The following is a 216,141-nucleotide window of genomic DNA, read 5'->3' as shown; positions in this document are numbered from 1 at the left end:
AATAATATTTTTAAAACATTTTGTAATTCCACAATATTGTTTACAACTCATTATCCTAAAGCGCCTTCGATGTTTTAGGAAGCAATTTACTGACATTACATCATTGATATTGCATTATATAAAACTGCAGGCTCTTGGCTGTTGGATACATTACTAGTTGTTTTTTTACAACCAAACAACATTTATTTATTTTTTGTTTAATTAATTTAGAATAATTCTTGTAGTTTATTCCCAAAATTTATTCATCTTAGCATATTTTATAAAAGGAACTTGTAATAGATACTTGATAAAGGTTGATCAAGTATCTATCAAGTATCTATCTATCAAGTATCTAGCTTTTTAATCAAAATATTTTCAAACAGAAATGAAACTATTTTATTTGATTGTTTATATAAGTGACTAGAATTTAATTTTTAGGTATTCTAAATAGTATTTACATGCATATTATGAAAAATCGTATTTTGTTTCTATTATAGTTAATAACAGATGAGTATTTATAATATGAAAAATATTTCAGATGTTGAATGCTTTATTGGAACACTGAAAATAAAATCTTATTTAATTTTACTATACACTTTTTCCATCCTGACATCCAATATTATAAAGTACGCAACCCAATTTATTCACGAGCCATAATCATAATTTTGTAGAAATTCAGAAATAAATCTTAAAATTTTGATTCTTTTTAATTTTGATTCTTATATTTGTGAAAATAAGTTCTAACTAAAACTACGCTAGTTTAGAATTAGGTTAAGTATGATATAAATCCGTCTGTTGATGACGACAAAAGGTAGTTATTTATTGAAAATATAGACTATAAAAATAAGAACTAGTAATGAATAAAAGTAGAGCCTACAGTTTTTAATGATACAGTTTTGTATATGAAGTGTAAGAAAATTGCTTTTTAAAACATTGAAGGTGCTTTCGGACAATACAGTTCTATAACATTTTGTGGAAATACAAAATACCCTTAACATATTGAACAAGTTTGATAATAAACTTATATCTTACATTAACTTTTTGGAAATGAATGAGATAATTTGTGTTGCTTATATTGTATTTTAAAACCAATAACATGTTAGTGCATACAAATTATGACAATCGTTAAAAAATTTCTAAGACAATTTAGCATTTTAATACTATCCTTTTGAGTTTGTAAGTCATTTAGTTCATCTAGCTTACACAATCAGATAAATAATTCTTCATTTACAGACGCAAAGGAGGTAGCTGGTACGGACATCTCTTACGCTTACTTCTTATGTAAGTTATGAATTTTCAATTATATTTTACTAATAAAAGATCTAAACAAAACAAACGTATTACTAACAGATAAAATAGCTGAACCTAAAGAATCATTCTTTTCCATTTACCCGTGAAACGATCATCAATAACCAAGATGGGGTTGGGAGGAAATTCTATTATGGGAAGGCTGAAACACTAAATTATGGTTTGTATATGGACGAAGTGCAGTAGTATGAACCAGGAACAGTAGGCTATTCAGTTTTAGTCTGTCTCGCGTATTCCTCATTACAGGATTTGAGAGTCTATCGTTTTAGTTTTCTGAACCCCCCAATTCAAAAAGGACAATGTCGTTCTCGGGATTCTTCTAATCTTTTAGTATATAAATTATCCAAGATCAGACTTACAGAGTTCTATGTATACGTTCGAAACAGAAATTAAATAAATAAATTCATTATTATTATGACTTGTATAGCCATTTGACTTTCTTCTGGCTCGTATTAATTTTTGTTATATTTCAAATATTGGCTTTATTATTAATTCTGATGCTAAACACATTTTGGATCGCTATGTGCCTTTCATTTTCAAGTAAAAGTTGTTTTTCTTCTTATACAATTTGTAATGATTGTGTATGTAATGTGTTTTAACAGACAAATCACACAGATGTGTTACTATTGTCACCAAGCGTCCTAAACGTGGCACGAAACTGATCGTGTAACACGTTAAAATCGAGTGACGATTTAACTTCCGCATTTCGATCCGAATCCTGTAAATATTGATGTGCAATGGTCCCGTACTAGAGACGTAGTCGGCGGTCTAAAAATAGCGTCACTGGTCGAACAGAGGCGTTAAACGATGGTTAACTAGTGGCAGTGTGTGGTACCATGCAACCCGGGTACGTTCGTGGTCTGGCCTCTGCGGTACCGTCCAGACCCGTGTCTCTGGTGTCTTGTGGTCTGGCACCTAGACCCGTGTCCATGGTCTCGTACTCCAGTCTTCCCGCCTACCCGGCCAGGCGCTGCAGGAGCTCGTCCCTGGAGTCCTACTGTAGCTTGGGAACACAGCGAGTGTCCAGACCATGGAGCCAGCACCCTGGAGCCTCCAGCCAGATCGCACCCAGGGCCAAGATCCGGAAACCTCTGCCCAGAGACCCCAATTCACGCGTTCCTCTGGCCATCCGTACGGGGTTTATGGATCAGGACACGTTCTTCCAGTTTTACGGTTGTAAGTGATCGATGTTGTGGCCAATGTTTGTGTACTTGAACAATGACTTTACAGTACTGAGGCGTACGATTGATTTTATGAAACATTATAACAAACTCCAGTCAAAAACTAAGGAACTCTGGAACACTAATAAATTATTTACTACTCATCTAGTTGTGGCGACGAATCACATGCAGTCTCTGAGAGAGTACAAATGGACCTGTACGATTAGGTAAAGCCAAAGCAGTGACCTCATTGTATTTGAACAAGGTCAATACCTCATGGTTTATCAAGAAGAAGTTGAAGTTGGATTAAAATAAGTTGAAGATTCTCTAAGAACAAATTTTTCAGCTTCAGTTCAGTGTTGTTTTTATGGAGAGGTTTGGTCCGGATGTTAATTTTTGGATGCAATAATAATGTATGTTTTTGTGAAAGTCACAAACTGAAGTCACCTGGTGAGCGAAGCAAGCTAAGGTTAACTGTTTATTTGCAGTTTTCAATAGATAACAAGCCAAACATCTTATTCTCTTGGAGTCCGAAATAGGCAGCAAGAGGTATGTTGAAAAATCCAGTTTACAGCACTCTCTAGGATGGAAATTATTATTTATTCCATATATAAAAAAATCACATCCAAAACATATACAGACTCGGAATGCACACTGCCACATTTATCAGTAATGTAGAAGTGAAACTAAAAAAATAAAATGTTATAATAAGAAAAGAAAAAAAAGTCCCGTCCTAACTCAGTATAAGTGTTAATAATTAACACTAATAATATAGGTATAATAGAGACAGAGGGATGATAAAATAGAAAGCGTACAAAAAATATTTTTATTAAATTAGTGTATCGTTAAAAATTCGATGTCCTCAATAGGAAATTACCAATTTTTGAGAAAATAAGTAAATTTATTTTTTAGATATACATAACTTTACCTGTATCGACAATTTATTAAAATACAAATTAAAATTGGGATCAAGATAGTAAAAGATTTAGATGTCTAAAGGAAAATGTATTAACTTTGGAAATTCTAAAAGTGTTTTGAAAATATATATATTATACTAAATTCAAATTTTGTGTCACCACTTTTGTTATAAAATAACCCGGAAACTTCAAAGACAAAAAGTTGTTACACAGGGAGAATTTTCAATTTACACAAATGGGAAAACGAAACATTTACTGTGTTTACCGAAGGTATATACGTTAAAAGATTCACGGGGTAACGTCCATTTCCACAATACTCAGGGGAAATGTTTAAAATATACTTAATAATCCTCAATATCCTCCATCCAAATAATAATTTAAACTCAAAATCAAAGTAGATGTTCCTTGGATTTAAATAATAATTCCAATCAAATATTTTGAAAAGTTTTATAAGAAAAAAATTAGATAGATCTTTACCCATACACGCTATGTCATTCCAATCATCCTTGTATTTTCCTAAGAGTCAAACGTAGAGTTGCCGGCAATGGAATTGGTTTGTGTGACAATTTTATGATACCACTAGATTTATTTATGTCAAAAGTTCACAATGTATCAGATATTAATTTTAACAAATAAAACTATCTATTAGAGATAACTTTATTTATTCTCTGTCTCCATTTATATCATTTACTTACTTTGAATAACAGAGCGCCAATAGTTTCAATGTATTATGAAACGTTTCAACTTTCATCGTAACATTTAACGCTGTTAATCGTACAGTTCTAACAATTGTTAAGAGTAAAAATTGTTCAATAAAATCATTAAGCTAAGCATAGGATTAACAACAAAGCTCAATAAGTAACAGAAAGTCTGTGTGTTTTATAATCAACCCGACTAATGCAAACAGAGTTGAGAGCAAACATTTATCATAAATACTATGTTATCTCTTAGAAATATTCACACTACTTTAACCCTTTGAGAACCAAAGCTAATGGAGGTAGAGGTTCAACCCAAACTATATAGGGTCAGTCCAGGGCACTGTAAGGGTTAATATCGTTGTCGCGAAGAAAGAAAATAAGAAAAAAACAGTAGCAGTCGTGGGACTGCCGATAGAAGTGAAAACGGAACTATTAAGTTGAGAGTAATTAACAATACGTTATAGTAGCAGTCATCTGTAATTGTAAATGTGACGCGTTTTTAATTTTCCAATTTTAAAATCCACGAAAAAATATTATCAAATAACTAGAAATCTATTTTACCACGCTAGTCAGATAAATCTTATACCGTAATAATACTCATTTCATGATGAAGAGGTTAAATATTAAAAACATAATTAAAATGAATAATGCTAAATTTTAAATACAAATATTCGTACAAATATTAAAAATGTTTAAAAATATATTCGTTGTTTTCATTATTCATTTATAAGTGAGTAAACACCGAGTGAACAACAGTGAGTTGAACACCGTTGTAAATAATACAGTTATTGCTACAGATAAAGTATATAATTGCAATAACAATTAAACCCACAATATTTTTAAAACTAATAAATTAGTTAAATTAACTTGGTTCTTTCGTAAAGGTATTTTTATTGCACAATAAACTAATTTATTGAGTTAATACGGTATCAGTGAGCCAATGCGCCAACTACAGTTCCGGCAGAAACGTTCACTCATCACTTCATACGCTACTACAGGCTAAACTAAACTTCCAATAAAAAAATGATAAATTACAAAAAAAAATATATTCATCTATTTTCACACAACTTTCTCGCTGACAAATTTTGTCTAACCAAAAAATAAAAAAAATCCTCGCTTACTACTTTTTTCTTGTCATTGTAAACGCTATGTAAAATGTAAACAATAATCAAAATTATTTCGAAATTTTTTTAATATTTAAAAATGTAACCAATAGATTGCCAATATTAAGAGCTTTAATTTGACGCATCTTACAGAATTGTACGACATTGGCTTCACTTTTAAATCGCGAGAGGAAGCCGTAAAGGTCACTGATTTTCGCAGTCTGTTTTCATACTCCGCCGGGACAGTTTTAACACAGCGAGACTGACTTTTTCATGCAGGTTAGTATCATTAGCATGTCGGTGACGCGAACCGAGGATTTTACCCTCTACCAAAACGCTCAACGCGCCTAAAGAAGTTTTCACTTCAAAAGATATGAACCGCTAATTATAACAAATAGAAGAAAAACTACTTGTTTTGTACTTGTATTTATGCTATACTGTATATGAACATTCAGTGAGAGCTACAGCTCAGAGTCTACGACTCGGAGTCGGGTCGTGTGGGCTGTAATGCCTTGTCACGACTATAGAACAGCTTGTCACCACACTTAATGACGTCATAACACTACACAAGTCAAGTCCGTAACACTGGTGACCGTGACATTCGTCTAGCGTTATACCTTTGTCAGGGACGTGGTGGAAGTGTGGTGAGCAGAGGAAAGTGTGCTGAACACCTCATATTGAGAAGGGTAGTGAGGGATTAAGCGGGGAGTAAATATCAAAGGAAGGAAAAATGAGAAATGTGGAACGCCAAAGATTATTACTAATGTTGATAAACAACGTAATAAAAATTCAATTAGATTCCAGACTTTGCACCTTGTCCATGGATGTGGAATTGTGATTATTATCATCAGAAATTAAACTTCTCAATAAAAATAAACGACAGAATATACTTGATGATAGAAGTACAATTATAGTCGTTAGCGTTGTACACCAGAAAAGGTGCATTATATACAAATTAAGTGGTGTCCGGTTTGTGGATCATAATTATAAGTATAGGTTAATGTTTTTTTTTTCCTTTTTAGACAGGTACATAATGAACTCAAGTAATTAAAAATCTAGATAATACTTGCCCAACTTGATATCAACGAGTAACCGCTTTTGTGAAATGGAGGGAAGAAATTCTCCCATAGGTTATCTATCAGGAGCCAAACCCACATGTTGAAACCATTTAAGCAGTCACTTGTGAGAAATATCTCACAAATTTCCCTCATATTCATCGCTATTTTCAAAGTTTAGAAATATTAGTTACTTTTTGCTGTTTATTGTCTAAATAAAAATTTCTATTACTAATAAGTTGAAATCATATGCTAAGTTAAATAAATTTTAATATCGAACTATTCCTTCGGATGAAAAACAATCGAACCATTCGATAATAGCAATCGAATAACGAGTGTAGGCTGCTTATTAAAATCTACCGTATAATTCCTGAATGTGAAATAATCGTTTACGTTTTCAACTTATCAAACAACATTAGTATATAACCATGCATCATTTAACTATATTTCTTTTTTTCAAATAACTGATGTGTGAAGAAGATCTCACTAGTTCAGGCTTCAAGATTTAAGTCCATCCATCGTTCGATCGACGTAATCAGCTTTCGACTTTAATATAGGTCTTGGAGAGCTGTTTCAATACTTCATCGGTTTCAGTGTTCTTCTTATCTGAGTTTATATTATGTGCAAAAATGTTTATTTATTATTTCAACCAGGTGATTCAAAGGAAGGTTAATAGTACACTTTACAATGTAAAGATCTGGCTGTACAGGGTTTATGGCCGTATATGTAAACGTTTGACAATCATTGAAAGTCGTCTTACTGATGATTCAGTTATGGCGTGGTTTAAAATCAATGAAAGAGTGTTTATTGATGTATGACAGTATACACTCGTAATTTGTTTCACGTAGCACGTTTCCAACCAAACTGATGTTGTTTTCCAGTATTGTTTTCCGAACACAATTAAAAGTTACTAGCTGTTACTGGCGGCTTCGCACGCAATTTGCTGCTAAATAACATGGACGTCATAGGCACATCTTTTCTATACGATATAGTACTAGTAAGATAAGCGGCCATTAGAATATATTCTCATTCGAATGTCCGTGCAACATTCCATGATTCGTTATTGAATAGCATAAGATATTTTAGTAGAATTTTAATTACCTTAGGTCAGGAGGAGGAATCGTTAAGTAGGAGCCTATTACCTTTCTTACTGCAAACACCCAGGATGTAATATGAAAGAGTCCTATGATGATTTTGAAACGAAATCAAGCATATTTTAGAAACATATTTTATCGTTTATGTGAATTTTCAACACAATTTTACGTGGTAGTCTTTGCGTGACATGATCACAAAGATCAAAACAATCACGTATATGATATTTGCTAGTTACATCTCTAAAAAAAATTACCCTGTCTGTTTTGCGGTCCAAATGGCTCGTTGCTGTCCAAGTTTGTAAACTTGATTTTCATTCTTAGCTGTAAACCTAACACAGTAAGCAAGTTCTTGGTCTCTGATCTCTGTTCGCTATATTATCCTATATCCCAGATTCAGTTTAGGCATAATAATACTAAAATCCCTAATCAGTATCATATCCCGTATCACTGCCAAACAGACTTACAGATCCCTCGTTGCTTTATAAATATATAAAACAGTTTCAGTTTTTGTCAGACGCATTGCTTTGTGATTCCATTTGTGACTGCGAGAGTTTCGCTTGTTTTCTCAAATTAGATCACAGAGGGAATTGCTCATTGAGTTATATTATTTCCCCTCTTGTTTTTTCTTTCAGCTTCTGAGAATAATCCGTGCCACAATCTCAAAGAAACTCAATATCGGGTACTTTCTAATTTTTTTTCAACTTTTATGACTTTTTTCCTTTTTTGAAAACTTAATTTGGATTACTACAAACATTCTGAACCGGGTCCAGCCCGCCTCTGGTGATGTACTTACCAACGGACGGTACTTAATATTTATTTATGATAGATGCAAGAATATAAATAAAATGCCATCTTTTTTAAACACATTTAGTAATTTTTTGTGCTTATTCATTATTTTGAAATAAATTATTTTTAAAGCATTAGTATCTGAAGAGAGTTAAAAGAGCCGCGGTATCCAGAGTAGCCGATACCTCAACTCTGCATCGTGTTACATCAAACAGCTATCTGACATCATCTTCTATTAATACATGTGTTTGCAGCATGCATTTCTTTGGAAAATTTTGCAACTGTACAGAGTAAGGTGTCGGAAAGAAAAATCCTTCCTTATGGCACAAAACAAACCAATGTACTAAATTTAATCTCTCCGTCTTTCATGGTTTTTTTTCTAGGCGTTGGTAAATGATTGAGCCAGGGCAACATCTATATTATATAGACTTTTAATAATACATTAAGCATTTTGATATGACTGACAGCTTACAGCTCTTATCACAAAATAGATATAAATAAGTAATATTACCGATTAAGACGCTGTGGAAAAACGAATCTTCTCGTAAATTTCAACATTTTATTAATTACCATTCAGTTTCGAAGTGTTACTTTCGCACCAAACATTATCCATCCTTAGAAGTTCCAGTCACTAAAATTGATTAGTCTTCTTTTAGATCTTCTCATAGTCTGCTAAACCACAGGTCGGCAAAAAAATCTTTTTCGAGTAACATGTTCTTAGGCTATTTTTTTATGTCTTCTTGGCTATACAGTTAAAAATTTCCATTGAAAATAAGAAGACCGTAGGACGTATAGGTTTTTTTGTTAAAGAAGAATTTATGTTTGGAGTATGAGTAAATTTTTTATTTTTTCAATTATTTATTTCGGATAAAACACACTTATTGATGAATAAATTAGTTAGGATATGACATTTGTTTATGAATTTCAGTAATATAAAAAACACAGAATCAGATTAAAACTAGATTTTGTCCCATTCAACATTTATTTTTTTCTTTTTGTGTGGCCTTAAATCTTCATTTTCCATAAGATATCTTGGTGAAAGAGTTTTCCCTGCTCATCACTTACTGTACCAAGATTTGCGGGAAAAAATCAAAATGGGAGTGTATAAAATGTACTTTTAGTGACACCTCATTACTTCATATGTTTTAAAATTATTTTTAACATGATGTTTTGCATTTGAATCTATTTTACTGGCCAGAAAATATTAAACCACTTTGACAAACGCTTTCCAGCTGAAAGTTTCTTTTTGTTAAGTTTTCTCTCAAATTAAGAATCTCGAATTACTTTTCTAATGTCCGGTCCAGTAAAAATGCCCTCCTTTAGTTTTGCTTCACTTAACTTAGTGAGAAGGTAAACCAAATGCTTGACGCCTGCTCCATCTTTATATGGCCTTTACAAAATATTTCATCAACCCAAGCTTGATATGAAGTGGGGGAAGTAGTACTTGCTTAGGGTTAACTAGAGGGGTATAAGAAACATTTCATTCGCCTGATGAATAACAAGTTCTTTCTGGCCATTTTCCTTCACAAAATGCTGACCAGTAGCTTTACTATCCATAAGGATAGGAAACAAGAGTATTTTGTGAAGCCACTCTGTAGGCCCATGATGATAGCTATAACTTTTAAGTCACCACTAATGTATCATTTAGACTGCTCATATTTTATTAGTTTAAAAATGGCTTCCATATTATCATAAGTTTCTTTCTTTAAGACTGAATAGGTCACTGGAATGGATGGTTTTTCATTTCCATTGTGAGGAAACACTTCTTTCCGACAGAATTTAGAACAGTAAATTTGCCATTCTTTCGGATGATGATTTATTTTAAGCTCTTTCATCACACCCTCAATATCAAAACATCCACACAAACTGCATTTCAACTTATAAAACTCTGAAAATGCAACAGTTCTTTTTCTAAAGGGAGTTATGCTTCTGCTCTCTTCTAAAAGATTCCATTCTTGTAACCTGGAACCTAAAAGTTCAGCTTGTTGTTTAGATAGGCCTAAATCACGAACCAAGACACTTAGTTCAACCGGATAATATGAGGTTCTTTGCTGCATGTCCTCGGTTCGTAGTTAGGATCAACAGCATCACACCAGATCTTTAGTTTTATAAGTCTCAATAACCTCAAAGCTCTAAGATCTGGGTCTTCAATATCACTCCATTCCAATGGAGGTGTAGGTCCATTTTACCCTTACAGCGCCGAAGTCAAACTCCTTATTGGGCGATCTCCAAGTCAAATGGCAAAAACTCGGTAAGATTATAAAGTGCTTGTGACGCTAAAAAGCGTTTCAAACGAGTTTTCAGCACCTTGAGTATTGCAGCATGTTTTAAACCCATTAGGCAGATGTTCATAAACCACCGTTCTGTGTCTACCAGTTAGGTAGTTTCCTCTGCCTCTGGAAGTCTTGGCCAGTTTTCATGGCACATTTAGACATACAGATCAGAGTTGTTTCGAAAATGTAGAGACTTGGTAAAGTCAACAGCTGCATTATTTTGAAGAAAATTCTATAAGACTTTGAAATTCAAATGGATATTATTTGGATCGTAATTTCTCGTTAACAAGTTGTTTGCACAATACCATTCCGTAGGTAAGGGGGGGGGGGAGGGTAGTACGCCGTCATCAGAACCTGAGTCGGGCAATACTTATATAAAGACCTCAAAACATAAATGCCTGAGGATAATTCGACACAAGCATGGTCAATGTGGTCATTCCATGTCAACCCTCGATCTAGGTGTACTCCAAGGAATTGAATCTGCTAACATGATGGCTGGGGCGGGGCAAATTCTGAGTCTACAGGCCGTAGAGCAAAGTTTATGACATTGGATTTTGACGTGTTTGTTTTGAGATTGAGACTGTTGAAATGTTGAACACAAATTGTTAATTTTAACAACAAAATTCTGTTCTTCCTAGAGAGATTTTGAATTTAAAATTCAACAGACTCGTATCAATAGCATACTGCGCGACTTTTCCATGCAGTAATGATTACCCAATGACGTATATGAAAAATAGAATTGGACTGAGAATTAATCCCTGCGGGACCCCGTAGCTCAACTGAATTTGATTTTAAGTTGATTTGAGATTTCCAGTTAAACTTAACAAAAAAATTAAACACGAGGATTTTCAGACTGTAAACAGTATTTTCAGTTATTAAAGGCAGTAATGATACTTGGTATATATAATTTTAAATATCATTTTAAATCAAGGTACAGTTAAGAATTCCCCACATTGTAACGTTCCTTAACTGTAACACGTGGTCAATTCTGGTTTTGTGACAATTATCTTGATGGTAGTGCGGTAAATGTTTCTTTATAACTCAACATTTAATTTGGTCTAATTTAGACTTATAAGAAAATTGTAATTTTCTCTTGGTCTCCAATTGTATTTGGTTTACAATTTATACCAACTTTAATACATGTAAATAATTAGGTACACTCATGCATGTTTTGTTATCACTGTCTTTACGTCACTACTGATTTACAGAATACATTGTTTTCAGCTAGTGGGCCCTGGACATGAGGTAATCACTCCATAAACAGGTGGACAAGACGAGATAACAGTCAGTGATATGTGGGCTAGTTGCTCAACAGACGTACGCTCAGCATCGACAATGCGAGTTGGGTAATCTGTCCATCTACGGCACGGCCGTGCTTTTTGTACGCGGCAGCGCCTTGTGTCAACAAACCGTTGTGAAACTGTCGACGGCGAGAAACTCAAAGTCAATGTACTACGGCAAGACCCTTGCTTTTTGTAGACGGCGAGCTACTCAAAGGTATTGTACCACGGCACGAGCCTTGCTTTTGTCGACGGCGAGCAACTCAAAGTCAGTGTAACACGGCACGAGCCTTGCTTTTTGTCGACGGCGAGCAACTCAAAGTCAGTGTACCACGGCACGAGCCTTGCTTTATGTCGACGGCGAGCAACTCAAAGTCAGTGTACTACGGCACGAGCCTTGCTTTTGTCGACGGCGAGCAACTCAAAGTCAGTGTACCACGGCACGAACCTTGCTTTTTGTCGACGGCGAGCAACTCAAAGTCAGTGTACTACGGCACGAGCCTTTCTTTTTGTCGACGGCGAGCAACTCAAAGTCAATGTACTACGGCAAGACCCTTGCTTTTTGTAGACGGCGAGCTACTCAAAGGTATTGTACCACGGCACGAGCCTTGCTTTTGTCGACGGCGAGCAACTCAAAGTCAGTGTAACACGGCACGAGCCTTGCTTTTTGTCGACGGCGAGCAACTCAAAGTCAGTGTACCACGGCACGAGCCTTGCTTTATGTCGACGGCGAGCAACTCAAAGTCAGTGTACTACGGCACGAGCCTTGCTTTTGTCGACGGCGAGCAACTCAAAGTCAGTGTACCACGGCACGAGCCTTGCTTTTTGTCGACGGCGAGCAACTCAAAGTCAGTGTACCACGGCACGAGCCTTTCTTTTTGTCGACGGCGAGCAACTCAAAGTCAGTGTACAACGGCACGAGCCTTGCTTTTTGTCGACGACGAGCAACTCAAAGTTAATGTACTATGTAACATGCGACAAGTAATGTCACCGAATTCGTTGCTGGCCTACACATTTTTTCAGTTTCAAATATTATGTGGTGCAAAATGTTGTCAAATTGATGTGAATGTTGTGTTTTAACTCCTGAAATCTGGATTTATGTTCGTCTGAACAGGTAAAAAACGCCGGCTAATTAGCTCAAAATGAAATCTTTGCATCGTTTCGACATCAGAGATACCTAGACTACACAATCAAATGTTTGTCAATTAAAGAGGTGTTCTCATTGTCTCATCAGTTGCACAATTGAGTGCATTACAATGTTTTAGACATGAACTCTAACACTGTGGAGTTTTCTGCACAAAACGTATTCTTCACAATGAATCAACCCTTCCCGCCATAGCTGCGTTATGTGAGTCTTATCAGTTATCACTTTGATTTCGATAAGTCCCGTCCTTTTGTAAGTGGGCCAAGACGGCTCTTTATTGTGTGATCTAGAAGATAATAGTCGGCGATGAGGTAATGCTCTACACCAATAATATCAATCTTATCAATCAGAGGCCTCGTGTCTGGCTTAACGAACTAAATAACTACCCAAATCAAGATCGGTGCCACATTAAATTCAACTAATAATCCATCTGTATTTTTTCACTTTTGTTAAATGGGTCTTATAAGTAAATGATTGAGAGATAATGTCTCATAATTTCGCCAAAAGAGGATCCAGTTCTAATTTAATGTTTTTCGCCAAAACGTCTTCGGTGTCATGCCTAATTCTGACATGTATTTTTTTTATAGTTTTATAAATCAGTACTCTATGTTTATTTGCTTTGTAATCTCTATGTTGAATTGTGTACTCGCAATTGATGTGTGACAACACATCACCAACACCAGTTACCGATTAAGAAGTTCCTTGGTCTGTAACCAGGGGTGGTGGTAGGGACTCGGGGAACAGTCTGCATACAGTACTTTCCAGATTCTAGAAGTCCAAAACAAAACAGAAAGCTATGAAAAAGCCTCGTCGAAATCTAAAAACAATAGGAATTTGCATTTCTTTGGCTTAATTTATGGTCGATTTATATCAACAGTACAATGTGGAGTTCCTCATTTGACCTGGTAAAACATAAGAATGACAGTAAGGAGTAAAGTTTGGGTAAGTTTATAAAATGATCATAACAACCGAAAGAAAATTATGTCACAAATGTATTTGCCAATAGTTGTCAGCTTCATCTCGAGCCTGCAAGTGGGCCAGAAGTGGAAGAACGGTACATAGGCTAGAGTGTACCTGGCCAGGCCTAGTGGAATTGTAGCTCTCGCCTCTGCGCATTGTTTCCGAAGTGCTTTGGTTGAAATTGGCGTACACCTACCTCCTGTCACTCACGCCTTCTGGTTGACAGCCGTTGGCGCCTTAACTTGTCATCACATCTGGCTCAGGCGGGAATTCCTAGGGAATTAGGACTACAGTGGGAACCGCCACGCCCTGAGTGCCACAGTTTTTGGAGAAACCTCATACATTAAATTAGCCTTTATAATAGCCAAGGCACAATTTTTGGACATCTATTGAACATATCAAATTTTAGAAAAAAGATTATCTAAGTTATTGGATATGGTATATCAAAAGAAAAAACGTGTTTCAGAGTTCTCAGTTCATTTGCACAATGTTTCTTCTTGCATGTTTTTGATATCTCATTAGGTTACAAGATAGCACCCCTACAACATTTTAAATAGTAAATAATAATAGCATTGCACAAAACATTATCTAGCGTGAAAAAATAAAATCTTATAGATGGTGGCCATTCTCTTTAATGGAAACATGTTTTTAAATGACTTTTTAACATAAACAAAAAATGACAACTTTTATTGTAACTAATGTTTCTTTACTCATAAGGTTTGAAAGTGGCGGTTGTTGAAAGGGTGCAAAAGGGATAGATATAACTAAGTTATTATGCTTTGTAGAGAAGAATGAAACATTGTATTATCCTCAGGTTATTCACAACATTGTTTGTATTTGCATAGTTTTTTATATAAAGTAGGACCCCGAGAAAGTACAATTAACAATTTTTCATTATATACTTTAATTATGAAAATTTTCAGCTGAATGCTCAAAGTCGTTAATCCATAGTTTTAAGAATCTTACAGTGCCATCGAAACCATTACCAGTTATATGTTTAAAAAGACGTTTTCTAAATAATTGCAGCGATGAAAGTGCTACGATTGAAATAGTATAAGAACCTTTACAGTTGTGTTATGAGTGCAGTATAAATTAACCTTCTAAACTAGCAATGCATCTTCAGCTAGATATTTCGAAATGAACCAACTTGTGAAATCTTCCTTACTTCCGACAAGCCGGAAGGAATAATTTATGACATATGTTGGATTGGACTTACTCTATATCATATTAATGTTCGATCAAATCTGATGAACATATAATATGAAACATTCCTTCAGGAGCAGTGAAATATTTTTATGTTGAGGTATTTGGTACATAAATCTACAAGGTTTGAGACATCATCTTGAGAGTAGGAAATTTGAAAGTATATCTGGGTGGAACATTTTATATTGAGATGACGATAAGTTAATTGTCAGTAATTCCTTTAATGTTTTAACATTCTCTATTAAATATCAAACAAACTTTATCAATTAAATGGTCTTTCCGACTCAGTCGGAAGTTAGGTTCATTTTGTATACTAATAATTTATTTCCCTTGAGATTTACATGTACTCAATATCTCAAAACCATTTTAGATACAAACATTCTGTTTAAAACAATAAGTCTAGGAATTTTTGTATGAATTCCAAAATTCCTTTTTTAATTTTGCTTAGATTTATAAAGAATGGTGTTGGGAATTTGTTAACAATTTGCAAGTCCACAATATTTGAACGAAATGGTGAACTAAACTATCCAATGTTCTTAGCAAAGATGGGAGTGCCAATCGCCGAGCGGTCTTAATTAAATACGAGTATAGCGCAGGTTCAAATCCTCCTCCGGCATATAGCAGTGGGCTACAAGGACGGGCAGGAAAAGGATTTTTTTAAATCGGCCTTTCCTAAAAAAAAAAAGATATTTGATATGCTCAGTTTTTGAACCAAGTTGTTTCAGCATCTTTTCCCCAGTTCTTCGTAATATCGAACACTTTTTATAATATTCACACGTAATCGATACATCGAAAATAGATCGAGATAAGAAGTGTATTTATAAAGGGTTCAGGAAATGTTACAAAAATCCCAGAAGACTTTATAATTTTCCTATAGATCCATAAATAATAGAAATGTAAATTTGTTTAAAGTGTAAATGGCGTACCAACAAATGTAAGATATGTTATAAGATCATTTTTATACCAGTGTCGACTTGTTTACGTCAATATCTACTTTAATATCTAGTATAATTAATTATGTATAATAGCTAGTGATTTTGGCCAAAGTAATTAATCATTGTTTAGTATTTTTTTATTGTAATTATACTTATAATTTTTATACTATTATAATTATTTTAATTGTTTTATTATTTATCCAACCATTATTCATTCTAATGAAAATATCAGTAAACCTAAACCAAAAACTTACCTGACCTAATCTAAACTAATATAACCTAACCTAACCTAACCAAACATTACCTTACCTCGGCTAACCTAGCCTAACCGAGTAAACTAACCTAGCTTTTTAACTAAGACTGTTATTACTTTAGCTAAATCATGTTGGCTATTATGTACAATGATTGGTTATAGTTGTTATAGTAATTAACTTATCACTAGTGAATTTGGCCATTGTGCATAATAACCAGTCATTATACAATTGCTGACTAATCACAATGGTTGTGACATATATACTTTTGAATGGGGCGTGGTTTTGAAATTTGAGAGTCATTTCGGTGAAGTTATGCAGAAATGTTTGGTAAGTGCTACCATGAAAATAATAAATTATAATAGGATGGTTTTGTTTACGAAATCTACATAAAACGCGTTGGCCACTTGGGTTTACCGTTTAAAATGGCAATCTGTAATATTGGTATTCTGAAATCACTGCGGTGGTTTTTGCTGGTGCCCATGAAGCACTGTACGAGTTTACACGAGTACGAGTGTAACATTTTATACACTTTTACCAATATTATTTGCAGAAATAGCTCGTTGTCTCACAATAGCCGAATGCGCCGCCAAATCTCAGAAATCACCAACACTTTGGTAGTTCACTTAGCACTCTTGTACGGCCATTAGCATTACCGGGCTAACTCGGGCATGAAACAGTGCGATACGTTCTCCCAGTGTGCACTTGCGCGCGCTCCATTAATTATACATTCCGCTCCATCCTCTGTGGGAGGGAAACCCACGGATACACGACCTGCCTCAATCTCCGCGAGTGTCCACGGATAGCGTGAGCGTGCACGTTTATAAAAACATTAAATCATTTCCCTACCGGTGCAATTAGTCCCGATTACACTGTCGGCAACTTGCGCGTCTACTTCTTGAGTGATGGACTTGTAAATTAAACAGCCCCAGTGTCTTAGCTGTTAACGCAAGTTGTTAGTGTGCTTTGGAGATTATTTATGCTTGGAGAAAGTTAAGGCCAGCCACACACCGAGATTGTAAATTTCTTCTCGTCCACACAGTAAAACTGACACTCGTCGTGTGGCAACTAACTTATTGTGCAACAGAACTCATTATAGGTATTAGGGGCAAATATAATTATTTCTGTATCGATGTAATATATTCTTGATACTGGTTCATACAGCATAGGCACGTACTCGTATATGCTCATAATTACTGTAATGTTTCTAAAGGGTTAATATTAATGGTTGACCATTTAGTTCGTACAGTACTAAAAGTCTTTTTTATGTGCGTATTTACTAGTTGTTTGGATTCGAACGCCATTTTGAGAATTGAAGTTCTCATACTTCTTTAGTAAAATCACTTATGGTGTTTTTAGTGGTGATAGAGTCCTATACAATTTAATGTAAGTTGTGATACGTAAGGTACGTATTACTTCAGATTTCACGGTAAAGAGTGGGCAATTAAATTAAACGAAAGATGTCTTTATTGAACACAAAGAAAAACATATTCAATTGGCGAGGTTAGGACTATTAAGTCCTCTCTTACACCTAACCATAAATTAAAAGCGATACTATTAGTGTAAAACAGAGCCATCGTATTGTCTACATTACTGTGTTACATCCAAAAATTGTAATCTAAAATGTATTTAATTGATATAAAATTAAAAGAAGGTTCTTAGTACAAAAGACGTTTTTTATTCTTCCACAATTTTAGTTTATTTTAAAGCGCTTTCGCCGGTTAGGGCATCATCAGTTATTGTTTACAGAAAAACATACAGAAGGTTCTTCATGAAATTATGAATAAATAAATAAAATAAAAACTGACCCCATCTCGAGTACTGCAGCGTCGTTTGGTCACCGCAACAGCACTACCTTGTGGATGATATTGAGAAGATACAGAGACGTTTCTTGCGACTTGTTGGGGTTCGTCTTGATTATAGACACACAGAGGTCCCCATACAAGATATTGCTACTTTTCCTGAACATACCATCACTCAGTTCTAGACGCTGTATTCAGGATGTGATGTTTCTCTACCGTTTGATCAACGCTGAGTTGGACTGCCCTGACCTTCTAGAAAAAATCAACTTCAAGGCATCGTTTGGAACCAGAGCCATGAATTCTTTCACCAAGGTCGCAGCTTCCTCCTCTTATGCAGCAAATGGCTCAATGCTGAGGATTCAGCGGCTAGGGAACAACATTCCATCCACCCTCGACATCTTTAACGCATCCAAATCTGCAATAAAAAGCCGGCTTGCATCACTGCAGCTGTTATTATTATTATTGGCTCGTCTCTACACCTACCGTGCCTGTGTTGTGTCTCAGTCTTTTATTTTATTATTGTTTTTCAAAACTGTTACCTACATAATAGTTCATTTCTTATTTTGCAACGTTCTTGTTAAGCATCTTTCTTTGTTATTGTTATAATATTTATCTATTTATTGTTACACATTACTTGTTATCTATTTATACTTTCTTGTTATGCATCTTACAATTTATTCATATCTATTTGTTTCATCATGTATTCTATTGTTTTGAAACTTACTTGTTAAAATGGTTATGCCGTTGAAATAATAAAAAAATAAAAAATAAAATTAAAAAAAATACTGGAAGGTAATAACCAGACATTCATACTGATCACCATTCATACAAAACCATCGTCCCACGCTCTCTGCCACAAAATCGTCAACCCGAAGAGGCCCGAAACAGATGGTCCTTAAGCACCCCCTGAAACCATTACCGACTATGAATACCTCTGATATGATCCGGGAGATCATTCCACAGTCGAAAAGCAGAGACTGTGAATAATTTACTGTAAACAGAAGAGAGTATCAGAGTTTAACTCGGTTAAATCATTTGTTACCTGCATTAAATTACTCATTACTCTGCATTAAATTAAGTACACTTAATTTTTTTATAGAATTTAAATAAATGTCAACAGATGTTTTAACTAATTTGTTGAACTTCAGCTGAAAGTTTCAACCGCTGTTTAGTGTAATTTTAAATTTGAATTATATAACACAAATACTACCATTTTCCCGAACTTTTCTAATCTTGCTTCCATCATACAAACCTTCCTCGGATTTAAACGAATATTTTACAAACAGAATTTGCCAAACTAGTCCGACTGTTATCAAAATTAGCGCTTAGGAACACATTTTGCAATTTACCAGAATTGCCACATTTGGCTAAAATTGCCAAATTTAAATGCCTGTAATTTCAAAAGAAGTAATCAAAATTGATTTTCTACTTTTTATTTTATTCAGGGAAGTTATCTTAAAGAGCTATGAATGTAACATAAAAAATATTTTCCAAATCCAAAATCTATTGCAACACTTTAATTGGATTCACATACTGGATATTGAGGTGAAATTCAGCGAGTGGTCGTGACTACTGTAGATTCCGGCTGTATCTACTCTTTTCTGGGCCAACCTGGACGGGTGTTTTGGCTCACGATGAGTTTTTAAAAATTACAAAAGGTCGTTAATGGCCCCGTTTTATTTAAAAAGTAGAGAGCTGTCAAGGGCAACTCAATAAATAGGTACAAAGATATCGATCCAGATGAGGGATATTCTTAAAATTAGCGGGAGTGCTCTTCAGCGAATTTTCCTTCTAAGTTTAAGAAACACAGTTACAGATTAAAAACCCTATATATGAGGAGTAGTATGTTTTAAAGATGCGTCTGGATGGTTTAGATTAATTCGAAAACCTACCAGAGAATTGTAATCCGAGCATTCAGTTGTGGATATTTAAGATATTTGGAAGAGAGCAGAATCTACTAGAATTATATTGTTAAGTTAATAACGCGGCTATGTTTGCTTTGTCTTTTGATGTGCATTAGAAGTTTAAATTAACATGATGTTTCAATTAACGATAGAAATAAAATATCAATTTCATAGCTGATAGGAGGACTTAAAGATGGAGAAGGCTGAATCGGAGCCTATTGCGTTCAATATGTTGAATTATTTTTTACATATTAAAGTCATAAAAGGATTCATGTTTACGGGGTCAAAAGGTTACGACGTGAGTACTTTATAATTGTTAACATCTGGTTTTAAATGAGCCTAGATGTAAAGTCGATCGAAATCATGGACATCGAGTTTAACTCAGCAGTGGGAGGAATTTTGATAATGTGTAGGTATAAAAGCGTGTATACCCTTCAGGGGTTTGGAGGCTTGGTGTTGAAGAGCATTACGAGAACAGAGATGGAGATAAAAAGGTTTCCATTATGTAATTAGAGATTACTGAGGCGTGGGCAGTCTTGCTTAAGCTCTTAAGCTAAAACCCACTCTAACGTTAATGATGGAGGAGGTGTTCTTGTTGGCTACAGAATGTAAGGAGTGGGATGGGAAGAATTTTCTTTTTTGAAAGTAAGCCGTTGATTATAATAAAGTGTCGATGGTCGAATATGGGAGAACACTCACAGAGTAGATATCTGAATAGATTCAGCATTGGTTGATACTTTTGTGGGTTGTGGAATTGCTGTAGAGTTTGTCTCTTCACATAGTTTGACGTAGATATTGGGGATGGTCAGGGCCAATGTTACCACCGAAGAGAGTTGTGACTTTTCCTGAATAAAAGTATATTTTGGAAAATATATTGCTAAAATGGAAGAAAATTTGGTATTTTGTCAGAATGATAGTTCTTGTGTTGAAGCTACTTGTGCCTCAGAGAGTAAATAAAAATTATCTACCTGGATGATTACGGTCGTTCCTTCCACAGTCCCTAGAAATTTTTGGATATGCTTACACTGTACGTATAATTAGGAGTTATGTATAAATAAGTATCTTCATTCTCCCATCACGATATTTAACTACTGAGATAAATCCGTTATTCGATCCTTCTTTTATTGTGATATGGAAATGTTTGAATAAACTTGTTAAGCTCATTTCATTACCCCCAACTGATCTCGCAATTTTAAACTATTGATGTTCCACTTATTTTACACATCGCACTTGTTATCTAGAAAAGGAGGTAGTATCTGACCCACCTTGATTAGGAGAACGTACCAGTGTGGAAAGTGTTTGTACGTACGTACTTGTATTGTAACAAAATCTGTATCGGTGATTTATAGAAGCTTTTTGTCAACTGGACTTTACCAACTATACAGTATGTTATAGATAGTCGGGATTTTAAAGAAATCCGGGAGAAATATTATATAGCATTCCGACTATCTAAAATCCCGTTTTAAACCGTTAAATTCTTTAAATATTCTGGTCTTACTTTGCGAACCATTTCCAGTCATCAGACATTAAATTAAAACTACCTTTAATATTTGCAACCATTCCATAGGCCTATAATTACTCAGAGGTAATAAGAGTACCCTTAGAATAATAAAAAAACTATAACTTTAACAAATAAAAGTCTCAGATTATTAAAAAGCTTGCAGCTTGTGTTAAAAAACCATATCCATTACTGTTTGCAGCAATTAATTGGTTACGTTTCTGCCAATAGGAATAGAACACAGCTCTCAACTGTATAAGAGGATGTTTATTACTTGACATTCCAGGTCAACAATCATTTGACTGTAGATGCTTCCACATCGCAGCCGAAATGTTTTAAAATTAAATTGTGAAAGCAATTTTTCACGTTGTTTAAACCGGAAACGTAGATCGTCGTTATCGTAAAGCATAATTAAAAAAAAGTAAAGTAAAGAATGTCTTATATTACCAGGCGAAGTTAGGGCTAAGAAGCCCTCTCTAACACTTAACCTGGGGACCAACGGCTTAAAGGTGACTTTCGAACCACCACCAATGGCCGGGCAGGCGGGCTGCTTGCAAGGACAGGATCGCTCAGCGTTCACCCATCCAAGCAGCAGCCACGCTCGACGTTGCTTGATCTGGTTATTTTGCGATAACCGACCGCCGTACCTGCTACACTACGCCATTGGCGTAATAATAATTTAATATAGAAAGACTAAATAAAAAATTTAAAAATTAACTAATTTTAAGTTTTAGTGCTCATAATAATCGATCTTTCTAATAAAATTTCTAGGTTATAAACTATTATTAATTTCTTCATTTATTTCTTACTAAAATGTCTATTCTTCATATGTGTTTTGCTCTTTAATAAAATGCTAAAGGTTTGAGAACCAATGAGCAACGATAATTTAACTTAGACATTGGGACTATTAGGGGTTCCCAAATAGAAAGAGCTAGACCCAACTTCAGACGACAATAAAAGAAAAGGTAGTACACAGCCGAATATATGCGTTGTGATGTGTTTGCATGTGTTGTGTCAGTTAATGACAGCACGCCCAAGTCGGGATGTGTTGCTTTTTTGTGTACGCTCCCCTCGGTGCCTCCCATTAACAAAAACACAATCTCCTCTTCTGACTCACGAAGCTGGCAGGTCGTGGCGCCATCCGGTAATCTCGCAGCTTCCACAACAAAAACACATTCGGCCCGTGATTCCCGAGAGAAACCGGCCATTTGGATGATGTGGACGCAATTGAGTAAAGCACCATTCCGAGCGAGACATCACGAGAGCAATTTAAGTACGACAATTCGAGACAGAAATAGTTTGTTTGCTTGTAGTGAATGGAACTTAAATTATTCATCTTGAGCGAAAGTAAAATTGGGTTTCCATGGATAAGTAATTTGGCTTATAACACTCCGACTGCCACAATAATTCACATAATATTCTTGGATAAGAACATGTTTTGTTCTTTAACCTTGTGCACGGAATTCCCACGAACGATCACTAATGCAATCGTTATTTTGAACACTACAGCCAAAAATATGTACGAAATTGATGATGATCTCTACAAACTACATAATCTCCATTCGGTATTTCAATAGTTCTGGTAAGACACCCACTACTTTACAGATAATCCAATTCTGCAGACTGCCTTTACTGCAAGCAAGTTTACTGCAGCGTATTTTACATGAAACCTGCAGTCCAATTACGTTTTGCCACTTGTTGAATAATTATTTCGTCAAAAAGAAATCAGAAAGAGTGTAATTCAGAATTAATCTATAGGGCGAACTGAATTGGTTCTTAGAATATCCTCAACGGTTCTTCTTACTGTTATAATCGCAAGCCCTTAACCAGACTTCAATGAGAAGATTTCAAATTAGAAATTCAACTTCTGTTTATACCTTTAATGTTGAAATCTGATATGCGTAATAGCTTCAAAATATATTCACCCCACGTATGGCATCGTTGATTAAGCTGATACTTTCTGATTTCACAGCTTCTTCAAACTGTCGACAGTTTCGAGAACCATTAAGTCAGAATAATTCCTTCTTGTCGTAAAGTTTTGTGTTAAAAACTGAAGGTACTTAGAATTACTCAAAACCAACTGTCCCTTGCGTAGGGCAACGCTACACAAGACCCACACACAGACCAACAGTAACGGATTCTCCCACACACGCACCGCATGGCCACACGTTTGATTATAAGTCACGCGGAGTTAACTGTGATGGTTCCCGCCTCCAACTCTCGCTGGTCGGTTATCTCAGGAGATTACAATAATCTCCGGGTTCCGGCCTGTAGTCCGCGATGTCCTGCCGAGTCCCGAGGCCTGCAGGACGCCCCGGGCCGCCGGACCCGCGTGGGAGGCGAGGGCGCGGGCCAGTTGTCAAGGAGAACCGCTGCTAGCCGCGGCGGCGACTCGGCGGTTGTTGCAGTTTTGTTGGCTCCTCATTACCGGTACAATCCTCAGGTCGGCAGATTAGGCCGCCCGCGTCGAAGGCTTTGCTCGCCTCTTTGTAAAAACATCACATCCTCTGGCCCTGATACTCGTGATTGACTGTGAGAAAGAATGAAACGAAATATTGTACCGAATGACGGTAACACATGGGGGTGGTGACTTCTGGTCGTAGTAATAAATACTCGAATTGCAAAGTTTACTTACAAGTTCAATTTAATCAGCGAAACTTACAAGCACCACTTTTAGTTGGTAAATTAAATGTACACCTTGCCACGTTGCTGCCAATTAGAGTACAAGAACTAAAAATTTATATCTGATAGGTTTGCCTAAAATATCCAATGTTCTATGGAATTATGCCTACGATATTTTACTTTATAAAACTTTAAGATTTTACTTCCCTTCGTAATATGTAGACTAACCCTTTAGACGCAATATGTAGACCCGGGCGTCGGCGTCTTGGCACGAGACATTGAAGCTGTAGTCCTAAGAAGGGTTATTTCTAGTCGGTAATTATAGAAGAGGAGTAGAAGTTATGAAAGTGGTAGCCATCTACTCAAATAATACGTGAGCTCGCCTAAAACAAATTCGCGACGGTATTAGCCCTTTAATGAGACAAAAACTTATGACGACCATGTGCTCGTCAGAAGGACGACGCCACAACTTGTGGAAACCTGAAACAGTAACAATTAGAAATCTCTTATCTTTGGGTCGCAGTTAGGACTTTCCTATTAGCCAGTCTATTCATAGTAGGCTATTCTAGTTTTCTTGTTTTAGTAGTGCTGTCCATCCATTTTATCAGTGCGCTTTAGTACAAAAGAGTTTGTCGTATTGCTTGTAGTTCGCCTAACTACACTATGTCGCTTGACGAACGTGAACGTATAACACTTCTTATTTAAATAACAGACGATCACACGAAAGCATGCCATTTATTTAATGACTACTTTCACGAGAGGCAGCCAATTTCTAGAACAACTGTAGGGAGAACTGTTCAACACTTTATGAAAACAGGAAGTGTTTCCGATCGTCATAGTTCGCTGAGATTTCTAATTGTTACTGTTATCAGGTTTTCCCCGTTATCAATATATTAGGACCAAATTTGTAACCCTTGAGGATAACTAATGTCATAATTCACTTCTGTACAACTGACAAGCATAATGTAGTAGTTAGCTGCAGTATTCGTTTGGTTGCAGTTTTGCTTTACTGGGGTTATGGCTACTAATAAAATGTAACCAAGTAAAATCTTTGAACAGCCGCCATTTTGTAGGATCAAATCTTTTTGAGTGCGGTTTGCGGCATTAAACTCTGCTAGATAAGCCCTTTAAAATATGTCCATATTGACCTATGCTCCTATTTAAGATTTCCTTCTGACTCCTTGCGGGACGTCCCCATGATATTACAGAAAACTGATAGTTCCTTCAAAAAGTAGATTTTTAGGTGTAGTATTGATACCAAATCTTGTTTCTTTATCTGTTATCGTTCAGAAAATATTATACCCGTGCAGGACTTTATGTTACATTATATAAAATCTAACTAACTAACGGTACAATGTATGAGTGTGAGTATGTATGTGTGAGTATCCACGAGCTGAGAACTGCTCGATGGTTGTTGCAGTTTTGTTGGCTCCTCATTGGCGGTATAATGCCCAGGAGCGCCGATGGTCTAAGTCATTGGACTTTGGGTCTGAGTTAGAGATAGCGCAGGTTCAGATCCTGTCTGTGACAGTTGCACTTGTTATCAGTACCATCAACCTCATACTGTATCGACTCCCCCCTCATTCAGTTTGATAAGATCCTCGCACAGGCCAGTGGCCCATGAGGACGGACAGAAAAATGCTTAAAAAGGGATAAGCCTTTCCTTTTTTGTAAAAACAATCCTCAGATGCCAAATTAGGCCACCGGTGTCGAAGCTTTTGCTCGCCTCATTGTCTTCTCGAAGCTCAGAACCGCTGTGAATTGATCATCGATTAGCAACTTTTAAATTGAGAGGTTTACTTGCGAACACTTTTTCAGTTCATTTTTTTAGATTGATAATGCTCAAAAACTCAATAACATGGACATCTGTTGCATTGAATTGCAGATGTCTTGTGTTTTCCTACTGGAGATAATGATGATGGAATTATCAAACCAGCGGAAACAATAAGCTGACCAGTACTTCACAATGTACGCTTAACAAAAGATTTGAAAACGTAACATTTTAAATACAAAACCATTATCCGAAGGTGTCATAGTGCCACAGTTTTCAAGTTGCTCATAGTGGAGTTTGTTTTAGTCAGGAATTGGTGGCTTTAAGGCACAAAAGCTGATCACTGTAAAACTCTTAAAATGGTGTTATTAATTAAGATCCTTACATTAATTACTTAAACCTAAATTACCTTGATGATACCTAAGGCTACATGGTACATACGTCGTTTATGGATTCTGTCCTGTATGGTGCTTGACGGTTTTGAGACAACTCAAGTACATATTAGAAGATTTCACATCTGGTCTCTTAAGCATTTTCATTTGTGAACATAACACTGACACAAATTCAATTCATTTTTCGTTCATTTCTTCCTGAATTCCAATGTCAATAGAAACATTTTCAATCAGTTTCACAGATGTGCTATTCCTAATTAGTACTTTTTTTGTTTGACGTTTGTTTTTGACGATGGGGACTGTGAAGGAAAGAGGCTTTGTCCGGACATTTGCCATCGTTCAGTGATACAAAAAAATCAGTAACATTTATCTAATCAGTATTACTGATTTTTTGTATCACTGAACAATGGCAAATGATCGGAAAATCCTGTTTCCTTCCTAATTGATACTTTCGATTAGCTCCACTTTTGGTCTTGTCTGCATGTTAAAAATCTCCAGTGAACTCTAGCAGTGCACCCGCCGGTTGTCTGGCACGTAGATTATTTTGGGCAGTATTTACCAAACTATTCCGGTGGGCCACACCTGGTGTTTGGGGCTATCGTGGGAAACAGCTGTTCTATGAAAGGCCGAGACGGCGGCGCCTGATGCCCATGTCTGGAGCTTTATCGATGAGAAATCACACATAGTACACCCGACCGTCGTTAGGCAGCAATTACTATAATACTACCTCGTTTGGGTACAGCAAGTTCCATTAATAAAGTAAAACATGTGTTTAAGTTTAGCATTACTTTTTTATTTATCAAAGTACTCTCAACATCTACTCAACAAGGGTCGCCTGACAGACTTCGCTGAAGTTGCATTCAAAATTTCAAGTCTAGAGCTCATTTCATTCTGAGATGCCTTGTGGATAGACAGTCAGACAAACAATCATACAAACAGTAAAAGTTGATATCTTCCTGCAGACGAAAGAGAAATGCTCAGCTAAATCACATGGATGGACATGCACCATAATAGAACTCATCATTGTCTGCGTAGAAAAGTTTCATACATAATGTATAGTAGAAATCTTGCTCGAGGTACCGTGTAGTTAGTTATTAGCCGGGCTACATTTCTATAATATGTTACATGCTCAATTGCCATGTGATTGTACTCAGTTTGTTTATTTATCCTGCTACTTTCTCGTGGTCATCTTGGTTGCCCATGAGACCAATGTATAAAAGTTCTTTAACACAAAATAAAAAATCCCTCGGAGTGACACACACCACAATCGAAGTATTACTTCGATAGTAGGAGCACAGGTAGCTCAGTTTAGTTTGTGACAATAAAATCAATAGAGCGATTGTTTTTGGGCCAAAAGAAACCTATACAGCCAGTTTCAAATCTCTAGGATACTTCTATCAAGATTTGTTGTTGCTCAGGTGGATGGACGACACGAAATCAAGAAGAGTCCTTAATAACTAAAACATGATTTCTCTTTAAAAAAAATCATTTCCTGGTACTCCTGAGTGAGCCTGAACTCGACACCTGTTCCTAAGTACATCGGGTCTCTATGTGTATGAACAATGTTTTTTTTTTTTTTTTTTTTTTAGTTTGTTTTCGACGATGGAAGGATTGTAAAGGAAACATAACCTTTTCCGAACACTTTTCATCGTTCATTGATAGTTACTATTATAATCCAACGTTTCGAGATCTGCAATCTGGCCTTTTCCTCAGCTAAAAATCTGTAACCTCAACCACTGAACCACTGAACCTTAGTAAAATAATATCTGGAAAAATCGTGTTTTCTTAACAATGGTTTGTATCATAGAACTCAACTTTTTTAAACTATGCGTTAACCGTTGTGCCGTCTGATTCAAACTAAACAAAATATGGCGTCCATAATTCCAGACAAACAAAGTATTGTTTTATGGACATATACACTAGAAATTAATTGGTCACCATTAAGACTTATTATATAAAATCGTACTTTTTGGACACAAAATGTAAGCAAATATTTTCTTAGCTAAGTATGTTTGAAAACCAACTTCGACAAATGTTTTTTACGTGCTACACACAAGTTATTGTCAGTAAAGCTCTAAACACACTGAAACAATAATACTGGCACTGCGTGGTTTTCTGCTTCAGTCGTTTTGTATTTACATTGAGAAAGCACTGTGCTAAAGAGCTGTAAACACACCCGACACCCATAAAACGTGCTAATTGAGTTAGTCATTGCCTGAATCATAAGTGCGCAGTTCCACCGCAGAAGGCGCGTACTGCGCTATTACAGCGCAGCCAGTTAGCGTTGATGGCGGCAACATTTGAATACGCATGACGTCTCGTCTTGGCTGACTGGTTCCTTCCGAGAAGACGTTTTAATCATCAACAACATTCAAAAGCTCCTTACTTTACGTACCATAACACCACAAACTCACTACGTATAAAAAACAAAACATTTTTTACTTATCTAAAAATACCTTACACCATGGAATTACACCATGAAGCCAATTTTTAGTTAATAAAACTTTTGCACTGATTTCATCTGCGATTACCTTCTATCACTATTCCTCGATTAGTCTATATGTTTCTTTTGAAGGTTGTCAGATATCGACTTATTTCCTTATATAATGTTGCGTCAAAACTGGATAATTTTTGTATATTAGAGATTTAGCCTCGAAAAGTGTTTGATAAATATATATATATATATATATATATATACAATAATAAACCTTTTTAACACTCTTTGATCTTTATTTACTTTCGTACAATTTACATTTCAAATTCTAGGAATTCATCTTCAGGTACTGATGAATTCCTAGAATTTTAAATGTACATTGTACGAAAATAAAAGAGATAAAAAAGTGCTAAAAAGGTGTATTATTGTAGTATATAACTTTTTTAGTTTTTCTGAGGTATCGTCATCCAGTATTTTCCTAATTTGTTGGAAACATGAGTTCCTTGCATACTCAAATTGTGGGCATTTCGTTAGTAGATGATCCGCAGTCTCCTTCACTCATGCGCTGAAATTTAAGCACAGAGGAGTGAAATAAAGTTTCATTAGATGAAGAGTCTTGTTCACTGTGACATGTCCTATTCTTAGTCTGATTGTATTTACTTTTTCCCTTCTGCTCTCATATCTTGGTACCATGGCAGTAAAGGACTGATAGATTGTATCATCACTTGATATTTCGTCACTTTTCAACAACTGTTTCAAAAACATTATATCGTATATTTAAAAATATAAGTAGCGTATGAGGATAAGTAGGTTGTAAAACATTAAAAGTGCTCGTAATAAATAATATACTAGGTGTGTAATGAAAACTGGTCTGTTGGACAAGCATGGACATTTTAATGTCAAATTGTTAAACATTCAAAAATTAAAATTATACATTTTTATGGAAATATATTTTGAAACAGTGATAAGGTTCTTGTAGAATAAGGATGATTAATTGAGCATGCATATTATATTAATAATATAATACTATTGGAGTAAATAATTTGTAAGGCTGGGAAGTAAATTAAATAAATCGAATTAAATTTATAGTACAGTTGGGGATAATAATTACTATAATAAATTAGGATAAGTAATAAATGAGACGTGTTCGAGAACGTAACATAATTTTTGTTATTTCGTTCAGAAACTTTTTCCAATAACATTTTAAAGATAACCTCTGATTATTTGACCGTGTTTCTTATAATTTTGGAGGTCATTTTCATCCGTGCATGTACTTTTGGTTTTTAGAGCAAAACCTTTCGGAATATATTTTTAATGTGGTAGTATCACTTATATTGATAATAATTTTCAGTATGAAATTTAGTGTTTAGTAGAAATCTTCTTCTAGAAGAAGAATTGAAGTCTCTAGAAGTCTTGAATAAAAATTTATGTCAACTAATGTCACTGGAATTTGTGATATCTTCCAAGTAATTTAAGTACATACAAAATATTTCTTTATTAAAAAATCATTTTTAGGCTTTCCATTCCATTGTGTGAAGCAGACATATTTCATCGATATAACGAAACCAAAGCAAGGGTTGAAAGGTTTATGAAAGATAAAAACCAAGATAAAAATTACAAGAACAGAATAGCAATTAAAATTGTCTCCATTTCGGAAACTTTTATTTAAAGAATATTTTTTCTAGAAACTTCAACGGCAAACGCCAATTTTATACAGAAATCACAAAAAATAAATATGGACAAGATGTACTAAAGTTCTTTTAGGAGCTAACAGTGCAGAGAGTAAATAGTAATATACAACAAGGAGGCATGACTAGTAAACAACATAGGCAACTACTGTAACGGGACTGGAAAGTGTAAAGGCTAGTAAACAATTCATAGCGATAGAACATAGAGCCAGAGGAGAGTTATTAACATAAGAAATAATAACAATTAATAAAAATACTATGAAGGAATAACAGTAAATAAACTATATAAAAACTACATGTTGTTAAACTTATGACGATTCATAGTGAAAATCATAGTAATTATACAAGTGATAAAATTTGAAGTATGTAAATAATGAAATTGCTCGTATACCGATCTACTGTATCCCAGAATACGTCAAGCAAACGAGGCAGTTTGATTCATCAATCCAGCAGTTATTGTACATAAATATTGGGAGAGAACAAATAACACTTTCTCTCCACAAATTGTTTACACCATCATGGTGGAGATAAACAACTATTCGCCGCCGTTACGTCAACATCACGCTCACGAGAGTTTGTTGGTGTAGGCCACACAGTCCACACTTTCGGCGGACAATTTACCGATAAATTTGGTAATGCTACTTTTAGTAGCACTAAACATTTGCAAGTGTTCGACAAAACCTGTTCCTTCGCAATCCTTCCATCGTCAAAAACAAACTTTAAACAACGAATTGATTTCTCGCTAATTAATTAGACCTCACTCAATTAGTAAGTATTTTCCGGTTTAGTCAACGTATTCAAAATAAAAATTAATTTTCAAAGGTATTGCTAAAAAAGTGGTCCACCAATATTTTTACTGGTATATGCGCCAATATACCATGTGTACTTAAAATAATGCTATATCTTTCTCTGACAGAACCCACCGTTCTTAAAATATAAAAAAGCAACACCTTATTTGATTTAAAATCTATTCTTTGTTTAAGGTTTGTTTATGACGATGGAATGATTGTGAAGGAAATATAATCTTTTCCGGACATTTCCCATTGTTTTGTGATACAAAAAGTTAGTAACACTACGTTTCGAGATCTGCAATCTGATCTCTTCCTCAGGTGATTAACTAACCTAAAAAAAACTACAGTATATGTTAAAATATTAAAAAAAAATAATACCCGAGCGTGTTTCACTTAATAAAAACAAACCACAACACTAAAAACTGAATTACATAATACAGGTCACAATAGGTCTGCATTAGCCGACCAACCACCTAGAACTGACCAGAGGCCAATAGTAAATGGCAATCTTCACGACAGAAACAAAAAAGGAGGGAACGGGAGTGAGCCTTTTTATTATTGGTTCATTCTAGATTAACTTCATGAAACCATACTGTGACTCCGCTTTGGTTTATTACAAATCCGTTTGATACTTTAGGTTTCCTTTTTAGCTCATTTTTCAGAATTACCGCCAAAACGGCCTAATTTCTAGTGATGGTTGACTGATTGATTGGTCTGCCAATTTGGTGTATGAAGCCACGACTAAATTCCATAACTTCGAATTAGATTGCAGATCTTGATGTTTATGTTTTGAAAGTGGTACAACTTCGGTGGGGTTTAAAACATTTAAAATCCTATTACCATTAGTTTCAGAGTAAATGCCGTCAACCCCCTCTCTGTATGAACAGCACACAACGTTCTTATTAAATCCCAGTGAGTGAAGACATTAAAGACACAGGCGATCAGCGTGGTAATGAACAGGATAATGATGAGGCCTTGGCGCCTTACCTGATACTTTACTACGGTTAAATGGCTGACAATAGTTACTCAATGAACCATTGTTGTTGTATCCCCCCCGCTCCCCGCCAATACACACCCACCGTGACAGCAGTACGTCACTGGTGCCACACCGCACGGTAGAAAGTCACAGCTGAGCTGCTCAGTCCGCCAGTGTGAGCCGGCGAGTGCGTAGTGTGATCGTGCGTGCGTGCGTGACATGTGACAGTGAGTGACTCGTGACTAACAAGATGAAGATGGAATCTGCCCACGAGCGCCCCGCCAGTCTCTACGACAACCTCAGACCTGGGGGGAGGTAGGGGTTACTTTTGTGAAGCAATTAATTAATGAAATTGTCAACAAATCATAAAACCCGTAATTTGGGGAAACTTTACAAACATAACATAATTAGAGTAATTATTATGTAGTTAGAAACTTAAAATTTTACAGATACAACATATATAAAAATATGAAAGATTTGTATTAAGTCTAATTCTTTGTTTAGAACCTCAAATATGAAAATTGCTACAGCCTAGTTCCATAATTATATTTATTTCAATTAATTAGAAACGTACTAGTATTTTAAACATTAACACTTTAGGAACAATATTTTATTTTTCACTAAGTACTTTTATGTTTTATTTTATTGAAGCATAAGTAACGTTTTTCTAATGTTATTACGTCTATTAAATAAATGTTTCACAAGATTGAGTTGAACAAAATCTGTATTTTTCTGGCTGAAATTTCGTTATTTTGTAAATTTAAATATATTTTATTCCGTTAATAAATTGCATTTTTTCTGGTGGAAATATGTTATTTGTTTTTGTAATTATACAAAGAACAGAGTTATGTAGCTTAACAAAATCTTCATTTTAAAACATTTGAATTCTTCATTGAAATTAAGGTATTTTCATTTAACATTTCCGTACAACAGAACTTATACAATACTTAGAACATAGAGGTTATTTATTTATTTATATTTTTAACTCTCAGACCGAAGCAAGTTAAAACCTTCCTCGATATGTTGGGTCCTAATTATTGTAATTTCATACGTGAAGGAGGTTCGTTCGAATTAGTCAAATTCAAGTTTTAAAAATGATTTTCAGTGGTGCACCTTTAGTGCTCATCCACAACTTATGAATCTATCTCTGGTCACAAAAGCAACCCCTAACCCTGTGTTGACAGTCTCCACAGCAGCGGCGCCTTGTCTGTGGGCAACCTGACGACGGTGGGCACCAACAACTCGCCCTACCACCCCTCCGTGCCCATGGACCGGCTGAAGAGTCCCTCCCAGGCCAACTGTCTCAGCACCACGGTCCCGCAGAACATCGCCGCCCCCGCCATCTCCGGCAGACACACTCCCACCCGCAACTCGCTCCGGCACAGTCGCATGATCGTGCTCTCCAGGAACGGCACAGGTGAGGCTCTCGAGAGCTCGTTATCGTAATTGGCTGAGTCTTAGCGAAGCCTACACACGAGGGACTGGGAAATATCCATTGGCTGTCTGATAGCACGATACGAAACGTTTTAATGTTCGAAATTTTACATGAAGCTTCATTTCTGTATAGCCATCACCGAGCTCGATGATGGTGCATGTCACTCCATGGGATTTGACTGGACGTTAACGAACATTTTTATATTGGTCTCAGATAACAATGAGAAAATTAAAGAGTATTTTTTTTTATCTCTTTAAAGCCTCAGCTCTCGGCTATGTCAGCCTGTTTAATACACTGTGGCTGCTATTTCTGCATGATAGGACCTCTCCGGGATTTGAACCCGTGATTTCTCAGTTAGAGAGCCGTGACTATATCCACTAGTCTACGGAGGAGGACAATATTAGAGAGTGAACAAATATGATATTTTAACTTGTGGTATATTAACAGGTATACCCTAACTATCCCAACACAAACAACATAATCTTTTGGTGTGTAGGATACAGTAAAAAGAATACTGTTGTCTTTTATTATTTAAGCACTGCTATGAAACCCAATATAATGATAAAAGTGTGAATGTATTCTGGAGCAAGGTATCCCAAGAAAGATTTCATATGTAAACGATAAACTTGTACGAAACTCCATTTCTACATAGACGATAGTGAGTTCTATGATAGTGCATGTCCAACCTTGGAATTTGGCTTAGCGTCTTTGAACCATATCACTAACTCTATTTCTACATAGACGATAGTGAGTTCTATGATAGTGCATGTCCATTGGAATTTGGCTTAGCGTCTTTGAACCATATCACTAACTCTATTTCTACATAGACGATAGTGAGTTCTATGATAGTGCATGTCCAACCTTGGAATTTGGTTAGCGTCTTTGAACCATATCACTAACTCTATTTCTACATAGACGATAGTGAGTTCTATGATAGTGCATGTCCAACCTTGGAATTTGGTTAGCGTCTTTGAACCATATCACTAACTCTATTTCTACATAGACGATAGTGAGTTCTATGATAGTGCATGTCCAACCTTGGAATTTGGTTAGCGTCTTTGAACCATATCACTAACTCTATTTCTACATAGACGATAGTGAGTTCTATGATAGTTCATGTCCAACCTTGGAATTTGGCTTAGCGTCTTTGAACCATATCACTAACTCTATTTCTACATAGACGATAGTGAGTTCTATGATAGTGCATGTCCAACCTTGGAATTTGGCTTAGCGTCTTTGAACCATATCACTAACTCTATTTCTACATAGACGATAGTGAGTTCTATGATAGTGCATGTCCAACCTTGGAATTTGGCTTAGCGTCTTTGAACCATATCAACCAAGAGGCTGACACAATTTCCTTTTGTAGCCTATACCCTATAATTTTTTTCTTAATGGTTGTCTGTCTGTCTATCTACTCCGCAGAACTTGTTAACAAAGAAATGTTGCATATACAACCTTGTATACGAAATTTTTCGAATGTATACGAATTTTCACTTGTCACCTGTTTTGTGACACGTGATGTGGCGTATTCCTGCCTTGAAATAGTAATTATCAACTAATGACAATCAAGTGTTTAGTCCTCATAACGGTCTTCTAAGCTCGAGGGGTGGGTATCATTATCGACTGGCGAAAATCTTCTGGGATAGGGATTTATGTTCAAGCGGTTCGATTACGTTATATTCCTTCTCTGTTATAGTTATGCGTTATTACTAGTAATGTTAACGAGATTATTTTAGAGTAATTTGGTAAACTTTCAGATCCAGCTATGTAAACAGAAGGCGTCTTTAGGGCCAAATCTTTAAAGCCTGTTGTGCGGTAGCATCTTCTACTACCATTTTTACTAAACACTGGACTTTTTTGAATGACCCTACGTTTACTAATATAGGCTAACTGCTGAATGTTTTAATATTAATTTCAACTTATAGTCTAGAAACCGATGGCCACCCTCTATAATTTTTGTGTAGGCCAAAATTGGAAAGTTTGAAATGGTTTAAAGTACCAAACAGTAAATATATTTCAGATCATATTTTTAGCTCGACACACTTAACACCAACCACTTGACGCGTAAATAACAGTTAAACTACCGTCACCTACACGAGATCTAGAGAGTGAAACTCGCAATTTTCAGCCAAATAGTCAGTCTTCATAATTTGGTTGGCTGACAGTCGTTTGCGTTTGTTTCATTTATGTGTCTGGCGGGTAGTTTAAAGTTTGCCGGGTTAAAAATTACGATCTTAGAAAACAATTATCCTGATATTTCTAACCCTTTCGGTGCCCACCTATTTCGACCCGCCAAAACTAGAGCGGCTGACGATCGGTTTCTTTCTGAGAGAAATTCCGGTTTCAAGAAACAGGTTGTGTGAAGAAACATTGGCTCTCAGCACATGGACTGTTACAGTTCATCAGGTTAGAAGTTGTCCATAATTTCGGGATGTTTGTTTACTTGAAGCATCAACAATGAAGCGAGTCGTTTCAATTCTATTAACAACAATGGGCAAATATTCGGAAAGCAATTCGTAGTAAACAAACAAGGTGTTTATAGTATAACATGAACTATAGTATAACAAATAGTTAATGTACTTATCACAGTACACGTTTGTAATAACAATACATTTATTTATCTTTGTTGAATGTAGCCTAAATAAACAATACGATTTTGTTAATAACATGAAGAAAAGTCAAAAGCTGTGCAATAATGTTTTTTTTTATTTGATTAGAGTACTATAAATAAATAATAAATATTCGTATCTTATTATGTTAGACTACATACAATAGCTGATAATGAAAGTTTTATCTAATCTGTTGTACAAGATAACACAGGCATTAAAAGTCAAAATACGGACACAGCTACAAAAAAATAGAAATTTCAACGCGGAAAACACTAGCTCTGTTTATTACTTCCCTAAATTGTTCATTTTTGGTCGGAAAAATAAGTTTTATTTTAGATTTATAGCTAGCTTTAAGGCAGAAACATTAGAAATAGGTTTTTGATTACTCCATGAGGACTTATTGACATTTAAAGTTGAAAACTTTGTAATCGAATCCGATTAAACAATGGGCGAATATTAAAATTTACAATTTGTGCAGCATATAAATGATTTATAGTTTCAGGAAGTGCCAAGTTTTTTGTTCGTTTGTCACTACCTTTAGTGACAAACGAACAAAAAACTTTTAAAAACGAAATTAAATGTTTTTTAATAAATACGAGTATAATTTATTAAAAATTCCATGTTTTAGTAAAGTTTTTCTTAAGGAAATCAAATTTTTATAAATTAAAAACCTGGCACTTCTCGCAGTCACCTCTCAAGTACATACTGTAATACTTTTATACTCGTATCTTCAACAGTTTTTTGACTTATTTATACATGATCCTAAATATTTTCCAGGTTTTATAATTGGTAGGCCTATATTATGTTCTTTTATTTTATTGAACATTAAGAAAGCTTTATTCCATCCAAAAACCGATTGCATGCATTTAAAATTAATCAATTTCAAATAATCTTTAACGGCATCTTTGGTTAGTTCCCTACGGATGGAAGACTTGGACTCTTGTCAGAAAGGTGTTTTTTTTTTACTGAACCACTTCTCGACGTCTTGCCAAACACGTGTGTCGGCACGCCACTCACTGTAATTTGCACGTCATTGTTAGGTTTCGAATTTGTCCTCTTTAGTGACGCAGTTCAAGATATTGTTCTTTTTAATTTTTCTGAAAAGCATACCACTGTAGACGGTGAAGGATTAGGATTATATTATTCCTTAACATTAAATGCTAGTAACGCCATTCCGCGTCATGTTAGCTCCAAACCATGTGCTGCAGACGCCTGTTGGCGTCGAAAACAGTGCCTGATAAACTATGCCAAACACGTGTGTCGGCATGCCACTCTGTAATTTGCACATCATTGTTAAGTTTCGAGTCTTTCCTCTTTAGTGATTCAGTTCAAAATATTGTTCTTTTCTAATTTGTTTAATAACATACGACTGTTAACTGCCAAGAGTTCTAATATGAGTGCTTCACATTCAATGCTGCAGACCCATAAGTCGAAAGCAGTGTCTGATGTGCTATAATTTCCCGCCACTTTTCGATTTTAAATATTATCCCCTTGGCGCCGTTTTGTTTTGCTATTGTTTGGAAATCAAACTATTGCTATAATTGTAGAAACAGCTAATACCCCTAAGGTAACATTGGTAGTGTATCTATATTACTATGTGGTAGTTATCTTTGTAAATGTATAACGTTGTAAATACGATATTTACGTGTAAATACGAGTCTCACTTACAAGTAAATGCATTTCTTAGACTTATTGAAATAATAATCAATCATGTTAGTAATGCATGTTTATTCTATATCTAATCAAAATGACGGAATGTGCTAAAGACACTACAGCGTCTTTATTTTTTTAATCGATTTTCAGCTAAATATAGACAAAAAGTCATGAACGTGCCAATAAAAAGCTACATAATGTAGGAGTAGAGAATATGCTCTGTATAAGGAAAGAAACTAGTGTTCTTGAAGTTGATAGAGTAATATTTACTAGAAATTAATCTCAGCTGCGCTAGTTTTGGTGAATTGTCGAAGTCGAATTGGAAGAGTACCAAAAGGTTAAAAATTGTAAACAATGATTTTTTTCTTAAATTATATTTTTCTAGTGTGGTACACCTAAAACCGACCACCAGACACATAAAAAATAGCCACCGTCAGACAACTAGAAAAAGAGATTAAAAGTGACACCAAATTGACATTTATTTACGATGGTCAAGATAAAATATAATATCTGATAAAAATATTATGATTTCATATTTTAACTCTTTCGATACCCTCCCATTTCGACCTCAGCCAAAACTAGCGCGGCTGAGGATCAAATTCTTTTCTAGGGGAAATTTCATTATCGGTTAAAAAACCCCAGGTTGTGTGCTCGGACAAAGCAAACTACTCTCGGCTCCTGGACAGTTAGGGTTAAAGCAGTGTTTCAGACAACAACTCACTTATCAAAAGAGAAAATAAAAATAACGCCAAGGCCTCGTGGAATTGAATTCGAGTTAAAAATATGTCGGAGTCAGCAAATGGTTGTATTGCCTAACGATGAATCAGATCTGCGGAGCGGCACAGCGACCGCCGAGCGCTCTTCCCAAGGTCGACCAGGTACTAACTAATCTGCTTTGTCGGCGAGGATGCCAGATTACAGGCTTATATCTGGGATATATAAGGGACTAAACAATATAGATAAAATGTTTGCTTTTATAATCAGATTCTGATTGAAAACATGATTAGTGATGACTGAATCTGTAAATTACATGTTATACCCCGTCTTCTGTAAGTCTAGCTCTCTGTTAGATTCTTAGTCCAGTATGTATAAGCACACAATCTGAGGTTTCTTGAAATCAATAAAGGAATTTTGCTAGTCACGCTAGTTTTGGTGTTCTAAATGGAAGTGTATCAGAAGGGTTCAAATATGGAATGATACTTGCCATCGTTCATTGATACAAAAAATCAGTAACACTACTCTTCAAGATCTGAAATCTGATCTCTTCTTCAGGTAAATAACCTAACACATAATTTACCTGAAGAAGAAATCAGATCGCAGATCTCGAAACGTAGTGTTCCCGATTTGTTGTATCACTGAATGATGGCAAATACCCGGAAAAATCATGTTTCCTTCACTATCCTTTCATCGTCAAACTTCAAACAAAAATATGAAATGATAGTTTTTCTAAGTTTTTTTTAGTCTGATACCGTACTCTTAAAACAGACCACTAGAAACACAAATAATATTCATTACCGTTAGGAAACTAGATAAATAGATTAATATTCGATTTTTTAAGAGTCTATATATGGTTAGCTGACGTGGATTTAACATTTATTTACGTGACTGATGGTTGGTTCTAAGTGTGAAGCTAAATAAATATGACTAAGAAAAAAAATCATTTCATATTTTTAACCCTTTCCATACCTACTTCGATAACCGCCAAATCTGGTGCGGCTGGCGATCGATTGAAGAAAACCAGCTAATGTGCATACTCTAGGCTCCTGAACTAAATGTAATAATCGTGGTTTTCTGTACTTAAAACAGTATTAAACAAGACTTTACTTTGCGCATGCGCAGATAAAATACGCCTAAATAGTACATGTTATCAAGAACTGTTTAACTCAAATTACTTTACTTCTCATGTTATTCCTTTTAAACCATCCGTAATTGGTTTTACCATTTATCAATTTCAAAACATTACTGCAATTACATTTTGGCACCACAATATCAGTACTTTTAAAAGGTAACGATAAACCAATTTAGTAAATTAAAGGAAATGGAGAAGGGGCATAAATCAATTTAAAACTAGGGGTTGTATTGGACGTAATTGGGAAGTGTTCTATTAAAGAAACAGTTGTCTTAGTTTCTATTGGGGCGTCGGAATTACAGGAGGAGGAAATAAAAGTTACATTTAAAAGTTTTTTTGACGTGACAACGTCTTAAATTAGGTTGCGGCTCGGAGTCACTCATGAAAAAGTGTAACGCCCGGTAACGTTACGATGCCCGTCCAGTGGGTCCGCCGCACGGGATCCGCACGGGATAAAGCAGATAACTGTGGGTCCGCCGCACGGGATAAAGCAGATAACTATGTTTATTCGTGAAAATGTGGAGTGCTTAGATTCGTCATTTACAACAACTACAACAATAAAGGTAAATAATTGTACACTGATATTTCATTATCGTAAACTATGATTGATTGATTAATTGTTAGATTGACACAAAAGTTGAGAAAATGAGTTTATAGGTTATGTCATACTATTGACAAATGTTGATAGTGTTAAGTAAATTATTAGTTTAAATCATTCTGCAATAAATCGTAATTCAGTCGATTGAGAAGAAACAGCGCGTATTGCTAGTCAAACATTTAAAATAACAAATTATAACCTCTAACCTGTCATAACAGTGCGACCAAACAAACGAACTAAACCGACCAATCACCACGCGCGGAGTTAGAATTTAACTGTGTTAACAAGAATTTCAAATTCCAATTTTAGTAAATGTTTTATTCAACTTTACCATTTACAATAACAAATTTTAATTAATTTCAAATTATGTACAATGTTTTAGTAAACAAAATATATTTCTATAGTTAAAATTTGTGCAATTCTTATTTTCATTCAATTCCTTGTTCCTATTGTGCAATTTAATAATATTCATATCAATAAATATTCTACCGAGAAAAAGACGTTGTCACGTAAAATCTTCGCCCGTAAAACCGACTTTACAGGCAACCATAATTTTTATTTTGGCTTTGTTATCCGAAAGTGGACAATGAGATTTTGTTCACTTTCACATTTTGATGTTACAATTTTTCATAATTTCTTCGCTTGACCTTTTTATCTTCCCTGAACAGATATGTAATGTAAAGAGGATGACTCATGTCAGTATACTCGCTTGTGCCATGCAGAAGCTGCTTCAATGCGGTGGAATGTTGGCAAACAGGGAGACTTTCAAACTATGTCAAGTGCTCCGTATATAACCCCCGTGCGACGAATTCGGTTGGCAGCACTGTCAGTATAAACAGGTGTGCAAGTATTGAACAGCTGGTTATAGTTGATAGACCTCTCTGGAAATAAGACCCGACTGTAACGAATTATAGGAAACACTTTTGCGATTAGTATTCTACCTAAATGTTGCCACGTGTTCTATAACCAAGCTTCGAAATATTGATCTTGAAACTTATTCGTAGATTGAATCGTTTATTCTTGCATGAAATACATAGTACCTACCAATTCCTAAACTGAGTTTCTATAAATAGAATTGTTCTTACCATGAACTTTGTTTTCCTTTTGATGGGGACCATTTTAATAGCTTAATGTTAGAAAGGTGAGGAGATAAAACAGGTAGACCAAAAATTCAAATGGTAGCATAGGATTTATATACGTTCTGTGAATTACATAACAGGCTGTATGTAAAACAAAACTTAACACCATTGATCAAATACCTGGAAAAACGCTACATATCGCTTGTGCGAAACCAATATGTTTTTGGTATGATTTTTATTTAACATACCTACGTTTTCCACTTGGTATTCTCGCCTTTGGACTCAAACGCATCGTTATCAACCCTGGGATGGAAGGGGTGACCAACTTGGTCATATATTGTCTTTGCCCAGTTTGGACAATGCTGGTCTAAAAATAAGAGGCCTAGATTAGGAGCGTGATTCATTGTTTATATTTTAGGGCTTCGCCCCTTCTACTCGAATTAGTTTCAAATCATGCGCTTCCATTGGAATCGACCCAAGAATTCAGGATATCGTCCACAACGTCGCCTCGATTCCACTGGAATGGAATGAATAATGAAATAAATTTTTATATTTACCAAGAGAAGGTTTTTTGCTAAGTTCAGCGAAAATAGGCAGAAAATACTGTCTCTGTAAGCCAAGCGTCAAACTTTATTACTGTATGTCGATTATTGGACTTCGCATTGTACAGTCTGTTCAAAGCTGATAAAATTGACCGAATTTGGAAATTATTTCGAACCCAAACGCACGTTCGATGAAACGGGTTTATGAATTTTTTAATAAGATCATTTCATAATAAATACTGAATAATCAGACGTCATTTACGAATATATTCAGTACTAATCGGATGTTGTATCTGTTTCAATGCCGTTTTCACCTTTTTTATTAATTACACAACATATTCTTGTAACCACATACCTAACAATTTAAAATTGTATTTAAATTATTGTATGGGTCATTGATTACGTATCATGACTATTGCATTACTAAATTTGACAAAAGCTGGTTTACAGTTATAAATTACAAAACATTTTCACTGCAGTGATCCATTACATTTTGTAGAGAATTAAAAATAACCTTGATTCACTGTGTTCATATTGCTACTATACCAAATCTTTTGCCCAGAATTTTAATCAATTCTAATCCTATAGGTAATTACCTTACTTTTATGCATTAAATTTAAAATTTGTGTATGTTTTTATTATTGTCAGAGTTTGCTAAATGTAACATCTAATTAACAGCGTTCTTTAATATATTTATAATAGCTGTTTACTTCGTCCGCCGCTAGACAGCGCACAACCCCATTGTTCCAAGTGGCATTGGATTGTATTCATATTTCAATAGGGCACACGAAAGTAGTTATACAAATACACCTTTTCCTAAAAAATCAAACAAGAATAAGACGCCGTTGTTTAAACAAATCATAACGTATAACAAAAATGAGGCAATTTAAAACTATACGAAGTGGACTAGTTTATTTTTAGACAATAAACTGCTGATATTTTCTATATCTGGGTATTTGTTCTAATTATTTTATTTTCTACTGACAGTTTCACGTTCTGATAGTTCTTACTGTTAAAAGCTGTCGATATAATAAAATTTTGAACTCACACATTTTTATTTAATTTGGTTTGAAAATATAAATGATTATGTCACGTTGATTATTTAAAATAATAAATTCTAATATATAGTTTTGTGAAGTTTATGAACACCTTTCCCGTTTTCTCTATTCTGAACAAGTTGCATGCAACAAACTTGGCTTGAAAAACAGTGACAAATTTAACCTTGCTTACAATCTCTTTTGTTTTAACAGTCCAAAAATGTGCCTTACTCCACTCCACCGTAATGTACATTGCGTGCCTTAATTATCTCGACGTTCTCGCTATTTTGATAACAGTTTTGCAAACATGGTGAATTTGTGTTATCTTTGTTGTTTACGCGCCTATCTAATATTTGTTGGCTAGGACCGAAACAGCTCAAAGCTCGCTGCAGACCACAGCTGACATTTCACTTCATCAGATGACTCAGAGGAGATTGTGCGGTTTTGTCCAGCTGATTCACTGATAAATCCGCAGTCGGTCAGCTGACGAGATTACCGTCTCCCTCTGACCAATTCTGAGGAAGTTCCAATCATTTCGAAACTCAATTCGATTTCCTAAACAACTGAAACTTTATTGTTGAATATTTTATACCTCACATAATCGTAGTGTGAATACCAGATTAGTTTGGATGTATATATCGTACTCTGTATTGTGTTATTTTAGCATTTCCTAATAAAGTTATGGGGAAATATATGAAGAATAATATTATTAATAATTTGTTTGTTGTTATTTTGTCGATATCGTGTGGTAGTATTATTGCATGTATAATTGAAGCTATTAGCTAAACATTTATGATTATCAATAATGTATTTTGCTTTGTTTTGTTGGTTGCACGCTAGCCAAAACTATTATTTCAGCTTCTACGATATCCTGGATAAATGTTTGGAGGTGTAAGTTCAAAATTCTCTACAACATGAATACTTCTAGTGATACAATAATCTCTTACCTCAAGAGGCATGCTTTTAGTTCTAATATTCACTTAAAGTTTTATGCCGTTGTATGTTAAAAACTTTATAAAATACAATTTAATTATCACTAACAACGCAACCACTTTCCCATATTTAAAGGTAGAAGATTCTCAGGAAAATCTTCAAGGACAAGTGCACGTTAATAAATGAACGGTAGGCGATCCTAACAAAATGTTAGCTTTTTTTAAATTTATAATTATTGTTATGTCTTAAAGTACTCGTATTTGAATAAAATTTCGCATTTGATGTTATGTTTCTGATGATATACTCAAAATGATCCAAGAAAAATAGTATTGGATTACTGTGATAACCTGTTTAGATATTTATAACCGCAACTATCTATATTATTTGAACTTGAAGCGAGGACTCATCCTTATACGGGAATAATGAGCAAAATCCTAGGCACAACACTACGATGAGAGTCAAAAGAGTCATGTGACTACCCCTCTCCCCATTGCATCTCAAGTAATTACATAGGTTCAATCCTAGAATGCCGGTTTGAATTTATCAAAAGAAAATAAGCAGTACTCGTAAAACTTGATTTACTGCATTTATTGACCTTTACTGTAGCGTAGTGGTAGGCCGGAACTTTCTATCCGAAAGGTCTCGGGCGTGTTTGTATTTAATTTAAAAACGTTTAATACGATAAATTAAAATGTTATTTGCTTTAAAAAGCACAATAAATGGTTTAGTCCACGGGATAGAACCTTTGATTCGATGTAATAGCCTACAAGATTAAACATTCCTTCACAATTATCGGCAAATTTTATGTTATAATTGACTGTTTTAGGCAATCATGTTATTGATCAATTAGCCACTTGGAAGAAACAATCACAATTTTATACTGGCTGTTAAAAACGTTCTAAGAATAATTAGTGACGAACTTTGAAACCAGCATATAAACAAACATACAAGATTATATCAACATGAATTGCTCTAGCTCTGGCATTGTATTAGGATATGAATAAGAAAACCACTTCTAGTTCTGCGCAACGTTTCAAAATCACATATGTGTACATATATTCGTTTCAATTAACACTTTCTCGTCACACTGAGGATCATATTTGTGATTATCCTTGAAGTCAGGTAAGAGTTCCTGTGGACTCAGACCCTAGGGCACTCACCTCCATGCCCCAGAGCGTGTCTGGCTATGGAAGCGATACACCGTACACGCGATATCTGTGAGAGAACTGTTGGTCCAGCTCCAGATAAGTGGTGGTGCCAGGTGTGCCAGTACCAGTGCCAGGTATGCGGGCCAAGGCTACGTAGAAGTACGTGAGGTAGCCACGTGATGTAAGAGAGGTGAAGCGGCGTCAAGGTCAATTATGAGTACATTAATTATGAGGCTGCGTGTACGGAACATCTGCCAGACCTACATTACCATCCCAGTCAGAAGTACTGGTACTGTTGTTGTTTAGTAGTATTAATTAATACCTGATTTGTTTTGGAATTCGCCAAGTACGAGACTAAATGATTTGCATACTCTCCAAAAATGATGTAAACCCATTGAAATCACATACGGTGTCAAAATGTTGATGAAAAAGGAAAAAAATCATGTTTGTTCTTACAAATCATGTAAGAAACATCAGCCTTTTACAAAATTGTTCTAATTGAAGCTCTGAAAACTTCCATCAAACATGATCCCCAGAGCCATAAATCACCACTCGTTCTAAAGTTTATATAATTCACAACTCCGTTATTTATGAACCTTTAGAAAAATATAGTTCTCTGGAGTGCTTATAGCATTTTACTAAAAATGTTGTAGCGAGTTTCGAGATTCTGATTACACGTAAATACAATAAGAATGTTTCTATCACCAAAAACTGGCGATAGGAATACTGAAAACAGTCCAAACTTGGTACAAACAATGGATATCGTATAAATATCAAGGCTAAGATCTATTGTAAGCTTATACCATTCCCCTTCAAAATAGCAAACTTTCAAATTTTTAAAACATTCACAATTCCGTCTTTCTTTATGAACTTTTCTTATGAAGAAAAAGTGTTCTGGAATGATTATAATATTTTCTAAACTTTTTGTAATAACCAAATTGTTTGTATTTTCGTGATATTGGCACATGTCAATCCCATGAGAACAAATTAATAACATTTTAGGTCTCACAAAATCTTTCTACTTCTTCCGTCTGAACCGGAAGGCCTATTTTTATACATGCTTGATCAATATCGTGATAGATAATATGCGATTTAGCTTATGTATAGCTGTTGTTAACTCATAAATTACAGAAAATAATCACACTCTTTTACTGGTGTTCAAATACAGTTGACGAATGATTCGTTACAACATGACCAGCTTTCTTGTTCGATCTTCGCCACACTGCGACAAACCTATTCTGTAACAAGTCAACACGCAATGTCTTCACCGTTACAGTTAGTGCTATCAATGATGTAATATGAATATCAAACTCATCTGATAGCTAGTTCCATACGTTTGGCCGAACCTTTCTAGGCCTCTCGCTTGAACGACCAAGTCTACTCGTCTTCTCGTATGCTTCTAGAACACTGAATTCCCACACGAACGTGTATGCGTCACGTTTTTTAAGTTTCAAGGTCACCGAAGACACGAAACTCTTTAACGACTCAGTTAAACTGTCAAGACTTGGCATTGTTTCTGTTTGCGTGCTTCCCGCGACAGTTATTTTCTTTCAATAGCACTTCGGACATGTGACATTTCAAAAACAATTTCACACATTTTTTGGGGACCTATACCTGGATCTGGCATAGAATAGCTTAGCAGACAGTCTCTGTTGAAAATGCACGTGCTCTTCAGTAGACTTTTCTTGTTTATCTATCTGACACGTTTCTGATGCCAGAAAATGTATTGAATTGGATCCTACAAATTTTATTTAATACTTTGAAGATTCAACCACAAGAGGTTGTACCCTGAATTCTACCATAAATAACGCAATGGAAGTAAAAGATGATGAGAATAATCTAGGCATTTCAACAAACATGTACAATATCCAAATTTGCGATGACTTCCTGAAATTGGAGAATTGTGTATAAAATACTGATAATTTAAAAATTTTCCTTAGCGACGTATGAAAAGTGAAACATTTTCACTCTAAATTACGGACAGAAATACTGTTGTTACTGTATCTGAGTACATTGAAAATTGTAAAAAGGTGTACTAACACAGATAAATCAAATTATTTATAAATTCAATAACGAACAATTAAATATAGGCTATCTAAACTTTGCGAAAGTTAAGATAAATAATTACTCAACGGTTACAAAGTTATAACTAACAAGTGAATTAATAACACGCTCAATAATCTGAACTTCACCTTACAGAAGAAATCACCATTGGAAAAGTCAAGAGGGCTGTTCGGGCTGAGATGACCGCAAATCTTTTGTGCTATGATTTTTCAAAGCGGACATTTTGTTAAGACTAATTATTATACGTTATTTGAAACATATTTTTATTTAACGGTGTATGATTATGGCGATAGTATACTTTTCTGTTTTACGTAAAGAATTGAAGTGGAGTTCCTGCATTTTTTATTTTGACTTCAAGAATCATTCTTGGTTGACTTGGATCCATGATTGCCAGTAATGGTCATTGTCAGAGATTTCAGGCTCCGCATTCCATTCCACCCGATTTCTAGAGAGTTCTAGAACAATCAGTTCCATAAGAATTGTTATTGTGAATTCTAATTTGGACGACGAAGATGTCATTACACATTCCTGTGGTCAGTTATGGAGATGGACAATATCGGCATTCCTTCAGCCCATACCGTACTTATACACCAGGTCAAGAAGTTCGCGAATGGATAGATTCACTTTCATTCTAAACTATTGAAATATTTCGACCTCGCCATTGAGTCATATTTAGTAAAAACATATTAAAAGTTTTTATTGTTTTAACCATGTGTCAACGCAGTGTGAACTGGAAAACTTAAATGACAGAATGTATGTCTGTACTAAAACAGTTACTCCTAGACCTATTCTGAATGTATCGATCATACGCTGTTTTAAATAGCACAAACTCCTTATTTAACCCAAACCTTTTTTTAATTAGGAAATATTAAGTAATAACAGCTATTTTACCTACTGTTGGAACTGAAGGAAATATCACCTTTAAATTATTGCGTGAAGAACATTACTGTATGGATTTGACAAAAGGACTGATGATTTTCTCAATCCCATATGACGTGTAAAGGAAACAGGATTTTCCGGACGTTTGCCGTCGTTCAGTTATTAAAAAAAATCAGTAACACTACGTTTCGAGATCTGTAATCTGATCTCTTCCTAACATATTCACCAGAAGAAAATATCAGATTGCAGATCTCGAAAGGTAGTGTTACTGATTCTTGTATCCCTAAACGATGGAAAATTTCCGGAAGATCCTGTTTCTTTCACAATCCGAAACTGTTTTTCTATCGTCAAAAACAAACTTCAAACAAACAAATCGATGTGACAGTTTGGTTTTGAAACCATCGACATTTACAGTAATGTCTTGGACTTGAAGGTTAAAAGCACTAGAAGTAACCATGAGTGTGGTGTATCTGCTGCTACTGGGTCTGGTTTCTTATCTTGACTTTTACCAGCTGAGGCACTTAACATTTATGTTCAGCTGTTAACAACCGATGACTACGTATTAGTAATTTAACGCGTCATTACAAAACAATCCATCCTACCATTCGTGTTGTAGTTGTTCAAACCGTCTACAAACAACTCCAAACCTTGAATTCTTCAGTGTCGAGAACAAACACACGCTGAAATGCTGCTTGGTTTGACGCTATGTTGAGAATCGTACTACTGACACTTTTTAGAACAATCCCACGTTTGTTTTTTTAATACGTTTAATGCTTCAAGTCTACTGTAGATATCTCTAGACATTTGCGAAATTTCCTATGTTACGTAACACAAGTTGACATAATGTTTCGTACAAAAGTACTAATTGAAACCTTTTGGCCTTTTATTTACTTACAAAACTCCATAATTACACAATGCAAGGTAAAAAATAATGTTAGTCAGTCTTAACTGCAAACATCTCATTATCTTTATTTGGAATCATACTTCATCAGGATTGTTACGAGTAAAATTGCTATTGTTGTGGTAACAATTTTCCCTTTCGACTGTCTGTTTCCTTGACCCTAAGCGTCTTCAATATCAATCTCAAGTTATGAAGTAACCCATCAAATATCCATTTGGATAGGATCCGTCAAAAATAAGACTCTCAAAGAGCTCAATTTATCGCTTCCATCATAATTTCCAATTCCAATTGGCCATATCTGACTTAAATCGGATCTTAACATCCCAAATCAGTATGTATGATCCCAATAAACCTATAAACTCATGATCCAAACATGTTCAGTATGAATCCTTGAATAATACATTAGCCATAGAATAACCATTCCAAGTTTGGATAAGATCCATCTAAGAAGCTTAGACCAGTCACTTAATACACACTGTTTCCTTTAAATACTGTGTACAGATATTGTTAATTAAGTACGGATATCCATAGTTCGCCCTTAATAATGAACCAGTAGCTGTATTAAATGATTAATTATTTTTATATAATTGAGTCTACGAAACTGATTGACAGACTATAAGAAACAGATTAATTACGTGTTCTGCCAAAGCAGTTGATATTTAAAAGTGAACTGTTACCACAGTTTGACGTCATTGACAAATTCTAAAAACGTAACACGTCCCTTCTTGAAAATTTGTCTTTGGCTATGACGTTGGAACTGTGAAAACACTTCGCCTTTAACTAGTAACTATTTTGATGGAATATTAGTACTTGTCTATTTTAGTAAATTATTTCTTTATTAGATAACAAGCCTGCAGTTTATAAATATTTTAAAGCGCTTTCCTGACATTGGTACATTATCAGTCCCGCTTTTAAAAATCGGACCTATACAGGTATTTAAGGTCAATATGACGCCAGTACCCGAACTCGACGTGAACTGGCCTGATGTCGAGGTGACATGGTGACGTCAGTGACGTACCAGGCCCGTACATTCACCCAGGACGTGCCGGATACGTCGCTACGAGACTTACATAGACTGGGCGCTCCTATACCGCCCGTGGGCTCGCAAAGAAATCTATTGGGTTTCCATTGACAAAAACAAGAGTAACAGATGTACGTTTCAATGTTCTAGATGTCGAATAACAACTGAAACACACAATTGAAAGCTGAAGTGACCTATATAACCACAGCTTTGGCCCGCCTTGCAAAACAAACAAGAGAGCAGATGAGATCTTGGCTCCTCAACTTCATGGCCCCCTCTCGATCCTCCCCCCCCCCCGCCAGCAGCACACAAAGCGGGTTCTATTTACAGAGCTGCCGACTTATACGCGAGATCACTGCCAATTATTCGTGATCGAATCCAGCGCAATCCGAGAAAACCCACGCTGTCTGCAATCTATCAGACTATGAGATGAGAGGATCTTTTCGTGTTTGGATCCATTGGTTCATATCATGTTTTAGCATTATCAAAACAGTGTAGAAACTGAACTTTAAAATATTTGGCTGGTAAAAGAATTTTGTGACGGAGGCCCACATAAAACTGTTGAAGATAAGGATTGGAAGTTTTTCACTGTGGGTATGTAAAAAATTATCACAACTCAAGGAACGACTGCATGTCATATCGCTTACAGTCTGCAAAAAGTTAGGAAAAGTATACAAATGTTGAATTCATCTCTTTGGTCCTACTGAGTTGCACTGAAAACCAAAGTGACAATCTAAAAGGCAATTTTTGAGCTTATCCTTACACAAGGAGCAGAATGTTGGTGAATAACAAAAAATGGAAAGAATAAAGCTGAAACTGTTTACATGGACTACCTGAGAAGAACCTGTCGCATACCAAGATCAGAACATAGGCCAAACGCAGAAATTATACGAAGGACAGACGGAACACTTAAAAAACATCAGGAATAATATAAATTAGACGATTAATATGGTATGGATACGAGCAACATATTTAACAGAATGTGAGGGGAAAGACCAATACTCTTGGATATGCGGTGTCCGGGAAACAGTAAAAGACCAAATAAAAAAACGTGTAATCTTTCAATTGCTTCGTTAAAAATGTCATTCAATCGAGGACATGTGAACGCTCCTATTTTCAAACCCACCTCGTCCACTACAGGCCGAGAGGGTTCTAATCTCCATGAGAATAGGGAATAGAGCATTCATCTATTGGACGAAGGAACCATCTGGACCTCTTTCCCCTATCCGTGGGTGGGACAAAAAATAATTCCCTATCCTCTCTACTAGTAAAGGGTGGCGTTGTGTCTAAAAGATTTATCGTGAGCTGTGGTAAAATGTTATTTTGAAGTTAGGACGAATCATAAAAATGGTTATCATCAGAATTGAATAAAGAACAAGATTAAGGCCATTATGATTTATAATTTTGAATAGGTTGAGTTGGAAAAGTTTTATGATTTTGAAAATATAGAGTAGCATTTGCATTAATATGGCGATACTTAACGGCCCAATCAATCATTGTAGGTGTCTCCAACTTTATTGTTAAAAAGCCAAATTTAAAGATTTTAGGATTCACGCGCATTTATTGGAAGACAACATGGTTAGACACGTACACTGAATACCAATAATTGTAAGTTCTACAGAGACTGAGCCAATGCAGCAGGTTTAACTATCAAACTTTTTCATTCAAAATACATTGATTTATTTACTAAAATAGTCTTTGAAGTTGTTGACTTGTTGATTCAGTGTCTTTCTTTTGTCTGTGGGAAATTTGTGCAATCGCTTTTGACTAACAGTGTCAGCCCATCTTGGCTCGAATTATGACATTCTTTTCACCAAAATAGATTAGAAGTTGGTTCACATATATACGACACAAAAGCTGAAAACATTCAACTTCTAAAGTGTTCTGTCCTCTTGAAGTCAAAACTCAAAACTGGCAATAATATAAGTAAAAACAATACCGTAATTTGCTAATTGATTATTAATAAATGATCAGACATCGCAATTAAATAATAATGAACCTATACTACGAAATACATTTCAAACCATACCTGGCATTTCTTTAAATATACTCTTTAAATTCTCATTGGCGGCATGTTCAATCATGTTAGGTTCTGGAGGTCCATTTTCAATTGCAACTTTTAAGATGACTTTTAGGATTTGAAACAAAATTACCTTTTCAGCAAAGTGAGTTGAAAATTCCTCATTTAGCTTCAGGAGCTTCATTAGTTGTATGAGTGTAACTATATCATATATAAAATGTCATATGATTTACTCGACTGGTTTTCAAATTAATTTGTTCAGCATTTTCTTGTTGTGTCATAGTTTCTCACTAGGCAAAATTAAAAGTCTTTGGAAATACTCAGGCAAATCCCATAAAGTGATTTGTACCATTATCGAAAACGAAAGTCTATAATAAATCTCAGCCCTGTAGGTAAGTTCGTCCTAGAGATTCACTGTAGTTGACTGCAGAGGAGAGACATAGAAGTTAAATATTTCCAACCCCTCGCGTGATATGCTTCACTGACGGTCAGCCAATTATCTTTGTTAAATATACACATTTTTCACTGTTAGAAAATGCTTAGCTATGTTGACTGGAAACACGGTGTCGAATCTAGCAAAATATAATCATATAATACTTGGGGTATACTTTTAAAGTCAGGGTGCCAAAAATTGGCCACACCTAATAAATCATCATTGGAGGTTCCCTCTATGTTTTTTACTAATCGTGCTTTCGATGTATTTTTTAGTTACTTTTTTATGAGATTAAGTATTGACTCTAAAACTAAATAATATTTTAAACACAATAAAAACTTACTGAGAACCCCTTTGACAATGTACGATCGAACCAATTGAGACCTCTATATTATTGGCAGAGAGTTAACTCGAGAGGCTAGAAATACTTCATATTTTGTATGTCTATCTCTTTGTCCAATCAAACTAATCAATAGACTTAAAATTGGGATGAAGCTACATTTCTGTATATTACTCTGGTATATTAACAAAAATTAGATTTTGCATGAAACTTAATTTCTACATAGACAAAAATGAGTTATATGATGGTGCATGTCCAACCATGTAATTTGGCTGAGGTTTATATAAGCTTATTACTCAGTACGCTAACACAATTTCTCCTTTGTTTACCGTAGAGATATAAAATGTATTTTCTGTATGAAATGTGCCCGTTTGTCTGCTTGTGCACAGAAATACATGAAATTAAGGGAATGGTTCTATTTTTTTTTTTTTTTTTTTTTTTTTTTTCCTTTGGGATATTGGGGTGGATTCCTAGATCCTCACACGTCAACCTGAGCTTATTGTGTGCCCCTTTGATGTTAGAGGGGTAAGCCTATCTTCGTGCCCTTAATTAGGCTAAGAAGCTTTTCCCCGATACTAGCATCTGGTTCGTCGCCTGGTTGTTTATCACCGAAAAAGAGCCCTTCTCCTTGCTCCCAGTCTCTCACAGTCCAGTATTATGTGTTTTGCAGTCTCTTCAGACTTATTGCAGAGTCTACACTCCGAGTCCTCATTTCGTAAACCTAGAGTGTTTAGGTGTTTCCTGAAGTGGCCGTGTCCAGTGATCAAGGCAATCACTTGCTTAACCCGATCCCTCCCCAGCCCCATCAGCCATCTGGTGAATCCGGAGCTAGAATCGGCAAGCAGTCTTTTGCCGAGTGCTTGTCCTTGGTGACTCTGCCACCGCAAGCGGTGTGTCTTCCTGGACCATTTGTTTATACTTTGATAAGCGGCTGACTTGCTTATACCACAACTCGGTTCTGGACCGGTGTATGGCATGCTTGCTCCGCTTTTGGCAAGCCTGTCGGCGCATTCGTTGCCACCTATGCCTGTGTGGCCCGGTACCCAACCAAGACGCACACAGTTGCGTGATCCAAGCTTGCAGAGAGTGTTAAAGCACTCCCACACAAGCTTGGATGAAATGCTGTTGGAGTCAAGAGCTTTAAGAGCTGCCTGACTGTCTGACATTATACAGATGTTCATTTCCTGGTACCTTCTGGTGAGGCCTAGGTTGGCACAGGCTAGGATGGTTCTATTACTCCACTGATCGTTGGCCCAACGAACCTCGATGAAGAAATGTAATTTGTACAAAGGGTCGTTGGCCTATCGAACATAGGTGTAATCGAACAATTTTACTTGTTACTGTAACGTAGTCATTGGGCCAACTTACCATATAAGCTATTCGTATTTGTAAGTAAATTTTTTAAAAATCCCTCTTATTTAAAACTAAATTAATGTTTCGGTCGTTGGGCTAACGATCAGTGGATTAATAGAACCAGACCCAAAATTAACTACATACTCTGACATTGTGTATGTAGTCTCAGCGAGACTGTTATGCGAGACGTGGCGTAACTAAACTCTGTAAAATTACGTATTTTTTAGTCTTATGGATATTTAATCTTCCTTGTTTAGAGAATAGCGAAGATGAGAGAGAAGTATGGACCGCTGAAGACGTTGGAGACTTGTAGGGCTTCGCCGAGCTAGTTCGCCCACGCACTATCTCTGGTCTTGTCATCTGTGTTGGCGGGACATACTGTTTTGTCGACTGTTTTATTTGTTTGTGGAATTCGTATTTTTGTGCAGTCGTTGCAAATATAAAGCGAGTCTCCTCCCACTCAACCTTACTGGTCAATAACCTGTACAATTCCTAAAGGTTGAAGCGATAAAGTGTTTATTTTATAATTGAAAAACTGTAGCCACAGTTCTATAAGATTTCTGAAGGCAAGAAGAAAAGAAAACTGTTTTGGTTATTTCACAAGGAAATGTACTCGTATTCAGATTTTACTTCATTACGTGTAAAGTGCAACAGAAAAAATAATTTAAGTAAGGTTAATTTTATTTTGTGTGGTTAAAATACGATTTTAATTATTATTTAAATAGAGACCTTTTTTAATTTCGGAGGATCATAACCCCCATGGCCTCTCCACTTGGTCCAGTATTGTGTTCAGATATATTCATAACCTCAGGTTGGCTGAAGCTTTACGCAACTGATCATTAACATTTTGGTACTCTCCAAATTTGATCACAGCTGGTACTGAAGGAAAGTCTTCCCCAAATGTATTGCCAAATGAGCAGAAGGTATAAGTTGGTTTGTTTGGACTTCACCTTCGACATGACTCGTTCAAATAATTTTAGTCCATAATTGCATTTTTGTAATGATCCACAATTCCAGGGCCCTTTAGATTTTCACAAGCAAATCCTTTTAAGCATAATGATAAATTCTACACTTTTATGCGAGAGAAGCACATTTTGGCCCAGTTCTAAAATTAAAGTTGGCCATATAAATCAAAATGATTTTTGGGTGGAAAATTTTAAATTCGAAGCTAAGCAGATTTTAAGAGAAGGATAGTTTATCTGTACTGAACCGGTCCAGTTATAAATGAGATGAAGGATATTCTAATCTCTATGGAGCTGTGAAAACTCGATTAGTCCACGAATCTAAAAGAAACATCCTGTCCCTGGAGTATCTACTACTAGGGGGAAAGAGGTTTTTCACATACTTTTCACCACTTACGCGTGAATCTTGGACCAGATATTTCAAAGGAAAACTTTCAGATCAGATCTTCTAATAGAAAATACATATTTGGTGACTGCGAGAAAGGTACCGACCTCATAGTACAGTTAGTATTAGTATTCTCTGTCATATATATATATATATAATATATATATATATTATATATATATATATATATAATATGAAATTATCTGCAATAGAGAAGACTGCTACACGGCCAAGACATGAATGTTCTGGACATAATGACAATGCTGGAACTAGGGCCGGCCAAGGCTGGAAATAACCCATTTGTTTTGGTCCGTAGACCAGAGACATTCTTTGCAGATTAGTAATTCCATCATTGTTTCATCTCGCTAGTAACCTCTTTGCAATGGAAGCCAAGATGTACAACAATATACATTTAAGATTTTGTACTTCAAGTACATTTTGGTTCAACATCCATAAAAGACTTATGGTGTTTATGTGATAAACGGGACTGGTATGAAAAGATCATTGCTATCAATTTATAGACCAGAAAAAATATTTTATTTATGTACCGATAGTTAAATAAAAAAAACTTTGTTGATGTTTTATTAATCTTCAAGATTAATAAAAAACAAAAGTCAATTTAAAACCGTAATTATGACTAAAAAACTAAATAAAAGTTTTATTTTTCGCTTTCTTTGAGCGTTAAAAATATCAATGCTACTATTAAAATATATTTGTGAATTTCAGAGCTCACATCCCTACAGTATTCTTGGTGTTTTAAAATGTAAAATAAAAAATGGTATTGAAATAAAAGTAGTTTGAAAATTTAGGGCTTAACATTAACGCTGTGGTTGTTCTCCATCTTGTGTTAGTCGATATAATCAGTTCTCATATGTTTACTTATCCTTAGAAATCAGGTATACAGCCATAAAAACGCACATGTACTAAACATATTTTAATAAAGCAGTTTCTCAAATTTATGATTAATTGGCAGTCTCATTTTCTGTCTCTGATGAAAATTTGACTATTCGAAGTTACAATAACATAATTTGTTCTGCGCTTTAAAACCTTGTATGTATCCACTAACTATACCGCATTGACATGATTCAATGTACAACTCAATATTTTTGGAATGTGTGTGAGTATACATGCAAATTGGGAATATTGCATTTTATATATGTATTTTAGCTGAGCGTTAGAGTAGCTTATCACTCGACGAGCTGAAAATTTTAATTTCGGTCTGTCTCTGTTTGGGTAACTACAATGGGAATAAGAAGACCTCAGAATAAATAAATTTGTAAACAAACTGATTACAATAATTCTTCGTTTTTAGCATCTGAAATAGTGACACATGCAACCTGATGAAATGAACTGATTGCTTCAAATTTTGCATGCAACTTCGGCGCAATCTGTTACGTGACACATGGTGTACTGTATGCCTACCTTGTTGTAAAATAATACTTTAGTTTTAACATTTTTGTTCCCAACCGGAACAGTGTCTAGTTCCCTGACAGTCTTACAGTAAGAGTGAAAGTCTGTTACAGTGCTCTGAGATAGAACGTGTCATTGGATATTGGTAGGATATGGGCTATTTGGATAGGGTTGTCGGTGAAGAGGTTCTCTCAATCCCACGTTGAGGGCGTTGAGATAGGGTTTGTGGCGAAGCTGGTGTATACCACTGATAATATGAAATAGCAAAGCTGATGTTTTCCTCATCCAGCCTTGAGACTAATGATACAGAGTTATCGACTGACGCAGCAGCGAAGCTGTATGTCCCAATTTCACATCCAGCTCAACGAGGTACGGTTTGTGGCGAAGCCGGTGTATTTCCATTGATGATATGAAATAGCAAAGCTGATGTTTTCCTCATCCAGCCTTGAGACTGATGATACAGAGTTATCGATTGACGCAACAGCGAAGCTGTATGTCCCCATTTCACATCCAGCTCAACGAGGTAGGGTTTGTGGCGAAGCCGGTGTATTTCCATTGATGATATGAAATAGCAAAGCCGATGTTTTCCTCATCTAGGCTTGAGACTGATGATACAGAGTTATCGACTGACGCAGCAGCGAAGCTGTATGTCCCGATCATGCTTCTGGGCCAACGAGGTAGGGTTCCCTGAGAATAAAGTGCGTGATCCCGATACATCCTGCCGTTTAAAGATTGTTTTTCAAAATTGAAGAATTGTGAAAGAAACAGGACTTTCTGGACTGAGTTATGTTACTGATTAATAATTGTACCACTAAACGATGGAAAATGTCCGGAAAATCCTGTTTCCTTCAAATCTTGAGGTTGATCAGATAGAGTTGCCGGTGAAGCGATAAATCCAATCTTCTAATTTCGACGAGGCTAGCGAGATTATGTTCTAGAAAATCAAGCATACCTCAATATCACCATAAACCGATTTAAAAGTGAAGCCATTATATTCTTAATGCCACCTCAGTTCAAACAAAATATGTTTTTAAAGTTTGCGTGTGTGCAATGCCCCATTAGGTCTCGTGAGACAGGTTGTCTGCAAACCATGCGTTTTCCAATGACAGTGAGACCACTGAGAAGTACAGTATCCCATCAAGTATTCAAGATCCAAAATAAGTAAGCGACGAAGGCTTTCAAAACAAACTCTTTGCATCGTTTCGACATCAAAGACATGTAAGCTGCAAAAGATATCTCTCTGTTTAACCTATAACCATTTTGTGTAAGCTTGATGAAAATGCGTCCTCATTATCTCACTCAAGGCGGAACTACCCCAAATTTAACCTCAATGAGGATGGAAAGAGTGAGCTTCTGAAAAGGCTTAAGCAGTTTATTTTTTATAATTCTCTTAACTTGAAAAGACAGAAATAGTTTTAGGAAGTACCAGATTTAGTTGATTGTAGTAGAAATAGTGAACAGATTGATATGGATGTTTTTGCATGGCAATAGATACTAAACAAGAAAGTGTTTGCCATACATTTGATACCATTGACTGTGTAGGTTTTGTTATCACGAGAATGAACTTGTCATTAAAATAAAGTTTCTTAATTTTATTATATATAAAATGTGACAAAGGTTGTTAGTCTATGTTTTTATTCAAATAGTCCAGGTTTGTAGGTAATCTATTGTCAACATTCAAAATATAGTACATTATTTAAATTAAATTTCAAACTTACACGAGCCATCTGGATTTTAAACACAAGTTAATGAGTGGAGAGGAGGTGTAGCATCATTGCCGTTGTTGTAGCAAAGAGCGGATGCGGAAACCATTAACACCAAGCCAACAATAGTCCCGCACTCATTGTTGGATTTATCTGTATCATTGATCTCAATGCATCCTGTTTTAGATATTAAACGTTATCTGTGCTGTAAAAGCCTCCAACTGATTTTAGTTTGCTGTGACTATTTTGTATAATATATACATTATATACTTTACGACTACATGTTTATAATATAGAGTTAGACAGATCTTTTCAATTTTCAATGACGTGGCTTGGCGTGCATCATAGTTTTATATTAAAACTAAAAACAAAGATTTCTTGATTTCATTTTGTTTTTTGAGGTTGAGTGACAGAGAGGGCTTTACAACCCTAACTCCGCCTCATTAATAAAGGCATTTTTCATTTAATTTAATACATAGAAATACACACGTCTAACAGAAACAAAGATTTATTGATCAGACTAACGAGTTCCAGCGTACAAACAAAATGACATAAACACTTAAGACTAACATTTTAAAATGTCAACATATCGTACAATTACGATATAATATATATATATATATATATATATATATATATATATATATATATTTATATATATATATATATATATATATTTTATATATATATATATTTATTTATTTATTGACTAGCAGTTACCCGCGGCTTCGCACGCAATTTCGTATGTTTTGCTCCTGCTTGAGCACTTCTGGTTCTAATTAATTATATTTCCGACGCCAGTGTTTAATTTTACGTCTTCCATCGATCAAGAAATATGTTAAACAGTATATATTTATAGTCATTTTAATTTACTCCGGTCTTAGTATTTTTTGTTCCAAAGCTGATTTTGCCTCTCTCTCGATCAAGAAAATATAAATCTCTGAGAAGCCTACTTTTGTAAATAGACAACTTGATAGGTTTCATAACAGTCTTTAAATTTATAGTAAAAGTCTTTTATTACATTTAATTTACTGCTACATGGTCTCTTGTATTTGCACTGCTACCAGTTATCCGCTGCTTTGCACGCAATTTAGTGCAAATTTATGACCACTACTGGTTCGAGTGAATTTTATTTCCGACGCCAATGTTGACTTTGCTTTGTTGCTACGATCAGTTGGTTTTGTTTTGTTTCCCGATCAAGAAAATGTATACGGTCTTAAAATTTATAGTAATATTTATTTTTATTTTGGGAAATTTAGAGCTGGAATTGTTATATTAGTTTAAAGAAAAAGTACAGCGAAATTTCCTATAGAAAGAATAGTTCTTGTCGACTGCTTCAAAGGGGATCTTGGAGTCAAATTCTGACCTTATGTTTTAGGAAATTTTATAAGGTAAATTAATTAGTACTTACCTAATCGCTGTAATCTAAAATTGACAAACTGTGGGTTTTATTTAGATATTTTACTCACTGTAAATGTAACCTGACACACCCCAGGGCATTGCTGGACGACCTCCCTTCCCTAGACGCTTCACTCATCTACACTTGCCGTCCATCCCCAAAGTCCGCAGACCACGTACATCTCCTTTATTGTTCATCTAATTGTTATCGACTTCATTAACTACACTTTAGTAAATGTACCTTTCTTCCCCAGCACTAAAATATTTGCTTAAATACAATGATGATTCTCCTCTCCAGTAGTCATTGGAACATTTGATTCAGCAGCTGCTCTCAGGGGAATCAGTCTACCAACAGTCCCTTTACAGACATGACAGTGCCCAGAAAGTACCTACCAATGATTCTGTACCACCACAATTTTACTAAAGGGCTTGTAGGGCTCCAGACTTTGGTAGGAGCTACCGTAACTACTGTCTGCTGCTGAGTATTTATATTCATATGTACTGTTGACAGTGCCCAGGAAGTACCTACCACCGATCCTGTACCACCACAAGCTAGCTAAGGGGCTGGCAGGGCTCCAGACTTTGGTAGGAGCTGCCGTAGTCACTGTCTCCAGCTGGATATACATATATTCTCCAAGCCTCAGCTTCCGGGACATACCATTCTGGAGTGGACTTCCGGTAAGTACCTTACACGCACAGCCAACTCCCGATTGTGAAGATTCCTGAAGTTATATTTATTGTAGTTGCCTGTAAAAACTACTTCGTGCACAATTCGTTTCCTAAAAGTGAAAATCATTAATGCCAGTATAATCTGTTGATACTGCTTACAATTGTACTGTACAAATGAACTACTTTAGAAATGTTCTATTAGAGTATTTAAAAACCATTGATTTGCCAAATTTTTAGAATCTATTAAAGTTTAATGATGGTGACTGTTCAAACTTTCGAAAACGCTTTTCAGGTATTAAACATTGTAGAGTAAAGCTGAAAATAGATTTGGAATGGGTAATAGAATTTCAGATATTTGATTGAAATCCACCTTCTTCTACACATGTAAAAAACTTAATACATAAATCTACTACAATGTATGGCGACAGACTGTTACTAAAATGTTATCTGACAACACCTTGCAATCCAGACAGGAGAAAATGAAGCCCAGTCGTTGTCACTGAACAAAAACAAGAGCACAAACAACACATCACACCGACACAAGCTAAAGTGGAACACTAACTAGTCTTATCTCTCGCGCAGTTGGAGGGTTAAATACCGATAAATGCTCATAAAAACTTGTTCAGTAAGTATATTCATTCTCAATATAATTTATATTACTTAACTTTACTCTGGACAACAAAAACTAAGTTTTTGTGGTAAAACTTGACGTGTCATGTTTTGAAGCTAACCTTCCGTTTCGGGAACGGCGGTTGCCCAGAGAACTGTTGCAGACTTATGGCCATAGAGTAATATATTGTACAGTGGTCGTATTGTACACTATATAATATGCCACTCTATGCTTATGACTGTGCGCAGGTTCTGCATGAATCTAATTCAGAGAAGTCCACGGGATGTGTTACTTCCTCGTTAAATTTAGTGTATTTCTGATTGTTGTACAAGCGTTCTTGGTATATTCTCACAACAATTGGGCATGCTCTAGTCGTTTTCAACTTTTATAAGTATAAAGTCTGAATTAGCGACTAAATATAAATTCCCAAAGAACTTTAAATGTATTGGCCTCTTTAACTTATTGGTAAAAAGACAAACCACCCCATATCAAATCTCTTATCATTAGACTAGTATTACCTTTTGATGTATTGTTTACTCAGGAGGTTAATCATTCATACGGACGAGGTGTGCTGAGGTCCGAGAGGTTATTGAGTAAGTTTTGAGGTCTGACACTAGAGCTGCGCCGTATAACTTTGATTATTGCCGTTTCTTGTAGATTTAAACTTTCGTGGTTTAAAGTTGTCATCAATTATACTTGTACTGAAATTATTAAAGTAATAACACCGATATATGATCATGTCGTTTTAATTTAATTTAAAACTAAAATTTAGCATCAATTTTCTTTACCTATGACTATATTAGTTACAGTCTTCTATGGATAGAGCGATTTGTACCATATTTTATTGGTGTCAAATAATACTAATAGTTTACTCTGTCTTCCTTTCATATTGCCTTAAAAATAGGTTATGTCCATAGTTAATTTTTAAATAAAGTAGACATTAGGAATTGAACTTGTACATCATTCCAAGAATTGAATTGTAATATTTTAACATTGCGTCGATTTTTTATTGAAGAGCGTATTGCGAAAAATATTAAAGGAATTAATTAATTTTTGTGTGTTTCAGCTTCTTCTGTCCGGACTATTAGGACTACTTCTGCTCTGCTGCTGTCGAAAAGATTATCCTGGTTACCCACTGTCATGTTGTGTGTTTAGTTTTAAGGTAAATACATTTTCAGTTTATGCTGTTCATTATTGTATTAATGTTTGCTGTGGGATGTAATAAATTAAAGGGTAACATTATGCGATTCGTTCTTTCTGAATAAGAGAATGCGGGGATAGCTGATTAAGATAATGCAATAGGATTTAGGTTGGATTAAATCTGTAATAAAAAAAAACAGTCCCATCTCGACCCTTTTATAAAAACTTAATAATTAAAAAGAACTGTTGATTACTCTATGACACCAAAAAGTATTAAATTATGGTGTAAGGGGTATCTTAGGGGTAGGTATAGGAGTTTCCAGGTTCCGTTTAGCTTCCTAGAACTAAATAAAAATTAAAAAAAAAAGATTTTTATCACTCCACTCGGGATTACAGTGTTATTTTTGTGCGATATTTTGCAACGCAAAAACTAATGAAAAGAAGGATGCGAAATTTTACAGTACGGTATGTATATAAAAGATTACTTAAAGAAAGAAACGACAGGTTTTTGTAAAAATCCTTAATTAGTATTATTCCAATGAAAAGAATATTACGTTCTTAAACCATAATTAATATAATATATGATGTTTCCTCAAGTGCATATTGCGAAAGGTTCCATATTTACATTTCAGTTGTTCTTTGTACTCACAGCTGGTTACAAAATCACTACTACAAATTCTCATAATCCCAAGAGGAGTGATTAAAATTATTTTTATATTTTTGTGGATTCTAGAACTTCACACGCAACCCATCTTAAAATTTAAAACATTTCTAAAATTAGAATTGATTGCAAATCCTTAACAGCTGAAGAAAAAGAACGGAGGAGATGATTGTAAAATTAAATTAAATTCGAAAATTGGATTTACTTCATATTTTAAGTATTATGTTATTGTGTATGTGCAATTACATTTCTTGAGCTGCGATATAATATAAGACTAACAAAATACATGTTGGCGCAGGTGACAAGTCTCACAGTATCTGTGATCGCCGGCGTGGGATGTTTCTGTGCAGTGATGTTCGCTGTGATACATCTGCTCTCCCTGCAGAAGATGGTGTGTGAGGCAGAGCTTGACGTCTGCATATGCCGCACCAACAACACAAGCTACCTGGAGGAGCGGCCTTACCCCGACCTCAGCTGTCCTGAGGTAGAGAATATGCTGACACTCCTCCTCGTCACCTCGGCCTCGGTCAACTGCCTAGGCGGCATCCTAGTCGCATGGTACCTCTACCTGCACTGGAGCAGCAGATACTCTTACGTCTACTCCCAAGTGCGAACGAACGAGATAAACAGGCCTATGGTCATCACCAACAAACTTTGACCTTTCAAGACTGAATGCTGTAAATAATGTGTACTTAAATAAATGTAATTAATTGTGTTTTATACTACCTTGGAGTATCATTGGCTGAGAAATTATCACCGCTATCTTTCATTTAAGGCATCACAAGGACATTTTGAGCAGTTGTCGTGGTAGAATTTGTCTTCAAAACGTGTAGAACTCTAAATGACGATATTGGCAAATATATCAGAGAGTAAAACTGGATGTATTAGGAGCAACTCATGTGTTCATGTAAAATAGTCACAAAGTCTTTTCCATCTTAAAGAATACAGAGATGTAACATTTATCCAAACAATTCTTTGGATTCCCACAAATATGAAGAATAATTAATAACGCAGGTATGTGACACCTGGATTGGTGATTTGTGACACGTGAAAGTTATATGTTTGAAATGATTTAAATGCTCACCCAACTGTTAATTTAACGTTCACTGACGCATCCATGAATTTGCTAGGGATGGGTACTCCTGCACCCAAAGAACTCTTATGGATACGCCATTGTACATTTGTAGTTAAGAACTATTTTAATTTTACCGTGTATTCGAAATTTACTTATATCTTTACATCTGTTGTTTGGGTAGAACTCTAACTCCCTGGTTCACAGCCCATAACTGTGCCTCACATACAATGATAACTCCATCATTCCTCGTCTTAAAAGTTACAAAATTGGTTATTTATTAATAGAACACAGTATACGTTACAGCCAACCTCATAGGATACATATAATATTGTTATCTCGTCCAACAATATCGCTTATGACTTATAGGCTGGTATTGGCAGTAGTTGCGGGTTAACACTGAGGTTAATTCTAAATTAAGTAAGTTTTCAACGTAGAGCCCAAGTGTTGTAAGAAGTGTATCTAGCAAAACACTGCAGCATCATATAATTGCCTTATATAAAATATATTTTTGCTAACAAGCTAAGTGGCAATGTGAATTAAAGGAATTAATTGGTTAATGCAATAAAACTTACCTTAATCCTTCTTCCACTCCTTTCATAACTTATCTCAATCACTTGACTTTCTTTAATAAAGATGAAAAGCCTATTGTAAAACGAATCAGCTACAACACATACTTTTACATCACAGACACTCAAATTTCTTAATTTCTGAATCAAACACGTTCATTTAGTAGGTAATTTGTACGGCACTTATGGTAAGACTTCTGTAATGGTTGGCATGTCAATATAAGTGAATTACTTTAAAATATCTATAAACTCCACCATCTTGAAACCTAACAATAAGAAATCGTTATAAGCATTATACATTTGTTCCTATAAACGTGGACTTAATATGTTGCAATCAGTGTAATTGTAAGTTTCCAAAACTGTGCTGTCGTTACCCATGACCTTACGAGATATCAAAAAAGCATATAAAAACCAACATTGCTCTAAAGCCATTCTAAAATTAATATTCGTTTTGCTCTATGAAATTTTCAAGTTTTTCAGAAATGTGAACTGTCACCATGGTGGTTGAGACTAATTTAGAACTCATCCATTGTATGTGCAAATAACGGAAGTCTGATTTTTTTCAATTTGGTAGTTATTGATACAAGCTCTCATCATACTTCATATAACCGCCCATGCATACATACATATACACATTTTCCCAGATTATGATGGGTTTCTCCCAAAAACGTTTCCCCACGTTTCTGGGAAACGCGATTGGAAGGAATACAACATTCTTACAGGAAATCCGTCATTAATGTGGTTACAAAAGTTAAATACAAATAAAGTCTAACGAAAAGGACATTCATAGTTACAGAATTAAGAATTTATAGCGCCAGGGTTGAACCCATACGACATAAATTGTGAGAATTCCCTGACAAAACATTAACCGTTGTAATACCTAATTTTACAAAATTCTATTCCTGTGAATATGTGTTTGTCTTACTTATTTTAGCTTTTGACAAATTTTTAGTTATTGCATAGGAGTTGTACTTTTGAACCTTTACTAATAGTGTTCGACCTAATTTAGATTTCCATTAATAATATATTTATTAGTCCTTTCAGACGGGGCTTAAGTAAAATTAAGAACTACTTTAAATCCAAAAGCAAATTCCTCTCAGACACTGTTAAATAGGCACGAATTTGAATATGGAAGGCCCATGTACTGTTTTCAGCATCACAAATCATGTAGTATAAATGTAGTGTTTTATTAAAGAAGAGGACATAAAACACACTAAACCCTTGTATACTACGACAGTAATACAAACGTGTTAATAATTAATGTGTAATAGGAATTTTATAGGTGTTTGGACTAGCGCGCTCATATAATGACACATTTCAAAATAACGGTTTTATTGATTTAAAACGTCAGTCGTCAAAAGATATTTAAAAATTCTTTAAGATGTGAAGAATCCGACTGTAAAACACATTAGTCATAAATGTTTGGTTTACGATCTTATATGCACCCATGTAATCTATATATATAAATGCGAATGTTTGTTTGTATGTTCCGTTATAACTCTGGAACCAATGCACGAAACATCGTGAAATTTTGTACAGTGATTCTACACGTTCCTGGAAGTAATATAGGCATACTTTTAGAGAGTGTTTAAAAGTTAGATTACTGTTTAAATAGTTTATTTAATTATTTTTTTAATTATAAATCGTTGTTGATGTTAGAGTGTTTTATATTGGATCCAACAGACTGCGCTACGACACATAATACAAAGCGAACTGATACTTAACAGCTGTTAATACTTTCAGCTGAAGTTCATCAAAGAGGCAGAAAGATTTGTTTACATTTAAAATTTAGAAAATTGTTATTGTGAAGTGTTTGATCAGTAGTGTAATGCAGGTTGCATAGAAGACGTCATTGCCTAATTTTAAATTCAGATTGTACCAATGATCAATAAACTATATAATGGAATGAAAATACTATTAAACGCTATTATGAAAACAACCTCATTGTAAAAATCCGTGAATGTTTGCACATAAGGTAATCGAATTTGGTTACATGGAAGGTAAATGAAAAGAGCCGAAAGAAGACTCTTTATGATCGAAATTGGGTTTCTTTGATACATTTTCTTGAAGGCACACTCCTAAATAATACTGGAAATATCTTAGACAGAAAATTAATTTTAACAGACCGAATTTGATTTTTTATAAACTAATTAGTTTACCGAGATTCATCCGTATACAGTAACTGTTCTGAATAACTTATCAACACCTAGCAAAAACCACGAAAGATAGAGGCAGGAATATGATACATACCTTCATAATGCGCCCAAGAGGCTCACGAAGGAACGACTATCAATTATCTCAGCAATGTTTAGAATGTGATAGAAAAAGAATAAGTGAATATAGTGTACTGTTTTCAAGGGAAATTGCGTGCGAAGCCGCAGGAAACAGTTAGTGATTTGAATATATTTTCATTTTATAAAGTGCAAGTGACAATAAATATCAACATTTAGGACATTTAAAAACTTATGTATGCTTACACTGATAATCTCAGCAGGAAATATCACTCACGGGGTTCATTCCTGAGCCCACTACTGGGGTTTCCAGTGTATAGACTAAATACAATTCTAGCAAATTCAAATTATGTCCCTGTGACAATTGCAACAGCAGTGAGAATGTTGACTCTAATTCTATCGACCAGTAAGTCAGTCTCTTACCATACTTATTCACGTCCAAAAATCCTACGCGTGGTACTAGCTTTAAAAGGGTTGTTTGAGTGTACTAGTTTGTTTCTTGTCTGCTCTTGTTCAACTTCTTCTTAGCTCTATAAAGTAATCGTACATTCTAAAATTCAATAATCTCACACACACACGAATCATCAGAGGTACAAATTAGTGTAAATTATATGAAACAATCATTAATTTGAAGGAAATAATACGTCACAACACGTGTCGCATAACTGATTTCGTTGAGGTTGCACGTAAAATGTCAAGTCTATATAGGTATTTTAATTTGTAGAATAGAGATGGTTGGACACAGAAGACATAACATACAGAAAAGAAATATTTTCAAACCCTCCAGCAGACAAAAGAGAAATTAATTTAGGTAGCCTACTGAGTTATATACTTAAATTGCAATCAGCCAAATCCCATGGCTAGGCAGACTTGCAGCTTCATGGAACCTATTCTAATGTATAAATAAAGTTAAAAAAAAATTAACCTACAAATGAGCTCTCTATCCCTCTCTTCTTCCCTCTCCCTCCTTATCCCCCTCTCTCACTCCCTTTCACCCTCTCGCGACCTCCCTCCCTCTCAATGTCACTCTTTCTCTCTCGAATTTTAGCAAGAGAGCCTGGATGTCTTTTTCTTTGCGTCTCGATCATAACATCAGGTCCATCCTTCTTACTGTGAAGAATTATAATCGTTTCACAAAAATAATCATTTCTATCAGCTGCTAACAGGTAGGCCTATATTCTAAGTGAATTTCTAAAAGAACAATTTTGGATAGTAAGGCTACGTATTACTATGTCACATGTTAAAACACCATATGATTAAAAAATAATGTTAGCTTCAGCTCCATACGGTTGTAATTAGTTTTTTTACAAATTTGTTTATTCTGAGATTTTCTCGTTGCCTTCATTGTTACTCATAAGACCAATATAAAAATGTACACTAACGCTCAGTTAAATACCACCGAGTTACATAAGCCATCAAACTCGATGATGCCAATATAGAAATGAGGGTCATCCCAAATTTAAAGTATCGAAGTAGGAGTTCCCTGACACCGACTACACTCTCGGTGAGGGGTCCAACGACCGCCGACCGAAACGTGTCCCCCGTAATAGCTATTCGTCAGTTCGTTATCGAGATGTCGTTGGACAGATAGACAAACAGAAATGCATTTTTCCAGCCTGTTGATCGACAGGGTTCGCTAACGCTAATTGGCTGTGCGCTTAACCAGCTGGTTAATATTAAAAACCAATATTAATGCATTTTATGAAATATAAAAATATGAATAGCCTATATAATTTATGTCGGAAAAATATTTTACTTATAAAAAAACGTAATCTTTTAATGGCCTTATATTCGCTCGCCCCCTTTGGAAATATGTTTTGCTCAGAAAAACATATTGTTGTAATAATATTAGTTATTTCGTTTAGAATAATTGTTTTATAGTAAAAATGTAAACTAACAAATTATAATTAAAACTATCATCTTGATGGGGAAAACGCTTATGCATCATTATCGTTTACCGTAAAGCTGATGAATGGGATTATCATTCATTAAAAAATTCACATATTCAAAGCATAACTCCATTTCCAGACCACTTCTCTTATTACATCGAGTTGTAATTTTTAAAGTACTCTATTCTAAAGATGGCATATGCAATTTGTTTGATCAGACTATGCCAAACCGACTACGAGCTACTTTATTTTTGCATTCGTGGCTTTCAGCATCCATTTTAAATACTCGTATACAGAAACACTGATCCAAGCCCACTGATCTCAGTCCATTTCCAGATATTAGAATCTGGCGATAGTTATACGGCACATCCCACCTACCAGCTATTCTACTTGTGTTGCCTTCTCTCACACTTAAACATAAGCTTTGTTACCTTTTATCTAGTCTTTTTCAATCAGCTTGGAGATGATCAAATTCAAAACGCTTAGAGGCGTTCTAAAGAACCTAATTGTTTTGCTTTCTGTAAGATGTTCGACAGCGAGATTTTGTGCCCGCCAATAAAATTGGTTTACAGAGACTTTCGGTAGTCTCATGCAATTTATTCAGATCTCTGATGATGGTGGTCTTCCTCTATTCGATAGCAGTTTGTGACTTGTACTGCAATTTGCTACAACTCATCATTCCGTTTCAAGGCCTAACTTAAGAGTTTACAACCTTTAGCCTCATTGCCGAAGTAAACGAGAACACGCGATTCTTTCCGATTTACCGGATCTCTCAGAACTACGTGCTCGTATGTTCTGGTTTCAATTTCATCTGGATCTATTTAGTCATTGGCAGGTTTGATATGGATTCTCTCGCATGAACCTGAGTTCTTCTAAGCTGTGGGGAATACGACACTCATATTAGTATTTTCTTTCGTTTGGTGGTTCCTTTTACTTGCTGATAATTATACTTTATATCTTAACTAGCGGGCCCGGCGCGCTTTGCTGCGCATTTCAATAATTTTTTGCAAAAGTTGCCCGCGGCTTCGCACGCAATTTCCCGTTGAAAACAGTACACTATATTCACTTATTCTTTTTCTATCACATTCTAAACATTGCTGAGATAATTGATAGTCGTTCCATCGTGAGCCTCTTGGGCGTATTATGAAGGTATGTACCATATTCCTGCCTCTATCTAGCTGTTACCCACGGCTTCGCACGCAAATCTTAAGAACCGAAGTCCTTATTACTTAGTAAATTTTTTTTTTTACTATAATAAATTTTAGATTAAATTAGTTATATCTCCGATGCCACGATTGAGCTTGCTTTGTTGTCTCGATCGAGAGAATATGTACACACGGAGTTTTGAGAACCATACTTCTGTCAAAAAAAACAACTAAGGTTGATTTTATAACATTCTTTATATTTGTAGCCAACGTAAGATAGTAATTATGATATCTGCATTACTCTTCTGATCAAGCATGAGCATGGTTTATATTAAATAAATATTGCAGTTAAAGGTGAATTTTTATGTCAAATTTGAATTGTATTATCTGGATAGTAAAGTCTATGTTTAACAGTGATTGCAAAAACAGTTTAAACAAAATTTGTCGTTTCTCTTAAGCTTACTCTATGCTTTAAAACTATAAGTGTAATATATGTTTACAAAGAACAGCTGATTAAAAATTTGAAAAGACGTTAACATATGTTTGCTGCAATGCATTTCTTATGGGTATTTCTGTAACCAGTGGGGCGGAATCCTGAATCGGGAAAGGGATGGGCATAGCTTATAAACCTTCTCCGTGGAAAAATACATATACGTACAAATTTTCATCATGATCGGTCCAATAGTTCACGATTCCATAAAGGACAAACATACAAACATTCATTTTTATATATATAGATAAGTTACAGATTGTTTCGAGAATCCGAGACCTTTCTTCCTCTTCCGGTGACCCTCAACTTATAGGCGCATTAGGAAGTAACACGTCATGGTTCCTTCCCTGCTATGCTGTATATAGTCCGATTACTTGAACGCTTGGATCAAACTAATCTATTCACCAATATGGTCCATACCAAGGCATTGGCACTCAGTAGTATGCTGTATGCTTGTATCATTATCTTCATATCTTTACGTTGCAGTTTAGCTTATAATGTGTCTATTCTCGTTATTGTCACTCTTACTTCAAAGACCCAATTACACAATGAAAGATTTAATCTATTATATTAGAGGAGAAGAATTGTATTGTGAAGCAAAAAGAAGACATTCGTCATTTATTGCAATACAAGTGGCAAGACGCCCGCGCTGGAGATGTTATCTAAAAACAAGTTAGAATAGTTAGTGAAAAAAAGAGGAAGTATCTGGAGAAGCTGGTATCTTTCCTCTTTAGTATAATTATTCCAGTCCACTCAATATTACAAGTGTACCAGTGCAAACCACAAGAACATATCAAGTTGTCCACGAAATGCTTGCCTTTTTACTTTCACACCTACTTCATTATGATGATTTTTCACTGTATTTTAAAGTATTGTTGTAAATATGATCAATATTAGAATTTTACTGGGTATAACGTTGAATTAAGTTTGGTAGTATAATTATAATTTGCTACATACGGTGCTCAATCTGATTTTTCTTACCTCAGATTATTCGATTGCAACGTTATAGTAAATTATCCTAGGTTTGGATTAATTTTTGTATTGTTTTATATTTTATATGAAACGATAGCATCTGTTTATAGGTTTTAAATATTACAAAAATATGTTTTTAATGAATATGACCCACTGGATTGCTGAAACGTGTAATGGCATCAGAGATGCCATCCACAATAGTTTCAAAATACTTTCCATCCATACAGATTTGTAAAGTTCGACCACTAAATAGGATTATTCACATAAAGCTCTAGTGAAAAACTCGTATTTGCTGCTCATAATATTTGACAAACATACAATTTTACTTACCCTTCAACAAAGAAGAATAAGTTCATCAAAATCTTTGGGTCTATTTTTTCCATCCGTTCCGTATTTCTTTTTTTTTTTTCTAAGTTATAATCTATAACAATGACAATGGGCTGCTCTTGTTCTTTAGGTTCAAACCCCGCTCAGTTGAAGGCGTGTGTGAATAGTAAGTATGGCGAATTATTTCTTAGGTTAGGTTTGTGTAATGGTGGACTCTTTGTAGTGGTGGTGACTTGTCAAGTATTTCAAACTTATATTTTATTATCAAACTTTCAGAAATCTCTGATATCGTAAGTTATACGCCCAGTGTTATTTTAATTTTGTTGGAATTGGGCAGACATACAAAAGTAGAGCATAAAATCAATTTTGGTCCTTTCCAACCAACTAAATTGGACCACATGCTTTATAGTGCTATACTGCAGAACACCATTAAGTCCTGCGTTTTACTATTAAAAAGTGTTCTGCTTTAAAAAAATGTATTCTAGCTGGTTATTTGAAAGCATGATAGCCTACTATATTGTGTTTGTTAGTCCTAGGACTATGTTGATAGGCTAGTATAGTGCTAAGGTATCAGTTAGGTTATAGTAGCTAATCAAAATTTCAACATTATTAATGTATTATGTACGTTCTGAACAAACATATGTATTGTTTAAGAGGTTGCACATCACAAATAACTTATAAATAATAGAAATGTAAATATCAATTTGTGTACTTTTTCATATCTATGATTTTCAACATTAGGCTATCTGCTCCCTTTACCTTATTTGAGTGTTCTGTGGTCAGAACAGTAGTACAGCACCAACAACCATCCCTTGCAGTAGCCTTTATTGTCTTATTGATAACGATGGCGGCAGTTAACTCTAATACAGTCAATTTGTTATTATAGTTATTTTGGAATGTGTGTTTAATTGTAGATTACATGAGCAATTAAACTATTAGGAAATTAATTTATTCCATTTTAACCCTTTGAGCCCAGCCACTCAGATGCCGAGGCCAACTGAGAAGCACCAAGGTGAAATTACCCGGTTTTGCAAACTTATAAACTTATAATTAGAAATTCATCCTATATTTGTTTATTGAGATAAATTCATCGATTTTTTTTAGTAAATTATCTAAATGGATATTTAACTCTTTGGAGACCAACTTCCAATATATCGGAAGTCGGTAATAGCAAATACGGCAAACTTCCTATATATTAGAAGTTGCATAGTAAGTTTGGGAGTGCCGATGGCCGAGTGGTGTAAGACATTGGACTTTGAGTCTGAGTTAGATGTTTACATTTATTCAATAGCCTAATATATTTTGATTGAATTTTCACGAAAAAAGTCTAAATACATAATCAAAGTAACTAAATATATTGGTTTTGTAGGCTGCAGTATAATAAGTGGCCACCGCCACAATTGAATTATGGGTACTTTGGGATTATACCGACCACACCAGTATGAAGAACACAAAAATATAAATTTATAGAAATAAACATGATAGAACGAAAAAACAACTCTTTACTTACAAGCATTTCCAGGTATTGTGATCGGTATTGTTGTCGCTGTTATCTTATCTTTCTCGAGAATCCCGATTACGGCAGGCCGCGCGGCATCACATGATTTGCACTGTTCATAATTGCCTTTCCATTACAATTCAATTTATATTTCTGATCAGCCCCTCTAGAATTTGATATTTTACTGATAAGTACTATCTCGAGGGATGTTTTTCTTTTGTCGACATCAGCGCGGGGCAGCACCGAAGGTGCTGTCGAAGCCAGCGCTGATGGCCGGAGGCACTCGCATTTTGGGTGATCAAGAATAAAAAGAAGTTTTGAGTGTTTTTTCAATAAAGAGTTTAGTTTTAGTTTGGTAATGTTTGTTGTTGTTGAATTTTTGTGTTTGGAGAAATGTAGAGGTAAAACACGGAAGTACAACAAAGCGACGCACCAGCTGAACGGGCGGCAAGACTGCAATCACGTTATCTACTAGACCGCTCGACTTTGACCTGTCTGAGGATGGGGAGGGGTTTGCGATAAGACAATTCCTGTTTTATATTGACGAAATATTGTTCTACGCTAATATAGTAATCAGTAAAAGCAAAATGTCGAATAACGATTCATGTCTGGGTGTGGTCGGTATAATCCCAAAGTACCAAATTATGTTTATCAGTACTATTGAATACAACATTAACCTATAGATATTCATAATTAATCATTGCCAGCTGTTGTTATTTTGTTTATGGGTAAATATTAAGATCAGCGACTACCGCTCCAATCGCCGTAATTTTTTGCATACTAACACATGTTAACGTTATTTCACCGAAAAAAATAGTCCCCATTATCGCTAACATATAAAAACCAGTTTTTCGGCAGTACAATGTTGGCAATACAAAACATATAAATAACAAGATTTTCGACTATCAAACTAAAAACAATGGCCGATCATGGTCGTTTTGATGAGTTGACAGTAGTCACGTGACAAACAGGAAAGTTTCCGATTGGCCGGGCGGATCACGTGACCTATAGGACGGCTCCGATAGGCCGCCAGACGTAAACAAACAAATCCACGTGGAGAAGGAATAATTAGTGAAGTTATTGACATGGCGTGCAATGGTTCTTGTCACACGCTAAAAATACCCTAGCTTGCCTATTCAAAACTCAGATCATGCTTGCCCGCTGCACAGCGCTTTGCGCTGCTTGCTCTTTTAATAAAAAAATTAACTCAAGCTTGCAAAGTATAAGCCCAGATCACGCCATGACTGCTTACACACACAAAACTCAGACAGAACTAACGCAGGTTTCATTACAGGCAAAAGATAAGCGGCGCGCGTTTATCACTGATAAGATAAGACGAGTTTATACTAGAAGTAGTACCTGGACTACTGCCCTACGAACTAATAACACCAAAAAAAGAATAAATGCACTGTCAGTCAGGGTTTTTTAAAAAAAATTTTTGGGGGGGAGTAAACGGCTACGGCGATAATCAGGACTATTTTTTTGGTGAAATTACGTTAACCTGTGTTAGTATGCAAAAAATTACGGCAATCGGAGCGGTAGTCGCTGATCTTAAGATTTACCTGTTTATGTAGTGAGTAGGTTAGTGACAACGAGAAGAACAATGGCAATGAATATGCAGATGTTGAACAAATTGCATTTTTAAACATTGAGCAATGTTTTACAGCAATGATGGAGAAGTAACTACATAGCTGATCGTCTTGCAGAATATGGGTCATTATCAACTTACAGGCACATTTTCACCAATAGATTTTAAATCTAACTTTAAGCAAAAAAATTTGAAATATTTACTTTGTACTTTCTGGCTATAGATATATAACTCTAAAATAATTGCAGAGATCATAGATCACGGATAACTAGTAGAAAAAGTCTTGAAAATTTGTTGCGTCCACGGAGGTGATGTGTCCATGGAGGTGACAAAAATGGTTTTTACATCTTTTAACTAATCCAAGTAACTGAATTCTTTATGTTTTGAAAAATCTATCTAGGCAAATAGAACATGATATGATTTTGGTATATTAAATCACACACAATAGGACGACCAGTACATACCAATTAAATTGTTTTTACCTTTTACAAAGGCTGTGCAAGTGATATGAAGTTCATTTTTTACACAAAAACACTAAGGAAGATGCATTATTTAAATCAAAATTTATGTTTCAATAGCCATAATAGCTATAATATATAGCTTAAAAATATAAAATGCAATGTATTAGGCAAAGGGATAATAAAAATAGCCTTTAGTGAATATTATATTTATTTATAATAACAACTTCATTTATATTTTGCTCACTTACATTACTATTGAAATAGAATAAAAAGGTCCTACAATATTTGTTTATTACATTAGTATTATATTTTTTAGTTTTTCAAAAAAGATGAAATCATACATTTATTTCTCATGTAAAAGTAGGCCTATAGCTTCACTATGATACTACTTTGAAAACTTAATTCAGTTTGACACTATCGCTCAAAATTAATTAAAAGTAAAATCGTGTTTGGAAATAAATTCAAAATGCAAATCAGTTTCTTGTTATTGAATAATGGCAGCAAGAATAGTGATGTAAGTCTCTTCATTGTTACACAAGTAGTAACGTTTATCCTTGAAAATATATAAGGTTAGTACATGTTATTGTGTTGTAATTATATTAATGATGTATTATATTTTAATTTGTAAATTATATTAATATTTATACAGTAAAGAAGTATAATTAAATTTTTATTACTTTTTACATTTCAAAAACTGTTATTGATTTAGAAATTTGTTTGGTAATTGTTAAGTTAACGACCAGAGCTGTCGGAACTACTTTTCATGATCAGAGCAATATTTTTTTGTTCGTTGACGTGGGGCGTCACGTGATCTTTTGTGATTGTGATTTAACCTCGTAATGATGTCATCCGATATGTCCAGATGTGGTGGAAGTAAACTTGGCAGCAAAAAGAATATCAGTCCACCACTGAATGTGCTGATACTCTGAACTCCAACGAATTGTCGCAGTTGCTTTAAATGTAATAAAGTGGCCACCAAACCAAAATAAGTCTCGATGTCCAGGTGCGTCCATTTAAAACATGATCTTACATGGGCAAATGTTTTAAGATTGTAACATTTAAAACTTTCTACTGCTTTTTTGAAACGTCCTATCACAATGGAACATCAAAGTCTCCCAGCTTAAAAACAACACACACCCGCACAATGAACAAACACATTTAAAAAAAATACCATGTTCAATTAAAAGTCCAATTATTTCATTTCGGGTAGAACGCTGACTTCACACGTGCTGATTGAACACTCACACAAACATAACTCACTCAGATTAAAATTGCTAGAACTAGTTGATGATTGATACATTATTAATAAACCACTCGAACTTGTTCTGAACTGCAGTACATGATAAGTACTGAAGCACTGGACCACAGCTCGGAGCGCTCAGATAAAGTATACCGCTATCTGTTATGGCTGCACATAACATTGAAGTATACAGATATTGAGACACAGAACAAAAAACTTTAAACTTGATTATTTACGAATATACCCCCTAAAACCATGTTACTGGTCATTTCCACCTCCTAAAACCATGTATATTTTTATTCAGGGAATAAGCAGAATATGTAAAATTTTGAACTGTTTTGGCCATTAACCTCACTGATACCATTTGTTTTGAAATTCTGAGTTTACTGTAAAATTAGGTAAAATAAAAAAGAATTATACATAGACACATTTTTATTGAGATCCACAGTTAATTATAAGACTAAATACAGAACTTGATAAATTTTAATTAAAAACTTAGTGTTTTAAAAATATTGTCAAAAAGTGCTATTTTAGTCTTTGGTTACATAGACTATTTACTTATTTTCTCAAAAAAAGTTCTGTAAGTTTACCCAGTGGCGATTGCTATTATTTTGTTTATAAACTTACAAAACTAAAAAACTTAAATTAAGAATGACATCAAATAACTGGACAAATTCATGTGGCTGCAGTATAAAAGACCACCATCACAATAGAATCATAGTATATCCTTAAATACAGTAAAAAGTAACTAAATGTTAAATTGTTTTGTTTGTTACATTTTACATGGAATTTTACATTTATTGTGGTGGTGGCCTCTTATTATACTGAAGACATTTTATTCTTACTATCATGTGTGCTTGGGCAAAGGATTTACATCTTTTTGGCACATTTTACAAACAAACAACATTTTTACGCTTTCCACCTTAACTTGTATTTTTTGCAGCCAATTCCTCTTATGGAGATAGTGAAATCAATCCTTGCCAGGGCTTTATCATTGTTTATTTTATATAACATTTATAAGTTTATAATCCTCCTTTATATCAATTTTTATAAATAGACATAGTAAAATTATGTAATATGTGTAATACAGTAATTTATATTAACATACTATGTTAATATAAATTTTGTAATATTTAAAATACACTCTTAAAAACAATTAAACAAGACCTGCAAATAGGGAGTTAAATTACTGCCACAAGGAGGGTTAATGTTCTAATGACTATTAAAGGTTATAATAAACAATGTGTACCAACAATAACGAAAAACCAAAATAAGACAGTTGAACAGTGGGGTAAGAAATAGCAGATTCAAAATTCTAATTGTCTTGCACCATTGCTTCAGATGTTATTTTTAAGTTAATATTTAATAATTCGCAATGTTTCAGGTAAGTGACCACAATGGGTGCTTACAAATACGTGCAGGAGTTGTATCGAAAGAAACAGAGTGATGTTTTGAGGTTCTTACTGCGTATCCGGGTGTGGCAGTACCGCCAGATGACCAAACTGCACCGAGCTCCTCGCTCCACTCGTCCAGATAAGGCTAGGCGTCTTGGGTATAGGAACAAGGAAGGTATGTGCTACTAGAATTTACAGCAGTCTGAAGTAGAATTTTTTCTTCCTTTCTTTTTGTTTTGTAATAATTTTTAAGTAAAAACTGGATTATACGCTCTCCTACACCAGCTAACTTAATAAAAAGAAAGAAAAAGCATATTAACTCCTAAGCTGCTTTGCAGCGAATATTTGTTTCTAAAGGCCCGTCTGAATTATCAAAGACAGATATTCATTTCCAAAGCAAACATGTTTTGAAAGCAAACAAATGGTTCATTTTCAAGTATTGATCTTTTTATACATGACTTTTAAAGAATATATTACGGTGCTCAACATACAAATTATTACCTCTTTTATTTTGAATTATTACAATTATTATCTCTTTGTGAACTTCATAACAGAATATATCTTTGTATTTATAGATTTGTTTGAATTTTTAAAACCTTATATTTTGTTGTGATTCACATTCTTATGTTATGTATTTTTTCACATGTCAAATAATAGATAGTAAAATATTTATTGTATTCTCTGCTTCTTAACAAGATAGTGCAAGTAAAACCTAAAAAACTCAGTATATACTTTTGATTTTGTAGTAGACGCATCTAGGGTTAAAAGTCAGTAATTTTGTTTTTCTGTTTAGTTCAAACAATTTCTTTAATTCATAGTTACAATACTTTTAATAAATATTATGTTGACAGCTATTGAATTTCGTTTACATGTTAATATATATATCAGCCTCTTCTTATATCATACAAATATCACTAATATTTTTATTCGAGCCTAAAATTACTGGATAGATGTATCATTTAGTGTAATGGTACATTTTTGTTCTATTCTTAATTGAAAAGAAAATCCAAGGTGACTTGAAGAAAATGTATTCTCTTTAAAGAATCTGAATAATAAAGCTAGCTTCCTTCAATTTCTTTGAAAATGTCCTTTTTAGGTATAAGACTAGCTTAAAGTGAAGTTCTACTGTGTTGCAGGTTTCAGTATCTTCCGTATTCGTGTGCGCCGTGGCGGTCGCAAGCGTCCAGTGCCCAAGGGAGCCACCTATGGAAAGCCCAAGAGCCACGGAGTCAACCAGCTAAAGCCTGTGAGGAACTTGCAGTCGGTGGCCGAGGAACGTGTGGGGCGTCGCTGTGGAGGTCTCAGAGTCCTCAACTCCTATTGGGTGGCCCAGGATTCTACCTACAAGTACTTCGAGGTCATCTGCGTGGATCCATCTCACAAGGCCATCAGGCGAGACCCAAAAGTCAACTGGCTCGTAAATGCCGTTCACAAGCATAGAGAGCTGAGAGGCAAAACTTCAGCAGGAAGGAAGTCTCGAGGTCTGGGCAAGGGCCATCGGTTCTCGCAGACCAAGGGAGGCTCCAGACGAGCTGCCTGGAAGAGAAGGAACACTCTCCAACTTCACAGAAAACGTTAACATATTGTTATGTTAAAATTGTGAATAAAATGTATTCAAATTAATTATTGTTCTTGAAAATGTACAACACCTTTTTTACTCCTATAATGAGAAGTTATAAATAAGGTATATTTTATTTTTTCTCTTTTTTATTTGGTAAAAAGTAATATTCTAATGTTATTCTAAAAGACTGTAGTAAGAAGAAAGTAAGTAATTGATTGCTTTTTAAAAAATCTTTTCAGTCTATTGTAATTTTCTGAATATAACAAACAATTGAATATAATAAATAAATATGAATATAATGAATGAATGAATATAATGAATAATATGACAAATGAATATAACAAACAAGTTCACTCTAAAATTAAGGTTTCCTGAACGAAATATATAAATTTGAAACAATTATTAACAAAACTAAAGTAATTTTAATTTTTACACTTATGCAGGGATTGTAATGACTGTCCCAAGTGTTGGAAGTAATATATCATATCAGTATCATCGGTCGGGAAATCTCTCATGTCTTTTAAATTATATATATTACCATGTCATTGTGTGATATGAAACCTGAACATCTTAGGTTCAGTTGTAGGTTGCATAGTGTATGATTTACATTTTGATTTTAAAATATGTGATCTAACAAAAACAAAGTTGCAGAAATTTCAATAAATTTACTGACTCATCTGGACCAACTGAGATGTCTCAAAGAGACTCAAACTATTTGTTTGTATAATAGATCTCTAGTCATAACAAATTTAGATTTAAATTTTCCTTTACAAAAATATTAAAATCAGCAAAGGACAAACCAGATCATAGATAACAATGAAGGTTGATTCCAGACAATGTAATAAAAATCCTTTGATTGAGATGATGCAAGTACAGTAGGATTCAAATTTTCATTTTAATGTCTTACAAACAAGTGTACTCTGGGAATTGACTATAATAATTCTCAATGTAAAATTTAAGCAGTTATGTTATGAATAGAACCACTGCCTCTGGAGACAACTACATCCCCTTTCTCACCGCACTTAAGCTCTTCATCAACATTACTTCATAAGATTTATTTTTATTACTTTCAACAATGCCCTATGTCTCAATCCTGTCCAAGTTTAAATCTTCTATAACAGTCTGTATCTCTTAAACCAATAGAAAGAGAATCCATATTAAAGTGTACTAATTTGATCACAACAGTACCAAGTCTCAGGTCTCCATGTGCATCTGGTTGGTGCAGTGACTAGGTTTGTAATACTTAACTACACTGGCTGAACCCTCAGGAGAAGTTTTTGAGTTACATACTGTTCTGTTGCCAATTTCATCACTATACATTGATTAGTTGTTAGGTGTGTGTCATACCTTATAGTTAAGAATGTTTTATACCTAAAGAAGAGGATAGATTTCAATCCGGTGTGTTCTATTTCTATAACAAAACCTAACAAATGTCTGAAACCTACTATCCTTTAAAATTATTCATTATCCGTTACAAACTTTAAACTAAGCAGTTTAAAACCATATGATTTTATTTGGATCAAACTCGAGGTAACTTCGAGATAATGTGCTATCTTGGTCAGGTTGATGGTGCTGATGAAAACAGCTCCATATGAACCTACGGCGCGGAGGTCTGTTAGAGGGTCATGAGGCTCTTTCAGATAGTGAAGCTGGAAGCTGTTCAGAGGGGACGTGCTGCCACAAGGTGTTTTGAACCTACAGGAAACCAAATAATATATTCTGTGAGTTTTACTTAGCACTCGAGTAGTAAATACCGTTACAGTTACAAAGCAGCTCACCGTTGATACAAGTGGGTAAACTACATCATACTTTACTATCAACTCAGCAAACTGTGAGAATGTCACGGAGTGTAACTGAATCATGCTATTAACTCGATTCCAGTCCTCCTCCAGTAGACTAGTGGATACAGTCGCGGCTCTCTAACTGAGAGATCACGGGTTCAAATCCCGGGGAGCTCCAATCATGATAGGAATAACAGCCACAGTGACCAAAAACAAGCCAGCATAGCCAAGAACTGAGGCTTAAAAGAGAATTAAAAAAACTCGATTCCAAATAATATTCAAACCTGGATTTTTGCTTGATCAAGGAATGAGAAATCTTCAGTTGCTCATTTAAAAATACGGGCGAAGGAAATAAATTCAACATGTTTGTTTAATACTCTGGAACTGATTCTAACCATTAACTGTGATACACATTGATTTATAGTTCGCTTGTTGTTTTAGGATCAATTGCTGTCAAAAAAACGTGCTGCAAAATATAGAATAGTGGACATCTTGAAACACGCCGGTCCTGATGCCTGTATCCCTGCTTAAGCATTGTAGATACATTATATGTAACCTCACGCTTGGCTTCGTCTTTCGTTTCTCTGGGGGGGGGGGGGCTGCATGTTGACTCTCTAGTAACATTGTATAAGACACTAGTGCGTCCGCTCCTGGAGTACAACTCTTCTGTGTGGGCTCCGTATCAATCTACTCTCATATCGGATATTGAGAGAGTCCAGGTCCGATTCATCAGAGTTGTTGGCTGCCGAATGGGATACAACTACCTTGAAGTCCCTGTACCACTACTGAAGTCTCACTTCCGTCTTCATGACTTAGACATTCGCAGAAGGATTCAAGACTCAGTTCTCCTCATGAAGTTGATCAATGGTGTTGTGGGCTGCCCTGAGCTGTTACAGGAGCTTCCTTTTCACATTCCTGGTCGTACAAGATCCCAGGATTTGTTTGAGAGGCTTCAGTACTCTACGTTATACCAGCAACGCAGTACGCTCCCACGCCTTTTACAACTCGGCAATGAGTTATGTGGATCTGTGGACTTTTTCTCTCCTGGTGTGACTCGATTTCGTAGCCAAGCCGTGCGCCTTCTTACTGCAAATGATGGAGTTAGTGATGAGTGATTGGTGACGCTAAAATTAATCCCTGAGAATTAAATATGCAAACCACTTAAGCAGTTTAGATAATATCCATACACCCGATGTGATTAAGATGTATAACGATTGCTAAATTGCTTGCAGTAGGATACATTTATTACTAGTCATACTGCCAACATATACAATTTGCTCATATGTATATGTATTTCTTAGTGGTATAGTAAGTAACTCTATAATTTATACGGTACTTTAATTAAGTTTTTTTACGGATCCACCTGCATGTTGCACTTGCTTATAAACTATATTGCTGTTGTAATTTTTCTTTTTATTCACGATGTTGATGTTATTTGGCACTTGTTTTGTTTGTTTTTGCTTTTGTTTGCTTTAGCATGTATGCATATAAACTATTTATGTAAGTTGTTTTTATCAAGTCTCTTGTATTTTCATAATACCTATATCAATGTAAAATGGTGTATACCGTATGTAAATAAATAAATAAATAAACAGCTTCTCAATAAGTCTATAACAGAGATCATTTTTTCCTACATTCTTAAGACTGTATGTCATACTTATTTTAGAAGTGAAGACCCTATAAACTTGAAAAACTAAGGACAGTATTATCCTGTTAATTTTAGGGAAGCCTTTTGTCCGACTATCTAAAGTCGTATTAGAGCACTACTGTCAGTCTGTTTCAGCATGGATTCATGCCAGGGAAATCCACAGTGGCTAATGTGCTTTTTTCCAGGAATTTGCCTTGAGAGCCTTTGGAAGGAGGATACAGGTTAATTCAATGTGTAGGGCCTGTGGCAAAGTTGCGTAGATACTGAGTGATAAACGCATTGCTTTCTTGATTGGGAGGTTATCTTTTTGTAAGGTAATATATGTGGTATAATAACCACAAGTAGTGTCATTATAATCCAGCCAAACATATGGTTTATTCCAAGGCCCTATCTTGGATCTACCAATCTTTAACATATTCATAAACGACATGGTGGCTAACCTGAAATTATGTTCTACGCTGACAACGCAAAACGTATACCAAGGTCTCGTATACTGACGGCTGTGCAAGACTACAATCTGATCAAAAAGTTATTCAGGATAGGCGTCACCGTAAGGGTATGCTATTCAAGGTAGAAAAGTGCTCCGTAGTCCTTGAATAAGCAAGTATAGTTTGGTCATGCCTATATTATCAGCTACAATAGAAGACTGGAAGCAATTCAGACTAGATTTTTAAGTTGATCTAGATACGTATATGATATCAATACGTTTCTGTATAGCTGCTTCAAAGTGCTATGGAACTCTAGCTTACGGGCAGACGCTATAAATCTGATGTATTGTTTCTAAAGACGGTGCTCAACTCTGCCTGGAACTGCTGACAGCGGAGAACTCTGTCTGAAACTATACTTTGAGAACTTTTCTGCAGGCACCAATACATTAGACTGTGTGAGTACTAAGGGCCACTTACAAAGATACCGCGCTTGTCTAGTGAACTGCCCTATAGTGAATTTCTTTCACAATATTCTGCAGGTTGTCAAAAATTGTGCCAGGAATCTTTTTGAGTCCTACTGAAAATCTAAACATTCTTGTGATTGTGTTGTATTTTAGTTGTTTTGAATACTCCGTTTTAGTCAAATTCATTATAGTACTCGTTTACTGTGTTATTTGCATGACATTTTTGCATGAAACTTAACTGCATATAACATAATTATTGAGTTTGTTCTACGTATTACTTGATGTATGACCCACGTTTTTTGTTATGTGTTATAGGTATAAAGGATTGTCGTTAACATGTATAAATAAAGTATATGTATAAATAAATACATAAGTGTGTTCAGCAAAATTAGAAAGTCTTCACTTAGATATATTAATAAGAAACTTATTTTTCATTGAAACGAAAGACAGTAAACAGAATGCTTATTTTGATTTTGAAGAAATGTATCAGTTAATTATTAACAAAAACGCATAAATATACCGTGTCCAGATCATACAACTTAATAAAGTACTTAATGCCATTGTATGTTTTAACAGCCAGCATTCAAAGAGAGCAGATTCTTAGTTATCTTTTTAACTATTGCGTATTTCAAGTTATACATACAGATAAGTCCTTTCGTAATTCGTATTAGTAATAAACTAGTGGTGAATCGATTAAGTAATAACAATTAACTCTAACGAGACTTAATTAAGCATAACGCGCTTTGATTCGAAGCATAACTGTAGTTGATTGTCTGGGCGGTGCTATACCTGAAATTAAAATTTGCTAATCAGATTTCAAAAATATCTGTTTTTAGTAGTGGATTTTGTATACAATTTTAATAAACGCGTTTTTGTTTACGGTTGGAGTATTAATTTTTAATGTTATTTTTGTCGTGTAAAATAGGAAGACTGATGTCAATCATTCTATAAAAATCACATTTGTATTCACTTGTAGTGTGATCATTATGTCCATGCATTAATTACGCTATTAATTGCGTAATCAATTTTATGATAACCAACGATATTATTGCGTACGGCTACTCTAATTACATATACTAATACCATATCAGTCCTTGTTCGAGGGTATTATTCTTTAGAAGGCTGAGTAATCGCACCGTGTAGCGGTAATTGTAAAATTGTAAAAACAGCTGATTCAAGTTCATATGGAAATCTTGATAAATGTACATTGAACATTGAATCATAATCGTAAATAAGTAAACAAAGCAAAGGTTTCCTCTACAGAGCTGCACCATCTGCATTCTCTTCATATAGGGTGTTTTGTTAAGTATGTATTGATTGGCAACAATAATGGTTTTATGTTATATAGATAATGATTCTAGAATACAATGTAGAATAACATGATACTGTATACTGATATGTATAACATTTCCATAACCTTAAACTTTATGTTGCCATGGTAGACAAACTGAAAAAGGAATTCTGTAGCATAAAATGTAAATCAAACTTAATATTTATAGCCATTGAAGTTACTAGAAGTCAGAAGTTAATTACAAAACTGCTCAATAGCCTCTTTAAAATCTCAAAGGGGTAGGGTACAATAAGCGGACCAGGTTTTTTATATCAGATTGGCAAACGATATTACTTAATCATAACCATCGATACTGATTAATTATTTGGAACAATTAACTTAAATAATCTATATCAACAGCTGTAAACACTACAGTATCAAATGATACATGTAAGGTAATATTTCAATTTTACATAAGTAATATTTAGCAGTGTGAAAACTGGCCATAGATTCCATCCATAAAAAGAACTAATCCGCTGACTTGAATCCTAACCTGGTTTCATGAACTACTCCTGACCTAGTTCCTGAACTACAACTAACCTAGTTCCTGAACCAGTTCAATCACTTCAGGATTAAATTTATATTATTAAAAATTAAATTTTATAATTTAAAAAAGAAACAAATACAAAAATATCTATAGATTATACTTAATACATTACTTTGAATACATGGTCTACTGTATTATATTACTACCCTCATTTTTAGACCTCTTCTATTTTTGGACAAATACCAATCTATGGACGGCCATATCTCAAAAACGTACGAGCCAATTTTGATAAAACTTTCTGTACACATTCACTACATGGTCTAGTATACTAAAATATAAGCCTCATTCTTAGGCCACGCCTATTTCCGGAGCCACAATAACTTTATAGGCCAAGTGCTGACAAAAACCAATCTATGGACGGCCATATCTCAAAAATGTACGAGCCAATTTTTGATAAAACTTTCTGTACACATTCACTACATGGTCTAGTATACTAAAATACAAGCCTCAATTCTTAGGCCACGCCTATTTCCGGAGCCACATCGATTTTACAGGCCAAGTGCTGACAAAAACCAATCTATGGACAGCCATATCTCAAAAACGTACGAGCCAATTTTGATAAAACTTTCTGTACACATTCACTACATGGTCTAGTATACTAAAATACAAGCCTCATTCTTAGGCCACGCCTATTTCCGGAGCCACAATAACTTTATAGGCCAAGTGCTGACAAAAACCAATCTATGGACGGCCATATCTCAAAAACGTACGAGCCAATTTTGATAAAACTGTCTGTACACATTCACTACATGGTCTAGTATACTAAAATATAAGCCTCATTTCTTAGGCCACGCCTATTTCCGGAGCCACATCGATTTTACAGGCCAAGTGCTGACAAAAACCAATCTATGGACGGCCATATCTCAAAAATGTACGAGCCAATTTTGATAAAACTTTCTGTACACATTCACTACATGGTCTAGTATACTAAAATATAAGCCTCATTCTTAGGCCACGCCTATTTCCGGAGCTACATCGATTTTACAGGCAAAGTGCTGACAAAAAACCAATCTATGGACAGCCATATCTCAAAAACGTACGAGCCAATTTTGATAAAAAAACTTTCTGTACACATTCACTACATGGTCTAGTATACTAAAATACAAGCCTCATTCTTAAGCCACGCCTATTTCCGGAGCCACAATAACTTTTATAGGCCAAGTGCTGACAAAAACCAATCTATGGACAGCCATATCTCAAAAATGTACGAGCCAATTTTGATAAACTTTCTGTACACATTCACTACATGGTCTAGTATACTAAAATACAAGCCTCATTCTTAGGCCACGCCTATTTCCGGAGCTACATCGATTTTACGGGCCAAGTGCTGACAAAAAACCAATCTATGGACGGCCATATCTCAAAAACGTACGAGCCAATTTTGATAAGCTTTCTGTACACATTCACTACATGGTCTAGTATACTAAAATACAAGTTCTCATTCTTAGGCCACGCCTATTTCCGGAGCCACAATAACTTTATAGGCCAAGTGCTGACAAAAACCAATCTATGGACAGCCATATCTCAAAATGTACGAGCCAATTTTGATAAAACTTTCTGTACACATTCACTACATGGTCTAGTATACTAAAATATAAGCCTCATTCTTTAGGCCACGCCTATTTCCGGAGCCACATCGATTTTACAGGCCAAGTGCTGACAAAAACCAATCTATGGACGGCCATATCTCAAAAATGTACGAGCCAATTTTGATAAAACTTTCAGTAACACATTCACTACATGGTCTAGTATACTAAAATACAAGCCTCATTCTTAGGCCACGCCTATTTCCGGAGCTACATCGATTTTACGGGCCAAGTGCTGACAAAAACCAATCTATGGACGGCCATATCTCAAAAACGTACGAGCCAATTTTGATAAAGCTTTCTGTACACATTCACTACATGGTCTAGTATACTAAAATATAAGCCTCATTCTTAGGCCACGCCTATTTCCGGAGCCACATCGATTTTACAGGCCAAGTGCTGACAAAAACCAATCTATGGACGGCCATATCTCAAAAATGTACGAGCCAATTTTGATAAAATTCTCTGTACACATTCACTACATGGAAGTTTTATCAAAATTGGCTCGTACATTTTTGAGATATGGCCGTCCATAGATTGGTTTTTGTCAGCACTTGGCCTATAAAGTTATTGAGGCTCCGGAAATAGGCGTGGCCTAAGAATGAGGCTTGTATTTTAGTATACTAGACCATGTAGTGAATGTGTACTGAAAGTTTTATCAAAATTGGCTCGTACATTTTTGAGATATGGCCGTCCATAGATTGGTTTTTGTCAGCACTTGGCCTGTAAAATCGATGTAGCTCCGGAAATAGGCGTGGCCTAAGAATGAGGCTTATATTTTAGTATACTAGACCATGTAGTGAATGTGTACAGAAAGTTTTATCAAAATTGGCTCGTACATTTTTGAGATATGGCCGTCCATAGATTGGATTTTGTCAGCACTTGGCCTGTAAAATCGATGTAGCTCCGGAAATAGGCGTGGCCTAAGAGTGAGGCTTATATTTTAGTATACTAGACCATGTAGTGAATGTGTACAGAAAGTTTTATCAAAATTGGCTCGTACATTTTTTGAGATATGGCCCGTCCATAGATTGGTTTTTGTCAGCACTTGGCCTATAAAGTTATTGAGGCTCCGGAAATAGGCGTGGCCTAAGAATGAGGCTTGTATTTTAGTATACTAGACCATGTAGTGAATGTGTACTGAAAGTTTTATCAAAATTGGCTCGTACATTTTTGAGATATGGCCGTCCATAGATTGGTTTTTGTCAGCACTTGGCCTGTAAAATCGATGTTGTAGCTCCAGAAATAGGCGTGGCCTAAGAATGAGGCTTATATTTTAGTATACTAGACCAAGTAGTGAATGTGTACAGAAAGTTTTATCAAAATTGGTCTCGTACATTTTTTAGATATGGCCGTCCATAGATTGGTTTTTGTCAGCACTTGGCCTATAAAGTTATTGAGGCTCCGGAAATAGGCGTGGCCTAAGAATGAGGCTTGTATTTTAGTATACTAGACCATGTAGTGAATGTGTACTGAAAGTTTTATCAAAATTGGCTCGTACATTTTTGAGATATGGCCGTCCATAGATTGGTTTTTGTCAGCACTTGGCCTGTAAAATCGATGTAGCTCCAGAAATAGCGTGGCCTAAGAATGAGGCTTATATTTTAGTATACTAGACCAAGTAGTGAATGTGTACAGAAAGTTTTATCAAAATTGGCTCGTACATTTTTGAGATATGGCCGTCCATAGATTGGTTTTTGTCTGCACTTGGCCTATAAAGTTATTGAGGCTCCGGAAAATAGGCGTGGCCTAAGAATGAGGCTTGTATTTTAGTATACTAGAGACCATGTAGTGAATGTGTACAGAAAGTTTTATCAAAATTGGCTCGTACGTTTTTGAGATATGGCCGTCCATAGATTGGTTTTTGTCAGCACCTTGGCCTGTAAAATCGATGTGGCTCCGGAAATAGGCGGTGGCCTAAGAATGAGGCTTATATTTTAGTATACTAGACCATGTAGTGAATGTGTACAGAAAGTTTTATCAAAAAATTGGCTCGTACATTTTTGAGATATGGCCGTCCATAGATTGGTTTTTGTCAGCACTTGGCCTGGTAAAATCGATGTAGCTCCGGAAATAGGCGTGGCCTAAGAATGAGGCTTATATTTTAGTATACTAGACCATGTAGTGAATGTGTACAGAAATTTTTATCAAAATTGGCTCGTACATTTTTGAGATATGGCCGTCCATAGATTGGTTTTTGTCAGCACTTGGCCTGTAAAATTGATGTAGCTCCGGAAATAGGCGTGGCCTAAGAATGAGGCTTGTTTTTTTAGTATAGTAGACCATGTAGTGAGTGTGTGTAGAACGTTTTATCAAAATTGGTTCGTACGTTTTTAAGGTATGGGCCCTTTTATAGGGTTTCTCAAAACTTGCCTTTTAATTGAGTATAGTCTTGAAAATTGCGGCTATAAAAGGGGATTATTATCATAAAAGTACTGTTTGTTCATTTAAAATCTTTATTTGTAGTACTTATCATCACGTTATTAATTAAATATATATTTTGTATCGTTTGAGTTGATGAACTAGGTTAGGATTCATTTAGGAACTAGTTCCCGGTACTCGTTCTTTTTATGGATGGAATCTATGGCCAGTTTCACGTCGGTTAATATTTGATTATTAAAAAATGGCAGTCAATTTTAGAAAAACTACACTATATTGCTTTGAAAGATGATAAGACATGTTTTTTGTGGCTTCAAAATGTTGAACTCGTACCAAAAAACCCATTATGTGAAATTTGTGGGGAAAGAAACAACTGTAACTGTGAGAGTAGCAAATATGGTCATCTTCATTTTCCTAATTTTGGTAGTAATAATTTGTTTAAATATTAAATACTAATTAAATATTAATTTCATATTTTAATATAAAACATATGATTGTTATTGATGGCTATATAGATACTTTTATATCGATTGATAGTCTAGAATTTGAGATGCGAATATTAGGTATCGATGGTTACATTTTTCAATATAAAAAACCAGGTCCATTACCCTACCCATATCAAAGTATACTAATGTGAACAATCAAACTATACATGACATGCAATAAACATTTATTTAAATAAATAGGATAGGTCTATTTACTTTATCCATGTTACCTAAAAGATATGAAACCACTTTTAACAATTCCTTAAATTAGTAGAGGGTATTATATTGTGTATACTGTATTATATTGTGCCTTATTATACTTGGCTACAGTATAATAAGTGGCCACCAACACAATGGGATTATGATTATGGATTGTAAATATTGATACTATCGAATACAACATTTGAATATAGATATTCATAATTAATCATTGCAAGCTTTATATAGACTAGTGACGTCATTACCAGCTGTTGTTATTCGTTTAAGGGGAGCACTTCGCCCTATCTTCGCGTAATGTTAACATAGGTACACTTATCTCAAGAACTACTTGAGGTATCTTCATAATTCTTTTTTCTTTCATTTAAAGAGGGCTTCTAGGGGAACACGTGGAACCAAAAAAAAAATTTTTTTTGGCATATACCCTAAAAGTTATATATTTTTGTTTTAACGCTTGTCAAAAACCTATATAAATATGTGTATATGTTGTATGTATATAAATATTGAACTCAGTGAAATGTGATGTTTTTAGTGGTTCCACATATGTAAAACAGTGCTACAAACATACAAAAAAAATTTCATATTCCTACCATTTGTAGTTTTTGAGAAAAATGTACTTTTGTATTGAAAACCGCAACTTTCGGAAAAACACAAAAAACGGAAAAAAAATACTGCTTTATTACCTTTTTCAGTACATTCCAGGTGCATAGGCTGGTCTGATCTCCTTCCTGCTCCTCATATTCATCCTCCAGACTTCTTTTTAGTAAGTTTTTTCTTCTGTCTAATTTTTTTCTCTATATCTTCTTGAGCTTTCTCTGCCTTCCAAATTCCGCCGCCGGTCAAGCTTTTTCATTGCTGTAATAAAATGCTGCCCTGGTGACACTCCTATTTCTTGAAATACTTTGCATTTGCCAATGTAGCCCATCATTAAAAGCTGTAACAGCTTCATATATGCCAAATTTCAAAGTTTTAATCTCACAAATGTTCTTTTAGGTATGTAGGTCCAAATGACATTGTTGAGGGACTCATTGGGATTTTGAGTTTTTCCCTTAGTACATTTGCCCCAGTAGAGTTGGATTGGCTAGATCTTGAAAAAATAGGTTTAATAAATGTCATTAGGTTTCAGGCAAGTGAAAATGGCTGCCATGATCATAGTTTTCATTGGATTTTACGGCTTTGCGGTAACTTACACCAGGTTTCTTCATCATCTGGACATAGTCCATGTTGAGCCTTTCATTAGAAGACATCACATGGAAAAACTCTGCCCCAAATGGCTTTTTCATGTCTTCAACAGAGTTTGTGTTGCGTCTAATTGCCAATCCGTAGTATTTTTGGAGCTGAATAATGGCAGAATCTGTTAGCTTGTTCTTGCCGCCAAGTCGTGAGCCGTCAGGGAGTGTTTTAGTCTTAGCTTTTAGATTTTTTTAATCTCGATCCCATCCGTTTCTGGACATGGCCTATGCATTCTATCTTTGTTATGGCAGTATCACCATAGGGCTTGGCTTCGCATACACTGGAGTACGCCTTGCTGTCTCCATCACCAAGGTATTCAAGGTAACGAGCCTCATACAATGCCTGCGAGCGCTGAAAAAATTGCGACTGCTCCAGCAACTTCCATGGCTCCACTAGAACCTTCAAAGTTTGCGATACAGCCATCACCATGCGTGTTGTTTAGTCTATTAGTGCATCTGCAATATTTAGATAAAATCTCGATGTCTCTAGGACCTTACCGGTTGATAAAGATGTCACTGATACCACTCCATTTAGTGAAAGGTGACCCCGCTTCTGCCATGAGCCATCAGCAGCTATAGCGAGGGTCTCTGCAACCATCATTATCCGATACAGCTTCTTGCACAGCACTTTGCATTGACTTCTTACACACTAACTCAGCAATTGAACCCAAGTAATGCTCATGTTCATGATATCTCAAAGGCGGAGGTGTAAGATTCATAAAAGCGCAAATTTTTCTCCGCAGCCACTCTACCTTTGCCTATGTTACGCATAGCATAAACCAAACGAAGATTTAGGTCATAAAATGTGTTAGGCCTATCAGACTTTGCTTCATTCTGATTAGTGTTAGGCCTGACTAATTCAGAGTTTGTCACAGTAATAGTGTTTTCACAATCAGAAACAGCTGACTATAATTTTTGATGCTAGGCCTACAATGTGTTTTACTTTGTAAACAAGTTGGCCATGGCAATTTTTACACACTGAAAACGTTACTAAGAGCCTCATTCAACAATCCTATATTAACTATACAGTTTTCAGACTCATCATTTTCATTCAATTGGTACTGTTTCAAAAAGGACTGACCTTCTTAGAAGATGCACTTTGAGGTCTTGGCCTATCCACATTTGGAGTATTGGTACCTCGATTGTTACTTGATCCTGAGAAACTAGGCCTAGGACTAGTTGGAGGGTTATGTTGATTTCCTTTGAAAACGCGTTTCTTGAAAGCAGGCTTTGAACGTGGCATTATAAAATTCACTACACTTATAACAAAAAATACTCAGAACTCTCCACTAAACTCACAAAAAACCATAATCATTTTACGTAATTTTCACTCTCTAAAACAGAAAAATGTCAGTAACCAAAACATGTATGCTACCTAGGTTATAAGCAATGGTTATAAAACAGATGTTTTGTTGGTTAGTGTAAGTTGTTGACATAACAAACTGTCACTGCCAACCAAATCATGAACATGACTGCAACGAAGTAGTACTATAACAGCACCATTCAAAGTGTGACTGCTACAGGCCCGAAACTGCCTGCAGGCCTATTTAAAAAAAAATATTTCGGACACTTCTAGTCATCATAAAAAAAATTTAATACCACCATTGTTATCGGGAAATTCCAAACTTTAATAAAAAAAAAAAAAAAAATTTGTAATTTTTTGAGATTTTTTACGAAGTGCTCCCCCTTAACACTTTCACTGCCGCCTCCTAATTTTGACAACTTTCTTACACTGCCGCCCATTTTTAACGATTTTTAAATATATATAATTTTTTAACTAATTATAAGAAAAACCATAGGACTTACATTTTTTTAAGCTAAGTTCTTCCTCTTTCTACACAGATGCTCATGCATAAATATTTTCAAACAGAAAGTCTTGGTTGAAAACTTAAAAACATAACGTTTTTTGTAAAAAATAAAAAGTTGACCAAAAAAACATCACCATGTACTAGTCTGTAGCATAATATATTTTTTTATTTATTTTTTTCTGTATTTAGAATTGTCATTACTAACACTATAGCTACACATGTTTACAATTAAAATTTTACTTATGCTGAAATATTTTTTTTAGTGTGGAAAGTCTTGAATAATAAAAAATAAAAAATAAAAAATAAATAAAATAAAATAAACAATAAACTGTAAAATTCTGTAATAAAACCAATTATTTACAAAACACAAGAATAAATGTTTTTATTACTAATTTGCTTATATTTGTTATTTGAGTAAAAATACAATGTCAACAAACTTACTTGCATCTCCAAGAAGTCCATCAGTAGTAAAATCGGGATCATTATCTGTGTCATCTTGGAATAAATCATCACTTTCACTGTCACTTGAACATCTGAGTAACTCTTCTAGAACTTGATTGTCTTCAATACTGTTACGATTCATTGTATTTACTCACAAAACAATCATAAACAAACGTAATAGCAAGCAAAACAATAACGACGCAGACGACGAACTACGGTAGCAGCAGAACGACAACAAATAGCCGACGCCCGACGCGAAGCGTAAACAAACCACTTTTTTTCCGATGTTACAGATGACTGCCAACAACATTTCATAGATTATAATACATAGAGTAAGAAACAAAAACATCGAATTAGCGAATGACTATCAATGCCGAATTTCATAGTCGTTTTAAATGAGTTTTTATTACTGTAAAAGTCGGCGCCGTCAAATGACGTTGTCGGCAGTCTATAGAACTCCTTGCGCGACGTCAAATTACGTTGTCGGCAGTGAAAGTGTTAAGTAGGCCTAGAGAAGGTTAATGACAAAGACAAGAACAGTGGCAATGAATATGCAAATATTGGCTCAAAATGTTTTACATAAACAAAGGGGTAGGGTCCAATAAGCGGACCCGGTTTTTTATATCGAAATTGGCAAACGATATTACTTAATCATAACCATCGATATAATCAATCGATACTGATTAATTATTTTTAACAATTAACTTAAATAATCTATATGAACAGCTGTAAACACTTTCAAATAATACAATTAAGGTAATATTTTAAATTTCACATAAGTAACATTGTGTATTAAAAATGGCTGTCAATCTTAGGAAGTTTCACGAAATCGCTTTAAAAGACGACAAAACATGTTTTTTATGGCTTCAGAATGTTGGGTTAGTACCTAAGAATCAATCTATTATGTGATATTTGTGGAAAGGTAACAAATGTAACTGTCAGAGGAGCTAACATGGTCGTCTTCAGATGCAAGAAAGAAGGTAATGGTGGACACAACTTTAGTAAAAAACGCACTGAAGAATACTTTTTTTGAAGGGTCAAAGTTCGGACTGCTGCGCAATATTGTGACTTTAATGTACTTATTTTCCAGAAATCAGACAAATTACGATTTTTTAATTCTTGAGTGTAGTTCTGATTTACACACTCCATCTAGAAGTACGATATCTGACTGGCTGTCGTTTTGCAGGGAAGTGTGTTTTGTTTGGATAGATGATAAGTTTAATAGGGAAGAAAATCTTGGAGGTCCTGGAGTGGTGGTGAAAATTGACGAATGTAAAATTGGTAAACGTAAAAATAACAAATGGAGGTTGGTAGAAGGAACCTGGATTCTAGGTTTAATAGAAACTATACCGGAAGGACAAAAACGTGGGGGTAGATATAGGATAGAGATTTGTCCTGAAAACAAACGAGATGCAAAAACTCTCATTCCTCTCGTACTAAAACACGTGCAGCCTGGAACAACCATAGTTACAGATATGTGGAAAGCATATTTTGGACTAAGTGATTGTGGTTTTGTCCATTTTACTGTGAACCATAGTGAAAACTTTTTAAACCCAGCAACTGGTGCCAACACTCAGACAATTGAAAGTTCATGGAGAGCCGTTAAAACGTAGTTTAAGAAGTGGTATAGCAGCCGACCTTCTTGCAGATCACCTCTGTGAATATTTATATAGAAGAGAGGTACGGTTTTCTGAAGAGGACTCATTCAACCATTTCTTAAAAGCTGTAAAAAATTGCTACCCAGGCAAAGACATGTAGATAGTTCGACAAATTTCAGTTTCCTATTCTAATTATTTTTTTTGTTCTAATTTATTTTCTATTCCCAATGTTTGTTATCATTTCTTAATTATTTATGGTTTTGTTGTTTGATTGTTCTCGTTCTGTTTCATTTAGTTAAAGTTATGAGTTTCCCTGATTTTGATGTTCATTTATTATTTGTTACATAATTAAATTCACATTTTAATTTAAAACATATGATTGTTACTACTTTTATATCGATTGATAGTCTATGATTCGATATGCGAATATTAGGTATCGATGATTATATTCTTCGATATAAAAAACCGGGTCCGCTTATTGGACCGTACCCTAAACAAAGAAATCTTTAAAAGTGGGCTTAGGAGTGCATTGCCAACCAGTTTGCAGTATATGATTATTTGTGGTGATCCATTAGAGCATTTTTTAAATGCTATCAAACATGTCTACCCTGTGAAGTAATAGTACTATGCGGCTCAAGAGTACTTTAAGTACAATTTAGTTATTTTAATACAATTTAAAAAACAAATTTATTTCTTTTACATATAAAAATATAGCTGCTCTATATTATCATTTGTAAAGCTTAAAACTTAATTCAATTGGACATCATTGTTTTAAACAAAAATTGAACGTATAGACCCTAATGTTATATATTTTTCCTCAATAAACTAATGTCAACAATAGATCGTCAAACTTTTATGCAACGATACTGAAAACAATAAAACAAACAAAAGCTGTATAAATATTCAAATATCAATAATGTACAATGTTTTATAATTTGTTTGTACATCAAAACACAATTACAGTACAAGGTAAACAGTGCAGCCAAACATGTAATTCGTAATTGGTGAATTCATCAGCTGACAGACCATAACAACATCATAGTTTATTATTCCAAAAACCTATGGGGAAGAAAACAAAATAACGGACATTAATTGATATCTCAAAACATTATGAATGCAGCTATATGGTTACTCGGATATTTAAACTGTGTACTATATTAAATATCGTCTAAATACTAATCATTGAGTCAAATAATGCCGGGAATTTACTTAAGGTTTTTACTGCATCCGATATGCCGTTGCCACAGCACTTAAAGGGTTAATTCTTTGTGTTCTAAGCTAAGTGTGGGAGTTATTGTCTTCTTGCTATATATGATTAGATGAGGTAGTAATAATTGTAGCTCTCTCAAGCATTTGTGATCAGCTTTGTAATTTTTATATTTTACTGATCGGTAGGCTACTATCTCTAGGAATGTTACAAATGCAGTTTTGTTTTTTTAGCACCAACACACGCTACTTGCTTGGAGACACATAAGCTTTTTAGTTTATTTTGTACAATAAAAAAGGTGTTTGAATCTAAAACAGTAACCTTTAAATTGGTGCAGACTAAAAAAAATACTTTTGTGTGTAATAAATTATTATCCTGTAATATTAAACATAAGTCTATTTCACCAAAAATTAGAAAGAAGAGAGCAGAAGCTTGAAAATCAGAAAATGCATTTAGTAACACATAGAAGTACGTCTCACAGACGCCCAGATATCAAAAACTTCAAAATATGAAATTGAGATTAAAAAAGAAAGGTGATATTCCAGCCCAGTATCATTAAATCAGCTGCCAGCAGTTTTCACAGTTAATGGACTGCCAATCTGCATGGCCTTTAAAGACTAAAGGGTGTGCAATGTAAATGTCATGAATGACATTTGATAACATGATGTAATCTACAATATAAAGTATGTTTGGTAATTTTATGTTGAAAGATTTCAGTAATAATGCAGTAGTAATCTCAAACTGAAGGGGCAGGTCAAGATCAAGCTTTGAAAATAAACACTTCAGCTTTGTGTAATGTTGTGAAAAATTATCAGCAGAATTGTTTTAAAGTTTGACCTTGACTTACCAGTTCTATTTGAATTTACTGTAGTATATTGCGTAATAGAAGTGTAGAGTATATATAGGTAAAAGATGGCAGGGGAGACAATGAAGAATATGTAATGCCGAAATTCAAAAACCCAAGGAACCTATAAACCTAGGGCAACATCATTGGATTGTTAGAAAAAGGTGGCATAAAGAAAGCAAGAAACGGCTGGGGCTGTAAAAATTGCATATAATGAGATTTTCTGCCACAACCAAATCTAAGTCCTCTAGTGGAAATCTTTCCAAGTAATAAATTGTTTGGTCTTTCTGTTTTAAAAGGCTTGCAGATAACACTAATTTATTTACAATGTGATGATTTAACTGTGTATCTAACCGCTTCATAATCTTAGCACTGATTTCCTGCCTGTCCACATTTCAGTATGCAGTAAATGAATTAATCGAGACTCGTCAATAAGTGTTGACACTTTTACTGTGACTATTGAATACTCTGATCAGTGTTCCCACTTCAAGGAGGCATATATTACAATAAACGCGTTAATTAGCAAAGATTCTTTTTCAGAATACTCGTTCTTGAGATTTTTCTTTATTTTCGCTATTAAAATTTCAGTTTTTAATAACCTTATTTTATTTATTTTCACATAAGTAAATATAACCCTTTTTTAAATTATAAAACTATTGCAATACTATATATACATAAAATATTTTTAAAATGATCATACATTCTATTGATTAAAACAAATTCAATATTTAGATCATTGAATAGATTCCCAACTGCTCATCCTGTGTAACCGAGCCTTTTGTTACATATTTTCAAAGCTGAATACTTTGAGGAACAAGCGAGAAACTGAAGCAAGCGATCGTCATGTTTCTTCTGTACACCCACTAAGATAACACTAACTTTCTATTTATTTCAGGAAAGAAGATGGCGAAACAAACAGACAAACGTCAGGTACCTGTGGCCTTACAGAAAATCCTCAAAGCCGATGTGTATATTACAAATACCCTTTGCAACATGATGGAGAAATGTTTGCCTTTCCGATCACTCAAAGTGCACTACAAACTTTTAGAGGTAAGATTAATAGTATTACATTTTTGGCTTGAAATATTCTACATTCTAAATGATAATAACACTGACAGAGACAGCTTCAAGGATTTTTTATAAGAATTAATAACTGTCATGTAAACATGGCTTTTACACACATTTCTAATAATAAGAGATAATTATAAACCCAATTTTTGTGTGTAAAGAACAAAAAACTGTACCCGTAATTAACCAAATCATACTAACATACATATATTATGTCAAATTATGAGTTGTAAAATGAGCCATGTTTTCAAGAATATTATTGCATGAACTATGTTTTGAATCAGAAACAAAATATCTAGAGAAAAATGTACTTGTAAACTAAGTTTTAGTTCACTTCTTTGTGCTCAGGAGCAGAAGCAGTGGCATTCCTTCCGTAGCTATCCGAATGTTAATGTTTGTTTAAGAATACCAAACCTACTACTTGTTGTATCTACTACCTTCCTTTGTACTAGATCCACTTGGATTAGTTTTCTTTGTTCAGAAAGTGAATGTGATTGTGTATTCGTTTTTAAAACTAATTTGACGGTTTACAGGTGTCGTGTGCAGGATATATTTGGTTACCAGGATGGTTAATACTGATTTGGCTGATCTGGAAAAAAGAATTAATGGAAATGCAAGTCAACTTTTATATTGGTGAGAATTTTTGTTTCTATATTGGTTATAGTAGAAATATATATTGCTCAACTCTCACAATAAAATTATTTGTAATTTAGTATATCTATCATGGGCATCTCAAATTAATTCTGATTATTGGATTCCTCAACGTAAAGTTCACAAAATAAATCTGTTGAGTTACCTATGTTGATGTTAATTAATGCCTATCATACAACACCTTCTAAATATTTATTTAACTCCTTAACCTAAAAATGTATTTTTTACTGTATTTTGTAGAATTTTACATTCATGTAAAATTTAACACTTTTTCATACCTCTGTATTATTTACACACACTCATTTATGATTACCGGTTTTAGTAATTTTTTGTATGCAAAACCTTAACCTTTTTAGTGCCAAGAATATTGGACAGGTCATGCCACATATCGCCACAGTTACTGGTGCGGGATGTTCAGTCGGGGGCCTCGGCCTGGCCACTGGGTACGTCGCAGGAGCAATTTTACAAGTTATGACACACGTATATCAATCGTTCTAATTTCTCTAACTTTTATGATAAAAAAATGATTTTGGTCTCATGTTTTTTTCTCGTTAATAGATGAACAATTACATGTAATGGAATTTATGAAATGTTGATCTTAAAAAATTGTATACCGTTCAAGGAAGATATTTTTTATTTTGTAAATCTAGAGCTCCATAAATACCTGAACAAAATATTCGCTCGACAAACCTCTGTATCACATTTTAATATATTTAATTGAGAAAGACCTGCGTAAAATTGGTAAAACAATACTAACAATTTACAGATTTATTATTTATTAGTTAACAAAGTACAAAACTAACTTTTATCATGAACATTTAAATGTTGTTCGTTAAAACATTTTAGTATATATTATTATTTTGTTTGAATATAATATGAACACCAAATCAATGTTGCTATAATACATTTCATACAAAATCAGAAAATACTAATGACTAAAAAAACAACTTTTTTCATTGAGATCGAAATAAAATCAAATTTTTGCATCATAAATGTTCAATTTAGGTAGGAAAAAACAACATCTAAATATTTTCTCTTAAATAAGAGAAAGTCTACAGTAAATGGTATACTTTTTAGAAGCTTTAAAGGCATAAGTAAGTGAAATAATAAAGGGTGAGGCAGAAAGGATGGATGTTTTTAGAACAGATAGTATTCTGATCTGGGTAGTGGGAGTGGGGCGACTGAAGTGGCCATGTGTTCGGTAGAACATACCATTTTGTCTAGTCATTGTTTAGTCGTCATCATAGAGTCGTGGAGTGTGCAACACCGTGTGTTTACTTACGACAGTTTTCTTCGTAATAAGAGAGTATTGTTGCAGTTCAGCGCGAGTTTCGTCGTCATTTCAATCTTGTGAGAAATAACAGTGTACCCACTCGTAACATCATTTTACGTTGGGTTAAATCATTTCGTTTAGTAGGAACAGTGATGAATAAACGACCGCCAGGGGCTCATCGCACTGTACTCACTCCAGAAAATGTGGAAAGAGTTCGGCAAGCGATACTCCGTAGTCCTGGTTGATCTGCTAGGAGACATTCTTCTGAACTGAACATCAGTAATCGGTCAGTAAGGCGTATTTTACATAACGATCTAGGGTTTCATCCCTACAAAATTGCCATGGTTCAACAATTTAATCCTGGCGATTATGTAAAGCGGCTAAATTTTGCTCGAGAAATGAAGGCCATACTTTACCAAAATGGAAACATCATTTTGTTTATGACAGATGAAGCACATTTTCATTTGAATGGTACCGTTAATCAGCAGGACTGTCGTTATTGGTCAGATGAAAATCCAAAATTAATGCATGAGAGACCATTACACAGTCCCAAGGTGACAGTTTGGTGTGTTGTGAGCAGTACAGTTGTCATTGGTTCATACTTTTTTGAAGACGACAACGGGACCACTGTAACTGTAACCTCGGAACGTTATAGACAGATGTTCACTGAATTCTTCCTACTTGAACTAAGAAGAAAACGTATTCCTATCTGGCAAGTATGGTTTCAGCAGGACGGGGCGACAGCTCACACAGCAAGAAATGCAATGGAAGCAATTCGGGCTGTTTTTCGTGGTCGCATCATTTCTCGGTTTGGTGACATTGATTGGCCTCCTCGTTCCCCAGACCTGTCCATGTGCGACTACTTCTTGTGGGGTTTCCTCAAGTCAGGTGTTTACCAGCAAAAACCACGTACACTTCAAGAATTAAAGGAAGCCATTCGTGTGGAAGTCGAATAAATTGGCAGGGCAATGTTAGAAAGAGTAGAAGCCAACTTCCGAGAGCGGCTTGTAAAGTGCATCGCTGAAAACGGCCGTCACCTGTCAGATTGTTTGTTTAATTAATTAATTTTCTAAAATGGTAAGATCGTGTGAATATTATTCTGTAAATAAATATTTTTTTATGCACAGGTAACGACATATTGCTTTTTTGAAAACCGTTCATCATCCTTTCTGCCTCACCCTTTATAAGATATAATAGAGAAATAATATAGGTTTCACCACCAACCTAGTTTGAGCCTATATATAGACTCTTGGCCTTAAAAGGGTTAAAGAAGATGTGCAAAAACAGTGTTTAATTTCCATAACATAAACAAATATTTTAAATGCATTCTCTGTATGTGATTTAGGAGGATTGCATTTAGTTCTTTGTTATAAACATTCTTCTGTTACGTGTTCAGGACACATAGCTCACCTTGTATATAGGGTGTAAGTAAAATCATCTCTTTAACGCTTTGATAGCAGCGTATTGCTGCCTATTGCTATTTGCAAGTCCAGACAGTTCTATTTAATGTGCATATCCTTTCAACTTTTCATTAAAATAAAAACTAGGCTGAATTAGAATAAACGTATTGAGGGAAAGAGACGTTACAACTTTTTCTTTATCCCTATTGAAATTTAAAACTTGGAAACTAAGTAGAAATTATAAAAAATGTTTTTTGCTGCTAAATAAGCTGAGATAAACTATCTATGAGATTTCTAACTAAACATAACAATGTATTTTCAAATGCAGTTTAATGTATTAAAACAATGTAAAAACCTATAAATGTGCATATCAATGTAATCATCATTTATACTGTCTAGATTATTAAATGTGCTAAATATAAAAACATCAATATTTGTAAATATTTTGCAAGAAATATAATCATAGCAGTAGCCATAGTTACGTACTGCCGAAGCAATATTAACACTACACTGAAACTTTTATATTGATTTTCTCAATATTTTCTTCAAGTGTTGTAAATTTTTGAATGATGAAAAACAAAAAACCAAATTGATATCATTGAATCTTTTAAATTTAATATTAGTAATAAATTTACTAAATAAAAGTTTAAAAAATGTAAAGTTTGAAAACTCGTTTTACTCTTGTTTTGTGTATTTATTTTGTTATTGATCAGTTGTTAACAATTTATTAATGTGCATCCAAAAAACTCTTAAAAATGTTAATGCATTTTTCCTTATTTTATAAAATATTTTTATATCTAAATAATTTTTTTTATTTGTAGATTTTATTTTCAAAAATAAATATGTTGTATTTTCTTATTCGCACTCAACTTTTAAAATCCAACGTACACTACCTTTTTTATTAGAAAAATATAGTTTTTTATAAAAAAGTAAGATTTTTATTACTATAATTATGTTTATATTTCTTTTTTTTTATATTAAAAATAACGACATCTGTAATTAATAAAATTGAAACTTGACCTTTTATTTAAATATACATATGACTATTTTTAACTGACAGTTTTCTTTATGAATGAAAAAATAATTCAATTGTAATTAGATCTTGACAAAAAAGGAGAGCTGATTTTTTACAAAATTGAAATGTGAAAATTACAGTTCAAAACTGAAAAATTAAGATATAATTGTAAACAAATTTTTCTTATTAGGTTCCATGCAAGACACTCAAGATCTCTGATATTTTCAGGTTTGATCACAGACATTATTGCAGTGGCTGTTTTGAAGGCAATCTTCAGAAGACGTCGCCCTGCTGGTAACAAGCCAGACACGGTTATGCAAATCGGTCCTGATGTCTATTCCTTCCCGTCGGGTCATGTATCCAGATCATGTTACATAGCCTACTTCTTTTTGGTGCTCTACCCTGTCCACTTCCTGTTCCGCATGCCACTGCTGGCATGGTTCGTGTCTGTGAGTGTCAGCAGGGTGCTGCTTCGGAGACACCACCTGCTGGATGTCCTAGCGGGGTTGCTATTAGGTTTCATCAACAGTTTGCTCATAGCATTCCTCTGGCTCAGCGAGGACACAGCGGTCTACTTGGTCTCCTTCGTTTCAGATGAACGGATAGAAGGGGCTGACTACCATGTCTAGAGCTGCCTTGACAAGACTGCCATTATTGCTTTGTCACTGAGTTTCAAAATGAGCCAATATTATTACGTTTCAGTTGGTTGGTATAAATGAAGTACCTAACAATTTCTGATTTTCAAAGCTTTATATTTTTGTATCTTATCTTATGTTTGTCTTATGTAAATAATCTTGTGTTTCCAGTTTTCAGCTAAGACAATAATTAGTGTCAAATGATAAATAAGAACAACTTTTAATCATGGAAGTTTGCCATTTTATTCCTTAAAAAACTTGCTCACTAAACATTTAAGTGCACTCACTGTTCCTGCATTGCATTCAATTCATGTTACAGTATATCATACCATTAATTATTAAAATATAATTTTAGTTTATTTGTAAAAGTGTTACTAGGATTCAACTGAACTGATAAGATGAAGCAATAAAATGCTACAAAACCATTTCTTTTTGTTCCAATATTTTGGTCACACAGATTTGCTCCCAAGTATGTGCTCCACAGACATGAAATATACGAAAGATAGTGGCTGACAAAAGAACAATGTTTGCTCACAGATACTGGCATAGCAGCCAATATGTCCACTTGGAACAGTAATAAAAACCTGTGCAAAGATGTTTAATTCATATTTTCTAAGATAGCCTATATTTTCCAACAGGTGCAGATTTAGATTTTTATACTGTTATTTGTAAATCTCTTTATGTGTGTGCATAATTATGTAAATTAGCTTGTATGTATTGTTTGTTCTTTGTAACTAAATCGTTTTATAATAAAGAATACTACATTACTATAAAGGCTGCTTGGAAAATTAAAATAAAGTTTATGTGATTTTATTCGCACAGTTCATTATATGGTGTCATATGGCAACAAAACAAATCAGACCATTTCAGCAAATAATTTGATGGTATGAAAATTAGTCGTGGTCTCAATTAAGTTGCACAAGTTATCATAGGGTAAAATAGTAAATTATAAAACATTGTTTAGTGATTAAAGCATGTTTATTATTTTTAAATTTAAACTATTGTGCTAAAAACTGTTAACATGCTCATTGACAGATAGCAATGAGTTTATTATAAGGTAAAATATTAATTTATAAAACCTAGTTTAGTGATTTAAGCATGTTTATTATTTTTAAATTTAAATTATTGTGCTAAAAACTGTAAAAATGGTCATTGCCAGATAGCAATGAAAATGTAAATTGATTTTACTTTGGCAAATATAAACTTTACTTCATTGAACATCGATGTTTCAACAAATGATCTTCTTTTTCTGAGACAGAGCCATCACTCCCTTTGGTCCTTGTACTTTCTGATATAACCCCAAGCTACTCTTCAACAGTTCTCATTTTGTTTCTGATTGGCTTACTTTTATTCTAATAATAGCATGATATCTGTATACAATTAGTCGCATTACTTACTGATATGGTAGTATCAGTGCTAGAACTAATCAGTAAAACACAATTTTGTTAAGTTCAGAGATATCGCAAAGTTTCTACAATCAGTGAAGAAAAACCATTACAGTTTTCAAATAACAGTTTGTGTATTATTGTTTATCTTAACCTATGGTATGATGACAGAGTGATAAAACATATGAACACAATGATCAGCACACCAAACATAATGTTAATGCAGATTGTAAACTGCACTAGTAATGGGAAATGAGTTATTGCATTTCTCCAAAGGCTTTAATATTTCCAAAGGGTAAAGTTTTGATTTAGATGTTATACCTCAGAAGCTTCAAGTTGTATCTAAAGCTATTAAGCAAGTATTTTAGTGTGTGTGATGCAATTAGTGTTCTGTCCCATGTCACTGAGTTTAAAATTCATCTTGGCAGACTGTACTTATAAAAAATATGACGAATGGAACCGTTCTTAATTCATGTGAAACCGCAATACATTCTTCTAAAATGATCTGTATTTTTAAGTGAGTTTAATTCTTTGTATCTTTCATTGACATGCCAACATTTTTTTTTTTACAAAATCATTAATGTTTCTTAGTGAACATTTTTTACTTGTATAAGCTACACATTTCTTTCTTGAAAAAAGAGACATCACTAGTGTTAAAAGTTTATTAGAATGTTAAACTATAGTTTCGAAATAAAGAAAATATTTTACAATGTATTTTTATAAATAATTACTGTTATTGTACGAAATTATGTAAGTAGTGTTTAGAATCTGCCACCATGTAAACTACAATTCAATGAGATTTGGAGTATTAAAACATAATAATCTAGTCAATTCCAAAAATGTAATAAAATCAATAGCAATTGTAAATAATAATTTACAGTACATTCTGTTAAAGCTAAAACTTTAAAAGAATAACAAATAGTAATGTTTACATATATTCCTTTTGTGTGCATTTAATACCAAATAAAGACGTTTTAAAAAAGTAAGTATGTTAATCATTTTATTCCCTTCCCTTGTTCTCCTTACAATATTTTTGTTATAATTAAGTATTAGTTAATGTAACCCTAATTGTAGTTTTGTATCTTTTATACACATGTAAGACGGAAATGTGACACAATAATGAAATTTGAAAAGATTTTCACTTGATTTCACCAAATGTGTCACAGGTGAAGTTGCAAAGTTAATGCAGTGGAACTTGATATCCCAGTAGTATAAATTTAATTTTTTAACTCCCATTAATTTCTATGTCAAAGTAAAGGGTATTTAAGTAATATGAAAAGTAAGTAAGAGTATTGGATGTATATAATACAACATATTATAGTTTAAAAAGTAATTGAACATCCAATACCTCTGTCTGTATGCTGAATTTCTCAGGAGAAACAATAAATCTTATAAAACAGAAATTTCTTGATGCAGAATTTTTACAATATGAATATCACCCTTACAAAGTGAATTTCATATAGTAGGAACTTCAGTACACCCTTAAAATTGAAACAATATCAAGAGGTTAAGATTTTAATAGTTCGCACTTCCACCTTGACATTGCCTGCACCTATTTCAAATAACCTTGCTAAAAACAGCTGTCTAAAATTATTTGTAATATATTTTGATGCTCTCCTAGATTTTTCTTTAGTATGCTTTTAATTATATTTCTAGAATGTTCTTTTTAATGTTTATGTGAAGAGTAACATAACAATAAAAATATGCCACCTTATACTAATGATTTGTTTGTTTTAATACATAAAATGTATTATATATAATTATATAGGTTAATTTTTGTTTGCTGATGTTAAATTATTCTCTCCTGGATTTGAGAGGTTGTAGCATCATCCTACAAATTGTAGTCCATATAAAACATCTTATGATGAAACTGGACCCTGGAAAATACAAAGCCGGTTTAATAAAAATTTAAATTATACTCCTTGATAATAATTTGCTTCTTAACCCATTAACCACATTTCACGGTACCGTTTCGTGATGGTTGGCCCGATTCCAAAACAACCATCACGAGACAGTATCATGATGATGACACACGTTATTAAATATATTTTTAAACATTATTATGGGCTCAAATAATAAAGTTTATGTATTAAAATGAAACAAAAGAAACATGTACTATACATATAAATATGTATTGACCCCAGGAAAAACAATGTGAATCAAGGTATAATACATTCCTGGACTTTGTCTAACCAGTTATGTAATTGAATTGTTCGTAATGTTATATTTCGGTAAATCGATCGATTGGCGTCATATTTTGTATTTTAATATCTTTGTACTTTATTTTTAGATTTCTCTGACACATTCTTCCTGCAGTATAATTTATGGCTTGAGTAAAAAAACACGTCTGTTGACGTTCTTTTTGTTTTGTTGTTATTACTGTGGTGTAGTTTGAATTTTGCGAACATGGCAGACTCCTCTTATGAGTTTGTTTGAGATTTCTCAAAAATGAGATTATATTTTAGCCTGTTTCATATTAGCTAAAACATAGTAGCTCAGTCAATCAAATCGCAATACAATTGAATTTTTTTTTAGTTTTACCAATCCCATGCGCTTTCTGTGTGTTTGCTTGGATTTGTGTAAGAACACAAATGTCACGATTTACGTACTTAAAATTGAAAAAATAAAGATAAATGAGTAAAATAAAATTTTCCACATAAAGGATTAAATTTTCTATAAAACTACACCAAATATAATAGATTATATAAAACTATGCTTTGTACTAAAAAAGGTCTTGCTTTCAAAGTTTACAAAAAAATTCAAATTAAAAAAATTATTCTGAAAATGAAATAAATTTTATATACTTTAAGTGCTTATAAAGTACATTATTTCATAGCCTGTTTAATTAGGTAAAAACAATAGCTCAGTCAAATGGAAAAAATTGAATTTTTTGTGTGTTTTGCTAAACCCTTGCCTTTTTTGAATAGTTAATTGTACAAGAAGGTTAGATGCAGGAATATTGAGTGGTTAATGGGTTAACCCTAGATGTGATATTTTTCTAGCTTTCATTTTGTCTTTACAGCCAAACAGCAAATTCCCAAGATTTCTATTGCATATTTCTACACCAGAGCACAATATAACTGGTTAACAACAAAATTATTGTTTAGTAAAAGCCCAAATTAGTTGTTTTTTTATATTGGTAACTCAAATAAAAAATATATATCTGGCTACTTCAAGTACACTTGTAGTATAACAGATAAAGGGTATTAGGAACTTGGTAATCCTTCCGTTGTGCATGCCACACTAACTTTCTAATAAACTCACTTAAACAGGATGTACATTGTACAAAATAATAGGGATAGCATTTTATATCTTGAAACATTACAAACTCAGTAAAACTGTACATACTGATACTAAACTGTAATGTCCACTTGTTGAAGCAAATATCCAGTTTCTAATCATATTAGGAGACAGTAAAAAATCTAATTGATCGAGTAGTACATAAAGTTCAATTAAAGTATTAGTAAAACAAAATGCCATCAATCCAACATTAAACAATTTACAATACTTTCCAAAATGGAAGCGGTTTAAACACGTTCACAACAACGGCTAATTTTCAGACTTTTTATATACCGTAACATTTTTTTAACAATAATGGCAAACAAATATGCAATCTTTTTTGTGTTAAACGTCTAGGTTTGTACAAATAAAAATATTTTTTCAATGTTTCACCATGTATCCCAAGAGGTACCTAAAAATTAACCAATAGTTTGCCCAAAGGGTCATTTTTAAGAAAAAAAATACCTTTTAGTCTGAAATATTTCTATAGGCACGAGCTCATATTTCACAAACCACCAATGCAGGTTAACGATAAAACACTCATAAGGAAATTCTTGACCACGTGCACCATTGGTGCACGACGTGCTTTATGGAAAGCCTAGTGTATACACAATAGCAATTATGAAAAATCGTGTGTACCCGATGGGCTACAAGTCGTCATGAACGCGTAAGAACTTGAGCTTAAGTCTCATTCTTTTTATTAGTTAAAATAGTAACACCTCTGAAATCCACACTAGATATAAGGAATAATTTTCCAGAAAGAGAATTACTTTTTACCACAATTGGGAACAATATAGGAGGAAGTTGAACATTTTTAATGTAGGTCTAAACCAAAAAAACACAAAATTAAAGTGCTATTTGAGTAAAACATTTTACCATAAAACACATAAAAAGTGAGAGACGTGGCCAGAAATTACGTCCATTATAAATTTATAAATTGAAACTCAATAGTTCTAGACACGGTTATCATTACAGATTACCTTTTTGATGTCAAATTGTTATCCTTGTGCAGTTTGACAATAAGGTAGGTGGTTGTAGTAACCATCCATCATGCTGTAGCATCTCAGCAGACTTTTCTGCTATTTCTTGTGTATTTGGTTAAAAATTACATCATTCTACCGCATAATGAGGTGGTTCTTCATTGTGGTGGAAACAAACAGAATACAAATGTAATCCTTCTAAATGCATGATGGTTGGAATAATTCTATTAACCAATTTGTCATGATAAACTATTCTATTAAAAAAAAAATCCTTTTTCATCAATATTTTGTTTCACATTGCTTGCCCACACATTCATCTTTTGGGGAAACTGGATGTGGACTTCTTTCATCCAATGAGGAATTGTATCTGTCCAGTACCTACTGTTAAATTGATTTACATTTCCATTTAACAAAATAGTTGCTTCATCAATAAAAACAATGTTGTTCACAAAATGTGGGTCTGCACCCAGCTTTTGTATCATTGTATTACGCTATTCAATATGTCTATCACCCTCAGATATAGATCATTGTATCTCCTCATGACCAGCACACTTAATCTTTACTATTATTTATTTGTATTATCCATAATATTATTCCAATGTTCTTGGAAATAAATTCTTGGCAGGTTCTAATAACCTAGTTGGTACACATAATTATCTTTTCTCTATTGAAGTTTGAAGTCAACAACCTACCTGTATGCCTTGTCCACGAGTTCTAGATTCTTCTCACTTCAACTTTGATTCTTTCAGGACACAAACTGTTGAGATCTGATGTCTCAAATCAATGTCGATGCGAGTCCACCAACTTTGTAGTTGTCAGTCAACGTCTTCATTTAAGGAAATCAATTCTAGTGTTTTGTTAATGACTAAATTTTAGTCCATTGGAACCACTAGGGCCAAGCCAGAGACATAACATTTCAGTTAATTCTTATTCTATTTTGGCAGCAAGGTGGCAGTTATAATTTTGTATAATACCTAGAAGTGGTGTGTGTAAGTTTTCTTGCCATAATTAAACTTGCAATTAGAGTATTTATTACTACGACCTCTGACATTCCCCCCCTTGTGTTTCGTTCTTCTGTACAATTCTAATAATCTCAGTTAATTCCATTTTCGTTTCGCTTATTTCACTGTTTACCAGAAATTAAACAATGTTTAAGTAGAATTACTGCTGCACACGCAACACACTGAAAGAACTGATAACTAGAAATAAAAGAAGTGTGATACCCAAACAAGAGTTATTAATGTGTTGATAGACTATTGCTGGCTACAATCCCAATTGAAGAGGAGGGTATATCCAGGTTCTGTCTGAAATGCTTCATAAGGAAATGTGACAATTGCAATAGCCATGTCCATATTATTTATTTTTAAATCTATCCAAACATGTATAGGATTCTATTAACTGTGTATAGGATGAGGTAGGATTACCAGCATTGTGTTCTCCTAATATAACCTAAGGCGTAATTTAAGATTGTCTTCGGACTCCTTTTGGCTCATCCCTTAATATGAAAAATAGATATTTGCTTCAGAAAATAGATATTAAGGAATAGTATCAATGTAAAGTTTTACTGGTTTATCTGCAATGTTTAAAATCATAACACTAACTTTTGTACACTATATATTTTTGTAAATTATATGTGATATAAAAAACTTGGAACAAAACATTACAGTGTGTAGCTAAACAAATCTTGTTCTTTTAATTTTTTTTTCAACCTAAAAAAATAAATAAAACCCTTCGTCAAAGAGCAATATTTTTGTCATATGTGTATATCTGGTAGCTAAAATAAATTTAATTGGATTTTATTTTTAGGCATAAATACTCTTCACTATCAGACCTTTCAAGAAGTCGATCATATTGAAAACACAGTGGTATCAGAATCGATTGTTTAATGACCAGAAAATTATTTACTGCAACTGCAGGTTATGCAAAATAATGTACTTGGCTTAAGACTACTCTCATCCTAATAATCCAGGAGCCAAGAGCCAATTTGCATTGTATAAGTACACAACATAGTTCTGCTTGAAATCTATAGCGGAATTTCCCTTAAGAGAGAAAAGAATCATCATTTCATTAGTTTTGGTAAAGGTTGAATGGAAGGGTGTCAAAAAGGCTAAAAAATAAATGAAATGAACATTTTTTCTCAGAATATGTTTTTTTAGCTTGACACACTTAAAACTAACCATCAGATACATAAATAAATGTTTAACGAGAAACAGCCGTTCATATACAAACCCTTAAAAGTCATAACTTTTAGTCTCATTATCTATTTGTTTAACAGCAATAAACTATTGGTTTTGAGTGTATGAAGCTAAAATATATGATCTGAGAAAAATTATCATTTCATATTTTTTAAACTTTTTGATACCCTCCCATTTCGACCTCTACAATAACTAGCTGATAATTGGTTTCTTTCTTAAGGAAAATTTCGCTATCGATTTCAAGAAATCAGGTTGTGCTTATACAATGCAATTGGCTCTTGGCTCCTGAAGTATATGACACGCAGTTGTGCAACAGCACAGCTTCATTTATTACTCTATAGTTTATACAAAATCCTACAAGACTTTAGTGAAAATGTTATGCATGATTCTCTACGATTCACTCCTTCATGCCGGCAGGACTCTTGTGCTACGATGTTTGCTTCATCTACTGGCAATAATTACCTACATTAATTGTGCGGTGTTAGGAAGCAAGGGTGTCACAAAGTGAACTACTACTTTAGCTGTAAAAATACAATTTATTGTAACTGAAAAAAAGTAACATAGTTGGTGACTAAAGAAATCACAGTCAAGTATAAATAAATGTTAATAATACTGTCCATTCTACCTAAGTATTTACACATACAGACAATCAATCTGACAATATTTGAGTTAGTCATTTTACTACAAATTAATTTAGGCTGGGCAGGCACCATATTTTTGGGTCTGGGTCCGATAGAGTTATTAAGTTAGAATTTCACAGCAAGTGAGTACACAAAAAATGAACTAAGGTGCTTGAGAAATATATTGGATAGGACCCAAAATTAGATTATTAAGTATCTAATACAAGATATATTGTATAGCTTTAGGTATAGGGACGGATTAATGAAACCATGAACCAACCATTGTGCATTTTAGTGGCCAAATTTTGTCCTCATTGATATTCTTGTTTTTATTCTAACAAAAGATATTTTCTATCGTGTGGAAATTTTACAACTGATGTCCCTCTCGTAGGGAGTCACTTTCAGTATATTTTATCATCCACAAAAAAGGTGAATATCAGCCTATAGTTAGTATTGTGATCGGGTGTTAGAAATACATGAAACTTAGTCACAACAGAGCCTCATAACAGTACATAACGCTGAAATTTATTTCCCAGGGATTAGGGAATTTCCCTGACATTAAGATCATTATAATCGCATTACTTCCACTCGATCATTTTAATAAACTTAGCGTATTGTGGACATTTTAGGGTATACAGTATTTGATTTAGGATGGCTAGAAAATTCTAAAATTGGTTACATGGAATCAGTTTGGACATCCATATTAATTTAAGATGCCTCATCTTAAAAAACATTACGGATTTTCTGGGCCTAATCTAAATTTTTTTTAATCATATATTAACAATCGCAAGCAACTGGTCTTTAATAATGGTAAGTGGTCTAAAGAAGCCCTCGTGGAGTGGGGAGTTCCACAGGGCTCCGTCCTAGGTCCCCCACTCTTTTTAATCTATATAAATGATTTACCATTATCTCTTAACTCGAAAACCATATTATATGCAGATGATACTACACTTTTTAATGTCAGTCAAAGTGTACATGATCTGGAGCTGTTGGCAAATGATACATTAAAAAATGCATCAAACTGGTTTCATGCTAATGGGTTTTTGCTAAACAAAGACAAAACAACAAAAATGTTGTTTACTCTTAGGCATATTGCTGGGTCATTGGACGAAAGCTATTCAGACTCAGTTAAATTCTTGGGTATCAACCTTGATAGAAATTTGACATGGGCAACACATATTGATTATCTAAATAAAAGACTCTCACGAGTCATTTATCTTCTGAGTAGACTGAATGATATTGTACCACTAAATTCTATAAGAGCCGCATACTTTGCCTTTTTCCAATCTGTTTTTAGATATGGATTAGTCCTATATGGTAATTGCACCAGAATTTCCGAAATACTAGTATTACAAAAAAAGGCAATTAGGGCTCTAAAAAAGTGTGATACCAGAGAGCATTGCAAACCCCATTTCATAAATTTTCGTTTTCAGACGGTTCTAAATTTGTATATATATGACTCGGTGGTTTACATCCATAAAAATCCAAATTTGTTAAATTTTAAACATAAAATTCATGACCACAACACGCGTAATCGAAACAATGCTGAAATTGGACATTTTCGATTAAGCAAAACCCTCACCAGTCATGTTGTAGTATCTTTGAAAATTTATAACTTTCTGGAGAAAAAATATTGCTCATATCCCTTTGATATCTTTAAGAATAAGTTATATTCCTGGTTGTTGGAGAATCCGTTTTACAGTCTAGATGAATTCTTCAACACCAAAAGTATTGATTTTTAATGTGTTTGTTACTGTTACTGACAATTTGTACTGTCATTTTTGTGATTTTTTATTTATTTTATTTAATTTACTTGTAAGACTTTATTGACTATTGTATTGACTTGGTTAACAATAAGCAATATACTATGACTTTGTCAATGATGTAATACATTTTCATGACAAATAAAATTATTATTATTATTATTATCTGCTTTGGTGGTCTTGTACTTTTAGATCTTCATAATGAAGAATCCTGGCCCAGTCCTTAACGTTAGTGTACATGTACCAGGGTAAATATCTTTATTAAATGAGTGGTTAGTTCACTACCAATAACTACCATAACATAATTTTACCAATTAAATAACACTATATGGTGTAATTATTGGCCTAATGTTTTACTAGATCATATGAGCATAGCAATGGAGTTTTATTTTCTTACAACAATTCTTAAAAGTATGCCCAATAGTCTAAGTGGTTATAAAACAGCAGGTATCTCATTGAGTAGAAAGAAAGTTTCAGTTTGTAAGATATACAGGGATAAATATAATACATTTTTGCATGTGTGAAGAATCCAGCTGAAAATTAATAGTGGTTTATGATACAGGATAGTTGCAATGTCAGGTAATGTGAAAATATATTTAAATGAGTCTAAAGAAATTAATTTTGTAAATAATTACATGGATATGGTTCTTTTATTTCTGATTAAGAAGAGAAATACATTTTGTTTCAGTAACTTTGCATTTTCCCTCTTTGAGTTGGCTAGAAAAACATACTGAAACTAAAATTGTTTTCTTCTTAATTAGAAATAAAAGGAACTACCTCATGTAAGTTACTTCATGGTCCCGTCTCCACTGGCTTGCGTGGTCTCCCGATCTTACATCACAGAACTTTTTCGTTGCAGCTTCCTAAAAGACCTAGTACACGAGACACCTGTAAATAGTGTCTAAACCCCACTGCACGTGTTGGAGCTGCATCAGCATAAGTGGGGGAAAATCTCGACTCTTTCAAAATGTGTGACAGTCCACGTTACGTAGAGCTCAGCTTTGCATCAACACCAACATGAGAAATTTTGAAAATTTGCTGTAATAATAATTTTTTTACTATGTGTTGTTACGAAGGAAATAAAGTTATGTGTCACCAGCTTTACGGGTTTTTTTTTTGACGAATATCAAAGTGTTGCCTACAAGGAGGCGTTTTCAAAAAATTTTATTTTTATTTGATCTTTTTACTTTTTCTGTATGCATCGAGCTGTGGTAGCGGGTGGTCTGTATCTCTCCAACTTTTCTCACTGTGACTAAGACTGTTGGTGTGAAAGAGATAGACAAGCCTGATGACGGGTTGAGGTATGACTCACATTTTCATTGTGACTGAAAATCAAGTTGGATAAAATACCTAGTAAAATAATTTGCTGATAAAATCTTTATTCTTCAATTAATTATAACTAAGATAAATTTTAGATACTTTTTTAAGGGTCAATGGGATTTAAATATTAGTAAGAAAGAAATACAATATAAAACTTCTAAGACATCTAAACAGCAATATAATTTTTAAAAGCAGTAAGATACAATATTAAATAGTAAAATGTTTGACATATACAAATTAATGTCAAATTTGTGTCGTGTATTACGCATAATGCTAACAAGGTATCACCGGGCTTGACCTGTTATTAAACAAGAAATTAGAAATATTTTACTTTTGAAAATTACAAACAATTGACGTAATTCCAAAATTAAAAATAAAATAATTATGTGATTTTTACATTATTAACGATAAGTTTTATTTTTAATATTGTAAAGTTACTTTGAATGAAAATTTAAATTTGTGATGTAATTAAATAGTAATAATATGGTACAAGATATCAAAATAATTTAAATAAATCTTTGAACTGTTTGAAATATTTTGGTCATAACTTCAATAATAAAGAGATTCAAATTTCAAAGTGAATTAAGTTACGCACAAGTTATGTTTCAACAAATAGCATACTACAAATATAGCAAATTAATATAAAGACACATGTAACATTGGAATAGTTAATATCATTCTGTAAAAATATTAATGTAACAACTAACAAAGCATTTCTCAACTGACAACCTAACTGGTTTTGTTATAGCACAACAAAACATAGAGTTAACAAATTCAACAATTAAAAATCAGTTAATTTAAATATTAAGTTTAAATCAACAAGTCAGTGACATCAACATTTACAAAATTAACAGATATTTGAATCAACAGAGCATCAACAACTATTCAGAAACTGACAGTAACACTAGAATCTTTAAAGATAAACAACGCAGGAATATAAGTGTAAGTAATTTGGGTGCAAGAGGCAGTACTAATCTTCTCAACAACATATAAAACTCACATTGCCATAACTAAGCTAAAACTATTAGTATAGAAGAACCATATTTAAAATTAATAGATTAGTCTTAAGTAGAATTAGTCTACAATCTATAGTGGATATTATAGTAAATATCAGTTATCGATCTATTAACTACAACGAACGACTAAGATGGTTAAATATTGCAAACAAATACATACTTGTAATCATATCCTTTCCTTGGAAGGAACTTATCACAGAGAAAATCAAGATTATTTTTAAGGTAAATAATAAAGTACGGTTCTACATAAAGAGTTTTACTTTGATAATAATATACCCAACAACAAAATTAAATAGACCAACCAACAAAAGATACACTTATAGAGTGGAAGTTGGATCATTCAAATTTCAAAAGAGCACTAATAGATAAAATTACACAATATGAATATATTATGTATGCATATACCATTCATGAATATACTTTCTGGATAGCCCTCCTAGCAACAACAGGCAAAAATTTAACATTTTATCCATGGAAATTTGACCCCACAGGAAAAGTCAAACAATGAAATTGAGAATTTTACAGTGAGTTGGTAGAGGTTGTCTTCTTCATGAAGTAATCTTCAAAGATTAAGTTTATGATGGGACATTATGGGTAGGTTCCATAAACTTATTTCAAGTCCAAATAGTTTTAATGATATCACCACAGGTCTTTTAGATGTATAAATTATAAAAATTGATACCATGTATTTTAAAGTCTGTCATCAAAATTGATTTTTAACACAAACTCGCATTATGGTTTTTTGGACTGACAAAGTATTTTTTAAATTATAAGAGGTAAGTTCTTCATGGATACAATATCTTATGTTTGTGTGAATTCTATTTAATCACATAAAAATTTAAATACTTTGTGTGTTTTTTAATAGCAAATAACAACAATACACGATTGACTACGATCCAATCTGGTAACAATAGATGTAATAAAATCTTAAAATCTGTGCAGTTAACATTTTTTAAAGTATTAAGCCCTACACACACTTTTTTTAACTTTTGTTGGGATATGTTATTAATTATTGAAATAAAAAATGTCTTATAAAAGTGCAAACCATTTAATGGCTAATAAAATAAAATCAAACCATACAAAAAATTCAGTAGGAAAACAATATAAAAATAACAGTTGTATAACACACTGTGAACATAATTTGTAAAAACCTATCTCCAGTAGAACTTATAATAAAATGAAATACATGATAACATAATTAATTTGTCGTATACCAGTATTCTATCTATTCTAGGAATAGATTAAATAAAAAATTAAAACTTCATAAAATCAATATTCTTGTACATTTTTGAAAAAAATTTAATCCATCTAAAAACTTAACAATAATACTGTTAAACAAATAACACTGTCAAGTTTAGTTCGGCTTTTAGTTGACCATAACTCCACAACTTTTCTATCAATTATTAAACATTGGCTGAACCGAAATGATTAGTAATGCCCACAATACAAGGTATATAAGGTACTCCATTACTTATTTAGTTTGTTAATAAATATATTTTTAATACATAGAAATTGAAAAATGAATTCTTACTTAGTTTGTTAAATTGAGAAACCTAAACAGTGGTAGAGCGTTCACATGATCTAAGTCCGAGTCAAGTTATTGAAAATATCATACACAACAATAGTATTAAACACCTTAAAACATATATCAAACTCCATTTTATATTGTGCTAATACTTATATAATGCACTTTGTGACTTACAGAGTACCAAAACCTCCTGTTCATAGTGATATCATTAGATAAAAATTGTGACATACCCCTAGACACCCTACAAAACAGCCCCAGTTCAGTGAACAAGACCATTACAAACGCTATTATTTACACACTATTAACACAATCGGTAAAATAAATAAAGCAGGACAGAATAAATCCGTTAGTCTACCAGAGAGCAGTGTGACTCGACATCGACACGTGGAACTGCCGACCGAGCTGGACCGGGGAGAGCCAACCTAGAATCTGGACAGACAAACAGGAATATTGAAACTTTACTGATAGGAACCATGGACCAGGGACTGACCTTAGTAGATTAGGAATTGTGGACAGTTTATTAAAGTAAGTTACTATATATTACAAACAAAAAGTATTCATTTTAAGTCTGATACGTGAATATAGCAAAATGTGACACGATCATGTTTTCCCAATAAATCTGATGTGTCTGGAGTTTATTGCTCAAAACTGCTGTCATGTCAATCATAGAATTGAAGTAGTTAACCCAAGAACTGGGAAAGCATGCAATTTTTTATAAATATCTTTAAAGTATAAAATTATTTTAGTTTGTTTATAATTATTTGTTATATTTCTCAATAGGCCTCCTGTAAGACCATGCCTACAGAATTGCTAAATAACACAAATTCCAAAGCATCCAAAGTTGGATTAAAGTTCTTTAATCTAGTTTAGGAAAATTTATAGTTTGAAGGACTTATTTTATTAACTTTTATTTTTATAGTGATCAAACTTGGAATAATTATATTTGTTTTCATGCTTTAAATTGTAGTACTTTACATGAAAAAAAAAAAAATAACATCTACTTGAACAATAAGAGAAATTAAAATTGTGTTTCAATCAAAATCCACTGTTTATTGATGTTCCAATATCTCATGTGTCAAATTCAAATACATTCCTTAAGTTACAAGCCATATTCAAATTTTTGAATTGAAAAAAAATCTAATTTCCACTTCACTAAATAACTGGAGATAGTGTGATATACTCCCAACCAGAATGATAGCAAACAAACAACCGGACGGAAACAAAACAACAAAACAATGACAAGACAATGGTGGTACATAATTTGTTTCTCTCTTCAACTTGCGTCGTATATTCTCGACGTATAACATATTTAAATTGATACTAATCGATAAATGGTTTCATCAACAATCAATGAAATCATTACATTCATTGAAAAACTTTATTGTTAAGATACAAATTTCACTGCGGTTTGATCATTGCAAATACATTGGTCACTGTTGTTATACACTGACTAAACTTCGACAGTCACCAGTTCTTGGGTTAAACTAAGAAACTAGTGTTTTCACCATATCTGATATGAAACTGACTTTTTTCTTCAATGAGAGTATTACAACAAAGACTTTTGCAATAACTTTGTCTGCTCATCATAAAGAATATAATAGTCCTAAACTACAAACACTGCTATGGCAAGGTATCTGTACTCTGTGCACTGCTATGTTCTGTACATTGTTAATATCAGCTATGTTCAAGTCTACAGTGGGGTTTTCTGCCCATTTTGCTACTAATTTAATGACGATCTGACTGATTCATCGGTGGTTACACTCAATTCACTTGCTTTACATTGAGCACAGATTTTAAAGTCATCATGAGTGACATCTAGTTAATGTCAGTACAATAGGAGAGAGTAAGAGAGTTCAACGATGAGGGCTCTGAAAAAATTAGGCAACAGTAAAGCAAGTGTCTTGATATAGATATGATAATGTGGATTATAATTTATACCTAAACTAAAATTGAGAGAGTAGCATTATATTGTATACAAATAGAACACCACTAGATGCATTTGTATTTTTATAACAAAACAAAAGATTAATTTTTAATCAATCCTTGAGTAATTTAATAAAATATATTTTTACATTATTATTATAGAGTTAATAATTCATATAAAAAGTGCAAAGCATTTTACACACTGTCAAATTTATCTTGTAGTATTCAACTGAACCTTTACATGTAAGATTTTTGAAGTAATTATTATTGTAACATCTTACGCTTTCACAGTTTTTATGTGATTGGAAATTTATTCAATTTTAAAGAGTAATTGTTTTTTTATAAATACTTGACATACACTTTCAAAATATCATTTCTATTTTTGGTTATGACTACAATAATGAATCTTACACTAGTCATATTTAGCTACAGCTGCCACATGAAACTATTTTGAATGTTTGGATATATTTACAAGTATTAGCTCTCTAAAGAAGCGCAGAAGGCAGCGGGTGTATTTAACAACAAACAACAAGCAGTTGATATTCATGTTGTTGATTTTTTCACTGCTAAAGTCATGAGTGTAATGAAAATTACTACAATAAATCATTAACTTATTAGCCAAATAGTTTGTACAGCCTCTTAACTAGACAGCAAATTCAATTAACAGCTCAAATGGAAACTTATGCTTGGAATTCTATTAGGTTGTTGTTTTTTGAAATTATATTGTAACTTAATTTTTTTGCAAAATATTATTTTATTTCTTATTTAATCACTTTAAAATTTTTTAATCATGTTTCATATTTTAGAAAATATATTATTAGTGTTAATTCATATGATAATTTCTCAATAAAATTATCTTTTTTGCAGAAAAATCTTTATTTTTCACAATTATTGTTACCATACAATCTCAAAGTAATGTTTAAAACATCATCAGCTCAAAATATAGAATTAACACAATATATATTAAAAAAAACTCCTTTTTATATACTCAGTGTTTGACTGTTAATGAGCTGATCAGCTGTTTATTTTCCCTTCCCCACCTGCAGTAAAATATTATTCCATTCCCATTATTTCATAGAAAACAAAGTTAAGAAGATGGAATAGAGCTGATATCTTTTGGAAAAAAATGGTGTACTGATTAATGGTGAGATAGTTCTGTCAAAGTATTTTGTGCTACATACACTAGCAGCAAAATGGGTTTGTCAAAGTAGACCAATGGGTTAATGCCTATATAATATTTTGGATGACAATAACTACAAAAACTTTTCCAAACGTAACTTCCGATCGGTTATAAAATATGACACAATAAATTAACTTTACACTATAATTACAAACATTATTTACTTTCCACGCAATTTGTACTAACTCAGCACTTATTAATTGTATCTTAACAGCAAGGTGGTATTGAATTTATCCTGATATCTTGTTTTCAAGATTATCAGTAAGACATATAAGGTGTGGCTATTAAATAATGAGACTGACGCTACTGCGAATCAGGGAGGCATGTGTCAACCGCCATTAATCAACAGCTGTTTAATGTGAACCTTTCTCTTTCTTTAATATGCAGCTAGTCTCACTTCTGTAAACAACACACTTAGTCAAACCCTATGTTTGTGTTTTTGTTTTGCCAGACAAAATGGTTAGTGTAATTAGTAGAGCAACAAATTATTGTGAAATTTCAGTTTAAACTTGGAAAAATTGCTACTGAAACTTATAATTTACTGAAAGAAGTGTATGGCAGTGAATCTTTATCGCGGGCACGAGTTTTTGAAAGGCTTAAGTGTTTTAAAGATGGCAGAGAAGATGGTCAAGATAATTCTAGGCCAGGTCACCCTTCAACATAAAAAAGGGTCAAAAGGTGTTGAATAAGACCTGTCGATTCGGTCTAATGATCAATTAAGTAATTGCGCAATTGGTGAAACAGTAGGTATTGATAAAGAATGTGACTAAAAATTTTACAAGATAATTTTAACATGCGAAAAGTGTGTGCTAAAAGCTCAAAAAAAGGTTTGTACTGACACTTTGTACGCGATTGAAAATTACCCAACTTGTTCGGCAGCAATAATAAAATGTCATGAAACTTAGTTTTTACTTATGATCTCAAAACGAAGCACCAATCCATGCACTGGAAGAGCCCAACTTCACAGAGAGCCAAAAATCTCCAATGAGCAAGTTAAGATTTAAAGCAATAATGATTTGTTGTTTTTTATATCCATGGGATTGTGTACCTTCGCTGGGTTCCTGAAGGCTAAACAATTAATCATTATTACTACCTTGAGGTACTTTCTAAACTACGTCAAGAATAAGGAAATAAACACCCCGAAATTAGGAAAGATATATAATGAGTTCTCCACCAAGACAATGCACCAGCTCATTCTGTGTAATTTGTCAGAACCAGAGAACTTAATTTGGCAGCATGATAGTGCGCTATCTCACCGTCATAACAAATTACACTATTGATTAAACAGCATTGTATACAATGGATCGACTACAGTGGCAGGATCATATTGCTTGATTCACATGGGCTCCACATTCACGCAAGGGTTAATTTCTATCTTCATAAAGGATTGTGTGGGCATGTTCCTCCGCTACCAGTTGATCTACCCAACTTAATTAAGACACACTGATCAAACATAAGAACTTGCCTACTGATTGGATGTGTGCCATGTAACAAATGGTACCAATATTGAACAATTTTATAAAAAAAAACAAACAAACAAAACTGAGATGTAGTATTCGTATAAGTCAAATAGGATAAATACTATAAAGTCTTACAACATTGAATTTCATTTTGTGATTACTAGTAAAATGTATACAGCTCTAAAATACTATGCTTCCCTGTAATATAATTACAGGAAAATTGTTACTGCACCCAGAGTTTGTTCATCCAGACAGAAATCCAGGGTGTAAAAAAAATCAACACCACAATTTCAGAAATGGATTCCTCATAGATAAGGAAAACATATTATGGGTCTGAAAATGCAGATTTACAGAGTTAGTGAACTCAACTCTATTAAAATTTTAATTGTATTACAATGTTTACTGCACATCTATTACAGCTATTATAACACTCATTTAAACCCTCAGAAGAAATGTTCAAATTACCAACCCCTGTCTTGATAAAAGCTCCTGATTTGTTGAGAGCCGATTCTTCAGAATTCAAATAGAAGTATTTAGATCAATATCAAATTGATTTACAACATGATTACTTGTGTAACAATGAATTGTAACTAGTTTCATATTGTTGCAGCAAACAGGGCATGTGACTGTATGCTTCGTAAATACATATTCGGTAACTCTGTACATATGCATTTCCGAATACATGTATGTTATCTACGTCTTTTTTCTTCAATAGGAGGAATCCATTACTGAATTTTGCACAAGTTTTGAAACACTATATATTCACACTACCATAACCCTTAGAAAAATTCCCTCATCCTTTGAATTTTCCTCAAGTAACGATGTGTATCTTATAGTTGTTGACTTTTCACTGAGATTGGTCATTTAAAAAGCGCCTCTTATGAACAAAGTGGCCCGATAACCTTTTGGAATACACTATAAGTTGATTAAACCCATAAAATACTATTTTCCCATTTGAAACATTTGACAAAAACTACGGTTACTACACAGCTCTTTACTAGGGATATATCATTAGCATCATATAGTTTGCCACAACAACACCAATGATTAAATAAAATTCCCAAATACTTGGATAACAAATTTTGTCCTTCCTTTATTAAAATCTGTTATCAAAAACATATCTCCAATCACTAGAATTCATTAAATATTGTTTAGATACAATTCTAATCATAATGTTTTAATTGGGTAGAATTTACACCATTCTAATGCTGTTGGCTGTTGGCACTCTACAATCCGTATTGCCTAACTGACGTTTTTTTCTCACATGGCAGAAACTTTACCTTCAGCTGTTGGCAAAATTCGATTGCAGCAGGGTTTTGGGATTTCTTCGCAGCTTTTAGATTATTCATGTCTGTGGAAAGTTTTCTTGTCCTCTTAGAAGAGAACAAGACCTTAGGAATTTTTATAACACATACTATTCTTGAAAAAAAAAAAAAAAGAAACTGGATCAGTCAAAATTCACTTGTTGCAGGCTCTACATGTTAGACTTGTAATACTATAACACGTTGACTGTGGCAGACATCCTAATGTGTTTGCTGCCTTATTAAAATACTTATCATCACTTAAGATACCAATATGTATCACACAAACTACACTTGCTGTAAAAGTGTTAATTTCTAAACAAAATCAGCTGTTATAGACATTTTATTAGATTTCGAACAGTATTTCCATTTGAAAGTGAACCAAATTCAATACTAGTATGTGTTTAGGAATCACTCCAATCATGTTAACATTTCCCAACTTCAGAACACATAGTTTTATTAACACACATTTTAAACTGTTAACCTTCCATCAAAAAGTCATCAGTATCTATCAGTACTTTGTTTGTTACTTTTCATCTTTGTGTTTGAAAAGTATTATTAAATATTCACATTCACCAACTTTATAAATTAAGCATAATACAATTTGTATTTGACTGTCATTTCAATAATTACTCATGCTAGGTACATGATTGAAAGCATGCATATAATTATCCATAAACAGTGTACATTGCCATTCACCACTAACTAACAAATTACCAACAACTTGCTAAATAAAACCAATATTCACAAAGATTTAATTACAAGAAACTCTTTGGATCAATTTTTACAATTAATAACTCCTTATTCCATATTTTAAAGAAAGGAGAGGATTTTTTCTTTTTGGCTTTATTTTGCCTGTCTTTATGGACAAAATGGCTATGCGAATACCTTATCACACAAATAAGTGGGGACCCAGTACTGTAGAAACGAGTCAGAACTGATAAGATGCCTTAGTGTTGTTGAAGTGTTTAAATATTTGCCGGAAAAATTAACATTTTATGTACTTAACAAGTTAACCGTAACATAACTCGTATTTCAATAATCATGAAACCCTGAATAAAAAGTTTATAAGTCAGAAAACGAATATTACTTTTTCCACCAACACTCAAACTGTACAAAGGTGTATCTTTTATAAATTCGAAAGCTGAACCCCTTCAGACAAAAATACCTATTACCGTATATCATTACCTATAACAAAAATAATAAGCGAACAGAACTCCACATTTAAAGCCCATCTATTGATAAAATTCTAAAATAACACCACTGACGTCCGCTGCCGACAAAACAGAAGCAAACTACTCACTATGACTGTATGTACAACATGCTAGGTGCGTGTGCTGCTAGGTGTAAAAGACAATGCCTATCATGCCATTATCAAAAATACCAACCCACTCCTTGTCGGCGATTGGGTCGTACTAGGCAGTCCTTGCCCAATTATCTGTAATCAAATATGGTCAAGAACTCTAGTTATTCACTCAATAAATCAATTATAATGACATCTATACTTCAGGCCAAGTATACTGTACATTCTTCTGTTAAAAATTAATTAACATCCCTAATTTTTTATTTGAAGTTTGTTTTTGACGATGGAAGGATTGTGAAGGAAAGAGGATTTTTGTGGACATATGCCATTGTTCAGTGATATAAAAAATCAACAACGAGATCTGCAATCTGATCTCTTCTTCAGGTAAATAACTAACCTAAGACATAATTATTATTATATCATTATAACATTATTATTATTAAGTGCATATTTTTTAGAGTTAGCGAAGTTGACACATAACATGATGGTTGTGATTCCTGACTTACGCGTGTCACAACACTCTGGTATGATTTGTTTATTCTAACCTAGTTTGTGATTATGTCTTACTTTAGTTATTTACATGAAGAAGAGATCAGATTGCAGATCTTGAAACGTAGTGTTACTAATTTTTTGTATCATTGAACAATGGCAAATGTCCGGAAAAATGCTCTTTCCTCCACAATCCCTGATTCATCACCTACTTAGGAATTTACACACCTAGCAAAGAACTGGAAACAGCTTACAAATTATACGAAAGATCCTTGCCTATGTTTCAAAGAAACATTTACTTCCTCAATACTACAGGTACGGTTTTAAATATAAAAAACTACCATAAAATGATTTGAAAGAAAGCACCTAAAACACCAAGCAGAAATTGATGTGTAATTAAATCTTGAGTCACTTTTAGAATACAGCCTCGTCTCAGATATCCTGAAGCTGAAGCGCCTCTGAAGTAAACCAGCAATCTTTTGGCTGTTCCTACTGACAACAGTCTAAACAAATGGGACTGACTGGGACTTGAACCAAATCTAAGATACAACTGCACAGCGATGGTATCAACAGGAGTTAAATGTCTACTGGATGAATATTAGATAAAAACACACAAACTCGTGATTCAATTTCTTAAAAACTCACTGCATCAATATCCCTCCAAGTGTCGTGGCCATTTCCTAAAGTCATATGCATAAATTAAAGACCATAGTCTATTTTGTAAATATTTTTGGAAAACTATTAAACACAGCAACTATCCAACAAATCATCATAGTTTTTTAAGCAACAAAATTCAGAATGTTTATAAATATTACATTATTGTTTTAACATTCAAACAAAATAAAAACAGTACAACATATATTTATGTGAAAAAGTCTTTAAACAGCTTAAGTTTAATCCAATTTTTTTATTTAGAATATTTTAAAGATTTTTTCAGTAATATCATATGAAATGCCATAAAAAGTAATTAAATCTCATATATCCAAAATTTCTAGATTGAAATAACATGTTATATAGTAATATGATCGAAAGTAAACTCTTACTTCAAAGTGCAAGGGTTTGGAGAAAAGGTAATAGTACAATAACTATTCAATTAGTTTACACATTTTTCTCGTTATTTTATGGAGTATAGTTTTTAGAATAGAAAAGGTTTTAAGATTGTACATTTCAAAATGATAGTCATATACGAAATCTTAATAATGTGTACATGAAATAGATGTAATTTTTTAGTTTGTAATGATTACTTTGTATAGTTTACAATAGTAGGTAACTTAACGACGATTAGTATCACGTGTATAATGTGATATTCCAAATAAACGTTTTAACAATATAACTAATACACAGGAATGTAATGGCTGACTAGATCAAATTTTCAACGTACAATTTACTTATAAATGATAAATATGTTTGATTTATATCCAATGTCATTTTATTTCTTCTCAAGTATATCCTTTTTTCTTTTAGTTGTGATTTTGACTTATCTAATGATCTTTCTGCCTAAACTCACTCAATGGTCTATAGTAGTGTTTATTTGAACTACTAAAAATCCAAGGTAGTGTTGTTTAATTGCTACTGCTATCTGATGGTAAACTAAGGAATTATCACGAAAGCACATAGTGAAGTTTTATCCGGGCGCTAGAAATAAAATGTTGTTTTCTAGTTTTTTCAATTGTGTTTTTGAAGTTGCTACTCTAAGTTGATTTTATTTTCTATTTGATTGTAGTTTAGTCGGTATGGCAAGAATTACTTGTAATAATAATAAAAATGTTTTATTGATTTTAGGTTTGTCCGGATGCGTTGTTAAAGATTAGGTATTCAACAGTGTGTAACCTTACTGAGAATAATGGTGATCGGGATGAGGACTTAATTTACCAACCACAATCTGACGGGGTGAATCAGGAGATTCTGATGGCAGTTTCGTAAATGAAGATATCACTAAGTTGATCATATTTGGGGGGAAACACGCTACATTTGCGCTGATTTAGGATCACCTCTGACCCAAAAAAATATTGGTAGTAGCCAATACCAATATCGTTGAAAACTGAGAACTTAAAGGGTTAAGATATATGATAATGAATGAAATCGGTTTTGTAATTTCATTCAGATATACACTTCCATATTTACATGACAATGTTAAAACTGCTGTGACAAAATTTGTCTAATTTTAAAATGTAATGTCTCTAATGTAATATTCAGGCTCAGTCATGGGGAGAAGGGAGACTTGCTCAAGTTACCAAAGAGGGTTCTCTGAATCAGTTTCTTTGATTATATCACGAATATTTTGTTTAAAAAAAGTTCTTTAACTTATGCATGTTTAAGCTTGGTTATATACTTAAGCAAGACTATCATCAATAAGGATACTATCATAATTGACAGTTCAATACTATCGCCATATAGTCACAGTTTAAAGACATGGCTGCATTTAAATTAGATTTGAAATTTAATATTCAGCATTCAGAGCTAAACCTTTTATTATATTTGAACAACTTGACTTATACTATTATGTTTTTATGATCTTCACGATTAGGAAAATATTGTGATGATGAATACTCCTTAGTTCAGGGTTGCTACAGGAGTCCAATAATGAAATTCCCTGACTTTTCCCTGATTTCCAGACCAAATTTTTCATTTTTCCCTGACTTTTTTCGACGCAATCCCCAGGGTTTTTGGAATTAATGGGTGGAAAAAAGCGGTGTTGAGGCTAACAGGGTGGCAAATATAAAAAAGCAAAAAATAAAGTGAACACAGTTTAATACGTACAAAAAGATTGACTTAAATGATCTTTTACAACACAGAAGTAAAATACTTTTGAACACTGCACCATAAGTAATTAGTGGGCGCGGCGGCAGTAAGTTTATTTGTGTAAAGGGATTTTATATTTTTCCCTGACCAACGTCGAAATTCCCTGACTTATCCCTGACTTGAGACCGGATTCCCTGACTTTTCCTTGATTTCCAGTCCTGTTTTTTTTTCCTGACTTTTCCCTGACTTCCCTGACCTGTAGCATCCCTGTCGTTGATCCACAGCCAATGCCTTGGGCCACATTTGGATACCTGCCCTGATCCTACATACTTCCCAATCATTCATAATCAATTACAATTGAAAGATATCAATCACTACTACATCAACAAACTCTAAGAGAACATTCCTAGAACAGAGTGTACTACAAGGGGTTCATGTTACCATCCAACTAAATCTGAAACTCTTAGGAATAAAAATTACTGATGATATGAATGGTAAATGATACAATACAACTTTGCTAATATAAAAAACCAAGCATGCCAAAACTTTTACAAGACTATATGATAAAAAAGCATGAAATATTTTCACTTTATAAATAAAATTAAATAAATGGGATAGAAAAATTAAGAATACTTAATTAAGTCACAAATTTAGTTAACATTAAACTATGAATACATGAGAGCTTCTACATTACACAATACATCATACCTTGCCCATGGTATCATTGGGCTTCACAGCGTTGTGTCTGCCATATGAATTTGGACTGTATGTTGTACTGAAAAAAAACATTATTTATTAAAATAAATCAAATTTAAAGAATAATTCTAATATCAATAAGGTTATAAAGCTAACATTTAGTTAATAAAGTTAATTACTAAACTCTTTTACATGATTCAAGTGTAATAGAATGTATATTGAATTTGACGTCCTTATTGATATTACTTATGTCAATGTAGATATACTGTACTATATACTGACAAAATATAAATATAGAATTAAATATTTTCATCTATGTGTCTTGTAGTAGTAGGCAAAAAGAAAAATAGTCTAGTATTTTAGTTCATATTATAAAATTAAAAATATTACAAACTTGATAGCCTACTGAATCACCACATGATCTTTAATACGAGAAAGCTATTCCAAAAATTGTATTAAAAATTCTTAAAATTGGATTTACCTTGTTACAGAAGAGTTGTCAAAGCAGTCATGACCATTCTTTTCATTGTGACTTGGAGTATTCTGGCTACTGTATGACTTCTTGGACACAGTTGAAGCTAAGGAACAAAAAATGAATAAATTTTATATGAAATAAAAACACTTTTATACACAATTTTGTTGGATTGTACAGTATTTACATAACCTAACATTTAAATACATTAACCAATTGACACATGTTTTGTATGCAATGAATTAAGTCGGTCACTTAAGTCTTACCACATGTGCGACACAAATTGTCAAATACTGAGTTTTTTAAAACTGATGCCATGAAATATTAACAGCTGATGGCTTCTACTAAGTCATTGTATTATTTCAAACCAAAAATTACTTTTATTTGAATGATGATTACCATGCTTTTATCAGAAGAGAAGGAGGGGAACTAGAAATTTGTGAATAAGTCCGATGTCATCTTCAAGGACAATAAGACTCAGCTAATGCATTTATAACAGCTGCAGTATAATAAGAGGCCACCACCACAATAGAACCATATTTATGATTATCTAAACTATATAAACAAAAATGTTGACACGAATCACATTATATAAAAACTATCTGTTATATGTGCCTATAAAATTTAATAAATAAAACAGTTTAAAATTTAGTTACTGTTTACTGTTTTTAAGGATATACTATGATTCTATTGTGGTGGTGGCCTATTATTATACTGCAGCCTTTATAACTTCAAGAAAATTACATTTTTTTATTGAATAAAAGACGTGTTTGTAAATAATTTTGTATTAATGAAATAAAAAAACACGTCACTCTGATACCATGACTCATATAAACGCCGTACAAAATTTACATTTTTATCTTCATCCGTTTTTATTTGGGCCTGATTAAAAAATGCCTGTATTTCCTACTTTAAACTCTTGTAAACTCACATAGAATGTAAAAAATGTTGATACTTTATTTGTATTCATGTGAGTTTTCTTAGTTATGAATTTAAAATAAAACACATTTTAGACATCCAAAATCAATTGCACAATCCTATTCACTTACTCAATGTAAACTATGTAACATCCCACTTCATCATACCATGAGTGTATATTTACTTATATTTTTATTTGGAGGCTCACATATATTTACATCACAGCTGTTCTTTATGAGCTTATTTTTTTTTTTGGAAATTGAGCTAATAACTAATGTTAATTTTAACCCTCCAGCTGGTATGAAACGAATTTTCGTCGCCAAAGTAGATATGTACAGTTATTGAAATTTTAGGCAATTAAGGTCATATAAATGATTTTTATTTTATATATATTCTGAAAGAGCATTAACTTTGGTACCGATTTACTGTTCTTACTTCGATTATTGTCTTCTTTGTTTACCATAAAACATCGTTCTCTATGGACAGCTGACGTGAACGTAGTACGGGTCAACCCAGTTGTTGTGAAACTGTAAACAAGTGCCGGGTTTTGTGTTTGAGGTTACGAATCCAATAGTATTTGTGGAAATTGTATTTTATAGTGTTTTAGTGTTGTTATTATTGTTGTTTAGCTTTCTTATGTTATAGTTTTAGTTTCAGTTGAGATTATGTAAACCCACGAACAATAATAATTATTTAGAAATCTAAGCATTTTTGAAGATAAGTAATTACACAAGCTTTTTCATACACAGCCCTGTAACACATACGTTTTGAGTTTAAAGTTACAATAATTATATATTTTTGGAATCAGGACAAAATTTTGAATAGGTTTTACATTTACAGTTTTGATGTAAAGCTTATTGCTAAGCAGTTAAACAACGGAATATTTACAAAAATCATTTCCAAAATCATTTTTCTTACATTTTGTAATAAAAACAAAAATTTGTTTACATGGAAACAATAAGTTATTGTTATTTACCATATAGTTGTAAATACATTGATATATAATAGTTTATATTTGGACCAACAGTTATGAAATAGATACATTATAAAAAAACATCTGCGAGGCTGTTAAAATAGAGCCGCCAGTACAGTGACACCATTGCCAGTTCTAGGGTTAAACTTAACAAATGCCTCTCTCCCCACCCCAACCTATTCTTAGAATACTTAACTATTGTTTAATTACCTGTATTGTTACCGAAAAAACCTTCAAACAACACAAAATTGTTGGTCTGAGGATAAATTTTTGCTAGCCCATAGTGTTTGTAGAGGAAGGACAGGAAATTTTCTGAAGGTCTGTCAATTGCCAACTTGCATGGGCTAATATCTTTATCCTGAAATAAGAAAGAACACAAGGGAATTATTTCTACCAGGTACAACCAGTAGTCAAAATAGTGATTAAGCAAACCATTTTGAATTCTGTTTATCTATCAAGTACTTAAATAAAAATACCACAATTTTGTTTATTGTTAGTGGCCTTGGTGAATGTATAGGCTTAGACAGTCCTATTGTTATGTTGTATTGATTTGTTATGAGATTTCATCTGAGATTGCACACCCAGTTAAGACAATTACGTATATGTATAAGAAACTGTAAAAGGTTTAGGCCTAAGCTCCAACACTACTGAATCAGTTATTAGTTAACTGAAGAGGACCAGAGCCTTGAGGTTGAAAGTCGTTACTGAAGTAGAAATATCAAATGATTCTATGCATTCCAATATTATACAACATTCATGAGTTCGTGAAGTTTGTGCAAGATGAGTTATCGAAGGAATAGAGAAAGATGAGATTATGGGACGTACAGGGGTAATGATAACAGACCACAGAGCGGTATAGTACTGTTGCATAAATTAAAGAAAAAATATAATAAATTGAGGTTTCTCAAACTTTAGTGCAAATTATATCACTGTCATTGTTAATACTGATTAGGATGAATAAAAATCACACAAATTAAAAGGATCAAAAACCTTTACGCAAGGTTGGAAATTAGTGACTAGTAAAGTCATAAATTTCTGACCTTAAAGTAACATCACCTTAATTGTAAATGCAATTTGATGTACTGTATAGAATACTACAAATATGCACATCAATAATCATCTAAACATCAAGTTTTATACTGTGTACAGTTTTAAATTATCCTACATGTCAGTTGATATTCAATATTTATTCATATTTTAGCTGTAACATGGAAGCAACTTCACTTTAACCTTTTTAATGTGGTTCACATTATTTTCTTTAAACTTTACAACAAAAATCAAATTCATATGGCTAAACTCACAAAATTTATACAATTGTCCATTTAGGGGTGATCACTAAATCACTTTATGACTTCTATCTTCTATCAGACCCTACAATTGAATCAACCAATCTTGATACAGCTTGTTGCAAGGAGCCCACTATTTAACTTTACTAGTAGCTAGATCCTAGTTCTTATTACAGAAAAAAACTTTTTCAATATGGAGGAATCTATAACAAGAACTCTTCAGTTGTTAGAAAATTGGTTTAATTCTACTGGACTTCTGTTAAATCAAACTAAAACCAATATAATAAATTTCAGACCTAGTAACAATGGTAATAGCTTCTTAGAAAATTCTGGATTAAATCTAGTGGACTCTCACAAATTTTTAGGTATCAAAATTGACAAAAACTTAAATTGGAAATGCCATGTAAACCACCTTGTAAACAAATTGAGTTCGTTCCGATTTGCAATGAAGATTTTAGTAGAATCCGTATCTATAAACACATGTAAAATTGTATACTTTGCATATATTCAGTCAATTCTTAAGTATGGTATAGTAATATGGGGATCATCTCCTGATTTTAAAAAAGTTTTCATGGCACAAAAAGCAGTGGTAAGAGCAATGATGGGAGCAAACTTCAGAGAAAGATGCCGTCCTATATTTAAAAAAGCAAAAATACTTACACTGCCATGTTTATACATATTGGACATTTTAAATCTGGTCCACAAACATCCAAATATTTATAGTTCATACACAAACCAGCATACCTATAACACCAGACATAAGGATCTTTTGTTGTTTCCAATTCATAAAACTACCTTATTAGAGAAAAGTCCTTTATATATGGGTATTCGTGTGTACAATAGTTTGCCAACACCATTAAAACATCTTGAAGAAGCTCAATTTCATAAATGTATTAAAAAAATATTATTGAAAAAAGCCTATTATAGTACAGATGAGATATTAAATGACAAGACAATTATATTTTAAATAAATAAATTTATTTAAACATCCCAGCACATGCACAAGCATAATAAGTGTGTATGTTGAATACTTCTGTCTTACTTTTAGGAAATTCCACTGTTTTACTTTTAAATTTAACATTGTTTATTAAATTATGACAATGCACCTGTTTGTATTACAAATTGTAATAATGTTCAAATGTAATGTGCAATAAAGACTTTGACTTTGATCCAAAATACTGTTTATGGGATAATAAAAGTCAAACTTTTTGCAGAGTCCAACTCTAAAGGCTAACAAAAGCCAAAGCTCAATTCCATGAATGGAAGAGGAAGTTCTGATTATTCCAACAATAGCTAGCATAAGTGGCCACTGATCTAAATGGTCAGCTAATATACAAATAAAATAAGACAATATAATTTTGAAATTTGTATGTTTTATATTAACCCTTTTACTGCCAGACAATTTTGTTACTACATGCGCCCAACCTGCCAGGCTGTTCATCATGGGCATGTACCCAAACTGCCAGGCCAATTTTGGACATTTTGCAATGTTTCACATAAAAATTCATAGCTTTGCTATTTATAGTCATTGAAAGCTAAATAATGCTTTGTTTTTTTCCTCAAGAAATGTAGTATTTAATACAATAGCTAAATGTGCAATTCAGGAACTTATAATATTTTTGAAACAAAATATGTACTTACCTTTTATATAAAATTTTTTTTTTTTAGTTTGACTTGAGATTATATTTTGTAAACTTCATTCAATATAAATTAAAGTGTTTTATTTTGAAGCTCAATACTATTTTAAGCAAATTAAAAAAGAAACTATGTAAATATCTTTAAAATTATAGTTTTTATGAGTGTTTTTATGACCTATTACAAACTCACAAAATTTAAAGGCAATCTGAAAAACCACACTGTAACAACTGCTTCACCAAGTTATTGTCTTATTCAACTATTCTAAACTGTTTTATTATTCTTTTCAACTTAAAAATAGTTCTTAGAATATTTTCTTAGGCTATTTACAATCATTCTTGTCATATTATAGTATAAAAAATGTAAAAATACAGGTACGTAACATTTTTACTAACGTTTTTTTGCGTGTTGTAACTGCATGATGTAGGACGGATCAAATGTTTTACACAATAAAAAAATGTTGTAATAAAACTGTCACTTCAAGAAACAACTAATCTAATATTTACACTGTATTGAGACTGTCTTTTGTCGTAGTAGTGGATTTTAGTGTGATAGCCCGCTTGTCACTGTCAACATTAGTATCCGCGTAATTATGAAAACGTGGACAAATACGCGTGATAGAACCGTCTCCATCCTCAATAACACTATCGACATCAATTTTATCACTTCCAATTTCTAATAATAGTCTATCTCATTCAGGTGATCGTAAATTGTCACCCATTTCATTTACGTACACGCACACGAGGCAAAGGAAAATCGAACGCCACGACTGTACGCCTCAGACAAATTATTTGTCGCAAATAATAACGTTATTGCCGATAACGAGGGAAGTATTTGTGGACGAGTACCAGGAAAACAGACTATAAATATCTCCGAGGCTTATAACACCGATAAGCGTTCAAAACAAATGAGTCATCCGTACCACGTCATCCGCGTGAGGGTCACGTCATTGTGCTTTTGGTCCACGCCTCGCTCCGCGTCACCCTCACGTCGTTGATCCGCAATGAGTTAATAGAATATTACTTTACAACATGTGTTACGTATTCTGTGCTTCATTCTGAACACAGTAAACACAAATAAAAGACAATTATGTGAACTTCTATATTATTAATTAATTATTTTACGAACGTCCGGAAAAAAGGACGCTGGCAGTTTAGGCGTAGATTACCGACGTCCGGTTTTAAGGTCGTTGGCAGTTTAGGTATAGTTTTACAACGTCCTTAAAACAGGACGTTGGCAGTGAAAGGGTTAATCCTTTGAGTGCCAAGAGTCGATGTGATTGGTCTGCAGGGGTTTTCCGAAAAGTGCAGAGGGCTGGCTAGATCGTCTTTTCAAATATGTTGAGATATGGCATTGTACTTGGTCTCTTTTTATATATAATAAGTCAAATAAACATAGTTTAACCCTCTAGATTTAATTTTTTACAACTGGTAAAAGCATTGCCAAATATGAGAGACAACTTTTATGTGAGCGTGAGTGTAGATTTTTAATATTTTGTACTAATATGTAAGAAAAGTTATAGTATTATAGACACTTAATTTTTTGAAACTTTGTAAAAAAAAATTACAAAGTTTCTTACAAAGTTCCTACTTGTTCTTACTTACATAGGCAACAATGAAAAAGTTGCATACAAAATGTATTAAGATAAAAAATTACAATTCTTCTTCATCAACGAGTAATAAAATTAAATGTTTGTTGTATAACGTTTAAAGTTTTTAACTTAATTTATCATCCAAATAAATATTATGTCATATTCTACTTTTTCCCCAACGCAATAAAACAAAAATCATAACATTTATTTTTGAAAAAGTTGTAATTATGCTGTGGAACACTACACAAATACCAAACTTAAAAACATAAAAACCAAGTTATACAAAAAAAATCATAATTCAGCTATACATATACTTGTTGAAATTTGGAATGTTTGTTCCTATATAAATAAGGAACAATAAGATACATACGAATAATTTAAGATCATAAAATTACAATTTTTCTTCCAAAGTTTAAAAACATTTATTCATCTCATCATGTTTTGTACATTATGATTAATATTTTTAAGTTATGAATTATTTGGCTGAAGACTACACAAACATGAAAAGAGTGCTTGGCACTGAGAGAGGTGACCTGTCATAAATGCTTGGCAATGACAGCACCACCCCGTCAAAAATGCTTCGCACTAAAAAGGTTAATAGCAGTACTAACTTGCATAGTTTTTAAAAACCTGTCATAAACCATGTAAACAAAACTAACCGTATTATTAGATTTTTTAATTCGAATATATCATTAAATTAAGAAAAAACAGACTGATAGAACAATTAACTGAATATTAAAGAGAAACAATAATGATTAAAAGGTTATAAGATGACAAAAATTCTGTATGTAAAACCTAAAAAACATAAAATGTTTGGGCCTGACTATATGGTGGGGAGACCATATTTACATTCTTTAATCATTCAAACGTTTTAGTACAATAAACAATTCAACTTACATGCAGCATATAATCGTAGAGCTTCTTTCCATACCCACTTCTTTGCTTTGATTCATGGACATAAAAATCAAGGATGCATAGACTTTTCATCTCATGTACCATTCCAGTTTCATCAAACAGAAATAAATTCTTTACGCCAATCTTCAATAGTCCAACAACACTCCCTTTACCACTAGAATAAAATTCATTATAAGCAAAATTAAATTAATATAGTAATAATTCTTTTTCAATAACATACAAATTTTATAAAGTATGAATGCAATAATTAAATTACATTTTATTAAACAAAGTAGTATTACACATCTTATAGTGACGAAAGATTTCTAGGTAGTAAGTTTAACTTTTACGTATAAGTTAGAAACAAATCCAGAACTTAACATAAAAATGATGAAACAGATGCTTGACTTTGTGGTATGTTTATCACCATTATTTATTGATGTTCTTGCTTGAACTTACAGAATGTGTGAGGTTTTAACAGCTGAAGAAGAGAACATGTATCAGTCCTTGTAACGTGAAATTAATTTTATTATAACATATGATATAGTAAAAATAGGAAATATTGGGGTTTAGAACATTTTCCATCATTATATGTTACAAATTGTATAAAACTAACATAATATAAATATGGCAAATGTCCAAAACTCCATTATTCTTTCAAACCTTCCATCGTCGTTAGCAAATTTTAAACAAAAGATAGCAAATATACGAAATCATGTTATACTTACAAATCATTGTTTGCCAATCATCCAACGCTTTAAATAAAGATCAGTTCTATTATATTATAATTTCTGTTTTTATAACAGATATCAATTAATTAATAGTACTCCAATTGGCTAAATACACACAAAGTGTATTGGTATTGTGTAAAAGATTCATTCTTTTATATAATTGCTATTTCTAATTCTTTTACAAATGTTACTATTATTAAAAATTATAAAAACAAATCAATGTTTATATAGCTATACTGTGTTTGTTATATGTACAGTTTCACAGAAATAGGTCTATTTTTTTGGATCAAGACTATTTGTTAGCTAGCCGTTTTGGATTAAACAAGAGTATGATTATTACTCTCCACTCTGAAATAAGATCCTAAAAGTTAGTGCAAAATCAAAATTCAATGACATTTTACATTAATATTTATAATATAAATTTGTAACTCAATAGGAAAAATGTATTTATGTTGTATAAAATTGTTATATAGCGGAATCATTTAATCCGTTATACGAAGAATTTTCAAAAAGGAATAGACCATTTGAACTGTCACGACAGTTCACAGCTCTACAGTCATTTTGGTGTTAAGATAAACCTAAACTCAGTACGCAATCAGTCACTTTCTTATTATTTTGAATGAACTTACTCATTATCCCCAGGCTCGATCATGAGATACACGGTGTGATCGATGTTTCTCAGCTTGTCCGCACTTGTGATCGGGTGTTGTAGGTCCTGAGCTTTAGCTGAAGCATAGCCCATGGCATCTATGATGTCAGCAACGAGGGCTGCACTGTGCCTGTGGGTAGAGTTTAATTGGTGAAAAACATATTTAAGGGTAGAGTTTAATTGGTGAAAAACATATCTAAGGGTAGAGTTTAATTGGTGAAAAACATATTTAAGGGTAGAGTTTAATTGGTGAAAAACATATTTAAGGGTAGAGTTTAATTGGTGACAAACATATCTAAGGGTAGAGTTTAATTGGTGAAAAACATATTTAAGGGTAGAGTTTAATTGGTGAAAAACATATTTAACAGTAACCACCACCGAAAATAGACAAATAGAGGTTTATTTAGAGAAAATATTCTTAAAATATTTTAATACAGCCTGAACAGTAAACGTAACAAATAAATTGTATGCTTGATACATGTGACAAATTGCAAATTTAAGTTGAATGTAAATACAGTCAAAGGCAGGTCTAGTCCTAATTTCGGAAGGTGTCACCCGAGTTTTAGTTTACCAATGTTAAAAGAAGGAAATGTTGCATTTCCATACAATAAAAATAACATTTTTGGACTCTTTACTCTTAATTAAAATTCATTTATTTCTTAAAGTTAAATTAATTTTATTGTTTATGGTTACAATACGAGAATGATTACGTTTTCCCCACAAAAACACAAAATCTCAGAGGGTGACATGGCCCCCATGCCCCCTCCCTGGATCTGTCACTGAATACAGAATATACAATACCAGTAACTTACTAACATAGGTCTTCTATTTAAATACTTATTTAAAAATAATTTTAATAACGGCTGGTTATAATCTAATGATGTGATATTATAACGCAACAACAGAAACATATTCAAGTAATTAACCACATGGTTACACTTATACTTTCAACAATTGATGACACAAATGTGTTTAAGTCCAGAGTTTAAAGTATAGTAATAAACCCCATGATTACTACTTATACTTTCTTACAGTCCATGACAAGAGTTATGTTAAGTGCAGAGTTTAAAATATAACAATTAACCCCATGATTTCTACTTATACTTTCTTACAGTCCATGACAAGAGTTATGTTAAGTGCAGAGTTTAAAATATAACAATAAACCCCATGGTTACTACTAATACTTTCTTACAATCGATGACATAGTTGTGTTTAAGTTGAGTTTAAAATATAACAATAAACCCCATAGTTACTGCTAATACTTTCTTACAAACGATGATAAGAGTTGTGTTTAAGTTGAGTTTAAAATGTAAGTGTGCTATAGCTTTATAATGATAATTCATTTAAAAATAAAAATGTAAATATTAGTATTTAACTTGGACATAAGATACGGTGTGTAATTCTGTTTGAATCGTGAAGCAGTTGAATCCAGTTATTGATCAAACAAGACAAGCTATTCTGCTAAATACTGTCAAGAGCCTTAGATTCTATCTACTATAACAGTTCAAACATATTGCAAAATACTACTATAATCTATGTATTAAAAAAATAAGTAGCACAATACAGTACCTTTTCACCATTTTTATTTATAACATGTGTGCCATGGTCAAGGTAACACAAAATCAAAATAAACTATTAACAAATTAAATAATACCACGTGTGGGTAATAAATGTAATAAGCTATAAATCTTTGTATGTAAAGTTTACTTCCAGGATTACTTTGTTAATTTTGATATTTGTTCAAATATTGGAATTTTTATTGACGTGCATTGTATTTAACATATTACTAGAATTTTTTATAATATAAATAACAGTGTGACTCTTTTTTACAATATAATTTTCTCCATTTTTGGAAACTCAATAATTTTTATGTTTTCTTCCATACTTGAATAGTTGTGACCTGTTTGTAAAAGATTTTCTGTAAAATTAGATTTCATACAGGTTGCACTATTTGACATTAATGCTTGTGTATATTAATAAAGCAACACAAAAGCATTTATAAAATATACATGTAACATAAGTCATATAATAAGAAATAACGGTTTGAATAGTGTTAATAAAAAGCTAAACAAACTACAAAACAACATGATTATAACAAAAATTCTGGAGTATATCAAATTAGCTGCAGTAACTCTCAAAATAAATTACATTTTTCAGATAAGTCCAAATTTCAGGATCAGAACATGTGTCAGCAATAAAAATTAAAAAAGGTTACTTTGTTGCTAATTTTAAAAGTGCTATTGTGGGCCATATCATTTTAAATTCACAAAAAATTTGTCTTTATCTTTTATAGTTTCGATTTTTGTTGTATTTAAGTGAATTTAGTAAATTGCTATGCTGTGCTAAATTTGAGAAAGAAAAGACATTTTTTCGGCTACAGTATAATAAGCGGCCACCACAACAATTGAAACCTAAATGTCCAACCAAATTACATTACAGGTATTTCGAATTACATTACAGTGTGGCTGTTTTTATATCTTAAAAAGTAATAATTTAATAATGAATAAAAGCTATCTAGACAATGAACCGTTATAAAGTGTACCAAACGTTTTACTACTTACGTGTCCGACACTTGTCAATACACATAACACACAACACATCGCCATTTTACTTGCAGCCAATACTCAAATACCATTCACATTATTTTACTTTGTTTCAATTAATTTGGAACAATAATGACAAACTGAATTACGTTATAGGTTTTTACTATATTGATATTGTTGTTGTTAATATCAGTATTTTTCTTAAATTTGTTACACTCTGTAAAGTGGTTTTGCTTTTGAAAATAAATTAAATTATTGTTAATATATTCATCAAACTAAATCTATAGTGAAAAAGTCTTCTAAAGTGGGTTTTTTCTAACGTGTTTCTTTTGACTTTGTTCTTGCAATAAAACACTATTGGATATACCTTTAATTCTAGTTTAAATTATAAGATTAAAGGCCGACTTGGCAAATCACGAATTTCACATTATCGTGTTCTGTTCATCCTCCTGAACAAAAAATATATATGGTTTTACGGGGTGCAAATGACAAATAATATGATTTTAGAGGGTATACACATAAATAGTTAAGTTCTTAATGTTTTAATGTTCTGTTTGTGTGCTGTGTCTGGATAACTGTAAATATTATCTGTTTTTTTACACAGTACATAATTGGGTACTTTGGGATTATACCGACCACACCAGTATGAGGAACACAAAAATATAAATTTATAGAAACAAACATTATAGAATGAAAAAACTACTCTTTAATCACAAAATTAGAAACTTACAATGATTATCAATTGGTAATGGGTTTTCTGTAATGCCCAGAATGCATTACAACACGACACATGACAACACAGACAAACGATTCATGTCTGGGTGTGGTCGGTATAATCCCAAAGTACCCATAATTGCCCTTGCATTACAATTCAATTTATATTTCTGATCAGCCCCTCTAGAATTTGATATTTGACTGATAGGTACTATCTCGAGGGATGTTTTTCTTTCGTTGACATCAGCGCGGGCCCGCACCGGAGGCGCCGAAGCCCGCGCAGAAGGCCAGAGGCACTCGTCTCAACTCGATAACAACTAATTAATTGGTGGCTCGAAATTAAGAAAAACATTGTTCATTTGGATCACGTTTGCAAAGATGGCGCCGCATCCGATGACGTCATCACGAGGTTGAATCATGGTCACAAAAGGTCACGTGACGCCCGACGAGGATGTACAACCTGGAATTATTACTCCACGTGTGAACAGTTGTTCCATTTCTATGTTCTAGAACTTCGTTATTTCTCATTTCCACCCTGTTAAACCTTTGTTTTGTAGGACGATTCCAATAAGTTAATAACGCGAAACTCGTATTTTGCTGTTAATGTGACAATTACCCTAGTTTACATCTCCTGACTACAAACCGGACACTTTGGATTTATAGGAGCAAGATCATTGCGAACACCATTGTTCTTGCCGTTGTCTTTACTCAAGACGCAAATCATTTTACTCTGTTTGAATTAACTTTTAAGCAAATTAGTTATTCTGTAAAAAAATGTGGCAATTATTAATTATGAATTTCAATAGGACAAATGTTCAATAGATTATATTGAATAGTTTAGACATTTCAGCTGAGTTCAGACATCAATAGCTGATTCAATTGTTGTACTGGGCGCTTATTATAGGCCTACTGCAGCTATTTTTTCTTCTCTAAACACCAGTTTACAACTTTTCAACATGCAATGGAAAGAAATTATAATTTTATTATTCTGTAGATTTTGCTGGAAAAAGTTACATAACATGTTGAAGTTACACTTCGTTGATTTAAAAATCATACTCTACAATAATTACCTTTTATTTTAGTGAGTCCTTTTGCTTTCAATGAAAGCATAATCAGACCCACATAACTGCAGAATTAAATCCAATAAGCAAGGAGCATATACAATGTATACTGACGATTACACATTGTTAATTTTTATATACTGATAACTTATGTTTAACATATGCTAGCAAAATTGTCAAAAAAAGTGTAACACTACAGGTGAATATAGTGGTGTGCCTGAATTAGCGCCCCCTTGCTACTGACGTTACAAAAGGGGGAAAGGGGGTGCTAAATCAGCGCAGTGGCTGTGTCCATGCCCTGAATAAGTATCCCTTTTCAGAACACAAAATTTTAACTGTTTACAGTCTATACATATATGAGACAGTGATATATATAAAACAAAATGAGAGAAATGCAAAACCTACAAAAATTTTACATCATTATAATACTAGATTTAAAAGAAATGTCCCTCAGCACAAACTAGAATTTTTCAAAAAAAGAACTGATTTTATGGGCCTTAAATTTTTAACAAAACTACCAACAAAAATAATAAATGAACAAAATTTTATTAAAATGAAAAAAGAGTTAAAAATATATTTGATAAATCTGGCTCTGTACTCCCTTGATGAGTTTTGGGAGGGAAGGTAGATTGGGAATGCCTGGTATGTAATTTTAGTATTTCATGTATATAAGCTTCTGGATTGTTTATTTCTTATTACATTGTATAATTTTAATTTTAAATGACATATAGATTAATTAGTATATTGTAAAAAACTTATTGACACTATTCATGTACACGCTGTACTATGTACGAATAAAGAATTTTTGAATCTTGAATCTTGAATCTTGAATCCCCTTCAAGGGGGTCCTAATTAACCGCCTTGACCATGACCATGTGCTGATTTAGCACCCCCTTGAATCAGCGAGCGCCAATTTCTTGTTGATGTGAAGAATAAGCATCCCCTACTGAATAAAACAATAAAACTCTAACCATATTGCAATTTGTTAATTGCTATGATTTGACTTTAATATTTAAAAAAACAAATAATTAATTACTGGTACCTATTGTGAAAAATACTATGCATCCGATATGCTTACATTAAAAAAATTAGGATATCTAGACATTCAAATACAACTTTATTTTATAGTAAATTCAATTTGAAACCATGGTACAACCCACGCTTGATATTGCTTAAATCCGATATGTATAGTAAATATACATGGTCAAACATTCTATCAACCTCTTAACCACTTTAAAAACAATTATCTATTTGTTTAAAATTTTGTGAAGACCAATCAAACTCAGGAAAACTTAATACTGTAAGAGTGAAATTGTCTAAAGGCTAAGGATCAATGATTTTAGGGACAGGCCAATTTAAATAGTATGGTTCAAACACACACTGGACAAAAAATTAAAATATTTTGTAATGTTTACAAAAATCAATATCTGCTATCTCCATTGTGTTTTTAGTTTGTAGAGGAGTTTGTGCAAGGCGATAATGTTCGCGAAGTTGATTGGATTCAGTTATATCCATATCAGTTAGTTAAAATATAATCAACAAAATATATAAACGTTGAAACAAACCATGTTAAAACACGTAGCAATACATATATTACCATATTTTTAAAAGTATTATTGCTTAAGTGAAGACAGACATTATTGATATATGCATTAATATAGATCTCCATTGCCGAGTTACTTCTCTGCCGGTGTGTATGTGTTTTTTGATTTCGATTAAAAAGTTAATAACTTATAACCTAATAAATTTAATCCTGCCAAGTCTTGGTTAAATATTTATGGTGGAAATATGGTGGTTTATCCATAGGAAGGCCTAAAAGATAAATTACAATTGTTTTGCATCTAAAGGCAGATGTACTGAAAGAAATATTTATGTTACAATACATATTTAATGTTACAGTACTCAATTTATTATGTTTCAATACATATTTAATGTTACTCTAACAATGAACTCTATCTAAAATACGAGCCTGAATTGTTTGTCGGAAAACAGCGGGAAGTAAAAAAAAATAATATTAGTTTTTTAACTATAAATAATTTAACTTAGAAAAAACACTAGATTTTCGCTGAGCTATTAATTTAAATATGTAATTTAATTATGGCTTCATATAATAGCGTTGTTTTAATTATATTGAGAAAGATGATCCATTGAGTTTTCTCAATTGCATTAAACTTGCACTGATAATGCTCAGTAAATACACTTAACTAGACTATCAGTAGATTTTCTATTTAAGTGAGGACATCCAATAAGCAATTATTCCTGTACAATAAAACTGACACAGCCTATATACTTGACTAACTGTGTATTAAAGACCATAATAACATTTTACCTTCTGCACTACTCCAAAAAATGTATTTAGTCCAACTAAAATAACCAAATAAACCAATGTCAAATCAAATCAAAAACAGCTTTTATTTTCACAACAACCTATAACTGTACGTACAGAAGTAAATATCATATATTGAAGAGGAAAAATAACAAACTATGGTATATTATATGATACAAATTTTTATAGTAGTCATATAGTTGACATAAAAGAACTAATACACAATAATAAAAAATCTGGTACTTTGGGATTATACCGACCACACTAGTATGAAGAACACAAAAATAGAAATTTATAGAAACAAACATGATAGAACGAAAAAAAAACAACTCTTCAATTACAAAATTACAAACTTACAAGCATTTCCAGGTATTGTGATCGTTATTGTTGTCGCTGTTATCTTATCTTTCTCGAGAATCCTGATTACGGCAGACCGCGCGGCATCACGTGATTTGCACGGTACATAATTGCCTTTCCATTACAATTCAATTTATATTTCTGATTAGCCCCTCTAGAATTTGATATTTTTACTGATAGGTACTATCTCGAGGGATGTTTTTCTTTCGTCGACATCAGCGCGGGGCAGCACCGAAGGTGCTGCCAAAGCCCGCGCTGATGGCCGGAGGCACTCGCATTTTGGGTGGCGGAATGTGATCAAGAATAAAAACAAGTTTTTAGTGTTTTTTTAATAAAGAGTTTAGTTTGGTAAATGTTTGTTTTTGTTGAATTTTTGTGTTTGGAGAAATGTAGAGGTAAAACACGGAAGTACAACAAAGCGATGCACCAGCTGAACGGGCGGCGAGACTCTGCAATCACGTTATCTACTAGACGCTCGACTTTGACCTCTGTCTGAGGATGGGGAGAGGTTTGCGATAAGACAATTCCTGTTTTATATTGACGAAATATTGTTCTACGCTAATCTAGTAATCAGTAGAAACGAAATGTGAAATAACGATTCATGTCTGGGTGTGGTCGGTATAATCCCAAAGTACCAAAAATCTTATATCTCAAAAGGATGAACCACACATTGAAATTAAGAAAGCCAATTAAAATTAAAAACAACTAAAAACAGCATTTTATCATTATTTTTACTTTGCTGTCTAATTACTGTTTATTAAGAAACTTAAAGGGAAAGAGCCTACATGGGTTTTAATGAACTGTGCATAGACTCAAATTTTAAAATTGTAAGTTTATGTTCTTATTATCTTAATCAGTGTGTTGATAAATTTTATAAAAATATTAATTGAAAGAATTAACTGAAGAAGATTAAATTATAGATATGATTTTAATTAATTCTGTTAATTAAGTTAGCGATATTTAGAAAAAAATTCAGAAAGTAAAGTCATGAGTGAAAACCTTTTACAAAAATAGGACAATGAGTGCGAGAGGGAGGAATCATAAGGTCTATTTGCTTTGTTAGTCAGAGCATTATTATGTAATATTAAGTCGTATGGCAATTTTGAAGAGAAAGTAGATATATTTGAGAAACATATTATTTCATCTTTTATCCAAAGTTTCAACACAATCGTAGATAGCAGCTTATAACCTAGAGCATCACAAAAATGGAGATAAAAACTATTATATTTACTATTAAATTAAATCAGCTGTAAAAGACAAATAAGAATATACAATAATAAAACACCTTTTATATATTTTATTGTACAATGTACATTTCAAATTCATCATTAGGTACTTGTAGGTTCATTGAATTTCGAGGCTACAGTTGTAATATAGATAAATCTGCTTGTGTTGCTAGTTGAATGCTAGGGGGTGCTAATTCAGTGACTGGGCCGTGTCCATGCGCTGAATAAGCACCCCCTTGGAACAGGGGGGTGTTAATTCGGGGCCTCGACCATGACCATGCGCTGAATTAGCACCGCCCTGCTGTGACGTCAAAGGCCGAGAGGGGCTTATTCCAGGGGGTGCTAAAGCAGCATCCCCAAGTCAGCACTTGAAGGTTGTTATTAAAAAATAACTAATACTAATTATTTGAATAAAATAGGTATGAGCCGTTTTCATTAAAATTCTTTATTACAGTTAATAGGCTGCATTCATAATTTAGGTTTGATATTATATTTTGGATATATGATAGGGAACTGTATTCTATATGTAGGCTAATTATCCTATGCAGTTTATTATAAAGCCAATAAATTATGAGCAATATAAATTCAATAATTGCTTGAACTGACATGTAGAAGGCTGTTACATGAATTAAGTGAGCCCACATAAGTCTTTGAATTATTCTGGTTTTTGTTAATTTTCTGTATGACTTAGTACTAAAGTTTAATCATTTGCTATGATGTCTAAAGCAATTGATGTTTGACTTCTCAATTAATTAAAATGTTACTCCCTGTATTGATTATTGGTTAGTGATAAAGATAAATTGACAACTATCAAACAACTACATAATATTAGTAACTTACGAGGCATTCCTCCTGTCTCCTGAAAAATCTGAAGGCAATAGCGCATGATTGATTTTAGAAATGGTACTTTTAAAAATGTCATTCACGTTAAATCTAAACTCCATTGCTTTCAAAGCACTTTCTCAAACAGTAATCAATAAATTTGTATTAACTTGGATCAAACTTTTGAAAATGGTAGGAGTAAATGTCAAGAACTACAATTAATCTAAAAATAGTTTTACTACTCTTCCATAATCAGTAATCATTCCCATTCCAACCCAACAAACATGAACGTCAGACTTTTTTAGGGAGTACAGACCAGTGATGCCAAAAGTCATGGCTAAAATTAATCTACATTTTAAGTATGATGCCTCTCAAAAAACATGTAGACACTGTAAGAACTAACGTTAAATTCAGAAAGGAATATACAAGACTAAACAATACAAACAAACAAGACTAATAAATAAAAGTAATACATTTTATTGTCAATTACACTATCGTTACACAATATTTGCATTGAATATAAAATTAAAATGTGGGTCAAAAAATAGAAGACGTTTGCAATCATAATATTTACATCATAATAACTTGTGCCACAAAAATTATTGTAAACTGTTTGTGAAAACCTATAGATTAAACACAATGATTCAATAAGGTTAGTGTTTTAATAATAGTTACTTTAATTCAGTGCTTAAGGTCGTAATAAAGTAAGTCCAGTGATCTACATATATTTCCATGGTGCGGGGTGTGTGTGTAATCTTAAAGATATTTCATATTCAATGACAAGGGGAGTCAGGGTTCCTACTCCAGAATATTTTTGAAAATTGCCATCATAGTTCACAGGCTTGCCATTTGGTACTCTGAAAAATATATTGACGCTTTTGCTTAATGGCACTGGATCAGCGCGAAGATTTGCCAGATTATTTCTGTCCCATGAAATCCAAAATGGCCAGACATGTTAGAAACATTACGGTACGTAATGAATTTTGGAGGAAAAATAGTAAAATCTACAAATTGTTTTCCATAAATCGTACGGTATCACGTGTTTTAAGCTAAATTAAAAAAGTCTCAACGAAGAAACATTCCAGAATAACATATTTTAAATATCAGAAACTAATAGATACGCCGTTGATTTCCAGAATAAGAGGCTGTCATACCCTCATATTTTATTGACGATGCTCTGTGAAGATTAGCCGCTAACAACTGAACTACTAACAGGTATTCCTAAAGAAAGAGCTAAAGAATATCGTCTTTTAAATTCAAGCTACTTGGCCATTTACATTCAGATTCTTCATGCACGCCTACTAAAGTAAACAGGGATATACAAGATTCAGACTTTGGTTATATATCGGACTATGAGAAGGTTTTGCGCCTAATGCCGAAATCTGTTTTACTTAAAACGTTGTGGTTTTGCGCTAACTAGCGGCAAACGAAGGAAACAGAGATTATAAATTTATTACATTAACCATTAAGCACATATTATAATGAGTAAATTCTTTCAGTTATAATAATACCCAATATTTTAAAAGTCATTCACAAACATTAGGTTATTAATTAGGATAAAAATTCAGATTAAAGTTGACTAACACATTCAGTATGTATGCTTTAACGAACATAGATAACTTTACCAAACAAAATTTATGTCACGCAATTCTTATATGAGTGTAAGGACTATTCTCTGGAACGCCAAAGATTCGGATTAAAAAAAACTAGGTTGTATGAGACCAAATGGTACAATATCGCAGAAGCTATCTGAGAAATTGCGATTTAATGGACAAAGACAAATTTAATCACAAACAAGCCGTTTGTGAACAGATATTAGACAATATATAATCGTTGCTTCTTACAACTACTACATGTTTAAAATACAGTTCCGTATCTATGTTGGAACAATTAAATCTGTAATATACCGTTACAATTACATTTACAAAAGAGCTGATATCAAACTAATCAGCGATGAATATAAATTTCTCTAATTTCCAGACGTTAAAGTACTTGTTAAGTTTGTTTTTGATTGATATTTGTCACAGTTTAATATTTGTTTTTAATTTCTTGGTTAATAATCAAGGTGAACAATCAAATATCTGATACCTTTACAATATATAATCTGAGATTATTGGATAACTCAATTTTCTGATTTTTGATTATACATTTGTTACTCAATAATTACATTTAAATTACAGTTCAAGTATAATACCGTTGTTATAGAAGAATAACGCGTGAAAAATATAACAAGTAATATAATAACAAATGATACGGCACAGGCATAGGATACATATGGCCCAGAACGAAAGTAGTTTTGTCAATCATTTGTTATTTTTTGCAATTGTAGCCAATTTTGTATAATGGAAATTTGTTTAGGACGGTTGACAGTTTCCTGATGGATAGCATAATGAAAATTTCGCACTGCAATGCCCATCATTACTATTGTATTTTAAATTATTAGTCGCGTTTGTGTGTGTATTTTGTTAAAATTTGTGTACAAATGGCGTATAGGTTATGGAAAAGAGGGGATGTAAATTTTATGTACTGTAATATACATATTATGTAGGTATATTCAGACAAAAATATTAAGCATGTTTTCATAAAATAATGTTGTTTTAACTAATATTATAACAAAAATAAATTTATGGGGTGGATCAATTTATAAAAGTTCCCATGGTGTTTGGTGTGGATCTTATTTGTGTTGCTATTATGTTTAATAATAATAATTGCATACAATATATTGCTAAGGCCTTTTTATATTCTTATGGCTGTTGAATTGTTTTACTATTGTATAGGCATATGATATTGATATTAGTTTGACCACTATTCATACTTGATGTTCTTGGATACCCACATTAAATTGGAATATAGCAAAAATAGCAGTTCTTTGATTTGTAGCATTTATAATAATTATTTCCAGTAAATCTTATAGAATAGGATGCAAGTAGACAATATGTAGCAAATAAGATTTCTCAAAATATACCAAAATTTAACTTAGTAGTCTAGACCAGTGGTTCTCAACCTTTCAGGCTTTGTGCCTCCCTTAGTGCCCTGAGATTTGGTCATGCCTATCCCCTTACCAACATCATCTTATGTGATCAACCAACACAAGTAGTAAAATTTATATTTGTGGATTAGCGTCGACTTCAGATTTACACTATTTAATATTAGGCCTACATAGAAAAAGTTTCATATTACCTCAAATGGGTAGAGTACGATAAGCAGACCCGGTTTTTTATATTAAATTATCAAACAATATATAAGTTTTATACCCAATCGATATAATCAACCAACAGTAATTTTGAACAATATTGGTAAATCAATATTGGTAGTCAATTTTGATCAGCGACTACCGCTCCGATCGCCGTAATTTTTTGCATACTAACACAGGTTAACGTAATTTCACCGAAAAAAATAGTCCCGATTGTCGCCGTAGCCGTTTTTTTCCCCCTTGGGGCGGCCTACTGCCATGCACTTAAGCCTCAAGGGCTTTTTACTCCCCCCCCAAAAAAATTTGAAAAAAATAAAATTAAAAAGAACCTGACAGACAGTGCATTTATTAGTTTTTTTGGTGTTATTAGTTCATAGGGCAGTAGTCCAGGTACTACTACTATTCTAGTATAAACTCGTCTTATCTTATCAGTGATAAACGCACGTTGCTTATCTTTTGCCTGTAATGAAACCAGCGTTAGTTCTGTCTGAGTTTTGTGTGTACAGTATAAGCAGTTTTGGCGTGATCTGGGCTTGGACTTTGCAAGCTCGAGTTAATTTTTTTTCTAAAAGAGCAAGCAGCGCAAAGCGCTGCGCAGCGGGCAAACATCCTGTGATCTGAGTTATGAGTAGGCAAGCTATAGGGTCTATTTAGCGTGTGACAAGAACCATCGCACGCCATGTCAATAACTTCACTAATTATTCCTTGTCCATGTGGGTTTGTTTGTTTACGTCTGGCGGTCAATCAAAGCCGTCCTATAGGTCACGTGATCCGCCCGGCCAATCGGAAACTTTCCTGTTTGTCACGTGACTACTGTCAACTCATCAAAACAACCATGGTCGGCCAATGTTTTTAGTTTGATAGTCAAAAATCTTGTTATTTATGTGTTTTGTATTGCCAACATTGTACTGCCGAAAAACTGGTTTTTATATGTTAGCGATAATGGGGACTATTTTTTTTCGGTGAAATTACAGTAACCTGTGTTAGTATGCAAAAATTACGGCGATTATTGGAGCGGTAGTCGCTGATCTTAATATTTACCCAATAATTAAATTTATCTTCACATTCTAAACACAATTTGTTCTATATGTAACTTCTTTTAAATAAATAAAGGAAGTTAACTTAATAACACTAAACAAAATACACTAAAAATTATTTAACATGAATTTCTTGGTTTCAAGATTGTAGTTTTATTGTTAGGTTTTCTTTATTATTTTAATGATATTTTTCCTGTCACCTGTCAATTTCTCGTTGGGTATGGTTCCTTTATTATTTATGACAACGTAATTTTTGAAACTAGTTTTATAAATTTGTACCATGTGACTTTAATTTGTTATTTTAGATCTGTTACTCAATATATAAACTATCGATTGATGATTGTAATAAGCGATAAAAAACCGGGTCCGCTTATCATACTCTGCTCCCTCAAATACCTTTTTGAACATACAGTAATTGCTTACACTTACTGCTTCTAGCTAGATTTTTAATAACTCAATGACACAAAGACCTATTAATTATTTTTTTATAATTTACAAAAGGTATGTCTTATATCAGTCACTCTTCAACTTAGCAAGAATGTTGGCGCTGTTTCTCTTTTACAGTTTTTTAAATATCCGGTTGTAGCAGCAACAAAGCACATCACAGGTCACTTTTGACAACCAGTCTTGATTGATATTTTGACTAGAGAAGCCAATGTTGCAAATCCAGACTCACAGAGGTATATGGATAAAAATACAACTTAACAACTTACTGCCACTTGATTAAAGCTTAACCCTAGAAGCATCGACCGACCTGTTTGGTGTCATTCACGTAACTTCCAAAGTGTGATCGATCCCTAAACGGTCGATTTGTATTTTACCGCTAAAGGCATTAGTGTTAAAGACCTTTAAATTATATGTTAATTGAAAGCCTATGAATTTATTTTAATGTTTAGAGGTCTTTAATTTTATTTGATCTTGTTTCTAGTTTAAAATCTATGTGTTTTTTTTCAGATGTGATTTCGTTGTTAACCTCTGTGCAGCAAAAATTGTTGTTTATAAATGAATCATTTTGTTCATTCTTCACAAGTTTTTTTTTAATTTGATTTGTGTGTATAGTTTTATCATACAATGTTGATATAATACTTCAGAATAGGCTATCCTTGTATATTGAGTGATATTCATGACATTAAATTGGAATCTGACATGACTGACTGATAAGTCAAATAGAAGTATTGTATCTTGTTTTCTTTTTTTTAATAAAACATTTATTATACTCTGTTATACATCAACTAACATCATAAAAAGGTAGAAAAAAACACATTAATTTGCCCAACAGTCAATTTATTCTCGTTATTTCATTGTGCTGCTTAGCAACTGAAAATGGGTAAAAATTTGCCACTACTCTTTTCTCTATAAACGTAAAAATTATTTCCATTTTTATTTTTGAATCCCGTAGCCCTATATATTTTTGTTTTCACAACTAAATGTCCTATAATTTGGCATTTGCAAACTGTTGAAAATCTTATATTTTATTATAATGCAAATAAATTAATTTAATATTTTTTCACATGTCAAATACCAAATATAATATATGCTTTAGAAATAAATATATTTTTATTTTTACTTCAAAACTATGTAGCTTTATTCTTTGATTCTTAATAAGAAAAATTATAAATAACACTTTATTCATATACTACATATAGGATTTTATACGAAGTTTACAAAGAGACCCTGTAAAAAGTACAAAAAAAGCACACTTTAGAATTTCTGATAGATGCTTCCAGGGTTAATTGTTGGTTAACAATTTTGCAGCTACAGGCAATGTAGTTTTGTACAACAATTAAGATTATACAACAGAGTAGCCTATTGAAGGACCCGGCAAAGAGTTATCACAGAGACAGACAAGCAAACGGAATTAATAAAGAAAAACAGCAAAATAATTATGTAAAAGAGATAGAGTGTTGTGTCCTTCTGCTACGTAAATATACACTTATCAGAAGACAGACAGTCGGATGTAATGCCACTTGACCTTTTGATCCCAAAATCGATACCAATTCTTCCATGGACCAAAAGAAATCTACTTTCCAAGTTTCAAGTCTGTAGGACCTTTCTGTCAAGATTTGTTGTGCAGATCCTTTGACCTCGACCCCAAAATCAATAGGATCCTTCCTTGGACCAAGAGGTACCTATGTACCAAGTTTAAAGTCTCCTGGTCTTTTTTTAAGAGTTATAACACAGAAGGGCGGACAAAGACATGCTTTTAAGAAGGCCTTCTATGTCACAATAGTAGCCTGTTCAATCATTGTTTGTAGATTAATTATTATTTTTCACCTATTCAGAGTTTACAAAAATATTCTTTCTTTGCAGTGTAAGGTTTGATCATTATCAATATACAAAATATATCATATTAGAGATGTAGCCTCGTAAATTGTTTGATATACATATAAAATAATATATTAAATATATTATATAATAATATTATTATTATATTTTGTTCAGTGAAACAAAAAATCAGTACAGTACTGAATGATGGCAAATGTCCAGAAAAATCCTGTTTCCTTCACAATCCTTCCATCGTCAAAAATAGACTTCAAACAAAGAATGTTTTGTGTGGTGTTGATGGATATCTCCATTTTTGGGAAGTTCTGCCGTGTCCATATATAACACCACTTCTTGGATGTAAAGAAACAACAACTGTGAGAATTTCCAAGCTCTTAAATGCTTCTCTGCAGCTTCCATCTGTCCAAGTCCAGCCAGGGTCCTTATAGCCTTCTTTTGCAAGGTTAGTATCTTTTGAAGGTTTGTTGCTGATGTTCCACCCCACACTAGTCTGTACCTCAGGTGAGCTTCAAACAGAGAGAAGTATATGGTTTTGGCTGTTTCAGTGCTGCTCAGTGATTTGATTTTCTTAACGACGTACAAGTATTGAGATTTTTTTAAAGATTGAACCAAAATGTTCTGTGCATTGCAGACCTCTACTTACAATATAGCTTCAGCAACTCATTAACACAATGTTGAAATATTCTAATGTTGATCTTATATATTTTGCAATAGTTATTCCATTTGTACAGTACAATTGTAGTAATGGCTGATATATTTTTCAGGAATAAGCAAGCTCAAAGAAGAATATATTTAAAATAGATCTTTAATTTAATTAAAGAGAACACTTTAAGATGGAGAACAAAGTCTCCACTAGTCCTGAATTACCAATAGTCTCAGAGGGATTTATAAATATTCCCAATCATAGCAACTGTGCAAAATTTGAGGGAAATCTTAGTCCTCCGAGTGCTCATGGAAAGGTTTTGGTAAGTAAACAGGATCATCTTGACAGCTTATATATGATAATTATGCTATATGTGCAGGCTGGGAACAGTTAGAAAAGTTATACATAACAGTTAATTGTGAAATACAATAAAGTTAGAATAGGGGCATGGTCGAAAGAATACATGACTACCTGTCAAAGTTAATACAATTTTATCAATATGTTTTCAACTTGTATATTCTTGTCCAATGCATTTTATACACTCCTTCTGTATGATAACAACATATACAAATATTACGTTCTTGTAATAAATTACACAAATTAGGTGTCTTATAAAGGCACATCTCATTAAGAAAATATGGTTTGTATAGATTAGTTATTGGATACAGATTTACACTTCAATATTTTATAAAATACTGGTAACTATTTTCATTACAACTCCTCAGCAATTCTTTTAAGAAGTTTTAATTAACCTTTATGTGATAATAGTGTATCTATGTCTGTACCGTGTACTATTTATTCAAAATCAGTAAGAAACCAAAGTGTATAATAAAATTTTAAATTGATAATTTATTATAATGACTCATCCAAGAAAATAAAAAATAATAACCTATTATAAATAATACTAAAATAATAAAAAAAATGCATAATACCAAAAATATGAAAAGAATATAATTAAAAAAAATCTCAGAAAGTACAGTTTGAGCATAATAGAGAAGAAAATCTTAATTTGTTTTTATTTATTTTTTTCATTAACATTTGTAATTTTATACCTGTACTATAACCTCTTGAAATAGGGGTAATTTTTTTACTGGGTTGACTCACTAGGTCAAATTTATTTTAAGTAAATTTGCTTATATTTCAATACTCCTTATATGCATGTCACTATAAACAAAAAAATATTGTAATAAATGCTTGTTTTTCTTTTCAAGGTGGAATTTTAATTGCATTGTTGTAAAAAGTTAATTTGGGCAAAATAAACTGTTTATATACCATCTATTTATTTTTTTAAATTTTTTAAATAAACTAGAAATCAATATTTCTATAAGGTCATTTTTCTTATTTATTTTTTTTCTTGAGTTAAAACTCTAAGGAAGTACATATATTAAATATTATAGTACGAGACACCAATGCAAGCCTCAACGCGGTTTTCCCAGCGTTAACAAATAGTAACTAGTGATTGGATAATTTTGTGATCGTTACTGTTCATCTCTATTTCTCATATATCTTGCTGAATCATTTACTTTCGCTATTTAAATGAACAAATTCTTATATAGAATGTGAGCAAATATAATAAAATTAAAACATGTAGAGTAATTGAATACTGAAGATCAAGATGGATGTGACCAACCAGAACGAAGCAAGACATCAGACATCGTTGCGTCGCCTCATACTGACAGCTGACATGATAATGTGGCAACACCGCTGGTGAGGGGGGAAGTGGGGTGCAGTAACTGCCCATACGGCCGGCTTAAAATGATGCCTCATACTATAGTCATGTCCTAAGTACCTACATAAATAAATTCATGGCTTTAGAAACGTAAAATTTGAAAAAAGTATACAATGTATATAATTCAGTAAAAATACCTAATATTTAGCTTACAAAAGAATGTAAAGGAATACTTATACTGATAAACTTTAGAACTGGAATAGTTCCCTAAAATTTATTTCATTTGAGACAGTCTGAGTGTATGAATAAATTAAGTAGAATCTTTTGTTCACTCGGTAATGAAAGTCAAAGAGTTTTATTACAGACTAGAAAGTCAAATTTTCTTGAACTTGCAGCAACTCAAAGGACAACAGCAATAAACATATGATCATCTACATTTTAATTCATAAAATACTAATACTGTAAGTGGAAAGATTGTCAAGTAAAAAATACTTTCACACTTAAAATGCCTTCAAATAACAGTTGTGCTGAATTTAAAATCTAACTTGTGGTTATAAATTAAATAAATCTCATTAATTAATTGTCTTTGTTTAAAAATCATGAAAAATGTTGCCTCGTAGAATTGATTTTTATTTAGTAAACAATAAATTGAGCTTTAATGATTCCTTCATTAATGTAACAGTTCTGCCCTACAGGCTAATCTGGACCATCCCAAACAAAGTTTGCACCCTGAACTACCACCATGGCTGCTACATCCCACCTTTCTCAACCATCCGTACCACAATACAGTAGACGTGCCATCGTACTGCAACAGTAGGTAAGTTGAAATACATATTTATAAACCACCCCTGATTTTACCATGACATAAAATACTCCTGATTTTTTAATCAAATTGTTGGATTGCCATTATTAGTTATATTCATTATCCACAGGTAATTTATGTTTATAATATTATTTTATTATGACTCGTCTATTAGGATCATTCAAATTTCTTGTATTGCTCTTTTCAGGATGTCATACAAATTTAACATACAAGTATTTCCTTAAATTTGTGCACCTTTCTAAAATGTTTAAATTAAGTAATTTTTGTTAGGTAAAACGCTAAGCAAGCACATTTCATAACATTTTTCATCTACCAATATACTTTAGCCTTGAATTATCAGCTGACACTTTTGGCAGACAACTAAACATTGTAATAGTTTAAGAAAACCAACGTACTTAGATAAAAATGAGTAAAATAGTTTAATTACAATTTAATTATATAGCTCAACTATATTTATGGCCAAACTTTAAATAGCTGTAATTTATAAAGTAGTAATAAAAAACCCAGATTTTTAATATCTATATACAACTCTTAACAGACTTCATATGTTTCAAGTTTTTTCACTGACTCCTCCTCATGGATCAACAACTTTAGATACAAGAAAGCTGCAAATTAATGTGTGTCACTACTTTAAATGTATACATGTAAGTTATTCTAAATTTGAGTTCTTTATCTCTAATAATTATTGAATACGGTATTAAGATTGAGACAGACATATTTTTCTACCATCTTAAAAATAGAGACTAATTAAAATAACTTGTTCTGAAACAGAATCAGATTAAGGAGCTGATTCTGCCATAAAAGCTAACAGATAGAAAACGTAAAAAAGACGGCATCTGTTATTTTTTTCAATCACAAGACTTTATTTGTAAACACAGATTAAAAGTGAATCAGCATACAAACATTCAAACATATGATATCCTATTACAAATTTAACTAGCATTTTAAGCAAACTGTATCATCTAGATGAAAAGCTTTAACTGCTCAACTTCATTTCTATTTTATCTGAAAACTAAATTATGTTGGACTGGATAACTGAATAATCAAAAACCTATCACCACTCAACAGATATTCTACAAAAATACATCTCCAGAATTTGAAAAATTGTGTCATAAAATTTAAAGAAATTCATTGGCTTGCTGGCAGGAGGTTTATCCCGAATATAATCTATTTATTCTCTGATATGCAGCAGTCCTACTCTTTATATAATTTATTTGCCATCTGCCTCAGATGGTGATGACAATCCTTAGTTTTCCTGCAGTAGCTTGAATTTACTATCCAGTGTTTCCACAAAGAGAATTTTTAAGTACAGGTTGTGCTGGAATTCCTAATCTCGAACTATGTAATATCTACTGCAATATTTGCTTGTGTAATCTAACAGAGTTATTGTGTTACAGATTAAAGCAGGTAGGAGACACAAATGAACCAACAAGTTTAGAACAGTTGCGCTCTGTGAGCCAAGACCACAGTGAAGCTCCGGTCAGTCCGCTGTCTAGAGCGTGGCCAGAACCTCAGATTAATATTGAAGTTGAAGATACTCCAAAGGAGGTGAGCACAGTAGACAAATAAAGTTGATGCTTATTTAATTTTAAAATTAAAGTGACTTGGAGGAAATGGATATTACAGTTTATTACCAAATGCATATAGGTTGAGAAATTAATAAAATGTTCTGAATATTGAATCAATGCAGTTAAGTAACGAAGAACCTGATAGAAACATAATGAAAGAGGTAGTGCACAGATGACTGCTCTTCTATTTTTAATCCTAAAGTCAATATGGTTCTTCCTTGATATCTACATTTCAAGTTTCTAGGATCTTTCTATCTGAGTTACTGCATAGACAGACGGACTACCTTTTGAACCCAAAACCAACAATGTCCTTCGTTGGACCAAGAGGACACCTGTACAAAATGCTAAGTATTGAAAAGTAAACTCAGTAAAGTGGTGTAGCGTGGCTTACTTCTACCTTATAATTAGTTATTTCTATATATTATAATATTAAGAGCCTTACAATATGTTTTCAAACTTCAGAAAATTATCTAATTTTTTAAGTGAACAAATGTTTCCAGCATCTGCCTTTGCATTTTTACTTGAACATTTATTAACAGTTTTAGTTATAGCAGTATTTTCTTGATCTTTTTGTCTTATTACAACATAACATAGCTTTTTTAGTGCTTGTTTCAATATTAGCTCTACAATGCCATACTGATATAACCATGACGGTGTTTGTTATGTGTTGCAAAGAAGGATGTGACGGCCAGGTTCCACTGCCAAACTTGTGGCAAGGGATTCCCATCTGCATCGTCCCTGCTGGGTCACGAGCACCATCACACCAACCAACAGCGACCACACCACTGCGAGACCTGCTTCAAGACTTTCGCTACCAACTCGCACCTAGTCACCCACAAGCGTACACACACTGGCGAACGCCCCTACAGATGTCAGGTCAGTTCATTGTATTTGCATCTCATAATTACACAAAATGAGTTCTCCAGTTGGTTTGAGATAGACTTCAAAGAAATCTGCCTGTTTCGATCACTTTTGTTGAATTCCCACGAAATGTTATTTTTCATTAATAAAAAATGGCATCCATGTAATTTTGTAAAAAATAATCACAGTTATGTAAAGTGAAAAATTAAGTTTTCTTGTAAGATTTACGTAACTCTAAATTAAAAGTTGATATCACTTTCTGTGGTAGGTTAAAATGAACAACATCTTATATTATTTTTTTTTACAATGCTCCAATCTATGTTATAGGATTGTTATAGTATTTGTAACAATCTTTACTCTGTAGTTTTTTTATATTCTGTACAGATTAACTTCCAACGGAAACTTTATATCTTTATCTCTATATTGGCCATATCGGACTGGATCTATTTATTCAGGAATGGCTTAGTATGTGCCAAATCTGAATGACACCTGTAAGGTGTATTATCGTTTTAGGTTATGTCTGTCGAACATATGCTATGTATGGCCTGTAATTGTTTTAATGAACTAGATCAGTGTTTGATGGTATTACTTACCATTTTACAGAAGAACTCCCAAGGTTGGTGAGAAAGTTTTGTTCGTATCGTCTAAAGCAATAAATAACCATGTAGCCTATGTAAAGCAAATTTGTCTAATGATTCAGATCTGTAATAACTTTGTCGACTAAATTAACTTACCTTAGATATTAATAAAATTGCTTTAAAAATAAATTGTTAGCAAGTAATCTTGCAAACCCTTTCATTTTTGTCATTTTGAATTGAATACGTGTAGGGACGATAAGGAATTTCAAATGTGCCAAGGGACTTTATATTACTTTTGTTCCAGGTGTGTCATAGATCATTCTCTGACAGATCAGCGTTCGTGAAGCACGAGAGAACGCATGGTCCAGATGGCACTATAGTGAAACGGTATAAGTGTGATATGTGTGGGAACCACTTCACAGACAATTGTGGCTTGAAAAAGCATATAAGGATTCATACGGGTGAACGGCCCTATCAGTGCGACATATGTGAGAAGGCTTTTTCAACTAGTTCTACTTTTGTCGCCCATCGGAGGATACACACAGGTATTTGAACGCACAACCACAGTCGGTGGTATCAATTGGTAAAAATACTAATAGGCATAAATTTAATGTTATATAAGTTTCAATTTATAAGAATATAAGTTTCAATTTCTGTTGTAAAAAAGTACACACAAATTTTAAATATAGAGCAATTTTAGTATGGAAACAAAAAATAATTTAACTGTTGGAAACCAATTTGTTTGGTTTAATATTCTATTTTGAATAGTCTACAAACTTTTATTACATTAAATTTTAAAATAAAGTTATAATAAAAACAATGTTTTGCTCACACACTGGAAAAAAAGAAAAAGTAAGTGATTTACAGGCAAAATTATTTTTTATGTACAAAAAGCAAATAATTTTTCTTTTTTCAATATATTTTTAATTTTTATTTACAGACGAAATAGTATAAGTACAATTTTATTGAAGTTGGATTTTTTTGTACTTTCTGATTAAACGGAGGCCACCTATTAAAAGCATGCTGCGGCTGATGTGGTTAGACGATTTAGGCTTACTAACCTAACCCTTGGTATTTATTGTGTAACTGCCCACCCAAAGTTGCTAAATCCAGTTTATTATCGGTGGCCCCCGTTTAATCAGAAAGTACCGATTTTTTTTGTGGATATTGAAGTGAATATATGACATCAGCCTGAGCAGATGTCTCCAATGAAGCCTCCAGCTGTTTCTTTGTAAACAAGCTAATATAATACAGATGGTGCATTCTAGTGGAGAGTAATGTTACAAAAACACAATAGACGTTAAATTGCATAATAGTTGTAAAGCGTAGTTGATTATCATCAGATCTTAGGGCCCGACACTATTCCATTAGCAGATTTCGTCAGTCTCATCACCTTTAGCCCTCTGATGCATAAACCCTCCAAAAAATGTTTTTGTTTTGCCATGTCTTATCGGCATGCATCTGTTAAAGTGAGTGTGTATGACATTAGTGTAATGATTTTCTTATTGCACAAACTTTTTTTGTTCTCTTAGGACAAGAAGCTTATAAATTGCACTTAGTCCTATAAGAACCTTAGCGCTTCTTCCGGAGTGACAGGATATTCAGGATGGGTAAGGTTAGGGAGTAGGGGCCACCTCCTATCGAGATCCATGAGGAAGAATTAGGGCACAAAATCTCAGTCATGTCTTCCCGGAAGAAGGGGAGGCCAACTTTGAAGCAACCTCTTCAGTCAAAGTAGGCAGGAGGTGACACATTTTTTTTGCTGTGCCCAGTGGTAGGTTCAACTGGAAGTTACAAACCAGCCAGAAGTGATCCCTGCTGGGTTTTGCACAATCTTACATTTGATTTAATGTTTATTATAGTACATTAGATGTGAAATATAAAGGGCATTTTTCTTCAATTAAAATTTTTGCTATTCAAATATTTTGATTAAAAAAATATTTTTAGTCTCTTGTATGAGATAAATGTGTGTAATTCAAATTTGTGGATAGTTTAATTTTTTCACAAATCCCTTGTTTTTTTAATTATTTAGTGTACCACACTTTTTCTATTCAGGCAACTGTTTGAATTTTGAATCCAGTTAATATAATATTTGACCAAATAAAATTTGAGTGTAAGACATTGATAAAACACATGTATTTTGACCCTGAATTAGATTTATAACAAGTTTGGTTGTCATCTGATTGATTCATGTGTTGTAGGTGAAAGGCCATACAAGTGCGAACAGTGTAGTAAAATGTTTATAACAAAGTCACACCTGCTGACACACGGCCGTGTACACAGCGGAGAGAAACCATTCGTCTGCCCAATCTGTAGCCGATCATTTGCCGATGGCTCGAGTTTCCGGCGACACGAACGACTTCACACAGGAGAACAGAGGCACAACTGTCAAGTCTGCGGTAAAGGTTTCCCTGTCAGCGCTTCACTCCAGAAACACATGCAGCAGAGCCACTCCTACTCGTAGCAACTGCCATAACTTAACCTTGCTTCATTGTTTTTATTGTTGAATGAAAGTATTTGTTTTAGTATTAGGTTTTCTGTGATGCAAACCGTTTACAATGTACATATTAAAGTATTTTATAATAAAATTACCAGAAATCTGTTTTTATTGATATATCTAAGTGATTATTTCATTAAAGAATAAATTTTTTTATAAGGCTTGTTTTCATACAATTAACTTATAATTTATTGAAGTTATATGAAAAGGCCTTAAAATGTACCTAATTGTTTTATTTTACCCTGAATGTTTTTATTTTTTTACCTGTTTTTCTTTTATATATACAGAGTAGTGATGGATCGAAGCCGAATCTTGAATCCACTGAATCTTAAAAAAAGATTTGGATCCGAGAATCGAGCATCGGGATTGAACATTCAAATCTGCGGACAATGCCACATCTATTAATTATCGGCATTATGCATTAAAACTAGTTTTTTTAGAGTTTTATGTATGAAAAATTATACATAGATAAACTAATCAACAAATTATTGTGCTTTTGTAAATAATATTTCACTTGCAGTTTCTATTTTGTATTTTTATGTTGATATAATGCAACACGTCTGTTGCGTGAATGCGCAGATGTCAGTTGTTAATTTTTATTCATTTCACAATATTTTTTTAGTTGTGATTAGGGTTGGTTTGAAATTCATAATATATTTTATAAGTGATTCAAGTTTATACCCATATTTTTGCAGATTAAAAGCAAATATTCTGGAAGCCTGTATTATAATCTAGCAATTACCACATTGAAGTAAAATGTAGGAGAGATGACTTAGTTCTTAAAATATAGCTATTTATCTGAACATCTCCAAAATTCTTCAAAATAGAGAAGTAGGTAATCTTGAATTACTTTTTATATTATTGGACAGTCTCAAAAGATATAAGAATGTCAGAAATTGGATTGGTGGTGATTTTTTTAAATACTTGGGTGAAGAAATATCATTAGGATTCAAAATTTGATTATCGGCAATTAATTGATTTTTTAAGATTCGGAATTGGTTTTGAAAAATTCTTGATTTGCCCATCACTGATGCAGAGTGCGTAAAATTTCTTTCAAATCTTTATATGGCTTTATATGGATCAGCAAGAGTATATGACATTGTGTTGGATGTAATTTTTTATTTATTTAATTTTATCGTTGAAAGTTTATTATTTTAATATGAGTAAGAAACAAAAAATATGATGATACAATACTAATAACAAAAGGCGAGTCTTACTATTCATAAACTAAAATCATAGCTTTGAAAAGGCTGTGGCTTTCTAATTGAGAGATCATCGCCGTGGCTGTAAGTGAGAGGTCATGGCCGTGGCTGTAAGTGAGAGGTCATGGCCGTGGCTGTAAGTGAGAGGTCATGGCCGTGGCTGTAAGTGAGAGGGTAAAGGCCGTGGCTGTAAGTGAGAGGGTCAAGGCCGTTTCTCTAACTGAGAGGTCAAGGCAGTGGCTGTAAGTGAGAGGTCAGGGCCGTTTCTCTAACTGAGAGATCAAGGCCATGGCTGTAAGTGAGAGGGTCAAGGCCGTTTCTCTAACTGAGAGGTCAAGGCAGTGGCTGTAAGTGAGAGGTCAGGGCAGTTTCTCTAACATAGAGATCAAGGCCGTGGCTGTAAGTGAGAGGGTCAAGGCCGTTTCTCTAACAGAGGTCAAGGCCGTGGCTGTAAGTGAGAGGGTCATGGCCGTGGCGGTAAGTGAGAGGGTCAAGGCCGTTTCTCTAACTGAGAGGTCAAGGCTGTGGCTGTAAGTGAGAGATCAAGGCCGTTCCTCTAACTGAGAGGTCAAGGCCGTGGCGGTAAGTGAGAGGGTCAAGGCCGTGGCTGTAAGTGAGAGGTCAGGGCCGTGGCTGTAAGTGAGAGGGTCAAGGCCGTTTCTCTAACTGAGAGGTCAAGGCCGTTTCTCTAACTGAGAGGTCAAGGCCGTGGCTGTAAGTGAGAGGTCATGGCCGTGGCGGTAAGTGAGAGATCAAGGCCGTTTCTCTAACTGAGAGGTCAAGGCTGTGGTTGTAAGTGAGAGATCAAGGCCGTTCCTCTAACTGAGAGGTCAAGGCCGTGGCGGTAAGTGAGAGGGTCAAGGCCGTGGCTGTAAGTAAGAGGTCAGGGCCGTGGCTGTAAGTGAGAGGGTCAAGGCCGTTTCTCTAACTGAGAGGTCAAGGCCGTGGCTGTAAGTGAGAGGTCATGGCCGTGGCGGTAAGTGAGAGATCAAGGCCGTTCCTCTAACTGAGAGGTCAAGGCCGTGGCTGTAAGACGTGAGAGGTCAAGGCTGTGGCTCTAAGTGAGAGATAAGGCCGTGGCCATGACTGCGTTTTCCTCAATATGTTTAGTATTCTTTACTGAAATGTTGGCATGAATGAAGTCTCTTAATAGAAAAAGTAAATAACAGAAACTTGCATTTGACCAGAGGCAAGAGTATAGTTTTTTAGAACTAAGTATTGAAATATGATCTTGCCATTCAACCAAGGAGCCACAGAAATTGTTCTATCAGTTGCCCACTGACAACTGTTCCTCAGCCCAAACCAAGAGAAGGTGGAATTTGTCTTACTCTGAGATGGAAATAGCCAAATGAAGCCCCTTTGCCCTAGGAATGGTATTTCAATAACCGCCCCATCAAATTGATAGTTGCAGTTACCAAAATGTCCTTTCAGATCAGGTGGCCATTGCAGTTCCTTTCTTGTATTTACCAAGCAAAAGCAATCGCATAAAATATAATACAAATATATCTCTGAGCTGATACAGAAATTGCTGCAACCTATAGTGCTGGCCTTCTGACTGCAAGGTTAGCAGCAAAGCATTGACAGGCTCCTAAATCACCTCTAGAGGAAGCTTCTGGTTATGGATTTTACCCTATCCTTATTCACCAGATCAAATCCTAGCTTATGATAAGAACAAGAATATGATTTATTTGTGTGTAGTAGTTTTGTTGCTTGTTCATGAGTACTTTAAGGCTCCAATTTTAGCCCTCTTGCTTGTTTATTAATGCCTAGTATAATTATATTAACTCTTCACGTACAGCCGAAAATCGTTTATGTTCGGACCATAACCATTCTTTATAATAGATAAACATTTTTTGACCATTTTGATGTTAAACTTCCTCAAATATATATATATATATATATATATTTGTAAATTTCCTCTAATAAATACGGGTTTAAACAGTTATATATATATATATATATATATATATATATATATATAATTTCAATAAATATTAAATCACAAAAATTACTTGCTCCACCGGGACTCTTTATATTTATATATATATACATAAATGAATGTTTGTCTGTATGTCTTTTATAAACCGAGACATTATGTAACTGATCATTATGAAAGTTTGTATGTATATGTATTTTTTTATGTAGATGGTTTATATGCTATACCCATAGATATAACTCACCACCAGGCGGCACTGCTAAAGATAAAAGTTATCAAAGTGCCTGCATGTTATAAACTGCAATTGTGAGACAGATACGTATATTAAATAGCCAAACACTGTTTGAAGCCGCTAGGTTATGATTAATATTTATTTCAAAATAAATTTCTGGTTATACTTAGAGCTTGAGTGTTAGATCGCCTTATAATAAAGTACATATAAGTGTACAATGGCTATAAACATACACTTTAAACAGATATTTCTGATCAGGCAACAAGGTAAACTCTACATCGTTGTTGGAAATATAATTCACTTGAACCAGAAGTGATCTTACACAGGCAAAGCTTACAAAAAGCAAGCGAAGCCGCAGGAAACAGCTAGTAAAAGATAAATTAGTAGTTTTGCGAATATATCCACATCCTTCCATAAAGGATTAATCTTTACGGATTGTGGAGGTGAGAGAGAAGACATTTTTTCTACTGTGGGTAGGATTGGCTGGAATCAGTCAAGTGCCTCTAAGCAGTGTTGTTTCACAAGCTACGAAGAACTTGATTTTCTAAAGTTTAAAGATAAAAAAAAACTTACATGATGCTTTGCAGAACCTTGATCTGAGCCATTTGAGAATGACATTGGTTTTGGAATAGAGATACAGTACTACACAAATTTAACAATATGAGGATGTGCGGAGAAGATTCCTTTATTGATCGTCTGGACATTTTATGAAGTAGTTGAATAGAGAAAGTAGCTTCCTGGTCTTTCAGCTTGACTTGTATGTGCTGTGGTAATTTGTTGTTTTTCTACACAGTTTTGTATGGTTGTTACCTATTGGGGAAAAAATTGGGTATAAGATACAGAGAATGTGCATCTTCTCAAATGAAAGATTAGTTTTTAGTACTTTTAAGAGTATGTGATCTGATAATTGGATGGTCTAGGATCACAAACACCTAACAATAGAGATTTTAAAAATAAAACTTGCAAAATTAAATGGTTGTTTAAACTTTAAATTCAGAATATTCAAATATTTTCCCATATTTTGTTGTAAACTTCTCTCACAGTCTTGTTGGTGGAACTTTAATTTGCATACTCGCCAACCGAAATGGAATACTGTTAATTCAATAACACAGGAATAATTTCAGCATTTATTTATTGCACTTAATTAATAATGAGACATAGTATAACAATAAATATTAGTAATAGCTGTACAATCCTTTACAAATTGAATTTTAACACTACACTAGAAATTAGCTTACACAAAATATACAAAAACTATTTCAAAACTTTCATCGTTTCTTATTTACATTGTACACACCCTCCTTTCCATTACAAAACTAAAGCATTTCTCTGGGTCACATGATTCGTCACGTCTTACATTATTACTTTAATATCATTATATAAAATATTAATAAAAGAAATGTATTGAAATAGATATTTATATGTACAATAAAATCTGGTATAAGAGAATCACTAACAAGTCCTAAACATGAACAAGTCTGCAGGTACTTCCTTAAGTCCTGTTGTAGTTACATAAACTTATTTGTAAATCAAATACAGGAAGTTCAAAAAAAGATAAAGAATGATAGGGTGTTTAGGAAAGGGAAAATTATGAAACAGAGCATGAAAACAAAAAGAGTGAGAGGGACTTAACACTGCCACAGATACAAAAGTGTGAAAGCAAAGGTCATGTTTAAAGGACATATCAAAATTATTTTTAGATAATTCTGGAAACTTATAAATAAGCTTTTAAAGTTCTAAATAAACTAAAATTTTTCATAAAAATCCCATTTATTAATTAAGTAAATCATTAAAAACTATTTTCCTAGTTTTGACAAATAAAAAAAAACTAAATAATTCCAATGGCATAATTTTACCGACAAACGATTATACCTGCAGACTAATTTTACAAATCACATCAATAAGGCCATCTTCTACTATTAGGAAAAATATTATTCCATACAATGTAAACAACTATCAACTAATAGTTCTTATACCTTATTTTAAGAAAAACTTTATAAATAACTTTTTTAATAAAAATGTAATTTACAGAGTAATAGAAACTCAGCTGTACGATGAGAATGCAACAAATTTACAAACAACTTTTTGAACAAATCTGAGTAAAAAATTTGTAAAATATAATTATATTATGAAAATATTAGTTATTATTATAAGTACATTACAACCAAATTATGCCACTATACAGAATAGCTTACTTAAGGGCAATGTTTGACCGAAAGAATTAAACACCAGAGCAAAAGACTAATCAATATTAAAAATTGTATACCATCACTAGGAAATTACATTTTTCGAAGGCCAACTAAAAATCGTTATTTCAGGAGCCTTTACCACAAAGGTACAAAAACAATGAAATAACAATTACATTAACCGTGCATCACTTTATTCATCGCAGTGCTACGGGATTAAATAGTATATTTCAATATTAGTTTTTAAAGTTAGGTATTTTGGTGTGATCATGTCTTATGGAGTAGGTACCAGTGAATAAATAATTCTGATCAACTAAAAAAATAACAATTTTGGGGGGAAAATACCAATTTTGGAACAGATGATCAGTGGAACAAAACAGTGCGTTGCACTATATAGAAAACAATGTCTATAACAAGCAGCACCAAAAAAGACTATTATTGATGGAACCTACAGACCTGTTCGTAAATCAACCAAAAAGAACATGTGATGTTGCAAAGGTGTTTCCTAACATTGGAGGCACTTTACCAATCCACCTGGTAAGGTTAAAAAATATTTAACTTTTTGGAAATTTTTAACTTCCAACACTTATTGTAAACAAAGTAAATATTATATTATGCAATCTTAGGAATCTCTCGTCCAAATATAAATAAACATACTGAATTATTCTGGACTAATTGGTGAAATTAAATTAATAAAAAAAATTATTTGATTATAACCGAGTATAAAATATTGCGTTTGTTTATTTTTATTATTACAACATGAGAAATATCTAATACAGAACCATATTCTCATATTTGAGTTTTTATTAGTTATAATGTTCATCTTTTATTTCTGAGGTTAACGAATTCAAATACCTTGGTACGGTTTGTGCCATCAGACCCATAACAGTGAACTAACATCCAAAGTAGAATCAAATTTAGCCAATAGACACATGTTTGCCTTAAATGAAATCCTCTCTTCAAAGCTTTAATCTAACCATACAAAAAAAGAAAAAATAAAACAAATCCTTCTGAATGGAAATAAGTCATACATTCTAAAAAGAATTCAGAGAAAAAGATTATAACTTTTGGAAAAAAATTATTAAGTAAACTCTGGTCCCGTAAGAAAGATTGGAACATGAAAAATAAAATTTAACAAAGAAATTAAGAGATCTCGTCAAAGCACATTGTAGCCGAAGCCAAATGCCAATGTTTGCGGAGGGCCGGGCACAAAATAAGAAAGTAAGTTAGGAAATAAAACCCTAATGGGACAAGAGCGCCTGGACACCCAAAGACAAAGTGCTTATTGATATGAACAAGATGAGGAACAATGATGAAGATCGGAAATGGAAATAGACTGTTGGCGAGACCAAATACCCGCCACCACACCATTATATGGCTTTAAAAATAAGAAAATTAAGTATAATTCAGAAATATCTTTCATACAAAAATACTTTTTAAAACCGGTTACAGTGTCATACTAAAAATACTCAATAGAAATTTACCCATTACCAGTTGGTTTATTATAACTACAATTCAAACTAGAGAGGTGTTTTAACATTGTTGTACTTGTGTTACTTAAACTTATATCTCACACATAAATTGTTAATATTGCTTTTACCAGTCATATTTATACAAAATGCTTTGTACGTAATATCCTATGTTGAAACTGTTGTCAATTATATAACTTTAAAAATCTGCATCTCTGTCAGAATTTAATTACTGGCAATTATCAAAACATGATATCTTAGATATGAATAGTTAATGTTTATAGTCACCTTTTACGATATGGTTAACAATAAATTCCCTTCGTTTTACTCATTATATTTTATTTTAACGATTTTATGGACAATTTTAAAAATCTTTTTTATTTTAGTGGAAAAAAATTCATACTTTTGGAGTTGAAAAATATTCCTGATATTCATTATTGTGGCATTTGTGTATACTATTATATCGATGGTCTGTTAAAATATAACATGTTAGATTTTGAAACTTGCAGACCCTCTCAAAAGTGTGTTTACTGTTTCACAAGTTGATTGTTTTGATTGTTGCTGTTCGAAATCGTGATCTTTTCAGTTTTAGTAACTTTGTATGCAACATACTCAATTAATGTAAAAATAAAGTGAGTGAAGGTAACTTTGACGATGAAATATTGAGTGGAAGTGACAATGTAGAAATAATTAAGAAAGTTATGTGACAAGGCCTACCTTCAAACTTGGTAGTGGACAAAGCAACTTGCTAGGTCTGGTATGAATCCAATTGTTGCTAGGCAATTAAATATTTAAAATATGTAATAACATTAATTGTTAATTAGTTGATAATAAGTCTAAAACACTGTATAATGCATTAATCACAAAAACACTCATCTGAAACATAAACACTTGTTTGTTTACATTACCAAACAACAAACAAGACCGATCCATATTACACCGCAAAACGTAAGCTTTAAGCTTTCTACATTGAACGGAGTATTTTGCGGTAAACAGAATAGAAAAAAATGATAAATAACAATATATTGGTGCTATATTTCATGCTCTTGTAATATATTCGATAAAAGTAATTTATAAAAAGATTAATATTTTAAAAATTACACATTTGTAGATGTTTGCTTTGACGAATATTTGTTGCATGCCAGCTCAAGGTTAAATGAAATGTTTGAATTTCTAAAGAATCTAAATGATGCAACGTTAGAGAATGAATATTATTAAATACATTTTTAGCACAACGCTTTCTTACTATTTTTATTGTTTTATTTCACTTTGTTACATCTGTAGCGGTGTTAGTTTGCTTCTAGAATAATTATAGGCAAGGAAGTAGCCAACAAAGGGGTCCGGACCCCCTCCACAAATTTTAAATTTCTTCAAGTACTTTTTCAGCAAATGATTACTATTATTGAAATAATTCAGTATTACTGACATGTACTGTTGAAAGATTATTCTCAACATCAAAACGGGTCAAGAGCTTTTTATGAAACAAAATGGGGAATGAGCGGTTTACTGCACTTGCCTTACTTTCTGTCCACTACAGGAAAATATCAATAGTCTTGACCCCACCCTCTATAATTCTTTACTGGCTACAATCTCGATTGCATGCCATATTAAATGATATTGTTTACAAAGCTACATCCAGATGCTTGTTTTTTTTTGTGCTTCATATTTTGCTATATATCATGATTTCATTTAGCTTGAACAGTTATTACGCTGACGACTCTGATTTTATAAAAGAAGACTTCAGATAAGAGAACTATGATTTATCATAGAATTTATATCAATCAAGGATTTTATATCAATAGTTTTATTAGATGCAATCCTTTTTGATACTCAAAACAAAACCATAATATATACCTGTAATTTAAAAATTTGTTATACTACAGATGCTGCAAGTATTGTCAACATGTGTAATCCTGCACTGTTAACATCCACGTTTTAAAAAGTGTAATATATGAACAATTTGAACTTTAGTAATATTTATGCACATACATACATATACATTTTTTGTAAATAATACATAAATATATATTAGTATATATATACTATTATAATAATAAGAATAAAATACGATTTTTTTATATATAATTCTTATATAATTAAGGAAACAAAATAATAATTTGTAAATTACAAGGACAAAGAGGGCTCATAAAATATGATCATGAAAATAATTAATATATAACTTTTACACACTCAAATGATTTTTAATATTGCAAAACATCCATGCTGTAAAAAATAAGCCATTACAAAAATTACCATAAGGTAAATACGTAGTTGCCATCATCTTTATTTATATAGATCAACACTTTATCCGATGCATTAGAACCCCTCATATCCAACCTCAACATAACTGACCCCTCAGAATATTTTCTTCCTATTCAGATTTTTTTCAATTAGTTACTGTGTACAGTGTGGTATATACTTTCATTTTAGTTAAACATTATTTAACTAATACTGTATACGTATTACTACATGAATGTTTTTCATCAAATACAGACTGTGTGCTGTTTGTTGAAAAGGGCTTTTCTTTGCTCCTCAGGTTAACCGATTTTACTGTTCTTACTATACAACCAACCAAGATAACCGGATCAAGCAACGTCGAGCGTGGCTGCTGCTTGGATGGGTGACCGCTGAGTGATCCTGTCCTTGCAAGCAGTCAGCCTGCCCGGCAAAAAACCCAGTGGTGGTTCGGAAGTCACCTTTAAGCCGTTAGTTCTCAGGTTAAGTGTTAGAGAGGGCTTCTTAGCCCTAACTTTCCCTGGTAAAATAAGACTTTACTTTACTTTTACTGTACCATGGCCTGTTGCCTTCAAGGTCGCATATGAGGGGTTGCACTATAATACAAATTGATATCCAAATTAAATGTTAAAACTCTGACACGAAATACAAAGAAGTTCAAAATGACTGGTGACTACGTTCACCACAAAAGACATTTCCTGCATATGAAATTGGTGAAAAATGCGAGAAGTCACGTTTTTATTTAGCTCATTATGGCTTTTTCACACAAAAATTAGTGTGCATCTTTTTTAAACCTGGCACTCACAGTTAAAAAAAGTGTCAATACATACTGGAACTTGATAATAATGTAGTACCACGTACAGATGTCAACTATGATAAACACAGTTTAAAATTAAAAGAACAGTATAGTACAAACTTAAATTAGAGCCATTATATCAACATCAGTACGTGCAATTATATATGTTAATGTGTTTAATGTTAACCCTGGAAGTGTCAATCAACCTGTCTGGTGTCAACCCATAATTTCCAAAGTGCGATCGACTCCAAACATCTTATATTAATTTGCATGAGTCAATTTATCATGCTTATCGCAGTGTGTTACTTAGTAACTAAAAATGGGTAAAAATGTTCCACTTTGCTCTTTTCGCTAAAAACATAACAATTATTTCCATTTTTATTTTTGGATCTCATAACACTATATATTTTTGTGTTCGCAACTAAATTTCCAACAATTCAGCTATATTGGACTGTTGAAACATCTTTTATTTTATTATAATGCAGATAATTTTATATATATATATATATATATATATATATATATCTTTTTTTTACATGTAAAATACTAAATATGTTGTAAAAATAAATATTTATAATATACTTCAAAACTATGTAGTATTTATTCTCTGATTCTTAACAAAAAAATTAGATATCAAACTTAATATCCATAAGATTTTATACAAAATTTACAGACACCCTGTAAAAAATCCCCTAAAAAATCAGTGCACACTTTAGAATTTCTTATAGACACTTCCAGGGTTAAACATTTAATAACAAATGTTCTGAAAAAAAACTTGAATTATACAATGCTAGTGACATTGTATCGTGTACTAATAAAAGAAAACAACTCAGATTCATAGCAGTCTTAACAGCTGCTATTCTTAACAATATAGATAGAGAAAAACATTATTTTTTCTGTATGGTGGTACCTGTTACACCAGTGACAACTTTTATGAAACAGTGAAAAGTTCAGGTGTTATTTGTCCAGAAGTGCTCATTGGTAGTACGGCCTTGAGATTTATTAGACAAATTAGTTCACAATGGATAACTTATTTATTTTTATAACATGTTTTAATCACTTTAAACTTTGTTTAGATTGATGAACATAATAACAATTACAAAACAACCATTATTAAAAAAAACTTTACATATATTGATAACAAATTCCTCATAGGTTTAATTTGCTAATTGCCATTAATAAAAGATGTTATAGTTTAATAATTAGAAGATTAACTTAATCAAAATAAAGCTACACTTAAAACCACTATTAAATACTCACTATTAATTACTATTATTGCTATACAATGTTACACGGCCTTCATTCTGATACCTATTAAGGTAATCCATACTTATGCAACTCCATGTTGTTTTGCAAATAAATTCTTTTATATTAAAACAGTACAGATAAAATTCAAACAATATAGTTTACATAAAAATAATACACATAGTAGTAGAATAACATTTTGTTACAAATTCTAAAAACTCTTGAAACAGCACCTGTACAATAAATACAAATTACACCTCACTGTCACTTAGTTTACTTTATCACTTACAAGAGATTCAAATAAATTGGTAACATGTCAATTTTTCAACAATCCAAACACTTTATACATAATTTATAATTAAAAAATAACTAAAATATTATAATTTATTCACATTTTTCAAATAAAAAATATTTAATTGAACGTATGTGTAAAAATTAATTACATGTTTATAATAGTACTACTAATAAACAATAATAATAATATATTGAATTATTTTTACATTCGTTATCATATATTTTTATCAAAAGAACACTCGTAATATATTGTAAAATAGGGGGAAAAAATTAAAGAGAATATTTAAAAATAAGTGAAAAGACGCTTCAAAACGAATTCTCACAGATAGCTGCCACTTTAGTTAAAAATATCTTATTCGCTGCTATTTTTCCAATTCGCTTGCTATCTTATTAGTGTATTGATTTATATTAAGATCAGGGCTATATTAAATTTGTAAAATTACAAGTTTTTCCATCACAAATAGTCAAGAAAAGATTCTTGTGTAAAATTCTAACTTTCGGCCAATCATGTAATTTTGTTCAACCCAAACATTAACAAAAATTTAGTAAAAAAATTAAAACTTTATTTTATGGATTTAAAAATAATGTTTCACAAGAGGACATTATTTTATACAAAAGTACAAATATTATTACTATGTATACCGTAACATATAATTTCACGAGTGTTTATAGCACAATGACCAATGGTACAATTTATCGGTTTTTTAAATATAGAATAAGGGAAATGAGTAGTATCCTATGCTGGAGGCATTGATTTCTGCTTTTTCAGAGTTTTAAGTATTGTGAATTCATACCTCGTATAAATTTTATTCAGCAACTGAATATTTTGCATTAAAAATGTACTAATATTTATACAAAAGCTTAGCAAAATTATATTTAGTGACTGACTTGCTTAGTTATCAAATAAAAAAGAGCCTGATTGTAGTATGAAGACACTACTGATAATGTCTAATATGGTAATCACAATGTAGAGGATTATTTTAGCATTCAAATTTAAACATGGCCAACACATGAACTTTAAGTGTTTTATTCCAAATAATTCTATCTCAACTAATTTTACTGCACTAGACAACTGCTGCTTTTTTAATCAACAAATAAATTTACTAAAAACTAGCCACAACAACTTTTGAAGTAGCCACGACCTTTTTTAATTTCTCTTTACAATAAAAATACAAACGGTCTGACAAAACTTGTACTTATAATGAATGACCTAGTACGATTCCCGATTTTCAAATTGTTTAAATTTTGTCATTACGAAGGTAAAAAGTAAAAAAAGTAAAGAATGTCTTATTTTACCAGGTGAAGTTAGGGCTAAGAAGCCCTCTCTAACACTTAACCTGGGGACACAGCAAAAAAGGTACAGTTAATGCTAAATACTTAAGATACTTTTTATTTACTTAAAGAACCATCAGTGTTATCAAACGCTCACATTTTTTGATGGGCCTTTCACAAATACACAAAAACTGTACAGTAATTTGCCAATTTACGTTTTTCACACTGATTTAAATTGTGTTTAATGAATTGTGAATAAATTGCAATTTTATTGGTCAAGAGTTCCGTCAGTGCCACTCTACAACACACAAAACTTTGCTGACCACAACAGGGGAGGGGGGGATGCAGTGAATAAAATGATAGTAGTATTTGTTTACCGAACTAACATTAAATGGTGATCTGGCTTCCACTCTTAATCACAACTCCAACCTCTCTGCATAAGCTTGAGTTTGTGGAACAGCATTTTTGCTCAATTTCTTTCTGGTTGTACTATAGTACTATGTATTATATAAGCCAGATAGTTTACTTAGGAAAACAGGTTTCCTTTTTAAGTTTGCCTGTGACAGAGATGTGAGAATTTTATAAAAGAGAATAAGGATCTTATTATCAACCCGATAGGTTTTGAATGTCAGTCAGACTGCTGACACATCAGAGTTTCTAAGGATCTCCTCTGGGTTGTATAAGAAGTCTGATTTGAGCTCCAAGCAACAGTTGCCTAGTAACAATCCATAGTCAGCAATCTCTCTGTATTAACTCTGGAATTTACGATTATAATTCCTAATACTCCCGACCAGTGAGGTATCCACTAACGATCCTACAGCCTTGTTTTCTTCATGAGTTTTACAGATGTGTATTAATTAAAAACATTTTGAAGTAATATTATTACAATAAAACATGATGCAGTATCCTAACACTTACTGAAAGAGTTTACAAACAACAATATATGGAACGATGTTACTGTGTAACAATCACAGAACAGTGAGCTGAGCTATCTAGTAATACTAATATTTTGATTTACTGAAAAACACAAATAATAAAGATTTAGCAGACTGGTGCGTGTCCTCTTGTTACAAACAGGTTAGTGTGCTGGCACAGTTTTTCCTTTACAGTTACAGGAGTTACACAAAGAAAATTTAACTGACGATGCTGCACAAAGTATTTACTGAATTGGTTCCTAAAAGTAGTTATTACGTAAAAAATTAAAATATTTAAAAATGCAATTCTGTAACTTTAATTATTTTACAATTGGATCTCTCTATGTCAATTCATTCACTACATTTACAAGACAGAGATGCGTGGAAATGTTTGCATGACAATATAATAATTTGTTTCTAAAGGCATAATTTAATATGATTTTTACTAGTTTAGTTAAATAACCTTTTAGGTAATTACACTATTTCATATGCATGTATTCACTGTGTTAAGTGTCTTTTTATGATGAATAATTCCATCTTCAGATTTATACAGTATATGATGTGAGATTTAGGCCTCTTTGAAATATTAGGTCAACTCAATACTGCAGAACACAGCAGCTGTACTTATCCCTGTTCCATAATCCTGAAGATGAGTTCTAGAACGGCAGGACTCTCTTGGGAAGCAAGAGCAGCTTGGTGGACCACTGCTACCAACTCATCGTCCAGACTCTTCATGTACAGGGGCGGCAACTTCTCACCGTTGCTGCCGGCCTCGTAGCCCACCTGCCCAAAACACATTATGTGTATGTGTAATCCATATAATGTGTATTCCATATAAAGGGTTATCAACTCAAGGAAGGATGTTTTTTGAACAAAATAAGTACGTGTGCAATTGCAACAGCTTTTTAATAATCCACTGAAAAAATTGCACTTCATGTGAGATATTATTGTTTGCAAATGATAAACATGCTTATTTAATAATTGTCTAAAATGTTTCTGAAACTTTCTGTGCTTCTAGTGGCTAAACGGTAAATCAAAATAACATGAAGAATCAATAAGTCTTAGAATCGCATATAAAACCCAAATCCGTCAGAAAAAATAGGGGTTTCCGTACAAATTTTGAAGTTGACTACCATATTGGAAAATGGCAAAGTTTGGTGTAAAATTAATAGTTTATGAGATCTCAATGGTGACCTCATTGAGTTGATCACTCTGCACATATACAGTGTTCACAAAAGGGTGACATAAACATCTGTGGCTGGTAGTACTCATGATTCCAAACAAACAATGTTCTATAAAGATAGGTCAAGAAATGTGTCGTTAAGCTGGTAGCTGCCATTTTGCTCATAGGTTTATAAAATGAAAATAACTCACAAAAATAATTATGTGATTTGTTTTAATATCAACAAAATGGCATCGGATGAAGTTGTTTAAAGTCAAATAACATCAAAACCAGTATAGCTATACAACATTTACAAGATACAAATGTTTTGTAATATTCATAACAATTCCATCGGTACTTTTGTCAAGGAAATCCGTCAACGTCTAATCGAGCACGACCACATTAAAGGTACTCTTGCACAGACCAGGAGCAACAAACATCTCAAGAGTTGAGAGGCATCAGTTATTACAGACTAGTTTGTATCTTGTAAATTTTTCCTTTGAGCTAATAGAGAAAGAGAGAGAGACTCACGTTATCCGGGTGTATTGTGGTTCGCACAGCAAGCGTGGTGAGCGAGGCTGCTGACAACAGATCCAACAGAGGCACTAGGGCAAGGCAGGTAGCTCGTGCAATAGACTCAGACAGTCTACTGATGTCCAATGGTTCGTTAGAGTGGTCAGAATCCTCACACTGAACAAATTCCATAACTACTTTTCATACTGGCTTCAAACAAGTACAGTAAAAATAAAATGTTCACTACTTAAAATACTTTTACATTAAATTCAGAAAATTAATATTAAAAAATAAGGATTTATTACCTGCAAAATAAAGACTTCAGTCCACCTGATGATGCGGGTGCCTCCGGAGTAGTCAGTACCATTGTGGACACGGATGGAGGGCACGCCGTCTAGAGGTCTTCCATCAACACAGCTTTTGACCCTGCACAGATAATTTGATTAAGAGCATGTGTTCTAGATGAAAAAATGACCTGGACCCCACACCTTGACAATCTTTAAAAAAAAAACTCAACACAGGCTTGTACATCAACGAGCCAATCTAATCACTGAGCAGCACTGCAACAGCCAAAACCACATGCTTCTCTTTGTTTTAAGCTCAACTGAGGTACAGACTTGGTTGTGTGGAGTAGAATGTCAGCAACAAACCTCCAAAAGATACTAACCTAGCAAAAAAGGCTGTAAGGATCCTGGCTGGATCAAGAAATGGTGCTATATGTGGACAGCTCAGAACTCCCCAAAAATGGAGATATCCATCAACATCACACAAGACGTACTGGACTTTACAATCTCCCAAATCACTACCTTCAAATGTATGAAAGAAAACCATCCTACATGGGAAGGAAAATCCATAACCACCTCCCACCAGAGCTGTAACTCAAGACTGGAAAACCTCTAAAGACTGCTCTACAAAAGTGGTTACGGAATCATTCTTTCTAGTCGCTAGAAGAATACATGCAGAGGAGCATTTAAGCACTATATCTCTTACTCCTTTAACTACTTCAAATTGTAAAGTCACTTACTAATTTTAAACCTGACGCCATTTGTAATCTCAAAGATTATGAATAAAGGTGATTCTCATTCTCTAATTAGACATGAGTTGATATTGATTATCAAATATGAAATTACTTAATTTCACACTTAAATTGACTTTTATTCTCAATTATGAGATTGAAGCTGTATTTACAAATTTATATTAAATATGGATCTTTTATTTGTTCCGATGAATCTCAACAGAACTAACCAAAGACTAAAGAAAAGACATTTGGATTTTACATTTGGGAAGCAAGGGCAGCCTGGTGGCCCACTGACTTCTCCAAACATCCAAAACTTATTTCATCTGCATCATATTAGCCAATATTCAAACCAAATAAGATCACAGTGCTGTACCTATACAGTAAAATAGAACATGTTGGCGAATTCACAACCAATATAAAAATATGCAGTAGATCACTGCTTAGAAAAGATACAATTTAAAATGGCATGACATTGAAACTAACAAATCAGTATCACAAATAATTGCATTGTTTTATACCACTCCAACAGAACACCAACATTTTATATTTAAAAATCTAAAATGAACAAAATGTTCAGTTGCATGTTCTTAAAAAGAAAATACATACTTTAGTTAAAAAAAGTCTAAATCAAAGAATGTCTTATTTTACCAGGCAAAGTTAGGGCTAAGAAGCCCTCTCTAACACTTAACCTGGGGAACCACAGCTACAAATAAAAATTAAAAGAACAAGAATATACAAAATGTCCCATAAGTCAACGATGATGTTTCAAGGGGGTGATGGGTCAGCTAATGACATCCAAAGAACAAAATATAATCCTGGTAAAAGTTCCTTAGTTTCTGAGACATCAAAACTTTAAAAAATCATAATAATGCTACTCTAGAGTAATATTTAATGTACTACTGCCACAAAACTATAAATGTTATTCTTTTCTTTGGTTTGAAGTCACAATATGGGAAATTGGTGCAAATGTAGAATATATTAAAGCCATCACTGTTCTCTCATAAAAGTGAAAAGTATTTCATTTTAAAGTTTATTTGACAATCCATAAGCTAACCTAACCTAACCTATCTCTTACCTAACCTCTAACCCAACCTAACCATTTTCTCACAAAAGTGAAAAGTATTTCATTTTAAAGTTTATTTGACAATCATTCATCCAAATAAAAAATTCATACTTTAAAGAGAAATCTAATATTAAAATGTCATTTGTAAAATTTTGTGGAGAATTCAAAATGATACAACAATATCATTTAGAATTTTATAAATATGTATTAAATGTTATTGCAAAATATTCACTTTCAAGTGTGTATTAATCTAAGGACAACAGTGCCGTGATACATGACTCATATCAGTCACAGGATATTGGAGTTTCAACTGTGAGTTTCCATAAATTAGGCTCACAACCAGATTATAGTCACCTTCCTCCCTCATTTATTGCCATTGAGACACTATTCCTAGAGTTCAGTTATCATATTCTAGACTACTTCTACTACTTTCCTTAGGGTTCCCAAAATCTAATTTTATTCTTCTTGCCCCAATATATAATTTACATCAAGTCAATGTTCTTGAAAATACCAATTGATTGAGTGTTAAAAATCTCCTGGTTACATTATTTTATTATTAACTGTAAGTTCAAGGCTTAGTGTATCTAGAAACTATCAAATGGATTCCTACAGAATTAATAATTTGGATTGAGCATGTGCTATGTATTATACTCTTAATATATTATAAAATTATAGATACTATAAATTATTGAAAAAATATTGAGTACTTAAATGCTTGAACTTGAGGTTTATACAAATTTTGACTTGGGCTGGCTTTAACTAATCCGGCTCATAAACTCCAGAGAAAAAAACATCCATTCCAGAAGAACAACTCAGAATAATTTTGTTTTATATCCTGTTTTCTATGTTTTCTACAAGGGTTTGAAAGGAGGATTACTATATTGAAAGAGATTACTACATACCCAATATTGAAGTTGGTATCATCTGCAGTCCACTGTAACACAACAGTCTCCTCTGCGTTGGGACCACAGCCAATAGAGTAGTCTCGCATGTCCCGCAGCGCTGTCCGCAGTGCTACCATCGTCTCACTGGGCACCTGCACCATCAGGCCATCTTCCACGATGCTGGACTTGCCAGCAAGCCCAGGCACCTTCAACGCACCATTGAACACCACAAAACTGGCTCCTGTCACTGAAACATTACAGAGGAGTTGTTTACTACAAAATCCTGTTTGCTTAAGTTTATTGGCTTAAAAGATCCCTATTTAGATAAAGACTGAAGATCATTGATTTAAAAGGTGATTCCTTGAGATTTCCATTAAAAACTATTTCTCAAAAGTCTGGTAGAACGGACTATAGTAATACAAGGTTGAATATAGTACACCACTTTGCGCGTAACAAGTTTCACTGAGGTTGCATGTAAAATTTTAAATTTATAGCTGATTTCATTTATTTATGTCCTGCAAACACATAGATGATTCAGAAAAAACTCTCAAGCAGATAAAAGAGATATTGTGCCAGCCTACTAGATTTCAATTACACTCAGTCAAGTCTCATAGATAGTCTTGCACTATCATAAAAATTATACTTTTCTACATAGAAATCAAGTTTCATGCAAAATTTAAAGTCTACAGATGGCATCCTTCCCAAGATATCTTGTTACATAATACAATTATTCAAATTTTTGTTAATTAAGTTTCATCAGTATTTGAAAAATAATCTATGAAGGGTACCACAACACAAGAGTGCGCTGAAATCAAATATTGTCACCAACTTTTAACTTTGATTTTTCACTCCATTACTTATTTACTCTATGAATAAAAATTTCACATGTTAAAATCTTATATGATAAGTTTGATCACACATTTATTTATTATGCTATTTCCTCATTGCCTCCATTGTTACCCATAAGACCGATGTAAAAATATTCACTAACGCTTAGCCAAATCTCTTGGAGTGACATGCAAAAACATCTAACTCAGCCTTGCCAATATAGAAATAAAGCTTCTTGGAAAATTTCAATTCTGCAGGTTTTTTTTAGATATTGTGTAGAAATGAAATTTTTCCAGCTTCTCAGTGATGGGTACGGACACAGCCAAAAATGATAACTGACTATTTGAACATAGACTACAAAAAGACGAATATCCTTCAGGCCCTGTAGTAGTACAATTAACCCTAATCACTGTGTTGGTAATAAGGCTACAACATTCATGCAATATGGAAAGACTTGGATGAATCATTAATGAGATGGCCAGTACCTCTGCGTGGCTTGTTGTGTATGTTGATGGCCTGGGTGTGATAGGAGGTATTCTCATCCTCTGTGCTTTGCATACACACTAGATGAGAGTCAGCAGCCAGGCTCAAGTTGGCCCCAAAAGCCAACACGCTGTCGTTGGAATTGTTCAGGGCTCGAACTACCTGGTGACATAACAACCATTACAGGTACAGGCAACGGGAGATTCAAGTCACCATAGTCAAGAGAGTACGACAATAACATGTCTTAATGACTATAATTTGTGTACTGCCAATCAGCTGATAAAGCAGACGTGACAATTCGTGATCTTAAGTATATACAATATAAAATGTAACCAGAATATTCTTTTAAAAATTACAACATTTATCAATACAATAATCATATAAGTAACATGTTTTAGCAATCTGCTGTTGGTCTCGAATAGACTTACTTGAAGATTAAGCTTCAACACAACATGCCATGTTATTTCAAGCTTAAGCACTTCTGTTAATATTAATTATTTTATAATTGAAGACTTGAAAATATTCCTATCGGAATCAAAAGGAAAGAACTGCTGTATCGAAAATTGTCAATACCACTAAGAATTGAAGTATGGAGTACCGGTATTAACCCATCTCTAATTATTACACAGTAATTAATATTTGCCCTCAAGTGTATGGTAAATCAGTACTTTATTTTATAAATTGGGTTTCACTGATTAGAACTAAAAATTAATTGAAAACGTTTCACTTATCTTCAGAAGAAAGATGATTCTTTCAACTAAAATCTTTTTTACAGGAACCAAAACACAATTGAATTTATAAAAGCACAACAACAACAGCTTGAAATCACAAGTATACTAGGAATATATTGAGTTTTATTTTAGTATTAGTTTTAGTTTTAGATTTTTATAGTTATTGACGCTATTCATGTACAGTTGATGTTTACATTTAATGTAGCTCAATGTATGTTTTGGAATAAAGAAAATTCTCTCTCTCTCTCTCTCTCTCTCTCTCTCTCTCTCTCTCTCTCTCTCTCTCTCTCTCTCTCTCTCTCTCTCACACACTGTAACACATGAAACAATCCAAAATGGAGAAGCAGACCAGTGAAAAAATTTGATAGGTTATAGAACGATGTGAGGTAATTGACAAAGAAAATACAAACTGGGTTGAAAAGATAACGAAAATATGATGTTAATAACAATACATAAATCAAATCATTACACTAAAATAGTTGTGACTATAAGGGTTAAAAAACCAATTGTAATGATTTATATTATTTATATTTATTTCATTTTGTTTTATATTCCCTTTGGGAATTCAAATAAAATGGTTGATAAAATTTCAGTTTTTTTATAATCATAATGGCTTAAAAATATTCTTGAAATTTGAATTAACATTAATAATATATCATTGCATTTAATGTGTGACAGCAAACACAGCTAATTGCATGATATTTTCTTGAAATTATTTTGAAAATAGTGTATATGCATGCTGTCTGAACTGTAAGCACTTTGTACTGTATCAAAATGAACTAAGCCGAGGTACAAAGTTTTGTATCAAACCAAACCATTATGACAACAAATGTACTATACCATAAATATGTATTTGCCAATCATCATTAATTTCATATTGTATTAGTTTAAATATATACTTAACCCACAAATGCCATGTAGAAATAAAACTAAAATAAGTATCTGTTTAGCACCAAATAGATTGTTACTTACCTGATCATATCTGTTGCGAGGGATATTTATTGTCGTCTGCCTGTCCTCCATGTGAATCACTAAGCCCCTTACACTTGGCAGAGAATAGGAATATTTACGGAAGTCCTGAAACAAGAAATTGTACACTGTAGATGTGTCTTACTTATTGGATTTAGGTTCAGTATAGTACAAAAAAAAACCCTTGTTAAGAGTTTATTCCAGGATGAAAAGCTTATTCAGCACAAAGAAAACATGTATTTCCTCGCATTATCAATGATAATTCAGTCACAATATTAGCTGCACAGTACAGGGGTTAAACGGACAATATTAATAAATTAGTTTAATATTTTTAACACCTTTCTTTATACCTTAGTTGCAAAACTTTTTGATCCTCCCTCATATAAAGCTTACTATATTTAACCCTTTGAGTGCCGCAGCGTTTTGTTATATGGTATGCATAAAATGCCGAGCGAAAATGCCTGGTTCTGCAAGGGTCTGGTTAAAAATTCATAACAAATTTATTTATTGGTATAATGTCTTGGGTTTTTGTTTTTTTTTTTAGATAAATATATTTTCTTTATACATATAATACATTGATCACTTATTTAACGTTTTTATACAAATAAAAAAAATCATTAACAAAAACTTTATGAGCAAAAACGTTTAGTTTTTTATTTTGACACAACTTAGTATTATGAAATATTTTATTTTTTCACTTTTAGTTATTCTATCTTATACTCCATTTAATTCTTTACAAAAACACATGTAAACATTTTTTTTATACTTATAAAGTTTGGAAAATAAATATGAAAATATGAACCACTACAAAACTAGAAATTTTCTAACCTAACCTAACACTCTGTGTATTGTCTACACTGATAATGCTTAAATCTAATGCCTGCAATACTAGGTCTTCATTGTCAGCAATGTTTTTACGACTCATTGTTTATAAATATCACTGAACAAACACAAAAACTATACAAACGTATTTAGTAAAGTACTAGATGCTTACGATCGCCGTAACTCACGGCTGTCATTGTTCTACTTACACACAGACTAGAAAAACATACACAAACGAAATAATCTGAAGATACTAACACTACAAACCCATTTACACTTAAAAACTTTCAATATCATTTGTGAAATAAACAGCAGCGCAAACAAAACACGTAACGGCTCGTCCGCATAGCGGCCGATTCTAAACGCGACTGATACGCTCACTTTACAACCGCCGTAAAAATCAGAATCTAACCATAATGCAACAAAACCTACATTAAAAGTTACGTTGAAGCCTTTGGAATGCGTATGAATAGTCATTGAGCCAATTTAGATAAATACTATATAAAATATAAGCGTTACTGCAGAAGTCGCTAACAGCGATTCTGGCATTTCTTGCATATAATGCGGGATCGCTGACAGCGATGCTCCAGCACTCAAAGGGTTAATATACTTGATTCATAGATATAATTGAAAGGCGACTTAATTTCTATTTACTAAGTCCTACTACTACTACTTAGTTAACTTTAGAAAAGTCTGCCTTCTTGTACTGTTGTATTTTCTTGGTTTTACAGCCAAAGTTCCATATTGCATATTACTGGATATTAAATCTGTTATTAAAATATCTAAGCTGAGTTTATAAGAGTATCCCACCTGACCTCTTTTCTTTAAAACTAACAGTATTTAAAATGAGCAATATATGCACATATGTTGCATTTCCAAGGCTTTACAATGCTTTATGAGGTACCTGATAACAGTACTAATGACATGAGTCACTAAGATAACAAATATCTACAGCAAGAATAAATTACTATCTTATCACTGCAGAAGATGCAAGAGGCAAATTAAAAGGAAACAGTGTTGAAAAATATATATATAACAGGGTCTCTTTTTAATTACTATAGAATCCCACAGAATTGAGAGAACACACGACATTTGGCATATGTTACTAGTTTAAAATATTGAAATGTCCCTATATGATTATTATTGAATATACACTGAGCAATCGCTTTTATTTTAATTTATTCAGTTAACAAAACCTTAGAAGTAATGAGGAAAATTCTTAATAGGTTTTTCTAAATTCATAAATGTTTGTTTTGCTTCTTTAAATTGTGTTTACATAGTAAAAGAATCGAACAGGGTTTAAAATATATAATTTTGTGATAATATTTATATATTTTTTCCTCTTCGAAATGTCTCTCTCCAATAGTATTTATATACACAAAAATAGTATATATGTTCTGTTGAAATATATGTATGTATTCATTACAATTTTATAAATGGCAATAGGCTAATTTAATTTTCAATAAACATTGAATCACCTGAAACCTGATCCGCTAGGACAATAATACAAAATAATTGAATTATATAAAGTACATGTCAGCTATTGAGAAACAAACTAAATAGATATTAATTTTACTTGACAAAGTAACTTACTGCTAGAATGTTAATGATGGTGTGTCCAATTTCTGTGTACAGAGGCGGTCGATCCCGCACAGAGACCAAGGGGCAAGGATAGTAGCGGAACTCTGCACCCATTCGTAGAACTAACCTGATGGGAAATAGTCTGGCCCAGGGTGTCTCCCACCTGAGATAAGATCATAATCAATTCAGTCTATAGTATACAAAATTTAAAGAAGACAAGAGAACTAGAATGTTCTGCAATCTTTCTGTGCAGAATTGTGTGATGCATGAAACATTATTATTTTTTTAATTGAGAACAAGAAAATCAGGTGTTCTTCAAGGCTCTATTTCGGCCTACTGATTTTGGTATCAATTTACAAAATCGTGACCATGGATAGGTATGTTCATTTTTTTTTCCTGAAAACTACAATTTTTCCTGAAAAAAATAGTGAAGAAAAAATTCGTCGGCAACGAAAATCAAAGGAGTTACGATTTTTTTGAAATCCTCTGAAAACTCTGTTTTTGACAGTACCTCTGGCAATTTTACTGAAATGATGACGTTAATCCTGTCAACGATGCCTGCCCGCTGCGCAGTGCTGCGCACTGCTTGCTCTTTTAGAAAAAAAATTAACTCGAGCTTGCAAAAGTCGAATCCCAGATCACGTGATGCCCCTGATCCTTAACCCTCCAAGTGTTGTTCGACAAAATTTTGTCGGTTATTTTCCATCTTTAATGCAATAATGCCCGAAAGGCATCAATATAATACAATGATATACTTTCCCCCCAGTTTATATGCACCTGTGATAATAACACTTGGCTATAAATGCCCAACCCATGAAAAAAAGTCCATTTTTTCATGGTCACGGTATTGTAAATAAATACCCTGATTTTAATCTATTAATGATTAATCTTCGAACACAAAAATAAATGTAATTGCGTATTTAGATACCAAAAACATAATTTAAATAGCCTGATAAAATCCAAGAATCATACTAAAACAATATCACTTGCAAATTGTTTTCTTAACTCAAATTTTCATCTATTACCAAGCCAAGAAAATTGGTATTACTTTTAATTTCAAGCAAAATTCTCACACAAAACTATTATCAAATGAATGAAAAAAATATGTTTGTCTTGTACCCAATTTAAATAATAAAATACAAACTACTACAGTAAGTGTTGGACTCATCTAAATAGACAATTATCAGAGTTAAATATTTAACTTGACGATAAAATGTTTGAGATAATAAAATTCCTGGATTGTTGGTCCTTCAAAACATCAGTGTTTAGACCAGTGTTCATACTTAGAGAGTATGAACTTAAAACTTAATCTGATTTTCTATGTAATGGAGCTAAAAGCAGAATATAAGATATATCATGAGTGTGTTCTACCATTAATTAAAGAAATATAGATAACACTTTCGGAAACAACTATCATAACTGATACAATTTTTAAAGGAGCAATTGAAATGAATTTTTGTATCACTATTCTGATAAAAAAATAGATCTTGTAACATTTATTTAGAAAATAAATTATTGATAAATTCACTTTGCAGATATAAACATTAAAATAAATACTTTTCCTATACAATACTATGAATCCGGATATTTTATTCTCTATTTAGTACAGAAATATTATACAGCAAATACCAGTAAATAAAAATATATTATTTTAAATTCTTTTGGTCGATTAAGGATTAGTATTAAAAATTATTATAACAAAAATAAAAAATAATTATGTTTTACAACATAAAAGGAAATAGATGTGTGTTTTAATTTTTTTCACACTGTTTTTTAGTTGGTGTGTGAAAATAATGTTATTTAATGAAAAACCAAAACTTTTATTTTTTTAAACAATACAAAAAATATTATTTTTCGAGATTTAGATTTTTTTAATGTTTTAAAGGATTTTATGAAAAACAAAAAGATTGTTTGGTTATGAAACAATTAATATTTTTACAATTTCTTTTTATTAAAATTTATATTTTTCTCAAACTTGTGCTTAACAACGGTAAACAAAAAGTAAGCTAATCTTATTAAGGGAGATGTAGTGGCTCCAAAAAAGTCAACAATAAGTGGAAACTGTTCCGAAAGTAACAGACATTTGGTTTTATCTCTTGGTGACTAACCAGGGAGAAATAAGAAGGTGTCCTCGAACGATTCAGTATAGAGGGGATCCTCTTTTCTTGTACATATTGTAAAGAAATGTATGTTTATATAAAATTATTACTATTTTGTTCTTAATTTCATATCTAGGTTGAATAGTACATCAAACGTTTTAGGGTCCTTGAATATCAGTATTGATAGATCCTCCAGAAAATAAAAAAGCTCTATTTGTCTATTTGCTGATATAAAATAAACGTGTTTAAAAAAAGTACCTAAATTAGTACAGACAAATTTTGCTATATTACCCGTTTTAGTAGCTATGCTGCTTCATATAATATATAGGAGCAAGTGAACTACCTGTGTATGAGAAGTGCAACCAAGTAGGGTGGAGAGGGCAGGGCCAGCTGGGCCGTGCACTGGTACGAAGTACGGATGTAGAGGAACCCGCCATGGTCCCGGGAGTTCAGCAGGTTATTAGACATGGCTGGTGTGAACGTCATTTCACTGACAGTGGATCCTGTAAACGTGCATATTGTGAAGACACCAACTACTTGTTTATTAATCAATTCTAAATAAATTGTGACTTCCAATGAAGACATCAATTTATTTGTATTTTAACTTAATTAAATAATCGACTTGTACCCCAGATTAGTTAACTGTATTGATCATAAGTTTAACTGGATGCAACAATAATTCAGGAATTTCAACACTGCAGTAGTCACTTTAATATCACCTTAACGGACAATTGTAACATCAGTTAAGTGAATATATCAAACGAAAGGAAAGTATAATATTATAACATCGTTCTAAATCTATCAAGATATTCTATTTTATGAAGTAAAAAAATATATTATATTTCCTAGAGCTACTAATAGGAATTTAAAGTATTCATTTATAAATACTAAACAACTTAGGCTCAAATATTTCATTCCATTCAAAACACAAAAATTATGAAACATAGAATTGGACCCTCCCTAAAACATGAGCATGGCATTATCATTAAAATTATTTTTGATTATAATAAAAAGCCTTATATGATGGTTGCGGTTTTTTTTCTGTTTTCATACATATTGTGAACAAATTTTTATTAGAATAATGAAACCAAAATAGAAAATAATATTAATAAATAAAACTTTTAAAAGGGAATCAGAACTTGTAAATAACAATGGTTAAGAATAATAAAAAAAAAAGAAATTAATGTAAATAGCAACAAGAGATTATAATCTAGATACACAAAGTTAGATCAATTGCTACCAATGAAACAGAACAGGCTAAACTGGCAATGCTTATGAAGAAGGAACAAGTTATGTTAAAATTAAAAGGCATAAGTCCATTATTTTACCTAAACAAAAAATATCACTACAGTAAAAAGGAATTGTGCAGTACAAAAATATACAGCACATTAACCCTTTGAGTGCCACAGCGTCGCCAATTTTGACGTTTCGTATTTCGATAATATTTTATATAGTACAAGATTATTTTGGCCAAATAATCAGACGGCTGTATTCAATAGGTTCCAAACTATCAATAAATACGAGTTTTATGTTGTTTCTCTACTAGTTTATCTGTGAAACTTATGTTGTTTGGGTACTTATCAAGAAGCCACTATGGACGAGTTTTCCTTATCGGGGACAAAATAAATTACAGTATTAAAAACAACTGACTTTATTTAACCTATTTTGGAATTTACAAGTTATTACGACAATCAATTAATTAAAAAACTATAAGAACAACGTTTCATTATTCGAAAATGTCGTCATTCGTGTGTCTATTTGGAGACGATTTGGAGATAGGAAGTATGACTCATCCAGTATTTTTCAATTCATTATGGAAGAAGGAACGTATAATGAAGTTTATTTTGATCTCTGATAAGGAAAACTCGTCCAAAAATAGTGGGCTGTGATAAGTACCTGTAAGATGATTCTGTCTTCCAGTCACGCGACGTAGCAACGAGTAGGCCTACCGTGTTGCGTAACGGCCTTTCTTGTTGTTTATGTGCCGATAACCAAGCATTTGAGTAAATACAAAATAAAATAGTAACTTATACAGTATTTTACTGTATTTCTTTACAAAAGTAATGTATGATTTGAGTTGTGTTCAAGCGAAAAACGTGAATTTTCAGTGTAAATATTATTAGGGTTGTTATTTAGTAAATGTAAACCTTTATGTAAATATGTTAGCAAGTATTTGTTTCTAAATTTACTAATCATATTTATTTGTGTTGTATTAATGTTTTATTAGATTTATTAGGAAAACTACATTATTACTAAGTAATTTCTAAACTCTGACAAATGAAGTACAGTTTATAAAAAATGTCGGTACCGGGCAGCATTTTGTTAATACATATAATGCCATGTTTTTTAAATTCTAGAATAAGATATTACACATGGGTTTTATTTAGAATCATATGGCCTTTATCATGGTATAAAGAAAAAAAATCTTAAAAATACCGTATACACACAAATTAGGTCGAAACTTAACTTTTTATACAAAAGTAAAAAACTTTTTTTATAAATACTGAAATTTTAATATTTTTATACATCAAATTTTATTTGTAATGATATGTATCATATTCTGCATTTAATAAGAAAAAAACAACAACAAAATGATGGAAATCTGTTAGGTAGTTATTTTACAACAGCTTTTTTCCCAAAAGCTTACAAATATGGGAAAAACAGCGTGGCACTTTATGCATATGCCTTCGGAAAATACCCGTGGCACTCAAAGGGTTAAAAACAGTACATTAATAAAAAGTTATTAATCCACCATAAAACAATCACACTGAGGATGTTCCATCTCCTTAATGCTACTGTACTGAATTATATGTGTACATTCAAAGTGGTGTGTTGTACTCTGAGATGAAAAATACAGTATTGTTTTAGTACAACACGGATCAATAAATATTTATTTAATCAATGCATTTTTTTGGTCTTCATAATCAATATCAAGTTTATATTTTTACAGTGCCATGTCGGATAGGTGAATGTCAGAAAAGTGCCAATATAATATACTGAAATTACATTAAGAAGGCATTTTACCTTTAGCTGCATCTTGGTAAAGAGAATTGATTAAAAGGAATACATGTTTTGGAGGTAATGTTTCTTGAGGTAGGCACTCGAGCAGGAACACGATCTCATCCTGGCCCACACAGGCCAGCCCTTCACTGCTGAAACACCAGCACTCGCGGTTCACACAGCAGTCCACTGAAACCCACACATCAGCATCAGCTCACTTCCAAAAGGAGCAGCATTTCTGTTCTACATATATGAGAGGAAAGCCAAGGTCACCAGATTTTGTAGCAAGTCATAACTAAGCAAGAAATTCTATTGATTATTCACTATTTTAAGGACTTTTTATATTCTGTGGCTTTCCGTGTTTCAACATAAAAACATGTATCCCCAAAACCCTTCATTAAAAAACTCACAAATGTTTTCTAACTGCATAATGCTTTCTTGCATTCTTAGGCATCAAAATCATCATTCACTGAGTCGCTGAGTTAAATTCAAACTAATAAATTTAGACTGTACACTACAAAGTTTACTAAAAGATAGTGATGCGTTGAATCTTGAATTCATATAATCTTCAACAAAGATTCAAATTTGAGAATCAATTGCCAGGCGAATCAAAAATGTGTAGACCTGCCACGTCATTATCAGCTGATCGGCATTACACAAATTACCAATTCATAAAGGTGTCATATTTCTCGTTTGGAAATCATCAATATATAATGTAATTAATCAATGATCTTCCTTTATTAATTCTTTTTGGATGCAGTTCTGTATTTATGATGTATGTATGTATTGTGTTCTGTATGTATGTATTGTCAAGAGTCTGCTGCGTATATTTGCAGACAGTTAGAATATCAACAGTTAGAAAATTATTGATCGCAGACATGTTTTTGTTGTACTTTATGTATGACAATCCGTAGATAGATAATTTAATTACCAAAATATCTTAATTTTTATTACAATTAGTATTTTTATACTGCTACTCGTTTATCGCAGTAGCTAATTAACATAACTTTTTAAATAATATTTACCTCAGTTTATATTTTCTATGTTTATCTTTGTACGATTCCACGACTATCATGACTAGGGGTAATTTGAATTTTAAAGTTTAAAATACGTTATATAAGTGATACAAATATATGCCTATATTATTTGCACATTAAAGGCATATTATATTTTAAAGGCACATATTGTAATCTACAAAATTAAAGTAAATGGTATAGGATATAATTTAGTTATTATGGCTATTTCTCCGAACTTTTTCAAATCACTTTAAAATAGAGGGAGATTTTCTCGGATTACTTTTTATGTTATGTGACAAAATCCAAAGGTTTAAAAATTACAGAAATTGGATTTATCTGTACCCACCTTTTGCCATAAAAATATTATAATATATGTATATGAAACCATGTGAATAATAAAGGTACAATGTTCATTATACATTAATGCACCTATCTCTACCTCAATAGGTTAACATAATATAAATATTGATAATAATGGCTGAATGTAATACTTACACAATACCCTTTTGACAATAACAAATAGATTTCGATTCAAGGCAAACTTGATAACAGGTTGGTTGAGACTGATTGGAGACTCCAAATCAGAATAAGTAACCTCGCCTTGTAGACGGTTGACTACAGGCGGCAGAGAACTGTCACCCTCGGCAGGGATAAAACTGTGCGTGTTGGGGTCCAACAGTCTGCGCATAGACGATGACATCATCCCACCTATAACAATTTAGTTTAACAGAACATTAAATTCTAGCATCAACAATAGAATTATTATAAACTAAAACTTGTGTGGACTTTCGATGACAAGACCACACAGTAATGACTAATGTAACTAGTTCTTAATTTCCTAGTTTTTACAAGTTCCAAACCTGTAAAAACCTGTTGAAAGTGGAAACAGTGTTAAAGCTTTTCAGCTGAGTATCAATTTTCAAAATATATAAGTTCTAAATTATTATTTTTTTAACCAATGTATTATTTATTAAAAAAGTGTACTTACTTATTTTAAGACCAAAATCACATGGCGTTGCACAGTTATCATATTTAGTAATACTTAACATAAACTTTTAACAGTAAAGGAACAATATTATAGAGTATTATTTTGACTACATAAACAGTTGTAATTTAAATCTCAATGCAGCAATGACAAATATTGTATTTCATATCTTTGATCAAATTAGTGAGTGTATGACAAGAACTGACAAGTTCTGACAATGATTAATTTAGTCTTCCTGATACAATATCAGATGTAATATAAGTGAGCCTGATTAATCATGAACAGTACTGCATGAGGAATTGGAACAGCTCTTACCATTCTTATCACCAACTGAATCATCTGAATACAATCTGGCCATTCATATAGTGGACTACAGATGATTGTTGACATCACACCAGTTTGACTGGTCATAGTCTGCTAGTGTTTGTAAACACTGCAGACAACATTAACTCCTCATTTAACATATTTAACCCTTTGAGTGCCACGGCATATTTTCCCAAGTCATACGCATAAATTGCCGGAGCATTTCCTTCTGTTTTGCAAGCGTGTGTGGAAAAAAACTATATTTAAAAAACTATTCAACCGATTTGAATAATTTTTTTTTTAGTTTGTGTGTTATAAAACAAGGTATTTTTTTCCATATAATATTATAATTTTATTTTTATTTACACAAAAATAATATAGGTTATAACCAAAAACTAAAAAATTATAAAAAAAAAATTTCAAGTTTGAACTAAAATTTTATTTATACAATTTTTTTTTTTAAATTTTTTTTAGCTATACCATATGAAAGAGCATGAAAAACTGAACAAAAATCATGCATAATATGGTGTGTTACAGTAATATTTAACCAGATACTGCAATATATACAAAATACAACAAAAAGCAATTTTTGTTCAAGTTTGTCAAAAGTTTAGAAACAATATTATAACTATCCTATTTCACTCAATGAAGTAAGACGACTGTAAAATACTAATTATATAAAAAGTAAATAAAAATATACACAGGCCTACAATATAACCTTACTTCACCTAAAATCAATAGTTTGATTGGAACTTGCATTTTACTTCATCACCAATCCAACAATAAAATATATGTCACTAAACACGAAAAAAGAAGTTTATAAATGCATTGTAAGTTTTACTGAACACAATTGCAGAATAGTAATAACAACAGTTTTCAGCATAAACACACGAAACTAGCACAATGTAAACACACAACAAACGAAACTGTGTAGTTAATGGCAACAAGTAGCAGCTGACCAACTATTGCGTCATCTGTTTTTTTTTCTGATGGCAAATAACTACAAGGGGATGGTGAACAATAAAAATCAATCACAATCGATTGTTCAAAACTTGTAGATTGCCGTGAAATAAGTTATTTGTCAAAACAAAAATTATTATATGTGATATTAATTAAATACAAATCGTCTACTGGGTAGATGCCGGCAATTTATGCACATTTAACAACATCTACTATGTAGACGCTGCGGCACTCAAAGGGTTAAGCCAGACTATAGAAATTTATTTATTTATTTTTGTTTTGAATAATTTTGAATTATTCTGTAAATAACTTTAAATGATCTTAAAAAATCAATTTAAATAATATTTTGTAAATATTTTAAAATGTAATGAATTTGTTTTGTAAATAAAATGTCATCGAAAACTGTAAAATTAGTTCCTGAAGGATGGAAAAGAACGGAAATAATTAGAAAAAAAGGAATACGCTCAGGGAAAGTGGATGTTTATATTTATTCTTCAAAAGGAAGAATTTTTAGATCAAGGAAGGATCTCATAAAATATTTTGACTTAACTGCACAAATCTCTGATAAGTCCATAACATACATCTATTTCTGGTGTAGAAGTGTTCATCTCAGAACCTACTGAAACCTCGTTTGACTTTGAAGGAAGCCAAAATCTACAAGAATTTTCTGAATATCTTCGTCAGATTAAATATGATAAGGAAAGAGCCGAAACTTCTCTCCAAAATCTTGAAAATGATGCACATGAATCAGTTATGGAATATGAGAGGGAAATAGAACTACTGAAGGCAGAGAATTTGGTTTTTAAGAGGGAAATAGAGAAGAATAATGAAGAAATCAGTAGTCTAAAAAAACAGTTTAGATCCTGAAACAATTATTGTTGAAAAAGATGTTGAATTTGCTGTAATCTGTAAGAAATGTAACAAAGTGGGGACACAAATTACAAAACTAGAGCATAAAATACAAACCCTGAAAAAAGAAAATCTCCATCTTATGGAAACAATTCTATCCTATCTACTTCCAGATGGAGAATTGTTAAATGATATAAAAGATTTGAAAAAAAAACTTACCAATCTTGAAGAAAAATACCACAAAGATATGATTAAATATGAAACAGTTTTAAACATTCTGACTATTGATTTGGACAGTGTAATATCTGAAAATAATACTCTGAAAAAATGAGGATCAAACAGACAAAACTGGAACAAGTGTGGAACAACTGAGAAGTAAACAAAACAAACTGTAACATCTTGCTCTAGCAATAAATATCACGGTAAAGAAACAAAAATTAATAAGAGTGCACAGGAAAACAGATACAACAAAATAAGCCCATTCTAATAATAAGCGATTGTATTATATAATATATTTCTGCAACAAATGCCAATGAACTCTGTGACGTAATCAAGAACATGAAGAATATTACTTAAGTCCTAAAAACTGTATTTATACATGCTGGAACGAATCATTGAGTAACAGAAAATTTCCGGATGAGGTTATGGGAGCCATGAGTAACTTAATAAAATGTACAAAAAATAAGTTCTCACAATCCAAAATTATTATAAATAGTATTACTCCAAGAGGAGATATTTGGTCTACAATCCTGTATCGCACAAACCAAAATATCCAGAGAATTTGTAAAACCTTAGGAGTGGTATTTCTTGACCTGGACAAGTATATTACAAATAGATATCTTGCAAGAGATGGTGTCCACCTTAATCGAAGGGGCACAAAGTTAGATAGGGTGCTAGCACATGTTGCTTCCTTGTGTTACAAAATATATCCAAACTTTGTAAATAAGCATATTTTTTCTTCCCAAACTGCACAAGTGGAGGTGCTTAATCAGTACAACGAATTAAAGTCTTTCTAAAGTGGACAGAGTAACCAGAAACATTCTCAAACTGACGACACCAAGGACTTCACAAAAGTCAACAGATTTTCCACCTGAACTATTATCACTTAAAGAATTCCCACCATCACCTTCAACTTCTGATGACACCACCATCCCAACTTCTGTCATAGTCCACCCTGTGGAAGAGATGAAACAAGTTGATCTAAAGTCTTACGTCTCAGACACATCATCATCTGATCACACCAACCAAGGATACCAGTTCTACACAGATCCTACCATGCATGAGTGTCAAGTGCAGTGTCAAAAAGTGAACGGTCCGGATATCAACTCACTACCTCCCTCTTGTCCTGTGTCTGTCAGATTGTAATAGCCATAAGTCTATTAATCTTGTTTTTAGTCAATTAGCTCAGCAGTGTAAAGAATTCCTAGGAAGGATTAGATTGTAAAAGACTCTTGTTAAAACACCAGATACTATTTCTTGTACTACAAGATCACAAGATCAGAGATCATATGTAAAACAAAAGTGGGCAACAAAAGACAGGATTATTACAAAAATAGTAAGAACAAATTTAAAAATGATAAAAATATTTTAATTTTACACCATAATATTCAACACCTACCATCTCGCCTAGATTAATTACAAATCAATTTAGAGGAAATTAAACCTGACATAAGTGTACTCGTTAACACTTTCAGTTATTCCTAAACAAACAAACTGACCTGGAGGTGTTCCAACTCGTTTGGTTAGACGGCCAGGTCTGCGGAAAGGAATCCTGGGTTCTCCCGAGCCATCTAGCTCTGTAAGGTCTCCTCCAGGCCGAATCCCATCACTGAACATCACTTGTTTGGTTACATCAGATTTCCGCCCTAAAACCAATTTACACTGAATATGAGAATAACAATACATTATTTTACATTTATTATTACTTAAGGCCCTGTTAAGAGATAACTTATTTATTATAAAATATTTATAAATATAACATCTTATTACCTTTTAATCAATCAAGTTTTATTTGTCGGTCACATTATTTTAACAATGTATGACAAAGGTCAACAGATTTTACATTAAGCTACATTATTTTTAGACATAGTCATTTAAGCCTAACAATTCTTCTACACTGTAGATACAGTTCTATAATAATATATTTTTTATACGTTGTTTGAATAAGTTCAGAGGTAAAACCTAAATATTACATGGTAAAATGTTACAAAATTAAATATCCAGATACTGAAAGCTCTCCTGGGTCAAGCTGTATGTTCCCTATCATTGATTAGCCTATGTTTTTTCCTAGTGTCATGATTATGTACAGCAATATGATCCTGAAAACTAACTACATTACTTTTCACAAACAACAAAACAGATAAAATATACATAGATGGCAGTGTAAGGACTCCAAGTTTGATAAAATGTGGTTTACAATGTTCACAGGAAGGAATATTACAAATTATTCTGACAGCCTTTTTCTGTAAAATAAAGAGTCTTTTGGCAGATGGAGAGTTTCCCATTTGTCAATACTCTTAATAAAAACAAACTCATTAATTTTGCGAATTTCACGATTTAGCCTAGTTCAATAAGAGTTTTATGTTGAAGTTTAAGCTCATTAATATAATCCATTAAAATTTGATTTTAACTGTTCGGAATAATAGAAAGATGTATGATTCTGAATGACACTGTTACCTTCTCTTTTAAGAACCCCAACAGGGACCATGACGCTTGGTGGAGGCTGGTGTAGTGAACCTGCAGCTTGCTGTAGAGGGGGGATAGTAGAGCAGTACTCCATGGGATTGTTGGGGTTGGGCTGCCGACGTAATGGACTCGTTGCCTCAGCCGCATTTACTGTCACCAACCATCAAACCAAATCAAGATAGTGTCATACTTGTACATATCAAATTTTAAGTTTTTGTGAATTTATGAGAATGTTGAAATGTGTTTTAGCATAAATTATTAACTCATAATATTGTGTATCTAACTAATTTAATTACTCCATGAACATTTAATCTAATTATTTTATAAACAAATTACATTAAATGAATCTCATTTAAATTTTATACTCAATTTTTCTTTTACTGTTTCAACTTAATACTATAGATAAGTCACGTTGAAAGCGACCTGTTAAGTGAACAATGCAGTGGGGGGGGGGGAGGAGGAGTGAGAAAGAGAGAGAAGCGCGGATTCACTTCCCCCTCCACATTCCTTACCAACCTCTCCTCAGCCGCCACTTTACCACTCGTAGGGTATGTGTTACATAACAGCTGTTTTACAAAACCCAGTAATAATAACAACAGCTGTTAACAATAAACATTTGTTAAAACACTTCCTAATTATACTAATATATTAAATAAATGCAATGGACTATTCTTAAAATAAATAATGATATTTGTTATTCCATAACAACGAGAATAACAAAAATTACCATGATGCTCCAAAACACCAATGCAGGGAAGCAAAGCACTTGGTTCCCACTTGTGTCTTGTAAAGGAAATAGATCAAGCAGTAAAAGAGGGGGTGGTGGTAGGTGTGGTCGAGCTCCTGCTCCTCCCTCCCCCTATGCGCAAGGAATCTTCACGCAGGTCGCTTTCAAAGATATTTTTATAAAACTACCTTGTTTACAGATTACCTTTAATAAATGCCATTTGGTTTTGGCTTACATAACGTTAGCAAGAGATTATGTTCTCCCAGTAAGAGTAACTGAATTTACTTTTGTGAGAGTGTTCACAACTGACACCCACAAGACATCTGCACGTGTAGGGCTGGAGAAGTATCTCGCTGATTCACACAGATGAAGTAAACTTACTTTCAGATAAGTTACTCAATAAATAGCAATATACTGAGTATAATAATGATACCGGATTGGTTAGGTTTCAAGTTTCACATAACTTTACTGTACTTTGATTGTTTAAATACACTGGAGATAAATCATTTATATGGATGAGGAGTGCTGCGGTCCGGAGGATTATTTAATGTAGTTCTCAAATCCAAAGCTAGGCCTGCGTCTGTAACTACTACTGTTAAAACATTTACTACCAGAGCCTCTCACTCTAAAGAGGGCAATCCGAGTGTCACTTTTTCCGTGCCTCAATTTATAGAATTGGATGAGCAACTCTTGAAACTAATAGAATCAAAGATTAAACTTAACTTAAGTAATACATTACATATGTATGATTCTTATTAACTAGTTCTTACATGCTTCAAGAATAGTAAAACAAGGCTGACACACTTTCTCTTCTGTGAAGTTCTTGTACTCCAACCGAGCTCTCAATCCACAGCATTTGTTACACAGCACCTGAGTGAGACATTTACTTTAGAAGAATACACCACTTCAGATAATATTTACTTTCGTCTTTAATTTTTTCTGTACTCAACTTAGATTATTGCAATAAATAAGTAGGCTGCATTACAATATTTACGATCAATCTCATAAGAAATAACAGTTTTTAAATAGATGGACCATATTTTTGGGTTCAGTTCACTGAATCATTTGCAACCCAACCACTATCCAACAGATATTGGCAGTGCAAGTATTAAAATAATATTTTTTTAAATGTTAAAACTTACATTGGATATGCAGTTTAGAATTTACTGTAACTAAATACTGCAAGAAATATGACTGGCAGAAGTTTAAATGGTCTAGAATGAAAAAATATACAGTAATACCTTGTATGTTATACAAATAGCATTATTTATAGTTTTAAAATGTCAATAATTCTGGTTGAACTATCAAACACAATTAATTAACATAATCTCAAGGTTTATACACATCTTGAAACCCAACCGTTCTGATTCAGTGAAAAGTCAATCAGTAAAAGTTTGGAGAATTGTGATTAACGGAAGTTAGATGTACTGCAGGGTTGTAGGGAGATATTTCAACCCAATTTCATGTATAACAACAACCAATAACAGTTTTACAAAAACTTGGACCTTGAAATTCAGAACAAAAGCTAGGATTCCGCATTCAAGATTCAACAAAAGATCCAAAATTGAAGTCAGGCCAAATGTGTCTGCCTATTTCCACACATCATCCTGCTTTTTGTCTTCCTAGTGCCTCAAGGTTGTTCATGTTGTCAAGTATGACTTAGGCACATTCATCTTATAATTTGTTGTTTAATAATTTTCGTGAGTGAATATCTTGTCTCTTAGGTTTTGACAGATGAAGATACCAATTTTGAAACATGTCTTTCATATTTTATAATATTTAACTATATCTAAAATCCAGATTGATATCCTTTAAACTAACCAGATCGTCACATCCATCAAGAAGAAAGTAAAAATAGGGAAGGATTCTGGAGTGGGAAGTTAAAACATTAGGACCAAATGCGATATTCATATGATTGAGGGCCCAGTGTTAAAGAGATCATGAGATTACAACATTTTCATGTTGAATATTGGTTAAAAAATTTAGAGCACTTTATTCCAAATTAAAATTATAAAACATTTAAATAAATTTAATACCCTTAAACATTCTTACTATTTTGACTATTTGATTACAAGATATACAATAAATTTTGTTGCGTTTGTTGAATACCAGTTCAACAACAATCTAACCTATATGTCGAGGATGTGATTTGATTGATTGATATATGGTAATTTTATGCAAACAATCAAGATTCGGTTTATTTGTGTTGTGGAGTAATTTACATAGTAATTGTACATTATTTAGTATAGTAATGGCACAATCATTTGTTTATCAATATTACGAATAATTTTCATGTATCGAACAAAGTTGAATTCCATAATAATAATAATCAAAAGTTAATTAACACCTGATGAAAAATGTTATACATGTATAATTTTAGTGCACATTCCCCTTCCCAAGATTGTTTAATTTTAAAGAGTATGAGATTTATTCTTTAACCTAGCAAAATTTATTGTACATAGGGATTTCACAGGTGTCCCACACCTTGAAAATTATAAGATGAATAGTGTGTTGATAATTTCTGCCACTTTAGATTGACTTCTTAAGTTAGATGAGCAGAAAGTTACTGTAGTAAAATTTATTTGCCAAGTAATAAATGTAAATAATTAATACAGTGATTCAAATGTTTTATGCTCAGAAAATATTAAATTCTACCACAGTGCAAACTTACTTGGCCACACGCACGACAATGGTGACGCCTTTTGATGACAGTGAACTTAACCTGACACTGCATACACATGGTTGTGTCAGTATCTGGTATCCAAAACGGAGGAATCTTGCCTAACCGACGATCTTCAGGGCCCAACTCTCTCTCCAGCTCACCTGGAATTTTCCATGAAATTTGTTTAACACAAAAAAAAATTTACAATAAATAAATGAATACCGTTATTTCTAGTTTAACAGTACATATGCAACGTTAAAACAGTACTTTTAAAACATTCAGTATCCTTGCTTTATAATTTTTAATTTTTAAAATTGCTTGACTTAAATTTGCATGATAACAAGTTGCAAAACTACGTAAACAGTAAAATATGGAGACATTTTTTGAACTGAGTGAATCTTTTCTCCAGTTACGAAATTAGTCTTCACTATACAACTAACTTCTCACCAAAATGTAACAATATATTGAAGTAAAACTTGGAAACATTTTTTTTCACAACATTAATAATAAATTTATAACAAAATTTTCAAGGACATTAGCTATAATGGACCAAACAATGGTGTCCATTAGGATTCATCTCCTTTTGTTATTACTATGTTGTTTGTTTTGGCCTACAATCATAAACGTAGAGTAATAGACTAACTGATTAAATAAAAAGCAAAGTTATGTTCACCTGTAATAGGAGACTGGACTGGATTAGCTTCGACTGTTATTTTTCTGGGTAGTTCAAGTGAGCTAGGCCTCAGAGGTCTGTCTTCTTCAGCTGGGATTCCAGCTTCATCTATATTTTGTGCAGATGTAGACTCCGTAGCTGCTTTAATAGATATCATTCTTGCTGATTTATCCAAAGTTTCACTCTCTAGACTACTACAGCTGGGCAAACATTCAGCAGACACGTTTTCTACTGGAATGTCATTTCTTGCTTCTGGTCTTACATCACTGGTTGAATCTTGTATGTCTGATAATGATTTATAAACAGAATCACTGTGGTCAACAAAAGACTCTATTGAGATGTCTGCATTTAGACAAGAACTAACATCTGTTTCTGAGGTCATTTGTGTATTTTCAGTCGAGTCAACTGGTACGTTACTAGGATTAGATGCTTCAGTTTGATTTGTTTTATCACTGCTACTCAATTGAACTTCATCGTTGATTGCTTTTGATGTCCTAGATGGTTCCACATCATTATCTTTTTTACTGTTCTCGTTATCATCAACTTCAAAAGGATTTGTAGTTTTCGTTTCAGCCTCGTTATTGCTTACTAAACTGTAATCTTCATCAAAAGGGTTTGTTGATAAACTTTTTATTTCTTTAGTTGTATTCTGTTCCTTTTTATTTTCCTCTTGGTGTTGATTTGTACTTTTAATCGAACTTGGAGTATCTATACATTTTTCATCTACCTCACAACTAGAAAGTGTAAGACTATTGTTAGTAGTCTCTGGATTGTACTCTAAACTTTCTAAATTATAAGTTAACTTGTAAAGGTCAGCATTAACTGCAGCATTTTGTTGAAGCACACTATCTTCTTCAGACATATTTTCTTTAAACTCAGATTGTGCTAATGTACTACTGCACAAATTGTCTTTGTTAGAATAAACATTATCTACAATTATGTCATTTTTCAACTCTTCTTCACCCTCTATTTCATTACCTTTGCTCTCATTGCATGTATTATTATTTGTATTACTATTTGAACTGCCTGTATCATTTAAATTAATAATACTAGCTTGGCTACTAGTTTCAAATATTTTTTCAATATTGGAACCTATTTCTTCATTTACTGACTTAACCTCCAATTCACTTACTCTATCAGAAGTAAGAGTTTCCAATTCCTCAAGCTCCTTCAAATACTGTTCTACTTCACTTTCAGACAGCTCAGAATCAATACTAAACCCAATAAGTGTTTTGATCTCTGGTAAATCTGACTGAAAACCCAAATTCACAATACTATCTATTGTCACTCCATCTTCAACCACACTGTCCTGTGGAAGGATGTTCTCAATGTTATTTGTAATTTCATTAGACAATACCAAATCATTTTCCAATTGACTATTGCCTTCTTTCTCAAAATTTGAATTTGTTTCCAGAAGGTTACCTATTTTTTCACTCTGTTGTAAGTCATTATAGCTTTCTGGATTGTTTAAACTTGTTATATCTTCTTTATCTGAATTAATTATATTTGAAGTATTTAAATCAGGCTCACTAAAAGGCAATAGATCTTTGCTACTTTCTTCAATTTCATTGCCTTTTAAAGTCGCATTAACCGATAAGTGATTTTCTAAATCATGAGATAAAACTATTTGTGCTAAATCGGGACTGATTTCTGCATCTTTTGCTTCATCTTTTTCAGACTCAACCTCGTGTTGATAAAATTCATCTATACCTGATAATCCACTAGCAGACGAAATAAGATCTAATGAATTTGATAATTTATCAATTTCATTATTGTTGACACCATGAGTTGAAGTCCTAACAGAAGTAGTTATATCTGGAAGCTGATTATTAATTTCTTCATTGTTGGAATCAATATCAGCATTTTTCAAATTATATTCTAACAAATCTGGTTTTTCATCATTTGATAAAGAATTGTTTGATTGCCAGATACTTGATGATGATGTATCTTCTGATTCAAATAATAATTGCTTGTTTATGTTAACTTCATTGTTTATAGATGATACTACATTTTCTTCTGTGTGAATATAGTTCCTATTGTTTGACTGCGCTTTGTTACTAAGAAAGGCTAGTGTTCCTTCAGTTTCATTTTTCTTCCCCGATATTCCACGGCTGAAACTTTGGCCTGAGGATTTTGGAGGAGATGCAGCAAAATCAGCATCAGCAAGATTTATAGGCTCAAATGATGGTCGTCTGTAACTGGCAGCTGGAGGCCTAACAGGTGGAACCTAGAAAGAGACAAAATTGTTAAGAATTTGATTTATATATAAAAAATCTACTTTAGTGCGATAAACATCAAAACATTCATCTGGGTGGAGCATGGATTTTATCTGGTTTGGTTTTTCTAAATTTGCCATTATTTACAATACACAAAGTAAAACACTATTCAATTACTAATAATCATAAAATATAGACTACAACTTGGTTAATAAGCACAGAAAGTAAACAATCAATAAGTAACCATGTACTGGCATTTATAAACGAATTCTGTACCAGGTGAAAATCGAAAATGAACAGCTGTTGCTATGCGTCTTTCTATGGATCGGTGATCATCATTAACAGTAGTGAAACCCACTTTGTTAGTCCAAACTGTAGAAATGAACGTCTAACTGCTTTTATTGGAAATTATAAACAGCTAATACTTATTTTTTAACTGAGAGAGCACTCTGAGTCTATAACCACTGTCACAGTTTAGCGATGAACTCGACCACATATATAGGTGACGTGCGTGAAGGGTTAAGTCATTTTTAAATAAAGAAAAATGTTACAAGGTTTAGCATTGGCCCTATGGAATACAACTCATCACTTTACTTTACTACAGCTGACTGTAATCTGCATCTACGCTTTTACATACCTGCCTTTAGCATTACACAACAAAATATTAATGACTGTTGCAAATAAATAAAATATTATTTGTAAAACTGGCATTACAAACTTGTAGTAATATTATACACAAAGTAAGCTGTAAATTGAAGTAAAACACTAATATTACATTATTAACATGTTGCAAATAGCACCAGAATAAAGCACTGAGAATATAATACAACTAATAGAAAATACAGTATTTTATGCTTACAGCTGGTACAAATTATGTACACGATAATAATTAAAATGATCAGAAGAAAGTATACTGGCATACAATCTGCCGGTATAATTAAAATTACTTTCAAAAATTGAGAGTAATTGGAAATTGAGATTAAACTGAGGTTGTTGAGTGTAGATCTGGTTTATGCAACCACTGCATGAGTATTGGTCATGAAACTAGGTCGATCAAATTAAGGTACTGACAATTTATTAGATACATAAAACTAAGACATTGTTTGATGATAATGGACGGTCTGAAATTGATAATGAAAGAGTTTTAAATATTACATACTATACACACAGTATTGCAGAAACCTGGAGGCGGTGGGGTTTGTAATGAACATTGTAAAATATAATTTGATAATGTAAGTTGTATAAACAATTATAACAATGCTTCTACACATATAACTAAACATCGTCAGGGCTACGGCACAAGGGTGACTTGCACAAAGAGTGACTGGGAAGAAATCAATCCACAACTTATGACATTACTTAAATGCGATATAAAGTTAGAAATTGAAGTCATATGGCCTCTTTGTGACCTTAAATTGCACCAAATGTTAAGAGGAAAGTAACATAAAATATAGCTCTTAGTTTAAGTTACTTAGTCAAGACCATACTAATGATCCTGTTACTGTGCAATAAGTACAAAATAGCGCACCACAAACATTGTGGTTGGGTGGCATTTGCAGGCTTAGCCTAATTATGAAATTTAGTTTTCACTTTTTTAAATAGAAAATTAACTGCTCCATTTGAAAGGTTGAACATGGATTTTAAGGGTCCTTTGCCAACAAACTCCAAAAATAAATATTTACTTACAATTGTTGATGAATTCTCGTGTTTTCCTTTTGCTTATCCATGCCCTGATATAAAGTTGAGCACAGTAATGGAAAAGTTAAGTGACCTGTTTTGTTTATTTAGATTACCCTCTTATATTCATACTGACACGGGGGTCATCTTTCATGTTAAAAGTTCTTAAAGACTTTCTTAACTCCAAAGGCATAGCGACAAGAAAATGGCCAGATCGAACGTGACAATTGCACAATCTGTAAGGCTACAACACTGTTGTTAAAAAATCTCAATTTAAGAATAAATGAATGGGAGTTTGTGTTAAGTGAATCCTTACTTTTTATTAGGTCTTTATTTTGCCCAGCTACAAATGTGACACTGCATGAACGAAAATCTGTTTATTCATTCCAGAAAATCTTCAAACTGCCAATTTTTACCAATCTGACTACTTGAATCTGAAAGTGTTCTTGAAGAGAAATGTAAGACAGAGCAAGTATGATCCGCTGGTAGATGAGATCGAACTAGTAGATGTAAATCCCAATTATGCAACTATACGTCTCAATAACGGAGATCAGAAGACAGTTTCCCTGAAACAGCTATCTCCGAAAGGAGACAATGCCGCTGTACTGTCAAAAGATAACACAGATCAATCTGTTTTGGTAGTGGACCAGCCGGACACTAATATCTCTGAAGAATCACAAATATCAAATCAGAAAATATCTATGATGAATGAGACAAGTAGCTCTCCACTGGATCGTGATCATCTTGCACCACTTTTTTTTCTTTTTTTTCCCCCTTGGACCGGCCTACTGCCATGCACTTAAGCCTCAAGGGCTTTTTGCGCACCCCGGAAACACACTATGAGGCCCACCAGCCAACAAACCGCTAAAAACAACCTATCAAGTCCTCCTGGGAAAATTCACCACCCCTGTCCAAACTACCAAAGATGGCATACCGCTCTCTTGCTATTGCAGGGCAATCAAAGAGCAGGTGCTCAGCAGTCTCCTCCTGCTCATTACACCTTCCACAGAGCGCATCCTCCAGAAGGATGCAGACTCTGTGAAGATGCTTCCTAAGGTGACCATGCCCCGTAATGAGACCAATGACCTTAGAAGACATTGATCTGTTTAATGAGAGAAGGTCCGAAGCCACCCAGGAGGAAGGTGACTGTAATACCATTCAACTCACTCTCAACCCCGGATGCAGCCTCCACCTTCTCTCATGCTCCACTTACTCATTTATCTAAACCAAGTAATTCAAAATACACTCCGTCACAAAACATTGATTCCCCTCCACCAACCAAACACATTCATAATTCTAACTACCGGCCTTGAAAACGAACTAGAAGAAATAGATATCTTCCAAAATACTTAGAAGACTATTCCTTATCAAGAAGGGGTGAATGTGGTGAATAATTAATTAATACTAACTATCATATGTTTACATCACATATGTTTTATAAAAATTTATTTTATTGTTCTGATTGTTCAACTGTATTAATTTTCTATGGTATAATGCCACTAGGATCAATACCGAGATGAACATAGATCATTCTTTGTGTTCAAGAATCACTTCTAAGCATACGTGCATCTATAGCACAGAGTTTAAATATGCTGATGATAATGTGCCATTGCAAGGCAACAGAGAAATACACAAACTATAAGAAGCAAAATAATGGGACAAGAATCAATACTGAGGTGAACTATGGATCATTCTTTATGTTCACATATTACTCCTCACCATACATGCTAATTTATCGCACAAAGATTAAATATGATGATACATTGTTGTACTGCTAGGCAACAGAGATCAAATACACAAACTATACAGCAGTATATTTCCACAAGGGTCCATACTGAAATGAACTATGAATCATCCGTTGTGTTTACATTTTCTCCTCAGCATACATACAAGTCTATAACACAAAATTTAAATATGCTGATAATACTGTTCTACTGCAACAGCAGTATAACAAGCAGAATAATGCCACAAGGTTTAATACAGAGGTGAACTATGGATCATTCTTTGTGTTCACGAATTACTTCTCACCATACATGCAAATCCTGTAGCACAAAAGACTAAATATGATGATGGTACTGTCCTATTGCAACAGAGATCCAATACACAAACTATAACAAGCAATATAATGGCACAAGAATCAATACTGAGGTGAACTATGGATAATTCTTTATGTTCAAGAATTATTTCTCAAGCATACATGCAAATCTGTAGCACAAAAGACTTTAAATATGATGATGATACTGTGCCTATTGCAACAGAGATCCAATACACAAACTATAAGAAGCAAAATAATGGGCACAAGAATCAATACTGAGGTGAACTATGGATAATTCTTTATGTTCACGAATTATTACTCCTCACCATACATGCTAATCTGTATCGCACAAAAGACTTAAATATGATGATGGTACTGTCCTATTAACAGAGATCCAATACACAAACTATAACAAGCAATATAATGGCACAAGAATCAATACTGAGGTGAACTATGGATAATTCTTTATATTCACGAATTATTTCTAGGCATACATGCAAATCTGTAGCACAAAAGACTAAATATGATGATGGTACTGTCCTTTTGCAACAGAGATCCAATACACAAACTATAACAAGCAGAATAATGCCACAAGGGTCAATACAGAGGTGAACTATGGTTCATTCTTTTTTTTCACGAATTACTTCTCACCATACATGCAAATCTATAGCACAAAGATTAAATATGATGATGGCATTGTTATACTGTTAGGCAACAGAGATCCAATACACAAACTATAACAAGCACTATATTGACACAAGGGTCCATACTGAAATGAACTATGAATCATCCGTTGTATTTACATTTTTTCCTCAGCATACATAAAGTTCTATGACACAAAATTTAAATATGCTGATAACACTGTTCTACTGCTAGGCAACAGCAGTACAACAAGCAGAATAATGCCACAAGGTTTAACCCTTTTAGTGCCAAACAAAATTTTCGAAATTTGTACCAGGAATGCCAGGCGTACACATGCATGTTTGTACCAAGATTGCCAGCCACGTTTAGCCAAAATGTACCGTAATTCTTTAAACAATTGTAACTACACTATTTTTTAAGATAAATTCATGGGGTTTTTTTTTGTTTTTTAACTTAAATAGTTGTATTTTGTATCCTGCACTTTATTTGACAAAAAATTGTGTACTATATTTAAAAAAAATTTAATTATTAGTATTTAAAATCTTTTATTTTTTACTTTTTTGAGTTTAACTTGTGATACACAACAGTAAAATGAACATTGGAAAAACATTGATTACATCACTGAATTCCTACTTTTATTCTATTGAAATTTACAAACTTTCAAACTGACAAATTAAAAATTGTGAAAGAAATTTCACTCACGAAACCGTCTGAAAGATATTCACTTTCTACTAATCTAGTAATAGTATTATCACTAACAGGTGAATGAGAACGTTTCATTTTGATAGAAAGAAGTCATTAGCACATCTCACTTCACTCAAAACACTCACGAACAACTAAAGTACAACTGTAAACAACAACGACAATGCTGTCTAATGTTGACAGCTGAGAAACGAAATGCACAGAATAGCCAACTTTAAAATCAAAATATGGCTACCTAGTATGACTTATAAACTGGGTAATGTAATTATCGGAAAGATCGTTGTATTGCGATTCTAAAACATTACAAGTATGTTTATTTTAACTAATTAAAGTAATTTTATTTTTTTTTACAAAACGTACGAAAATACGGATGCCAGCAATCTTCGCCTAAACTGCCAACGTCCGAAAATTCGGACGCTGGCAAACTACGCACAATGATCCAACGTCGGAAAATTCGGACGTTGGCACTAAAAGGGTTAATACAGAGGTGAACTATGGTTCATTCTTTTTTTTCACGAATTACTTCTCACCATACATGCAAATATATAGCACAAAGATTAATTAATATGATGATGACATTGTTATACTGCTAGGCAACAGAGATCCAATACACAAACTATAACAAGCAGTATAATGCCACAAGGGTCCATACTGAGGTGAACTATGGATAATTCTTTACGTTCCCGAATTATTTTTCACCATACATGCAAATCTGTAGCACAAAAGACTAAATATGTTATGTTCACAAATTATTTCTCACTATACATGCAAATCTATAGTACAAAGTTTATACATGCTGATGATACTATCCTACTGCTAGACAATAACATCAAACAAAGATTCAAGTAATATTGCAGCTGCAACCACTATAAGCACTATGTACAGCTGTTCATTAACGCAAACTAAACAGAATAGTGGTGAATTAGTCGAAGACAATACAATTAATTTTATTAAAAAAATCAATTGGTTACAATAATTCTGGGTTAAGAGATGACCTAATTTGGTCATTAATAATACTACATATTATATTTTGGAATCAGAACTGAAAACATCCAAACCGAATAAATCAAATTGATATTCTTTGCATCAAACTGAGCACAGCAATCTATTTACTCAGAATATCGGACCAAACACTTCCAAAATAGCTTAATACTTTCCCCAGTCATACCAGATATATGGATATTAGCCTGAGGAAACTCGTCAAAGACAAACATGCGATAGGTGCACATTCAACAGCAGAGAGCTATATGGTACGATGTTTAGCTAAACACATCTTGTGAATCTTGTAGAGAGACTTTTGAAAACTTAAACCTCCTTAAGTGGTTGACCTTTTCATACTTGAAATTATTACATAGGCCATGCATGTGCTGAAATCACAGCTGCATACATAACACCTGATATTCAACTCACTAATATATGCTGATATACCGTCTGACCAAATATGAAGTTAGACTAGGCTACATAGGAGTCAAATTCTGGAACTTCTTCCTGAAGCAGTAAAGGAAGCGCACGAACAACACCTGCAAACACAACTATGTGCAGCAGGACAACAAAATCCTTAGTCTCTTGATGAATTTCTTTGCTTCACTTCAGTCTCAATTACAGCACTCTCACTCTTTTTACTGATAGGCCTTACTATTTTATATGGAAGTTAAAATAAAACATTTTGGACAAGTATATTTAAAAGTGCTGATTTTAAAACATCTATAAAAAGATGATAATTCTTCAACGGCCTGCTCAATACATACTTCATCCATAGGCTGTAGGCTGCATAGTGTGTGAATCGCTTAATTTTTCTGACGTATTATTCAACATATCATTGCAAGGCCTGCTGTTTGGCTTTATTATTTATTAATAATGTAAAGAGATCTCTATTAATAATGTTAATACCAGTGTTATCTTATTTTATATACTCAACAAAACTTCCGTTGACTATCAGATCAAATTAAAGTATTTTTAATTAACGTTCATTTTTCAATAGAAATTATTGTGTGGGTGCTTAGAGTCCATTAAAAATACTAAACTCCCATATAACATGTCAAAATTGTATTTTATTGACTTACATTATAGGTAAGTCACACATTTCAATTTATTTACAAAAATATATGTATTTTCTTGAATATAGCAAAACGCCTGTTGCGAGCCAAAATGTATAATACATATTTATGTATGTATAGCCCAATTACAAATAGTAGAGAAGGACAGAGTGGCCTCCTTCTCGCTGATTTCGTTTCCTTTCGGAAGGCAGAAAACATTTACCAATACGTCATAGTGACATGTAATTTTCACATTAGGCCTAAGTCAAATAAAGTCTGGTTCTTTCTAATAATGTAGTTTATTTAGGGGCTGCAGCGTAATCAGCGTCCACCAATACAATCAAATCAAGATTATCAATTATAAATATCGATACTATTGAATGCAACAGGTGACCTATAAATATTCATAATTAATCATTCCCTGCGGTTTTTATTTCATTTACGTACCCAGTAAATGTGTTCAATATTATTGCTCCAAATTGATTCACAGTAATATTGTGTGTGGTATTTGACTAATGGTGACAAGTACCTAGAGTGATGTCACAATTCTGTGTGTTCTTTTGTTTCACAAGCAGTCAAACACGTTTATCATTAAAAATTCAGTATCATTTTGTTTTCAGTATTTTTAGATGGTCATGAATATCGATTGTGTTAATAGGCCTAGCCCCTAATTATACTACAGCCCTATACACAGCACTCGAAGTGAGTAGGCCTGGGCTAGTAGACAAATTATTACACATAATAAGGATGACAGTCTAGTCTAAGAGCTCTATCGCCTTATTCTTAATAATAAAATTATATGTACACCTCAGTATATCATTCTGTCTAGATACAAAAGGAAATACAACAGAATAAGACTATGCCAATTTTTCTGTAATTTGGATATGGTGAAGGTTTTAGTGAACATTTCACATGCCATAACTTAACTACCATAACTACCCAGACCTGATAAAAATGCTAGACAATTAAATTTTGTTATCACTTACTTGTCTCAAAGCTCCAATACCCAAGTGTGGCATGGGTGAATTTCTGATTGATTGTGCAGAAACATTTTCTTCTCTCTCTAAAACAGTAATTAAGAGCAGTTAATATTTAACAACATTAGTATTCACACACCCAAACTTATAATACATGACAATTAAGTACCTTCGTTGTATTCAAACTCATCAAGAACTTTTTCTAAATCAACTGCGAACTTCTCCATCCCTATCCATGAACATTTAGTCTGATAAAGTATCAGAACAAGAAGCCATTTGCAATATTTGTCATACAAACTTGACACAACAGAACAGAGTGAACAGACCGTACAACAGACGTATTTTATTTCAACGCCATTATGATATTGGGAGTAAGAACAATGCAATGTAGTAATCATATAACATAAAAAGTACTTTGTAGCGCTATTGGGGGTGATCTGAACCTCTAGTCCGGAGCCATTATTTTTGCTAGCTTGTTTAATGTGTAAAACAACGAAATATAGTTATGGCCAATATAAGGAATCATCAATAACCATCCAAATTGTTCATGTCTTTTTGTTATTTTTGTTTAGGATCATTATAAACAATTGTTTCGTAAACTAAAATGGAATCCATTATATTGATTATGCACGACACCTTTGATTTGTCTAATGAATAGATATAGCAGCCAATGCTAAAATCTGTTGCCATTCAAAACATGATTGCGGGATTACTATAGTGACAAAACAAATAAGCAGTCATTACAAAAATTAATTAAATAAAAGTATTAAACACTAGTTGCTAGAGCTACCAATTAACTATAACTATCATTTTCCGCATTGCAATTGCCAGGTGGTCCTTGGATTATATCCTTTACTAAAATATCAGAAATACAGATTTTTCTTGTGAATCTGGTACTTTGGCTCAGACGCATTGATTAATATATGGTTAATCTACAACCCAGCTTATTGTAATGTTGCTGTGTTAATATGTTGTTATACATAACTACACTATAACATGTGGAATTTGATGACTGATAACTTACCGATCTTGATAATTCGTAATTTTATTCGATTGTTTGGTGAACGTTAATATATTGTGTCTTTGATTGTATTAGTATCACCGAAGATAAATCATTCATACGGAAGAGGTGTGCTGTGTGAGGCGGCATGGGATTTCCCGAAGCCTACTAGCCTAGAGCTAACAATTAGAGAAGAAAAAAAAAGAAAAAAAAGGTGTGCTGTGGTCTATAGGATTAGTCCAGTTGGCTATGAGGATCAACACTAGGGCTGGACCACGACCACCGCGTCTCCTTCCATTATATTCGCTATTTTCCAAGAAAATCAATCGCCCTCTCTGTTATAGTGAATAAAGAGTCATACTGAGTGAAAGCGCTAGTGTCGCAATTGTTTCCTTAATTCCTTTAGTACTATCAGCAGAGTTGCACTTGGGAATCGGACTATACGATTCTAATGAGCCGATCGGAACAGACTCATTACTTTATCATTTGCTACCCAATCGACGGAGGCAGTCCACGGAAAACTATTTAAATATATCAAAATGCTACGACAATCGTCCAAAAGTTTGGGAAACCAGATATATATTTGACAATGACTTGTTATAAAAATTGTACATGTATAATTTCATATCTTACTGGAAACGAAACTATAGCAGATCGTCCTTACATTGTTCTACGGGCTCAAAGGCAACCCTCTTGAAAAAAACATTAAAATGTTTTTGTGGGCGGTGGTCTATACGTATGTTAATAAAAAAATGCCTAGCACATTCTTTTATTGTATTTATTCTTGATGAGAAATCAAACTTCCAAGAACTGGTTCGAATTAATATCTAGTATGTAACTTTAAATATAAGCACAATCACATTTTATGTAAACAAAGTAGACGTTTGGTTTGCAGCATTATCCTACTTGAAAATAAACTCGTTACAAAACTACTTGGGTACACACTGAAACAATAGTTTTCCATATTGTAGCAGAATAAATTGCTAGTTACAGACGTCACCAAAAAAGTTTTCTTGACCTTTACCTTTTTTAGCAATCTTATGATAGCCTCCCGTCCTATTGCACAGACGGACGAACAAATCCTGGAAAATATTTGTCAGCTTTATCATGACGAACATGTAATTTTCTTTGGAATTCAAATGATTCACGATAGAGAAATAACTCTCCTACGCTATCTTACCAACCAAAATTTTTCTAAACCAAATTTTGTTGTTTTTGAGAGTTTAAGGGCCTATCTGAAGCAAAGTAAGGTTCATATCTTTACGAAGCTGAATTCAGAAGAAAGTTCAAAGTAGGATTACCATATTTTATGATACTCAGCAAATGGCCAACATTCACCTTTCTATTATCGTGGCATACTTGCTTTCTATAATTCTCAACATTGTATGTATCAACTTGTTTCTGCAATATTGAAATATACAAGAAAATGAATTTTTATAATACATTTAAAACGAAAACAAATGTCGGAAGATGAAATGACAAAAAAGAAGCAAATAATATAATTCTCTGTTTCTATGTACTATGTTATGTTTTATGAGTAAATAGGGACCACAGCTGGTAAGCTATATATATGGCAGGCATTAATATATAAAATCTCTACAACAATTATATGTGATTGATCGATTTATATTTTGTGATTCTTGTTATACAAACTTAAAATTTGGTTACTATTAACTATTTTACATTCTTAATAACATTTTACATGAACACGAGTGTTGGAAAGAATTATCTATGAAAATTTCGAAAATATCAAATGAAACAAAAGTTAACCTCTCCGACCACCTACTATTGTTATTTAGTGATATTTGAATTGTAAAATCATTGAAATAACCTTTTCGAATGCTGATGTGATCTGAGATTTAATTTGAGGCACTACCAAAAAATATTCTTTTACGACCAGAAGTCCGGACCACCTAATCCCGCACACTGATGGTCAGGGTATTTTTCGGTCGGTACTTTCCTGAGCTCAGATCACGGTGGGCGATCTAACGATCGCGTATTTCAGTACTATTAAAAAACACAACACATCATGACATTATAGATAGTATAAATCGTAATAAATTAATTAACGTTGAGGGATTAAGTAAACCAAGCACAATACCTTTATATAGAAATATGAAAACCTACTTTTGAAACTACTATTCAAACAGATTTTGTTGTCAGATAAGTTTTATTCACAAGTCTGAACAACAACCATTATTAATAAGTTTTTGACCAATGACCAAAGTAAAAACATTTGCCAATGCAGAAAAATCCCATAATCTTAAGTGTTCCTCATATATAAATGAAGCTTCAACATTTTGAATTATATTATAGATCTCTTCATTTTCAAGATACATGGGGACAGATAGACAAATTAAATTTTTTCCATCTCCAAGAGTGATAGGCTTTACTAACGCTCAGCGAATTATATTAATAAAAGCAATACAATAAATAACCTATAATAGTTTCTTAAATGAAATGAATAACTGTGTTCAGAATATGAAATAAAAATTAAATTCACCATAGTACATTAGTTTTACAAAGTTTACATTATTCCCTCTACAGCCAAAGTTCTTTGCTTGACTGCCTTTTGTTACAGTATATTATTTACAAGTCGTTATTTGTATTGGTTAAAGAGTTGAAATAACAGGTCCGTTTTTCAACTTATATACTATTTGTACACCATTCAGTGGTGTACAAATTCATTTTATCCAATACACACGCAAAAATTAAAATTGTTTTCCTAACAGTAACTTTTGTTTTTTAATTTCAAAATTGGTAATTTTCTTCTACATACAAATTACCATTTGTATGTAGATTTTCTGGTGGTGTATAACAAGCACCACCAGAAAATATTAAAATATTTTTTTGTAATAGAACTGTTTATGTATTTCAAGAATAACAAGTAAAATAAAACCTAACACAGTTTATTTAAACATTGAAATTGTCTCCCTCTCATATTAAAAAAAACACATTTTTAAATAACATACTCTATTTAAAATTTATTGTACGGGTCAATATATACCACTAGGAATTTGTCTATGGAATAATAACACCTCTAAAAAGAACCATGTATCCTTCTGATGCATGCTGTAAGAATGCAGAGTAATGCAAGATGTAAATGTTTGGAAGAGCTAAAATATAAAGCTATTTGAAAGGAGGCTGCAAGTCACAATACCTAACCCCACATGTACAATCTATTTTGCTATTTAAAAAAC

At 33.1% G+C, this 216,141-nt stretch overlaps 6 protein-coding genes across 14 annotated transcripts; 4 read left to right on the top strand and 2 right to left on the bottom strand.

Annotated features, from left to right (window-relative positions):
* The first annotated feature begins 2,104 nt into the window (after positions 1 to 2,104).
* On the top strand, positions 2,105 to 63,584 carry LOC124357261 (sarcospan). Of its 2 annotated transcripts, XM_046808843.1 has the most exons (5): positions 32,162 to 32,339; positions 33,209 to 33,441; positions 60,291 to 60,457; positions 62,125 to 62,220; positions 63,158 to 63,584. In XM_046808843.1, exons 1-5 carry the CDS (start codon positions 32,275 to 32,277, stop codon positions 63,515 to 63,517), a joined length of 921 nt encoding a protein of 306 aa, XP_046664799.1. In that variant the 5' UTR covers positions 32,162 to 32,274; the 3' UTR covers positions 63,518 to 63,584. The 2 variants fall into 2 exon arrangements, with proteins under 2 accessions (XP_046664792.1, XP_046664799.1); XM_046808836.1 differs by lacking the exons at positions 32,162 to 32,339; positions 33,209 to 33,441 and adding an exon at positions 2,105 to 2,463.
* A 7,987-nt stretch (positions 63,585 to 71,571) lies between these two features.
* LOC124357252 (60S ribosomal protein L15-like) lies at positions 71,572 to 79,358 on the top strand. Of its 2 annotated transcripts, none has more exons than XM_046808816.1 (3): positions 71,572 to 71,720; positions 77,726 to 77,910; positions 78,872 to 79,358. In XM_046808816.1, exons 2-3 carry the CDS (start codon positions 77,739 to 77,741, stop codon positions 79,312 to 79,314), a joined length of 615 nt encoding a protein of 204 aa, XP_046664772.1. In that variant the 5' UTR covers positions 71,572 to 71,720; positions 77,726 to 77,738; the 3' UTR covers positions 79,315 to 79,358. The 2 variants fall into 2 exon arrangements, with proteins under 2 accessions (XP_046664772.1, XP_046664782.1); XM_046808826.1 differs by having other exon boundaries at positions 71,713 to 71,844.
* Positions 79,359 to 84,785: 5,427 nt separating this feature from the next.
* On the top strand, positions 84,786 to 105,283 carry LOC124357245 (phospholipid phosphatase 6). Its single transcript, XM_046808802.1, has 4 exons — positions 84,786 to 84,923; positions 98,186 to 98,340; positions 98,892 to 98,991; positions 102,926 to 105,283. Exons 2-4 carry the CDS (start codon positions 98,194 to 98,196, stop codon positions 103,324 to 103,326), a joined length of 648 nt encoding a protein of 215 aa, XP_046664758.1. The 5' UTR covers positions 84,786 to 84,923; positions 98,186 to 98,193; the 3' UTR covers positions 103,327 to 105,283.
* Positions 105,284 to 106,431: 1,148 nt separating this feature from the next.
* LOC124357217 (alpha-tubulin N-acetyltransferase-like) lies at positions 106,432 to 147,011 on the bottom strand. 4 transcript variants are annotated; one of them, XM_046808783.1, is made up of 8 exons: positions 146,729 to 147,011; positions 137,642 to 137,791; positions 136,285 to 136,456; positions 131,086 to 131,233; positions 128,994 to 129,090; positions 128,525 to 128,591; positions 125,720 to 125,754; positions 115,033 to 117,847 (listed from the first exon to the last, which is right to left on the bottom strand). In XM_046808783.1, the coding sequence occupies exons 1-8, from the start codon at positions 146,830 to 146,832 to the stop codon at positions 117,841 to 117,843; spliced, it is 780 nt and encodes a 259-aa protein (XP_046664739.1). In that variant the 5' UTR covers positions 146,833 to 147,011; the 3' UTR covers positions 115,033 to 117,840. The 4 variants fall into 4 exon arrangements, with proteins under 4 accessions (XP_046664748.1, XP_046664739.1, XP_046664731.1 ...); XM_046808775.1 differs by lacking the exon at positions 125,720 to 125,754 and adding an exon at positions 124,671 to 124,720; XM_046808792.1 differs by lacking the exons at positions 115,033 to 117,847; positions 125,720 to 125,754 and adding an exon at positions 106,432 to 106,594 and having other exon boundaries at positions 146,729 to 147,010.
* Positions 147,012 to 149,001: 1,990 nt separating this feature from the next.
* On the top strand, positions 149,002 to 162,084 carry LOC124357198 (zinc finger protein 2-like). Of its 3 annotated transcripts, XM_046808746.1 has the most exons (8): positions 149,002 to 149,258; positions 153,527 to 153,665; positions 153,988 to 154,188; positions 156,231 to 156,352; positions 157,756 to 157,906; positions 158,602 to 158,802; positions 159,670 to 159,910; positions 161,567 to 162,084. In XM_046808746.1, exons 3-8 carry the CDS (start codon positions 154,057 to 154,059, stop codon positions 161,827 to 161,829), a joined length of 1,110 nt encoding a protein of 369 aa, XP_046664702.1. In that variant the 5' UTR covers positions 149,002 to 149,258; positions 153,527 to 153,665; positions 153,988 to 154,056; the 3' UTR covers positions 161,830 to 162,084. The 3 variants fall into 3 exon arrangements, with proteins under 3 accessions (XP_046664702.1, XP_046664711.1, XP_046664695.1); XM_046808755.1 differs by lacking the exon at positions 153,527 to 153,665 and having other exon boundaries at positions 149,002 to 149,254; positions 158,605 to 158,802; XM_046808739.1 differs by lacking the exon at positions 153,527 to 153,665 and having other exon boundaries at positions 149,002 to 149,254.
* A 13,787-nt stretch (positions 162,085 to 175,871) lies between these two features.
* On the bottom strand, positions 175,872 to 212,269 carry LOC124357190 (zinc finger FYVE domain-containing protein 16-like). 2 transcript variants are annotated; one of them, XM_046808726.1, is made up of 18 exons: positions 212,111 to 212,269; positions 211,951 to 212,027; positions 201,817 to 203,883; positions 201,657 to 201,786; positions 200,993 to 201,144; positions 199,092 to 199,191; positions 197,586 to 197,744; positions 196,628 to 196,774; positions 192,308 to 192,520; positions 190,821 to 190,985; positions 188,140 to 188,299; positions 185,710 to 185,860; positions 183,298 to 183,402; positions 181,597 to 181,756; positions 180,302 to 180,530; positions 177,624 to 177,744; positions 177,337 to 177,495; positions 175,872 to 176,426 (listed from the first exon to the last, which is right to left on the bottom strand). In XM_046808726.1, exons 1-18 carry the CDS (start codon positions 212,166 to 212,168, stop codon positions 176,268 to 176,270), a joined length of 4,512 nt encoding a protein of 1,503 aa, XP_046664682.1. In that variant the 5' UTR covers positions 212,169 to 212,269; the 3' UTR covers positions 175,872 to 176,267. The 2 variants fall into 2 exon arrangements, with proteins under 2 accessions (XP_046664682.1, XP_046664673.1); XM_046808717.1 differs by having other exon boundaries at positions 201,657 to 203,883.
* Positions 212,270 to 216,141: the final 3,872 nt, after the last annotated feature.

This window comes from Homalodisca vitripennis, chromosome 1, assembly GCF_021130785.1.
Source record: "Homalodisca vitripennis isolate AUS2020 chromosome 1, UT_GWSS_2.1, whole genome shotgun sequence".
NCBI lineage: Eukaryota > Metazoa > Arthropoda > Insecta > Hemiptera > Cicadellidae > Homalodisca > Homalodisca vitripennis.
The sequence above is the reverse complement of the archived record's forward strand: the minus strand, read 5'-3'. Positions and strand labels throughout refer to the sequence as shown.

Excerpts from the sequence above, each read along its gene's own strand:
- LOC124357198 (XM_046808739.1), top strand. The coding sequence starts at position 154,057 with ATGGAGAACAAAGTCTCCACTAGTCCTGAATTACCAATAGTCTCAGAG. Across the intron at positions 158,803-159,669 it reads AACGCCCCTACAGATGTCAG|GTGTGTCATAGATCATTCTC; the intron begins GTCAGTTCATTG and ends CTTTTGTTCCAG. Across the intron at positions 159,911-161,566 it reads CCATCGGAGGATACACACAG|GTGAAAGGCCATACAAGTGC; the intron begins GTATTTGAACGC and ends CATGTGTTGTAG.
- LOC124357261 (XM_046808836.1), top strand. The coding sequence starts at position 2,124 with ATGCAACCCGGGTACGTTCGTGGTCTGGCCTCTGCGGTACCGTCCAGA. Across the intron at positions 2,464-60,290 it reads GTTCTTCCAGTTTTACGGTT|TGCCCAGGAAGTACCTACCA; the intron begins GTAAGTGATCGA and ends TACTGTTGACAG. Across the intron at positions 60,458-62,124 it reads CATTCTGGAGTGGACTTCCG|CTTCTTCTGTCCGGACTATT; the intron begins GTAAGTACCTTA and ends TGTGTGTTTCAG.
- LOC124357217 (XM_046808767.1), bottom strand. The coding sequence starts at position 146,832 with ATGGAGTTTAGATTTAACGTGAATGACATTTTTAAAAGTACCATTTCT. Across the intron at positions 137,792-146,728 it reads GGAGACAGGAGGAATGCCTC|GCACAGTGCAGCCCTCGTTG; the intron begins GTAAGTTACTAA and ends CTCTACCCACAG. Across the intron at positions 129,091-131,085 it reads TTTTTTCGGTAACAATACAG|CTTCAACTGTGTCCAAGAAG; the intron begins GTAATTAAACAA and ends TTTGTTCCTTAG.
- LOC124357252 (XM_046808816.1), top strand. The coding sequence starts at position 77,739 with ATGGGTGCTTACAAATACGTGCAGGAGTTGTATCGAAAGAAACAGAGT. Across the intron at positions 77,911-78,871 it reads TGGGTATAGGAACAAGGAAG|GTTTCAGTATCTTCCGTATT; the intron begins GTATGTGCTACT and ends ACTGTGTTGCAG.
- LOC124357190 (XM_046808717.1), bottom strand. The coding sequence starts at position 212,168 with ATGGAGAAGTTCGCAGTTGATTTAGAAAAAGTTCTTGATGAGTTTGAA. Across the intron at positions 199,192-200,992 it reads ATTGTCGTGCGTGTGGCCAA|GTGCTGTGTAACAAATGCTG; the intron begins GTAAGTTTGCAC and ends TGTCTCACTCAG. Across the intron at positions 180,531-181,596 it reads ACACAACAAGCCACGCAGAG|TGACAGGAGCCAGTTTTGTG; the intron begins GTACTGGCCATC and ends GTAATGTTTCAG.
- LOC124357245 (XM_046808802.1), top strand. The coding sequence starts at position 98,194 with ATGGCGAAACAAACAGACAAACGTCAGGTACCTGTGGCCTTACAGAAA. Across the intron at positions 98,341-98,891 it reads TGCACTACAAACTTTTAGAG|GTGTCGTGTGCAGGATATAT; the intron begins GTAAGATTAATA and ends GACGGTTTACAG. Across the intron at positions 98,992-102,925 it reads GCAAGTCAACTTTTATATTG|GTTTGATCACAGACATTATT; the intron begins GTGAGAATTTTT and ends TGATATTTTCAG.